A 277,100-nucleotide genomic window follows, 5' to 3' on the forward strand; every position below is an offset into this window, starting at 1 on the left:
ATGCAGAGAGGGGAGCACAGAGGAAACCTCCTCCTCCAAGCAGACCACAACTTCTCCCTCTCCTTTGACCTTGGACATGTCATCTCACTTGGGATTCACTTTCTTTGTTGCAAAGAGACAGTGACCTGAGCCTCTCAAGGACGATGAGCAGGATGGGATGGGGGTGGACCAAGTTTAAGAAGAGTCCTTCTCGGGGGCCTCCCCTTCTGTGCCCCAGGGTCTAGCCTCGCGGCATGTCATGTTGAACTTGGCCCTTTGTGGCTCCGGGCGAGGCACGTTCTCCTGCGGACCAGGAGGTGCCACCGAGCAGGTCCTCCCCCAGGAGTCCTGGTTCAGTGAGCAGAGGAACAGGGGGGCTGGCAGGGAAGCAGGGGGAGGTGGGGAGGGGGAGCAGAGAAGCTTGACAAGAGGAGACATCAGAGACCCAGACCCAGAAAGGCGGGGGCCCTCTGGGGTCTGTGCCAGGTTCTCCACGATCACAGGCACTGGGAGTGAACTAGGCAGGCCCTTCCACATTCGTTCTGGTTTATTTGACAGGGACAGGTTGTTCAGATACTGGCTGGACAGGGTGGCATTCCTGTTGATATCCTTGTGTCCAGGGTCAGGTCCTTATCTTCAGCCGCAGGTACAGTGTCTGCGGAGATGGCTGGGGGGGCAAGATGTAAGGCCCCAGGCTCTCTGACTCACAGGACGTTCATGCAAATGTTCCCGCAGAAGGTTGAACAGCATATGGTATTTTGTGGACAGTGCTGGAAGTATGAACAGTGGTTCCCACAAGTAAATTCCGTGGGCCGCTTCGTACAGGCTTTAGCTTTGAGATCTAAAAAGAGCAGGAGCAGAAGCAGGGTCAATGGAACCAGGTTTCTCAGAGAACTCCTCTCGAGTTGAAAGCCCCCCAGAGATCTGAGACCTCAAAATCTACTCAGGAGACACTTGGACTTTTCAGGGAACTCACCTCCGCCCTTCACCAGATCCTGGTGATGGGTAGTATCTTAAATCCATTCCTCCTACTCTTCCCCAATAGACCTCGATGCCTGGACTTCCTGGACTCTCTCCATAATCCTGCAACAGGACTCTGTCTCCCATATTTGTCATGGCCTTGGCCAAGTCACCTCCACAGAACCTGCACCTGATCCCTGAGAACTCCACAAAGGCGAGGATGACCTGCTAACTCTCCCCTACTCTCCACAATCCGTGGGGACCAGAGAGGAAGATGAACTTGCCCCTTCGTCGTCTCTCTCCTCTCATGCTGCCACTGTCTGCTCCATCCCTGCCGCTTCCCAGCAAAGTAGCACCCTCAGTGTTTCCCTTCCACTCTCAGCATCCTACTCCCTCTGAGATAAATTTACCTTGACCCTTGCACCCCAAATGTTGCTCTCCCACGTACTTTCATTCTACACCTGCTCCCCTGAATGTCTCAGAATGTTTACCTGTCACCTGTGTGCATAAACCAAAGAATAGCTGTTTGTTTTCCCACCTGATTCTCGCTCAGGTGTATCTTTCCCTGTTGTAGGTACCACATGTCTCTGGATTTGAGGGATGGGGAATGAAAAGATGCAGTTTCCCCCTCCACCCCCTCATCACTCTTCCCAGAGCCAGATAAAGAGGCTGGAGGGCCGTGGTTTGGGAAGAACCAGAGTCTTCACAGTGCTGTGGTCCGACCGAATAGGATGTGCCGGAAAGTTCGAACTCCCAGGTCCTCCTTAGACTGGACGGGTCACCCCTCCCCCGCCCCCTCCCGCCCCCTCCCCCACCACCTACGATTTGTCTTCTGGCTGTGTTGCCCTCCTGGGGCCTGCAGCAGCAGAACGCAGAGGAGCAGCAGAGCCTGGGCTCTCATGACTCTGGCCAGAGTGGTGAGCCCTCTTCTGGCCCGGACTCCCCTGGAGAGCTGAGTTGGGAGAGGGAAGAGGAGAAAGGAAGGTGATCCTGGGCTCCTCGCTGCCTCTCCTGGCCAAGCCAGGGTAGAGCAAGGAGTTCTTGCTCCTCACGTGGCCTGCCCCTCACCACGGCCCACTCCTGTGGCACTGGGGCTGCTACAGGGACGGTCCTCCTCTCACAGCTAATCTTCTCCTTTTGTAAACAGACCATTTTTTCTGCAAAAAAAAACTGTAGGTCTATATTTTTTTTATAAAATAATTTACAGAAGAAATTAAAGAAGGAACATAGTTTAAAAGATACGGAAACAACCAAAGTCTAACCATAGGTGGCTGGATAAAGAAGATGTGATACATATATATGATGGAATATCATTCAGCCACGAGAAAGAAGGAAGTCCTGGCATTGATTACAACTTGGATGAAACTTGAGGCATTAGGATAAGTGAAAAAAGCCAGACAGGAAAAGATAAATGATATCACATATGTGTTATCTAAAAAACGGAATTCATAGAAACAAAGAGTAGTATTGTGGTTCATAGGAGCTGAGGTTGGGGGACAAGAGGAGATTTGGGGAAATGGTCCAAACTTTCAGTTATAAAATTAATAAATTCTGGGAACGGAATGTACAGCCTAGTGATTACAACTAATCTTAGTGTATTATATACCTGAAAGTTCCTAACAGAATACATCTTAAATGTTATCATCATTAAAAAGAAATGATGGGAACTTCCCTGATGGTCCAGTGGTTAAGAATCCTCCTTGGATTGCAGAGGATGAGGTTCAATCCCTGGCTGCAGAAATAAGATCCTGCATGCCACAGAGTGTACCAAAAAAAAAAGGGAGGGGGCAATAAAGTTCCAAGAGGAAAAATACAACTGATACAACTGTCATTATTTGCAGATGATGTTGAATACATTGAACACTGAAAAGAACACATCAAGATATTACGGTAAACAATGCGAGAGTTTATCAAGATAACTGGCTACAGATCAATACACAAAAGTCATGTATCTACATTAGCAGCAAACGAAAAGGCATAATTAAAAAGTTAGGATGCTGTTTACAATTTTAACAGTTCAAACCTCTAGGAATAAATATAACAAAGACAAGCCAGAACTCTACGTAGAAGAACTTATTAAAACTTTGTGAAAGGATATTAACAAGACAGAGATAGATGAGAGACCTGACAAGGTCAGGATGAGGGGGGTGATGAGAGTGTGGATTTGAAAATGCTACCTGGCCCTGCAGTGGGTGTGGTTGGGACGTGCCCCGATTTCTGCCAAAGCCTCCTGATTGGTGGACACGGTGTAAGGCAGTCACAGCTCCTTGCCTTCACTTTGCCTTCTGTTCTAAGCTGTGCCTGGTCACAGCTTTGACCAGGACTTGCCCACCCATCCTACCAGCAGCATGAAGCCTGCGCTGTTTCTCCAGCTCCTGCTGTTGACTCACGTAGCATCGCAGCTGGTGTCTGGGAGTCCCAAGCAACATTTTAGGAGTAGGTGCTGGGTCTGGGCCCAGGGGAGGGAAGAAGCATCTGGACAGATGAGAGGATGTGAGGGATTGGTACATCTCATGAAAAAATACAGTTTCGTGTTCAAGAGTCCAAGTTTGATTGTCAGCAATATCTAGGTTTGAATCCCTGTTCTGTTTCACACTGAGTGAGCTTAAGTAGAGTGGATTTTATCTTTGTGATGGATAGAATAATAGTGGGGTAGTTGGGAGAAGAAACGGAGACTATGCATGTAGACATAGAGTGCCCCTGCTGAACCAGGGTAAGTGCTCAGTAAGTATTAACTACTGTCAATGTTATCACCTCCATCATCCAGCTTCTTCATGGATGCTTGGGCCAACTATTCAAGCATTGAAACAGAGAGGAAAATTAAGTTGGCAGAATTCAACCTGCGACCTACATAATCTTAGCCTGAGAGGATATTTTGGGAGGAAAGGAAGCAAAGTGTTGCATTACATGACCCATGTTAAATGCTCAGAGGTGCCTGCACAGGTATCAGTGATTAGCATCCACGGGAAGGTGTCAGGTTCATCTCTGCAGCCACTGTTGCCTAGCTCCAACCAAATAAGAGCTCTGGCCACAGCTGTTATTCGTTATCCCTGCACTTCTCCATAGGAGACGTAGCTTCAGAATACTGCAGGCTCAGGAGAGGACTGAGTGTCCTGTCTCATGTACCTAGGGAGCACGGTCCTATGTTAGGTTCTCAGAGACAGAGTCCAGGTTTAACCAAGGAAGGCTAAACAAGCTGCAAGAAAACAGGGGTATCCAGGATAGGGGCTAGCTGGAGAACCAAAGACTAAAATTTGAGGAAAGGGAGACACGGAGGCTTTATGAAAGATTGGTAAGTACCATATTGAGGTTAGGACCAGATACCCTTAAAAGGAAGCAAAACTTGAGAAGGTCAACCTCTCTGAGATTCCTGGCTCATGGACTCTTTTCCCACAGTGTTCCACTGAGCCCCAAGCTCTCCAAAGTGGGGATCAGCTCCAATTTCTTTTTTTAAGTTTTTGGTTGTGTTGGTCTTCATTGCTGCACGAGGGATTTTTCCAGTTTCAGCAAGCAAAAGCTACTCCATCGCAGTGCACAGGTTGCCTGTGGCGGTGGTTTCTGTCGTCGTGGAGCACAGGCTTAGGCACACTGGCTTTGTAGTTGCAGCATACAGGCTCGGTAATCGTGGTGCTAGGGCCTAGTGGCTCCGCGGCATGTGGAATCCTCCCAGACCAGGGACTGAACCCGTGACCCCTGCATTGGCAGGCAGATTCTTAATCACTGAACCACCAGGGAAGCCCAATTTCTTGCACTGATCCAGTGAGCTAAAGGATGACAGGCTGAGTACTGAGTACTGTGTGTTAGTCACTCAGTCGTGTCCAACTCTTTGTGACCCCATGGACTGTACAGCCCACCAAGCTCTTTTGTCCATGGGATTTTCCAGGCAAGGATACTGGAGTGGGTTGCCATTTCCTTCTCCAGGGGATCTTCCTGACCCAGGGATCAAACCCAGGTCTCTTGCATTGCAGTCGGATGCTTTACCGTCTGAGCTACTAGGGAAACCCTGGTCTCTGCCAGACTGTCATCAGCCTGGGTCTTGGCTTCTTACTCACCTTCTCTGGTGTCATTTGCTATTACTGTTATAGCCCCAGCTTTATTCACCACTTACTCCTTTTAGATCAGCATGATATCCTACAGATCCCCTTATAATTGCAAATACCTGCAGAGCAGTAAACCAACAAAGACTTATAGAATGCTCTTCCTATGACAAGTCAAAAGGGACAAAATTAAGATCTGGCAGGGCTTGACTAAAGGAGTTAATGGGTTCGTTCTTAATGCCTTAGAGTTCAGGAACAGAGAGAATATTGTGAGCTGGAGCATTGGGGCAGGATCCCCTGGTAGAGGTGCTCTTGACTTTGATCTAATTTCTGGTAGATGGGGTAAAGGAATGTCTACTTATTCTTCTCCAACAATAGAAAGTGGGGGGCCATGGACTCTGACCTCTCAATCACTAGAGACCTGGGAAGATGACCAGCTGATCTTTGCACCCCGTTCTGAAATACCCATCCTTCTTCCCATGAAAGAAGTCATCCCCAGAACTCATTTGAGATTTGGGTTCTAGCATTCTGATGCCAATAACTTGAGTGTGCTAAGCGGTCTTCATCAATTTCAAAAATCATCCCTTTTACTCATTCTTCCTATGCACAAATAACATGTTAGGTCAAACCCTAGGATAAACTATTGTTTGTTTGAGTCTACACAACGAATCAGTACAAATGGACCCACACACATATGCCATTCATTCCCTTGAATCAGACTCAACCAGGGCCGATGGGGACTTAGCATTTGATCTGCAAGGATGATGAGTGATCCCTACGTGCAGGATTCTCCCAAACTCTGTCTTTGATGGAAAGAGTTCTCGGCCCCAAAATCTTATTCTACCTCCCTGTGACCACACTAGGGGGAATCAGCGTGCCTGGTTCCCTGGCAGTTCCTTGGACTTGTAGAGTTCTGAATGTCACTCCAGGCTTCTCTTTCCTACTGTGTTCCAGGGTATATCTTGGAACCTCCACCCTGCCGATCAGACCCAGAAAACTGTACTGATTTCTGCACATTGCAGGAAGATTGCCAACCAGGATTTCAGTGCTGTTCTGCCTTCTGTGGTATAGTCTGTACACTAAACAAAGATGTAAACCGCAAAAGGTAAGGGCCTCTCCTGCCCAGCCCTGACCGTAGCACTGCTGGTGAGAGCTCAATAGAAGAGTCTCTTACCAGTCACGATGATGGATCTCTTTCTCTCTACCATTTCTTTCTCTTTACCAAGAATAATTACCATAAATGTCCTGATGGAGCCTTCCTCCACTCAAGAACTACATAATCATTCTCTCCCTATCATCACATCTGTCAATCTCTGTATCTGTCTCTCTGAATACACCTCTCTGATAAACTCCTCCATCCACTGACCTGTCTCAGAATCCATACTCTGGAACCCTGTATCTGGAGCTGCATCACTGGAATCCCAAAGTAACTCTGTTCTCTGGTTTTGCTCACACTCTTTTACCAAACACCACACTTCCAACCACCCACCCCCAGCAGTGTTCCTGGGTTCTGCAGATGCTCCAGTACAAGGGATGCTCTGATTACTTGCCCAGGCATCATCACTGGCCCCAATTCTGTTGAATAGGGAGAACTCCCAGAAGAGAGAAAGGGTATTACAGGCCCGATGAAATGTCTGGTTTCTAATCCTATCTTGCAACCATGTCTTTCTGTGACCTTGAGTAGGACAATTCCCTATTTTTGCCTTTCATTTCCTCATGCAGAAAATGGGGACTCTTTTTTTCCCCATCTTTGCATGATGGTTATGGAGGTCCAGACAAAATCTCAAGAGACCCACAAGACAGGAAACATAACCAGTGAGCTTCTAAACTATCTTACTCTCTGCTGCATTTCCTGCCTTGGGCATAGTAGCCCACATAGGACCTTGGTCCAGAGTGATCAAATATGAGCCCAGAACTAGATCTCTGGACCCAGATCCTGGCTTCACCACTTCTTGTCTGAGTTATCTGGGCCACAGCTTCCCCATCTGTAAAACTGAAATAGCAAAAGTGAAGTTAAAGTTGAAAATCCAGACAATCTCTAAAAACATTGCTTGCCACATAATACTATCTTTTTTCCTTTCTGTATAAGTGTTAGTCGCTCAGTCATGCCCAACTCTTTGTGACCCCAAGGTCCATAGGCTGCCAGGCTCCTCTGTCCATGAAATTCTCCAGGCCAGAATACTGGAGTGGGTAGCCATTCCCCTCTCAAGGAGATCTCCCCAGCCCAGGGATCGAACCCAGGTGTCCCACATTGCAGGCAGATTCTTTACTGTCTGAGCCACCAGGGAAGCCCTTTGCCACATAATAATTACTCAGGAAATTTTAGTGATAAGACAACCACTTCTCTCTCAAGACTGGCCCTTACCATTCAGCTCAACATCTTTCAAGGCTCCACCATGGAAGGCACAAGCCTAAGTCTGAATCTCTGTGTTCTCTGGGTTCTCTGAGGTTCCACTTTCCCTATGACATGAGGACTTAGCTTCACGGTCTTGTTTCAATCATGGAAGTAGTGGAAATTTTTAAAATGATATCTCTAAGAAAAAAACTTCATCAGGTAACATTTGAAAATGTTTTTCTTCTACAGACCCAAACCCAAAACCTTAAGAAACAACGGGGTTGGCAAGTGAGGCCTATTTCCCAGAGCATTTTGTAAGTATCAGGGTTGGGCCTGGGCTTCCCCAGACAAGTTTTCTCCAGTTTTCCCTCTCCAGCCTCTCCGGGGACTCACAGATTCCCAGAAGGTCAGAAGAGCCTTTTGTCACTGATGGCCCCACCTCGATTGTTCCCCTCCTGGGGCTATGTCCTCACTCCCTGGGGCAGGATGTGGTCCAGAGTCAGTTCTGCAACACAGATCAGCAAAGGAGGCTGGGTCATGGCCCCAGGGGAACTCAGGACACTCAGATCTGAATCTATGCCAGGGACCCGGGTCTGCCAGCCTCTGGGTGGATAGCGCCCTGGGCAGGGAGTAGAGCTGAGCCCTTCACACTGTGTGGCCTTGGTCAGCTCACCTTATGTCTCTGAGACCATCCACTTCCCCATGGGAAAGACAAGCAAACATGTCCCTCGGGTTCTGTGAGGATTACACGAGGCCAGGTGGAATGGAAGAACCTGGTCATTGTAAAGACGCTGCATAGGTTAGAAGTTGCCAGCAACTCACACTTTCTGGGTTCCAGGCTTTTCCTCTTTAAAAAAAAAAAAAATAGGGGGAGGACTTCCCTGGCATTCCAGTTGTTAAGATTCCGCACTTCTGTTGCAAGAGGCACGGGTTCTACCCCTGGTCAGAGAACTAAGATCCCACATGCTTTGCAGCTTGGCCAAAGCAAAAGGTGTGTGTGTGGAGCAGGGTGGGGGGGGATTATCTTTATTATTTTACCAATGTTACAAGAAAAGGGAGAAAAATGGAGTCTTCTGTAACTCCACCATAAAAAGAAAGCTACTCTTCATACATTGGGAGCATCCCTTGTGGCTCAGCTTGTAAAGAATCTGCCTGCAATGTGAGAGACCCAGGTTCTATTCCTGGGTTGGAAAGATCCCTTGGAGAAGAGAATGGCTACCCACAAAGAGTCAGACACTACTGAGCGACTTTCACTTCACTTCACATCTTGGTAGCATTTTTTTTTTCAGGCTGTCTGGGGGGAAATGAGGAGCTTAGGGTCTTCTAACAGCCCTTCTGAAGTCAACAGAGTTTCCAAGTTAAAACCTTGGTATTCAGCTTAGAAACCCTGCACTCATTAGACAAATGGTAGCGAGCAGAGGCCAGTGAAGGTGTTGAAGTGCATGTCACCACAGTCGCTCAGGTCCTGAGGAGCCAGCCATGCTAACTTCCTCTGCACCTAATAATAATTAACTTCCCAAGTCACACACTGGCCAGCAACCAATGCATCAACTCTGTGACCTAATCCAGGACCCGTACAGCATTCACTGTCAGATCTGTTAGATCCTTGTGTCACAGTGTTTATTCTCCCTAATCCTGCAGCCTGTCCTCTGCAGAATGGTTCCCCTCAACTGACAGTTCCTACTGTGGAGACCCCAGTGTTGGCTGGGAAGTTCAGGCAAGGTAGAAGATGGTAGTACCAGTGAGAGCCTGAAAAAAAAATACTGATCTTATTCCCAGAAAAGGCAGTGTTGAGCTTCCTGTGGAGACAGGGAATGGAGGATAGCATAGACCAGGCAAATCCTGTCACAGTCTTCCAGGAAACCTGGGCTCTGCTGGGTGTTGTCAAGGGCTTCCAACTTAGTCAATGAGAACTAACATTTTTAGCCATGATGCCTTCATCTCACGGGGTCCTCACAGCAACAATAATACCCAGTTTATAGACAAACCGAGAACTGTGGCGTTAAAGTAATAATCTCAGCATTAGCCAACCGGTCAGTGGTGGAGCTAGATTACAAACCTGAGGCTTGGGGTGACAAGCCCAAAGGATTGTCACCGTGGGTGACTTAGTTCGTTTCTGCTGAGTAGATTTTCACACTTCCTATTTCCACTGAATGTTTCCACTGATGCTTTCGTCCAGCTGTCAACTCGGGCTTCATAACTCCTTTCCAAGCCCTTTCAGGCTTAGAAACCTGCCTCACTAAACTTGGTCTTATGCTAATGCCCCAGCTTCTTTCTGCCCAGAATATCTTTCTCCCACTTTTCAACAAACTCCCACTCATGTTTCAAGTTTCATATTAAATAAAAGATCTCCATGGAAGCTTCACCAATTCACCCCTCACAGAATGGTTCTCTTGTCTTTTCATGGAACCTTATCTTGGTCCTGCTGCTGCTGCTAAGTCGCTTCAGTCGTGTCCGACTCTGTGTGACCCCATAGACGGCAGCCCACCAGGCTCCCCGATCCCTGGGATTCTCCAGGCAAGAACACTGGAGTGGGTTGCCATTTCCTTCTCCAATGCATGAAAGTGAAAAGTGAAAGTGAAGTCGCTCAGTCATGTACAACTCTTCGCGACCCCATGGACTACAGGCTACCAGGCTCTTCCATCCATGGGATTTTCCAGGCAAAAGTACTGGAGTGGGTTGCCATTGCCTTCTCCATCTTGGTCCTACCTTCTACTTTATCACACTGTACTGTAATTGTTTACCTTAGTATTTTCTTTATCTAGAATGTGAGTTTCCTAAAAGTAGAAACTGTGTTTGATTTCTATGCCATGGTACCCTAAAATCCAACACCATGCCTTGCACATAGTGAAATTGAAAGTGTTAGTTGCTCAGTCATGTCCAACTCTTTGCTACCCTGTGAACTGTAACCCCCCAGATTCCTCTGTCCATGGAATTCTCCAGGCAAGAATACTGAAGTGGGTATCCATTTCCTTCTCCAGAGGATCTTCCAGACCCAGGGATCAAACCCAGGTCTCTCACATTGCAGGCAGAGTCTTTACCATCTGAGACACCAAGGAAGCCCATAGTGAGGACACAATTCTGACTTCAAATGAGGATGAGAAGCAGGCTGGCAAGGTGTAGCCTAATCCTAACATTTCATGAATTCTTCTCCCAAAGAAAATCTTCACTGGCTAGCCCAGTGAAGCATCCAGAAGCATTCAGATGGAGCTGTCTGTTTCAATTTTTGTCTGGACTCAGGTGTTTTGCAAATTCTTTTCCTTAAAGACTCATTTATATTTGATTTTGAAGATACAAATAGAATGAATAACAAGCAAAAAAGAAGTGTGGGAATATCCCGTTCATAAGGGGGACTAGGAGAAAGTAAGGGCTAGGGATCCTGGCTGCTGTGGGACTCAGCCCAGCTCTGCACTTGCTGACCTGGTGACACTGGGTATCTCCAAGTCTTCAGGGCTCCAACCTCTTCATCAGTAAATAGATGAATTGTGTCATGAGACAAAATGAGATGAGACAGATAAAAGTACACGCCACAGTGCCTGGCAGAGAGTCTAAGGAAAATGTGACTATTATTATTCAGTAATCCCAATTCCTTGTTTGTCTAAAATTCTTGTTTTATAAAGGAATCAAAGTGTACATTCTACCTTAAACTTTATGTTTCTTAAAAAATTTTTCTCTAGGTTCCATATATGTTAGCTCTCAAAGACCAGTATCATGTGTCTGATGTTTGAAACAGCTTCTAAGATGGAACAAGGCATATCTATGAAAAGCACTCCATCTCTGAAAGACTGTGTGATTAAACCAAAGAAAAGCTCAGCTAATTTAACAATGATCTCGATTTCTCTACTAAACCTCCAGCAGCTAAGAAAGATGTTGCTTCTCTCTTCGAGTCCCATGTAAATGTTACCAACTTGGAAATTTGTGGTCACCCAGTCCCACGATTCAATGTTGCCCCAATCACATCTCCTCCAAATAAACTTTTCCCAAGATAAATGTATCATAATTCCATATCCTACTCCTCTCTTATGTGACACCCTTCTTTACTTGCGGATCCCTGATAAATCCTGCCTGAGAGCTGGAGACATTGTTCAGAAAACTCTGCAGTCTCCTTTATCACCTGAATTGACCAGGTGTGTTCAAGTTGACCTAGTGAGCTGGTCCTCTCACATGAAGGTTGACCTATTCAAACGACAGCTATCAAACTTCCTTGGTGATCCAGTGATTAAGAATTTGCCTGCCAATGCAGGGGACATGGGTTTGATCTCTGGTTTAGGAAGATTCCACATATCTTGGGGTGGTTAAGCTGGCAAACCACAACAACTGAGCCCATAAATCCTAGAGCCCTTATACCACCAGTAGAGAGTAGCCCCCACGCACTGCAACTAGAGAAAGCCCTCGCACAGCAACAAAGACCCAGCACAGCCATATATATATATATAAAGTCAAGTGAAGAGGAACTAAAAAGCCTCTTGATGAAAGTGAAAGAGGAGAGTGAAAAAGTTGGCTTAAAGCTCAACATTCAGAAAACGAAGATCATGGCATCCGGTCCCATCACTTCATGGGAAAGAGATGGGGAAACAGTGGAAACAGTGGCTGACTTTATTTTGGGGGGCTCCAACATCACTGCAGATGGTGACTGCAGCCATGAAATTAAAAGGTGCTTACTCCTTGGAAGGAAAGTTATGACCAACCTAGATAGCATATTCAAAAGCAGAGACATTACTTTGCCAACAAAGGTCCATCTAGTCAAGGCTGTGGTTTTTCCTGTGGTCATGTATGGATGTGAGAGTTGGACTGTGAAGAAAGCTGAGCACTGAAGAATTGATGCTTTTGAACTGTGGTGTGGGAGAAGACTCTTGAGAGTCCCTTGGACTGCAAGGAGATCCAACCAGTCCATTCTGAAGGAGATCATCCCTGGGATTTCTTTGGAAGGAATGATGCTAAAGCTGAAACTCCAGTACTTTGGCCACCTCATGTGAAGAGTTGACTCATTGGAAAAGACTCTGATGCTGGGAGGGATTGGGGGCAGGAGGAGAAGGGGACGACAGAGGATGAGATGGCTGGATGGCATCACTGACTCGATGGATGTGAGTTTGAGTGAACTCTGGAAGTTGGTGATGGACAGGGAGGCCTGGCGTGCTGTGATTCATGGGGTTGCAAAGAGTCGGACATGACTGAGTGACTGAACTGAACTGAACTCAAAATGTACAAACCTCCAGCTACAAGATAAATAATTACTAGGGGTATAGTGTACAATGTGATAAATATAACTAACACTTTATGTTATATATGAAAGTTGTTAAGAGATTAAATCAAGAGTTCTCATTATAAGAAAAAATCTTTTTTCTATTCATTTAGTTTAGTATCTATATGAGATGATGGATCATCACCAAGCTTAGTGTGCTAATCATTTCATGATGTGTGTAAGTCAAATCATTCTGCTGTACCCCTTAAACTTATACAGTGATGCATGTCAATTATAACTTGATAAAACTGGAAGAAGAAATAGTAAAATTAAACCAAAAACAAATGAACCAATGAAACAAAACAGAAACAGACTCATAGATATACAGAACAGGTGGTTGCCAGAAGGGAGGGCAGTGAGGGAATGAGTGGAATAGATGAAGAAGGTAAAAGGTATAAATTTTCAGTTACAAAATAAATGAATCTCAAAGATAAGATGTAAAGTAAGGAATATGCTCAATGGTTTGGTAAAAACTGTGTATGTGACAGATGGTAACTAGACTGATCACTTTGTGATGTATAGAAATATTGAGGCACTATGTCAGGCAAATTTGGCCTTGGAATACAGAATGAAGCAGGGCAAAGACTCATAGAGTTTTGCCAAGAAAATGCACTGGTCATAACAAACACCCTCTTCCAACAACACAAGAGAAGACTCTATACATGGACATCACCAGATGGTCAACACCGAAATCAGATTGATTATATTCTTTGCAGCCAAAGATGGAGAAGCTCTATACAGTCAGTAAAAACAAGACCAGGAGTTGACTGTGGCTCAGATCATGAACTCCTTATTGCCAAATTCAGAGTTAAATTGAAGAAAGTAGGGAAAACCACTAGACCATTCAGATATGACCTAAATCAAATCCCTTATGATTATACAGTGGGAGTGAGAAATAGATTTAAGGGCCTAGATCTGATAGATAGAGTGCCTGATGAACTATGGTCGGAGATTTGTGACATTGTACAGGAGACAGGGATCAAGACCATCCCCATGGAAAAGAAATGCAAAAAAGCAGAATGGCTGTCTGGGGAGGCCTTACAAATAGCTGTGAAAAGAAGAGAAGCGAAAAGCAAAGGAGAAAAGGAAAGATATAAGCATCTGAATGCAGAGTTCCAAAGAATAGCAAGGAGAGATAAGAAAGCCTTCTTCAGCGATCAATGCAAAGACATAGAGGAAAACAACAGAATAGGAAAGACTAGAGATCTCTTCAAGAAAATCAGAGATACCAAGGGAATATTTCATGCAAAGATGGGCTCGAAAAGGACAGAAATGGTAAGAACCTAACAGAAGCAGAAGATATTAAGAAGAGATGGCAAGAATACACAGAAGAACTGTACAAAAAAGATCTTCACGACCCAGATAATCACAATGGTGTAATCACTGACCTAGAGCCAGACATCCTGGAATGTGAAGTCAAGTGGGCCTTAGGAAGCATCACTATGAACAAAGCTAGTGGAGGTGATGGAATTCCAGTTGAGCTATTCCAAATCCTGAAAGATGATGCTGTGAAAGTGCTACACTCAATATGCCAGCAAATCTAGAAAACTCAGCAGTGGCCACAGGACTGGAAAAGGTCAGTTTTCATTCCAATCCCAAAGAAAGGCAATGCCAAAGAATGCTCAAACTACTGCACAATTGCACTCATCTCACACGCTAGTCAAGTAATGCTCAAAATTCTCCAAGCCAGGCTTCAGCAATATGGGAATCATGAACTTCCTGATGTTCAAGCTGGTTTTAGAAAAGGCAGAGGAACCAGAGATCAAATTGCCAGCATCTGCTGGATCATGGAAAAAGCAAGAGAGTTACAGAAAAACATCTATCTCTGCTTTATTGACTATGCCAAAGCCTTTGACTGTGTGGATCACAATAAACTGTGGAAAATTCTGAAAGAGATGGGAATACCAGAACACCTGATCTGCCTCTTGAGAAATGTGTATGCAGGTCAGGAAGCAACAGTTAGAACTGGACATGGAAGAACAGACTGGTTCCAAATAGGAAAAGGAGTACGTCAAGGCTGTATATTGTCACCCTGCTTATTTAACTTATATGCAGAGTACATCATGAGAAATGCTGGAGTGGAAGAAACACAAGCTGGAATCAAGATTGCCGGGAGATAATCAATAACCTCAGATATGCAGATGACACCACCTTTATGGCAGAAAGTGAAGAGGAACTCAAAAGCCTCTTGATGAAAGTGAAAGTGGAGAGTGAAAAAGTTGGCTTAAAGCTCAACATTCAGAAAACGAAGATCATGGCATCCGGTCCCATCACTTCATGAGAAAGAGATGGGGAAACAGTGGAAACAGTGTCAGACTTCATTTTGGGGGGCTCCAAAATCACTCAGATGGTGACTGCAGCCATGAAATTAAAAGACACTTACTCCTTGGAAGGGAAGTTATGACCAACCTAGATAGCATATTCAAAAGCAGAGACATTACTTTGCCAACAAAGGTTCATCTAGTCAAGGCTATGGTTTTTCCTGTGGTCGTGTATGGATGTGAAAGTTGGACTGTGAAGAAGGGTGAGCGCCAAAGAATTGATGCTTTTGAACTATGTGTTGGAGAAGACTCTTGAGAGTCCCTTGGACTGCAAGGAGATCCAACCAGTCCATTCTGAAGGAGATCAGCCCTGGGATTTCTTTGGAAGGAATGATGCTAAAGCTGAAACTCCAGTACTTTGGCCACCTCATGTGAAGAGTTGACTCATTGGAAAAGACTCTGATGCTGGGAGGGATTGGGGGCAGGGGGAGAAGGGGACGACAGAGGATGAGATGGCTGGATGGCATCACTGACTTGATGGACGTGAGTCTGAGTGAACTCCAGGAGTTGGTGATGGACAGGGTGGCCTGGCGTGCTGCAATTCATGGGGTCGCAAAGAGTCGGACATGACTGAGGGACTGAACTGAACTGATGTTGCACACCTGGAACTAACACAGTGTTGTAGGTCAATTATGTTGTTGTTGCTGTTCAGTCACTCAGCTGTGTCCAGCTCTTCATGACCCCATGGACTGCAGCACACCAGTCTTCCCTGTCCTTGAACATCTCCCAGAGGTTGCTCAAACTCATGTCCATTAAGTCCGTGATGCCATCCAACCATCTCATCCTCTATCATCCCCTTCTCCTCCTTCCTTTAATCTTTCCCAGCATCAGGGTCTTTTCAAATGAGTCAGCTCTTCGCATCAGGTGGCCAAAGTATCAGAGTTTCAGCTTCAACATCAGTCCTTCCAGTGAACACTCAGGACTGATCTCATTTAGGATGGACTGGTTGAATCTCCTTGCAGTCCAAGGGACTCTGAAGAGTCTTTTCCAACACCACGGTTCAAAAGCATCAATTTTTCAGAACTCAGCTTTATTGATAGTTGAACTCTCACATCCATACATGAAAAACTGTTTTTCCATACTGGAAAAACCATAGCCTTGTCTAGACGAACCTTTGTTGGCAAAGTAACATCTCTGCTTTTTAATATGCTGTCTAGGTTTGTCATAGCTTTTTTTCCAAGGAGCAAGCATCTTTTAATTTCATGGCTGCAGTCACCATCCGAGTGATTTTGGAGCCCAAGAAAATGAAGCCTTCCACTGTTTCAATTGTTTCCCCATCTATTTGCCATGAAGTGATGGGACCAGATGCCATGATCTTAGTTTTTTGAATGTTGAGCTTTAAGCCAACTTTTTCACTGTCCTCTTTCACTTTCATCAAGAGGCTCTTTAGTTCCTCTTCATGTTCTGCCATAAGGGTGGTGTCATCTGCACAGCTTAGTTTATTGATATTTCTTCTGGTGATCTTGATTCCAGCTTGTGCTTCATCCAGCCCGGCATTTCGCATGATGTACTCTGCATGTAAGTTAAATAGCAAGGTGACAATATACAGCCTTGACGTACTCCTTTCCCAATTTGAAACCAGTCCATTGTTCCATGTCCGGTTCTGACCGTTGTTTCTTGACCTACATACAGGTCAATCATACTTCAATTTTTAAAAAAAGACAATCATTGAAGAGTGCCCATTCATTCTAAAGAGAATTATTAAATATCTGAAGAGGAAGCCATTTAGAAGTGGTCAGATGGTCCAATGACTATCACTCAACTTCAGCCATCAGAGAGAAGTTTAGAGCTTTAATATAGAGAGGGTTCATGAATATGTTTTTGGAAGGGATGTCATAGATCTAGAATGCTGTGTTTCCCTCCAGCACACCCAGTCAGAGACTTTTAAAAAAACTAACCATTCATAGATGTATTAAGACTTGTGCTAAAAGGGAAGAGATTCCAGGCCCAATGCAGACCTGCAAAAACATGAGACTCCCTACCACTGCTGCTATCCAAGCGAAGCATGAAAGAGTGCTTGGAAGAGATTGAGATGTGTTCCCTGAAATTGGGAGGCACTAGGCTCTTGCCTATGTTACTAAATGCATGTGGGGTCCAGCTGCTCGCCGCTCAAAAGCCAATAAACAGACCAGGTTGGTGGAAAGGGAAGTTTGCTTTATTTCAGATGCTGACAACTCAGGGGGAGGGTGGACATCTGTCTAAAGGCTGACTTCCCCCCTGCCACTGGCAACCAGTGGATCAAGAACTTTTATAGACAGAAGTGGCAGGGGGGTGCGGGCGGGGGCGGCGGGGGGGTTGCAGGGTGGGGTGGGGGGCTACATGCAGAAACAGCACAGTGATCTCTGACAGTCATCTTCAAACTGGTCATCAGTGGTCTGACCAGTGTCATTCTTGATTGTTTTAGGTGCAGTTAATCTTCAGTTCCAGGGCTTCCCCAATGGCGTTAATGGTAAAGAATCTGCCTGCCAATGCTGGAGACACAGGTTCAATCCCTGGATAGGGAAGATGCCCTGGAGGAGAGCATGACAAACCACTTCAGTATCCTTGCCTGGAGAATCCCATGGACAAAGGAGCTTGCAGGGGGACTGCAGTCCATGAGGTCGCAGAAAGTCGGACACGACTGAAGTGACTTAGCAGCAGCAGCAATCTTCAGTTCCAGGGTCCATTTGTTCCAATTTCTTTGAGACCAATTCTCAGAATTGTAGCAGCTGATGTTGTGGGTACAGTCTGTCATCATGTAGTTGACTTCTTCCACCTGCTGTTTTAGTGAGCTGTCTTATAGATAGCTCACAGGACATGGCTCAGAATATTATCTATATCCTTTGAGAAGGAACTAAAGGTCCTTGACTATGCTTCATGAGTACATTTTCATCATTTGGTCTCACTGGACTGTTTTACTTTGTTTCCACATGCTCTCATTTCTCTGATTAAACTTATTCTTTGACTGAAGTTTTCCGCAGACAAAGGGTAGGCAGAGGACACTGGTGGAAGGAGCATAGGGTCCTGCTCTGTTTCACCTAGACAGTGAGAAGCAATGGAAGAAGACTGCCTTCCTGAGTCTGAAAGGACTTGGAAGCCCCCAATTTCTTGTGAGCCAAGGAAATAACAGAGAAGTAGCCAGGCTTGAGACGTTTAGGAAGAACTTCAGCAAGAAGACTGCCAGCTCTAGACTCCTTGTGTGTGTTGCCAGGGGCAGTTACAGAAGGACTTAGCCCCTAAGCATGTCACCCCATTAGAGAAAGCTGCAATCTGGAAATGAAAAACGCCCCTCTGACCAGTGCCCCCCACTGTTTGTGGACATACCTTGAGGAAGGATAGACTGAATGGCTTCCAAAGACTCATCAATCCAGGATTCCCAGTTCTCCTTCAATTTTCTGTTTTTAGGTAAAGAGTGGGTTTATTTAGAGAGACATACATTCCACAAACAGAATGTGGGTCATCTTAAAAGGTAAGAATGGCGCTGGGAGAAACATGCTCCACAGACAGAGAACGGCCCATCACAGAAGGCGAGAGCCTTCCCTTGTGTCTTAACACAGATCTTTCTTCTAAGGATCCAAGAACATCTCCAGCAATAGCCACTGTGATCTACCAACTTGGGTGTTGTGGGGGTTTTATTAACATCTCAGGGTGGAATTCCTCCACCAAGGCTCACAAAAGCTGTACTTGGATGAAAGGGTAAGACTGCCAAGTGGCCATTTCATGCTCCTTATTTCACTAAACAAATCAAGAGGGGTTTCTCTGTTGACTATAGTGGTCAATCACTATTATAAAAAAGAAATAGGACTGCTATGCTAAGTCGTTCAGTCATGTCCAACTCTTTGCAACTCCATGGGCTATAGCCCACGAGGGTCCTCTGTCCACGGAATTCTCCAGGCAAGAATACTGGAGTGGGTAGCCTACTGCTACTAAACTACAAAGGTAAGAATTAGACTAGAACATAGGAAACTTCTAGGTCTAATGTAATAGAAGATTACAACAACCAACAAAGACAGAGCCAGAGAGCCATGAAGGTCTCGCGTGCTTCAGATATGAGAATTTGGAATAAGAATTCTACCAGTTTTACAAAAAAAAAAAAAAAAAAAAGGACACACAAACCCGCTGATACATTGCTGGATGAAAGCAAAGGGAATGTGGATGAACAGCGTGAGGAAAAAATCATAAACATCAGCCACAACATTCTGGTCAGAAAAGAGGACCACAACATCCTCCTTCTTGCTGTATCATGGATGTTTATACATATAAGTATCACTAATATTATATATGGGTCTATTTATTTTAGTTCTTCCACATCTCCTACTATCTGATACTGTGTGTGTATGTAATGTTTAAATCATAATTTTTTGCACGAGTGGTTTAGTCAACATTGCTGAGCAACATAAGGCCTCACCAAGAAAATCTCAGTGGCAAGCAACAATAAAAGTTTCTCTCACACACATCAGCAGAAACACAGACATCCGATTACCTAAACTGGGTTTAGCTGAGCTTGAATCCAGGCTGAGGGGAGGGTCCACTTTGATCTATACATCTCTCATTCTTCTGGGACCAGTGGTTTCTCAAGAAACACTCTTCTCATGGAAAAAAAGCAGAAGTCAAAGGAGGAAATTCAATTCTACAAGCACACTTCAAACTTGACCAAAGCAAATAACAAACCAAGTCAAAAGTTAAGGAGATAGGAAGCACAGAGAGAGTAGTCTGTTCACCTGAAAGTCACTGTACCAAAGTAGATGTATAATAAAAAGCCTATATTTGATAAGGCTTATAAGAAAGAGATTAACTTAAATACTACAGAAGGATAACGCATCCAATGTACTCATACTTTGCATTTCAAAAGTGAGAAATGTTCCTTTTCAGTGACTCAGAAATTTTTAGAAAAGCATGATAGTATAAACAGTGTTTATGAACACTGTAATAGAAGCAATGGGCAAGACGGAGGGAAGCTAGAAAGACCAAAGCTGGAGAACAAGGAAGAAGGCTGTACTTCTCAGATCCCCATCATTTAAATGACATGAAAGAATGCTAACAAGGCATTCTCCATGGAGATGGTAATGATTGAATACCAAAGAAATTATAGTCCAAAAGAGCAAAACTAAGAGTAAAGAGAATGTAGGGTGAGGAAGAGATAGAGTGAGAGTTTGGGGGTAGCAGGTGCAACCTATTATGTACAGAATGGATATACAACAATGTCCGACTGCAGTTAAGTGAAAGTCACTCAGTCATGTCTGACTCTTTGCAACCCCATAGTCTATACAGTCCATGGAATTCTCCAGGCCAGAATACTGGAGTGGGTAACCCATCCCTTCTCCATCGAATCTTCCCAACCCAGGAATCAAACCGGGGAGTCCTGCATTACAGGCAGATTCTTTACCAACTGAGCTATCAGGGAAGCCATCCTACTGTAGAGCACAGAGAGCTATATTCACTATCCTGTGATAAACCATAATGAAAAATAATGTGTGTGTGTGTGTGTTTTATATACATAAACACAGGCTTCCCTGGTGGCTTAGACTCCAGGCCAGAATACTGGAGTGGGTAGCCTTTCCATTTTCCAGGGGATCTTCCCAACCCAAGAATCAAACCCAGGTCTCCTGCATTGCAGGCAGATTCTTTACCAGCTGAGCCACAAGGGAAGCCCCAACACCACTATATATATATATATATATATATATATATATATATATATATTTAAGAAATTTAGAATTGGAAGGACTGATGCTGAAGCTGAAACTTCAATACTTTGACTACCTGATGTGAAGAACTGACCCATTGGAAAAAGACCCTGATGCTGGGAAAGACTGAAGGCAGGAGGAGAAGGGGATGACAGAGGATGAGATGGTTGGATGGCATCACCGACTTGATGGACATGAGTCTGTGTAAGCTCTGGGAGTTGGTGATGGACAGGGAAGCCTAGAGTGCTGCAGTCCATGGGGTTGCAAAGAGTCGGACACGACTGAGTAACTGAACTGAACTGAGAAATTAGAAGATATATATATAACTGAATCACTTCTAATTTTATTTCAGGGTACAGGCTAAGGCATGAATATAGCCTCTCCTGGGGATCTCACTACTGCTCTTACCATCTTTTCTAGTCATCTGGAGAAGCAAGTAAAGCTCAAAGAAGGGTTCAGATGAACCTCCTCCTTGATGCTATTAGGAGAAAGTGGGAGATGGCATCTCTGAGATGAGACTACTCTTTTAAGTAAATTCTTGGCAGCTCTACTTGTATTTCATTCCCACGTGTCCCACTTCACTACCTTTCAGCCACGGGGGCAGAACAGGATGTGCCGGGTCCCCAGCCATGAAGCTAATGAACCCAGGAGGTGACCTTGAGTCTCCAAAGCCCCTTTTCACCCTTTCCACATTTCAAGTAGCATGTTACCCTATAAAAAAAAATAATTTAGGGGACTTCCCTGGTAGTCCAGTGGTTAAGAATCCAGCTGTCAATGCAAGGGACACAGTTTCTATCCCTGGTCCTCAAAGATCCCCCATAGCCTGGGACAACAAAGCCCATGCTCCACGACAACAGAAGTCACAGCAATGAGAACCCCATGCACCATAACTAGAGAAAGCCTGCGTGCAGCAACGAAGACCCAGCGTGGCCAAAAATAAAAATATAAAATAAATAAATAATAAAAATAACTTTATTATGAAGACTGAGTTCAAGCTAGCTTATGGGTTTACTCATTTATTTATTTCTATTCAACCTAGTTTCAGAAGGGTTTAAGGCAGCTTACCAAGACTCATAACACATTGTATTTTTAAAAATAAATTTAGCTGATATAAAGAAGACAGAGCATAGAAGATATAAGGGTAATAAAGTATGGCAGAACCATGAGGGAGACTACGAGACATCATAAAATTGACTGTCAAAGAAAAAAAGAATCCAGAAGGAAAAATGGATACATTACCCTCCCCATTTTCCCCATAAGGCTCCACACTATTGCTTTTCTTAGTCCACTTTTAGAAAGATACTGGGTAGCAATAGATTTTTTTTTTCTTTTGGCCACACTTTGGGGCTTATGGGATCCTAGTTCCCTGAACAGGGACTGAACCCAAGCCCTCCACAATGAAAGCACAGAGTCCCAATCACTGGACCACCAGGGAATTCCAGAGAAGCAATAAATTTGAGACCACTCTCCCCAACATGATCTGACTTGCAAATAAAGGTTGAGCTTGGCTGCAAAGGCTAATTTACCATGAAACTCATGGAGCTTAAGCTTCAGGCCACTCATGTGCTCTTCTCAAGGCTCAGTGCCTGCCAGGATGAGTCAGGAAGGAGTAACCTCATCCAAGCATGGAGGCAGGCAGCATTGTCCCTACCCAGGGTGAAGCAGCAGCGGCTGAAGGGGCACGGAATACAATACTACATGCCCTGATGAAGGCCTTAAGGTAGCACTGTTCACATCTGGACAATCCCTACTGACAATCTGTCACACTCACTGGACAAACTGATCCCATATTTGAGCTCAAGGAGAAATCTCAATCAGATGTTGCACTGCAAGTAACCTGCCTGGGGGCAGCCTTCAAGGCTTCATGACCATATCGTGAATCAAGGACAGGCACAGTGTGGGGTGGGGAGGACTTGGGAGAGATGGATCAGAGGCTACTGAGCTGCAGTGAGAGTCTATTAAGTCAAGACCAAAGAGTTAGGGTCTTCCCTGTGGTCCAGTGGTTAAGAATCTACCTTCCTGGGGAACTAAGATCCCACATGCTGTGGAGCAACTAAGCCCATGAGCAACTGGAGAGTCCATGAAACAAAGATATTGCATGCCACAACCAAGACCAAAGCAGCCAAATAAATAAATTTTTAAAAAGGAAGAAGGGAAATGGATTATCACCCCCTTCCTCAACTAATGCATTCTAAGCACCTGGACTTGCTTTGAGGGAGACAAGGCTGAACTGAAAACAGCCTGGCATGTATACCGCACAAAAGGGGCTGAACTTCCAGGATAGAATCTCTTTTTTTCTTTTCCTTTTTTTTTATTTTATTGAAGTATAGTTGATTTATTATAGTAAATAATGTTAATATAGCAATATAGTGTTAATTTCTTCTGTACATCAAAGTGACTCAGATACTTGTATATACAGATACATATGTATAGATACAGATATCCCCTACCCTGTCTCGCCCTAGGCAGCCACAAGTCCATTCTCTGTGTCTGTCTCTTTCTGTTTTGTAGATATGTTCGTTTGTGTTGTATTTTAGATTCCACATATAAACAATATCACACAGTATTTGTCCTCTTCTTTCTGACTTACTTTCCTTAGTACAATAACCTCTAGGTTCATTTATGTTGCTGCAAATGACAATGTTTCATTCTTTTTGATAGCTGAGTAATATTCCAGGGTGGAATCTCTTGAAAGGATGTTTCACCCCAGCCTGAGTTTTAGTTCAGTTCGGTCACTCAGTTGTGTCCGACTCTTTGCAACCCCATGGACTGCAGCAACCCAGGCTTCCCTGTTCATCACCAACTCCCAGGGCTTGTTCAAACTTACGTCTTTCGAGTTGATGATGCCATCCAACCATCTCATCCTCTGTCATCCCCTTCTGCTTCTGCCTTCAATCTTTCCCAGTATCAGGGTCTTTTCCAATGAGTCAGTTCTTTGCATCAGATGGACAAAATATTGGAGCTTCAGCTTCAGCATCAGTCCTTCCAAGGAATATTCAGGACTGATTTCCCTGAGTTTATTGAATGTATTAAAGAAAAAGTGAAGAGAATGGGGAATTTGGGAGAAGATGCTCTCATAGATTGGTCCAGCTTTTCCTGGGGAGGCAGTAAAGGTTGGGAAGCTGGGGGACAAGGGTTTGGGTACAATAATGGCCAAAATAAAATGGGCCAAAAAAGACAATGACACTTATGAATATACTGTTGACAGTTGCTGGAAATTCTCTTCCCAGTCCACCCCCAGCAGAGACTGTGACAGATCAACAGACCCTCAATTCCGGGGAGGGGGGGTGGGCAGCAGGGAGAGGCTACATCGAGTTAATAATGATACTTGAGGGACAGAATGAAAGACAAGTGTCTTTTTACTTTTTACTTTCTGTCCCCCTGCAGAAGACTGAATATGAATATATGAAGACTATAATCCCTTGGAGAACACCCTTGTCATTCTGTCATGGTGTCTCCAAGAATTACAATTTATATAAAAGTATAATTAAATAGAGGCTACAGATTTACATCAAGGGTTGGCAAACTTTTTCTGTAAAGGATCAGACAGTAAATATTTTGGACTTTTCAGGCTATCTGATCTCTGTCACAACTACTCAAGCCTGCTGTTTAGCACACACACACACACACACAAAATAGACAATATATAAATGAATGAGTGGAGGTGTGTTCCAGTAAAGCCTAGTTTACAATCATAAATGACATGGCAGATTTGGCCTGCTGGTCATGTTTGTCGATACCTGCCTGCTAAGATGGGAAGGGGAGGCTCTAGAGAACACCAAAGTTTTTGAAATGAACATCAAAATACCTTTATCCTAAAAGTAAGATGAAATAGAAATAGGTACTCTTTTACAGGGCATATTAACTTAGGTTTGAACCATCACAATGACTCATTGGATTAAGGTGATCTGGAAATCAGTGTCTCTGGCCAAGCCACTCAACCAGGGGCAATTTTCCCCAAAAGGAACATTTGGCAATGCCTAGAGAAATGTGGGATTAGCAAAGTTTAGCAGGAGGTGGTTTCTACTAAAATGCAGTGAAGAGAGAGAAGGGACGCTGCCAAACATCCCACAAACAGAGCAGACTAAGAGCAGACTAAGGACTTCCCTGGTTATTCAGTGGTTAAGACTCTGAACTTCCATGGTAAGGGGCACGGGTTCCATCCCAGGTTGGGAAACTAATATCCCACAGGCCAAGCAGTGTGGCCCAAAAAGAGAGAGAGAGAGAGCAGACTGAATGACTTAAGTTAGCTGATATAACTGACTCCTTTAAAAAAATGTTTCATCATCCTTTACCCTGAAAGGATCATTGGACTCAGGCTTTCTCTAGTTGCAGCGAGCCAGAGGTTGAGCAGGGGGTTACTCTTCACTGGGCGCAGGCTTCTCATCGCATTTCAACTCTTGTTGAAGAGCACAGGCTACAGGCTCGAGGTGCGCAGCTTCCATACTTGGGGCACACAGGCTCAGGAGCTGCTGTTGGCTCGTGGGCTTAGTTGCTCCAGGACATGTGGGATCTTCTTCGGCCAGGGATAGTACCCATGTCCCCTGCACTGACAGGTGGATTATTATCCACTGTGCCAACCAGAGAAGTCCAGATATAGAGTACTTTTTAAATATCGTGTCTGGTCCCTCAAATTGGCATCTGATAATGTACATTCTGGATAACGTACATAATGGACAGATAAGCATATGACAGTGCAAATACTTTTACATTTCTAAGAAGTTAAAATGACCTGTGTGTCCTATGAATGATTTTAAGAGCAAGTTTTAAAACTTGAATTGTGGTTTGTTTGTTTGTTTTCAGTCCTTCTATACTTGCCCCAAGTTGTAGTCTTTGAAATTGTGTTCCTTCACTCACGTTGGATGAGCCACGGGAATTATTACATTAACACAGAAGCATTTCATGACATGTATGTAGCTGTTCCTTTATACTGAGAGAAAACTGAAACTGTGGGGAATGATTAAATAGTAAGCTCTACAATTTTATTTCGGGAAATAGGAGAAGGTACAATTGCCGGGAGAAATATCAATAACCTCAGATATGCAGATGAAACCACCCTTATGGCAGACAGTGAAGAGGAACTAAAAAGCCTCTTGATGAAAGTGAAAGAGGAGAGTGAAAAAGTTGGCTTAAAGCTCAACATTCAAAAAACGAAGATCATGGCATCTGGTCGCATCACTTCATGGCAAATAGATGGGGAAACACTGGAAGACTTCATTTTGGGGGGCTCCGAAATCACTGCAGATGGTGATTGCAGCCATGAAATTAAAAGATGCTTACTCCTTGGAAGGAAAGCTATGACCAACCTAGATAGCATATTCAAAAGCAGAGACATTACTTTGCCAACAAAGGTCCGTCTAGTCAAGGCTATGGTTTTTCCAGTGGTCATGTATGGATGTGAGAGTTGGACTGTGAAGAAAGCTGAGCACCAAAGAATTGATGCTTTTGAACTGTGGTGTTGGAGAAGACTTTTTTTTTTTTTGGAGAAGACTCTTGAGAGTCCCTTGGACCGCAAGGAGATCCAACCAGTCCATCCTAAAGGAGATCGGTCCTGGGTGTTCTTTGGAAGGAATGATGCTAAAGCTGAAACTCCAATACTTTGGCCACCTCATGCAAAGAGTTGACTCATTGGAAAAGACTCTGATGCTGGGAGGGATTGGGGGCAGGAGGAGAAGGGGACGACAGAGGATGAGATGGCTGGATGGCATCACCAACTCGATGGATGTGAGTTTGAGTGAACTCTGGGAGTTGGTGATGGACAGGGAGGCTTGGTGCGCTGCAATTCATGGGGTCACAAAGAGCACTACTGAGCGACTGAATTGAACTGAACTGAACACTTTGTCTCTGGGGAAAGAATCTACCTGCCAATGCAGGAGACACTGTTCGATCCCTGGTCCAGGAAGATCCCACATGCTGCAGAGGAACTAACCCTGTGAGCTGCAACTACTGAGTCTGTGCACTAGAGCCTGGGAACCACAACTACTGAGCACACGCACCCTAGAGCCATGCTCCACAACAAGAGAAGCCACTTCAGTGAGAAGCCCCCACACTGCAACTAGGGGGTAGCCTTTGCTCCCCACAACTAGAGAAAAGCCCTCACAGCAATGAAGACAGCGCAGCCAAAAAGAAAGCACAAAATAAATGAAACTGAGCATGATTTTTCAGCATTTACCCTTGATTCAAATTATAATTTCAAAATATGTAGATTAACTGTATCTTTTGTCCGGTGTAGATTTTTTTCCCCTGATACTGTGGTTCGTTGATGCCTTTTGCATCAACATAGCATATGGTTTATAGGTTGGTATCTTAAAATAAGTGTTAACTATGTCTCAAACTTCACCCCATACCACCACCAAAATGTCTTATTAAAAAAAAAAAAAAAACTAAAACCATACTTTCAAGTCAGAGTGTATATTTTGGTGTAAGACTTAGGATTTTTTTTTAGTTTGTTTGGAGTTTCTTTAGGATATTTATTTTTTAAATTAATTTGTATTAGAGTTGATTTACAATCCTGTGTTAGTTTCTGCTGTACAGCAAAGTGAATCAGTAATACATATATATCCACATATATACCCACTTCTTTATGTGTGTGTGTATATATATATATAATTCATATAGATAGATAGATATCCAGTAGTCACGTATGGATGTGAGAGTTGAACCATAAAGAAGGCTGAGGACCAAAGAATTGTTGCTTTTGAACTGCGGTGCTGGAAAAGACTCTTAGAGTCCCTTGGACAGCAAGGAGATCAAACCAGTCAATCTTAAAGGAAATCAACCCTGAATATTTACTAGAAGGACTGATGCTGAAGCTGAAGCTCCAATACTGTGGTCATCTGATGCAAAGAGCTGACTCGTTGGAAAAGATCCTGACACTGGGAAAGATTGAGGGCAGGAGGAGAAGGGAAAGACAGAGGATGAGATGGCTGGATGGCATCACAACTCAATGGACATGAGTTTGAGCAAACTCAGGGAGATAGTGAAGGACAGGGAAGCCTGGTGTGCTGCCGTCCACGGGGTCACAAAGAGTCAACACAACTGAGCAACTGAACAACAACACTGTTTTTTAGATTCCTTCCCATACAGGTCATTACAGAGTGTTGCGCAGAGTTCCCTGTGCTATACAATAGGTTACCAGTTATCTGTTTTATACAGAGTAGTATGCATATGTCAGTCCCAGTCTCCCAGTCTATTTCTATCTCCACCTTGGTAACCACAAGTTTGTTTTCTATGTCAAGGGACTCTATTTCTGTTTTGTAAACAAGTTCATCTGTACTATTATTTTAGATTCCACATATAAGTGATATTATATGATACCTTTTTTTCTCTGTGTGACTTACTTCACTCAGTATGACAATCTCTAGGTTCATCCATGTTGCTACAAATGGCATTATTTCATTCTTTTTTTATAGCTGTTGGGTTTTTCTTTGTGTTGTTTGTTTACTTCACATTGAATATAGTGAGATACCCAAGAAGTCTGAAAGCTGCAAACGGGTGACTAGGGCCTGACCCAGCCCATCCTGGGCTTTAGACTTGGAAATAACTTCTTTCTATGAATCCTCATCCAGTTTACAGATCTAAAAACTCATCTGATAGAAAGGTTTATGACTACATCTGAGAAATCATCTTCAATGTAAAACTTACACAAAAATTACACTGTAAGAATTAAAAATTTGTGGGAAGAACTTTGTTTAGAGCACTGGCTTATATCATTCACTCTTTTGGGGTGGCGGGGCTGGGCCAAAGGTGTGTGGGATCTCAGTACCCCAACCAGGTATCAAACTTGCACCCCCTTCCTTGGAGCATGGAGGCTTAACCACTGGACTGCCAGCCAAGTCCCTCACCTCTTTCTCTATGGTCCATCTCACTGATTATAGCATATGTAATTTTTTTTCACATTGAAATTATACAAGACTTCCCTGGTGGACCAATAGCTGGGGCCCCCATGCTCTCAAAATAGGGGGCCTGGTGTTTGACCCATGGTCAGGGAACTAGATCCCACATACCACACCTGAAGATCTTGCATGCTGCAACTGAAAGAGATCCCATCTGCTTCAATGAAATAATGAAGAATCTTTTATTGTTTAGTTGAGCCAAATAAATAATATTTTTTAAAGAAAGTGTTACAAATATTTGGAATAATAAACCTTGTTACCTTGATATTTTAAGAAATTAAACCCTAGCAGGAGAAGATATTGGTCTCCAGTTTTGTTTTGTTTTTTTAACTTATTTTGATGAGACTGAAAGACAGCCATATATCTACCAGGAAGGAATGTGCTTTGCCACACCAAACAGAAGAGATTTTTGCAAATTCAGATTCAAATTCTCAGCTAGGTTTTAATTTTTTTTCAGATATTTCTGAGTAATAACTTCTCCAAGGAGGTGAGGGGAGAAGTTCTGCAACATAGGGCAGGTAGTTGGGAACACCAAAAGATCACAGATAATTAAAGAAACCAAACATGTCAAGTTAAGGAATTTCTCGCTTTTCTATGTTTGGGAAGATGCAAGAGTCTGGGCTCATCAAAATCATTCCTTTGATATGCATTTCACCTATCTGGGGCCAGTATCCTGTGTTTTCACACATGAGTTTCCTCAGGGCTTGCTGTTGGGAGTGGCTGCAGTCTGATGGCTGCTAGATGGCAGGTGTTCTTTCCTACCTGAGTTCCTTCAGGGTTCACTAGTTCACCATCCATGGTGGCTGCAACTGCTGGTTACTGTGACATCCTTGTTTACCAATATGGCAGGAGATATTTGATTTCTCAAACTTGAGAGTGTAAAACTCCTAGAAGAAGACATAAAAAGAAACCTCCTTGATGTTAGTTTTTGGCAATAATATTTTGGATATAACATCAAAATTACAAGCAACAAAACCAAAAATAAACAAGTGGGACTACACCATATTAAAAAGCTCTGCACAACAAAGGAAACAATCAACAAAATTGTTACCAACTTCAAGCTCACTCTATTGGCCCCACAATTAACTGAGAGAGGAGGTGTTAAGGCAAGGAATATGACTTTATCCAGAAAGTCAGCAGACTAGTATATCAAAATAACCATCTTATCTTGATCTGGATGCTGGTTTCTTTTATAAAACAGAGAGGAAGGGAGGGAGGAAGGGAAGTAAAAAGCCCATTTATCTTGCAAAATAGGAGAGGATGTATTAATACTTCTTTTCTGCAGCCTTTCACAGCTGGGCTGGCTCAGATTGTCTCTCTGTGAGCTGAATAAAGGCACTTTAGTTTAATAGTCAGGCAGAGGGGCTAGGTTCCCTGAGGCAGGCCATTATGTATGAATATAATAACAAAAGCAAAGGTTAAAGTCAAAGAAACAGATCCAACATGGAGTAAGAATCGGCTCTTCCCTGCAATAAAATGAAAAGGCAACCTATGGAATGAGAAAAAATACTTGTAAACCATATATCTGGTAAAGAGTTTATATTAAAAATATATAAGGAAATCGTACAACTTATTAGGGAGGAAAAGCCAAAATACCTGATTTTAAAAAGGACAAAGTCCTGACTAGCATTCATCCAAGAAGACATAAGAATGAACATAAGTGTAAGTATATGACATAAGTATACGAAAGACATAAGTGTATGGAAAGATCATCAACATCACTACTCATTAAGAAAATGTTTATGCTGGACACAAGATGAATGCATAATATGAATAGCATTTTGTACATTGGAAACAGAAAAAATGCATCATTTGAAGACAACTTTTACAATAATATTAAAAATATAATTAAGACTGCAAGACCTGTATGGTAAATACCGTAAACCGCTCTTGGCAGGTAATAATGAAAACCTGTATAGATGAACTGTATACCGAAGACTATATTGTAAGGATATCATTCTCTTCAAACTGGTCTGTAAATCCAATGCAATTCAAACCAATATCCAAGATGAGTCTTCTGAAGTACTTAACAGACTCTAAAATGTATATGAGTAAAACCACCTGCCAATGCAGGGAACACATTCTGGTCCTGGAAGATTCCACATGCCACAAAAGCAGCTGAAACCTGTGTGCTGAAACTACTAAACCCATGCTCTAAAGCCCATGAACCACAACTACTGAGCCCATATGCTGCAAGTACTAAAGCCCTTGCAACTGCAGCCTGTGCTCTGCAACAAGAGAAGCCACTGCAATGAAGAGTAGCCCCCACTTACCACAACGATAGAAAGCCCATGCCCAGCAACAAAGACTCAGTGCAATCAAAAATTAAAAAATTAAAATTAAATGTATATGAACAGATTCAAGCACGTGCTAATTGGGGAAGAGAAGGGAAGCAGAAACAACAGAGCAGCAGTCAAGGAAAAATAGTGCAGACTGGGAGCAGAGTCCTGGATCCTCCTTGAGGAATATAAACAATATGTTTGAGTTCTTCTTTAGGAACTAAGGCCTACACTCAGGCAGATGATGGTAACTTTAGGATAAGCACAAGATTCCTGGAGGACAACCCACTTAACCTCACCACCAACCAGTCAGAAGAAAGTCACATACCCTACAGCTCTCACCACAGATTTTGCTCATGAAAACTTCTCCTCTCCTCAGAACCTTTGGGGAGCTTGGGGTTTTTTAGAATGAGCTACCAGTTATCCTTCTTTGGCCCTACAATAAACCTTTCTCTAATCCAAGATAAATAAATAAAATGGAATAAAATGTATATGAAAATGCAAAACCCTAAAATAATACAAAATGCAAGTAATTAAGAGTGATTTTGGAGTAGGAATGTACAGCAGAGTAAAATAAATAGTTCAGGAGCTGGATAAAAGAGGAACTCACCAATAAATGGGTCTAGAAGCATTGAAAAAATGAAATCGTACCTTACTTTACACTTTACCAAAAATAATCAACTTCAGGTAAAATGAAGATCATGGCATCCAGCCCTATCATTTAATGGCAAATCAGTTCAGTTCAGTTCAGTCACTCAGTTGTGTCTGACTCTTTGCGACCCCATGGACCACAGCACACCAGGCCTCCCTATCCATCACCAACTTCCGGAGCTTACACAAACTCATGTCCATAAAGTCAGTGATGCCATCCAGCCATCTCATCCTCTGTCATCCCCTTCTCCTCCTGCCCTCAATCTTTCCCAGTATCAAGCTCTTTTCAAATGAGTCAGCTCTTTGCATCAGATAGCCGAAGTACTGAAGTTTCAGCTTCAACATCAGTCCTTCCAATGAACACTCAGGACTGATTTTCTTTAGGATGGACAGTTTGGATCTCCTTGCAGTCCAAGGGACTCTCAAGAGTCTTCTCCAACACCACAGTTCAAAAGCATCAATTCTTCGGCCCTCAGCTTTCTTTCTAGTCCAACTCTCACATTCATACATGACCCCCGGAAAAACCATAGCCTTGACTAGACAGACCTTTGTTGGCAAAGTTAACATCTATGCTTTTTAATATGCTGTCTAGGTTGGTCATAACTTTCCTTCCAAGGAGTAAGCATCTTTTAATTTGATGACTGCAGTCACCACCTGCAGTGATTTTAGAGCCCCCAAAAATGAAGTCTTCCACTGTTTCCCCATCTATTTGCCATGGATTCCATGATCTTAATTTTCTGTATGTTGAGCTTTAAGCCAACTTTTTCACTCTCCACTTTCACTTTCATCAAGAGGCTCTTCAGCTCTTCTTCACTTTCTGCCATAAGGGTGGTATCATCTGCATATCTGAAGTTATTGATATTTCTCCCAGCAATCTTGATCCCAGCTTGTGCTTCATCCAGCCCAGTGTTTCTCATGATGTACTCTGCATATAAGTTAAATAAGCAGGATGACAGTATACAGCCTTGACGTACTTCTTTTCCTATTTGGAACCAGTTTGTTCTTCCATGTCCAGTTCTAACTGTTGCTTCCTGACCTGCATACAGATTTCTCAAGAAGCAGGTCAGGTGGTCTGGTATTCCCATCTCTTTCAGAATTTTCCACAGTTTCTTGTGATCCACACAGTCAAAGGCTTTGGCATAGTCAATAAAGCAGAAATAGATGTTTTTCTGGAACTCTCTTGCTTTTTTGATGACCCAACAGATGTTGGCAATTTGATCTCTGGTTCCTCTGTCTTTTCTAAAACCAGCTTGAACATCTGGAAATTCACAGCTCACGTACTGCTGAAGCCTGGCTTGGAGAATTTTGAGCATTACTTTACTAGCATGTGAGATGAGTACAATTGTGCAGTAGTTTGAGCATTCTTTGACATTGCCTTTCTTTGGGATTGGAATGAAAACTGACCTTTTACAGTCCTGTGGACACTGCTGAGTTTTCCAAATTTGCTGGCATATTGAGTGCAGCACTTTCACAGCATTGTCTTTTAGGATTTGAAGTAGCTCAACTGGAATTCCATCACCTCCTCTAGTTTTGTTTGTAGTGATGCTTCCTAGGCCCACTTGACTTCACATTCCAGGATGTGAATGTCTGACTCTAGGTGAGTGATCACACCATCATGATTATCTGGGTCATGAAGATCTTTTTTGTACAGTTCTTCTGTGTATTCTTGCCACCTCTTCTTAATATCTTCTGCTTCTGTTAGGTCCATACCATTTTGGTCCTTTACTGAGCCCATCTTTGCATGAAATGTTCCCTTGGTATCTCTAATTTTTTTGAAGAGATCTCTAGTCTTTCCCATTCTATTGTTTTCCTCTATTTCTTTGCATTGTTCACTGAGGAAGTCTTTCTTATCTCTCCTTGCTATTCTTTGGAACTCTGCATTCAAATGGGTATATCTTTCCTTTTCTCTTTGCTTTTTGTTTCTCTTCTTTTCACAGCTCTTTGTAAGGCCTCCTCTTTTATGCATTTCTTTTTCTTGGGGATGGTCTTGATCCCTGTCTCCTGCACAATGTCATGAACCTCCATCCATAGTTCATCAGGCACTCTGTCTATCAAATCTAGTCCCTTAAGTCTATTCTCACTTCCACTGTATAATCGTAAGGAATTTGATTTATGTCATACCTGAATGGTCTAGTGGTTTTCCCTACTTTCTTCAATTTCAGTCTGATTTTGGCAATAAGGAGTTCATGATCTGAGCCACAGTCAGCTCCCGGTCTTGTTTTTGCTGATTGTATAGAGCTTCTCCATCTTTGGCTGCAAAGAATATAGTCAGTCTGATTTCGGTGTTGACCATCTGGTGATGTCCATGTGTAGAGTCTTCTCTCGTGTTGTTGGAAGAGCATGTTTGCTATGAGCAGTGCATTCTCTTGGCAAAACTATTAGCCTTTGTGTGGCACTGGAGCGGCAAGCAGCCAAGAGGAGATAACCCATGTCCAAGGTCATGGCAAATAGGTGGAGAAAAAGTGGAAACAATGACAGATTTTATTTTCTTAGGTTCCAAAATCACTGTGGACTGTGACTGCAGCCACAAAATCAAAAGACGCTCGCTCCTTGGAAGAAAACTATTACAAATTTAGACAGGGTAATTTTGCCAACAAAGGTCAAACATAGTCAAAGCTATGGCTTTTTCAGTAGTCACATATGGATGTGAGAGTTGGGCCATAAAGAAGGTTGAGCACTAAAGAATTTTTGCTTTCGAACTGTGGTGATGAAGAAGACTCTTGAGAGTGCATTGGACAGCAAGGAAATCAAACCAGTCAATCCTAAAGGAAATCAACGCTGAATATTCATTGGCAGGATTGATGATGAAGCTGAAGCTCCAATACTTTGGCCACCTGATTCGAAGGGCTGACTCATTGGGAAAGACCCTGATGCTGGAAACAGTTGAGGGCAGGAGGAGAAGGGGACGACAGAGGATGAGATGGCTGGATGGCATCACTGATTTAATGGACATGAGTTTGAGCAAACTCAGGGAGATAGTGAAGGACAGGAAGCCTTCTATGCTGCAGCTCAGGGGATCGCAAAGAGTCAGACACAACTTAGCAACTGAACAACAGGTGGCTTAGAGGTGCAAATGCAGAAGTCAAAATTTCAAAAGTCTTACAAGAAAACAGAACCAATATGTCCCACATTCTTAGGTAACAGAGTGTTGTGAGTTCAAATCTTGTGTTCACAACATAATGGATGTGTGACTTTGTACATATAATTTAACCTCAGCCTGCTTCTCCATCTGTAAATGATGATCACAAGTGCACCTAATTCATGGGGTGCATATGATTATTTAGTGAGATAGAAATAGATGTAGATATAGACTTAATTATAAGGTTTCATTTAAACAGTGCTTTTCATGAAGAAAATGCTATAGGGTTTAGCTACTGTTGGGTAGCACCCAGCAGGCCTGCAAGGCCTGTACTTGTCCAGCTTCAAGACAAAAAAAGAGCCCAAAGTCATCAACAGAGACATCAAAGGTTTAATGGATGGGAGAATCTGTAGGACACCCCACTGCGTGCAGCAGACAGTGGGCAGGACATGGCAGCAGACCTCATTCTGGAGGCCAGCAAGATTGAGGGGGCAGAGATCAGTAGTTAAAGGGGAACTTGACATCAGGTTGGCTCATCAGTCACCAGGGAAACTAGTAACAGGGCATACCTCTCACCACCCCTTTGGCAACCATCACTAGCTGAATCCTGAGGCAAGTACATAGGAAGGTCAGTCATGTGAGTAGGAGAAGCAGCACTGGTCAAATAGGGGATGTACAGAGAACAATAGAACAGCCATCTTGAGTAACCTGATCATACAGCTACTATCATTACTGTTGTATTTATTATATTCTTTCTGTTGCACCAGGATGTCTGTTCTTTGCTATAGAAGGTTAAGTTGAGGAAAGGAAGCAATCTTTTTTTAATTCAATGCTCTGATGCTTCTACCCTCCATGGTTAAACATACATAGAAGCCCTGCATTCTAGATAAACTTGTGACTCACTATCAGGGGTCTAAATCAGCTTGGAACCTTCAGCTTCATGGCTGGATGCCCAAGCACTCACTGTCCAACTCATCACTAGGAAATGCCCAGTCCTGGCCCTTGGGGTAAGTGGGCCCAGCCCTCTCAAGCATCAGGCCCAGAATATAACATCAGTTGATACCAAAACTCTCCTACTTGCTACTGGCTACACCATGAAATTGATCGAGCTGGGATTTCTTCTGGGGCTCTTCACCTCCTTGCTGACTACTCCATTAATGGGTGGTATGACTCAGATTACTGACATGATATGTAAAAAATTCAAAGGTATGAAATTGAAGCAGAAAATAAATCCAAGGACCAATTATGAATGAGGAAGAAAGAATTAGAAAAAATTTGATATGCAGATGGTCCAAGAAGGTCCTCCTTTAGTATCAATACCCATAAACGCTGACTGCCTTGACTTGGGGCATCTATTCTAGGCATCCTGTGGATGTTTGATGAGAAAAAACAAACTGTGATACAAATAAGTCCTTTCCAAATGGGATTCTCTTTTGTAGGCCATGCAAAGGACTAGAAGTATTCTGAATTACGGGTTTCACTGTAAATTTCAAAAATTCCAGACCATTCAAGGACATGGGGGGAAGAATTGGAGGAAGGGATAGTTGGGGAGTTTGGGATAGACATGTCCACACTGCTATATTTAAAATGGATGACCAATAAGGACCTACTGTACAGCACAGGGAACTCTGCTCAATGTTATGTGGCAGCCTAGATGGGAGGGGAGTTTGGGGGAGAATGGATACATGTATATTATGGCTGAGTTCCTTCCCTGTTCACCTGAAACTATCATAACACTGTTAATCAGCTATCTGTGCTGTGCTTAGTTGCTCAGTCATGCCCCACTCTTTGCAATCCCATGGACTATAGCTTGCCAGGCTCCTCTGTCCATCGGATTCTCCAGGCAAGAATACTGGAATGGGTTGCCATGCCCTCCTCCAGGAGATTTTCCCAACCCAGGGATCAAACCCAGGTCTTCTGCCTTGCAGGCGGATTATTTATCATCTGAGCCACTAGGGAAGCCCAAGAATACTGGAGTGGGTAGCCTATCCCTTCTCCAGGAGAACTTCCCAACCCAGGAATCGAACCAGGGTCTCCTGCATTGCACCAGGAATCAAACCAGGCTTCCCTGGTGGCTCAGATGGTAAAGAATCCGCCTGCAATGCAGGAGACTTGGGTTCAATCCCTGGGTTGGGAAGATCCCCTGGAGAAGGGAAAGGCTACCCACCCTAGTATTCTGGCCTGGAGAATTCCATGTACAAAGGAGCCTGGCAGGCTACAATTCATGGGGAAACAAACAGTTGGACATGACTGGAGCGACTTAGCACTAGCACAGGCTCTGGGGAAGGAGAGAACACTGGAACACATGGTTACTGTTTAGAGAAACTTACAATGTAGATGTAAAAGACAATGAAGTTTTCTTTCACAGGTACTATCTACAGGCTCAAGTGCTTCCAGAACATAGGGAAAAAGTAACACAGTCTACACTGTAAGTCAGACACCCCAAATTCCAGCCTTGTCATTTAACAAACTAGTCCAAGTCACTGAATCCCATACCATCCCTTAGCTTCAGTTTCACTTGTATAAAGTGTGGATCAGAAGAATGCCTGTATCAGAGGATGTATGTATAAAATAAGCTTGTGCATGTCACTGTATTTAAATAGCTACTTTTACCAAGGAATAAATCCCAGTCTGGCTGCTTGAATAGGATGAACAACAATCTCTGGGTTGCCAGTACAACCGTGTTGTAGCTGTTTGGACCACTTACTATGTGATTTTTTTTTTTTTTTTTGGTATTTTTGTATTAAATTTATTTATTTCTAATTGGAGGATAATTGCTTTACAATGTTGTGTTGGTTTTTGCCTCACATCACCATGAATGAGCCATAGTATACATATGTCCCCTCCCTCTTGAACCTCCCTCTCACCTCCTACCCCATCCCACCCATCTAGTTTGTCACAGAGCACCTAGCTGAGCTCCCTGTGCTGTACAGCAACTTCCCATTGGCTATCTGTTTTACCTATGGTAATGTATACATTTCAGTGCTACTCTCTCAATTCATCCCACCCTCTCCTTCCCCTGCTGTGGCCATAAGGGTTATTCTTATCACTAAGAACAGAAGGTTTGCCTCTGGGAAGGGGACAAGGGGAGAGATGACAGGGTGTGAAGGTGAAAGAGTATTACCTCCAAGGTTATGCATCTTGGTATGTACCCTGTTTTGAGCAGCAGGCACAGTTAACTTAAAGTGGGGACATGGTTAGTATAGTGGGTCTATGAAAACTGGAAGGTAAGCATTGAATGTCCTGTCCAGGCAGTTAAGAGGCGAGAAAGATGAGAAGGAGATTGTGCTTTCATATACCGTAAGATATGAAAGGTGAATGTCATTACTTTGCACAAGATACTGGTAAAGGGTTTCACAGGAGGTTCAGTGGTATAGAATCCACCTGCCAAGCAGGAGACACGGGTTCGATCCCTGAGTTGGGAAGACCCCGTGGAGAAGGAAATGGCAACCCACTCCAGTATTCTTGACTGATAAATCTCATGGACAGAGGAGCCTAGCAGGCTACAGTCCATGAGGTTGCAAAGAGTCAGACAGACTTAGTGACTAAGTCACCACTACCACCACTGATAGAACCTCCTTTTTCATGGCTCACCATCTCTCCAAATCACTGCTGAAGACCAGAAACTGGAGTTTTAATCAATTTGCATGCCCAAGGGCAAACTTGCCAGGTGATCTTAATTCCAAGAGAAAACCAAATGCCTTTCAGTGACCTTGAATAGGGGTATTTCCAGACTGCCGTGACAAATGTGTAAAGGCCTGTGAAGATAAGCTCTTTAATTCCCCCTAATTCAATGTGAACCTCTCACGCAGATCGCTGCAAGATGCCGCTCAATTTTGGCAGCTGCTATGACATTCAGTTCAGATATTTCTACAACATTACCTCTGGATTATGTGAAAGTTTTGTCTACACTGGCTGTGATGGCAATCTTAACAACTACAGGCTTAAAATAGAATGTCAAATGACCTGTGAGAAAAAATACATAAAGTAAGAAATTTAATGTTATTCTTGGTTATTGGGGGAGTGGAAAGGAGAGGCTCTGAGATCCCAGGACAAATCCTGGCTGGGGAGGGGAGGTGGGATGATTGTCATAATCAAAACATTTAATAGTTGGGTTGGATCTCATATCACTTGTCAGTTTGCAGTTAGGAAATCAAAAGTCTAGAGAGAAAATTATAGCCATCATTTATTGGACAGTTAGCATGTGCTGGGTACTACACTAAGTTAATTACATATATTGATAGAATTTGAAATTAAAATCACCCTAAGATAGGTGTGTATCATGATTTTTATATGGCAGATGAGGAAACAAAGTCCAATATTGGTAACTAACCGGTCCAAGATCACATTAATAAATGGCATGGCAAGGTTTCTAACCAAATCTGGTCATCCAGGGCTGGATCATCTTACATGCACAAGATCACCCAGACCCAAACCTTGAACTCCGAGACCTGTGAACTTCCCATAACAACATGCTGTTTTATAGAGCTAAGCTCCCAGCCCACACCTCACCATTTCCCAGTCATAAAACTAGAAGGTGGTCCACAGAGGTAACAGGACTATGGTGTGGGTGATCTCTGGGAAAGTGAGATGGAACATGGCCTTGGGAATAGTTCACAAGCAGAAAATGTGTTTTATTTATTTACTTAATATCCCCAGTGACTCTTTGTAGCGCCTGGCACATAGAAGACAATAACTAAGTTTTGAGGAAATGAAAGAGAGATTAATGAAGAATGAGAGTTTAATCAAGGGAAGTAGAGGGACACTGAAAGAGATGCCATCCTCTGGGCTTTCCCTGAGATAAAAATGACTTAACATAGTCCAGGGAGACTTTACAAAACCTATAACCTGTTTCTTTTGTTTCTTTGTTTGTTTTGCTTAAACAGACCATCTGGGGAAACTCCCATCAGCTAAGAAGCTTCTTAGCACAAGCACACTGAAGAACAGCTGTGGGGAAAATCAGACCAGTTTTAAGATCTTTGAAATGTGCATCCTTTTACTATTTTCCTAATGTTAGTGTTGTGTTTCCTGAGAAATAACTGTATGATCATTAAAATGAAAAAATTTTATGTGTGAGCCCTTCTTCCTCTCTGCAATTCCCAACCCACCTCCCACCACTTTATCCAGAGCTGGAATGTGAGCTGGTCCTAATCCATTACTCCCCACTCCCTCCTGAACCATTCCTCATGCATATAGTCAATGCTTACACTGTTAGAGATGTGATGAGCCAAATCTGGATAGGTTTATATCACTTCGCCTCTCAGGCTGAGTAGTTAGTAGAACCAAAGTACCAAATCTACACTACTCTTTGTCCTTGAAATCAAACCAAGCAGTGACCCTTAAACTCAAATGAAATGTTCTTGCACTCATAACAAATTTTTCTTCACAGTGTCTTCCAATTCATGTTCACCAAGGCAGGAGTCCCAATTTGTTTAACTATTGGGACTAATGGTTAACTATTTGTTTAACTATCTTCCTGATATCATCTCTATTTATCACGGTTATTGAATACTTGGACATTTTTCAGTGCCTCAATCACTGACATTTGACTTGGCTATTCTCAGCCCTGAGAAAAGAACTCTCAGCGTCAGTTCAGTGAGTATGCTTTAGCTCCCAAGAGAGTGACCATCCTGACAGTTTGCCAAGTCTTCTGAACACAGTGCTACAAGGTTCCACATGACCATGATCTTCCCAGCTGCAGGACACTCAGCTTAGCCATCTCATTTCTGAATTTCTTCAGGCATCCCTTCCCTGAACCCCTTCCCTGTCTATCTTATTGACAGATTCCCATCCCATCCTGCACCACCAGTTGCTAGGGCCAATGTCAGGGGCCTTATGAACCAGCCAGTGAAATCTTGTTGCTAGACATGCAAGTTTGGTCTCTGCTCAGTCTTAAGAATAAGAAAACAAGTTCCCTAAACTGAGACAGTTTTCTGCAAAAATTCTGATTACTTCAAGAAGAGACTCTCGTCCAGACAGGGTTTACTCTGAATATATGTACATTTCAACTTTGGTAAAGATTCTAGAATTGCAAATCATTCTTGAACCCCATCAGCTATAGGAGACATGCTATGGGGCCTGAAATACAGGCACTGGGCTAATCTGACTGGTCCACATAAATGAAAGTTCTGACATTTTCCTATTGTGAGACATGAAACTGGGTGTCCCAGAGTAGGTTTGTTGGGTGCAAAAATGCATAACATATTCCCATAGACTGTTTGCTTCCTCTTCCAGTCAACTCCTGGAAAAGCCAGAGAAGTGGGAAAAAAAAAAGTGTGTAAATATTAATAACCAAACTCAAGACTAAGAATCCTTTGAGGAAAGAAGGCAGTTATACCTTAGGGAGGAAAGGATATTTTGATGCCCAAGACAGTTGGGCACCAAAAGTGAAAGAATGACTTGGATGACGGCTTTTAACTTGTGTTATTCTCCTCAATACAAAAATCTGAGTCTGTCAGTGTTTCCCTTGTCTTCCTTGGCAAAGCAGTAACAGCCCCAAGATACAACAAGGGCAACTGAGATAACATGTGTGGCCCTAGCACCCAGCTAGAGTAAGGTGTGTATAAAAACAAGTGCAATGGACTTCCCCGGTGGTCCAGTGGTTAAGAATCTGCCTGCCAATGCAAAGGACACAAGTTCAGATCCCTGGTCCAGGAAGAGCTCACGTGCTGGGGAGCAACGAAGCCCATGTTGCCACAACTCCTGAGCCCATGCACCTTAGAGCTAATGTTCCACAACAAGACAAATCACTGCAGTGAGAGGCCCACGCACCGCAACTAGAGAAAGCCCTCGTGCAGCAACGAAGAACAAGTGCAGCCATAAATAAACAAATAAAATAAAAAACTGGTGCAACTGGACTAACCAGACACAGAGTTTATTGTTTTGTCTTCTTCCTATACGCACCAAAGGTCCAACTGTCACATCTGTACATGACTACTGGAAAAACTATAGCTTTGACTAGACGGACTTTTGTCGGCAAAGTGATGTCTCTGCTTTTTAATACACTGTCTGGGTTTGTCAAAGTTTATCTTCCAGGAGCAAGTGTCTTTTAATTTCATGGCTGCAGTCACCATCCAAAGTGATTTGGAGCCCAAGAAAAGAATATCTGTCACCATTTCTACTTTTTCCCCATCTATTTTCCATGAAGTGATGAGACCAGAAGCCATGATCTTAGTGTTTTGAATGTTGAGTTTTAAGCCAGCTTTTTCACTCTCGTCTTTCACCTTCATCAAGAGGCTTTTTAGTTCCTCTTCACTTTCTGCCATAAGGGTGGTGTCATCTGCATATCTGAGGTTATTGATATTTCTCCCGGCAATCTTGATTCCAGCATGTGATTCATCCAGTCCAGCATTTCATATGATGTACTCTGCATATAAGTTAAATAAGCAGGGTGACAATATACAGCCTTTCTCAATTTTGTACTCCTCTCTCAATTTTGAACCAATTTTCTGTTCCATGTGGAGGCTGAACCAAGTGGAAAAAACATCCAGCTGTGGATGTGTCTGGTGGTGAAAGTAAAGTCCAATGTTGTAAAGAACAATATTGCATAGGAACCTGGGATGTTAGGTCCATGAATCAAGGCAAATTGGATGTAGTCAAATAGAAGATGGCAAGAGCGAATATCGACATTTTAGAAATTAGTGAACTAAAATGGACATGAATGGGTGAATTTAATTCAGATGACCATTATATCTCCTACTGTGGGTAGTAGATACTTCTTCCCTTTTAGAAGAAATGAAGTAGCCTTCATAGTCAACAAAAGAGTCTGAAATGCAGTATTTGGGTGCAGTCTCAAAAAAGACAGAATGATCTCGGTTTGTTTCCAAGACAAACCATTCAGCCTCACAGTAATCCAAGTCTATGCCCCAACCACTAATGCCAAAGAAGCTGAAGTCGAATGGTTCTATGAAGAACTCCAAGTCTTTCTAGAACTAACACCAAAAAAAAATGTTTTTCTCATCACAGAGGACTGGAATGCAAAAACAGAAAATCAAGAGATACCTGGAGTAACAGGCAAGTTTGGCATTGGAGTACTAAATAAAGCAGGGCAAAAAACAGGGGAGGATAATTGTTGTAATTAATTTCAATTTCAGCTCTTAGAGGAGTAGCAGCTCTGTATTCTCCACCCCTAGCCACGTGACAGACAACTGTGCACATGTTCCTGGAGAAGTTTAAACATAGCTGTGGCAGCCAACTTGGGCAAAAAGAATTCTGTTCTCCAAATATCAGGGATCTATGCTCTGCCTGCTGATTGCCCATTCTGATCTCACAGAGAAGCACCTCCTTTCATTGTTACAAGCCCTTCCCCCTCTGATCAAAGTGACTTCCAGGGCCAGTGCCCATTTCCCTACACTTCATTTTTCTCTTTCTGGGAGCCAGACATTTAAAAAATAACTACATATACAGGAAAAATTAGAAAGTGAGAATGCATGTCCTAGAAAGGGCTCAGAAAAAAATGTGAAAATATCGTTAAGTTTTCATTTCAGACTGATCCTCAACATACGGACAGACTAAAGCAATAAAAAACAAACAAAAACAAAACAGCACTCACAAAAACAGTAATAAAATAAAATCACTCCCTAGGGAAGGGGGAGAAATGGATTTCCAGAGTTACCACATTATTAGATTCAAATGTCCGATTTTTTTAAAAAAAAGAAAAAAGTCACAAGGCATACAAAGAAATATGAAAGCTTTTTTAATAAATCAATAATAATTGTCCCTGAAGAAGATCTGATGGAAGATCTGCTAGAGAAAAAGTTTTAAGACAACTGTCTTTAAGATGCTTAAAGAGCTTTCCAGACCTGGCTAAGGAGGAGGCGCCATCATGGGAGTTGACATTTACCACAAGGACAGAAAGGTTCCACACAAGGAGCCCAAGAGCCAGGACATTTACCTGGGGCTGTTGGTCAAACCATACAGGTTCCTGGCCAGAGGAACCAACTCCACCTTCAATTAGGTTATCCTGAAGAGATTGTTCATGAGCCGCATCAACTGGCCACCGCGGTCCCTTTCCTGGATGATCCGGAAGATGAAGCTTCTTGGCCGGGAAGGCAAAACAGCTGTGGTCGTGGGGGCTGTAACTGATGGTGTTCATGTTCAGTTCAGTTCAGTTCAGTCACTCAGTTGTGTCCAACTCTTTGCGACCCCATGAACTGCAGCACGCCAGGCCTCCCTGTCCATCACCAACTCCCTCAGTCCACCCAAACCCATGTCCATTGAGCCGGTGATGCCGTCCAACCATCTGATCCTCTGTCGTCCCCTTCTCCTCCTGCCCTCACCCTCAGTCTTTCCCAGCATCAGGGTCTTTTCAATTAGTCAGCTCTTCGCATCAGGTTCGTGTCCAGGAGGTGCCCAAACTGAAGCTTGCGTGCTCTGCGAGTGAGCGGCCGCGCCCAGAGTCGCATCCTCAAGGCAGGGGGCAAGATCCTCACCTTTGACCAGCTGGCCCTGGCCTCTCCCAAGGGCTGTGGCACTGTCCTCCTCTCTGGTCCTGACAAGGGGCGAGAGGTGTACAAGGCATTTCGGCAAGGCCCCAGTAACCCCGCATAGCTACCTCAAACCCTATGTCCGCTCCAAGGGCCGGAAGTTGGAGTGTACCAGAGGCCAACGAGCCGCTCTGCCGTGGCTGCAAAAACTAACCTGAGAGTCTACCTTGTTATTGAAAAAGATTTTGGATGAAAAAAAAAATGTTCAAGGAACTAACTTGAAGAGAGTCAATACAATGAATGAATAAGATGGAAATATCCATACAGAGATTTTTTTAAAACTAAAAACAAACAGAAAAGAAATTCTGGAACTGAAAAATACAATAACCAAAATGAAAAAACCATTAGAGGGATTCAAAGGCAAATTTAAGCAGGCAGAATAAAAAAGCAGTGAACTTGAATGATGATAGAAATTCTCAAGTCTGAAGAACAGAAACAAAAAAATATCTGTGATATATCATAAAAATATATCAAAATACTCATTGTGGGAGTCCCAGAAGGAGAAGTGAGAGAGAAAAGGAAGAGTTTTTGAAGAAATATGACAGAAAACTTACAAAATTTGGTGAAAGATATGAATATAAATACCCAAAAAGTACAATAAACTGCAAGATGAACAAGATACATATCCCTTATAAATAAACAGATTTTCTTCTCTTAGCCAACTTTTGAGTTCATGAGTGATGAGACCATGTCATCTGAGTCTTCTGTGTCTCTCTACCCATTCTCTTTTCCTCTAAACCTAGGACATACATAGCCCATCAGAGATTAAATCATAACAATCAGCATGTCTGGAAGGAATTCCTCCATGTTCTAAGGCTGATAAAAAAAAACAAGGAAATATATCCTCAGTTGCAAAGACTTTCAGATAGTGAAACCATCATCATTTCTCAAAGTTCCATTCTAGTAGATGAGATTGAATCAAATAATTAGTTAGTAATATTAATCATACTACTAACTATAGTGTTATGGTATATTATAGTATTATAACTATAGTTATAATAGTATAACATAATCAAGTAGTATATAAATAAATACAACATAAATAAAAGTACAGCTTTTATAAGTGTTACCAATGACAGGTACATATTGCTATAAAATTATAGAAAAGAGGGCTTGCCCTGATCAGGGAAGCCATGGAAAGGTTAACAGAAGGAATCACAACTTAGCCAAAACCTAATGGATGAGGCAGAGGAACGATGAGATAATAGAAAAACAGGCAGAGACAATACCATCTGTAAAAACATGATGGTTGAGAAAGTGACGGGTTTAACAGACTAAAAAATATATTCCGTAAGTTAGGGGAACAAAGAGTAAGAGGAATTTTTGAGAAGACAAGATGCCTCTAGAGATGGGAAAACATAAAGTAAATAAATTAACAGGCCTTATTATATTTTATTACTTCTTGCATTAGGATATAAATTCCTAAAATAGTCAGGAACAATATAATACTGCTTACTAGGAAAACTATAAAGCTTTTATTAAGTCCATTAAGGTTGGTTTTGACAAAAATATAATGGACAAAAAAAATCAAATCTAACAGGATGATGAAACAGTTTTGGAGATGGATAGTAATGATAATTGCACAGCAACATGAGGGCACTTAATTCACAAAACTGTACACTTAAAAGTGGTTAAAATGGTAAATTTTATGATATGTGTGTTTTACCATAATAAAAAAATCTAAGTTCATTATAGCAGTATGCTTATGTCCCAAAATGACCTAGTATTTGATCCTGTTGTAGAATCATAAGAAATTAATATCATAGCAAATGGGACACAGGGAAGTTGGATGTCTCTTTGGTTAAAGTTATGCATAGCTTCTATATCTGTTCACTGAAAAAGACCCTGATGGTGGGAAAGATTGAAGGCAAAAGGAGAAGGGGGCAGCAGAGAATGAGATGGTTAGATAGCATCACTGATTCAATGGCCATGAATTTGAGCAAACTCCAGAAGATAGTGAAGGACAGAGGAACCTGGTGTGCTGTAGTTCATGGTGTCGCAGAGCAGGACACAACTCAGCAACTGAACAACAAAGCTTCTACATCTAAACTTACAGCTGTGATTATTGTGAGTCTATTAACCAAGTGATGGGCTACTCAAGCAAGGGGATCATGCTATTTACAAAGTGACATATCTGGTCCATCTGACTATTAGGAATCTCTTCCATATTGATGATCTCTAATGAATATGAATGGTCTCACATTATGGGTTCATTTATCCCATAAGTTACTCTTGAGCAACAATTATGTGTCATAATAAAATTTCTGTTCACATTTCCTTCTCTAAAACTTGTTCTTAGATTTTTTGCCGCTGTGCCATGAGGCATGTGAGATCTTAGTTGCCCGGCCAGGGACCAAATCTGTGCCCCTGCATTGAGAACACGAAGTTGCCCTGCCAGGGAAGTCCCAGTTCTCACCAACTTTTAATCTGACTTATTCCGCTACCCTTGCAATAAAGACAGACCATTATAATTTCCCATAAATCCATGAATTAGGTTGTCTTTGCTTCTGGGTAAGGTGGACAGGGACAGATATTTCCTCAAGATCTGCCCACTCAGAAAATTTTCATTCCTCACTCTTCTTCAGGGTAATGAAGCTATAAATGCTGAAGCAGTTGTTTTCGATCAGTCCTAACACACATACACAGAAGGATTGTGCAAATCAGACAATTTTTCCACCATCAGTCATCCCTGAAGAAACCATAAGTGTGGATTTCAAATACTGTAACAGCACAACACAACAGGAAGAGCATATTCCATAGGTTAAGAGTGTAAATTGCTTGCTCATAAAATTTACTTGTGCCTTTGGGGCCATGTCATAATTGGTCTAATATAGATTCCTTCCTTATTTAAAAGGACTTTCAATGGGTTTACCAAGCACTCCAAGCTTTTCTCAAGCACCCTTCTTTTGCAAGCTTTTTTCCAGACAAAGCAAGGAGTTAATGACCTTCACTGTTTTCCACCCTGTAAAGTTACACCCACTGTCTTAGATCCCCACACACTGAAATGGAAAGTTTCATCTTCTCTCCCTGAGGACCTACAGAGAACATACTGAGACCATACTCTGAGACCCTGAGAACATACTCTCACACTTGCACATGACCATACAGGAACTTTAGGAACCAAATATTTAAATAACAATGCCATCACATAGCCTGTCTACTGAGCACATTGCAGGGAAATACAAGGCATTCAGCACTCTGGGACGTATTTATTCCTTCATCATAGCCTAGGGTCTCTCTGTCCCAGCCCAGACACTATTCAGCCTTGTCCTACTAAGGACAATAGAGCTGGTGACCAGGCCAAGCAAAGATGTTGGTCTTGTTGAACCTACAGAACCAAAGCTTTCACATTCCTTTTACTGTAGCTGCTGGCCCTGATCTTACTCCATGCTGTGGAGAATGTACTCCAGCCAATGCAAGATACTTAGCCTCTACCCACGGACTGTTAAATCAGAGTCCAAGTCTCTTATACAATTTAATTGTGCATGCTCAGTCGCTCAGTTGTGTCCCCTTTGTGACCCGCCCTTTTTTTTTGCGACTCTTTGTAACCCCATGAACTGCAGCCCACCAGGCTCCTCTGTCCAAGGAATTTTCCAGGCAAGAATATTGGCGTGGGTTGCCATTTCCTACTCTAGGGGATCTTCCTCATCCAAGGATAGAACCCAAGTCTCTTGTGTCTCCTGCATTGGCAAGAGGATTCTTTACCACTTCACCAACTGGGCAGCCCCATACAATTTAGTTATGAAAGCCTTAAAGAAAGGAATTATGTCTCATTTGGCTTCCTCAAGCAGTATATGACCTAGAAGAGCAGAGAAACTACATAATTGTAGATTGATTACATCATCAGTACAGGACTGGATTATAACAACACACTAGAACTCAAGTATGCAAAAACATTTAAAGGCTACCAAAAAATTTAAAATGTAAGTTTAACATTTTTCAAAAATAGTATTCCACCTAGATTTAAATCAAGGTTGCTTATATTTGTTGCCACACAGAATATATATTATTAATAACATGGAGATATGGAGTCATAATATGTAACAGAATTTATATAGTCTATGCATTATAAGCTAAAACATTTTAATCCTTTCTTACTCAAGTCCAAGTCCAAAAAAAAAATTAATGCCCTTAGCAAAAAGAAAAATCCTGGCACCAATAAGATTATAGATTAAGATTTGCCCAGTATGAACAAAAATCCCTGAATGTTAAAAGCTTGGATTCTCTAGTGGTGATGGTTTAGTCACTAAGTCGTGTTTGACTCTTGCAACCCCATGGACTATAATCCCCAGGTTCCTCCGTCCATGGGATTTCCCAGGCAAGAATACTGACATGGGTTGCCATTTCCTTCTCCAGTGGATCTTCCTGACCCAGGGATCAAACCTGGGTCTCCTGCATTGTCGGCAGAGCTGCTTCTGCCCACACTTTCAGAAAAGAAAAGACATCATGACTGAGAGTCTAGTATGTGGAGGGAAAGTTCTGCAAAGAAAACTTGGGATGCTATTACCAAGTGGAGGATAGCAGGCAAAACCAAAAATATTCACTACTCCCATCCCTTGACTCTTAAACTCGTACGCACTGTTTTCCAATCATAAACTTTTTAAGGTTTATGATTAACATAGCCAAAAACATTTAACAAAACCCAAAAAGAGACCATTGGCAGTCCCATTCCCTACCTCAACTAGCTTCAGGGCTAGGGTTTTACAGGTAAAGTCCCTTATCTTTTAGCACGACCTGAACCCTGCCAGGAAATTCTGCAATCAGTGTATCAAACGGCAAGTTTCAACATCAACCAACATATCTTAAATAAAATAGTAGGTAAAATGGAAAAGAGACCATGTTTGTGCTATGTGTATGCTCAATCATATCCAACTCTTTGCAACCTCGTGGACTAAAACTCGCCAGGCTCCTCTGGCCATGAGATTTTCCAGGCAACAGTACTGGAGTGGGTTGCCGTTTCCTCCTCCAGGGGATCTTCCCGACCCAGGGATAGAACCCTCTCCATCTCCTGCATTGGCAGGTGGATTCTTCACCACTGGGCCACCTGGGAAGCCTGTTTGTACTGTGAAGTGAAGTGAAGTTGCTCAGTCGTGTCTGACTCTTTGTGACCCCGTGGACTGTAGTCTACCAGGCTCCTCTGTCCATGGGATTTTCCAGGCAATAGTCCTGGAGTGGGTTGCCATTTCCTTCTCCAGGGGATCTTCCCAACCCAGGGCTTGAACCCAGGTCTCCCGCATTGTAGGCAGATGCTTTACCATCTGAGCCACCAGGAAGTTTGTACTGTAGCTAGTTTTTTATATGTGTGTAATTTCATTGATTTTATTTTTGGCTGTGCTAGGTCTTTATCGCTGCATGGGCTTTTCTCTAGTTGCAGCGAGCAGGGGCTCCTCTCCAGTTGTGGTGCATGGGATTTTCATTGCACTGACTTCTCTTCTTCCAGGGCACAGGCTCTAGGGCACATGAGCTCAGTAGTTGAGGTTCCCAGGCTCTAGAAGAGCACAGGCTTAGTAGCTGTGGATCACAGATTAGCTGCTTCACAGCATGTTGGATCTTCCTGGACCAGGGATCAAACTCATGTCCCCTGCATTGGCAGTAGGATTCTTTACCACTTTACCACCACACTCCTGCTGTAGCTAGTTTTAATCATATTCTTCCTCCAAATGTGTTCCATATTGCCCCACCTTTGTCCAGAACCTCTGTCTAACTGAGCTCTTTACAAACTGAGTAGCCCAAATTAACATTCTAGACAGAAGAAATATGAGCTCATGGTGGGACTTCCTGGGCAGTTTTTAATCTTTCCCTCTTCCAGGCTTTCATGCTTTCTAATTTCATGATCACCTCAATACAATAATGCTCTAGGGCTTCAGAGTCCCTTCAGTGAAGCATTAACCATATCTCCCCTTGATAGTCAGGCTCATTCACTTTAGGTAAAAATATAATCCTCCTTTTCTTGCTTTGCCAAGTGCAAGAGAATTCCAGCTGAAGCTTTAAATGTGCGTTAAGGAAGCTGTTACACCATAGAAAAAAGAGGCATAGCCAGAAGTGAAATATACCTCCAATGAAATTGTCTGGCCAAATACAAACTTTTCTTCTCTCTAATGGAATGCTACTGGATGCGTGAGTCCCTCAAACATTTCTTGAGAAACTTCCATCATCAGTTTTCAACTAGACAGAGCAGAAAATGAATTGCAAAAAAAATAAATACAGGAAGTTTAATGACCCTTCTTGTTTTCTGACTCATATCTCTTTCATCTGAAATGTTGCACTATATGACTTCCACTGAAATGGAACATCTCACTTTCTTCCCCCAGTGACAGGCAGCACAGAGCGCTCACCGCACATGACTAGAGAGATACTTCATGCAAAACACCAAGCTATCCAGCATCCTGGGGATATTTTTTTCTTTTTTTTTTAATTTAATTTTATTTTTTAACTTTACAATATTGTATTGGTTTTGCCATATATCAACATGAATCCACCACAGGTATACACGTGTTCCCCATCCTGAACCCTCCTCCCACCTCCCTCCCAGTACCATCTCATTATAGCCTAGTAAAAGTGAAAGTCAGTCATGTCTGACTCTTTTTGACCCCATGGACTATAGAGTCCATGGAATTCTCTAGGCCAGAATGCTGGAGTGGGTAGCCATTCCCTTCTCCAGGGATCTTCCCAACCCAGGGATCGAACCCAGGTCTCCCGTATTGCAGGCAGATTCTTTACCAACTGAGCCACCAGGGGTCCTATTCCAATCAGTTTTGCCATCACCCAGGTTTCTCTTTATTGAAAGCTGGGTTAGTTAGCAAGTTAAGCAAAAATGTTTATTCTGTTGCAATCATGGAGCAAGGCACCTTCGGACTCCTGGCCCAACAATGAGGAACGGACATCAAGAATTTAGCTTGGGAACTTCCCTGGAGTCCAGTGGTTAGGGCTTCACCTTCCAATGAAGGGGGTGCCCATTAGAGCCCCGGTCAGGGACCTTAGATCCCACATGCCTTGTGGCCAAAAAAAAAAAACAAAACATAAAACAAAAATAATATTGTAACAAATTCAGAAAAGACTTTTAAAATGGTTCATACCAAAAAAAAAAGAAAAAAGAATCTAGCTTCCACTAGGTAGATCTTAGTTGGAGAAGGAAATGGCGACCTGCTCCAGTATGCTTGCCTGGAGAATCCCAGGGGCGGGGAAGCCTGGTGGGCTGCCGTCTATGGGGTCGCACAGAGTTGGACACGACTGAAGTGACTTAGCAGCAGCAGCAGGTAGATCTTAAATGTTCTCACCACACACACACATACATGGTAATTATATGAAGTAATCAATACAGTAATTTGCTATCGCTTTGAAGTGAAAGTGAAAGTCCCTCAGTTGTGTCCAACTCTTTTCCACCCCATGGGGTGTAGCCCATCAGGCTCCTCTGGGATTCTCCAGACAAGAATACTGGAGTCAGTTGCCATTTCTTCCTCCAGGGAGATCTTTCCAGCCCAGGGTATACATATTTCAAAACATCATGTTGTGCACCTTAAATGTAATTTTTTATTTTCAACTGAACTTTGATAAAGCTGAAGGGTAGGATAGGTCTGATTAGTTACCTCAGGTTTCTATATCTCCAGTTTTTTATCTTCTATTAAACTTTACTACAATACAGCAGAACAATTCATGTTTCAGGAACCCCATTCATATGCTTCACTCACCCTATTGTGACACGTCAACTCTATTTTCTCCTGATAGAGTCAGTTGAATGAAATTGAGACTCCAGAAATAAAGTATTACATTTTTGGTCAACTGATTTCCAACAAGGGGCCAAGACAGTTTAATGGGGAATTCAATAGCTTTTTCAACAAATGGTACTGGAACAATTGGACATACACATGCAAAAAGAGGGACATGGGACCCTTGCCTCACTTCATATACAATAACTAACACAAAATGGATCAAAGACCTAAATGTAAGAGTTAAAACTGTACAACTCTTAAAAGAAAACAGAGGTTTTTTAGTCACCTTGGGTTAGGCAATGACTCCTTCAGTTCAGTTCAGTTCAGTCGCTCAGTCGTGTCCGACTCTTTGCGACCCCATGAATCACAGCACGCCAGGCCTCCCTGGCCATCACCAACTCCCGGTGTTCACTCAGACTCACGTCCATCGAGTCGGTGATGCCATCCAGCCATCTCATCCTCTGTCGTCCCCTTCTCCTCCTGCCCCCAATCCCTCCCAGCATCAGACTCTTTTTGAATGAGTCAACTCTTTGCATGAGGTGGCCAAAGTATTGGAGTTTCAGCTTCAGCATCATTCCTTCCAAAGAAATCCCAGGACTGATCTCCTTCAAAATGGACTGGTTGGATCTCCTTTCAGTCCAAGGGACTCTCAAGAGTCTTCTCCAACACCACAGTTCAAAAGCATCAATTCTTTAGTGCTCAGCTTTACTTATAGTCCAACTCTCACATCCATACATGACCACTGGAAAAACCATAGCCTTGACTAGACGGACCTTTGTTGGCAAAGTAATGTCTCTGCTTTTGAACATGCTGTCTAGGTTGGTCATAACTTTCCTTCCAAGGAGTAAGCCTCTTTTAATTTCATGGCTGCAATCACCATCTGCAGTGATTTTGGAGCCCAGAAAAATAAAGTCAGCCATTGTTTCCACTGTTTCCCCATCTATCTGCCATGAAGTGATGGGACCAGATGCCATGATCTTAGTTTTCTGTATGTTGAGCTTTAAGCCAACTTTTTCACTCTCCTCTTTCACTTTCATCAAGAGGCTCTTCAGCTCTTCTTCACTTTCTGCCATAAGGGTGGTGTCATCTGCATATCTGAGGTTATTGATATTTCTCCCAGCAATCTTGATTCCAGTTTGTGCTTCATCCAGCCCAGCATTTCTCATGATGTACTCTGCATATAAGTTAAACAAGCAGGGTAACAACATACAGCCTTGACGTACTCTTTTTCCTATTTGGAACCAGTCCGTTCTTCCAAGTCCAGTTCTAACTGTTGCTTCCTGACCTGCATATAGATTTCTCAAGAGGCAGGTCAGGTGGTCTGGTATTCCCATCTCTTTCAGAATTTTCCACAGTCTATTGTGATCCACACAGTCAAAGGCTATGGCATAGCCAATAAAGCAGAAATAGATGTTTTTCTGGAACTCTCTTGCTTTTTTGATGACCCAGCAATGTTGGCAATTTGATCTTTGGTTCCTCTACCTTTTCCAAAACCAGCTTGAACATCTGGAAATTCACAGTTCACGTATTGCTGAAGCCTGGCTTGGAGAATTTTGAGCTTTACTTTACTAGCGTGTGAGATGAGTGCAATTGTGTGGTAGTTTGAGCATTCTTTGGCATTGCCTTTCTTTGGGATTGGAATAGAAACTGACCTTTTCCAGTCCTGTGGCCACTGCTGAGTTTTCCAAATTTGCTGGCATATTGAGTGCAGCACTTTCACAGCATCATCTTTTAGGATTTGAAGTAGCTCAACTGGAATTCCATCACCTCCACTAGCTTATATTTCATCAAAGCTTTAAAAATTGAAATTTGAAGGGCACTCTCAAGAATGTTGAGAGAATTCCCTAGTGGTCCAAAGATTAGGAGCTTTATGCTTCACTGCAGGGGCAGAGGTTCGATCCCTAGTCAGGGAACTAAGATCCTACAGGCCAAAAAGTGTGGCCAAAAAGAAAAAGGAAAAAAAAAAAAAAGAAAGTGGAAAGACAATCCACAGAATGGGAGAAAAATTTGCAAATCATATATCTGATAAAGGACTAGTAGCCAGAATATAGGCTTCCCTGGTGGCTCAAACAGTAAAGAATCTCTCCATGATGTGGGAGACCCAGGTTTGATCCCTGGGTCTGGAAGATACCCTGCAGGAGGGCATGGCTACCCGTTCTGTATTCTTGCCTGGAGAATTCCATGGACAGAGGAGCCTGGTGAGCTACAGTTGATGGGGTCACAAAGAGTGGGCCACGACTGAGCAACTGATACTGTCAATTTTTTTATAGCCAGAATATATACAGAATTCTTATAACTCAAAAATAAAAATGAAAAGACAATAATTAAAACAACCTAATCTTAAAATGCATATAAGTTAATAAGCAGAAGAACTAAAGAGCCTCTCGATGAAAGTGAAAGAGGAGAGTGAAAAAGTTGGCTTAAAGCTCAACATTCAGAAAACGAAGATAATGGCATCTGGTCCCATCACTTTATGGCAAATAGATGGGGAAAACAGTGAGAACAGGGGCTGCCTTTATTTTTCTGGGCTTCAAAATCACTGCAGATGGTGATTGCAGCCATGAAATTAAAAGATGCTTACTCCTTAGAAGGAAACTTATGACCATCCTAGACTGCATATTAAAAAGCAGAGACATTACTTTGCCAACAAAGGTCCGTCTAGTCAAGGCTATGGTTTTTCCAGTGGTCATGTATGGATGTGAGAGTTGGACTATAAAGAAAGCTGAGTGCTGAAGAATTGATGCTTTTGAACTGTGGTGTTGGAGAAGACTCTTGAGAGTCCCTTGGACTGCAAGGAAATCCAACCAGTCCATCCTAAAGGAGATCAGTTCCTGGGTGTTCACTGGAAGGACTGATGTTGAAGCTGAAACTCCAGTACTTTGGCCACCTGATGCGAAGAGCTGACTCATTTGAAAATACCATGATGCTGGGAAAGATTGAGGGCAGGAGGAGAAGGGGATGACAGAGGATGAGATGGTTGGATAGCATCACTGACACAATGGACAAGGGTTTGGGTAGACTCTGGGAGTTGGTGATGGACAGGGAGGCCTGGCCTGCTGCGGTTCATGGGGTAACAAAGAGTCGGACATGACTGAGCGACTGAACTGAATTGAACTGAACTAATATGTAGAGTACATCATGAGAAATGCTGGGCTGGATGAAGCACAAGCTGGAATCAAGATTGCTGGGAGAAATATCAAAAACCTCAGATATGCAGATGACACCATCCTTATGGCAGAAAGAGCTTCTTGATGAAAGTGAAAGAGGAGAGTGAAAAAGTTGGCTTAAAGCTCAACATTCAGAAAACTAAGATCATGGCATCTGGTCCCATCACTTCATGGCAAATAGATGGGGAAACAGTGGAAACAATGGCTGACTTTATTTTTAGTGGCTCCAAAATCAGGGCAGATGGTGACTGCAGCCATGAAATTAAAAGACGGTTGCTCCTTGGAAGAAAAGTTATGACCAACCTAGACTGCATATTAAAAAGCAGAGACGTTACTTTGCCAACAAAGGTCCGTCTAGTCAAGACTATGGTTTTTCCAGTAGTCATGTATGGATGTGAGAGTTGGACTATAAAGAAAGCTGAGTGCCGAAGAATTGATGCTTTTGAACTGTGGTGTTGGAGAAGACTCTGTGAGTCCTTGGACTGCAAGGAGATCCAACCAGTCCATCCTAAAGGAAATCAGACCTGAATGTTCATTCGAAGGACTGATGTTGAGGCTGAAGCTCCAATACTTTGGCCACCTACTGCAAAAAACTGACCCATTTGAAGAGACACTGGTGTTGGGAAAGATTGAAGTTGAGAGGAGACGGGATGACAGAGGATGAGAAGGTTGGATGGCATCACTGACTCAATGGACATAAGTTGAGTAAACTCTGGGAGTTGGTGATGGACAGGAAGGCCTGGTGTGCTGCAGTCCATGTGGTCACAAAGAGTCGGACACAACTGAGCGATTGAACTGAACTGAATCTTAAAATTGGCAACGAGTTTCAGTAAACATTTCTGAAAAGATATACAGACAATAAGCACATGAAAAGATGCCCAACATCCTTGGTCATTACAGAAATGCAAATCAAAATCACAATGAGGGTTTCCCTGGTGGCCCAGTGGTAAAGAATCTGCTTCCCCATGCAGGAGACACGGGTTGAATTCCTGGTCCAGGAAGGGAGCAACTAAACCCACATGCCACAGCTGCTGAAACCCTCACGCTCTAGAGCCTGTACTCTGCAATAAGAGAAGCCACTGCAATGAGAAACCTGCACACCACAACAAAGAGAAACCCCCACTTGCCACAACTAGAGAGAAGAAAAAGCGCAAGCAGCAACGAAGACCGGGAACAGCCATAAATAAATAAATAAAATTATTTTTTCAAAAAATCACAATGACATACCACTTCACATCCACTAGGATGGCTATAATAAAAAAAAAAGTTAGACAATAACAAGGGTTGAAAAGAATGGATAAATTGGAACCCTCATATGTTGCTGGTGGGATTGTCAAGTGGAGAAACTGCTCTAGAGAGCAGTTTGACATTTCCTTAAAAACTTAAACATGTAGTTACTATGCTGTGGTTGTCATTCAGTCGCTAAGTCATGTCTGACTCTTTGCAGCCCCATGAACTGCAGCATACCAGGCTTCCCTGTCTTTCACCATCTCCCAGAATTTGCTCAAACTCATGTCCATTGACTCAGTGATGCGATCCAACCATCTCATCCTCTGTTGCCCACTTCTCCTGCCTTCAATCTTTCCCAGCCTCAGGGTCTTTTCCAGTGAGTTGGTTGTTTGTATCAGGTGGCCAAATTATTGGAGCTTTGGCTTCAGCATCAGTCCTTCCAATGAATATTCAGGGTTGATTTCCTTTACAATCCAGCAATTTCACTCCGGAGTGTACGTTCAAAAGAACTGAAAACATGTGTCTACACAAAAACTTACATATAAATTTTTCAAATAAGTATTATTCAGGGAATTTCCTGGCAATTCAATTCAGTGGTTGGGACTCCATGCTTCCACTGCCTAGGGGCAAGGGTTTGATTCCCGTTTGGGTAACTGAGATCCCACAAACCGTGTCACCAAGTCAAAAAGAAAAAAAAGGATTACTCATAATAGCAAAAAAGTGGGAGTAACCCAGATGGTCATCAGTTGATGAATGGGCAAACAAATGTGCTGTATTCATGTATTAGAATATTATTTAGCATAGGAAACAACCAAGTATTGATACATGCTACAATACGGATGGACCTTGAAAATGTTGAGGGGGTACAGAGATGCTTCTGGAAGAAATATTCATTTATATTTATGTATATTTTAAAAACTGAGTCACTTTGTTGTACAACAGAAATTAACACAACTTTGTAAATCAACTGTATTTCAATAAAATTTTAAAACTATTTAATTGGCCATTAATACCAAAAATTTAAGTAAATTATGATAGTTTAATGATGTAATTATTTTGTGAATATTACCATAAATGTAATATATACACATATGTAAATACATAATTATGTAAATTATGATGCTTAAATGATGTAAATTATGATGTAATCCATGTAGTTATTTTAAAAGCTCAGCAATATAATGTTAAGGATAAAAGTAAGTCCCAGATGCATCTGCGTAGTATGATTTCAATTATGTCTTTGTGTTTTTTTTTTAATAAGAAGCTTTCTTAATGAAACACACTTAATAAGTTAAATGGCATTCTATTTCCTATATAAAGTAAACTGAATAATTTGTTCCCTCCTTGGGAGGCACAAGTAGTAGAAGACTAAAAATATAATTTACCCTCAGAAGGATGATTCTGGCATTTGGAGGAGCAAAGAATGCTGAAACCAAGTAATAGGTTTCTAAGCATATGGGGGAAAGTTGGAGATTGGATGGAGGGACTGAGAGAAGTGACTTTCTTACTTTCTTCAGTTCAATAAAGAAACTGATGGGGATAGAAATCTTTTCATTTTTTCTGTAAATTTTAAATATTTTTCTATTGAAGTTTTTTAAATTTTCCTTATATATTTGTTTTATTTTTTGGCTGTCCTGGATCTTCATTGCTCAGCAGGCTTTTCTCTCGTTTCAGCAAGCAGCGGCTACTCTCTGGTTGTGGTGCGCGAATTTCTCACTGCGGTGACTTCTCTCACTTGGGAGGCTCTAGGGTGTATGGGCTTCAGTAGTTGTGGCACGTGGACTCAGTAGCTGTGGTTCCCATTCTCTAGAGCGCAAGCTCAATAGCTGTGGTGCACAGGCTTAGCTGTCCTGCAGCAGGTGGGATCCTCCCAGACCAGGGATCAAGCCTGTGTCTCCTGCATTGGCAGGTGGATTCTTTACCACTGAGCCACCAGGGAAGCCCCTCTAGTAAGGTTTCAAAGGCACGGAAAATGAGTAACAGATGTTTAATCAAACTTACCAGTATAATCATCTCACCAGTTAAGTCAGTGTTTATTTAAACTGCATGTATGTTTATTAATGACCTCAGGCATGTTGCAATATACTGAGTCTGTTTGGTATTTCCATTTTATGGAGATTTTTATACTTTTAACCATAAAAATGAGGCTTCCCTGGTGGCTCAGTGATAAAGAATGCACTTGCCAATGCAGGAGACAGGGGTTTGATCCCTGGGTTGGAAAGATTCCCTGGAGAAGGAAATGAAACCCACTCCAGTATTCTTGCCTGGGAAATCCCACAGGCAGAGAAGCCTGGCAGGCTACAGTCCATGGAGTCACAGAGTCAGACACAGCTTAGCGACTAAGCAACAACAAACCATAAAAACACACACGAACTTTTCCTAGTGAATTTTCATCTCCTCCATGTTTGAGTTCTATGCTTTTCACATTCTTTTTATTCAAGATGCTTATTTATTCTGTTTTTCTTAACCATGCTTGCCAAAGTTTCGTCATCTTAATGGTGTTTTAGAGTAGAAACTTTTCATTTTATATGGCAATTTTAGTGATTCCTTTTTTAATTTGTTCTTTTCCATCACTACCCTCATCAACATATTTTGTCTACTTTATTTTATATTTATTTTGCTATTTTGGTTCCAGTTTAAGTGCAGGGCTACATTAACTAATTTCTCCAATGTTTGTGTGTGTTAGTCACTCAGCTGTGTCTGATTCTTTGTGACCCCATGGACTGCAGCCTGCCAAGCTCCTCTGTCCATAGAATTCTCCAGGCAAGAAAACTGGAGTGGGTTGCCTTTTCTTCCTCCAGGGGATCTCTGGACCCAGGGATCAAACCCAGGTCTCCGGCATTGTGGGCAAATTCTTTACTATCTGAGCCACCAGGGAAGATTTCCAATGTTTACATTTGTATATTAAAGCACTGATAACAATTCATTTACAGCTGTTCATTATGGAGATGTTGATGTGATGCTGATATCCTGAAATAGTCATGACCCCTAGACGTGGATGAGAAATGGTTAAGCTGGGCTTCACCACAGGGCTTTGACAAAACAGGACCTTGCAAGCTACATGGCTGGGTAGTCAAGAATCTACTGTCCTACACACTAGGCTGATTCTGGTTGCACCAAAACCCTACCCTGGCATGGGCCCTAGGGAGATGGAATCAGAGAGATGGATCAACTCCCCTTAAGAGAAGGAGCTCCACCCCCAGTATTTAACACCAGCCCCATCCAGGACTCTTCCTATCTACTATCTGCAGCACCATGAAGTCTGAATGGATTCACTTTTTTCTGGGCCTCATCTTTTCCATGCCCCTCCATACACATTCTGGTTTCTTGTTTACTCCATCTCTCAGAAAAAGCTTGTGCGAAACCGGATATCTTGGACGTAAGGCAAAATAGAAGGGGTAACCAAGGAGGGCACTATGAAAAGGGATCTAGGCGGCATCCTGGAAGACATTGCTGCCAATAAGCAGGAATCAAGTCGTCCTTCCATTTCAAACAGCACGGCTCTTAGAGTATCAAATGTTGGGGGTCCCATTAAGTTCTGCCTAAGGATGAGAGGAGGTAGACAGAAAGTACAGTCGCGTTAAGTTTTTTCCGAGAGATTTCAGTGTAAGAGTGGGGATTATGAACATCAGATCGATGTCAGGAGTGTCCAGGAAATTCTCTTATTGGTGTGAATATACGTGTGCATGAATGTGTGTATGTCAGGTGAAATCAATTCTATTTAACACATACGTCCAGGACCACTGTGTTACATTCCACAGATACAGGGAAGCAGAAGTGATCACAGACTTAGGGCAATCACATTCTACTTATTTAAATTAATTTGCTCAATTCACATTCTTTTTTTTTTTAATTTTTTGGCTGTGCCAAGTCTTCACTGTTGCTTGCGGGCTTTTCTCTACCTGTGGCAAGCAGGGGCTACTCCGTGGCTGCTGCACGCCCAGGCTTCTCATCGCAGTGGCTTCTCTTGCGGAGCCTGGGCTCTAGGTGCACGGGCTTCAATAGTTGCAGCACACGGGCTTGGTGGTCGTGGCATAAAGGCTTAGTGGCTCCACGGCATGTGGGATCTTCCCGGACCAGGGATCGAACTCGTATCCCTTGCTTTGGCAGGCAGATTAACTGTACCACCAGGGAAGCTCTCGACTCACATTCTAATGGACATGTATGAAATACTCAGAGTAAACAGAGCAAATTCCCCATTGTGGGTAAGGGCTGTGGTTGAACTTCAAGAAGACTGACATTAACTCCTCCTTTGTCTCCAACATGGTCCTCACTTCTCCTGCTCTAACCACCGATCTCCATCGTCTCAGTGAAACCAGGTAAGTCTGAATGGCTAGGCCCAAAGGCGGGGGGCAGAGGGGGAGCAGGGGATGCAGGATGGGAGAGGACACAGACTCTGGTGAAGGAGAGGAAGACTTTCTGCCAGTTGGGGCACTTTAAGCCTATCCTTCAGGAGGAGATGTAGAGAGCCAAAGGCCTTTTTCGCTTGTGTGTCTGCACTCTATGGAGGGGGACCTGTGTCCCTGGGGGAATGGATAAGCTGTTGACCTCTGGTGACGTGCAGGGTCAGGAAATGGGATAGATTTAAAATCCGGGAGGAGTACTGGGGTAAATGCAGGGAGCCTCAGGTCTCTCCTGAGAGAGACAGAATTCCCTTACTGTAGGTAAGGTAGCAGAACTCCCTTACTGTCCTTCTCCAGCTGTGGATCTGAGTCACAGACCCGGGCTACAGACTAGAATCCTTGCCCTGTATCAGTACATAGCGAAATTCAGGCTCAAGGGACTCTCCCAGTGTTATAGGGTCAGGCAGATTCACACAGGGTGATGGGCATCAGTAGGCTGAGTCTGTGAGGAGAAGGATGCCAACTTGGCCCTGGAAAGGAAAACCTGACTCCAGGACTCTCCCAGTGTTATAGGGTCAGGCAGATTCACACAGGCTGATGGGCATCAGTAGGCTGAGTCTGTGAGGAGAAGGATGCCAACTTGGCCCTGGAAAGGAAAACCTGACTCCAGGACTCTCCCGCACAGAGTACTGCAACTACCCTCCTTTGTCAGGCAACTGTAAATTAGTTTTGACCAGATTCTACTACAACACTTACACCTTTGTCTGTGAGCCCTTCATCTTCACTGGCTGCGGAGGCAACAGAAACAACTTTAAACAGAAATATATCTGTGAATATTTCTGTCTTCCTGAAAGGTAAATCTCTCAGCCCCCTCTCCTCCAATTCCAATGACACCAAATATTAGTGAACCATGGTTTTTCCAGAAAAATCAAGGAAGAGGTCAGGAGAAATGGAGCAAGGGTGACAAGATATTTTACTTGGGTTGGGCAAAGTCAGTCACAGGCACCAATTTCCAACATCTCAAGTCATTTAGTCCCAAGGAAACTCTTTCGAAATTGTGAAAATTGAGGGACTTTCTTTGTGGCCCAGTGGTTAAGAATCTATGCCTCCACTATAGGGGGCCCGGTTTCCATCCCCACTCGGGGAATTAAGATTCTGCATGCCACTTGGTATGGCCAAAAAACAAAAAAGAAACTGTGAAAATTGAGGCCCAGGGAGGCTAACAACTTGGAAGAAGGACATAGATCCAGACGCCCTGACTTCCACCCCCAGTGTCTCTACTACCATGATGGCCTCAGATCCTGGAGATTCTGCCAAACTCCTTACGTTTGCACAGCTAAAAGAGAAGTTAATGAGAGTGTCAGAAGAGTAGGTGGTTCAGTATTTATAGTGAATGCCTAAACACTAGACTTGTGCTCAAGAGCAGAGCCATCACTTCATTAATTTGTCTGTCCTCAGGGTCTAGCACTTTATTTGCTCATTAATATTTTATGAATAGATAGATACATGGATCAGGAGAGATAGGAGTGTTTTAAGAATAGCTATGAAGTTCTGCTAACATTCAAAAGATTAACGGATTCTTCCAATGTCTGTACGAATCACTAAATTTGTTTATTTTTTTTAACAGCGACAGAGAAAAAGAGATCGAGAAGGAACCATCAGAAAGAAGAAGCCAGGGAAAATAAATATTCCTTATGAAGAATTATGCCACCCAAAAAAAAAAAAGAATTATGCCCAAATTATTCTGAGTAAATAAATTAGGCTATATTGCAAGAAGGTTTTCAGATTTCTTACTTTCTTTGCCCAGATTTGCCCTTCACACTGATTAGATATATAAAATTTTAACTGAAAAACATCTATATGTCAAGCCTTGATCTAAATTCATTCACCTCTCCCACGCTACATTTCTCCAACATCAACTACAAATGATCTCTTTGAGGTACCAACCCACCCATGTAATGAGTCAATCTGTATTGAAGCAATCATTGTTGCCATCTCCTCGGTGTGCCCTTCCAAAACTGAGTTTGCTTCCGTATTTTGTCACTGACTCCAGGGGATTTCCATGTAAGTGGCACAAAAACAATCATCATAAAATTATTTCCTCTGCCCCAATCAACAACTATCCAACCCACAACAATGCTTGTATGCTAGAAAAATGTCTCCAGTGCTCCCAAGTGCCAGAAATACAAAAATTATGACTTTGCAGCTGGAAACTGAAAATCTTAAACCAAGCTGAACCTCTACAGTCAGAGTATAGAGTTTCATTCCCCTTTGCCCTAACTGCCTTATCCATAGTCTCATCAAAACCAGCCTCACAAATGGGTTCAGAGATACAAGTGTGTACACACACATACTCAGTCATGTCCAGCTCTTTGCAACCCCATGGACTGTAGCTCGCCAGGCTCCTCCGTCCACCGGATTTCCCAGGCAAGAATACTGGAGTGTGTTGTCATGCCCTTTTCCAAGGGAATCTTCCTGACCCAAGAAAGGAACCAGCAACTCCTGTGTCTCCTGCATTAGCAGGCAAGTTCTTTACCAGCTGAGCCACCGGAGGAATCCCCTAGAGATATGTGTAGAGTAGGCCAATATGCTAAGGACTATAACAGTAAGAGGAGCCATAGCTTAGAGCAAAGCCACATGTGAATGTGCTGAATATTCCAGCTTAATTCCATCAATGGCAACCCCTGCCTGTGGCCTGTGGAAACAGCCTTGGAGATATCTCTGCAACTGGCAGAAAACATAGGTTAGGGATGTCACCCTAGCCCCTCACCCAGGAATTACTCTTGTGTAAGTGTTGAGTCAGAGTGCAGTATCTTGCCCCTTCTGAGTCCAGATCAGATTGTTCTAGGCCTCACATCATTGGTATAACCTACCTGGTGCCCATCCATGGATTCTCAAGAGTTTCCTGCCTCTGACTATTATGAAACACAGTGTTATAACACAAGACTCGTGTCATTTCCTTGGAAGTCTTTCAAAACTATATTCTGGTTTTCCAAAGAAGGACTCTTGTAATTTTTTTTAATTAAATATTGAGGGGGTGGGGAGAATGTAACATAAGAAGGATAATTAAAAAAAAAAAAACAGCAGCTTCAGCACTCCCTAGGAGCTTGGTAGAAATGCAGCTCTTGGGCCCACCTGAGAATGTTAACAAGACCCACTTGGAGGAATTCCCTGGTGGTCCAGTGGCTAGGACTTTGTGCTTTCACTGGAGGAAGAGTGGGTTCAATCCCTGATTGAGAAACTAAGATCCTGGGGGGGCGGGGGTGGGAAGGGGAAGACTCCTTGTTGATGTGCATTCTCATTTCACAAATTGTTGTTTGTTGTTCAGTTGCGAAGTCGTGTCTGACTCTTTGTGACTCCATGGACTGCAGCACACCAGGCTCCTCTGTCCTTCACTATCTCCCGGAGTTTACTCAAATTCATGTCCATTGATTCAGTGATGCCATCCAACCATCTCATCCTCTGCCACCCCCTTCTTCTCTTGCCCTCAGTCTTTCCCAGCATCAAGGTCTTTTCCAGTGAGTCAGCTTTTCACATCAAGTGGCCAAAGGATTGGAGCTTCAGCTTCAGCATCAGTCCTTCCAATGAATATTCAGGGATGATTTCCTTTAGGATTGACGGTTTGATCTCCTTGCAGTCCAGAAACTCTCAAGAATCTTCTCCAGCACCACAATTTGAAAGCATCAATTCTTTAGCGTTCAAACTTCTTTATGGTCCAATTCTCACATCAGTGCATGACTACAGGAAAAATGATAGCTTTGATTAGATGGACTTTTGTCAGCAAAGTGATGTCTCTGCTTTTTAATACACTGTCTAGGTTTGTTATAGCTCCTCTTCCAAGGAGCAAGCATCTTTTAATCTTAAGGCTGCAGTCACTGTCTGCAGTGACTTTGGAGCCCAAGAAAATAAAATCTAGCACTGCTTCTACTTTTTCCCCTTGTATTTGCCATGAAGTGATGGGACCAGATGCCATGATCTTAGTTTTTTGAATGTTGAGTTTCAAAACAGCTTTTTCACTATCCTCTTTCACTCTCATCAAAAGGCTCCCTGGTTCCTTTTCATTTTCTGCCATTAGAATGCTATCATCTGCATATCTGAGGTTGTTGATATTTCCCCTGGCAATCTTGATTCCAGCTTGTGATTCATCCAGTCTGGCATTTCACAGGATGTAATCTACATTTAAGGTAAAGAAGCAGAGTGACAATATACAGCCTTGTCATATTCCTTTTCCAGTTTTGAACTAGTCAGTTGTCTGGTTCTAACTGTTCTGGTTCTAACTGTTGCTTCTTGCCCCCACTGCCCCCTCCCCCACCCCCCCACCACCCACCCCCCAGCCCAGTACAGGTTTCTCAGGAGGCAGATAAAGTGATCTGGTATTCCCATCTCTTTAAGAATTTTCCAGTTTTGTTGTGATCCACACAGTCAAAGGCTTTAGCATAGTCAATGAAGCAGAATTGACTTTTTTTATGGGACTTTTTTTAAATTGTTTTAAAGAGTGACTTCCCCAGCAGTCCAGTGGTTGGGACTGTGCCTTCCAATGCAGGGGACGCAGGTTCGATCCTTGATTGGGGACCTAGGCTACCACATGCCATGGTGTGCAGCCAAACATTTTTTTTTAAAGAAAAAAGTAATAGATGGCTAATTATTTTTTAATTTAAAAAGAAAAGTAAAAAATTTAAACGGGGAGAACACTAAAAATGGAAACACATAAATTCCATATCAAATGGATCATGATGGAGCAAAAGAACCTTAACGCTGAAACCAAGAACACTCAGTATCAAGAAAAACCAATAGCGATCTATCTGAAAGCTCAAGAAGTATTGAAAAAAGATAGAGGCTTTGTTATCTAAACACCTGCTGGCTTCATTGAAACAAAATTGAAAGTAAAAGATTTTGAAGCCATTGGAAATAGAACAAAAACCTTGCTAAATAAAAAAAAAAAATTATTTAAAGAACAGAATAGCAATAAAAAAAACATGTGTTGACACACTGCTGAGTGACAAGAGAATCACAGGCATTTTGGCTGCTTGCTACCCATATCAACACCAGCAAAGATTATCTATGGGCCCGGAAAGATTCCTCCTTGAACTTTTTGGTATGTCTGGATATCTCGACAGTGATTATACAGCTTTTTTAAGAGATAACAACCCGGAGATGTGGTACATATATACAAAGGAGTATCACTCAGCCATTAAAAAGAATGAAATAATGCCATTTGCAGCAACATGGATGGACCTAGAGACTGTCACACGGAGTGAAATAAGTCAGACAGAGAAGGAGAAATATCGTGTGACATCCCTTACCTGTGGACTCTAAAGAGAAATGATACAAATGAACTTACTTACAAAACAGAAAGAGACTCACAGACTTAGAAAATGAACTTAAGGTTGCCAGTGGGAGGAGAGAGAGTTTGGGAAGGTCATGTACACACCACTGCATTCAAAGTGAATAACCAACAAGGGCCTATTGTACAGCACATGGAACTCCATGCAGTGTCGCGTGCCAGCCTGGAAGGCAGAGGGGTTTAGGGGAGAACGGATACATGTGTACGCATGGCTGAGTTCTTTCGCTGTTCACCTCAAACTACCACAATGTTGTTAATAGGCTATATCCCAACACAAAATAAGAAGTTTAAAGTTTGAAGACAATAAAAAGATAACAAACCAGGAAAGGAAGAGGAGACGGAAGAAGGGGAAGAGGGGAAGGAGAAAACTAAAAACAGAAAAGACTGGGTGATCCCAAGTATAAACAGCTCTGAACGTACGGGCAACCTGAAGAAGAGAAACAAGAGAGGGACTTCCCTGACGGTCCAGCGGTGACGACTCTGAACTCTCAGTGCAGGGCGTGTGGCCGGCCAAAATCTTGGCCTTCCCCGCACACCAAAGCCGAATGAAAAATACAGAGACAGGGTGTGCAGGAAATAGGTAGATGGCCTTTATTCTAGCCCGAGGAGAGGGGCACACAGTAGGCTCACGCCTCAAGGACTGTGCCCCGCCCCCCATCTCCATGAGGAACCTGCTGCTAAGTCGCTTCAGCCGACTCTGTGCGACCCCATAGAGGGCAGCCCACCAGGCTCCCCCGTCCCTGGGATTCTCCAGGCAAGAACACTGGAGTGGGTTGCCATTTCCTTCTCCAATGCATCAAAGTGTAAAGTGAAAGTGAAGTCGCTCAGTCGTGTCCGACTCTTAGCGACACCATGGACTGCAGGCTACCAGGCTCCTCCATCCATGGGATTTTCCAGGCAAGAGTACTGGAGGGGCTTATATAAGTCACCGGCTTGCAGTCAGGAGTTGCTGATGAGGGGCAAAGGTGATAGGCTCTTGGTTTCTTCCTCTTGCATTGTTTCAAAGACAGTCATCAACCGGCATCCATAACCCAGTCATCGAGTCTGGCAGTTCGGGGGCTCTGCGGCCTCCTTTCTGATGTGTTAACTACAAGGGGAAGAGTGTTGTAAGGGTGAGCACCAGATAAGGGATGTATTTAGCATGGAGTCAAAGGAAATAAGTGTGAAGCGTGGCTCCTGCGAAGTCAGCGAACAGAAAAGCAAATTTAGTTACAGACATGCAGAGTTAAGAGCAGTTAAAGTAAAAAAAAACAAACGAGGGATGTTCAGGCCTGCTCACTGTTCTCTTTAAATTCTTTGTTCTCAGGAAAGGGAAACAGGAAAACTCATTCCTCTTTTTCCCTTTTCACTGCAACAGGGGCACGGGTTCGATCCCTGATGGGAAACTAAGATCCCACATGCTGCACTGAGTGGCCAAAAAAGAAAGAAAGAGAAGAAAAACAAGAGAAAGGCTGGATGAACATAAAGGTTACTGAATTAGGCTCACAGACCCTTGTAGCTGAGAGGGGATTTTGATGCTGACAACTCAGCCCTGTGCCAAATGGAATCTCAAGATAAGAGTTTGAGGGGAAGTAGAAAAGAACAGCTTTAGGGAATTCCGAGGCTGTCCAGTGGTTAGGACTCTTCGCTCTCACTGCTGAGAGTACGAGTTTGAACCCTGGTTGGAGAACTAAGATCTTGCAAGCCACGTGGCACTGCCAAGGAAAAAAAAAAGGAATAGCTTTATTATTTTGCCAGCGGAGTTTTATAGCAATAGTTCAAGGGTCAGGATGCTGATAAGGATCAGGTTTTACAGAGGTCCTGCCTTTCTTTAATCCAGCCTCATGTGGTTTCCTGATGAACTTTTGTAGTTGTCAAAGTTATAAAACTATGACCTTCTCTCTGGAATAAAAAATGCTTCATTAAATAGTTCATCTTCCATTTCCTGAAGATTTTAGTTCTGCAGAAGAGCTCTCAGTTCAGTTCAGTTCAGTCGCTCAGTTGTGTCTGACTCTTTGCAACCCCATGAACCACAGCACGCCAGGCCTCCCTGGCCATCACCAAGTCCCAGAATCCACCCAAACCCATATCTATTGAGTCGGTGATGCCATCCAACCATCTCATCCTCTGCATCCCCTTCTCCTGCCCTCAATCTTTCCCAGCTTCAGGGTCTTTTCAAATGAGTCAGCTCTTCACATCAGGTGGCCAAAGTATTGGAGTTTCAGCTTCAACATCAGTCCTTCCAATGAATGCCCAGGACTGATCTCCTTTAGGATGGACTGGTTAAATCTCCTTGCAGTCCAAGGGACCCTCAAGAGTCTTCTCCAACACCACACTTCAAAAGCATCAATTCTTTGGCGCTCAGTTTTCTTTATAGTCCAAGATCCAACCAGTCCATTCTAAAGGAGATCAGTACTGGGTGCTCTTTGGAGGGACTGATGCTGAAGCTGAAACTCCAATACTTTGGCCACCTCATGCGAAGAGTTGACTCATTGGAAAAGACTCTGATGCTGGGAGGGATTGGGGACGACAGAGGATGAGATGGCTGGATGGCATCACCGACTCGATGGACATGAGTTTGGGTGAACTCCGGGAGTTGGTGATGGACAGAGAAGCCTGGCATGTTGCAATTCATAGGGTCGCAGAGTTGGACATGACTGAGTGACTAAACTGAACTCACATCCATACATGAACACTGGAAAAACCATAGCCTTGACTAGACGGACCTTTGTTGACAAAGTAATGTCTCTGCTTTTCAATATGCTGTCTAGGTTGGTCATAACTTTCCTTCCAAGGAGTAAGCAGTAGAGCTCTCGGATAATGTATATGTGTCTCTTGAGGCAGAACCAGAAAACTTCCCCAAAGCTACACTACTGTGTTTCTTGATTGCTTCTTCCCTTGTTTCTGCATCCCCTCCTTCCTTGATTCAGTTCAGTTCAGTTCAGTTGCTCAGTCTTGTTCAACTCTTTGGAACCCCATGGGCTGCAGCACACCAGGCTTCCCTGTCCATCACCAACTCCCAGAGCTTACTCAAACTCATGTCCATCGAGTCAGTGATGCCATCCAACCATCTCTTCCTCTGTTCTCCCCTTCTCCTCCTGCCAGTATCAGGGTCTTTTCCAACGAGTGGGCTCTTCATATCAGTTCACTTCAGTTCAGTTGCTCAGTCGTGTCCAACTCTTTGCAATGCCATGAATCACAGGAGGCCAGGCCTCCCTGTTCATCACTAGCTCCCAGAGTTCACCCAAACTCATGTGCATCGAGTCGGTGATGCCATCCAGCCATCTCATCCTCTGTTGTCCCCTTCTCTTCCTGTCCCCAATCCCTCCCAGCATCAGAGTCTTTTCCAATGAGTCAACACTTCCCATGAGGTGGCCAAAGTATTTGAATTTAAGCCTCAGCATCAGTCCTTCCAATAAACACCCAGGACTGGTCTCCTTTAGGATGGACTGGTTGGATCTCCTTGAAGTCCAAGGGACTCTCAAGTCTTCTCCAACACCCAGTTCAAAAGCATCAATTCTTCGGCACTCAGCTTTCTTTATAGTCCAACTCTCATATCCATACATGACCACTGGAAAAACCATAGCCTTGACTAGACAGACCTTTGTTGGCAAAGTAATAGCTCTACTTTTTAATATGCTACCTAGGTTGGTCATAACTTCCCTTCCAAGGAGTAAGCCTCTTTTAATTTCATGGCTGCAATCACCATCTGCAGTGATTTTGGAGCCCAGAAAAATAAAGTCAGCCACTGTTTCCACTGTTTCCCCATCTATTTGCCATGAAGTGATGGGACCAGATGCCATGATCTTTGTTTTCTGAATGCTGAGCTTTAAGCCAACTTTTTCACTCTCCACTTTCACTTTCATCAAAAGGCTTTTAGTTCCTCTTCACTTTCTGCCATAAGGGTGGTGTCATCTGCATATCTGAGGTTATTGATATTTCTCCTGGCAATCTTGATTCCAGCTTGTGCTTCTTCCAGCCCAGCGTTTCTCATGACATACTCTGCATACAGGTTAAATAAGCAGGGTGACAATATACAGCCTTGATGTACTCCTTTTCCTATTTGGAACCAGTCTGTTGTTTTTTGTCCAGTTCTAACTGTTGCTTCCTGACCTGCATACAGATTTCTCAAGAAGCAGGTCAGGTGGTCTGGTATTCCCATCTCTTTCAGAATTTTCCACAGTTCATTGTGATCCACACAGTCAAAGGCTTTGGCATAGTCAATAAAGCAGAAATAGATGTTTTTCTGGAACTCTCTTGCTTTTTTGATGACCCAGCAGATGTTGGCAATTTGATATCCGGTTCCTCTGCCTTTTCTAAAACCAGCTTGAACATCTGGAAGTTCATGGTTCATGTATTGCTGAAGCCTGGCTTGAAGAATTTTGAGCATTATTTTACTAGCGTGTGACATGAGTGCAATTGTGCAGTAGTTTGAGTATTCTTTGGCATTGCCTTTCTTTGGGATTGGAATGAAAACTGACCTTTTCCAGGCCACTGCTGAGTTTTCCAAATTTGCTGGCATATTGAGTGCAGCACTTTCACAGCATCATCTTTCAGGATGTGAAATAGCTCAACTGGAATTCCATCACCTCCACTAGTATATTGTCATCCTGTTTATTTAACTTATATGCAGAGTACATCATGAGAAACGCTGGGCTGGAAGAAGCACAAGCTGGAATCAAGATTGCCGGGAGAAATATCAATAACCTCAGATATGCAGATGACATCACCCTTATGGCAGAAAGTGAAGAACTAAAGAGCCTCTTGATGAAAGTGAAATAGAAGAGTGAAAAAGTTGGCTTAAAGCTCAACACTCAGAAAACAAAGATCATGGCATCCGGTCCCATCACTTCATGGCAAATAGATGGGGAAACAGTGGAAACAGTGGCTGACTTTATTTTTCTGGGCTCCAAAATCACTGCAGATGGTGATTGCAGCCATGAAATTAAAAGAGGCTTACTCCTTGGAAGGAAAGTAGTGACCAACCTAGATAGCATATTAAAAAGCAGAGCTATTACTTTGCCAACAAAGGTCCATCTAGTCTGGCTATGGTTTTTCCAGTGGTCATGTATGGATGTGAGAGTTGGACTATAAAGAAAGCTGAGCACTGAAGAATTGATGCTTTTGAACTGTGGTGTCAGAGAAGACTCTTGAGAGTCCCTTGGACTTCAAGGAGATCCAACCAGTCCATCCTAAGGGAGATCAGTCCTGGATGTTCTTTGGAAGGACTGATGTTGAAGCTGAAACTCCGATACTTTGGCCACCTGATGTGAAGAGTTGACTCATTTGAAAAGACCCTGATGCTGGGAAAGATTGAGGGCAGGAGGAGAAGGGGAGAACAGAGGATAAGATTGGATGGCATCACCGACTCAATAGATATGGGCTTGGGTGGATTCTGGGAGTTGGTGATGGACAGGGAGGCCTGGCGTGCTGTGGTTCATGGGGTCACAGAGTCGGACATGACTGAGCGACTGAACTGAAGTCTTATTTTATTACATATAATTCAGTAAGGATCTGTATTATAGATCCAGCTATGTAACTTCTCAAAGTCAATTGAAAAAGGTGGGACTAACTCCGATTTAGTCTTAACTAGGCTTCAGAAGCTGATGCTGAAGCTGAAGCACCAATATTTTGGTCATCTGATGTGAACAGACGACTCACTGGAAAAGTCTCTGATGCTGGGGAAAGATTGAGGGCAGAAGGAAAAGAGGGTGTCAGAGGATGAGATGGCTGGATGGCATCACTGATACAGTGAACATGAACTTGGTCAAACTCTGGGGGATGGTGAAGGACAGGGAGAGGCCTAAGGTGCTGCACTCCATGGAGTCCCAGAGTCAGACACTACGGGAGATGGAACAAGGCTTCAGAAGTGGTCTATGACAGACCTCTGCTGCCCTCTGGTGGCTTTAAGCATAAAAGCACCAGCAAAGAACTAGCACTCAAAACTTCCAGACATCAAAGTGCAGCTAAGCCTGGGGTCCCAGGGGAGGAGCATCTGAACCTCACCACCACTCCAAATAGGTCTTGACCCCTCACTGAACACCCTCTTCATCTCCAATCTGGATAATCACCCTCACAAACTATGCTTCATTTCCCTGTCCTGGATGGGCTAGTGTACTGGTCCAGATTGGAGCTAGGGGGTCCAGGTAGGTGGTTGTTGTTGTGTTGAGTCCCTAAGCCTTGTCTGACTCTTTGAGACCCCATGGACTGCAGCACATCAGGCTCCTCTGTCCTCCACTATCTTCCAGAGTTTACTCAAATTCATGTTGAGTCAGTAATGCTTGCCAACCATCTCACCCTCTGCCGCCCCCGTTCTCCTTTTGCCCTCAATCTTTCCCAGCATCAGGGTTTTTTCCAATGAGTCAGACTGGTCACATTAGGTAATCAAAGTACTGGAGCTTCAGTTTCAGCAACAGCGCTTCCAATGAATATTCAGGATTGATTTCCTTTAGGATTGACTGGTTTGATCTCCTTGCACTCCAAGGGACTTTCAGGAGTCTCTCCAGCACCATAATTTGAAAACATCAATTCTTCAGTGCTCAGCCTTCTTGATGGTCCAACTCTTACAACTGTACATGACCACTGGAAAAAATATAGCTTTGATTAGATGGACCTTTGTCAGCAAAATCATGTCTCTGCTTCTTAATACGCTGTCTAGGTTTGTCATAGCTTTTCTTCTAAGAAGCAAGCATCTTTTAATTTTATGGCTGCAGTCATCATCCAGAGTGATTTTGGAGCCCCCAAAAATAAAATTTTATTAAAAACCCCCAAAATAAAACTGTTACTGCTTCCACTTTTTCCCCTTCAATTTGCCATGAAGTGATGGGACCAGATGCCATGATCTTAGTTTTTTTAACGCTGAGTTTCAAGCCAGCTTTTTCACTCTTCTCTTCCACCTTCATCAAGAGGCTCTTTAGTTGTTGGAAAAAAACAGTTCAAGAGCTGCTACCTGATAGTCTGATGGTCAGTGCAAAAGAATATGATTATAGAGTACAAATGAGGAACTATGAAAGGGAGAGTCTGATGCAGAGTTACCCTGGCCTGTCCCTCTTTTTCTTACTTCCCAGACTATCACAGGGGATCCCAAGCAACTAGCCTTTCTCTAGTTTATAATGAGAGAAATCAGAATATCAAAATTAGAAGAATTTTGAGGTCAAACAGACCAAGGTTTGAACTAGCCCTCTGACTTACTCTGGGACCTCTGGGCAAGTTATCTAAACTTCCTGACCCTCTAGGAAGAGAAAAACAAATACCAGATGATATAATGTATTTGGAATCTAAAAAATGACACAAATGAACACATCTGTGAAACACAAACAGATTCACAGACAGAGGGAACAAACGTGTGGTTGCCAAAGGGGAAAAGGATGGAGGCGGGATGGATTGGGAGTTTGGGGTTAGCAGATGCAAACTATTATGTAGAGAATGGATAAACAGCAAGGTCCTGCTGTAGAGCATAGGGAACTATATTCAATATCCTGTGAGAAAACGTAATGAAAAAGAGTTTGAAAAATAAAGTATACATATGTATATCTGAGACACTTTGCTGTACAACAGAAACTAACAGACTGTAAATCAATAAAACAAATTTTTAAAAAATTAAAAAATAAACTTTCTGACTCTGTTTCCTCATCTGAAAAACACAGGATTTCTCAGGCCACTGTGAGGATTCAATGAGATGGTGCGTGGAAAGTTCTTAGCTCAGCGCCTGAATGGGATGAAGTCAGCACTCAAATGTTACCTGTTAACTCCTATGGTGGGGACGGGGGGAGTGGGGGGGCTTCTTCATTCTTCGCTGATGCTGGTGAATCTAGATGAGGCTGTCCTCTGCACTGATCCGCTTGTCAGAAGGGCCCCTTGCCCATGGGTTCAGCCTCCTGCCCCTCTCATCCCATGTACCCCACTCACCAAAGACATTCCGCCTCACGGGACAGCAGTGAAATCCAGAAGGATGACAAGGAGAGGACACAGAGGTCCACGGTGCTCTCAGGTCACCTGTGGAGCCTCGAATTTCTAACACCTGATGGTCAGGAAGCAGAGGGAGAAGGAAGACGCACTGGGTCTGGTCAAAGAATGGGTCTTGCTTGACCCACACTGGAGGCCTGGCAAGTGTCGGAGCCTCAGGAAATCCTGCTCAGCATGAGAGGTTGTTAGGGGAGGTCATCGAAAGGATGTGACCGTTGATTGACACGTGAGTTGAACCTGGGCAATCGGAGGCTCCAGCCCTCCCGTCTTTGGAATGGACCTTGTGCCCACTGTTCCCACAGCGGGAGTTCTAAGGATACAGCCTTAAGAGAGGGAGGCTATTAGGTGCATCGGCACTGTATATGCAGCTGAACCCCGCTAAGACCTCCCGATAAACCTTTTAAGTTTCTGAAGGTGAGTGCAGAGATCTGCTGGCCTTGGGGCCGCCCCAGACAAAAATGTAAGTTGCCTTACATGTTAGAACTCCCACCTACCAATCCAAGTGGTCGGCTCTTTCTTTTCTATCCCTCCCTCTGAGTGCTCTCCACTAGGGGTTGGTTTCAGATTTCACCTCGAAAGCGCTCAAGGTGAAACAGGTGGAAGCTTGAGGGTCAGGGAGTGGGAGGTGTGTGGCTTTTCTACCTGGTCAGAAGCTACTTTCAGGGTACAAGGTTACGGAATGGGACCAGGGTCCACAGAGGCCTTCAACCCTCAGAAAGGAAAGGTTCTGATGGCTTCTTTGGTTTTACAATGTGGGAAATAAATAATAATGTCTGCCTCTGCTTTCCCCTCCCCCCACCCTCTCCCCGCCATTCCAGGCAGACAGGATAGGCTGGCCCAGATGAAGAGGACGGGAGGTCTGGAAGGACTCCTCTCCCAGTGCTCAGCCTGAGCTGTACCTGGAGCTCACACCTCCCTCTTCAGTCCTGCTCCCCACCTGGCAGAAAACCATCCTACAGTATTTTAAGATCCTCTTTTTTTTGACTGCACTGAGCAGGATCTTTGCTTCCCAACCAGAGATCTAACCCGTGCCCCCTTAAGTGGAAGCATGGAGCCCTAACCACTGAACTACCTGGGAATTCTCTGTGCAAAGATATTAACGTCCAACAAGGGATAACTGGTTAGTTATTTTTATGGAGCTCTATTAAAAGAATGTATGTGATGCCATAAAAGATCTCCCAGATATAGAATCCGATCCATAAAAAATAGAATTTTTTTTTAATTATCTTGGTCTGAAGAACCTAAAGAATGTCCAACAAGAGATAATTGGTTAGTTATTTTGATGTGTGTGTGTGAGTCGCTCAGTCATGTCCAACTCTTTGTAACCCCATAGACTGTAGCCAGCCAGGCTCCTCTGCCCATGGAGTTCTCCAAGCAAGAATACTAGAGTGGGTGGCATTCCTTTCTCCTGGGGATCTTCCTGACCCAGGGATTTAACCTGCGGGCAGATTCTTTACCATCTGAGCCACCAGGGAACCCCAGTTATTTTTATGGAGCTCTAGTAGAAGAATACATGTAATGGCATAAAAGAGCTATATATATATATATATATATTTTTTTTTTTTTTTTAATTATCTTGGTCGAAAGAGCCTAAAGACATCCCACCCTATAGCAAAGTTTCCTGGAGGGGACAAAACACCTATCATGAAGCCAAGGGCTGGCCCCCAAGGAAGGTGGACCATGGTGGGATCATCCAAGTGACTCAAAAAACTAGCCATTCACCCCAGCTCCACCCCAACCCTCATTCTCCAACCAAAGAAAAGTCAGCAAGTCCAAAAAGAGGCCTGACTCTCCCCTTCCTGGAGCTGAGATACATGTCTATGGCAAGTCACCCTGGGTTTGGCATCCACCCATCTCCCCCTTGGCCACACCTAACCAATATCCATTTGTTGGTGTTCTCAGAATAAATCGCTTATCCCTCCTAAAGAAGTCAATCCCAGAATCCCACAGGCACACTCAGACCCTTTTGCTCTTTCCTCATCTTAGCCCTCAAACAGCACAGACAAGAGGGTCAGCACCAGCCTTTATTGGGGAAAAGACACACCACACACCCACTGCCCAGACCCAGGGCCAGGCTTCCCACAGTCAAGGCAGCAGTAGGAACAGAAACAGCGACGAGGGCAGTGACAGTGCCCAGGGGTGCCACAAGCCCCAGGACAACAGCCTCTCCCGGCTGCCAGGACAAGCCCCCTCGACGCTCAGGACACACCAGATTGACGAGAGCACCGGGGCCTCTGCAAGAAGAAGAAACATCAGGTCATAACTGTGCCCTCCTGGCTCCAGCTCCCCAGCATGTTCGTCTCCCCTTCTACACTGGAGAAGTTAAGCAAAGATTGCTCTCACGGACCTTAAATGGCTACCTGCTTTCCAGACTGGAGAAGGCAATGGCACTCCACTCCAGTACTCTTGCCTGGAAAATCCCATGGACGGAGGAGCTTGGTGGGCTGCAGTCCATGGGGTTGCTAAGAGTCAGACACGACTGAGCGACTTCACTTTCACTTTTCACTTTCATGCATTGGAGAAGGAAATGGCAACTCACTCCAGTGTTCTTGCCTGGAGAATCCCAGGGACAGAGGAGCCTAGTGGGCTGCCGTCTATGGGGTCGCACAGAGTCGGACACGACTGAAGCGACTTAGCAGCAACAGCAGCAGCTTTCCAGACAATCCAGGCTAAACTGGCATTGAAGACTATGTATCATGCAGTGATCAACCTTATATTTCCTGTTGTAAACACAGCCTGCCTGGTCCCTTACCCACTCTCTCATATCACTCCCATCCGTTTCCCAAATGTGTCACACACAATCCACCCTCTGTGACTTTGGTCACCAGGCCACCCTGGTGTCCAGCTTGTTCTCTGTGTTCTCCTTGCTGGGTCACATCTAGCCTAGCCTTCAGGGCCCAGATCAAATCCTACTTCTAGGAGAAGGACCTTCCCAAGGAACCACACTTACTCTGATCACTTGTATGCCCATACGGCCTATACAAGAGTCCTGACCTGTGAAACAGAATCTAACTAGACTCTCCAGGGCAAATACTGCCTTGCCCTTCTGGAGTTCCCACTCAGCATCTAAGTCGGTGTTTTGTCCATGGCAGTGAAGACCACTGTTACTGATAACGAGGGACTGTACTCACCTAACTCAGGGTCAGACCTAATGGTCCAGGTGGGGTTCGGGGCCGGCTGGGGTGATGGGACTGGGTGGGACACAGAAGCGGCCACAGCCTGACTTGCAGCACTTCTCCCCAGCCTGGCAGTTCTCATCAACCATGCAGTTGACAATGCACAGCCCCACTAAGACTTCTGGACAGTCACCGTCCCACCCTGGCGGATAAGCAGGCAAAGGTATAGAGACAGGACGGTTGGTTCCAGTGACTCCAGGTGGGATCCCACCTGGGACTTAGACACAGAGGCTCAGATGACTCCACCCCTGATTCTGACTAGATCTTAATCAAACATCTGGCTGGGACACCTTGAAGCTAGAGGATCTGAGCCCCCGCAGGGCCCCAAGAGAGCACCTGGATTAATTTCCAAATGGTATCTCACAAGGAGTTCCCTAGAGGTACCTCGCTGGTGGCTCAGATGGTAAAGAATCTGCCTGCAACGCGGGAGACCTGGGTTTGATCCCTGGGTTGGGAAAGCTCCCCTGGAGAAGGGACAGGTTACCCACTCCAGTACTCTTGCCTGGAGAATTTCATGGATGGAGGAGCCTGGCGGGCTACAGTCCATGGGGTCGCAGAGTCAAATATGACTGAGCAACAAACACTCACTTTTTTCTTTTTCCACTTCAGGACCTGATATCACTGTAGGTTTGGGGTGGGCCTGGGCGGGGTGCAGAAGCAAGGTCCCGAGCCACCACCCTCAACCCTGGTGTCTGGGCTTCCTACTTCCCACCCCCTGCCATACATGGGCCCCTTGATCCAGGAGGAGGATTGCTTTGGCTTGAAGGGGGGCAGGGTATGAGGACTGGAAGGATAAGGATTTTGACTTCCTCCCACAAACAGAAAGAGAAGACGATCACAGATGGCTCCCTCCCTAACCAGCTCTGGGAGCCCAGGAGCACCCAAGGATTTCTTCCCCAAAGAGCTGACATACCTCCCTTAATGTCTCCGAAGCAGGCATGGCCACAGCCGGTGCTGCAGCACTTATGTCCCTGGGGACAGGACGTGTCCCCGTCACACAGCTCTTCACACGGAAGGGGGTCGGCCGGACATTCACCGCCAAACTCTGCCACAGAATCAGAACACTGGGGCTCAGAGACACCCCAGCCCAGTGTTGCCAGTTATTTTTATCGGGACTCCAGTACAAAATGTACAAAAAAAGATGTAATGGAAAACGATACATTTTCCATTGTTTCCTGTTTGTATTTCATAAATATTTATGCTTAAAGTGTGTATATTATGTGCATTCATGAATATTCAATGCTGATACTTCTTATTCTATTTCTTCTCTTTTTTAATGCTGGCCACAAAATACAAAGTTGATATCCAGATTCAGCTTGAAAAGCGCGGTTGAGGTCTAACAAGTTGTGACAAACTCACTAGTTGCCGCCCCATACTTGTCCTCCCTCCTTGCTTCCTGTGGTTGACATCAGCACTGCTGGCTGCTGAACTCATGCCCACGGGGAGCCCCCTTCCTATCATCTCTGGGCTGGACTGGGTGACTTGCTTTGACCGACAAGACCCCAGCAAGTATGATGGAAGCAGCGTGTGTGCATGCGTGTGTGCTCAGTGGCTTCAGTCATGTCTGACTCTTTGCGACCTTATGGACTGTAGCCCACCAGGCTCTCTGTCTATGGGATTCTCTAGGCAAGAATACTGGAGGGGTCGCCATGCCCTTCTCCAGGGGACACGTTCACGGCCTCTAGACAGACAATGAAACTCAGAGAAGAGAAGCTGTTGGCCCCGAACCGCAGAGTGAGTCAGCGCCAAAGCAGGACGAAACCCAGCCTCTTGGTCTGTAGTGAAGCACTCTTTCTACTACACCATCCCTAAGACAGGTGGGCAACGGGCCAGCTCCACAGGGCAGGCACACCCAAGAAGTCACATCCAAACCATACCCACTCACCGTGACTCACTCCTCTCGGTGTTCCAGTTTTTTAAATGGAGGGAAAATACAGGCCATTCAAGGCTTTGTAGAAAACCAAGACAGGACTGGCCCAGTGCCTCCGAGAAAGAACATATACATACGATTGGACACAGCTGGTTCCGGGAAGTCTGACATGATGGAAAAAGCACATGCTAGACTCCAAGAGAACGCGTGCAGCTGAACATGTGCTCGGCCGCTCAGCTGTGTCTGACTCTTTGCGACCCTATGGACTGCGGTCCTCCAGGCTTCTCTGTCTGTGATATTCTCCAGGCAAGAATACTGGAGCAGGTTGCCCTTTCCTCCTCCAGGGGATCTTCCCCACCCAGAGATCAAACTCCAGTCTCCTGCATCTCCTGCATTGGCAGGCAGATTCTTTGCCACTGAGCCACCTGGGAAACCTCATACAGCTGGACAATCCAAGGTATGATAACCTAGCATCCTTAGATTTTCTAAATAGCCCCTATTTCATGTCATTCCGTATTACAACTATGTGTCTTGATTTTTTTATTCAGAAAATAAGATCATTGTTCATCACCACATGTCTCTCCCCACACCTCCCACTTGTTTGACAAACACTAAAATCCCTCTAACAAGGAACAAACCCTTTTATCCCCAAGGCTGAGAAGACTGAGCATAAAATAATCTCCCCGATAAGAGAAAAAACCCAGCAACATAAACATCTCACCAAATTATACTTGTACCATACAGAGTGGAGGTCTAGAATCTCAAACTTCCCAGATTAAACCATTATGCTGGGCCTGACTCTGAAGTAGCTTCCCAGGTGGCTCAGCGGTAAAGAACCCACCTGCCAATGCAGGAGACAGAGGAGATGCGGGTTCGATTCCTGGGCCGGGAAGATCCCTGGAGGAAGAAATGGCAACACACTCCAGTATTCTTGCCTGGAGAATCCCACAGACAGAGGAACCTGGGAGGCCACAGTCCATGGGGTCACAAAGAGTCGGACACGACTTAGCGACTGAGCGCACACTCACGACTCTGAAGTAACCAATGCCAGGAGCACCCGGCTTCCCCTGCTTTCATCCCCAGGACCAGGAACAGACACCAAAGCCCTACTGTCTCCCAGGCCAGACTTCCTTGAGTTCCCTGGGGATTTATCAACTATCAGAAGCAACAAAGGGACCCTTGGAGGATAGGCTGAAGCCTTGAGGCTCAGAATATATCCCTTCGGACCAGTGCCCAGCAGGGCCACCCAGTCCAACACCCTATCTGATGCCTGAATCCCTGCCAAATGATCCCCCATCCTCAGCTTGGAGAGCTGGAATTAAGGAAGCCTTACTAACTCCAAGCCCGACTACAGCCAGCCATCCTTATATTTAAGCTAGACAGCCTTAAGGAGAAGAAAGTCTTCTTTACACTCAACTGAAATCTGTTTCCCCATCGGTCCTTTACCTGCCCCCAGACACCCGGTAAGATTACAGCTTGCGTCACCTTTGCAGACATCCTCTGCCTTTCTCTGTCTCAGCTTTGCCAGGCTAGGGAGCTCAGTTCCTCCTATCACATGGTTTCTAGTCACCTCAGTTATCTCAGCAGGAATCAAGGTGAGAAATACGAATGACAGCCAGAATAGGGGTGGTCAATCTAGCCTCCGGATATGCCCAATCCCAAGATCCCAAGCTATCAGCAGAAAGGCAGGATACAAAGCTGAAGCCCAGACACACTCACTCACTGAGTCTCCACTGCTGCCTCAGCTCCAACCCTCCACTAGGGAAAGACGCCAGCTGCTGGCGGAAAGTGACATGTCAAAACTTCTTAAGCCAAGAAGGGCCCTGAGTCCTTCAAACCTACTCCTTTCTTCTCATGTATATAGACAGATAGACATCCAGAAGGGGGAGAAACCGGCTGAAGTCAGTGGTCCCAGAACTGGGCCCCAAACCCGCAGCTTTGGCACTAGGTCCAGTGCCCTTTAACCCACATGATTACAATCCCCTACACTCTGCAAGGATCACCTAAAAACAAATCAACAAGCACTAAGACTCAGCTCAGTTCTGCCAAAACTAGTAGACAGCTTTAGGGGTTAGGAAAACTTACAAATAAACTAGTGTGTGTCTGGAGCCCCCGCAACCACTCCTAGTTTCGGTGATTCACCGGGACTCAGCATACAGGTGTACATACGGCCATGATTCACACAGCACAAAAATGCAAAGCAAAACCCATCAACGGGAAGAGGCGCGTGACGCGAAGTCCAGAGGAAACCAGGCGCAAGCTTCCAGGAGCCCTCTCCAGGAAAGTCGCACAGGATGGTCTTTATTCTTCTGGCATGAAACTGTGACAACATGTATGAAGTGGTATTCTACCAGGAAACCCACTGGAGACTCAAGATTTTTCCTGGGGGCTGGTCACACGGCACTCTCTGCCTAGCCCATACCACTCTTAATAGTTAGGGTGGCAGGAACTCTCTCAAAAATCCAAATTCTCAGAAGCCAGCCAAGGCCAATCTTGTGAGCAGGCCTTTCTGGGAATGTTAACGTTGGACCCGCTGTGTTAACTCTCTCAGCTGTACAAACAGCGTGGAGGTTTCAGGAAAGGGGGGCCCAAACACACATGGAGCCCACACCCTCGATCCATACAAAAGGACATAATGCGTATGTCCTAATAAGAAAACGGAGGCTCACAGGGGCTCAGGAGGGGCCAGCCTTCACGCAGTGGGAGGGGGCCATAAGGGACCCAAGATAGACAGTCGTGTCCAACTCTTGGCGACCCCACATACTGCAGCGCACCAGGCTCCTCTGTCCATGGAAGTCTCCAGGCAAGAATACTGGAATGAGTTGCCATCCTTTTTTCCAGGGGATCTTCCCAACCCAGGCATTGAACCTGGGTCTTCCACATTGCAGGTAGATTCTTTACCGTCTGAGCTACCAGGGAAGCCTCTGGGACAACATTAAGGGAGCCAAAGGGGACAAGATTAAGGCCATTATCTGAATCTTCGCTCCAAAACCTTCTCCTCTCAAAGTTATCCCCTTCTCAGCAAAGAGTACGACCATCACCCAAAGGCTCCAGCCAGCCACTCAGCATTCTTCTTGACACCTCCTCTTCCTCATCACCCACATCTGCTAACCAGGCCTGTCAGCTCCAACTTCAGAAGTATTTCAGGGACTTCCCTGGTGGTCCACTGGTTAAGAACCTGCCCGCCAATACAGTGGACACGGGTTCAATCCCTGGTCCGGGAAGATCTCACATGCCCTGGGGCAACTAAGCCAGTGAACCGCAACTGCTGAGCCCCTCTGCTGCAACTGCTGAAGCCTGCTTGCCATGAGCCGGTGCCCCGCAACAAGAGAAGCCCGAGTGCCGCAACTAGAGAGTGGCTCCCCCTTGCCACAACTAGAGAAAGCCCACACGCAGCAACAAAGACCCAGCACGGCCAAAAACAGTAAATAAACTTTTTTTTTCCCCAAAAAAAGTACTTTGAGTCTGCCACTTTCCCAGGTCTGTACTGTCACCACCCTGGTCTGAGCCATGGCACCCCCTTGCCCAGCCTGCCACAGTGGCCTCTCACCTGGCCTACCACCTTCTACATTTTCCTCATCCATGCTTCACACACCAGCAGAGAGGTCTTTTTAAAATGAAAACCCAACCAGGTCTCTCCTGCTTTAAAGGCCTCCCATTGCACTTACAATAAAGCCTTAGACAGAGGCCCTGGAGGTTCCCCGAAAGCCTAGACCTGAACCGGAAACACCCTCCTTCCCCGTCTCTCGTCTCCAACCACACTGACCTTCAGTTCAGTTCAGTCGCTCAGTCGTGTCCGACTCTTTTCGACCCCATGAACTGCAGCACACCAGGCCTCCCTGTCCATCACCAACTCCCGGAGTTCACTCAGACTCACGTCCATCTAGTCGGTGATGCCATCCAGCCATCTCATCCTCTGTCGTCCCCTTCTCCTCCTGCCCCCAATCCCTCCCAGCATCAGAGTCTTTTCCAATGAGTCAAATCTTTGCATGAGGTGGCCAAAGTACTGGAGTTTCAGCTTTAGCGTCATTCCTTCCAAAGAACACCCAGGGCTGATCTCCTTTAGAATGGACTGGCTTGGATCTCCTTGCAATCCAAGGGACTCTCAAGAGTCTTCTCCAACACCACAGTTCAAAAGCATCAATTCTTCAGCACTCAGCCTTCTTCACAATCCAACTCTCACATCCATACATGACCACTGGAAAAACCATAGCGTTGACTAGATGGACCTTTGTTGGCAAAGTAATGTCTCTGTATCTAGGTTGGTCATAACTTTCCTTCCAAGGAGTAAGCGTCTTTTAATTTCATGGCTGCAGTCACCATCTGCAGTGATTCTGGAGCCCCAAAAAATAAAGTCTGACTCTGTTTCCATTGTTTCCCCTGGTTTTAGAAAAAGCAGAGGAACCAGAGATAAAATTGCCAACATCCGCTGGATCATTGAAAAAGCCAGAGAGTTCCAGAAAAACATCTATTTCTGCTTTATTGACTATGCCAAAGCCTTTGACTGTGTGGATCACAATAAACTGTGGAAAATTCTGAAAGAGATGGGAATACCAGACCGCCTGACCTGCCTCTTGAGAAACCTATATGCAGGTCAGGAAGCAACAGTTAGAACTGGACATGGAACAACAGACTGGTTCCAAATAAGAAGAGGAGTATGTCAAGGCTGTGTACTGTCACCCTGCTTATTTAACCTATATGCAGAGTACATCATGAGAAACGCTGGGCTGGAAGAAGCACAAGCTGGAATCAAGATTGCCAGGAGAAATATCAATAACCTCAGATATGCAAATGACACCACCCTTATGGCAGAAAGTGAAGAGGAACTCAAAAGCCTCTTGATGAAAGTGAAAGAAAGACTGAAAAGGTTGGCTTAAAGGTCAACATTCAGGAAACGAAGATCATGGCATCTGGTGCCATCACTTCATGGGAAACAGATGGGGAAACAGTGGAAACCATGACCTTTCACCTCCTGAAAAGAGCAAGCCTGGCCCCACCCCACAGGCTTTGCCCCGGCAGTTCCCTATTCCTAGCATTGCACCCAACAGCCAGATGCTTCTTCTCATTCTCCAACATAAAATGATACCTCCTCTTTCCCTCGCTTTTCTTTCCTTTCATAGCACCAGCATGACTGGTACTTATTATTGTCCGCTTATGATTATTTCCTATGTCTCACATCAGGGGCTGAGCTCCACGAGACCAAGGACCGTGACTGCTCTGTTCACCCCTGGATGCCCAAATGCCAGATAGTACAGACCGACTCAGTGTGTACTGAATCCATTTATAAGCAAGCAAGTGAAATACACAGGCCGGACGTCAGAAAGGTGGGAGGAAATCTGATCAGCAAGGTGCTGGGCATAACTCTATAAGCTCTTGGGCATTATTTGGCAGGTTTTGTACAAGCTTCTTATATACATTTCTTCTCAACTACATGATTGGAGAAGGCAATGGCAACCCACTCCAGTACTTTTGCCTGGAAAATCCCATGGACAGAGGAGCCTGGTAGGCTGCAGTCCATGGGGTTGCAAAGAATCGGACACCACTGAGCGACTTCACTTTCACTTTTCACTTTCGTGACTAGAGAAGGAAATGGCAACCCACTTCAGTGTTCTTGCCTGGAAAATCCCAGGGATGGGGGAGCCTGGTGGGCTGCCGTCTATGGGGTCGCACAGAGTTGGACAAACTGAAGCGACTTAGCATCAGCATCAACTACATGGGATAGACTGAATACTTGTACTCTCCGAAAATTCTTATGTTGAAACTAAATACCCAAAGTGAGGGTATTTGGAAGTGGGGTCTTTGGGAAGTGATCAGGTCAAGAGACTGGAGCCCTTATAAGGGCTAGTGGCCCTTATTGGTCTTCTGTCAGATGAGGTCACAGCAAAAAGAGAGCAGTCTACAAACCAGGAAGCAGGCCCTCACCAGACACTTGATCTGGCACCTTGATCTCGGATGTCCCCGTTTCCAGAATTGTGAGAAATAAATGTCTGTAGTTTGTAAGCCACCCAGTCTGTGCTATTCTGTTACAGCAGTGGGAATGGACACTACCTTATCACCCTATTCGATAAATGTCCTTGCATGCACGTGTTTAGTCCATCGGTCATTTCAGAGTCTTTGCAACTCTTTGGAGTCCACCAGGCTCCTCTGTCCATGGGATTCTCTAGGCAAGAATACTGCAGCAAGTTGCCATTTCCTCCTCCACGGGATCTTTCTGACCCAGGGATCTCCTGTGTCTCCTGCACTGCAGGCAGATTCTTACCTGCTGAGCCATCAGGGAAGCCCTGATAAGAGATAAATATGCTTACCTCCATTTTAAGGATGATAAAAAGAGGCCACAGAGGAGCCAGGCTTCTTACCCATGTTCAAACCCTAACTGCCTCAGGAGAGCAGCTCCAGGGTCCAGCCTGGGCCCTCAGGAACTCTGATGTGCCTCTACCTTACCAAACAGACAGCACAGGAAGCCTCTGGCGAATCAGGGCTTAATGAAAGCGGAAGTTGTTCACAGCCCAGAAAGAAGAGCTCCCAGTGCCGGTCATCGGGTGTAGCAACAAGTCCCATTGGGTGAGTGGGCCAGCCCTGCTCTAGGACTGGAACTGTAGAAAAGCACTTAACTAATAACTCCGTGGCCAATATCACTTCCCACCAGACGAGGAACCCCACGCAGCCAGTGGGCTCCGGGAGATCTGCAGAGAAATCACTGTTCTAGCCTGCTGAGCTCCCAGGAAAGAAGCAGCCCCAACTGGGCTGGCCAGGGCCCAGAGCAGCTCACTGAGGTGCCCGGCTGGGCTGCCAGCCTCACCCTCAGCCCCTATAATTCAGTCATCACCTTCAAACATGGGGAAGACTGTACCAGGCCCAACAAGCTGCCAGGGAGTGACCCGTGGGAGACAGATGCCCAGCCCTGGTTCCAGACAGGGCCTCAAGAGTCCTGGCAACGAGTACAACCCTCTATTCTCTTTTATGGGCACGCTGCCCAAGGGAGCTGCCAAACTGAGGTGCAGACAATCCTACTGGGTAGAGGGAAGGGACCTGCTACATGGGGAGATTTGGCTGGCAGGTCAGCCTTCACAAGAACCCTGAGTTCCAAGTAAAAGAATCACAGATAATCAATGGTCTGTTCTTTCCTGACAGAAAGCAAAGAAGTGGGGACTCTAGTGATTAAAGAAGAGACAGCTCCCCCACCAAAAAAAAAGGGGGGGTGGGGGTGGGGAAGAGGTGCTCTAGGTGAGCTAGATTCCAAGAGCCAACCTTGAAGACAAGAAGCTGGCTGGGTCTACGTAGCCCAGAGGCAAGATCGGAAAGGAGACATGGATTTCGCCTCTCGAGACATCCTTAGGGATGCCTCCTCAGCAGAGCCAACTACAGCATGCACTGCAGCGCATCTGCCTAGCCAGACAGGATTCATCCCCCTGGTATGGCTCTTGGCACAGGTTCTTATCAGGTGAGTATTTTTCTTCTTTCACTGCAAAAGAGATCACCTGAGATTGGGGGTAACTGATAAGGCCTCAAGAAATGGGGAATGGAAGTCAAATGCACTTTGGGGACCTTTAGCCTCTCTGGCACTCCACTCCAGTACTCTTGCCTGGAAGATCCCATGGACGGAGGAGCCTGGTAGGCTGCAGTCCATGGGGCACTAAGAGTCGGACACGACAGAGTGACTTCACTTTCACTTTTCACTTTCACGCATTGGAGAAAGAAATGGCAACCCACTCCAGTGTTCTTGCCTGGAGAATCCCAGGGACAGGGGAGCCTGGTGGGCTGCCGTCTATGGGGTCGCACAGAGTCGGACATGACTGAAGCGGTTTAGCAGCAGTAGCAGCCTCTCCCAAATTCTTATCTGAAATATTTCTGCAATCACTTTCCCCTCCTCCCACACCCCCACCATCCACCAACACACACCCAGCACCACTGAAGGACCAGCCATTCTGCAGAAAGAGAGAAAGGTTGGGCAAAGCCAGAACCTCTAGTAAGCCAGACTGGAAATGTTATCTCCTTGTCCAGAGAGGACAGAGAAAGCCAGGAAGACCTATCCTGGCTGCTCCCAGAATTGATCCATCCAGGTCTGTCCTACAGAGGAGACCATCATCTCCCCAAATGAGGACCCTCACTCTGGGGGGAGGCAAGGGGTGATTTCTTCTCTAGTTATTTTCAGTTACTCTTAGTCAGGGGTCCCAAAGGGTAACTCACCACGCTCTCCTACAGTCAGCCTGGATGCCACAGACCCAAGAGCCACTACTGTCTTCAGGAGGAAGAGGCAGCTCAACATGACGAGGATGCTGAGAGCTGAGATGAAAACTCCAACCCGGCCAGACATGTACATCTTGCCCAGAAGATCAACCGAGGGAAGGGCAAGGCAAGGGGACTGGCCTAAGCCCAGCCCCAGATCCTTCCCTTTGCAATAATTCCCAAGGATGTCTTCTCCTGACAAGAAGAAGAAAAGTGATTGGTTGCTGGTGTGTGGAACATTCCTGGTGCTACCAAAAGACACATGTGATCAGAATGATCAAACTCTGTACAAGGGACAATGATGAGGAATCTAGGGGGAGCTGGGGAAACAGAGGGATAGACACTGGATCAAAGAGAGCCCCAGAGGGTTTTTCAGGGACATGGCTACAGCTGAAATGAGAGAGGAAAGGACTAACGACACCACGGAAGGAAAGAACCAACGCTAATAAAATGCACTGTGGCTCCTGTCCATCATTGCAACCTAGAAAGCAGAGACTAGAACCAACTGCACACAAACTAGTCAAAAACTATAGAAAAGTAGTGCTTGAATTTCTTCAACTAACATAAATGCACCAAAAACCTACATCTTGGTCCCTCTGGCCCATATAGGACATTTGTGGCCTATATGAAGGCCAGTTGACAAAACCCCAAAGAACAGTTGCTGACTCAAGTAATAACCTAGGCCATACAGACTCCTTTTCTTTATCTCTTCTTCCTATATTTCTTTTTATTTTTCTTTATCTGTCCCCTTTGATCAACCATGATACCTGTGTCCACTGGCATTGCTTAGTCTAACAAGGCTAAAGGGCAGGGGACATTCAAGGCACAAGGTTAAAAACCTCAATAGGGCCTAGGAGTTTGTTGCCAGAAAGTCACCTTATTATTTTAAGGCTGATAAATGAACATTTGTTGATCTAACATGTGCTTTACATATTTTATTTCTCACAATTAACTTGCAAAAGTAAGAAAACTGATTCTTTTTTTAGAGAAAGAACTGCCCAAGGTCATTAAGCTAGTAAGTGGTGGCTGCTGGAATTTAATAACAGTAATGACAGATAGCATTGTTTGAAGGTTTATTACTGCCAAGGGTCTAAGTACTTTACATAAGTTAACTCACTTAATTTCACTGCAACCCTACGAGTTAAGTACTATTATCCCCATTCTACAGACGGGGAAACTGAATCAAAGAAAGAAATGTAGGTCACAGCTAATAAGTAGTAGAATAAAGGTGTGTGTGTGTGCATGCTCAGTTGCTTCAATCGTGTCTGACTTTTTGCAGTGTCTGAGTCTTTTAACTCTGTGGACTGTAGCCCACCAGGCTCCTCTGTCCATGGGATTCCCCAGGCAAGAATACCAGGAGTGGGTTGCCATTCCCTTCTCCAGGGAATCTTCTGACCCAGGGATCGAACGGAAGTCTCCTGCATCTCCTGTGTTGCAGGAGGATTCTTTAACCACTGAGCCACTTGGGAAGCCCAGAACAAAGGTAAGCAGTCCAATTCCATAGTCAGTGTTCTTTATCATCATATCATAATGAATTTGAACTCAGATCATTCTAACTGCAAAACTCATGCACTTTCTACTACCCCGTATTATGACCTGGTAAAAGAAGATCCAATTCTATTCAGGGATGTCTTACCTCTAATGCAGAGCAAAAGGGGGTCTGGGGAACTCCACAGCTGTGAAACCCCTGCATCCTCAACCTATCCCAGAATCAACCATCTGGGGAGAGAAGCCCAGGATCTTCATTAGATGCCTTCCGAAGCCAAGAGGCAACCCCTGGGATAAAGGCCTGGAGGGACCGCTGAGTGAGTGTTTAGGATGCCATGGGCCAGACCCCCTCCCCCTCTTGTTGGGTTTTGGGGTCCTCGCATGAGGCCCATCCAATTCTGGGAGCTGAGTGCCGGGCATATTAAAATCTAGTTTTCCAAAGACAACCGCAGACGCCCCTGTACCAAACGCTCCCCACCTCTCCCCAGCTCCAGCCCGTGGAAACCTGCTCCCTTCCTCCCGCCCTGCACTTCTCCACGGGCCTTGGCCCGGCCAGAGAACGACCCTTGATTGAACACCCCCAGTCACACCCGAAGCGAGGCGGCCCCCGAGAAGGAGACAGGCCACCCGACGCGCAACGCCTCTAAGCAGCCGCAACCGGACGGGAACCAGCGGTTCGGTTTCCCTGGCAACCCCGCCGCTCGCCGCGTCGCGCTTCCGGAGCCTGAGGGCGGCGCGCTCCAATGACGTCACGGGGCCACTTTCCGGCCGGTGGCAGAGTCGGACTGAAGTTGTGGGGGCCCGTGGCGCCATGGGGGCCACTGGCGACGTTGAGCAGCCGCGGGGACCCGGCGGGGCAGAGCGGGGTGGCCCCGAGCTGGGAGACGCGGGCGCAGCGGGGCAGCTGGTTCTCACGGTGAGGGCGCCCCCGGGGAGGCCCCGGCCGGGCCTGGGCTCGGGCCCGGCAGGGCCTCGGGCTCCTGGGACCCTGGCCCGCGGGGGAGAGAACGCGGCGGCTGATCTACCGAGGGGGTTGGCATTGTCGCAGTCCGACGACCTGGCTTCAAATTCTGGTGCCGCCCTCCTAAAGCTAGGTGACGTGGGCCGGCCCTGTCAAGCCCCTGAGCCCCAGTTTTATCTTCAGGAAGATGGAGATGCTTAGCTCTTGCCTCATAAAGTTGTCGGGGGGAGGGATAATAAATGCGGGTAAAGCTCCCAGCACATCATCTGGCAGAGTAGACCCTCGGTAAACACTGGTCTCCTTCCTCCACCCTTTTCTGAAAAGTAGGGTTGGGACTTTGGAGGCAGGAAACTTTCCCTCGGTTCCTCTTCCCCGGCCGGGCCTTCCCCCGCACCGCCCTACCCCCAAGGTGGCAGAGACGGTGAAAGCACCCGAGAAGCAGGAATGTCTGAGGTGTAACTTAATACCCACGCTCCACCTCCACGCCAGTGTTACGGACCTCGGTGACATCTGCTCCCTTGGTCCCCACAGAACCCTTGGAACATAATGATCAAGCACCGGCAGGTGCAGCGGAGGGGCCGCCGCTCACAGATGACCACAAGGTAAGGTTAGCCCCGGATGGCATGTCTCTTCCAGGCACTGGCGTGGAGGGCAGCTTTGCGGTCCCCACTGCACAGGGCTAAGAAAGAGTTCATCAGCCAGTAGAAAGAGGAGATTCAGATTCTGTAACTCTCTGTGTGATCTTGAGCAAGTCATTTCCCCCCTGAACTCAAAACGAGGGGGAGGGGTGTTGATTAGGGTTAGGGTGTAACCTAGGGACAATGCCCAAGGTCCCTAACATTCAATGGCTCTTGTGTTTAAAGCTGCCAAAGAGGCAGAATAGCATGGAGGTTATGAGAAACATGGGCCTCATAGTCTCCATCTCAGGGAAGGGAGGGAGCACAAGACGGGTCTTTGGGATGCTGGTTGTATATGTTTCCTGACCTGTATATGTTTCCTGACCTGTGTGTGTGTGTGTGTGTGTGTGTGTGTATGCTAATTCGCTTCAATGGTGTCCAGGTCTTTGCAACCCTATGGACTGTAGCCCACAATGGGATTCTCAACCGAAAATACTGGAGTGGGTAGCCATGCCCTCCTCCAGAGGGATCTTCAGACCCAGGGATTGAACCCTCATCTCCTGCATCTCAGGCGCATTCTTTACATCTAGTACTATCTGGGAAGTCTTGACCTGAGTAGTGATTAAATGGATGTTCACTAAAACTTACAGTGTATTAAGTATATCTACTAAAACACTTTAAAAATAATGCCCATTTCATAGCGTTATGAGTATGAAATGAAGTCCCACGTCTATGTGGTTTGCACAGAACTTGGACACATAGCTAGTTTTCAGTAAAAGTCATCTGATTGTTTGGGGGTGGTTTGTTTTTTTCTTTTTCTAGCCACACTACATGGCATGCAGTATCTTAGTTCCCTGACCAGGGATCAAATCTGTGCTTCCTATAGTGAAAGCATAGAGTTTTAACCACTGGACTGCCAGGGAAGTCCCAAAGCCATCTGTTATTGTTGTTGAAGGATCTTATGTCAGTAATTGGCAGATTGGGAAAGGAAATGTTTGGAACATGCCTTCTGACTGTGGCTTATTCCCCTCCCTCCCTCTGCAGTTTCACAGATCCTGCCATCTCCATGGACCTCCTCCGAGCTGTCCTGCAGCCCAGCATCAACGAGGAGATCCAGACAGTCTTCAACAAGTACATGAAGGTGAGAAGGATGCAGAGACAGAAAAAAAAAATAGGAGTTAAGACTCATGGGTGATCCTTCCTTGCATCACAGTCTTCCTAGCTCTTTCTAGTACCTACACATACCTAAAGTTTTCCAATTTGGAATCCCCACTCCAAGAATGTTTTTTCTCTTTGGGGGTAATTTGAATACCTCTTATTGTTACCAAAGCAAGTTTGGGTCTCCTCACCCATGTGTGTGCTAAGTCACTTCAGTCATATCCAACTCTTCGTGACCCCGTGGACTGTAGCCCGCCAGGCTCCTCTGTCCATGGGATTCTCCAGGCAAGAATACTGGAGTGGGTTGCCACATCCTTCTCCAGGGGATCTTCCTAACCCAGGGATCAAACCTGCGTCTCTTAAGTCTCCTGCATTGGCAAGTGGGTTCTTTACCTCTAGCACCGCCTAGGAAGCCCAAGCAAGTTTGGGTCTGCTCACCAACACGCAGTAAAACCAATCTACTGACAGCAGGTAGTGGTGAAGGAAAGTGCAACACTTACTGCTGGGCAGCGCCAAGCACGGAGGCTGGGGGCTAGTTTGTTTCTGTTATAGTTACTTAGTCACTAAGTCATGCCGACTCTGCAGCCCCATGGACTGTAGCCCACCAGGCTCCTCTGTCCATGGGATTTCCCAAGCAAGACTACTGGAGTGGGATGCTATTTCCTTCGCCATGGGATCTTCAGACCCTCATCTCCTGCATTGGCAGGTGGGTTCTTTACCACTGAGCCACCAGGGAAGCCCTCCGGGGACTAGACTAGTGCTTGAAACACCCAGACTCCCCAATAAGTTTCAGCAAAGCATTTTTAAAGACAAAGTGAGGGAGGGGCGTCCCAGGGTATGTGATCAGCTTGTGCACAATTCTCTGATTGGTTGATGGTGAGGTGGCCATGTGGTATCACAGGGAGTAACATTATTAACACTTAGGCTCTGCTCATGTTCATCAGGTAGTTCATTTCTTCCACTTCATGGTGGTTTTAACATCTATTAGACAACTCAGGAAATGTGCATCAGATGCTGTTATTGAGGAGTTTTAAAGCAGAGGATATGGGAGAGGAGTCTGCTCCCTGTCCTCCAAGGCCCCACAGGGTCAGCTCCATTAGTTGTGCCAAGCTGTGGTGAGGATGAAATGACTTGAGTGTAATGTGCTCAGCCTGTGCTTGGAATGCAAGTGTTTTTAGTACTTGTTTAATAGATAACCATTGTTACTGTTTAAAATTCATTTTAATATCTATTAATAATCTGCACGGCTCTACCTGAATTTGCCACAGATGCTTCAGTCCCAGCATATTAAGGACTGGACTCGTTTGTTTTTCTTCCTAAATCTTCTCTTGTATTTATTCTTTCATTCGAGAAGTATTTACTAAGCCCTTGGCAATGCACTCCAGTACTCTTGCCTGGAAAATCCCATGGACAGAGGAGCCTGGTAGGCTACAGTCCGTGGGGTCACAAGGAGTCGGACACAACTGAGCGACTTCACTTATTCACTTACCGTAATTCAGGCACTGTTCTAGGCACTTAAGGATGTAACAGGGAACAAAATGGGCAGCGTCCTTGCCCTCTTTAAATAAATGTGTCCTTTGTCGGGGAATGCCAGAGAGAAGGAGAAGACAGTGACCTGTAGGGAACAGAGGTGCTCTTTCATAGATTGTGTCTAGACAGGACATTTGAGCAGAGACCCAAAAGAGTGAGGAAGGAACAAGTCATGCATTTACCTGGAGGGAAAGCAATCCAGGCAAAGGGAACAAGGGCAGAGGCCCTGAGCCAGGAGCATACTTGGCACGTTCAAAGCACCAGAGTGGCCAGTGTGGTGGGAGCCAACCAAACCAGGAAAGAAGTAGGAGAGGTGACCAGACCGCTAACAGACTCAGCTCAGGCAGAACTTCGAAGCCGGAGTGAGAACTGTGAATGAAAAGTATTACCTGCCACATCAGAAAACAAAGGATGCTGCAGCCATCAAGCCATCTCTTTACAGCCCCCCTGCCTGGAGCCCCAAGGGAACTCGGGGTAGAAACAGGATGCCCGCCATCTAGTGGTCAACTGCTGCAACCACCCCCAACAGTGCACCCCGAGGGGACTCGGGACTGAGAAAGCACAGGATTCTGGCCCCAGGAAGCTGAGGCACACGTCAAAAGAATGGTTTCAGTGAGCCCAGACTCTTGCATCTTTCCGTACATAGGAAAGCACTAAATTCCTTAACTGGACATAGCTGGTTTTCTTTATTTAACGGTAATCTTTTGATGTTCCGACTACCTGCTCTTTGTTGCAAAAATTCCTGTGTCGATATCCTGGCTCCCCACCTTGCCCTCTTGGAGCCGTCTCTCAAAGCTGTCTTAGATGCTGTGTCCTGGACCTAAATCCTCAGTTTTGTCCGCCAAATAAAACATAACTCTCAACTTTTAGGTTGTGCTTTTTTTCCCCCAGTTGACAGAACTTTGGGTTTTATTACAAGTAAAACAGAGGCTCTTGGAGAGTTTTGAGCAGAGTTCATGAGGAACATTTTTTAAAGAGTCTCTCTGACAGTCATAGAGAGAGTAGACTTCAGGAGGAGCAGTTAGGAGGCTTGAGATGATAGTGGCTTGGGTATTAGCAGTAAGGGTGCCAGGAAAAGGTCAGATTCTGTATGTCTCAAAGGTAGCAAACAGGATTTGCCAGTAATTCAGAAGTGCCGGGTAAAAGAAAAAGAGAAGTAAATAACTCCCAAGTTATTTGCCAGAGGCAACTGTAAAGGTAGAATCACCTCTGACTTGGTATGAAGAAGATGGAAACAAGCAGAGGCATCGGGAGCTCAGGGACAATTTAAATGAGATCATCATCCACTTAAAAACCAGAGTCCAGTGGGCTCTGCCCTCCTGCATCTTCCAATTCAGTCCTGGGGTCCCGCACATTCCACCCCACACTCTGACCAGCCTGCCCTTCTTCTTTGCCTCTGCCTTGGTTCAGGCCTTCATTATTTCTCCCACTGTAATCCTTAACTGCCTCTGTTCTTTCCGTTTTTCAGCCCACCCTCCATAAATCCGGTGATTTCTAAAATGTAAATCCTTTAAAATCCCTCCACGACTTTTCCATTTTTTTCTGGGTGAAATCCAAATTCCTTTATGTGGCATATATGGCCCTCTGAGATCAGACCGCAGCCACCCCTTGCTGTATACCTAGTTATTCCTGCCCCTAACTTCTGCACTTCCCAGGATGCCCCAAGTATTCTTATACCTCTGCACCTTTGCATATGCAGAAATAAAGGGGTTAAGCCACTAGGAAAAGACTAGACCAGGATTATCTGTCTCCAAAGCACTTTCCTTGTTGCTTGTCCAGATAGTGGATACCATGATTCAGGAACTTTCTCTCCTGGACACATGCTGAATAAACACAGTTTGTGGCTTCACGTTGTCTGTGAAGATACCTCCTTGCCACGCTTGTTTTTAGAACAAGGTACAAATGACTTGATTACATCACAGCTTCGGATAAGTCCAGGCTGTTGATCAGCCTCATCAGGTCACTTTGTTTAATAGTATTCCCAAATCTCAGCTACCCATTTTCTTAAGAATGTTTAGAATAATAACTTCTAGAAATGGCTGATCTTATCCAAGAAATGTTTAATTTTATCGATTTATTCTTGTTACTACTAAATGCACACCCCTTTAAAAATATTCTAATAATATAGCTTAGAAAATGGAGTGATAGATGGATTAAATGGGATGGGTAGATGGCTATGTGATAGCAAATACAGCAGAAGGTTAATTGTAAACCTAGAACCTATTATACAGAGTGAAGTGAGTCAGAAAGAGAAAGATAAATTCTGTATTCTAATGCATATATACAGAATCTAGAAAAATGGTATTATTTACAGGGCAACAGTGGAGAAATAGACATAGAAAATAAACATGGACATGAGGAGAGGGGAGGAGAGAGTGAGATGCAAAGAAAGGGTAACACGGAAATTTACATTACCATATGTAAAATAGATAGCCAACGGGAATTTGCTGTCAGGCTCAGGAAACTCAAACGGGCTCTGTATCAGCCTAGAGGGGTGGGACGGGGAGGGTATATATATATATACCTATGGCTGATTCATGTTGAGGTTTGACAGAAAACGGCAGAATTTTGTAAAGCAATTATCCTTCAATAAAAGATAAATCAATTTTTTTTAAAAAGCTTAATTGTAGACTAGGTAATAGGTATTAGTATCAATTGAATAAAAGTAAAAACCAAAAATCACTAAAACTCACCTTACAGAATCCCAGACTGTTAATAATGATCATGTAGTCTCCTGTATTTATTTGTGTGTATGTGTGCGCACGCACATGCATGTTTAAAAAATACATAGGATCATTTTACACAGTTGTGCAACAATATATTTTGGTCATGTTTCTAGGTCAGTACATAGTAGCTCACGCTGACTGTTTTGTAACAGTTGCAGAGTAGTCTAGTGTGTGAATGTACTGCAGTTCAGTTAGCTAGTCCGTAAAACACTTGGATTATTTACATTTTTCTCTATTACAAACAGTTCTACATTGAACACTTGGAATGTATATCTTTGTTCACCTGTGAGAGTATTTCTAAAGGATAAAGTTATAAAGATGAAATCGGTGGATAAAGGAGGAAACAGTTTTCCCTCAAGAAAACTTCTCTCCAGAAATTCTGTGCCATTTTGCATTCCTACCAATGGTGCTTGAGAATTCCGCATTTATTCTCATATCCGGAGGTGGCTCACACTTAGCCTACGTATTCCTTGTACTGCCCGCCTCACAGGGTGCTTGTAAAGTATCCATGTTGTTTCATTTAGCATTCACTTAGTCATTAGTCGACATTGAACACCAGTATTAATCTCCAGTTTTTAGTTTTTGTTTTGAAGTCAGACTCACCTGATCACTTCACTTAATTTTGCCTGCAGAATTTCCCCCTAAACTCTTTTTTTTTTTTCCTCCTAAACTCTTGAGCTCTCTAATCCAGTGCTTTCACTCTCTCCTCCTTGGTTTGGTGTACACAACAAAGGCATATATGTCAGTGATTGCACTTCCGCATGGTTGTCTCCCTCGGGGGGTTCATGGGTTTTAGGGTTCAGAAGTTTTCTATTTACCGGAGAGAACCTGTCTTTTCTCCTAGAGACACGGACTGTCTTTGATGTATTCCCAGGGGGGTTCATGGGTTTTAGGTTTCAGAAGTTTTCTATTTACCGGAGAGAACCTATCTTTTCTCCTAGAGACACGGACTCTGTCTTTGATGTATTCCCAGGGGGGTTCATGGGTTTTAGGTTTCAGAATTTTTCTATTTACCGAAGAGAACCTATCTTCTCTCCTAGAGACACGGACTATCTTTGATGTATCCCAGTGTCTCGGTTTGGACCTCGCGTCACCTTGTCCCTTGGTGCTTTCAGGCTCCAGCTCTCCCTCGTACCTGGTGGAGGAACCGTTCTGCCTTTCCTTTCCCCAGCCAGCTGGGGCTGCTGATAGCCGGGCGCCTGGCCAAGTCTTACCCCTCCCAACCTACAGATGTTTCTCTCAGATTGGGTGAAGTCAGGATTCAAGTAGGCTTTTCTCCCACTGGGTCTTTTCTGGCCTCCCTGACCTGTTCATCTCAGGCACTGGCCTTTTTTTTTTTTCCTTCTATGGAAGTAAAACATGTACATTATAGAAATTGAGAAGAGGTATAGTTAAAAAAAAAAAGAGAAAACAATCATGATATCGCCACTTTAATACAGTGTATTCTCACAGTTCTTTTGTCTATGCTTGCTTTTTGCTATTTTAGTCTCATGCTATCCCAAACTGTTTAATAACTTCCTTTCTTCACTTTACTATATATCATGAATACCTTTTTGTGTCAAAAATATATTCTCCTGTACCTTCCTTACTGTGATTTTGATACTTGTCTACTTCTTCATGGTATAGATAGTCCATAATTTACTTCAGTTGTACTTGGACATTTAGGTTATCCTTTGATTTTGTACTGTCTACACATTACTGCTGTGAAGACCCTTCTTTGAGTACCTCCATGATGGTTCTCCTCTGTAAGAGTGGATGAAGAGGGGAAGTAGAGCCAGGGACCTGAATCTAAGTCTGGCTGATCTCACGGCATGGTCATGATTGCCTTTCCCTTCTTCATGCTTACGTGTGTGCTTACTCGCTCAGTTATGTCTGACTCTTTGCAACTCCATGGACACCAAGCTCCTCTGTCCATGGAATTTTCCAGGCAAGAATACTTGAATGGGTTGCCATTTCCTACTCCAGGGGATCTTCCTCGAACCTGTGTCTTGTGTGTCTCCTCCATTGGCAGGCAGATTCTTTACCACTGAGCCACCTGGGAAGCCCCTTCTCTTCTTTATAAGGGTAGATTTTATGTACAATTCCCTTCCCGTTGATGCAAATCAGCAGGACTTCTGGCTCTGTCTTCTATTGTACTTCTCCCTAGTTCTTCCAGAAGGCAGCACTGAATGTACGAGACAATGTCGGGGAAGAAGTGGATGCTGAGCAGCTGATCCAGGAGGCCTGTCGGAGCTGCCTGGAGCAGGTGAGATCAAAGAGGAAGAGAGATGTAGGCACAGGGGTTAGCCCTCCGGGCTCGGCGAAGACATACGGTCTCATCATGAGTGGTATTTGGAAGGAAACCCAGTGAGCTACTTACTTAGGGCTTGGAGCTTTGAAGACAGAGGGAAGGGAGGTAGCTACTAGATGCCAAGTACTATGGTAGACACTTTCACCTGCATGAGTTCGTTTCCATCTCAGAAGAAACCTGTACAGAAGGCACATTTCAATTCCTAGTTTACAGATGAAGAAATTGTGGCTTAGAACAAGCAGGAGGTAGAACAGCTAAGATCTGGCTCGCCTCTGTAAGCGCGTGGTGACTTGATCACGTAGTCACAGCCCCTTTTGGTGTCACGAGAACTACCACCCTTTCTGCCTCCTTGCCTCCCAAGGTGTGGTCAGGAGGCATGACGTCAGGTCTAGAAATGGCTGTGTGCTCAAGATAGTCGTGAACCTGTTTGCATGTGTCAGCTGCTGTTATTAATAGGAATTGTCAACATCACCCAGATTCTGTGCTTGACTGTGAGCCATTAGCTGTCAGAGATGGAATTTGCTTCATGACGGCAGCCGCAAGGGCAGACTGGAGTTCAGTCCTCTTATGTTGTTGGTGTTCAGTCGCCAAATCGTGTCCGACTCTTGGTGACCCCACGGACTGCAGTACGCCAGGCTTCCCCGTCCCTCACTATCATGAGTTGAGAGAGTAATGTCTTCTGGGAGGTTGGCTGGCAAGCTGCTCAGGCACAGCCTCAGAAGAGAGCAAGACCAGGGCCTCGAACCTGAGATACGCATCTCATCTGTCTGAGGACCTGTTTTCCCAAAGCACAGAGTGCCTCTTTTTCATCTCGAATTTCCCTCGGCGTGCAGTCTACTTGCGGTGGGTTACAACTTAACCCTCATAGAGCTGAGCGGCGCTCTTTGTTTTGTTTTGTTCACAAATCCCGTCTCGTCTCTGGCTCCCTGTCCTTCCAGGTGCCTTTACCTGGTCCTGTGGCTTTGAAGCCAGTGTAGCTGTTGATGATTCTAAACATACAGCTCAGCCCTGAGCTGCTTCCCCATTTGCCTTCCTCCCCTCTATCCTCAGAGCAGCCAGCCCCAGGTTTTTGAAGATGAGTCGGATTGTGTCTGATCATGGTCCCAAGTCCCCTTTCTATGTGTTTGTTTCTTTGCTCGCCATCCAGATCACCCATAGAATGAGGCTCACAAGAGCAAAGCCCTTGCTTGTGCTATTAATTGCTGTGTCTCCGGCACTGACATACTAGGCACTCAATATTTATTAAAAACAAAACAAAACAAAACAAAACAGCAGCTTACTGAGGAACATGTTTAATATCAGTGCATATACTTAGAAAAAAAATGTTTAGCATATGTTTACATGGAAAAAGTCAAGAAGAGTCTTACATTGAAATGTTAATAGTATTCTGTGGGAACTGAGGTTTCAGATTTTTTTTTTTTAATTTTTGCTTATTTACATTTTTGTAATTTTCCAGTAATGATCCTTCATTATTCAGGGTTTTCAAAAAAGGTGTTTATTTGTATAACTATTTCAGGGTCCCTTTGTACTGACCATGAAAAAGTTTTAACAGAGTTTGAAGTTGTGTCTAGTGGAGGTAGATAGGTTTACCCACCAAACGAGTGACTGATAACACTTTTTTTTGTCTTTTCCCTTCAGGCTAAACTACTGTTTTCAGATGGAGAAAAAGTAATACCCAGACTGACACATGAGCTTCCAGGGATAAAGGTTAGAGTCCCTGTGTGCCAGTGTTTTGCAGGGAGGACCAATCAGACTGGGAGGCTGGAGAGCTCTGTAGCCCCAAGGAGGCTGCACGGACCCCTGTTTGTGGGACCAGGTCTGAATAGCATCGTGCCAAGAGGGCTGCTGAGTCCTGGCTCAGGGGGGTGCCAGAGGGTGTGTTCCAGGGCTTTTGTCTTCTGCGGCCCCGGGGACCTGCAGCTCCCGGGCAGTGGCCTCCATCTGACTCCCTTCCCTTCCCCACCCCCAGCGTGGCCGGCAGGCAGAAGAGGAGTGTGCCCTCCGAGGAAGCCCCATTCCCAAAAAGGTGAACCGTCTCCTCATTTTCTGCCTGGGTAAAGGCCCTGCAGCTCCAGAAGAGGGTGGGCTTCCTCAGCACCCCTTGGGGCCTTTCTAGCGTGAGAGGCAGGAGTCCTAGGCACAGTCACCCTTCCCGCTCACCCCCGAGCGTCATCTGGCCTCGCAGGGAAGCCGCCTCCTTCAGGTGACCCTGGTCCTGCCCGTGGGCTGGGGGCTCCCACAGGGCCAGGCCTCTCACGGCTGTTCTGTTCTCTGTGGCAGCGGAAGGGACGGCCTCCGGGACACATCCTGGCAAACGACCGGGCCGCCACGGGCATGGTGTGAGTAGAGGCCAGCAGAGCCACGGGGAGGAACGCGCGGGGGTGGGCCTGGGCGGGGGGGGGGCCGGAGTCGACCCCGCCGCTGCGGGCATGGTATGAGTAGAGGCCAGCAGAGCCGCAGGGAGGAGCGCGCGGGGGTGGGCCTGGAGGAGGGAGGCCGGAGTCCACCACCTGGCAGCCTGGCAGACTCAGACTCATCTGTGCAAGAACCCAGGAAGGAGAGTTCTCTAGTCTGAGGGCTGAGGGAAGAAGGCAGCGAGGAGGGTGTCGTATCTTGCTTTTACCCCAGAACAGTTCAGCCCAGCTTCATTAAACACCAAAGTTTTTCTTTAAACACCAGAATTTTGTTTTATTTGTATGTACCAAATGCTTGTGGGGCTTCCCCAGTGGCTCAGCTGTAAAGAATCCACCTGCAGTGCAGGAGGCTCAGGAGATGTGGGTTTGATCCCTGGGTCAAGAAGATCCCCTGGAGGAGGGCGTGGCAACACACTCCAGTACTCTTACCTGGAGAATTCCATGGAGAGAGGAGCCTGGCGTGGGCTACACAGAGTCAGGCACGACTGAAGTGACTTAGCACACACACACGAATGCTTGTAATATGCCATCACTGGTCTGAACACCTAATATATACGTTTCCTTTTAATTCTTCCAACCACCCTCTGACAAAGGTATAATTAATTCTGCAAATAAGGAAACAGACTCACAATTACTTGCCCAAAGTCAGACGGCTAATAAAAGGCAAAACTATACCACATTGCCTCCAGGATGGTCATTTTCAAAGACTGTTGAAGGAACAGAATCTTTTTCAAACAGCTTTACGTGGAAGCCTAATACCAATATGTAAAAAAGATAAAGCCTCCCTGGTCAGGGAACTGAGATCCTGCAAGCTGCATGGCGTGGCCGAGGTTTGGGGGTAGGGTAAGGAGGAGCCGCACTGATCTGGTTAAGAGAGATGGAGATAGTTTGAAACCACCAGCTTAAGAGATGGATTAGTGTAATCCTTATACCTTAGACTTGTCTCCTGCCTGAAGCAAGTTCATTCCTCACTTACACAAGACTGGGAGTTGCTACTGTTACCTCTTCAGACAGGTGAGAAACTGCAGCCCAGAGAGGTTCCCGGACTTGCCCACACGGCTAGATGGTGTCAGAGCGAGTCCTCGAGTGGACTAGGACCCATTCTTTTTCCCTTTGCACCCCCTCTAACGGGGACCAGGCAGCAGTCTCCCTAGGGCTGGAGTGAGAGTGTATGAGGAGCTCCCACCGGTAGCAGCAAACTTTCTTGCAGTCCTAGGCCCTATCTCGGAGAATTCACCTTTCCTCTTTCCCTCCAAGCAGATGGAAACCAAAATCCTGTGAACCAATTCGCCGGGAGGGCCCCAAGGTATGATGCTGTGAGCATGGCAGTGACTGCTGTCCCAGGGAGACCCCAGTCCAAGCTCTGTGCTCCCCCTTGAGGGAAAGGGGGTGGGGCTGGGTGAAGGATGTGTGCGCCAGAGCCATTGTACCCGCCCGCCTACCTCCCCACTCTGGCTTCCAGGAGGATCCCAAGTAAGGATCGAAATTAGGGGCAAAACAAAGAGAGGGCTTGGTCTTTGCTGCAGCCTTCTCCCTGCAAAAGCTCGGCGTCACCAAGACTTACCCAGCACTTAATATGTCACAGGCACTGCCCTACATCTTTGGTATGGATTGCCTCATTTAATCTTTATCACAACCTGTTGAGAGAGATTCTGTTACCTTTCTATGGTTCATGAGCTTCCTTTCCTACCTCATGGCAGAAATTATTTTATCTGTTACCCTACACATTTGATACGCTTGAAGATACTAAGGACTACAGAGTTGCCCAAAGTCACATACCGAGTAAGTGGCAGAGCTGTGTAAAGCCAAGGTCCAGGGACACCAGTCTGGGTTCTTAAAACTTTAGCTTCTGTTGCCTCCAGAACAGTTGTTTGCAGGCTTTTTTTTTTTTTTAATTTTAATATTTTTAACACCAAAAACTTTTTGTTTTGGGGTCTGCCAATTAACAATGTTGTGATAGTTTCAACTGAACAGTGAAGGAACTCAGCCATACACGTACATGTATGCATTCTCCCCCAACCCCCCTCCCATCCAGGCTGCCACATAGCACTGAGCAGAGTTCCACATGCTGTACAGGTGTTTGTTATCCATTTAAACATAACAGAGTATGCATGCCATTCCCAAAGTCCCTAGCTGTCCCTTCCCTCCCTGCCCCACCCTCTACCCCTCCGCCAGCAACCATGAGTTCGTTTTCTAAGTCTGGGAGTCGCTTTCTGTTTTGTAAGTCATTCCATTTGTATCGTTTCTTTTTAGATTCCACATGTAAGTGGTGTCCCATGATATTTTTCCTTCTCTGCCTGACTGCTCTCAGTGTGACATTCTCTAGTTGCATCCAGTTTGCTGCAGATGACCTTATTTCATTCTTTTTAATGGCTGAATAGTATTCCATTGTGTGCGTGCCACGTCGTCTTTATCCACTCCTCAGCTGATGGAGGTCTAGGTTGTCTCCATGTCTCGGCCATTGTAAACAGTGCTGCAGTGAACACTGAGGTGCATGTATCTTTGGGGAGCAAGTTTTTCTCTGGATATATGCCTAGGAGTGGGATTGCAGGGTCATATGGTAGCTGTTATTAAAGGAGCCTCCATACCGTTCTCCATAGTGGCTATACCAGTTTATGTCGCCAGCAACAATTCAGGAAGGTTCCTTTCTCTCCACACCCTCTCCAGCATTTGTTGTTTATGGATTTTTTGGTGATGGCCATTATGACTGGTGTAAGAATAGAATCTTTTCTTCAACTAAAATCATACATGCAAGCCCACCGTCCAGTCATAAATGATAGGTGAAAGCTCCACCATCCAAACTGAGGCTGTGTCCAGTGGAAATGGTCCCCCTGTTATTGTACTGGCCCGCTGCCTCCCCCAGTGCCCATGCCTGCCTTCTTCACCTCTGCTTCCTTGGAGCCGGTGATCCCGCAGCCTCCTAGAGCTCTGTCTTCCTCTCCAGACACCCCTGCTCTCTCTCCAGTGAGTCCTTCCTCTGCAGTGGCCTGTCTAAGTGGGCATTCCCCAGAATTCTCTCCATTGCCCACTTCTCCACCTCAGGTTTCTCTCTGGATGACCTAAAGCATCCACGCTTGTTAGATCTTGGGGACTAGTACTTGCTGAAGTTGCCTTACCTCTTGGTTTGTACCCCCACCTTTCCCTCTAGTTTAAAACCTGTATATCCTACTGTCTGCTGGAGCTCTTGGCCTGGAATCTCCATAGGATTTCAAACTCAGCGTATCCAGAGTTGAAATCAGAATCTTTCTCCCAGACCCACTTCAACCTTCTCTTCTTGAGGCATCTTTGCCTCTTCCTTCCCTTCCCCTCCCTACATCCAGTCCCGGCTGATTCTGCCTCCCAAATAAATTCCCTAAAGAGGTTCCTATTCCCTCTTCTTCCTTCATCCTACTACTGCGGCCCTCATCTTCCTTTTTTTTTTTTTGGCCAAACTGGCATGCAGGACCTTAAGTTCCCCAACCAGGGATCAAACCCATCCCCCCTGCAGTGGAAGCACAGAGTCCTAACCACTGGACCACCAGGGAATTCCCTCCTCATTTTCCAAACTGCTCTGTACAACTGCCTCTAACTGCCCACCCCTCCTATAGTCGAGCCACTTCACGCCCGTTAGCCTAGTTACAGAAGAGCAAGCTATCATGAACGCAGATCCAGCTCTTCCTGCCTAGAGGCCTTCAGTGACTCCATCACCTCCAGGATAAATAAATAAAAAGCCGTCCACATAGTGAACGAGCGCCCCCAGCCCCGCTCTGCTTCCCCCCAGCCCCATCCATTGCCACTCCCGAATGCTCACTCTTTCAGCAGCACACAGCTGCTGTGGTTTCTCCCACGAGCTCCCCAACCGTCACCTGCCTGTTTGCGCTACCCCTCCTGCCTCCCCTCTCACTGTCCAGCTGTGCTCTCTGCCAGCACCACCTTGGGAGTCACCCTTCAAGGAAGCCCTTCTGTTACCCTCCCCTTGACTCCCATCAGGCCTTGCACTCGTCTGTGTCACTGCCCACCGTATAGAGGTATCATTGTCCACATGTGCATCTGTGACCCTGTGGAGAACAGAGACTGTCCCTGATTCATCCCCTTAGCCCCAGTCCCCCATTCCCCTCGCCACAGTATATAGCACAGTGTGCAGTATTTTAAAAGTATTCAGTTTCTTAAATCAGCTGTTTGTTCAGTAATGGTCAAGGATGATGGTAGGAGAGGGCGGGGGAGAGTTTCTGTCCTGCCCACCAGATAAACCTCCACCTCACCAGCCTCTGTCTTTTGCACAGTGGGACCCAGCTCGGCTGAACGAATCTACCACCTTCGTGTTGGGATCTCGAGCCAACAAGTAAGTCTATACGGAATTGGTGCTGAGGGAGGGGGCCCTGAGGGGTCCCCCTGAGCACCACACCTGTTGAGATCCTCACCACTCGTCTGTTGCCTTGCAGGGCCCTGGGGATGGGGGGCACCCGAGGGAGAATCTACATCAAGCACCCACACCTCTTTAAGGTACGTGAGTGCCAGGAGTCGGGCCAACCCTGTCCGTGGAGTAGGCGGCACTGGGAGCTCTCCATGGCCCAGAGGAACCTGGAGTAAACCCTGACCCAGGAGCCAGGGCAGCAGGGTTCTAGTGGCCCCTCTGCCCTTAACCTTTACCTTTTGTAATTGACTCAACACCTCTGTGCCTCATAACATAGCTCCTGTCCTCGTCTATTTGCTGCGTGTCAAACATGGTTTTAAGTGCTACACTTATGTTACCGCTTGGATGTGAGTCAGGATTCTGTCTCCTGCAAATCCTGAGCTCTTAACCACTGCTGTATTCGTTTGTCTGCAAAATAAAGAGATTGCAAGCAGTTCTAACGTTTTCCAAAGAGGGGACTCCTCGTCTGAGGTATGCTTTGGTCTCCACTATTTGAGAAAATAATGGAGCTGGGAGGGCATGAATTCATGCTCTTAAATAAGTTTGTATTTTATCAGTCACAGGAGCATCCAAATACATTAGAAAAAAGGTAACATGCACGTGTTCAGGCTAATGGTTTTTGCACCTACGTGCAAGACTCGGTGCCCCTTGTCAGAACAGCTCCTGGGGTCTCAGAATCATGGGCTCTGGGCGCTACATTCGGTGCAAGTTCAAGTTCTTTAAAGGGTAAACCTACTTCTATCTTACCGGTCTTAGTTTGGGGATTTTCAACCTGTGTTTTGGCCTGCGTGCTACTACTTCATTTTCCTCCCTAGTGTCTTCAGTCCTGCTGTTCCTTTGATGACCTTCCCCCAGCACCCCCACCCTTTTCTCTGCCTGACTGTTCTGTAAGATCCACCTTGTCCAAGACCCTCGCTGGCGTCATTGCCAAATGGATATGCTCTTAGACCTACTTCCAGTTCCTTTTATGCAATGGTTTAGAGTATCATCTCAGTCCTGTTCCATTACTGACTAGCATGTGACCTTGGGCAAGTGGCTCCACATTTCTGAGCCTGTTTTGTCCTCTGTAAAATGAGAAGGATGCAAACCAGCCTTTTATGGTTGGTGGAATTAAGAGAGAATGCAGTAAAATATAGCCTTTTTTTGTAGTAACTTTTCCTTTTAATACTTACTTGGCTGCATCAGGTCTTAGTTGTGACTCACGGGCTTCGTTCCCTGACCAGGGATCAAACCCACATCCCCTGCATTAGAAGGCAGATTCTTAACCATTGGACCGCCAGGGAAGTCAGTAGTAATAACTTTAAAAGGAGTATAGTCTATAAAACGTTGAATCATTGTGTTGTACACTTGAAATTAGTATGATATTATGAATCAGCTATACTTCAAAAAATAAAAATAAAAAATGGACTTCCTCTATTAAAAAAAAGAGAGAGAGAGATAAAGCACAGTAAAGCCCCCAGACAATGCCAACATAGCAAGGGCTCAGTAAATTGTCATTACCAGCATGCTTTCCCAGTTCTTAGACCTATCGTTGGTAATAAACTCATGGCCAGTAGATACTCTCTTACTTTAATCTTTTCAGAATAATAAGTGGAGGGGAAAAGTTTTTGGTTTTTTACTTTTAATTCTTTACGACTGATGATAAGCATCTTTTCATCCATTTAGAGTTTTTGTGTTTCTTCTATAAACTGCCCGTTATACCTTTTGCCCATTCTTTTGTCCTTCTAAAGGCATTTTGCAAATTTCCTTTTTGTTTTTAACTTTTTTAAATTATAGAAATAATACATAAACCCATTCTTGTAAAAAGATTCAAACAATACACTAAAGCTCATAGGGAACAAGGCACCAAACTCCGCTTCACCCTTGACTCTGACTCTTCTCCCTGAAGGTCACCCCAGCACTATGGTAGCAGTTTTCAGTCCCGTGTGTGTGTGTGTCTCCTTGTCCTTCACTGATGTTTTGTTAATGTTATTGGTCTTATACTATATATATTGCTCTAATTTTTTTTTCACCCCGAAATTCATTCAGTCATTTAAATACCTATTGAGTACTGAGCAGTCTCAGACTGCAGAGATACAGCAGTGGGCAAAACAGACACACACAGCTCCTTGCCCTCACAGAGCTTACAGTCTAATGTAAAGCAAGCTGCATAGCCTGGAGCCAAATCCAATCTGTAGCCTGTTTTTGTCCAACGCAGAGTGATGACGTTTTTAAAGGGTAATTTAAAAAGAAAAAATAAAGATTACGTGACCAGCAAAGCCTAAAGTATTTAAGAAAAAGTGTGCTGACCACTATAAATCTAGGGAATAATACCTTAAGAGATTTGTCCATGTTATTAAGTCCCCCTCATTTAACTTTTTTTTTTTTTAAGATTTATTTTTGACTGTGCTGGGTCTCTGTTGCTGCACAGGCTTTGCTCTGTTTTCGGAGAGCAGGGTCTACTCTCTAGTTGCGATGCACCGGCTTCTCATTCCTTGGCTTCTCTTGTTGCAGAGCTCAGGCTCTAGGACACACGGGCTTCGGTAGTTGAGGCTCCCAGGCTTTAGAGCACAAACTCAATAGTTGTGGTGCGTGGGCTTAGTCGCTCCTCGGCATGTGAGGTCTTCCCAGATCAGGGATGGAACCTACATCCCTTGCATTGACAGGTGGACTCTTCACCACAGAGCCACCAGGGAAGCCCTTCTTTTTTTTGTTTTTTAATATTATTTATTTGTTTTTGGCTACACTGGGTCTGTGTCCAACCTTCTCTAGTTGCGGCAAGCAGGGTCTACTCCCGAGTTGTGGTGTGCGGGCTTCTCATCACAGTGGCTTTGCTTGTTGCGGAGCACAGGCTCCAGGCGCTCGGTCTTCAGTAGCTGCTGAATGCGCGCTCAGTAATTATGGCGCACAGGTTTAGTTTCTCCCCAGCATGTCGGCTCTTCGCCGACCAGGACTGAACCCATGTCCTCTGCATTGGCAGGCAGATTCTAATCCACTGGACCACCAGGGATGTGCTGACTCTGTTAATTTTAACAACAATCCTATAAGTGTTAATACTCTCTGTTTTACAAATGAAGAAACTGAGTCTCAAAGAAATCATTGCCTCGATTTACACCACCTAATAAGTAGAAGAAACTGAGATTTATGAACCAAGTTTTTTTTCCTTTCTTTCTTGTTTTTTTAACCTGCCACCCCCTAAAAGCCCACCAGGCCAAATTGGCTACCTGTGCATATGCTCATCTCCAACCTTCCACGCCACACGCGCTCCCTATGGGCTGAGCTCTGAACCCCACAATTAAGTTCTTACTCATGATGTTCTTCTGCCTCCAGGGCATAAAGTGTCCTCACTTTGGTTTTAGAAAATTTGGTCACCTTAATAACCACATATGTTGTAAGCCACCTCCAATCACTTCTTCACAGAGGAGTACAGCTCTCAAACATAGTCACCAGTCTGACCAGTTGCCAGAGGTGCTATGTTTTAAGGAAGGAAAGGGAGGATACTCTGGTTTCTCTTGAAATCGAATATATCTTTTGCCTTTTACTAAAGATTTCTGTAGAGAGAAACAACTCTGAGTGTTCAACTCAGAGCCCTTGGCAGGGCTAATCTTTGATGTTATGGTGGTGGTTTAGTCGTTAAATCATGTCCAACTCTTGGCAAACCCCCACTGTAGCCTGCCAGGCTCCTCTGTCCATGGGATTTCCCAGGCAAGAATATGGGAGTAGTTTGCCATTTCCTTCTCCAGGGGATCTTCCCCACCCAAGGATTGAACCTGGGTCTCCTGCATTGCAAGCAGATTCTTTACCAACTGAGTTACCAGGGCAGCCCCTTGATGTTATAATAAAAGATAAAAAAGTAAAGTAAAGCAAAGTGGGGAGTTCCTTGGTGGTCTAGTGGTTAGGACTCCATTCTTTCACTGCCATGCCCCAGGTTCAGTCCCTGGTTGGGGAACTGAGATCCCACAAGCCTTGAGTCTTGGCCAAAAGAAAAAACAAAAAAAAAAATTTTTTTTTAAGGGAAAGGAATTAGAAGTGTATTAAATCTCTGGGAATTGGGCCCCTTTCCCTGGCCTCCTGGACTCAGCCCTGTTTGCTCTGAAGAAGTCAGTGAGCCCTCTCTAGCCACCAGAGGTCTTGTTGGTAAGAAAGCCCCAAAGGCTAAAAGTATGTTCTGAACCAAATGAAAAATTCCCATCACACCAGACTAATGTCTCCCCCTGTGGCTTCATCCCTCACAGTATGCAGCTGACCCCCAGGACAAGCACTGGCTGGCTGAGCAGCACCATATGCGGGCAACAGGGGGAAAGATGGTAAGCACTGTTCACACGTGCCACTGCCAGGGACCCACCAGCCCAGGGACCAGGGCTGTTGGTGACAGCTGCCTCCAAACCTGAGAGAGTCCACACCCAACAAATGAGAAAGGAGACTTGTAAGAGTAGAGAGGGCCCGTTCCTTCATGCTGAAGACCCGTCTAGCCCCTGCCTTTCCTCTCCTGTGCCCGGGTCTCCCACACACTGCCCCCTCCCCCTCCCATGGCACCCTCTTATGTAGTTCATATTAGCTGTACGTAAGAATAGCAAGTACAAGACACACTTAACACTCTTTCCCATCATGCACTGCCTGTCGATAGATTTCACCCCTCCATCACAACTCTGCCATCAGACGCAACTATGGAATCTCTTCTCAGCACTGCCCCAGACTGTACCCCTTGTCAGAAAAAATTAGCACATGCAGTGAAACTTGTTTGCCACACCTGGCAGCCCCTTTCAGAATCACTTCTACTTGAAGAGTTCTCAGCTCAGATCAAGCAACATCCTTAGGAAAATCATCTTCTCATGTATTCTAAAACTGTCATGGTGGGGTGTGTCCATCACACGCACTGTCTCTCATCTGAAGATGCACTTAGCCCCACTGCTGGGACTGCTCCTGTTAGAATTCAGTGGCCTTGCAAGCCCCTGCACCATCCCCTACCTGGCTGCCTTTTATTTCCTAATATTTATGCTATACTCTCTTTCAAAAAAGATTTTAGGAAGCTTACTGTGAACACATAACATAAATAAGAAAAGAGAGGAAAAAAGGAAAGGCCGGATCGAAAATTAAGGCAGGAGCAAGACTAGTTATAAAAAAGGATTGTTGTTGTTTTAAGAAAAAAAGGCAGGGGAATTTTAAGTTACCAGACTGGGAGACCAGTGCATGTCTATAGGTTTTCACAAATTCAGTTCCTTTGCCCCTGAGGTGAAGACAGTCAAATGACTCAAGGGACACACAGTTATTTCTGACCCTAAGACTGGAAAGAAACGCCTCCCACAGAAGACTCATGTGATGAACATCATCGCCCACGTGGTAAATTCACAAGAGGGCTCTCCCAAGGCCGATCGTGGCATTGTGCCAAAGCAATTCTGCAGGCCCCGGACCAACACCCCAGCGCCTGGACAGCAGTGCAGTTTGTCGTGTTTGCCCTTTTGCCTCAGAGTTCAAAACCAGCTTATCTTAGTTCCAGGGTTCACACATGGCTTCCTTCTGATTTCCTGTTTCCATGTGTATTTTGCTGGCTCTCTGGCCCTTTTGTGATTGAAGGATAATTACAATATTGTGTTAGTTTCTGTCATACATCAACATGGATCACCCATAGGTACATATGTCCCCTCCCTCCTGAGCCTCCCTCCCACCTCCTACCCCATCCTATCCCACTAGGTTGTCACAGAGCCCCAGTTTGAGTTCCGTGAGTCATACAGCAAATTCCCACTGGCTATCTGTTTTACATATGTTAGTGTATATGTTTCCATGCTACTCTCTTCGTTTGTCCCACCGTCTCCTTCTTACTCCGCACGCCCCCATGTCAATAAGTCTGTTCTCTATGTCTGTACCTCCATCACTGCCCAGCAAATAGGATCATTAGTACCATCTTTCTAGATTCCATATATATGGGTAATATACAATGTTTGTTTCTCTCTTTCCAACTTACTTCACTCTGTATAATAGGCTCTAGGCTCCTCCACCTCATTAGCACTGACTCAAGTGTGTTCCTTTTTATTGGCCCTTTAATTTTAAAACACCTCAGGGTCCCTTTTTACAAGAGATGGCAGCTATAGATAAATTAGTCACCATTGCCCACTCTCGCACCCAGAAAGTTTCAACTTAAGTGAAAGAATGCCTCAAGGAACTGTTCCCCAGACAGACAGTCTCTCCCTACTCTCTCCATTGCTAAATTATAAACTGTGACTACCAGCCCCTCCCTTCCAGCCCTTACTTTAAGCAGACATTTAATAAAGTGCTAATCGAGTTGACTGAAATGAACCGTAGGCAATGATGACTCTCCTTTGCTCCTACTCTAGGCCTACCTTCTCATTGAGGAGGACATCCGGGACCTGGCTGCCAGCGATGACTACAGGTAAAACCAGTAGTCTCTGCTCTCCCCTCCCCACTGGGATGAACATGGACCTACATCCTCCCTTGCTCCAACTCTCCTCCTCAATGTCTGTTCCAGAGGATGCCTGGACCTGAAGTTAGAGGAGCTGAAATCCTTTGTCCTGCCCTCCTGGATGGTTGAGAAGATGCGGAAGTACATGGAGACACTTCGGACAGAGAATGAGCATCGTGCTGTCGAAGCACCTCCACAGACCTGAAACCGGGTCCCCTGGTTACACTTGGCAGCCCTCCTCCAAGGCCCTTGTACCCACATGGCTGAGGCCACTGCTGGGACTGCTCCTAGATGGATCTCAGCGGCATTAAGCTATGCCTGGGCTAGTTTGTAGTGACTCACTGCAGAGCACCCCCAGACTGGCATGTGGTTCTATATTTGTAAAGTTATTGGGATAAGAAGCAATTAAACAGTTTGTAATAAACACAGATGGTGAGCCTGCTGTGAGGTCTGCCAGTGGGGCCTGACAAAATATCAAGGGCTCTAGAGGAAGTGGGTGTAGGAAAAAAGGACCAGGCACCCTCACCCCAGGAAGCCCAGTGCCCCCGCGAACATCTGCTTTGTGAGATGAAGCTGGAGACACCGTGTATTTTGCCAATCTTCCCTGTCCCTCTGTTCCTGTTTCCTCTTCCAACTAAAGCGTGGAATACCAGAATGTGATGGCTGGCACCATGGGAGATTGATGACAAATCAGAAAAAAAAATGTAAGGTGGCTTTTATTACCCCCGTTTTATAGGTTAAAACTCTAAATTTTGTGCCCAGGGTAATGCAGCAAACTTGGAGAAGCAGCCAGTGAAGCTGTTTTCCAATCAGGACTCTGGCTCTAACCATCAGCTTCTAGTTTTTTCCCTCACCTGCGTGTTCAGACACCTAAGGCCCCAACCAAAGTGCCTAGGACATTAATAACAGGTGGAGGAGCTGGGGTTTCCGGTTTGAGGGACGAGTGTGGCTTCCCAGGTGGCATACTGGTAAAGAATCCGCCTGCCAATGCAGTAGACAGCAAGAGACACTGGTTTGATCCCTGGATTGGGAAAATCCCCAGGAGTAGGAAATGGAAACATACTCCAGTATTGCTTAGAAAGTTCCATGGACAAAGGAGCCTGGCAGGCTACAGTCCGTGGGGTCGCAGAGTTAGGACTGAGCACACGCACACATCACAAGATTGGAGACTCTCGGTAAGGACGTGCAGGGTGTTGCCGACTGTAGCCAAGCGTTTGACCTAAAGGGATTCATCCCACGTGGACGGCTTCTAGGCCCTTTAATGGTTGGCGTTTTCCAAAGGCGACCAATCTATTACAGGTTCGTTAATCAATGACAGCCTCTTCTGCCAATCGCCAGTGAGAAGCCCGATTCCGTCGCCCAATAGTGGTACGCTGGTAGAGGGTCTAGCGGTTGCGCGATGACATAGCACTCTGGAGTGCCCCATTGGCTGGATCAAACCCAAGCGAGCCACTGATTGGTTAACGCTGCCGGAGGGTTACAATTCAAACGCGGGCGGGCGGGCCCGCAGCCCTGCAGTTGGAACTGTGAGCTCCGCGTACCGCTTTTCTCCGTCTCATCGCCGCCCGGATGGCTTCCCAGAACCGCGACCCAGTCGCCGCCAGCGTCGCCGCCGCCCGTAAAGGAGCCGAGCCCAGCGGGGGTGCTGCCCGGGGCCCTGTGGGCAAGAGGTGAGTGGTGTGGAGGTAACACCCGCCGAGCCTGGCACGCCCTGGGCATTTGGGGCCAAGAGGGAAGACTTCCAGGACCCCCACCTCCTCCTGGAACGGGTGAGATACGGGAGTTAGAGAGACACGCCAGAAGCTCTCCTGCTCTTAAGAGACACTCCCGAAAGAGGACGAAAGGGGTAGGATCACTGCCAGGATCCTCTGTCAGTGAGCCGAGATGAAGATACTCCGGCGACCCTCGGTGGCTAGGCCGGAGGGTGGCGGAGGAGCGGGGTGGGGGAGGAAGAAGGGGGGAAATTGAGATCCGGAGAGAGACGCCAGAGAAGCAGATGGGGTTAAGAGTAAGCCAGATCCGTCCTTCGAGATCCTCGAATTAGGGAGGGTGAGGGCTCACTAGGACCCTCCTATGGAAATGGAGGTGACTGTTACCCAGGTGAGTCCGACTTCAGGGTAGAGGAAAGCCTCCGTGACAGCTGCTCCAGAGAGACTGGGGTGGGAGAAGATACCTGGAGTCCTGGCCCATCCAGACTCCTAGGTAACTCCAAGTACTCTTTTTGCAGGCTACAACAGGAGCTGATGACTCTCATGGTGAGTGACTGGTGCCCAGATCCCCAACCAATTGGTCTACCCTTCCACCTCCTAGTCACTTATCAGTGGCTTCCTTTCCTACATCAGGCTCTTTGGTAGTCGTGGGGGTAAAAAGATGAGTCCACCTTTCTCTCTTTTGGAAAGAAGTGAATCCACCCCACCTACACGCCTTTTCTCCCACAATCTCTACTCCCCAGTACCATCCCCCCCACAGTGAAGTTATACCTAAAATACAGCTTTTATACAAGGCCTCTCCTTGTCCTGGCTGGCCCTACTTCCCTGCCCTAAGGTTTGAAAAAAGGGAAAATGTTAGTAGCTCAGTGGTGTCCGACTCTGCAACCCCATGAACTGTAGCCTGGTAGTCTCCTCTGTTGAGGGAACTCTCCAGGCAAGAATACCGGAGTGGGTAGCCATTCCCTTCTCCAGGGGATCTTCCCGCATTGCGGGCAGATTCTTTATCCCCTGAGCCACCAGGGAAGCCCTCAGGTTTATCCACACCCGTCTCTCCATCCTTCTTAATATTTCTAATCCTGTCATACTTTGGAATGCTTCCTTCCTGGACTATGTTTTCTACATTAACCCTAGATACTCAACTCACATCCTTCAATGACCATATTGTTCCTCTTCCCAGTCTGCGAATAGTTTCTGGGCTTCATATATAACCAGCACTCAATAGCATGTTGAGGGAATTCCCTGGTGGTCCAGTGGACTCAACGCTTTTACTGCCTTGGGCCAGGTTCCATCCCTGGTCAGGGAATGAAGATCCCACAAGCCAAAGAACAGCCAAAAAAAAATAGCATGTTGAACTGAATTCCTACAGCCAGCATTAAAGGTCCAGAGCTGCCTTCTGCTTCCCTACACAGCATCTCCTTTCTTAGCCTGGCAATGAACCTCCACAATCCCAGTACTCCCCTCAGGAAAGCATATCGGTTTGGCCCAGTTGCTTTATTTTGGATCAGAATGTGAGGTTAAGAGGAACGGGTTCACCGACTGGCCCCCCAGGAGCGAACTCTTCCAGCCCAGCATGTGTTGTTTCCTCCCCAGATGTCTGGCGATAAAGGAATTTCTGCCTTCCCTGAATCCGACAACCTCTTCAAATGGGTGGGGACCATCCATGGAGCCGCTGGCACAGTAAGTGCAGGGTTGGGAGAGGTGAGTGTGACTAAGCTGAGTCTGGGTAGAAGTGGGAGGTGAAATCCAAGTGCCAGGTCTGCTTCACGTCTCTTGCCCGGCAGGACACTCCTCTGTGTCTGCTGTGGTGCCCTGAGCTTGTGACCCTGGTCACCCTGAGTACAGTGAGAGGCTGGGTTTAAGGCAGCGCTGTCCATCTGAGACGCGTACAGAGGACCAGACAGCAGAGACAACTGAGCACACTAAGGCTCGTGGGCCTTAGACCAAAGGATCACTGAGGACCCCACCAGATACAAGAGAACGCACCAGACCAGTTTCATGCTTCATCTTCTGTTGAGTCCTGATGAACTCAGGGGTCCTGGCAAGTCCTTTATGTGGAGCTTGGGCTGGGAACTGAGGCTCGGGGCAGGAGGGTTAATCCGCGAATCTCTTTCTCCAGGTATATGAAGACCTGAGGTATAAACTGTCCCTGGAGTTCCCCAGTGGCTACCCTTACAACGCGCCCACGGTGAAGTTCCTCACACCCTGCTACCATCCCAATGTGGACACCCAGGGTAACATCTGTCTGGACATCCTGAAAGACAAGTGGTCCGCCCTGTATGACGTCAGGACCATCCTGCTCTCCATCCAGAGTCTGCTCGGAGGTGACTGTCACGCCCGGCCCCTCCCCCAGAACCTGGGGACCTGTCAGGACTCCCCCCGGGCCGCCTCTCCTATCCACACCTGACCCTTCTTTTCCTCCACCTGCAGAGCCCAACATTGATAGCCCTTTGAACACACATGCTGCCGAGCTCTGGAAAAACCCCACAGGTAGGTCCTTCATCCTGAGGGCACCAGACCATCCCTCCCCAACCTTCAGAAGCTCCTTCAAACAACAGGAGGAATCCAGTGACTTGGGAATGTGTCCTGATGGCTTAAGGGGGCCGGGGAGGAGGGGAAGACGGTAACCCACTTCCACCTCTTCCTTGATGTGTCCGGTTCTCTTGTTTGCTATAAAATCAGAAAAACTAACCCATTCCACATTAATGGACCTTGGGGAGATTTTAAGTAGAAGACAAAGCTTTGTGCAAATGACTTGCTCTCTCAGGGCCGCTAGGCGCCTCCCCTGTCCCTGAGAGCAGAGCTACCCCCTAGAAGCAGAACCCATCCAGGAGACCTGTCTGAGTGGCCAGCAGAGGGTTAAGCTGTTGTGCTGGGAAACCCCTCCGAGCTCCCCAAAGTCCTCCCACGTGTGTATTCTTGCCGCTCTCTTGCCCACCTTATCCCCTGCCCCCATCAGTCACCAAGACCCGCCTGTTCTCTTCCAGCCTTTAAGAAGTACCTGCAAGAAACCTACTCAAAGCAGGTCTCCAGCCAAGACCCCTGACCTGGGATGTCCAGCTCTCCCTGTGTTCTTTTGTTTTTCTGTTTTTCCTTAGGCACTCTGTCCATGCCTCAATTTCTGTACAGGACTCTGTCTTATCTGTGGTGTCATTTTTGTTTTGTTTCTGTTTTTTAAATTAAGTGTGGTTAAACCCTTGTGATAAATATATTAAATAAATACATTTTGGGGTTTTTATAGCAAGTTGCTGTTTTGTCATTACCCAAGGGTTGGAAGTGCCCAGGGTCGGCAGAGATCAGGTTTAGGATTTGGGTTCTCTGCTCCACAGCCCAGGGAGTAGAAACAGCTGATAGGCTGTAGGGCTGAGCAAGGAAGTGACAGGATTCCCTCCCTTGTAACCTGAGTTATTTTATGATTCTGCATCTGTTTCCTCATCTATAAAACAGGTGTCACAAAATGCTAGTTTCTGGGAGTTCCCTGGGGGTCTAGTGGTGAGGAGTCAATGCTTTCACTGCTGCAGCCCGGGTTCAACCCCTGGGAACTGAGATCCCAGAAGCCACACAGCGTGGCAATAAATAAATACTAATTTAAAGAAAAGCAAAATGCTGATCTTATGGAGTGGTGACACAGACCAGGAACACAGGTGTTGTCCCAGTTGTGTTGCAGATGAAGCTGAGCCAGATCTTAAGACTGAAATGGAGCGATACAGTGTGTGTGTGTGTGTGTGTGTGTGTGTGTGTGTGTGTGTTAGAGAGGGCTGGGAGGAGGACCAGCTACCCACTTTAGGACAGTAGATTTTTTGACCCTGAAGAAGGAGCAAGATGACATTCAGGTAACACTACAGCCGGCCCAGGGTCTGGGGAGACAGCCAGGGGAAGTTTTCTGGATGAAGGTCATAAGTCACCCCTGGCCCAGGTCCTCCACTGATGGTTCCATCTCCACTGGGCACATTCACCTGCTCCATCTCCCAGCATTTCCTCTGCTGCTGCACCACTGGTCCAGAGCCCCAGCCCCCTGGGCCATCTTTCCACTGACCCACCATAGGCCTTTGGGCCCCTGGAAGGAAACCCCCGTGTTGACCAGCTGGGTCCCAGCAGGCCGAGGTGCTATGCCCTGCCCAGGTCCTGCAGGAAGATCTCCATGAGAAGCTTAGGTGCACTCCAACAAGGCCCGAGTGTTGCCCTGCTCGCCTAGCCTGGTCAACTGTCTGCAGCTGCTTGTGCAGGCCTGGGGTAGGGCAGGAGGAGGAGATAGCAGGGAGACCATCAGGAAGGTTCTCACCCACCTTTTTCTCTTAATCCAGCTAGCCCACATCCCTGTGCCCCGACCAAGCTGTCACATGTGGAAAGAACTGCGGTTGGAACTTAAATGTCCTCTGATCAATTTCTTCATCTCAAATTGTGCTGTTGGCTCTCTCCTTGGAGCTTAGACTCAAGTTGTTCAATCTGCTGTGCATATAAACCTTCCTGGGATTTTATTCAAATACAAATTTTGATTCCGTCCGTCTGGGTGGGGCCTGACGCTCTGCAGTTCCAATTGGCTCCCAGGTGGTATCACTGCTGTTGTCTAGTTAAAGGTACAGAGCTGTCTTCTCAAGGTGTGCTCCTTCCACGTGTCACCTGGATCTGGCTAGAAATGCAAGTTCTTGGCCCCAGTAATCTGTCCAGATGATTCTGATGCTGTCAAATTGAAAATCACCAGACCAGGCTTCCCTGGTGGCCCAGTGGTTCAGAATCTGTCTGCCAATGCAAGGGACACAGGTTCAACTCCTGGTCCAGGAAGATCCCATATGCTACAAGGCAACTGAGCTCATATGCCACAACTACTGAGCCTACACTCTATAGAGTCCACCAGCCACAACCCCTGAGCCCACGCATGCCCTAGAGGCCATGCCCTGCAAAAAGAGAAGCCACTGCAGTAAGAACCCCAAGCATTGCAACTAAGAGTAACCCCGCTTGCTGCAAATAAGACCCAGTGCAGCCAGAAATAAATAAAATTAAAAAAAAAAAAAAAAGTCACCAGGCCAGGAGATGTCTGAGAAGAGCAGCGCTCAGAATCTGACACTAAATTGGTTCTTAAGTGCTGACCAAGGTGGATAAGTCTTTGCCTGCCTTAGGAAGCCTCCTTATGTACTTTGCTAGATCATGGTGTCTGATCCCCCCAGATGGTCACGTGGCCTACAAGTGTCAGTCACAGAGACCCAACTCCACATTGTCATTCAGAACTAATCCCTCCAAGAAAGTAAAATTGCTTTATTGACTACTACTAGGGCTGCTAAAAGAGGAGGGAGTCAGTCTGGGCTGCTGGTGGAGACAGCTGCAAATAAAAAGAATGCCAAGCAGAAACAAATAGCTGAGAGATGACATTGAAACTCTGGCCTCCACTTCACGCCTTGGCATCCCAGTGTCATGAGTCAACAAATCTTTTTCGTGTAAGTCAGTTTGACTTCAGTTTCGGACTCTAGCTCAGTAAGTATGAGAAGGTGGTCGTGGTGGTTGCTAAGTCGCTAAGTCATGCCCGATTCTTGTGAAGCCATGGACTGTAGCCTGCTAGGCTCCTGTGATGATTGTCATTCTCATTCATTCAGTACAACGGTTGAGTGCCTACTAGGTAAAGGCCCTAGGTTGGGGGCTGGGGATAAGGCAGGGAAGAAGACACAGTGCTGTCCTCAAGGAGAGTGAAGTTTAGGGAACAGATAGACATATCAGTGGGGCATCCGAGGTGGCTCAGTGGTAAAGCCTCCGCCTGCCAATCCCTGGAATGGGAAGATCCCCTGGAGAAGGAAACAGCAACCCACTCCAGTATCCTTGCCTGGGAAATCAAATGGACGGAGGAGCCTGGCAGGCTACAGTCCACGGGGTCACAAAGAGTCAAACACAACCAAGCGACTGAACACATACACAAGCGAAGGCATGTCAATAGCAGGAATAAGTGGTGGTTAAAGTAGAACTGTGTTAGAATTCCTGATCCACTCCCATATTACTTGTACACACTTGGGAACTTAGAGCAAACCTCTCTGTAAAATGGAAATATTAGTAGCTACCTCATAGGATAGAACAGTGCCTCAGAATAGTGCCTGACACATAAAAAGCACTAAATAAAAGCCGGATGTGGGAGATCCCTGGCAGTCTAGTGGTTAGGATTCCAGGCTTCCACTGACAGGGCTTGGGTTCAGTCCCCAGTCAGGGAACTGAGATAAGCCACGTGGTGTGGCAAAAAAAAAAAAAAAACAGCGCTAGGCTCACATGTTGCTATGAGCACTCAGAGGTGAGTGAGGCACCTAACAAAGATGGGGAGGGTCAAAGAAGGCTCTTTGGAGAAGGGAATTGGGCCGTGTGGGAGGTAATAGGCAGTTCATGAAGCCTTGAGCAGGGCAGTGACATGATCAGATTTGGTTTTGGGAAGATCCTTCTGGCCACCGTCTGTCTAGGGAGTGAGTGGCTGGAAGGAAGTTTGCTACTGTTATCAATAGCCTGGTAAGCAATGGTGGTGACCTGAGTTATGACGCTCAGTGGGCTTGGGGAGGAGGGATGAAGTGGTAGGGAGACAAAGTGGCAGGGCCCAGTAAGTAAATTAGAGGTGGGAAACGAGTTTCAGAATTTCTGACTTGGGTCTCATCCCTGAGAAAGGCACCACAAGACAAGATGGAGGAGGGAGATTTATCAATTTACAGCAGAGCCAGTTTGAAGCACTCAGGACGCCCAGAAAGAACTGTCAACTGCTAGTCTTACTCCTGTTTCCACCCCACAGCCATATCGTCTCGGTCAGTGGTCCCCAGCCTTTTGGGCACCAGGGACCAATTTCATGGAAGACAATTATCCACCAACCAGAGTGGTAGGTGGGGGGATGGTTTCAGGATGATTCAAGCACACTACATTTCTATTATTATTACATTGTGATAAATAATTATATAACTCACCATAATGCAGAATCAGATCATCAGGCATTAGATTCTTGTGCAATCTAGATCCCTCACATGCATAGTTCACAGTAGGGTTTGCACTCCTTTGAGAATCCAATACTGCCACTGATCTTACCGGACATGAAGCTCAGGAGGTAATGTGAGCGATGGGGAATGGCTATGAATACAGATGAAGTTTCAATCCTCACTCACTAACTCACCTCTCACCTCCTGCTGTGTGGCCCACTTCCTAATAGGCCATGGACTGGTACCGTACCCGGTACTGGGGATTGGGGACCTCTGATCTAAGTTATCATCTATATGTCTGGGTAAGATGGTTGGATGGCATCACCAGCTCAATGGACATGAGTCTGAGCAAGCTCCAGGAGCTGGTGATGGACATGGAAGCCTGGCATGCTGCAGTCCATGGGGTTGCAAAGAGTTGGGCATGACTGAGCAACTGAACTGAACTGATATGTCTGGGTACGTCATTCCACTCGGTGTTAGTTTCCTCAACTGTAAAATGGAAATAAGGGCATCTGTCCCTGGGGTTGTGTGGATAAATGAGACAATGAACAGCACACAGTAGGCACTCATAGGGATGATAACTAACCTCCAGCACTGTTCCTGGTTGGAAATACCATCCAGGAAACATGAATGAGACAGAAAGGGGAGAAGAAAACACGGAGTTGGAGAGAGAGAGCTAGAGCGATGAATAAGAGTTCAATGTTTTAAGATGATAACGACATTACTAAAAGGATTTACTGTATGCTGACTCTGTGCCAGCCTCTGTTCTAAGCACTTGGTACACATTAACTAGTCCTTCCAACGCTGTGAAAGTGAAAGTCACTCAGTCCTGTCCGATTCTTTGGGACCCCATGGACTGTACAATCCATAGAATTCTCCAGGCCAGAATATTGGAGTGGGTAGCCTTCTCCTTCTCCAGGGGATCTTCCCAACCCAGGGATCAAACCCAGATCTCTGACATTGCAGGCGAATTCTCTACCAGCTGAGCCACCAGGGAAGGCCAAAGATATGTACTGTCATTGTCCCCACTTTACAGATTAGGATAGGGAGCAGAGAGTGGTTTGTCACCGGCAGTGAGGATTCAGACTTAGCTTTACCAAAGCCAAACTACCACCGCACCTAATTAGTTTCAGCCCGACTCTCACTATCATTGAGTTGTGTCCAAAAGAGCTCTGGTCGCCAGAGTGCAGCCAGTCAGCGCACGGATCAAGGAAGGACGCGATGGTATCTGAGCTGGGTCGTGGTATCTTGGAGATGGCACCTGAGCTGAGTTGAAGGATTTGCCAAGGCTTTAATAAGAGGAAGAAGGGGAGTCCAAGGAGAGAGAACAACGTGTGCAAAGGCCCGAGGGCTTAAAGTGCACCCCACCTCCAGAGCAAGAGAGAGAGGCCGAAGCCTGTCGAGGGGAGGGGCAACTGTGAGAAGGAGGGGATGGAATCTGGATTTGCTTCTAGAAGCAGAGGGGACCCTGGAAGCGCCAGGCGCCACACAGCCCCTCAGCTAAGCTGTCACGCACGCTCAGTCGCGAAACTTCCGAGGGCACGGAACGCCACCTCGGGTTCCCGGGTCCCGCTGCGCTCGGACCGGAGGACGCTCGGGCGGCTCCAGCCTTGCGGCGCCCTGGACGGTGGCCCAACCAGGCGGCCCCGGACACACGATCCGTCCCGGTCCTCCCCTCTACTCAAGCCACGCGCTTTGCAATGTTTCCTTTTATTCCTTCCAGACACATCCCCAGAAGGGGCCGCGCCTCCCGCCCGGGGCGGGGGAACGAAAGCGGCTCGGGGGGCGGCGCCGCCCACGCCCGAGGGCCGCGCGGTGTCGATGGCTGCAAGGGCCGACTTCTTACTGCACGCCCTCCATCATCTTCAGGAACTCTGCGGGAAAGGATACGGTGGGGCGCTCACGAGTCTCCCCGCGGCGGACTAGGCCGGGTCCCGGGGTGGGGCGGGGGACCTGCCTCTTAGACGCGGCCCGGGCTGTTAGCCGATACATTGCCCAAAACCAGCCCGCGGGAGGCGGGGAAAAACCTGGCCCCGCCCCGCCCTCAAGGCGGAGGACGCTCCCGTCCGCGGGCCCCGGTCCCCGCGCGCCCCAGACCCTCACCGTCGAAGTCAATGCGGCCGTCGTTGTTCTTGTCCCCGTCCTTCATCAGGGATTCGAGCTCCTCGTCTGTCACGTGCTCCCCGGAGGCTCGGAAAATCTCCGCCAGCTCCTCGGCGTCGATGTAGCCGTCCGCGTTCCTGCGGGAGTGTAGGGCCGGGGCGGGGAGGGGGGCGCTCAGGGCCCGCAGGTGCGATCCGCCCGCGCCACGCCCCCCGCCTGCACCCCCATCCGCCCCCCCGCCCCCCAGAACCTTCCGGCCCTGCGGGCCATATTCAGACTGCTCCGCGCCTTGGCTGCCCCCCGGGCCTCCGACGCACCTGTCGAAGATGCGGAAACACTCAGCCAGCTCCTCCTCGGTCTTGCCCTTGGCGTCCTCTTTCATCTGGCGCACCATCATGACCAAGAACTCCTCGAAGTCGATGGTGCCGCTGCCTGAGGAGAGCGGGTGGTAAGTGGGCCCGAGCCCTGGCTGCCACGCCCCCCACCCCCGAAGGCCGCCGGCTCACCATCCTCATCCACCTCCTCGATGATGGCGTCCAGCTCCTCTTTGGTGGGTGTCTGGCCCAGCATCCTCATCACGGTGCCCAGCTCCTTGACGCTGATGTCCCCGCCGCCGTCCGCGTCGAACATGTCAAAGGCGGCCTTGAACTCTGCCAGGGCGAGGAGGGCAGAGGGCTGAAGTGAGCCTGGCGAGACTGTCAGCCTCACATCCACATACTGTCTCCCCGCCTGCCCAGACTCCAGGTTCCCCGGCACCCCGCCTCCCAGCAGCCAGCCCGCCCACCCCCACTCACCAGCGATCATCTCCTCGCTGAGGTAGGACCGGGCCTCAGCCTGCTGGTCCGTCGTCTGCAGAAGACACGGGCCATCAAAGAGTCGAAAGGACAGCCCGGAGTACATTCCTGCCTTCACCCCGTTCTCCTGCACCCCCATTTCTGTACGTGCCCCCTAAGTCCCTGCAGAGCAACAGCTTCCAGTTGCCCCACTCTGGGCATGCCCCCACAGCACCCAGCTCCACTTTTGAAGAACTGGGGATTATGTCTCGCTTGTCTATCGGAGATCAAGTCAGGACCTCCATCCCCATGACCTTCCGCGAGTCATTAAATGTACCTCATTCCCTCATCTCTTCTCAGCCGCTTTTCCGGGATCAGCTGGAATCAGCCCAGTGAGAAAGAAGGCTTTGTAAAGTGCCAGCACGATTCCAGCATGGTTTTCCAGTTTCCCCTACCTGCTCATCACACTTGGTACTTTAATAGTGAAGTCACTCAGTCGTGTCCTACTCTTTGCGGCCCCATGGACTGTAGCCTACCATGCTCCTCTCTCCATGGGATTCTCCAAGCAAGAACACTGGAGTGGGTTGCCATTTCCTTCTCCAGGGGATCTTCTCAACCCAGGGATCGAATCCGGATCTCCCGCATTGCAGGCAGACACTTTAACTTCTGAGCCACCAGGGAAGCCCGGTACTTTAATAGGTGCTCAATAAATGTTTGCGGTCACACAAATAATAATGTGACAGAAAGTTACTGATTACTGACCAAGGGTCAGGCCATAGACCAGGCACTGGTACCACCAAGGAATCAGGCACATTCCCTCCCTCAGAACTTGCAGAGACAGAGGGTGTAAGCTTCCTTCAGACGACTCAGTCATCGGAGTAAATACCACTCGGTGCTGGGCAGAGTGGGATGTGGGCCTTGTGGGGGTGACAGATGGCTCTGGAGAGTTCCGGTCACATCCAAGCCCAGACACCCAGCTGGGGCTTTGGACTGAGGCTGGTGGTGAGGGAGTGCTGAAGCATCCTAGGAGTCCTTTGGCTGGCTGGCAGCTGCCTGTCCTCCCTGTCTCCCTCCTCCCCTCCCCCTCCCCAGTCCTGAGCCAGAAGGGCAGACTATTTTTAGTAAGGCATGGGCAACAGCAGCTGCCCTGCGGGTCCAGTTACTCCTTGAAGAGAAGTGGGGAGGGCTTTTGGAGGAGAAGCACAGCCTCAAATCCCAGCCCCTCTCAGGGAGGCTGACATCTCTCTAACCCTGCTCTGTCATCTTTGGCCCCTTGGAGCTCTGGGGGTCCTGCTCCTGAGCAGGCCTCCTGTCTTCCAGAGGAGGGCTTTAGCAAGGCTTCCAGCCCATCCCCCCACCACCACTCACTGCCTTGCTGGATAACCCCCTCTCCACCACGAGGGAGACAAGCTAAGGCCCACTCACAATCCCCTGATCCACACTGCTAGAAGCCTCAGAAGATCTCAGGGAACCAGCAAGCCTGGAGGATGGGCCCCTGGAACGTCCTCACAGCCCTCCCCTTCCAAAACAAGTCCAAGGCCCTCTTCCAGCCTTCCTCCCAGACACCGGCGTTCCAGGAGCCTTCAGATTCCATCTTCAAACATCCAAGTGACTGCCCCACCAAGAACCCAGATCTGAAAGATGCCCAGAAGAGCTCCAGTGAGGGCAGAGAGGAAGTCCCTTCTGGTGCTTACCATTTTGCAGGTCAACCTGGGCTCCCACTCTAGGTCACCTTCTCCGTACTCCACCACCCAAAGATGCCCTGGCCCGCTCTAGCCCCTCAGATTTGTAGGGGCACCCTCTCCTCCCACCTCCCTGCTCCCCAGGACTGATGCCCTGGCCAATCAGATCCTGGGGTCAGTGAGCCACCCCCTCCCAGAGTCCTAGCCCATTACCTAATTTAGCCAAGGGCCCTTGCAGAGAAATTTAAGCCTCTGAGCAGGTGGCGGGCTTGACGTCCTAGATTCTTGTGAGGAGAACCCGCCCTGCTCTGCCACTCCTAGTGAGCCCCCCCGCCCCACCCCCAAGAAGCACGCTTGCTCCAAGATGGGTGAGGAAGATCAGGATAGAGGAAAGAGAGGCAGCATAGTAGCATGGAAGAGCACAAGCCTTGACGTTCAAAACCCAAGATCCAAGTCCTATCTCTACAAGCTGTGCATACATGGGCATGTGGCAATGCCACTCTGAGCTTCAGTTTCCTTGTGTGTGAGATGAAGACAGTCATAACCTTCCTCCCAGAGAAACCATGGTAAACAGGAGCTTGGGTTTAAGTCACTGGGCTTGTGCCAACTACTTAAAGTCAGTGCTTTGCAAGTGGAGTGTTTTGTCTTTGAATCAGAGACCAGAGGGGGACGAGACAGGATGAGGGGAAATTGACAGCCACAGTTACTGAACCTCTGCTAAGCGTTTTAATCATCTGATCTCACCCAGTACTCATCCTGTGAGGAAGCAACTATGGTTATTCCCCTTTTTACCAGGGAGCTTTGTAAATCATAAAGCTCTATAGTCACTTTGGGGATTCTTATTCATTCTGACTGAGAGGAAGTTGGGGCAGACGGTCCTCCAGGGACCTGTCTGGAGGGAAAAATGAATAGAGGGGTCCAGGAAACGGGGTGTGCACTTGGAACAGAAATAAACATTGAAAGTAGATTCTTCTCTCAAGCTTACCTTGTCCAGGAAAGGAGGTTTGGGGATTCACTTTTTTAGCGGGGGAGGGGACCAGGGGAGGTTTCACTAAGTAAATGCAGGGACAACTGGCCCTTTGCTGGAGCTCGGGGAAGAAGTCTGGAGGAGTTCAGCTGGCCTCCTAGAGAGTGAAGGGGTGGGTGGATCAAGTCAAATCCGAAGGGAGACCACCCTGAGAATCCACGGGGTCCACCAGGGTGTTGGGATGGGCAACATTCATGGACTCTCATCAAGTAACAGAAAGAGCACGATGATGACTAAACACAGGGGCTGGGGCCAGGGAGAGGGGGCTGGACACCAAGGAAGGCAGACGGACAGTGGCAGCTGGGCTGCCTTCTTGCCCTACATAGATATTCCCAAGGAAAGCTCTGTGGAGCCAGGCCAGGCTAAATAAGGCCTCCCCCATCCAGGCCCAGGGCCAAAGGGTGATGCTCTCCAGGGGGTGCCTATTTGGACACAAACATTGGAACCACTTGATCCTTTAGGAACAGAGTATAGAGAGTATAGAACTCCCAGCAATCCTTTGTTCATTAGTTTGTTCTTTAATATATTCGGGGAAATAGATAAGGTCCAAACTCAGTGTGGCCAAGCAAGGTCCCACTGACCCTTCCATTTTCATTCCCACCTTACAAGTGGTTCTGCTCTGGTTCAAGCTAAAATGCAGCTCCAAACACCACCCTTTATAGCCCTCAAAGCCCTTGCACGTGTAGGTTTGTAGGTGTTTTTTTTAATATTTACTTATTTGGCTGTGCCGGGTCTTAGCTGAGGCATGTGGTACGTTCCATCTTCATTGAGGCATGCAGGATCTTTAGTTGTGGCCTGTGAACGCTTAGTTGCAGCATGTGGGATCCAGTTCCCTGACCAGGGATTGAACTTGGGGCCCCTGCAATGGGAGCTCAGAGTCTTAGCCACTGGACCAGGAGTGAAGTCCCTCAGTTTCTTCGTCTTAAAAATGGACGATTCTTGTCCACTAACAGCCTGTTCCCCAGGAGGTTGTGAGGGTTAGATATGACACCTTTTCAAGTGCCGAGAACCAGGTGGAGGATACCGTGGAACCTCAGGAAATGACAGCCTTGCCTCATGCGCCGAGGGATGGCAGGGAGTGTGTTCCATTCAAAGCCATTCCCCCACCCCTGTCTCCTGCACATTTAAAAAGGGCAGGAGTGGACTTCCCTGGTGGCGGAGAGGATAAGAATCTGCCTCCCAAAGCAGGGGACATGAGTTCAATCCCTGGTCTGAGAAGATTCCACATGCTGCAGAGCAACTAAGCCCATGCTCCACAACTACTGAACCCTCGCTCCAGAGCGAGGGTTGGAGCTACAACTTCCAAGCCCAAGTGCTGCAACTACTGAAGCCCAGGTGCCTGGAGCCTGTGCTCTGCAACAAGAGAAGCCACTGCAATGAGAAGCCTGTGAACCACAACGAAACAAAGAGTAGCCCCTACTCGCCACAACTAGAGAAGGCCAGGCAAAGCAACAAAGCCCAGCGCAGCCAAAGTAAAATTAAAAAAAAAAAAATTTAAAGAAGAAGGAGCTACTATCAGAGATTTTATCTGATCATACAATATAACTAGCAATATCTTCCCTGCTAGGGACTGATAGCTAGGCCTTCTGACAGGAAGGGACAATAAATTCTTGACCTACAGCTGCCTTCTGGATAAAAGATAAAAACACAGCTTGTTAGAGGAATTGCTGAGATTGCAACTGACATCGCAAGATAAAAACAGGATGTGGAACTCAGGAGACCTGGGCTGCAAGGCCCCACTCTCAGAAACCTCTGGCAAGCTGTGTGACTTCAGGCAAGTAACTCAGCCCCTCTGGGTCTCAGTTTCCTCGTTTGTCTATGTGCTATGTGTGAGGCAGGCTCAAATGAGATTGTAAGAACTTGTGAACACTGGAGAAACAATAATCACTGTGTAACTGATGATCCTCTTAGCCCCTGCTCTGAGCTAAGCTCTGGACTAGGGTCCTTTTGGAGAGCTGCAAAATTCGTGCTTCAGTTCTTATTGTTCTTGTTTTACGTATGAGAAAACCTAGGCCACTAGAGGTTAGATTCCATCTCAGATCACATGGCTTCTCTTGGCCTCGGTTTCCTCCCAGAAGAGATGGGTTTCTGACTGCCGCGCAGTGACTTTGTAAAGTTAAAGAGTGCTGGGTGGAAATGAGGGGATAGTCTGCGGCCAGCCTTGGTCTCCGGGAGGGATGGGCGGATTCAAGGAGGGCGTAGCCCCCTCCGGATTGGGGACGATCCCGGAGGAGGCCTGGCCTACCCAGGATTCCCATAGCCCTCCTGGAGCGAAGGGCCCGGGATTCCCGGGCGGCTCCGGGAGCGGGCGGGGCGGGAGGCGGGCCAGCGGCAGGAAGGGGCCGGAGCAGCGCTCGGAGCGGACTGGGCCGGTTCGGTGCAACCCGGTCGGCCTCGGCCAGCCTCCGGGAGCTGCACCGGGGAGAGGGGCGCCCCGGAGTGCGCCGCGGGGCGCAGGAGGCACGGCCGCGGGGAGAGCCCCCGGACCCCTCAACGGGCAGGGGCGGGACCTCCACGGCGCCCCGCCCACCCCCGCCCCGGGCCCCGCCCCGCCCCTTCCCGGCGAGGGGCCGGGGTCCACCTCCCTCCCGCCCCGGCCCGCGACCCGGCGTCGCGCGCTCCCCCCGGGGTGCCATGGCCTCCCGGCTCCTGCACCGGCTGCGGCACGCCCTGACTGGCGACGGCCCCGGGGAGGCGGCGGCCGGCCCCGAGGCCGAGCAGTTCCCGGAGAGCTCGGAACTGGAGGACGACGATGCCGAGGGCCTGTCGTCCCGCCTCAGCGGCACCTTGAGCTTCACCAGCGCCGAGGACGACGACGAGGAGGACGGCGAGGACGATGACGACCCTGACCCCGACCCGCTGTCCGCTGGCGACCGGGTGGCGGGAGAAGACGCAGGCGAGTGCGGGAGGATGGAGGCGGGAACCCTGGGCTCGGTTAGGCCTCCACCCCGGCCGCGTTCCCGAGTTGATCCAGCCGAAACTCGAGACACTTCTTTAAGTGCGTCCAGCTGCCTCTTGGCTGTGTGACCTTGAGAGACTCACAACACCTCTCTGGGCCAAGTTCCCTGTGTCAAATCACTCCCATCTCAGGGTTGTTTAGGGCGTGAAATGTAAGGTCTGGGATACAAACGGTAGTACTGTGCTAGGGATGTTTTGGGGGTGGAGATGTTTATTTAACACCTACTGTCTGCCCGGCAGGTGTTTGGCTCCGGGTCCCTGTCTGGCCCTCGTTTCCATTGATGTCAGATAGGGATAAAGCCTTTGTCATTCGTTGGGAGGAGGATGAATGAGGTCAGGCACCTAATTTACATCAAACCTGGCCCCAGGCCCATCCTGTGCTCAAGCAGAACGGAGTCCCCCACCTGATGGGCAGCGGGGCAGTCAGCTCCTAACCCGGCAGTTGCAAGATTTCTGGAAGAAGTCCCGGAACACCCTGGTACCCCAGCGGCTGCTCTTTGAGGTGACCAACGCCACCGTGGTTAAGGACCCGCCCTCCAAGTACGTGGTGAGTGAGGGTCCAGGACCCTGAGCTATGAGTCTTAGAAGACCCTGGCTTAGAGAAAGTAAGGGAAGCTTCAGCATCCTGGGTGATCTGGCTATGTAGTTATAAATGGCTGCCCCATTTGACGATGGGGAAACTGAGGCCAGAAAAGGGGTGTAATTTGAGCAGATCCTCAGGCAAATGAACCTATCCTATCCCAGTTTTGAGACTAAGAACTACTGTGCATGTCCTCTGCCCCTCGGACTTTTGCAAACTGTCACAAGATGCAAGATACATGGGGAAGAATATTATCTGAGTCAGACTTGAGACCAAGTTGGTATTGGTTGGAAAAATGGGTTTGGCATCCAGATCTTGATTCAGATCCCAGTTATTACCAGTTGTTTGACTTCAGGTGAGTTGTGAAACCTTGACTAACCCGTTTTCTCACCTGAACAATGGGGATAATGCAGGAGTTAAATGAGACAGTACACAGAAAGCCCTTAGCATTGTGCCTGGCATCTTGAAGTGCTCGATAAAATGGTAGTTCTGTTATTACTGTTTTACTTTGGGTTGGCCTGTTGTGGCCTCTTTGCAACTCAGAAGAGTCAGTTCTCCAGCACTCACACCTGTACAGAATAAGCTTGTCCAAAGGACTGGATTTAGGGGATTGGTGTGTGTGTGTGCGCTCAGTCATGTCCGACTCTTTGCAGCCCCATGGACCATAGCCCACCAGGCTCCTCTGTCCATAGAATTTTCCAGGCAAGGATACTGGAGTGGGTTGCCATTTCCTTCGCCAGGGGATTGGTGGATTGGGGTAAAGATTGGTGGGTTGCGGGGGTGTGGGCTGATTTCTTGACTGTGGAAAGGAGGAACACACGGAGGATGCGGTTGGCCTGGTCCTGAAACCCAGCCTAACCTGGCTGGTCATGGCAGCGGCAGCTCCCTGCCTCTCACTTCCCTCCTCTTCCCCACCCTCCTCCATTTCTGACTCAGCAGGAAGGGGACCTGGAGCCTGGTCCCATATCTGGACCTCTCCACCCCTTTCTGAGGCTCTCAGTGAAAAAAGGGCTACAACCCACAGGGCAGCTGCTCCAGTTTCAGCGGGAATTAACTCTGATGATCGAGTCCTGAGTGGCAGAAGTCCTGGCTGGGGGTCATGCGCAGGAGGGGGGCGCATGGAGCAGCTGAGAGACAGGGAAGTTGGGAGCAGCTCTGGGAAGAGAATGACAAGATAGAGCCCAGCCTGGCCTGGGCCGGGCCTGGGAGAATCCCAGGGAATCAGGAGCCTGGGGGTGGGTCTCAAACAGTCAGACCTGACTGAGTGACTAGGCAACAAATCCTGCTTCAACATCTCCTGGAAGTTAAGAGCACAGACTTTGGAATTAGGTCGGCCTGGGTTTGAGTCCCAGCTGGGCCATTTACCAGCTGTGTGACTTAGAGGAGGTCTTTAAACCCTTTGCCTTCTCTGGGAGCCTGCTTCCTGAGCTGACAGAGGTATGGACACCTTCCTCGCAGTGAGGTTGTGATGGTGAAATAGTGGCTGTGAAGAACTCACACCACGGTGTGGTGCAGGGTAGTGCTCAGTTAATGATCCTCATTATTACCTGTCATGTAGGACAACAGAAGGATCAGGCAGTGGATCTAAAATGGGTTTTTGTCCAAAAACTACCAATGAAAATAAAAGCTAGATGAGCATAAGGAGTCACTATAGATGAGGGCTTCCTGAAATGTGTTCTGAAGAAAACTGGTTCCCTGGAATATTAATAACTGTCCCTTTAAAGAAAAAACAAAAGCTTTACAGTCAATATGTAATGTTTTGGGAATGTGGAGTTGAACTAGAGTAAAGTAAGTTTCTTTATTGTTAAACTTTCTAATCCTGAATACTAATGTAGACTGAATCTTCCAGAGTGAGCAGGCAAACCTGACTGAGCAGGGGTGGCTCCGATATTGGCAGTTTCACAGAACAGATTTGAGAGTAAAATCTGGGTTTGGTGTTAGTATACTTTTAACATCTATGTGTGTGTATGTGTGTGTGTGCGTATCAGTTGCAACCGATTCTTTTTAACATCTAATGCTTGCTAATCCCCTTTTTAGACCTGTTAGCTCAGCATTATTATAGATTAAGGCATATTTGGGTTCTCAAACCTGGTGGGAAGCTTAGTGATCATCTTGTTCAGCATTTCCCAAACCTCCGTCACCCTCACAATTTTTGTCCTATCTAAATGCTACTTTTACCAATTGGTGCTTATCATTTTTCTTCAAATAAACATATTTTTTTAAATAACTTTAAAAAACAACTTTACAAAACAACTGTAGATGGGAAGCTTGACTGCTGCTGCTGCTGCTAAGTCACTTCAGTCATGTCCGACCCTGTGCGACCCCATAGACGGCAGCCCACCAGGGTCCCCCGTCCCCGGGATTCTCCAGGGAAGCTTGACTAACTCACCATAAAAAGAAGATAACCATAAAAATAAAAGCAGTGAAACTGTCATTAAAGTCTGGCTGGATGCTGCTGCCTGGAGGTGGCGCTGACAAATTCTCTTTCTGGCTCTTTTCTAAAAATGGAGCTGAGAAGTGTTGGAAAGGGGCTTTTGTGAACCAAACTGAGAGCTTCTCAATTTGTAGTCAGAAAGATTCACAGAGAATGAGAGGGGTATCACCTCCTGCCTCTATTCAAGTGTTATTCACTCCAGTACTTACCACCTAAACATCCCGGGGACCGACGTTTGTTCCCGTCCCACACCTGAGTAAACACTGAGCTGAGCAGGCGCTCCATTCACTCAAGTGGAAGTGGACCCAAGAAGGGGACCACCCTGCCCGACTCCCATAGGGAGGGAGCGTCTGACCCAAGGGTAGAACTTGGGTCCCAGTCCAGTGTGCTTTACACTGGTCACTACCGGGACTGTCTGAAGACCTGTGTTGAGGGTCTGGATGGGAATAACCTGGCCATACGGAGCCATGTGTCCAGAATGGAACAAAGCTCCAAGCTGGTCCTAAAGGTTGGCCTGGAGATGGGCCTGGGTTTCAACACACGGCTGGTTTTCCAGAGGGGCTGTCAGAAGAGCTCGCTTCCCAATGGGAGGGGCTTTCCCAGGTGGCACTAGTGGTAAAGAACCTGCCTGCCGAGGCAGGAGACATGAGGCCTGGGTTTGATCGCCGGGTGGGAAGATCCCTTGGAGGAGGGCGTGGCAACCCACTCCAGTATTCTTGCCTGGAGAATCCCATGGACAGTGGAGCCTGGTGGGCTATAGTTCATAGGGTTGCAGCGAGTCAGACGCGACTGAAGCAACTTAGCACACACTCCCTAGAAGGGGTGAGGGGGGCAGCCGTCCAGGCACTAAAGCTCATCCCTGTCTTTTTCTCCCTGTGCTGCCTTGGGCCTGGGTCATTTCAGACGAACCTCAGGTAAGATGAGACTGGGCTCCCCGGCTGCAGCCCTGGCAGCTCCCACCCTCCAGGCTCGATCTCCAGGGTGAAGGGAAGGGGTAGGGAAAGAGAGTTGGAAGTGGGGGTGGGGGGTCAGGGAGGGAAGGGGCCTGGGGACACCCTGCCTCTGCCCTAACCCCCGCCCTCCCTGCAGCTCTACACCCTCGCCGTGATGGGCCCGGGGCCACCAGATAGCCAGCCAGCCCAGATCTCCCGCCGCTACTCGGACTTTGAGCGGTTGCACCGAAACCTGCAGCGGCAGTTCCGGGGCCCCATGGCTAGCATCTCCTTCCCCCGCAAGCGCCTGCGCCGGAACTTTACCGCCGAGACCATCGCCCGCCGCAGCCGGGCCTTCGAGCAGTTTCTGGGCCACCTCCAGGCTGTGCCTGAGCTGCGCCACGCTGCAGACCTGCAGGACTTCTTCGTGCTGCCCGAGCTGCGGCGGGCGCAGAGCCTCACCTGCACCGGCCTCTACCGCGAGGCCCTGGCGCTCTGGGCCAACGCCTGGCAGCTACAAGCCCAGCTGGGCATCCCCTGTGGCCCAGACCGACGTCTGCTAACCCTGGCGGGGCTGGCCGTGTGCCACCAGGAGCTGGAGGACGCCAGTGAGGCCCGGGCATGCTGTGAGAGGGCCCTGCAGCTTCTGGGGGCCGAGAGCCCGCACCCTCTGCTGGCCCCCTTTCTGGAGGCCCACGTGCGGCTCTCCTGGCGCCTGGGCCTGGACAAACGCCACTCCGAGGCCCGGCTCCAGGCCCTGCAGGAGGCAGGGCTGACCCCCACACCACCCCCCAGTCTTAAAGAGTTACTCATCAAGGAGGTGCTGGACTAGCGTCACCTAGACTTAAGGCCACTGTGGGAGAGGCGCCGCCCCCAGATGGGGGGTGGGCTGGGGTGCGGACGAGGACACAGACAGCTGCTGAGAGGCTCCCTGGGGTGCTGGGAACCCCAAGAAGGTCCACAGAGAATTTGCAGCAGACCAAGGAAACGTGCTCTTCTACTGAGCTGCACTCAGGACAGGCTGGGATGGTGCAGGGAGAAAGTGAAAGTCTGACGCTGCCTCTCCAGCTTATGAATACCTGGGGGCCGTGACCCAGGTCAGGGTCGATGATCTGTCTTCCCGCAGGCCAGCCTGGCGGAAGGGCCAGGGACTGTGGCCGTGGAGTCCTGGAGTTGATGGCTGGAGGGAGAGCTGCGATCCTGGCCCAGGGGGATTAAAGGGCAGCAGCTCCAGTGGTTTGAGTCTCTTTATTGGATGTCCTGGACAGAAGGCCCAGCCCTGGATGGTAGTCCTGCCTCAGGAGTAGGGGGAGAAGGGAGATCCTTGAAGCCCCAGGCCCAGCTGGCACCTCTGGCTACAACTTGCTCGTTGAGTCCCAGGGCTTAACTCGGATCACGCCCTCCTGGGCACAGGACACAGCCAGGACCCCGTCCTGACGCCACAGCCGCCCGTGAACCAGGCCCCGGGAGCCACCTGCGGATGAAGAGAAGAATCTCAATGGCCTTCTGTCTCCCGCTGCCCAGCCGAACGTGCTCCTTGCAAGAGGTGCAGCTCGGGTTGGGCTGCCCCATGCCAGAGCCATGCTTGGTGGTGTGATCACTCCCAATTTCCAAGCACCCCTTTAGGAGCCTATTATGGTTGCTCAAGGGTGTAACTCCTCCCAAGGGAGCCCCACTTGATGGTTTAAAAGCACTTTCATGTATCTGCTGACTTCCTCAAAAAAAAAAAATCCCAAGGGGAGAAGTTCTGAGAACAGTCTGGTTCAGTAGTTCAGCTAGGTGGATCTGCCCAACCTCTGGCCACTTGTGTAAGGAAACCCATCAGTTCCTTTTCTAATAAATCTGGCCCTCCAGGCCAGTCATTCATATTATTAAAAAAAATAATCTTCCACAATCACGGGGACAAAGGGGCTCAGGGGAGAGGACATGAAGCCATGAGGAGCCTAGGCACTCCCCTCCGCACTTGGAGATTCTCCCTTGCTACCCAGGGCCGGAGTCTGACGTTTAGGAAGGGAACTGCTGGTTTCTTTTAAACACAGTATAGCCCACTTAGTTCTCACGGTAGCCAAGTAAAGCAGGCCTTGTCCTGTGTTCCAGGTGATGACACTCAAGCCCAGAGAGGCTCGGGAACTTGGCCTTAAGGATCAGGTCAAAGCCGAACCCAAGAGACCTACCATCAAGGTGGCAGCTGTTCCTGTGCTGTGATGCTGTTGGTTCTTGAGAGTCCCTCTTCCCTGAGTATAAAGAGTCCCTTAAGTTTTGTCTCTGTTTCACAAAACAAGGTTTCTCTTCGTTTGAAATGCACTTCCTTGGGACGGAACCCAGGGCTCTGAGACCAGGCGCTGATGAACAAGTCTGGGTTTCTTGCTTCACAGTATAAGGAGGGTCCAAGCAGTGGGGCCCCTACACTGCTGAGGGCCCCAACCCCCAGGCCAGGCTAACTGTCAGAATCACTTAGGGAATCTTCGTAAAAATACCTTCCTGGACCTCATCCAAGCCCTGCAGTCAGAATCCTGGGGGTCAAATCTGGGAATGTTTTGAAAAAGCTCTCCCGAGAGGTGGAAGAATAGGCCCCCAGCTTTGGATCCCTCTGCTCTGGTGCAACCCTATTTGTGTGGACAAGGAAACAGAGCGGAGATGGGACTTGCCCAGCATCACACAGAGAATCTGAAGTGGTTCTGGGACTAGCGCTGAGCCTCAGATAAAGTGAATCATGTCCCCAGCATGTTACAGAAATGAAGAGCTAAGCGGGTGTCCTGTCCTCAGGCCGCACCCTGTCATTTTGAAGACAAGGATGCCGCAGCCTGCGGAAGCAGGAGAGGAAGTGATCTGTGCGGTGCTCCACAGCAAGTGGGTGGGGCAGCATCACCCAAGACAGCAGGCTCCCTGCCCTCCCCACCAAAGGCACCAAGGTCCGCACCCTCGTCCCCCGTGGCCCCAGTACTCACCAGCCCAGGGGCTCTCACACTCATAGAGCATCCAGTGGTCAGCTCGGAAAGGGGCATGGAACCACATGGAGTGGTCCAGGGAGACCATGAAGCCCACCTTGTACTTCCAGTGGTGGGGCAGCATTGCTGTGCCCAGGAAGGCAAAGTCTGAGATGTAGGCCGCCACGCAGCAGTGCATCTTCATGTCGCCCTCACCTGCAACAGGTTCCAGTCCCATCAGCCCTGGGCTCCTGGGCTTTATAGCTCAGGACCTGCAGGGAGGTAGGGAGAAAGGGGCTGCTGTGCACAGATGTGCAGACTCTTCACAAGGGCACCTGGCCCAAGGGGGCGGGTGCGTGTGTGTGATGGAGGTCAAGGGAGATGAAGACTGGAAGAGGGCAGGGGTGGGTGAGGACTGAAAGCCTCCCCCCGTATCCCACCCTGGACCTTGTAAGTATCTTTTTCCAGTTTTGCACAAAGGTACCTTATGCTCAGTAGGGGACCTGGAGAAGAATCTCGGCTAGGTGCCTTGCCTTCCCCAGGAAAGGCCCACGTGAGGATTCCCGTCACTTCCCCATTCTCCCCCTGCAAAAGGCTGAGCTCACTTCTCCATCACTCAGATAAGAAAATGGGCCCATAGTGTGGGAGGACCATGCCCAAGGCCACCCAGGGCAGAGGAGGTACAGGTCTAGACCCCCAAAGAGAGTTTCCTTTCAGGCCAAGGGGTCCGCTTACCAATATAGCCCCGGGCTCGCACCCAGAACATCTGTTTGGGCTCCATTTTCTTCAGCTGGCTTGGAGTGGATGGGTTTACCACCTTGATCTCAATGGGCACTTCCTGGGCAGCAATTCGGTTCAGCCCCACTCGGTACCTCTCCTGGAGCTCCGGGTCCCTGAAAGTAAAGGGGAGAGGGGTGGGGAGACCCCGGAAGATGGGGAACCTGTCTGAGCTGCCTCTTCGGACCCCGCTTGTTCCTCCACAGGAACTCCTGACATCCCCAGACCTCCCCTCCCCTCCAGCAGGCAGGATAGGACAGTATCTGCATCCTTTCTTTGCCGCTGAGGAGCCCTGTGGCCTGCTGCAAGTTAGTCATCATCAGCCCTTTCCCATCTGCAAAATGTGGATGATGACAGTCACCTCCCTCATAGTGAACACTGGGGAGGAGACAACATAATGCATGTGAGGCCAACACGTCACCCAGCCGTGGGGCTACCCTGTAATGGCCCAGCTCCAGGCTATCATCCCTGAACTCAGGTGCTATCCTCCCTGCTCTCTGAGAAGTGGAGTAAACACAGAGGGTGCAGATAGCCAGCTCAGGAAGTGCCTGAGGGGGGCAGGAGTTAGACCCAGGCAGTCTGGCTCCTCCTCCGTTCCTGCTCTTAACCGCTTCTCTATTCTAACCCTCAGGAAACAGGCTGCCCTACTTAGACACTTACCTAACCTGAGCCACTGGGGAAACCGTCTCCCAGGGCAAGGAGGCCATTTCCAGGGAAGCCCCTTCGCCACAGGGACCACCACCCCTCATGCCCCTAGCGCTCTTCCCCAGTATTTCATTTCCCTCCCTTTCCCCTTGAGCCCTGTCTGATGGAAACTTCTGTGATGATGGAACGTTCTGGTCCACTGTGGTGGCCACTAGCCACATCGGGCTGCTGAGGGCTTGACATGTGGCCAGTGTGACTGAGGAACAGATCTGAATTAACTCTCTTTAATGTTAATAAACTCAACACAGCCCCCTGTGGTTAGTAGTTTCCTTATGGGAGACACAGTTCTAGATTCAGGGACCTTTAAGAACAATGTCCTCCTTTCATTCTCAAAGTTTTTTATTTAATTTATTTTTGTCTGCGGCGTGTAGGATCTTAATTCCCCGAACAGGGACCGAACCCCAAGCCCCCTGTAGTGAAAGTTAACCACTGCACCGCCAGGGAGAAAAGAGAAAGAAAGTGAAAGTTGCTCAGTCATGTCCAACTCTTTGCAATCTCATGGACTGTACAGTCCATGGAATTCTCCAGGCCAGAATACTGGAGCGGGTAGCCGTTCCCTTCTCCAGGGGATCTTCCTGACCCAGGGATTGAACCCAGGTCTCCTTCTCAAGTATTTTGGAGCTCTGACCACACACCAGGCTCCATGTTTATTCCTCTCTGTCAAGAGTGGCCTAACTGTAATTTACTGAGCGCTCACTGAGTACCTTGTTATCACTTATCTCTGTCATCCTCACAGCAGCCTTACGAGGTAGGGATTCCGATGGAGTTTAATAACTGATCACAAGCTCAAAGTGGGAAAGCAACTTGCCAGACTCACAAGGTGGCCAGTGACAGAGTCCAGATCTGAGCCCAGGCCTTTCCCAGGTTCGGACGCACATTCGCTCCATCTCACTGGGCTGACTCCCCTGCACGGGGCACTAGGCAGTGGAGCCCTCCTTACCGCTCAGCTGGGAAGCAGGCGGGGCAGAAACAATGATCCCCATTTTTCATATGAAGAAGCGGGGCTCTGAGAGGTAGGAGAGGGGCAAAGCTACACAGCAGGTGGGCACCAAGAGAGGTGGAGCCCTGGCAGGAATCAGTAACCGACCATGAACCTGTGGGCACCTCTGTCAAGTTTATGATTAACTTCCATATCTGAACCTTTATTCCTTTTCTTGTTCAGAACGTGTTCTCCTCAAGACTGAAGAGTATTGAAAGAAAGGTGGGAACTGTAATTGAGCAGGACCCTGTGGGGCCTTCCGGGGACTGGTCTTCATCCACTTCCTCGGCTTTCGCTCCTCTCTGAGGTACCCAGGTAACCAGCATTTGATGCACATTTCCTGAGTTGTTTTACAGCTGTGAAAACTCCCCACCAAATGGAAGATGTCAACTACTGACGACCATGAGCACTTAGCCCTGAGGCCTTCTGGAACCTGGGGACTGATAAGGTTCACCCCTGAGACACTGCCCTGTTACGTCAGCATCAGCCAATCAGAGAAGTGCGCATGAGCGGATCACGTGCCCTGCAGCCCGCCCCACCCTGCCAGTCTAGCTTTTTTCTCCTTTGAATATTTACTTATTTACTTTTATCTGGCTGTGTGTGTCTTAGTTGTGGTAGGGGGGTTCTTTGATCTTCGCGATACTCAGGATCTGTTCGTTGTTGTATGCAAGATCTAGTTCCCCAACCGGGGATTGAACTCAGGCTCCCTGCACTGGCCGCACAGTGTTAGCCATTGAACCACCACGGAAGCCCCCAGCTTGCTTTTTTTTTAATTGGAGGATAACTGCTTTACAATGTCATGTTAGTTTCTGCTGTACAACAAAGTGTATCTGATAGGGACAGAGTTAAGGGACAAACAAGTGATTAAATAGTGAATCCCACTAGGGGATTGTGGGCTTCCCTGGTAGCTCAGCTGGTAAAGAATCCACCTGCAATGCAGAAGACTAGGGATCGATACCTGGGTTGGGAAGATCCCCTGGAGGAGGGCATGGCAACCCACTCCAGTATTCTTGCCTGGAGAATCCCATGGACAGAGGAGCCTGGCAGGCTACAGTCCATGAGGTTGCAAAGAATCAGACATGACTGAGTCCCAACAACTAAGCACTAAGGGATTGTTAAGTAGAAAAAGTATGGGAAACCCTGGTAAGTTAATGATTACTCAAGAAAACAGGTTTGTTTAGCAACAAAGCCATGCAACAGAAGCACGAGACCTGCCCCCAAAACAATGAGACCCACATCCTGCCCAGTGAGCTCAGTAAGTTAATGATCCCTGGGACATACTCTGCACACATGAAAAACAGTCATTTATGGACATAGCTTGACCACGCAGGGACAAGAAAACTTCCTGCTCAAGCTGGAGGAGAAGCTGATGTTGGAAGCATGACATCTACTCAAGAAAGACAAAGACGTTCTCCTCCCCACTTTTCCTTCGATTATAAAACTGTAGCCCAGTAAGTTCTCAGGGTGTGTGGCATGTCTCTCCCACCCACTTATAAGCCTCATAAGCATCCTCTCCTAATAAATCACTTATCAATCACTTTGCCTCTTGCTGAATTATTTTCTGTGCTGAGCCATAAAGGACTATGGTGCCGAAGCTCTTCAGAGCCCCTGAAGTGACACCAAATGGTTTCAAATCAGCTGTAAGTATACCTATATTCCCTCCCTTCCACTCCCCAAATCCCCAATCTAGCTTTTTAAAATGCTAGTTGGGATCCACTGAAGGAGGCCGTGACCCACCAATGGGTGGCAACGGCAGTTTGAACACTGTCCTGGGGCCTCCAGGTCTCTCACCTTAAAAATTGGCCAATGAAGTCCTCACGGCCAACCACCTCCTCCGGCGGGGGCACAGCAGGCATGGAGAACTGGTGCTGCACGGGGCTGGGCTGGGCCTTCTGGAAGGAGGCCTGGCAGATAAAGATGGGCCTGCCATGTTGCACGGCCTTCACGAAGCGCACAGAGAAGCTTGCCCCTGTCCGCGTCCGCTCCACCTGGTACAGCACCGGCACCTTCGGGTCCCCTGCAGCGGGCACAAGGCACACAGTGAGCCCAAGTGAGCCCTTCGGGCCCGCTCACCTAATGGTTCTCCGTTTCTTTACTGCTCAGTAGCTACTGACTCGGAGAAGGCAATGGCACCCCACTCCAGTACTCTTGCCTGGAAAATCCCATGGACAGAGGAGGCTGGTAGGCTGCAGTCCATGGGGTCGCTAAGAGTCGGACACGACTGAGCGACTTCACTTTGACTTTTCACTTTCATGCATTGGAGAAGGAAATGGCAACCCACTCCAGTGTTCTTGCCTGGAGAATCCCAGGGACGGGGGAGCCTGATGGGCTGCCGTCTATGGGGTCGCACAGAGTCAGACACGACTGAAGTGACTTAGCAGCATCAGCATGAATGAGTTCTAGACCTGTTCTTTAAAATTTGTATTGGAACAAAGCAGGTAGGCTCTGCAGTATATTGAAGGAAGAGAGAGAAAGAGTTATGGAGTTGAGTGCATTTGTTACATTGACCTGAAACAGATAGCCAGATACTTTTCCAGCTAAGTTATGTTTCTTCAGGATCAGCAGAGAATTGCAATTCGAGGTCTGCAACCATGGTGAGCCAGGTACAAGTCCCCGCCCAGCAAGGGAAGGAGCCCGCTTTTATAGAGGGGGGTGGGGGGGGCGGTGAGGGGGGCGGCTACTGTACAGTGTAATTGGGAGGGTCCTAGTAAACAAGGAACCTGTGGTTTTTCATTGGCTGATTCCTTGCCAGAAAGGAGTCTTTCTTTTTCCTCTTGGGCTCCATTGTCACAGGGCACGAGGGCGCCCTCTTCTGGCCTCCCAACACTCCTGAATGGAGGTTTCCGTTTAATTTTTTACAGTTAAACTAAGGTATCCTCTCATGTTGGTTTCACATTAACTACGCCAAGTGGGTCTTATCCCAATTGTATAGATGGGGAAATTGATGCCATAAATAACATTTTTGGAGAATACAGCCAAGCCCATTTGTTTATGTATTTTGACTATTGTTTTGCCCATAAAATCGAAAATATTTATGATCTGCCTTTATAGAATGTTTTTTGACTCCTGCTGTAGAATCTCCAAGCTCTAAACCTATGCCAGGGCTTCCCTGGTGGCTCAGCTGGTAAAGGAACCCACCTGCAATGTGGAAGACCTGGGTTCCATCCCTGGGTTGGGAAGATCTCCTGGAGAGAGGAAAGGCTACCCACTCCAGTATCCTGGCCTGGAGAATTCCATGGCCTGTACCAAGCCAGATGACAACTATCTAGAGAAATACATTTTTTAAAAAATAAACAAAAACCCAAACTCACATTCTCTCCTAGGCATCAAGAAAAAGAATTGGTATGATAAATGGCCAAGAACCAGACCCCAACCTCACAGTATCTTTTAATTAAAAATATCACTGGAGGACTTCCCTGTAGTCCAGTGATTAAGATCTGTCCTTCCAATGCAGAGAACAAAGGTTTGATCCCTGGTCAGGGAATTAAGGTCTAAGATCATTGGAGCACCATCACTGTTTATAAATCTTGATGTACCTGATAGAGGGGGCTTCCCTGGTGGCTTAGCAGTAAAGAATTCACCTGCGGAGACTCAGGTTCAATCCCTGAGTCGGGAAGAAACCTTGGAGCAGGAAATGGCAACCTACTCCAGTATGCTTGCCTAGGAAATCTCATGGTCAGAGGAGCCTGGCTGGCTAAAGTCCATGGGGTCACAAAGAATTGGACACAACTTAGCAAGTAAACAACACCCTGGTAGTGGGTCACATCAGAAACTAATAAGAGCTTCCCTTTCTGCCTTGCTGCCAGGAAGCTTGGAACTAACTTTTGTATAAAACTGCGATGATATGCCTTAGCCTAGTATTCTAACACAATCATTCCCCCCAAATCCCAGTCTCCTGGCCCTTTAATTTATTACTTTTAAAACTTTTGCCCCAAATGTTTTATTTTTTCCCCACACTTTATTTTCTTGCAGATTATATTCCATTACAGGTTATTAAAAGATATTGAATTCTCTATGCCTCACAGTAAATCTTTGTTGCAGATCTATTTTATGTATTAATAGTTTGTATCTGTTAACCCCATACTCCTAATCTGCCTCACCTTTTATTTTATTTTTTAAATTAAAGAATTTATTTTTGGCCACATCACACGGCTTGCAGGATCTTAGTTTCCTGAACAGGGATCGAACCTAGGCCCTCCACAGTGAAACCATGGAGTCCTAACCACTGGGCTATTAGGGAATTCTGACTTTTAACAGCCAGTTATTTTAAGCTGTCTTCTTTCAAGAAGCAGAAAGGGGATACAAATAACTGGTGATTATTAGGATATAGTGGTGTTGGCACCATTCATTTCATGCTGCTCCTGGATGGAGAATTTCCAAGAAAGTGGATGCCTCCCACAGAATCTGAGATGGGCTCTCCCATGGTTTTGGAATTATTTCCCAAGAGTGAAAGAGAAAAGCACAGAAGGAGAACAAAGCACAGAGCTTGGAGTCACCCAACCTCAGGTTCAAAACCTGGCCTTGCCTCTCTGAGCATTATGGAAGCTCCTTACATAATCTCTTTGGGTCCAAGGTTCCTTACACGTAGAATAAACACCCCTCGGGTTTACTGAAGAGGATCAAACAAGACAGTGTAAATAGCTGTGCACTATAACATGCAAACTGTAATCACTCCAATAAATTCATCGTCAAAAAATAAAGGTAAGTACTGTTTATGGAGAACTCACAACCTGCCAGGCCCTGCACTAGATACTTCACCTACAAAGACTCAGAATTCTTTTCAGAAACTGGATAATGAAACCGGTTCAAAGGGATCAGATAATGCTCCTACTTCCACAAAACAAAACAAAACTGTCTCACTGGGTGAGAAGGATTACAGTATCAAAAGGCCAGGATTTTTGGAGTTTACATGCAAACTGAGGGAACCAAGGGCACAAGGGTACGTCTGCCTCCAACTGGCATAAAGGTTAAGAACAGGGCTCACCTTAAAATAAGCATTCAAATACTTTATAGCAATGACTATCAGGAAAGGACAGGAAATAAAGGGATGGGGAGTGACCAACAGAGTATAGTACGAAAAGGTATATTTACTATTAAACTATTCTATATTTGTATATATGCTGGGAAAGACTGAAGGCAAAAGAAGTGGGCGACAGAGGATGAGATGGTTAGATAGCATCACTGACTCAATGGACATGAATTTGAGCAAACTCTGGGAGATAGTGAAGGACAGGGAAGCCTGGCAGGCTGCAGTCCTTATGGACACGACTTATCGAGTGAACAACGATTCTATATTTGTAAAATGAAGGGGGGAAACCCACTGTCTTTTTTAATACCGATCACATTTCATAAAGTTGCATAAATTCTTCTCAGCTGATGGGACCACGCAGAAGGCAGAAACTCTTAAAATTGGGAGCATCTGCTTAGGAGTGAGATTTTTATGTTTCTCAAAAGAGCATGAGTTTTAAAAGATTATGCTCTTTCTTTGATTTGATCCCAGAGTTGTAAGCAGCTAGAACAATCTCGCTTGGCCCAGGCCCTCCTGCATTTTTCAGGTGGGAAGAAGGAGAGGGTGAGGAAGAGTGGTTATCTCACTCAAGGGCACCTGGCAAATCAGTGACAAAGCTCCATCTAGACCAGAGGTCTCTTGATTCCCAGGCTGGTCTCTTTTCCAAACTCCCAGCAGAGATTCCAGTACTTCTCTGAGGAACCAGCACCAGGACTGGCATGAGAAGGTGTGTAAAGGATAAAGAGCAAAAGACCCACTGGGAACAGTTAAGCACCAACAAGTACCTAGTATCTCAACAGGTACTGGGCCTAAGGTTCTTCCTGGCCCCTGCCCTTCTTCCTCTAGGCTCCCCTGAGGTTGATCAACTAACCTCACCATCCCTCTCCCTTCTCCTTCTCTCCTGCTTTCTCCTCAGTCACCACCCCCATCCCTCAAGGCCAGAATTCTTCTGCTGAGCCACCTGTGCTGGGGTGGGGTAGGGAGGAGTTGGTTTACCTGTCCGTACGAAGTAGCAGTGCAGGGAATGCACATGGACATCTTCACTCACAGACTTAGCTGCAGCCACCAGGGCCTGGCCCACGATCTGACCCCCAAACAGCCGCTCAGTTGAGGGTACCCAGTAATGCGTTCCTCTGTGGGGAGAGGGGGACAAGAGGAAAGATTTGGGGGCTGAGCCAAATCCTACGACCTTCCGTGAGCCTCCAGTGTAGGATTTCTTAACCTGATTGGGGTATGTGATCCTTTGAGAATCCGGTGAAAGCCTTTCCCTAGACAAATATCCTAACATCACTCTATCTACAACTCCAAGGCCTTATCTGTGGACTTCAGTAAAGGGATCAGAGAGGGAAACTGACTTGAGAAAGGTCACACAGTTCACAAACTACCATCCTGAGCAATATCTGGGTCTTTTGATCCCAAGTCCAATATGTCTTCCATTGCCCATACGAGGCTAAGACATAAGCTTGTCTCAACGCCTTGAGTAGACCAAGATGAACCCCACAAGCTGCAGGTGGACTGCATTAGCTCTGCCACTTACACCCCTCAACTTTGATAGACCAGTTCTTAAAAGAACTAAATTTAGAACTTGGAGACCCTCAGACTTCAAGTCTAACCCATTCAGTGCACAGATGAGGAAACGCAGCCCCCAGAGGTCAAAAGTCTCCCCCAGTGAAAGATTAAGGATTACGATTAAGTCTCAAGCTTCCCACTGCCCAGCCCAGCATTTTTCATATAAGGCACTGCAAAATTCCTGGCAGTTATTTGTAGTTGGTTAAACAGGGGAAATTAAGTTAGTGCCTAAAACAGCTTCCAATAACCCAGGAGGAGCCTTGGTAGCTGGAACTGTTACACCCCGTTACAGTCAAGAAATTTAAGTGACATCAGGAAGGAAACTGGCTCAGGCCTCAGAATGAATAAGGAGCTACTAGACGCCACCTCGGAGAAGGCGATGGCACCCCACTCCAGTACTCTTGCCTGGAAAATCCCATGGACAGAGGAGCCTAGTAGGCTGCAGTCCATGGGGTCTCGAAGAGTCGGACACGAGTGAGCGACTTCACTTTCACGCATTGGAGAAGGAAATGGCAATCCACTCCAGCGTTCTTGCCTGGAGAATCCCAGGGACGGGGGAGCCTGGTGGGCTGCCGTCTATGGGGTGGCACGGAGACGGACATGACTGAAGCGATTTAGCAGCAGACCCCACCTAGTGGTGGTGGGGATGGAGTATGTAAAAGGAAAAGATAGTGACTGTGCAAGGAGCTGGGGATAAGTTTGTTCCCTCGGACAAATCACTGCCCTTTCTGGGCTGGCTCTCCCAGGGACCTGACCCTTCCTGGGGAGGCTGCTGAGAAGGATACCTCGGATCACCACTTTATCTGCCCAGATTGCCAGGACCTCCCGGGGATGAGGCTGCACAGATCCCCGCGCCGAGGAAGCCGGGGCAGCTTCTTCAGACACAAGTTCCCTCCCAATTACGACAGAGGCATCGCGCACAGAGCCCATCCTCGTTCGGAGGGGTACGAGCAGAGGCAGTGGGGTTGCAGCAATCAAGATCAGAAGACTCTGACCCGATGCGGGGTTGCGGACCAGATGCGGCCGGCTACCTGAAGAGATCCTCGTCCAGCGGCTCGAGGTTGAGCACGCTGGTGACCAGGACGCTGCGGAGGTCCCCGGGTGGATCGCCGCCGCCCTGTTCGTCTTCCGGGTCCTGAGGGGGCGACATGTAGTTCACCAGCTGCCGGCACGGGCGCTGCGCTGGAGGGGCACACGCGGACACCTGCAACAGAACGCGCAGCCTCGGGAGGACGCTTAAATAACCGGAAGTCTCCCTCAGGCCATAAGAAAGAAGGACAGCTTGTATCCTCTTTGTGATTGGTCGGTGCTCCTGTCAGTCTTCGGATGGGCGCGCCCATCTGCTCTCTTGCAATTGAGGAAAATGAGTGCCAGTTCGGCGAACCCATGTGTGATTGGATATGACTGTGAGGGGGCGGAGCCTCGAGACTGGATAATAAGGGCTCAGTGTCATTTTTTTCCCCACTTGTCAGAGAGCAAACCCACCTAACCCACGATAACCCTCTCAGGCCGAGGGCTTCTCCTGAGCTCCGTAACAAGGCACCCAATAGAGGCCCGCTCTTAAGGCATCCTGGGGACCAACAGCCTGTAGACCCTCCTAGGTGACCTCTGATCCCCGGTGTTGATCTTAGTCAGCCCCTGGGTGGGCCGAGGGGGCGGCCATGGAGCTTGGGAGCTGCTTCAAGACCTACGAGGACTTCAAGGAGTGCTTCAGCGCCTACAAAAAGGAGAACAAGTGTTCCTTCATTCTCAGGGACTGCATCTCCGTCCGGTACCACAACCTCAACCATGGCACCTCTATCCGCGAGGACATCCTGTAAGGGCGTGGCGGGGGCGGGGCAGGAGGTTGGGGAGGAGGCCGGACGGTCCCAAAAAGAAGGGCGGCGTGGAGGAGGGGGTGCACCTGGGCGCCCCCCGACCCCGCCCCGTCTCTGAGCAATTCCACATTGAGCACCTGCTTGGTGCCTGGGAAAAGCGCAAAACCTCCACAGGCATCGCCTTTTGACCACCCACGTCACCTCCACTCATTCACGCCTTCATTCCCAGCTTTTCTGAAATTCATGACGACTGCAGTTTATCTCATTTTTTGAGCACCTGCCATATCCCAGACACAAAGTATGGCCTTCACAATGGATAAAAACGCCTTGGCTAGAATTTTGTTCATGTCTTCTCTTTACAAAGCAGTAACACTGGTCAGTTATTGGTTGGTTAGATTGGTCATTCATTCTTTCATTCTTTTCTTAGTTCTGTAAATGGTTCTCGAGCTCCAGAGATTAACAAACCGGTTTTCAAACACTTCCCATGTCCCAGGCAGAGTTCTCTATTCTAGGCACGCTTTCACCCACAGGGGTGTATTGAAAATCACAGGTAAATGTTATTTTTCCCATTTGGCAGATGAGAAAAGAGGCTTGGAGGCTAAGCTAAGGGTTGAAAACTCAATTGCCTTCAAGACTCAGGTGAAACGGCCCCGTGTAAGAAAACTGAACTTTTAATTTAACTATCTGAAAAGGAATGATGAAATAATCAACTCCAGGTCTTTGTGCTAGGGAGAATAGACAAGTAAACTGGGCAAAATGGAGAGCAGGCCAATTAAGTCCAGCCGATGGCCTCAATGTGGGGGTGAAGATCCAGTGTTCCCAGATATGGGCAAATGGAGTTAGCAGTCCAGGCTTTATGTGAATGTGTCCACTTTTTAAAAATTGGAAATCAATTCACATGTGAACACGCAGTCTATGGGCCAACTCTGAGAGTCAAAGTGTATCTGAGTTTGAGACCTCTAGGTTGAGACATTTGGCCAAAGCTCACTCTCTGGCCAGGCAGGCGGTGTTTATTTCCCTGTTCTGGAGTCCAGTGCTGTGCTGGGTACAGATAAATATGAATAAGTAATTAAACTTGTGCTCAAAGAGCTTGAGATGGCATAGTACATGGGCTAGTATGTGACAAATGCTTTGTTAGATATGTGTAGAGGAAGAAGGGACAAGTGTCTGGGAAGACAGGAAGGGCTTCACACTGGAAGTAATGGTTTCTGCTGGGCTGTGAATGAAAACAGAAGGCTAGAGCAGAAGTTCAGTGGTTAATATCAAGTATCACAGAGGGGTTTGACCAGAAGGAGCTGTGGAGTGAAGACACAAATGTATGAAAGAATGTGGTATGTTTGAGAAACAGTGTAGGAGGCCATACCTGTCAGGAGGTCGTGTCAGTTGCAGTTCACCCATCAAGAAAAGCTTCCCTTGTGGCTTTACTGTAAAGAATCCACCTGCAACATGGAAGACCTGGGTTCGATCCCTGGGTGGGGAAGATCCCCTGGAGAAGGGAAAGGCTACCCACTCCAGTATTCTGGCCTGGAGAATTCCATGGACTGTATAGTCCATGGGGTTGCAAAGAGTTGGACACAACTGAGAGACTTCCATCAATAAAAGGTCTTCGAGCTTCTCTGGTGGCTCAGATGGTAAAGAATCTGCCTGCAATGCAGGAGAGTGGGGTTGGATCCCTGAATCGGGAAGATGCCCTGGAGAAGGGCATGGCTACCCAATCCAGTCTGTGAGGTGTTTGGACTTTGATCTATGCCATCTTTCTAAGCAATGAAAGAATGCAAAAAAAAAAAAAAAAAATGCCCTGCTTCAAACTGCTTAACAGTATAGGCCAGATAAAGTGCAATAGCCTCCCCGTTGCCCTCTTGATTAAGTCCAGGACTATTATTAACCTGGCTCGCCAGACTATCTAACCCTTTTGACCTCCCCATCTTGCATTGTGTGCTCCATACTCACCGACTCTTACTCCATGATCAGCCCCTGTCCCAAGCCCATAGCTTCCTAGTCCTTGCACTTAACCACTTCTACTTGTTAGGATAACCTTGTCCATCACTTATCTTAGCTCTCTCTTCCTCAAACAGTTGTTTTGTATACTAACCTTTCTGTACTGTATATCCTGAACTACGATTTACCAACATTTTTCTTTAAATTGTTCTAATATTCAAAGAAACTCTAGAACCAATCTAAGTAATACTATATAAGAAGGAACAGTATGGTGGCCAAAAAGTAGTATATCTTTTTTAAACGTCCTTGTGTTCTCTGCAGTCATTTTGGACCACTTGTGGAAAACTCTGTCTTAGCTAATTGTTACTTTTCCTTCAGATACTAGCATAATTTCCAAAAAGCCTTTCTTATGTTAGGTTCAGTGCTCCTACTCTGTGTTCTGACAGCGCTTGTTATAGCTCTTTGCACATCCTTTTGGAATATAGTTTACAGAGGTTTCCCTGGTTTGCTGAGCTCTTTGAGGGAGGGACTCTAGTTTACTATTTTTTGCATTCTCACTGATTGACACCATGCTGCTTGCTTAGAATCAAGTCCAAACCCCTCACAAATGCACCTAGACACCCTTCGGGGGGATCACCTCCAGGGTCTAGCATAAGGCTTGTCCCACAGCAGGGCTTAAGTAACCGTTGAATGAATGAGTCATCAAATATTAAATGTATAACTCAGTGAAACTGGTGCTACAGGGACTCAGAGAAAAGTCACAGTGGGCTGCGGAAGTAAGAGAGACAAGGAGGCTTGAGCTGGGCCCTCAGAGACAGGGAGGTGTCAGGAGGTGTATTTTCTATCTGCTGCTGTAACAAATTACCCACAAACTCAGTGATGAAAGCAACACAAATTTAGTAGCTTATCCTTCTATAGGTTAGAAGTCAGGCACAGATCTGACTGGGCTAAAACCAAGGCATCAGCAGAGTTGTATTTCTTTCTGGAGCCCCTGTACATGCGTGCTAAGTCACTTCAGTCGTGTCTGACTCTTCTCGACTCTATGGACTGTAGCCCTCCAGGCTCCTCTGTCCATGGGATTCTCCGGGCAAGAATACTGGAGTGGGTTGTCATGTCCTACTGGGGATCTTTCTTACCCAGGGATCTAACCCAAGTCTTCTGAGGCTCCTGCTTTGCAGGTGGCTTCTTTACCTCTGAGCCACTGGGGAAGCCCCTGGAGTCCCTGTAAGAGAGTCCATTTTCAAGCCTTCCAGCTTCTAGAAGCTGTCCACATTCCTTGACCCATGGTCCCCTTCCTCCATCTTCAAACCAGCAGTGTCTGGTGTAGTCCTCGCATCATATCACTCTGACCCTGTTTTGTTCCATCTCCTTCTCTGGCGCCCCTTCTGCCTCCCTCTTCCATTTTTTAGGATCCTGTGGTTGTATTAGGCCCGCCCAGATAATCTAGGATAATTTCCCTTTTAAAAAATCAGGTAATTAGTAACCTTGATTCCATCTGCAATCTTAATTCCGCTTTGCCGTCTAACCCAGCATATTGACAAAGTTTAGAGATGAGGCAGTTGGCATCTTCAGGGGCCCATCTGCCTATCACAGGGGGTTAACATGCTGCCGGGAGAAGTGGTGTGTGAGCCAGTGCATATGCTATACCTGGAAGGCAGTGAGGAGACACACTTGACTAGAAGGGAGATTTATGCTGGAGCAGTACCAAAAAGAGTGGCAGGGACTTAGCTAACAGAGGTGCAGATTAGTTTCATTTATTTTTGCAGGTTGAACAGTTTTTTAAATGAATTTGTTTTTGAGTGGTCAATATAGTCATCTAATTTTTTAAAAATTTCAAATTACATCGAAGTTTGCAAAAGGCAGTGTCCCTTCCAGTATATTATCTAGAGACAACCACTCTTATCTTCCTGACATACTCTGAGCTTGAAAAAATATATCTTGTGTGTACATATGCACCTTTAAAAAACACACACAGGTGACTGACTCTTTTTTTTTTTTTTTTGGCGGCAATGTACCACATGCGGAATCTTAGTTCCTTAACCAAGGACCGAACTTGGGGCCCCCTGCATTGGAGTCTTAACCGCCGGACCCTTGGGGAAGTCCCTTGCATACTACTTTTACATATCATTCTGTACCTTGTTTTTCTCACTTATCAATGTATTTTGGAGATTACTCCACATCACTCCATTGTATGAGCCATTTAATTCTTTGATTCTGGCGATTGTCAACTGAAAACTTACTCCATGCTAGTGTCTAGAAAGAGTGTTGACAAACATAAGTTGAGTCCCTGCCTTCATAGTGCTTGCCCTCCAGGCAGGGAGACAAATATTAAACTCTAATTGCAGAAATAACAATTTCCTTAAAAGAGTGGTAAGAGGGAATTCCCTGGCTGTCCAGTGGTTAGGACTCTAATTCCACTGCCAAGGGCCCAGGTTCCCTCTCTGGTCAGCCCCAAAGCCAATCAGTCAATCAATAAATAACATAGTAGTAAGAGTCTAGGAAAGACTGGTAGTAAGAGCCAAAGGAAAAGTCTAGGGTGCCGTGTGGGGAATGGCAAGGGACTCTAATCTTGTACGTAGTGTGGGTGTTGGCTGACACTTGATGCTGGTGCAGGCTCTTGGGGAGGAAAAAACGGCCATCCCTGATATTTTGTGGAAGTAAGTTTACAAAGCACATTCACCTCCTTACCTGACTTGGCCCTCTGAATCCCCTTGTCAGAAGTAGGTTTCACTCCCATTAAATGAGTTAATACATGTAAAGTGTTTATCACAAGGCCCACTACACAGAAAATATTCCATAAATATTATTGCCTTTATAATAATGTTATTGTGCAGATGGGGGAAATGGCCAGGAGAAGTTGAATGTTCAGTTCAGTTCAGTTCAGTCGCTCAGTCGTGTCCGACTCTTTGGGACCCCATGAATCACAGCACGCCAGGTCTCCCTGTCCATCACCATCTCCCAGAGTTCACTCAAACTCACTTCCATGAATCAGTGATGCCATCCAGCCATCTCATCCTCTGTTGTCCCCTTCTCCTGCCCCCAATCCCTCCCAGCATCAGAGTCTTTTCCAATGAGTTAACTCTTTGCATGAGGTGGCCAAAGTACTAGAGTTTCAGCTTTAGCATCATTCCTTCCAAAAAACACCCAGGGCTGATCTCCTTCAGAATGGACTGGTTGCATCTCCTTGCAGTCCAAGGGACTCTCAAGAGTCTTCTCCAACACCACAGTTCAAAAGCATCAATTCTTCCGCACTCAGCCTTCTTCACAGTCCAACTCTCACATCCATACATGACCACTGGAAAAACCATAGCCTTGACTAGACGGACCTTTGTTGGTAAAGTAATGTCTCTGCTTTTCAATATGCTGTCTAGGTTGGTCATAACTTTCCTCCCAAGGAGTAAGCGTCTTTTAATTTCATGGCTGCAGTCACCATCTGCAGTGATTTTGGAGCCCAAAAAAATAAAGTCAGCCACTGCTTCCACTGTTTCCCCATCTATTTGCCATGAAGTGATGGGACCAGATGCCATGATCTTCGTTTTCTGAATGTTGACCTTTAAGCCAACTTTTTCACTCCTCTTTCACTTTCATCAAGAGGCTTTTTAGTTCCTCTTCACTTTCTGCCATAAGAGTGGTGTCATCTGCATATCTAAGGTTGTTGATACTTCTCCCGGAATCTTGTTTCCAGCTTGTGCTTCTTCCAGCCCAGCGTTTCTCATGATGTACTCTGCATATAAGTTAAATAAGCAAGGTTAAGAGGACTAAAAGTTCTACCTCTCTGCTTTACATTAAGGCTCCTAGTTTCATTATGTAACTCTTTGAAGGCGGTTACCCCCTAGCTCCTCTGTTCTTGGGCAAAAGGGAGGAGAGAAGGTAGATAGAGTCAAGGCAGGCAAGGAGCAGAGGCCTGGGTAGTCAAGACTTAGAAGAGGAAAATAAGATTCAGTAACAAAAACCACCCCCAGCCCCAAAACCACCTGGTGGGAGCCAGGGAAGTCTGAATTTGGGGTACAGTTGCAGTCAAGGAAAATAAGAATATGCAGAAAGGAGCAAGCAAGTCAGAGCAGGGAGTGGGGTAAGATTTCTTTCTTTTTTCTTTTCTGGCCTCACCATGCAGCATGTGGGATCTTAGTTCCCCAACCAGGAGTTGAACCTGCGCCCCCTGCATTGGAAGTGCAGAGTCTTAACTACTGGATTGCCAGAGAAGTCAGAAGGTTTTCAGAAGTTGTAGGAAAGCATCAAGGTGTTAGAACTGAAGATCAGACCCATCCTGTTTATTGCCACAGCTCGAAGCTCCCTCCTCAACCACTGGGTTATAACAGCATCCCGGTATTGATTCAGTCAACAAACTTCTAGTGAGAGGTAAAAAGGTTTACCCCTGCAGGCTTGAGCTAGGATAAAAAGATTGAGTGAACTGTGGTCTCTGCCCTTGAGGATAATCATATGCCAGAGCTAGTTTGGGAGGAAGTGAATTCTGAGCAGCTCAGGCCTTCAGCAGAGAGGGAGTGACTGCTTGTTGGGGTGTTGTAAAGGGTGTTCTTGGAGCTTGTGTTGGATACTGGCTCTGTGCCGGAGTGCACTGAGTTGGGCTTTTTGAGTGATGTATGGACGTGTGGGATGAGCACTTCTCTTGTGGGACTGGAGGGCAGGTAGGGGAAATGCTTTCAGGGAGTAATTTAGCAGAGCAGTGTTTCCTGCAACCAGATAGACAGGTCAGGCGAGATGATTTTAAATGTTTATGTTAATATCTAAACATAAAGGTCCTTATTAAATAAAGTGAGCTGATTTAAAGAAAACCATTTGAAAATACTGATACAAAGGTTATAGGAATGGCTATGGCAGATGGAAAGGGGGTCGGTGATTCCTTGAAGTTCAGGAAAAGCTGGCATATCTGTTAAAAGTGAGAGCTCTGAAGTCAGAAAGACAGGCTTTAACTCTGACCCGGGGCAAGACTTTTAATTTCCATGACACAGTTTCATCCTCTGCAAAATGAGGAGGATGTGGTGAAGATTACATAAAATACACATAGTGGTTTAAAAGTGAAGTCGCTCAGTCGTTTTCGACCCCATGGACTGCAGCCTACCAGGCTCCTCCGTCCATGGGATTTTCCAGGCAAGAGTACTGGAGTGGGGTGCCATTGCCTTCTCCAGAGTATCTTCCCGACCCAGGGATCAAACTCAGGTCTCCCACATTGTAAGCAAGACGCTCTTGCTAGTGCTTTAAGCACAGTAATATTTGCTAAAGTCATAACTGTAGTACATGACAGAAAATGGTAGGTATTTTTAAAAGAGTCAGAGAATTGTGTTGTGGGAGTTATTTCTAAATGACCCAAAATCCCAATCAACCGGGAGATTCTGTGATTTTTACACCCAGTTTCCCTTCCCATATTTTTATGTATGGCTGTTACGTGTGTTTTTATTTGTGTTATGTCTTTGGAGAATTGATAGTCTTCAAACATTCCGTGAAGTGTTCTGTTGTCTCTCTCCACTGCTGTTCAGTCTAATAGCTACCTTTTTTGAACACTGGAACACGTTCCCAAAAAAGTGTTCAAAAAAGGTAGCCATTAGATTGAAGACTATCGACCTCAACATGAATCAGTCATAGGTATACATATACATATATGCCCTCCCTTTTGAACCTCCCTCCTCTGCTGAGGGTTTTAGTTTTATTTAATCCCCATCACACCCTTTGAACTAAGCCTTTGTTATCTGAGTTTTCATTTTCCACATATCCCTGGTGACTCAGACAGTAAAGTGTCTGCCTACAATGCGGGAGACCTGGGTTCGATCCCTGGGTCGGGAAGATCCCCTGGAGAAAGAAATGGCAACCCACTCCAGTACTATTGCCTGGAAAATCCCATGGGCAGAGGAGCCTGGTAGGCTATAGTCCATGGGATTGCAAAGAGTCAGACATAAATGAGCAACTTCACTTTCTTTCTTTTCTAGTCACAAGGCTGTGTGGGAAAACAAAAATCATGCTAACAAACTAGCCACTTTTAAAATTAGTTACTACTTAGTCATTCCTTCTTGCTTGTCTCCACCAATTCCATCAACATCTTTGGTAGTCAGTTTCTGGCTAATGAATAGATGAGGTAAACCTCAGGATAATAACAGTGCAAATAAAATTGATTGCAAACTGAAATAGCAAGAGCTATTCCAGAGCTATGGTACTTGGTGAAGTCCCTATCATGAAGAGTCATGATAGAGAAATCCTTACATTCCCCACAGCCTTATGCCAGCTGACAGACAGAGAAGGAAAATCAAGGACAGTGACTGAAATACAGACTTGAAAAGCAAAGGATTTGCAGAGCAAAAAATTAAGTTAGGCCCTTGGGAAACATGATAAAGCACAGGAATATTTTGGTAAAACTGACCTTTATATATTGCAAAGGTGAGCTAGGAAATAAAGTATAAGAGTGTTTGGGGGAAATACATCAGGGAAAAAAACTGATTCTTCAAGTGGTTCTTTGATTATTTAAGAATTGGCAGACAGCCACCATTACAGCCTGTTGTTCAGTTGCTAAGTTCTGTCCAGCTCTTTGCAACCCCATGGACTACAGCACATCAGGCTTCTCTCTCCTTCACTATCTCCCAGAGTTTGCTCAAATTCATGTCCATTGAGTTGGTGATGCTATCAAACCATCTCATCTTCTGCCACCCTCTTCTTTTGCCCTCAGTCTTTCCCAGCATCAGGGCCTTTTCCAATAAGTCAGCTCTTCGCATCAGGTGGCCAAAGTATTAGAGCTTCAACTTCAGCATCAGTCCTTCCAATGAATATTCAGGGTTGGTTTCCTTTAAGATTGACTGGTTTGATTTCTTTGGCAGTCCAAGGGACTCTCAAGAGTCTTCTCTAGTGCCACAATTTTAAAGCATCAGTTCTTCAGTGTTCAGTCTTCTTTATAGTCCAACTCTCACATCTCTACATGACTTAAATTTCATTACATATAATATTTTCATAATTTTCATCACATTTTTTAAAGATCTGCTCAAATCTTTTTTTCTACTATTTTCTATAAAACAGGGATTCTGAAAATGTATTTTGGGCTGCAATTAATTGAAAATCCTGACTCAAAATGCCTTATTTCTTAGCCCAGAGAAGGTGATTGTTTCAGCGGCCCAGGCTTTTCCTTTCTTTCCACTCTCCATCTTCAGTTCTCAGCTTTGTCCTTAGAGTGTCTCGCCACATGGCACATATGTAGGGGTCACATTCAGAAGAAAAAGCCTGCCTTGGTTTCTTACAGACTTCCTATCATGTTTCTTTGCAGAATTGGGCCGGTATCCATGGTCATTCTTAACAAGATTACTTTAATTGGCTTAGACCAGCCCTGAAGCACTTAGCTGTGTGGGGAAGGAATGACAACCTGAATGAAACTGGCCAGAAGGAAGGAAGGAGGGAGGGGGATGGGGGATGTTGGATTAATTACCAACCAATCATGCCTTTTTTTTTTTTTAATTGAAGAATAGTTGAGGGAACTCCCTGGTGGTACAGTGGCTAAGATGGTTAGGACATGGGGTTTCATTACCATGGGTCCAGGTTTGATCCCTAGTCAGAGAACTAAGATCCCATGAGCCTCAAGACGTGGCCAAAAAAAAAAAGAAAGAAAAGAATAGTCACTGTACTACATAAGTGTACAGTATAGTGATTCACAATTTTCAAAGATTTTATCCCATTCTTTTTATAAAATATTGTCTATATTCCCCATGTTGTACAGCATATCCTTATACACAGTATAGTGATTCACAATTTTCAAAGATTTTATCCCATTCTTTTTATAAAATATTGTCTATATTCCCCATGTTGTACAGCATATCCTTATGGCTTATTTTATACCTAAATAGTTTGTACCTCTTAGTCCCCTACCCCATCCTGCCCCTCCCCCCTTGCCTCTTCCCACTGTTAACCATTAGCTTGTTCCCTGTATCTGTGAGTCCGCTTCTTTTTTGTTATATTCTCTGCTGCTGCTAAACCGCTTCAGTCGTGTCCGACTCTGTGCGACCCCAGAGACGGCAGCCCACCAGGCTCCCCCGTCCCTGGGATTCTCCAGTCAAGAACACTAGAATGGGTTGCCATTTCCTTCTCCAATGCATGAAAGTGAAAAGTGAAAGTGAAGTCGCTCAGTCGTGTCCGACTCTTAGCGACCCCATGGACTGCAGCCTACCAGGCTCCTCCGTCCATGGGGTTTTCCAGGCAAGAGTACTGGAGTGGGGTGCCATTGCCTTCTCCAGTTATATTCTCTAGTTTGTTATATTTTTTAGATCCCACATATAGGTGATATCAGATTGTAAATTATCTTTCTCTGCCACAGCCTTTTAAACAAATTCACTTTTGTGCATGCTAAATCACTTCAGTCGTGTCCGACTCTGTGCAACCCTATGGACTGTATAGCCCACCAAGCTCCTCTGTCCATGACATTCTCCAGATAAGAATACTGGAGTGGGTTGCCATGCCCTCCTCCAGGGGATCTTCCCAACCCAGGGAACAAACTTGAGTCTCTGACATCTCCTGCATTGGCAGGCAGGTTCTTTACCACTAGCGCCACTGGGAAGCCTGAATTCACTTTTAGTTGTAGTGATTATTCTTGGATCAGGTACTGATTATTCAGAGACCAGTGCTCTGGTTATTTCTGTATTTATAGATTTGGAGGCTGAGAGGAAATGAAGTGACTTGTTCACTTTCACACAGCTAAGTGGTAAAGCTGGAAATTCAACTCAGATCTTCTGAGTCTTGTTCCTAACTCAGATTATGTTGTCTAAAATGGGTTGACTTCACCTGTAAAAATTCTGTTCTTTGCTCGAGGTACAGTTTACATGCAGCAAGGACACAAATCTCATGTGAAATTAATCAAAAGCTTTAGATCTGCTCCAATCCCCATAGTCAGGGGGAATTAGTCTTTATTCAGTTATAAGTGTGTTGCTCGTACCTCTGTTTAACCTTTCACTTACTTCTGACTTTACCGATCATCTGTGTACTCATCTCCGTGCTCAACAGACTTTGACAGTAGAGCCTAATTTGTCTCCATCACCTTCTGAGCAACTAGTGTTTGGTACATAATAGACTTAGTACACGTTTGAAATTAAACAAAGGACTTGTCCAAAGTTACAGTTCATAGTAGTGCTGGGCCAGAAGCCAAGCCACCTGACAGAACTCTCCTGGCGATCGTCCTAATGTGCTGCTCACACTGTAAGATGAATTTCTGTCATGCAGTCGCTCGTTCAGTGTGTGTGTTCTGAGCACCTACTCTGTGCCAGGTACAGTACCGGGCGCTGGGAGTACACTGGGGGCACAGTCCAGTTAGAGGAAAATAAACACCTACAGAGCAGATTTGGCTGACTTCCTTCCTTCACGTCCTGGCTGAGCATGCTGGGATAGAAGCACTAAGGGGGATTCAGAAGTATAAAACCCTATCCCTGTCTTGAAGAGAGTCTGTGCCTTCACTTGGGAGATAGAAATAAATATAGATTAAAATTACTACAGTGCTCCAAGAATTCTTCCGAAAGACCTGTGTATTTCACTGTGTGTAAGTTACAGCTCAATACCAAAGATTAAGGGAAGCAGGAAAAAATGACAAAGACTTTAACCTAGTGCCCCTGAAGTTTGAAGTGCTTGATGCCAACAAGCACAGTATGTTTAGAGATCTTTAAGGACATTATTGAACCTGAATAAAGTATTGAGGGTCAAGTTGAGGAAGATAAAAATGAGAATTCAGAAGGAGAAATATTTTGGAAGAAGACAGGCAACATAATGGTTAACTACATAGACTGTAGCCAAGCAGACTTAGTTCAAATCCCAGATTCTCCAGTTTTAGCCAGAGGATTAAATCCCAGATTCTCATGCTCAAGAACCTCTTTAAGCCTGTTGCCCCATCTGTAAAATGTAGATGGTAGAACCCTTTTATTAGAATGAAATGATGCATGTAAGGGGTTTACATGGAACTTGGCATATAGTAATCCTTATACATGCAATAGTGGGAGAAATGAATTTAAAAGACATAACATAATGGATATAAACCTGGAGAAGGAGGAATTAAAAAGAATGCTGATGTCTCCACAGGGAGGTGCAGTCGTTAATGAACCAGAAAAGGGGGAAAGAGTTTTATGCTTGGCACTCACCAGTGTCTTTTTTTTTTCTTTTTTTGACTAGGCTAACAAGCATGGATTATGAGCACATAAAGTCAATACAATGTGATGAGCTAAGATCTATGCCAAGATGTTGAGCCAGCGGAAGGGTAGGGCCCATCCTGAGGGCTTGGGGGAGGCCTCCTAGGAAAGAAGGTAGTTGCATGTAATCCTGAAGGATGAGTAAGCTCTGAGATGAAGACAGGTGGGTAGGGCATTCCAGACAGAGAGACAACACGAGCAAAGGCGAAGAGGTGAGACACAGTGTAGGGGACCCTGGAAGCAGTTGGTCTTTCTCAGTTCAGTTCAGTTCAGTCGCACAGTCGTGTCCGACTCTTCGCAACCCCGTGAATCACAGCACGCCAGGCCTCCCTGTCCATCACCAACTCCCAGAGGTCACTTAGACTCACGTCCATCGAGTCAGTGATGCCATCCAGCCATCTCATCCTCTGTCGTCCCCTTCTCCTCCTGCCCCCAATCCCTCCCAGCATCAGAGTCTTTTCCAATGAGTCAACTCTTTGCATGAGGTGGCCAAAGTACTAGAGTTTCAGCCTTAGCATCATTCCTTCCAAAGAAATCCCAGGGCTGATCTTCAGAATGGACTGGTTGGATCTCCTTGCAGTCCAAGGGGCTCTCAAGAGTCTTCTCCAACACCACAGTTCAAAAGCATCAATTCTTCGGCACTCAGCCTTCTTCACAGTCCAACTTTCACATCCATACATGACCACAGGAAAAACCATAGCCTTGACTAGACGGACCTTTGTTGGCAAAGTAATGTCTCTGCTTTTCAATATGCTGTCTAGGTTGGTTATAACTTTTCTTCCAAGGAGTAAGCGTCTTTTAATTTCATGGCTGCAGTCACCATCTGCAGTGATTTTGGAGCCCAGAAAAATAAAGTGACACGGTTTCCACTGTTTCCCCATCTATTTCCCATGAAGTGATGGGACCAGATGCCATGATCTTCGTTTTCTGAATGTTGAGCTTTAAGCCAACTTTTTCACTCTCCACTTTCCCCTTCATCAAGAGGCTTTGTAGTTCCTTTTCACTTTCTGCCATAAGGGTGGTGTCATCTGCATATCTGAGGTTATTGATATTTCTCCAGGAAATCTTGATTCCAGCTTGTGCTTCTTCCAGCCCAGCATTTCTCATGATGTACTCTACATATAAGTTAAATAAGCAGGGTGACAATATACAGCCTTGACGTACTCCTTTTCCTATTTGGAACCAGTCTGTTCTTCCATGTCCAGTTCTAACTGTTGCTTCCTGACCTGCATATAGGTTTCTCAAGAGGCAGGTCAGGTGGTCTGGTATTCCCATCTCTTTCAGAATTTTCCACAGTTTATTGTGATCTACACAGTCAAAGGCTTTGGCATAGTCAATAAAGCAGAAATAGATGTTTTTCTGGAACTCTCTTGCTTTTTCCATGATCCAGCGGATGTTGGCAATTTGATCTCTGGTTCCTTCCTTTTCTAAAACCAGCTTGAACATCTGGAAGTTCACGGTTCACGTATTGCTGAAGACTGACTTGGATAATTTTGAGCATTGCTTTACTAGCGTGTGAGATGAATGCAATTATGCGGTAGTTTGAGCATTCTTTGGCATTGCCTTTCTTTGGGATTGGAATGAAAACCGACCTTTTCCAGTCCTGTGACCACTGCTGAGTTTTCCAAATTTGCTGGCATATTGAATGCAGCACTTTCACAGCATCATCTTTCAGGAGTTGAAATAGCTCAACTGGAATTCCATCACCTCCACTAGCTTTGTTCGTAGTGATGCTTTCCAAGGCCCACTTGACTTCACATTCCAGGGTGTCTGGCTCTAGGTCAGTGATCACACCATCGTGATTATCTGGGTCGTGAAGATCTTTTTTGTACAGTTCTTCTGTGTATTCTTGCCACCTCTTCTTAATCTCTGCTGGTCTTTCTAGGGTACAATAAAACAGGATGGTGGGGGCAGTGGAAAACAGGCAGGAGACCAGGCGGAGGCTGTCCCGCGGTCACAGCCTGCTGGCCTTGCCGTACCACCGGGCCGCTCCCTGAGCCAGGGATGACGTGGCCGCCTGGCTGCTGTGCACACAACAGGTGCAGGCATTTTCAGCCTCCGGCCCCTCCACCCTGTAATTTCAAGCCTGACATCCTATTTCTCTAAGCTTGCCCCACAGGGTGAGCAAACAGGACCAGCTGGATTAGAGTGTTTGGAACGGGTTGCTGAGATGCCAGCGTTGTGTCATGTCATGCCAGAGGCTGAGATTTTTTTTCCCCTTCATTAATCTTTGGGTTGGGACCTCTCTGAGGAGTCAGGGGTGTGACCTGTCCCACCCACCTGCGGTCCCTGAGTCATTCAGCCAGCCCATCTTTGACAAGCATCTGCTGAAAGAATAGCATTTGTGCTAGGTGCTTAGAATACGCTGAGGATTGATTTACTCTTGACACTTGAAAACAGCCCCATCCAATTGGAAAAGTACTGCATAAACGCCCAAGAATAGGTCACAAGGCTTAGGAGCTGTAATAACAGTAGATGACTCCTATTTAGAATAAATAAAAGGCTGAACCAGGCTCTGGGCTAAATATTATGTCTGTGGCTTATTTAAATCTCATAACAACCCTATTTAGTTTTATTTTATGATGTTAAGGAAACTGCATACAGAGAGTTGAAGTAACTTGCCCAGAGTCAAACAGCTGCTGAGTGGTAGAAGTGAAGTGAAGTCGCTCAGTCGTGTCCGACTCTTAGCGACCCCATGGACTGCAGCCTACCAGGCTCCTCCGTCCATGGGATTTTCCAGGCAAGAGTGCTGGAGTGAGGTGCCATTGCCTTCTGGATTCAAATCCAGGAGTCAGCCTCCAGCCTCCCCACTGTGTAACCACTACTGCTACCCAGAAAATCTGCTAAGCCTTTTGTTTCAAATAAATGCTATGAATCTTAAGTAAGGAGCAATTACTGTGGCTTGAGGGCATCCATAAAGGTTTCCTGGAGAAGGTAGGACCTAATTTGGGCCTCAAAGATAGAAAGGAGGGAGAGAACAGATATTCAGTTTAATTACCAGTCTCCTTTGAGTGGGCACGTTCAGCCTAGAACGGCAAAGCTAGCAGAATCCCGGGGATCATCTAGCCTCAGGGTTCTCACTCTCTCAGGATGTAGACATTTTTCTTTAAGTCAAAGATGAACCCAGATCTTTCCTGTTAGAGAGGAAGCCCAGATCTACCCTAACCCTGAGACCTCTTTTATTTTTGCTGCCTGGAGGAGGAAACAGAGAAGGCAATGGCTCCCTGAGGGCAGGAATGAAAGACACTTTAGACAGCAGGTAACTAGTTCTGCTGTTGCTGTTCATCTATTTCCCCGTATATCTTTGCCTCAGATTGACAACTGCAGATGGGAAAATGAGAGTAAGTAAAAGGAGTTGGAGCTTAGAACTTCTGTAGATGCAAATGAAGGGTGTTTTAATTGGATGGGGTCTTGAAGAAAGACCTGACTACTTTGGGACTGGAGCGTGAACGTGAATCTTTCTTTCCCATATCCTATACCACACTGTGGTCTCCAGGAAATGTATCAGGCACTGTGAGTCCCTACAGGGCCTAGACTTGTAAGAGAAAACTGGGTGGTCAGCACCTGTTTCACTGTTGCTTCTGCCTTTCCCTAGATATGTGCAGGTGAAATTTGTCTGTATTCGGACCCAGTCAAACAGGAAGAGAGCAGCAGAAGCAGACATGTGCCCAGCATACTTGCTCCTGCGGTACAATGAGAAACTGGATAGACTGTTCATCAGTGAACTCAACACACAGCATATACACATTGACCCCAAAACCACTGGTCCTAGAGGAGATGCCACCGGCAAATCTCAGAAGAAACTCCTGTCTGCACAGCCCGCGGTCAACAAAGACCTTGGCACAGCTGCAAAGTCCCCAGTTGAACCATTGTTTTGCTTAGACGAGGTCCAGATACCCGCCAAGCCAGAGCAGGAGGACATCGCTCCTTCTGACCTGGCCAAGATAGCCAAAGTGATGAAGAACTTTCTTAAGGTAGATGTGGGTTCCATGGCCTCCTTCAGTGTGGGCAGCAGCCAAGACCTGGACCGGCTCAGTTTCCAGAGCAGCAAGATGAGCGATCTGTTTGTCCGCTTCCCAGAGAATCTCTTGCTGCACCGGGTGGAGAACGCTCAGGGCCACATCCTCTACGCTTTCCTGGTGGAGAGCAAGGAGCGAGAAGGGCGGGTGGTACACTTCGCGGTGCTCAAGGCCGAGACAGCCACCTCCGTGGCCAAGATGCTAAGCATCTTTACGGAGTTCAACTCAGATTGGCCCAAGGTCAAGGTGGTCTTCGTGGACCCGTCCTTCCCTCACCGAGCCATCCTGCAGGAGGTCTTCCCTGGTGCCCGCACCCTCCTCTCCGTCTATCACACGACCCGACTCTTGGAGAAGAAGCTGCATCGCAGTTCTGCAGATCCGTCCTTTAAACGGCTCATGAAGGAAGCCCTGCGGGAGGCCGTGTTTGTCACCTCCGAGACCAGCCTGCAAAATCTCTGCCAGATGTCCCGGACCCTGCTTGACGAGCAGCTCTTCAGCTTCCTGCAGGCCCACTGGTTCTCCTGTGAACTGCTGTGGTACATGCACGTCAGGAAGGGCCTGCACGCCTGTAGCACCTACATGGACAGCCTGGACGTTGTCACCAGCAAGGTGTCGAGCCTCTTCCGGGAGCAGCAGTCCCTGCTGGACTGCATCCTCCACTTTGTGGATTACATAGACTTCTTTAACACCAAAGGCGTGAAGAACTTTCCCACGGCTCCCCCCAAGTTAAAGAGAGCCCGGTCAGCAAACACGGCCCCCAAGTCCAAGAAGCCTTCTGGCATCTGCGGAGGGAGCCTCAGCAGGCCCCCCGTGCAGGAGGCCAAGCCAGAGCAAGTGCGGGGGCCGCCACGGCAGCCTCCCCAGGGGCAGCCCTTGCAGGGCGGCATGCTGGCCTCCTTACGCCAGAGCGGCTCCGACCTGGCCTACAAGCTGTGCCACAATGAGTGGGTAGTGGTGCAGAGCTCCACGCACCTGGTGGACGTGGCTGGCTGCGCTGTGGACGTGCAGCTGCTCGAGGACTCCCACCAGGTGAGCAAAGACGGCTGCAGCTGCAGCTGCTACTTTCAGCAGCGGTACCACCTGCCGTGCCGGCACATCCTGGCGCTGCTGCACACCAGCCAGAGGCCTGTGAGTGAAGCCATGGTGTGCCGCCGGTGGCAGAAGAGGTACCAGCACCTCCTCGGGCCCTGCGGGGAGCTCCGGGACCCCATTCTGATCCCAGCAGATGCAGGCCAGCCAGGGGAACCGGGACGGAACGACATGATTCAGGACCTAAGCAGGGAGCTTGCAAATCTGCTGATGCAGAGTGAGGGACCAGAGCTGGAGGAGCGCTGCTCCACGCTGCGCAAGATTGTGGACATCTGGGCGGCCCCCCGCCAGCCTCCTGAGCCCAGTCACCAGCCGAGGGACTTCAGGGATGTGGGCTGCCTCCCTTTCCTCTGGGGAAAGCAGGAGGAAGGGGAGGGACTGGCTCCTGCTGGCACCACCATTCATGGTTGAAGCACTTGCACTGGCATGCTAGGCCGCCAGCCCCTCTCCCTAGCAGTCCAAGAGCTCAAAGTGGGCAGGACATGCTCGGGGTCAGCGTTTTAACCAATGTCTTTCTGGGTAGGGTTAGGAAAATGGTTCCAAGAGAAAGAAACCCTACTGTGTGACAGTCCTTTGAATCTGCCCCATTTCTGCCCTGCCTTTGGTTTTCCTTGGGAGCCTCATTCATTGTTCAAGGCCAAAGTTATTTCCATGCAGAAAGGTCATTCCTCTTTCTCCCTCAGCCCCTGAGATCAGATCTAACTAACTTTACAGAGATGATAACCCAGCCCCAGGATAGGGGGAGATAAAACAGACCTGGTTTCAGGGACTATATGAAAGGAGTGTGCTACTTGGCTGTTGCTGCTCTTTACAAAGAATTTGTTTGTACCTATTTTTACTCATATTAAAGTTTTGTTTTGTTTCTGTTCTTTAAATAAAAGCAAATAAGCAAGAGAAATGTGTTCTGCCTGAACAGGGAAGGAATCTGGGTGTTGTGCAGCCAAATAGAGTCCAATGCCTCAAATTCAATGATTAGCGATCCTTCCCTTGCTTCATCCTCTTCCTGCAACCAAGTCTTCAACATTGACTTCAGGCTGCCTCATATTCTAGCCCAAAGAAGCCAAATAGATTGGGAGGGAAGAAACCTGGGTCCAAGACTTGACTGCCCTCAACTTGCTGGGCGACTGTGCGCAAGTCCTTAATTTGACCCCAGTTTCCTCATCTGCAAAAACGAATCCATTGGCATGTTCTAATTCCAGTTTCACTTCTAGATTCAATGGAGATTTAAGCATCAACACAGACTTTTGTTGCTGTTGCTAGTTTGTAACCTTAGTCACCTAAAGCCTGGTAGCTTCCCAGCTTTCGAAGAACCATCTTCAACGGAACTGAGGTCAAAAGATGGGAGTCAATCCTGCTTCTTGCACTAGTTCACCATGACCTTAACAGTCACAACACTATTCTGGATCTTGCCTGGAAAATACTGGAGGGGTTGGGCTGAGCATTACCCAAGCTCAGCTCTCTCAAGAAGATCTTGATCTCCTCAATTCCGAGAGTTGGGCCCCTCTGACCCTTGTTGGAGAAGCAAAATTTGAGACCTGGGCCTCAGCCTCCCCATAAGACAGAGGACACAGTACAATCACACAGGCACCACTTCCTACCCTCCTGGGGCTTTGGAATTTGACCAGAAAAGACAAAAAAAATTTTTTTGAAACACTGCTATTTATTTTCCTTTTGTTTTTTGGCCTCTGAGGGAGTTTCCATAGTAACCCACCCTTCCAGCCCTCTTCCCAGATGTGTGGTTCCGCAGTTTCAGCTTCAGGGTTCAGACTCCAAAGGATGCTAGTGTCTTCAGACTTTCATTGGTTGCCGCCAGCCGAGCCCCTCGTAACCCTGGTAACAGCGCCCGCCCACAAGTTACCGGGCTATGATTGGTCGTTGCCACAAAGTCCTAAAGCGAATTCCTCAGGCCATTGGCCCGAGTCACGGGAAGCTGGCACCGCGGTTGGTGAGCCTAGAGGTCAGTCAGAGTCAGAGGCAGGGTCAAATAGGGAGAAATGGCGACGGAGCCAAGCTGTGGTGAGTAATTCCTGAAGGGGTGGTGTGAGGCAGCTGGTGACCGTAGTCACCATGACACAGCCCCCAAAGGGGTGGGAGGTTGACTTCTCTTCTGGCTCTGGCCAGACCCCGAATGCGAACGTCAGACATCCACATCCTGCCACCTGGGTTAGAGGTGAGAGGTCAGAGGCCGTATCCCCTCTCTGTCTCTGGTTTTTTACTGTGGCAAGCTGTCAGAATCCCGAGCCAAAGACAGCTTCCAACTACTTACTGAGTGATGGTAGGCAAGTCACTTAACTTCTTTGAGCCTCAGTTTCTCATCTGTAAAATGGGGACAGTAACCGGTTTGAGGAACTAAATAGAGGAAACATTTGAATAAAGTATTACAGTTAATCGAGGGATTAACGTAGAGGGAGGAAAAACTTAGGAACATTTGTTAACCCTGTTTTCGGTTGAAGGGATTGAGGCTCAGAGGGATCACTGACCGGCCCAAGATCACACAGTAAGTCTGGAGCAATTGCAGTTCTCTTGTATATACCAGTACCAATGAAAGAATGGAGGCCAAGAAGTAAATACAAAGTGCTGTACAAATATTTTAAATATTTAAGGAGAATATTAAATATTCCTTCACACTCACTCAAATTTCCTGGCACCAAATCCTTCCATGCTGACTTCTTATCAATTAGCTCTCAGCTCCGAGTCATCCTCCCACCACTCAGAGAGGGTTTACTTGGCCACCTTGGCTAAGGCATCCTTCCCTCCTCCAGCCTACCCTTACCCCATTCTAGGGTCTTTATAAACTTCATTATCTGATACATCCTTGTTTGTTTACATGTTTATTGCATATCCTTCAGAACAGTGCTGATACATAGTTAAGGAATAAAGTATTGTCTGGGTGAATAATTGAAGAGCCAAACCCCTACTGGCTCCTTAAAGCTCTTTTCTTCTCCATAGGCCCATCTTTGGATTAAGATCTGGGGTCTACAGCCTAGCCTCAAGCCTTGACTTAGTTGGAGCTTGAGAGAGTGGGAGCCTTCTGTTTGGCGGCCGCACAGAGCAAATATTTTGACCTTGGCATCGAGACATTTCCCATCTTCCCCATGGCGCTGACAGTGCTGAATGAGCTCCTGATTGAGGACCCAAGCCCACCTCTGCTGCTCTACCAGCTTAACAAGACTGCCCAGTTGGGGACCCTCAACTATCAGAGCTGCTATATGCAGAGGGTCTTTACCCATTTTCCTGAGATCTTATTTATCCACCGGACCTATAACCCGAGGGGTGAGGTGTTATACACCTTCCTGGTGGATGGACCCCGGGTGCCGCTGGAGGGTCATCTTTCCCGCGCAGTCTACTTTGCCATTCTTGCCAAGGAGGATGCTGAAGCCTTGGCCCATATATTCCAGGTGTTCAAGAAGTTTAACCCAGCATGGGAGAGAGTCTGTACCATTCTGGTGGATCCCTACTTCCTCCTGCTGCCCACCCTCGCTATGGAGTTCCCCGCAGCTGAGGTCCTGCTCTCGGCCTTCCACATCTGTAAGTTCCTCCAGGGCAAGTTCTGTCAACTGGCCCTCGAGCAGCCGGTGGAGAGGCTGCTCCTGACTGCCCTGCGGAGCACCATGTGCTCGGCCACAGCTGGGAACCTGCGGAAGCTGTACACGCTGCTGAGCACCTGCATCCCGCCAGCCCAGCTGCCCGCGCTCCACTCACACTGGCTGCTCAACGACCGCATCTGGCTGGCCCATCGCTGGAGAAGCCAAGCCGAGAGCAGCCGCTATTTTCAGGGCCTGGAGGTCACCACCCGCCTCCTCAGCCAGTTCTTTGGCACCACCCCAGTGGTGGAAAAAGGCATGAGCGCCCTGCTGCAGTACCTGCAGCAGAACTCAGGAGACAAGGTGAGTTTCAACCTGGGCCCGAGTCCCCTGAACCGTTACACCCCCTTGGAGGGCAGTCCCGAAAGCCCCAAAGTGGAGCAGTTGGTGGAAGCCCGCATCCAGCACTCACTTAATGCCATCTGCACGGGGCCAGCCGCCCAGCTCTGCCTGGGCGAGCTTGCTGTGGTCCAGAAATCCATGCACCTCATCGGCTCGGGTTCCGAAAAGGTGAACATACAGATCCTGGAGGACACCCACAGGGTGCAGCCCCAGCCCCCAGCCAGCTGCAGCTGCTACTTCAACCAGGCCTTCCGCCTGCCCTGCCGTCACATCCTGGCCATGCTCAGCGCCCACCGCCAGGAGCTCAAGCCCGACATGCTGCCTGCTGAGTGGACGGCAGGCTGTGCCCCCAACCTCAGTGACATCCTGGAAAGCACATGGAGTGAGACCCTGGAGAAGCGCTTGGCTGTGGCTCTCCTCACAGAGGAGGTGAGTCAGCTCCTGCAGCATTGCAGCCAGGAGGAGTTTGAACGGCGGTACAGCACTCTGCGGGAGCTGGCCGACAGCTGGATTGGCCCTTATGAGCAGGTACAACTCTGATTACCCGTGATGCTTATCCTCGTGTATCACTTACATCCCCCTACACACACCCTTCCCCCAATACTCACTGCTATACTTCCTCAGACCCTCCTTCCAGGGAAGAAGCACAAAGGTCTTCTCTTCTGCAGCCCGCTACCCATGTGTCTAGATTCCTAAAACAGGAGGCAGCAAAGCTGTCCCGTAAAGGGCCCGGTAGTCAGTATCCTAGACTTTGCTGGGCACTTACAGCCTGTTGTATATTCCTGCTTCTTTGTTGTGTGGGTTGTTTTTTTTTTTTCCCTAACAACCTTTTCAAAAAGTAAAACCCATTTTTAGCTCAAGGGCCTTAACAGGTAATACCTGCTCTAGGATAAGAGATAAGACACTGAGTGAAGATGAAGATTAGGACTTGGTAAGAGCTTCCACAGTCATGAGACGACACCTTACCCACAGAGGAAAAGGCCCCCCAGAGGCTGAGAGCCAGGCTCTCAGCCTCACCACCTGCCAAGCTCCCCCCATCCTGAGGTTATTAAAGTGAATGTTGTCTGTTTTAGCACTTGTCTAGTTTTTTGTCTCATAGAAGGAAGTTTAGGAAATACTGGGTTGGCCAAAATGTTCGGGTTTTTCTGTGAGATGTTAGGAAAAACCCAAATGACCTTTTTGGCCACCCCAATACTATAGAACGACTAGACTCTATAGAGTCTTCCATTACATTGCAAATTCTGGTTTCTTCCCTGTCTGTTTTCTGAGGCCTGGTGCTGCCTTTTACTTGTCCTGGGACTTGAGGCAAGTCACCTCTCTAAGCCACAATTCATTCACCTGTAAAAATGGAGCTTTCCCAGAGCACTGGTAAGATGAGAGGAGAATGGGAATGTGATGGGCTGATTCCCAGTGGGTGCTCAAATAAGAGTTTATGTTCCTTCCTTGCCTATGGTCTCATCACCTGCCCTCAGCAGAGTGAGAAACAAAAGGCAAGAGAAAAGTGCACGTTGCCTAGGGCTTTGCACAAGAATTCTGATGGGAATACCAAAAGGGTACAAAAGAAGCCTCCACTGTTCAAGCAGGGCCGCCTACCTCAGTAGTTCTCATTGTAACTACTCTGATCAAAGACCCATCTCCCAGCTTAATGGTTTCTGGGAACTTCCTGGAGTCTGGGCCCTGAATGGGCCAGTATTTGTCAGAGTGGCTCAGACCACCACCTTATTCCAGTCCCTGCCATAGGCACCACCAACCCTGCCTGCCCAAAAACCATACGGAGAAGCCACCCTCTGTGTCTGGTGCTATTTCATCCAGCTACAAGTAGGAGCCAGGAGGCTGGCCCCTCCGGGATCTTGCTAAGGCCATCGGCCCAGAGGCTATGTGGGTCTGCGCCTGTGCCCACTGGGCCCCCTCCACAGCCCCGTCCGGCTCCGGATGGGCCATCATGAAAGCTTGAGCTGCCCGGATCAGGTCCTCCTCCCGCAGGCCTGGGACGGGCACGGTGGGGATGCCAGCAATCATCATGGCCAAGGTCAGGATGCAGATGTCAGGCTGGGAGGTGGCCTCCTTCCCCCCTGCTTCGGCGGGCATCAGCGGAGCCCCAGGTGACAGCCCACACAGCAGCAGGGGTGCAGGCCTGCTGAGGCCACCCAGCTGGGGGGCTCTGCTTCTGGAGCAGCTATCCTCCCGGCCCAGGTTCTCCAGCTGCCTCGCGGCGGGGAATTTGTGGCAGTACCAGTTGTACTCCTGCCTCGGTGGCTCCCAGCCAGTGCCCCCAGGGGCCGGGCCCCAGGCCTGGGCAACAGGTGTCACCTGCTCAGCTTTCTGGCTCAGTGGGCCTTGTCCACCAGAGGCTACCATCCCTGGCTCTATAGGACTATAGAGGCCAAGAGATGAGCCCGGAGAAGCGGCCCCACCTGCAGAGACAGGAATGGGATGGAGTGTTATTCTTGGTCTTGGAGGAGGAGGCCCTGAGGGGCAGGGCATAGGAGCAGAGCACTGGGTTCGGGAGCAATTAAGACCAACCCAAGAGGGCGGTCTGGTGGTTGGGAACTGGGTTTTACTCATATCCACACCCCAAATCAGTCCCTAATGTAGGTAGGTGATGGAGCCGTGTTTGTTGAATGAATGAACAAGTGGGTGGCTCTTGGCAAGGACTTTGGGAATGGCTTTCTTCAAAGAGAACTGACTCCAGGGCAAGCCTAAAAATGCCCAGTAGAACCGCCACCTCCCCTGAGCAGGACTCAGGTTTTCAGGACGTTGTATACCCCCCAGTTTCAAGAGCCCCCTCACCTTGGCCAGAAGATGGAAGACCTGGCTGAGTCTGTGGAGACATGAAATAGGACATGGTTGCCCCAAAGCCCCTATTTGTGAGGGAACAGTCACCTGCCTCCTGTCCTACCTTCTCCACCCTTCTAGAATGTCACCTCATAGTCATAGTATAGTGAAGTCGTTCAGTCGTGTCCGACTCTTTGCAACCCCGTGGACTGTAGCCTACCAGGCTTCTCCGTCCATGGGATTCTCCAGGCAAGAATACTGGAGTGGGTTACCATTTCCTTCTCCAGGGGATCTTCCCGACCCAGGGATTGAACCCAGGTCTCCCGCATTGGGGGCAGACGCTTTAACCTCTGAGCCACCAGGGAAGTCCCCTCACAGTCCTTCCCTTTTACACCTGGAACCCCCCTCACAGGATTGACCTGTTCATTCTAGAACCTGTACATGGATGGCGCTAAAAGAGTGCTGGACCAGGAACTGGGCATTCTAGGTTCTTGCCTTTACCTTGGGCAAGTCACCTGGACAGTTCTGTTCCTTGATATCCTCATCTGTAAGATGGGGGAAATGACTGCCCACTACTTCACCAGAAGTTATGAAGGTTCAAATGAGATCATTTGTATGGAAGAAATGATCAGAGATGCCAAAGGAGTCGGGTGCTTTGTGCCCTGTAGCGTGTGAGGAGGAAACACCCTGTGTTCATTCATTTGCTTGTGTCCTTAGACAAACACGTTCCCATCCCTGGGCTTCCACTTCCCATCTGTGAAATGATGTAGTTGGTCTAGGGCATTGGTTCTCACCCCAGGCTGCACATTAGATTCTCTTGGAAGCTTTTAGAAATCCTGATGCTCAGCCTTATTCTGGGGTTAACTAAATCAGAATCCCAGGGTCAGACCCAGTTAGCAGTATTTTTAAAATATTATTTGAAAATATAGGGAAATGTTTGAAATGTTTGAGGGAAATGCTTCTTAACCCTGGCTATTCCTTAGTATCTCGAGGGGAACTTTTGCAAAAACAATGTCCTTTGACAAATCAAATGAGAATCTCTGGAGACAGGGCCCGGAGCGCTGGCAATCTATCTTAGATCACGAGTAGTCAGGCTAGGAGTCACTGGTCTAGGTGATGTCAAAATGGTCTTTCTCTCACCTGCCCTGCTGAGCCCCAGTGATTCTAAAAGAAATGCCCCTCACAGACTTCAGGGGCAAGGAGACCCTCCAAGGATCAGTGGCAACATCGGCTGTGTTTATTTCCATCCTGGCTGGCAGCAGCATGGCCAGCTTCAGGGCAGGCATGCCTCTGGGGCCAGGATGCATGGCCCTGCTCCAGGGCGGTGCAGGCCTTCACTCATACTTGCAGAAATCCTTAAGTCCTTTGGGCAAGTGGAGCCCATCAATGGCCAACCGGTGCACCACGCTCCTCTGGATCACCAGGCGGCACAGGGTCTGCAGCGACGGCACTGTGGAGAGAAGGCTGTCTAAGGCAAAAGCAACCGGGTGGCGGGGGGCGCGGCGCGGGAAGCCAAGGCCGGAACCCAGATCAAGGTCTTGGTCCCTTCACTCTCTGGCTCGGGGCTGTTTACATGATTGCGCAGCACTTCCCCAACACTGCAGCTCTGTCTCCTTGATAACATCACCCTGCTCCCTTCCCCTCCCTTATCAGCTTCTGGGGGCAGGGGTAGTGTCTGATAAACCTGCGCAACCCCAGCCTCCAGCACAGACCTGGCACAGAGAGGGTTCTCGTCTACTGAAACCATAAAATGTGAATTCGGATGTATGGATTCCCAGGCGGTTCAGTGGTAAAGAATCCACTTGCCAACACAGGAACTGCAGAAGCTGTAGGTTCCATCCCTGGGTCAGGAGGATCCCCTGGAGGAAGGCATGGCAACCCACTCCAGTATTCTTGCCTGGAAAATCCCATGGACAGAGAAGCCTGGTGGGCTGCGGTCCATAGGGCCGCAAAGAGTCGGAGGCGACTGAGTGCACACGCACACACACGCTCAGATGTATAAATAAAGGGGCTTAATGGTGCTATCATGAACCAGACCTCAGGATTCAGAAGCTCTCAGGAGTTGAGAGGTGATGCCTTTAAACTCTGTATACTCAAATTGATGAGTATTTGTCTAATAGACATAATTCTCAGAGGACCAAAATCTAAAATTGGTTTAGAATTCATGCCCTAGGTTAATACAGAAAATAATTGGCAAAGCTAGAAAGAGGATTTAGAGGACATCCTAATCAATCACAGCCAAGGTGGGTAAATTGAGGCCCAAAGCCAGGGGAACTGACTTGTCCAAGGCCACAGGCAGAGGCAGAATCTGAAGTCAGAATCCCCCCTCCACGTTTTTTTTTTTTTTTTAATATTTATGTATTTATTTGGCTGTGCCAGGTCTTAGTTGCAGCACGCAAACTCCTAGCTGTGGCACGTGGGATCCAGTTCCCTGACCAGGGATGGAATCCCAGTCCCCTGCATTGGGCCCATGGAGTCCTAGCCACTGGACCGCCAGGGAAGTCCCAAGTTCCCCAACTTCTAAAGCAACGCTGGACAGACCAAGGTCTTGCCAGCTGGTTCAGAAGTCCTAGCAGGTTCCTGTCCCCACTGGGGCCCAGGAGGGGTCGCTGCCCAGAGGATGGGATACCTACAGCCATACTCCAGCTGGATCAAGCGCACGCTCTTGGTGGAGGCGAAGACGTCCACCACCGCGTAGAGGGGCTGGGCGGCTGGCAGCCCCCGGGCGCTGGGGCCCATGTCCTCGCCGTTGATGACGATATGCATGTCAGCTGTGCCGTCCAGGCGCGGGCAGAAGAGAACGCCCAGGCGGCTGCGGCGCGCGGTCGGAGGCAGCACATTCAGCTCATAGAGCTGATCCAAGAGGTGGCTGTACAAACCCGGCCGGCTGCGGCCGACCAGGCGATCGCGGGGAATACGAAACTGCTCGATGCAGAGATACGGTTCCACCAGGAGGGCTGGGGGGCGACTCGGGGCCAGGGCCTCTGCCTCCGGCCGGCCCTCCCGGGGCACGCGGTTATGATGGCGCGTGATGGCGAAGACCCAGGTGTGCCCGAGGCTGACCAGGTCGGGTAGCGAAAACTCGGGCACGGCGGCCAGACTGGCGGGGTCCAGCGCGGTCAGGCCGAGGCGCAGGTGCCCGCACCAGCCCAGCTCTTTCTCCTCGATCTCCACCAGGAACACCTGGCCGGGGGCCAGCGGCTCGCGACTGAAGCACACACCGTGGGCGAAGCTCTCCACGCGTGTGGCCCGCGTCCCGGAGAGGTCCACGCGGATGTTGGCACCGTGCACTGGGTGGAAGCGGGTGGGAGGGGGCTCGGGGCGCGCCGGTCCCCACGGAGCACCCAGCCCCACGGGGTCGGAGACAGCAGCCATCTCCCGGCCATGGGGCAGACCGGCGGGCGCCGGGGGCTATTTTGGGCAGCGGACTCAGATGGTGACCGCCGGGGGCGGTGGGGTAGTGTACCATGTAAGGTATTGTCCTCCGCCCACCGACTCCCTTCCCCGAGGCTCTGCCCAGGGGTCCTAGCGCCGCTAGCTCGGCCATCCCGCCTCGAAGCGAGTCCCGGGAGCGAGGGTCCCGGCCTTCCACGCTTGGGTCATCTGACCGCCGGCGCCCGGGATGCGACCTGCCGAACCCGCTGACCTTCGCCGAGGTGGAACCTCCGCCGCCCCCGTCCTGTACCCCTGGGTCCATAGAGGCCAGAAAGGGGCAGGAGGCGGCCCGTCACGTGACGCCGGGGCACACGTGACTCGGAGTACACATGACTTCCCGTCGCCGGGCGGGCATCTCCAGGAGAGCGAGGACGCGAGGGAGCGGAGGTGAGAGGGATCCCGGGGCTGGAAGGGATCCCGGAGGCTGGAAGCGATCCCGGAGGCTGGAGGCGATCCGGGAGCCACCCGGGCGGGGCGCGACGGAGGAGGCACGGCGGGTGGGAGCTGGGGCAAGGCAGGGGCTTCCCTGGAGGGTGCGCCGCCAGCTCCCCGCCAGGGGCGGCCGAGCACCGAGCGGGCGAGGCAACAGCCGGCACCCGCTTCCTGCCGCAGATGTTCCGAGCCGCGCTGTGGCCGCCGGTTCTCCTCCTGCTGCAGCTGCTGCTGCTCGCCTGCGCGCCCGGGGGCGAAGGGGCCCACGACCAGGACGAGATCCGCTTCCTGCCCGGGCTGGCCAAGCAGCCTTCTTTCCGCCAGTACTCCGGCTACCTCAAAGGCTCCGGCTCCAAGCGCCTCCACTACTGGTCTGCAGCCTTTTCTTCCCGGACGGGGTTGGGAGGGGGGCACTGCAATGCCCACCGTGAGGGGAGATGATGGTGTGTGTGGGGGGGGTGTCTTTAAGACCCCTGAGGGATCGGACTTACCTGGGGGTTCTCTGGTTAAGGCTCCAGTGCTTCCAGCTGCAGGGGACTGGGTTTCCATCCCTGGTTGGGGGACTAAGAACTCGCATGCTCTGCCGTCAAACTGAGATTAAGAAGAAGAAGAAGAAAAAAAAAATCCCTGAGGAAATCCAGGAGTAGGGAAGGCTGGAAGACTGAGCTGCACCCAGTCCCCCGCACCAGCACCCACCCTAGCCTGACTGGCCCCCAGGTTTGTGGAGTCCCAGAAGGATCCGAAGAGCAGTCCTGTGGTTCTGTGGCTCAATGGAGGGCCAGGCTGTAGCTCCCTTGACGGCCTCCTGACAGAGCACGGCCCCTTCCTGGTGAGTGGAGAGCAGCGGGGTCACCCCCTGGTCAGGGGCAGGGAGGGGACAGTTCCCAAAGGAAAAGGCCCGGGAAGAGGGCGAAAAGGACTTTGTGGTCTTCCAAAAAATGTGTCCCTTTCCTGAGCCTCGGTTTCTTCATCCATACCCCTGACTTGACAGTTTCATACCTCAGGGGGTTTTGCCTGGTTGTGCAATACCCAGCAGGATGACCTTCCCCCACTCCACCCACCACCCAGCTGACTCTGGGAATTTAGCCATCTCTTTCCTCCACAGATCCAGCCAGATGGTGTCACACTGGAGTACAACCCCTACTCCTGGAACCTGGTATCGCCGCCCCTTTGGGTCCTGGGTGGGTGTCTCAGCAGTTGGATGGGGAAGGGAACAGCCCCTTCAACCCATTTCCACTTCCCCTCTAGATTGCCAACGTGTTATACCTCGAGTCCCCAGCTGGAGTGGGCTTCTCTTACTCCGATGACAAGTCTTATGCCACCAATGACACGGAGGTGAGTCCAGTGTCCACCCACGTGTCTCAGTCTCCCTGGTTGGCATGATGCAAGGAGAAAAAGAGCATGGTCTTGGAGTCCATTTGTGGCTCTGTCACCAGCTCTGGGGTGTGGTCTCGGACAAGTCACAGGCTCTTGCACAAACAGGGTGGGTGGGTGTCATTATCTCTGAGATTGTAGCTCAAGCACCACCACTTTCTGATTCCCTCTATCCTGCCATCTCCAGGTCGCCCAGAGCAATTTTGAAGCCCTTAAAGATTTCTTCTGCCTGTTCCCAGAATACAAGGGCAATGAGCTTTTCCTGACGGGCGAGAGCTATGCCGGCATCTACATCCCAACTCTGGCAGTGCTGGTCATGCAGGACCCCAGCATGAATCTTCAGGTGCAGGGAGGCTGCAGGAGAGGAGGGAGGCCTAGACTTGTGATTAGCAAGGTCAAATAGGTCCGCTCTCCACCCACTTCTTGGGCATTCCCCTGCGGCAGGTCTCCTCCAGGCATGTGATATCCCAGGTCCTGCCTCCCCTGCTCTACGAGCAGAAGGTCAGCTCCTCCGTCCAACTCTTCCTTCATGACACCCCTTGCACTCGCTGGCCCCTCTGGGCTACGTGCCTCCCCTGACCGGAAGCTCACTCATCAAGCTGCCAGCTCCATTCTTTACACTGAGTGGCCTCCCCCGCCCAACCACTCCCTCAAACCACCCTGGGTTTCAGCTTCCAGACTGCTGAAGGTTTGGGTGGAGGTCAAAGGAGGCTCTTCTGGCCCACGTCCAGATGAGCTGAAGGCCCTGGGTGTTTCACAGGGGCTGGCGGTGGGCAATGGACTCTCTTCCTATGAGCAGAATGACAACTCCCTGGTCTATTTCGCCTACTACCATGGCCTTCTGGGGAACAGGTATGGGAGAGGACCACTGGGCAATCCCTGGGTGTGGCGGGTCATGGGGGTCTCAGGTCTGTCCTCCAGGCGCATGCTATCTCGGGTCCTGCCCTGGTTTATGAGCAGAAGTTGGGGGGCGGGGGAGGTGGGTGAGATGGGGTTGCTAGAAGGATTTTGGTGTGGAAAGATGAAAGGATCTTTCATGTAAAGATCAGAACATAAAGAAATGAAGGACGGCTGGCAGGATGGCCCCAGGGCAGCCAGGTTTGGGAGCTACATACCACGCTCTCTGATAAATATCTTTGTCCCCAGGAAACAGGTCCTTTGGGTCCAAGCCCTGACGGGGAAGTTGAGAAGGCGGGATACTTGCCTTCTCTGGCCCACCATGGGCCTAAGCAATTATCATTCATCTCTTACAGGCTCTGGTCTTCCCTGCAGACGCACTGTTGCTCTCAAAACAAATGTAACTTCCACGACAACAAAGAGCCAGAATGCGTGGCCAATGTGCGGTTCTGCCCCCGCCCTGCGCCACCCCCGACAGCCCCCATCCTGCCCATCCCCCACCCCCTTCATTTTATAGCCTGCTTGGTGTTGGTTAGTCGGTTGTGTCCGACTCTGTGACCCCATGGACTGTAGCCCACCAGCCTCCTCTGTCCATGGGATTCTCCAGGCAAGAATACGGGGGGAGGGGGGGGGGGCTGTGCCGTTTCCTTCTCCAGGAGATCTTCCTGACTAAGGGATTAGCCTGTTTCTCCCGCCTGAAGGCAGATGCTTTGGAGTGTGGGTGCGGTCCCACACCACTGCCTGTGGTCTCCCTGTGAGGGGAAAGGGCGTTTCCCTCATCCAGCGTCTGATGTGCCATGGCTGTGCTCAGTGATGGCCATGCAGATTGTTCCTCCTCCAGAAGTCCCTTTCGAGGGAGATCGTATTATCCACATTTTCCAGATAAGGAAACTGAGGCCAAGCATGTGGAAGTCACAGTGCTAGGAAGGAGAGGCACAAGGATTTGGACCCAGGACTAGCAGATTCCTTCCACTGAGGCTCAGTTTCCCTGGGGGAGGGGGGGAAGGATAATGACCAGGCCAAGTAGAAGAGCAATAAATCTTGGGATGTGGGACTTCCCTGGTGGTCCAATGGTTAAGACTCCTTACTCCCAAGACAGGGCGTGCGGGTTTGATCCCTGGTCTCGTCGGGGAACTAAGATCCCACGTGTCACATAACAGGCCCAAAGAAAGAAAAAAAAAGTCTTGGGGCGCTGGTGGGGAGGTGGTGGGAGGCCAGGATTCTGTAAAGCATGGCAGCTTGGGGGGTGTCATTGCAGCTTCAGGAAGTGTCCCACATCGTGGCCAGCTCCGGCCTCAACATCTACAACCTCTATGCTCCATGTGCTGGGGGGGTGCCCAGCCACGTAAGGTAGGCCCTGCCAGGCATCCTGTTTGCCAACCCCAGCCCTATCTGGGGGCCCAGGCACCCATTTCCCCCCATTGCACTTGCAGGCATGAGAAGGACACTGTCGTGGTCCAGGATCTGGGCAACATCTTCACCCGCTGCCACTCAAGCGGGTGTGGCATCAGGTGTGCAAGGGCCCAGGCTTCCTCCCAGCAGGGACGGGGAGGGACAGCGGGGCAGGGAAGCCAAGATCCTGACCCTCTGTGCCCCCCTCCCAGACGCTGCTGCGTTCTGGGGAGAAGGTGCACCTGGACCCCCCCTGCACCAACACCACGGCCGCCTCCAACTACCTCAACGACCCTCACGTGCGGAAGGCGCTCCACATTCCCGAGCAGCTGCCCCGCTGGGACCTGTGCAAGTGGGTTTCTGTGGGTGCTCGTGGCCCGAGGGGTGGCGGACTGTTGGGGCTTGTGGGCCTCAGAAAGGTCCCCAGGCATCCTGTGCCTAGGGTTTCTCATTGAGGACACCATGCACATCTGGGTTGTGATCGTGAATTGTTCCAATAGGATTTCAAGGTCCCTGACCCCCAGATGGACGGATATTCAGCCACTTAACTCTTAAATGGCCACACTGGTGGTTAAAATGTCAGTTGCTTACACTGGTATTTAGTAGACACTCCCATCCCCTGCCCCTCCCTGACTTTAGTACCAGCCCAGCTGCCTGCAGCTGTCTCCTGTGACACCTACACGTAAGAAGGTGACCACAGCAGGGGCCAGTCAGGTCCATTCTGATTGGTCAGCACGAGTCCTTACGCCTTAACGCCAGTGGCATCCCAGCCACAGTAAAAAAGCATCCCTGCACATTTCTAAATGGGGGTGATTTGGGGTCTGCTGGATTCCAGCCCCACCTCCCCTCATCTAGGTGAGTCCCAGAGAGGTTACATGCCCAAGGAGGGGCTGGATCCCAGCTGTCTGTCTCTCTTGGGCTGGAGCTTGGGAATAGGAGCAGGTAGGGGATGAGGTCTGATCTGTGGTCTCTTTTTCTTACTGCCCACGTGGTCCTGCAGCTTCCTGGTGAATATCCAGTACCGCCGTCTCTACCAAAGCATGTGTTCCCAGTACCTGAAGCTGCTCTCTGCACAGGTGAGTGGGCAGCAGCCACAGCTGGGTCCATCAGCAGCCTCAGGACCCTGGAGCAGCGTGGCAAGGTGGGGGCTGCTTTAGGGTGCCAGTTGGGGCAGGGGAAGCTGAAACTCCCCAAAAAAGTGAAGTCCCTTGCCAAGAGCCTGTGGTCAGCAGGGTCAGGATTTGAACCTGGCTCTGTCCCCACCTGATGCTGCTCTGTGGGAAGAGTCTGAGGGGTCTCCATCAGTCCAGGAGCCTTTAAGGTGAGAAGAGCTAGTCAGATCATGTTACAAGGGGCAAACAGAGGTCCAGGGTGGGAGAGGACCTTGTCCAAGGTCACCTAGAAGATACGGTAGGTTACCTAGGAGATACTGGCTGAGCCAGGGCAGGACCAAGTTCTGCAGAGCACAGTGGGTAGCGTATGGGCTCTGGGGTCACTAGCCAGGTTACCCTGGGCAAGTTTCTCACATATCTGAGGCTTGATTTTTCCATCTGTAAAATGGGGTTACTAATGGTATCATAGTAAAATGCTGCATAGGTAAAGCATTCAGTAGGGCTCTCGCCTTGAAGGAAGTGGTCAGAAAACAAGGGTTTCCTGATTTATGCAATTTAGCTGGATTCCTTGAATTTCCTGGTGGGTAGGGCTTGAACCGGGGGAGGGCTGGGGTCTGGGCTTATTCCAAACCCTCATTTTCCCCCTTGTGCTGCTTCAGAAATACCGGATTCTGCTGTACAACGGCGATGTGGACATGGCCTGCAATTTCATGGGAGACGAGTGGTTTGTGGATTCCCTCAACCAGAAGGTGAGGCAGGGGTCCCAGCCCCAGGGTCAAGTAGGTGCGGGGGGAGGGCAGACTGGCTGGGGCAGACAGAGAGAGCAAACCTGGAGGCGTTCCCGGCCCCTGAGGCCTGGCCGGTGGTTGCGAGCAGAGGCGAGGGGGCAGCTGCAGGCTGCTAAGTCTTTCCTGGCGGGGCAGATGGAAGTCCAGCGCCGGCCCTGGTTGGTGGACTACGGGGAGAGCGGGGAGCAGATCGCTGGCTTCGTGAAGGAGTTCTCCCACATCGCATTCCTTACCATCAAGGTAGGACCTTGATGAGGACTGGGGAGGAGGGAGAGGGTGCAGCAGGACCTGCCTGTCCTTTTCTTCCAACCTTTTATGCTGGGTTACCACGTGGCCCCTGGAAGGGCAAGTTCTGGCCAGGGATGGGATAAAGGGAGGGACCAGAGGAGGAAGGTCATGGGCTAGAGGGTTCCCGTAGGATGAAGGAAGCACCCAGGGGCAGGGGTCGTCCAGGGAGGGAAATCTCACAAAGCTTTGCCCTTCAGGGCGCCGGACACATGGTCCCCACCGACAAGCCCCAGGCTGCCCTCACCATGTTCTCCCGCTTCCTGAATAGGCAGCCATACTGAGAACCACAGGACCAGCCCCCACTGCCTGATCTAGTCCTTCCCAGCCTCTCCTGCCAGAAGAGAGGGCCCCCTTTATGCAGAATACCCCTGTAGGGCAGATCCCTGCTTCCAGAACGGCTCCCACCCCCCTCCACTGCCCTGTGCATCCCAGACCTGGTCCCAGCGCCTCACTTGGGGGGAGTTTGCACTTTATAACTCACCGGGGTGGGGCCTAACCCCCTCCCTGCTGAAAGAATTGCCCTCATTGCACTGATAGCATCCCACAATCAAAACAAAGCTCAGAACACCCCACGGGGAGAGTGGACGGACTGTAATTGATGGATTGACTGTGATTATGGAATTAAATTGGGTACAGCTTAAAACCCCGTCTTCTCTGTGGCACTGGGGGTTATAGAGGACACTAGAGGCTGTGATGGGGTGAGGGAGGGGATGAGAGGCGGTGGAGTCCTGAATGCAGCTGCCAGGGTAGGGGCTGAGGGCTCAGACAGCTGCCGTGGAGGGTGGCGGGGCGCTGGATGTTCGGGGGTCCCTGGTGTCAGCGGGCCGGTTCTTCTCAATCACCTCTCTCAGCCCTTTGGCAAAGTGGAGGTCAGCCCCGATGGTGAGGAAGCCCTGTGCAGGAGGGAGCAGAGAAAGGGGTCTCTTTATTCCATTACTAAGAATAGTGTCTAGAGACACAGACAAGAATCACTGGCCTCAATCTAGTGGGAGAGGCAGAGCACCAGAGTGGTACTTATAACTCCCTGTGATGGGTGCTGAAATAGAGGCTGCAGGAGATCCAGGAGGGCTTCCTGGAGGAGGCAAGCTTTTAGTTAAGACCTGATAGATTAGTCGGCATTGGGGATGGAATCAGGGAAGAGTGTCCCAAGGTGAGGATGCAGCCTGTGCAAAGGGCTGGAGGAATCTGATGTAAGGTTGAGATGAGAAGAGGCCGTTGAAAAAAAAATTAGTTAAAAAAAGATGTTGATAAGGGAGAAACGGCGATCAGGTCATGGAGGGCAGAGGAGAGCTGTAGAGGGAGGGGAAGGCTCTGCCCTCCTTCCCCACGGTGCCCCCTACTCACCGCGTGGTTTGTCACCACTTCACGCACAAAGTCGATTCCCTCGGGGAGTGGGATCTGCACCCCACGCCAGGTCCGCTCTGTGGGCAGGAATAGTCAGCTCAGTCTGAATCCACCCAGCTCTTCCCCTGACCTCTCCCCAACGCTCCTCACACCCCGACCCCAACCCTACCATTGAGCATGGGCATCACTGCAATCTGCAGCAGGGTCTTCAGAGGGGTCTGCAATGGTATCAGCTGGGAGCGGGGAGACAAGAAGTCAGGGCAGTGAGGGGATGGGTCTGGCCTTCACTGCCCTCCCCAGACCCCAACCTTGTGCCTGTACCCCCTCTTCCCAACTCACTGCCAGTGACTCCAGTGCAGATTGGTTTGAGTAGATTCGGAACCTATGGGAGAGAAAGAAGGGTCCCATGGGCAGGGGCCCTTCCCCAGGCCACCCAGGCCTACCTACCCCAAGCCCTTGAGTTTCCGTCTTGGATGTTCCACCCACACACCTTGCCAGGGGGTTCTAGCACTTTCCAGATGTGCATCCTTGGGTGAGTTGTTTCTCCCTCTTCAGTCTCCTTTCTCCAAGTCTACTACCTTTTGTTTTTTGTTGTTTTGTTTTGAATCTCAAATCTGCTGCTTTTTATTTGTAGAGCACCTCCTATAGCCAGACTTTTGCTGATGGCTTTCCGTGTGTTGGGGCTTCCCTGGTAGCTCAGACGGTAAAGAGTCTGCCTACAATGCAGGAGACCCGGGTTCAATCCCTGGGTCGGGAAGATCCCCTGGAGAAGGCAATGGCAAAACCCACTCCAGTATTCATGCCTGGAGAATCCCATGGACTGAGGAGCCTGGTGGGCTACAGTCCACGGGGTCGCAAGGAGTCGGACACAACTGAGCGGCTTCACTTTCACTTCCGTGTGTTATTTACCTTTATTTAGCAAAACTGTCCATGCTTGCTTCCTGCCAGATACCAGGCATGTTAAAAAGCTAAATACTGAAATATTTTTAAATGCCACATGATTTAATCCTCATAACAACCCTAAGGAATAGGCACTATTAAAATTTGCATTTATAGAGGCAGCATAGGAGGCCCAGAGAGACAGTGATTTGCATAAGGTCACACAGCTGGCAAATTCCAGAACCTGCCTCTAGAATCTAGGCTCTTGGACAGTGTTCTACACCAGCCACACAGTAGCCACTAGCTGCCGTGGTTATAGAAATGAGCAAGTGAGGAATTGTTTCATTATAATTAAATGAATACAGCCACCAGTGGGCTGGCGCCTGCTACACTGAACAGTACAGCCTTAGACAGCAGATGCTACTATTTTCTATATTTAATACATGAAGAAAATGAAGCTCAGAAAGATAAAAGAACTTGTTTCAAGATCGCAAAACTAAGTTGTGCCAAAACCTGTGTTCTTACGCACTTTGCTGTGTGACAGTGGGTGTGTCATTTAACCTTCCTGGGCCAGCTGGATCATTTCTCATCATACCTGCTCTGCCTGCTTCTGGGCAGTTGAGGATGCAGAGAAATTACACTGTAATGAAACGCTTGATGCATTAACAAGACCCTGGCTTTCAGGTGGCTGATAGCTATGACTGAATTTTAGCTCCCCAGTATCGCTGGGCAGGTATGATTATCCTGAAGGCACTGACACTCAGAGAGGTTACGGGCTCATCCAAGACCCTCAGACACCTGCCCACCTGCGCAGGTCCAGCTGGGTGCGCAGCGCCTTCCCCCGGAGGGCCATCTTGGCGCTGAGTCGGGCATCCTGGGTGGGAAAGCAGGGAGGGTGGTGTTACTGCCCCAAAGTGGGTGGTGGCCCCCCTCCTTGACCCTCTGCATCCCCTGCTCTGGTGTCCGGACCATGATCATGCTGGACAGCTGGACCTCGGGCTGGTTGGGTGGCACCAGGGCGATGGTGACACTGGCGGTGACAGAGACAGTGGTGCCCGAGGGCTTGATGGTGCAACGCGGAGGCTCCATGACCCGCAGCTCCAGCTTCAGCGGAGAGTCAATCACTGCCGGGCTCTGGGGACACAGCAGGGAGGGCCGGTCAAGTCCTCCCCGAGGAGTCCCTGGGGAGGAGTGGGTAGTTTTACCCTCTGGGGGCGCACAAACACAAATAGGAAGACAGCGATGGCTTCCAGAACCCTCCAGGACTGTGTCCAGCCTCTGCCTTTGCTCAGACAGGGAATGTCTCATTCCAAGAATGCCTCCTTCCTTCTCTCTCTGTTTTCCCATGTTCTCGATATTCAAGACCCAGCTCCAATCCAGACTCCTCCAGAACAGTCTCTTTGCACTTAAACACCCCAGGGAATTCCCTGGTGGTCCAGTGGTTAGGATCTGCCTCCAAGTAGGAGGGTCCGGAAGATCCCCTGGGGAAGGAAACGGCCACCCACTCCAGTATTCTTGTCTGGAGAATCCCATGGACAGAGGAGCCTGGCGGGCTGCAGTCTATGGGATCACAAAGAGTCGGACACAACTTAGCGACTAAACCACTGCCACAAGCAGTGGTTAGGACTCCGTACTTTCACTGCCGTGGGCCTGGGTACAATCCAGGTCAGGGAACTAAGATCCCACAAGCCACATGACTTGACAAAAAAATTAATAAATAACAAAACTCAGCCCCCTGCCATACCTTTCTTCTTGAACCTGCTGAGCTATTCTACAGGCAGTGTAGTGACCACCTGCTTGCTTTTCACCAAACACTTCACACATGTTCGCTCATTTAAACCTCACAGTAACTGTGAAGCAGGTATTAACTTACACCCACTTTTGAGATGGGAAAATTGAAGCAGAGGGAGGTTAAGTAACCTGTCCAAGTTGTGTTGCTCAGTTGAAGAACTGGGACTGAGACCCAGGCAATCATGGCAACAGAGTCCATGCTCGGCCACGACGATGATGCCACTGATGACGACAAGGATAGTGTTCGTAGCAGCTGGTGTTGTAATTATAAGTATTAACGCATTCAACCCTCATTCAACTCTGGGAGGCTACATAGTATAGAGAAGTAGGGTAACCTTGAATCACCGAGATTCATACCCAGGTTCAAATCCCAGCTCCATCATTTTATAAGCTAGAACCAAGGACAAGTCCAAAGACTCTAATGCTGGGAGGGATTGGAGGCAAGAGGAGAAGGGGACGACAGAGGATGAGATGGCTGGATGGCATCACTGACTCGATGGACGTGAGTCTGAGTGAACTCCAGGAGTTAGTGATAGAACAGGGAGGCCTGGCATGCTGCGATTCATGGGGTCGCAAAGTCGGACACGACTGAGCGACTGATCTGATCTGATCTGAAAGTAATGGACATGGGTTTGGGTAAACTCCGGGAGTTGGTGATGGACAGGGAGGCCTGGTGTGCTGCAGTCCATGGGGTCGCAAAGAGTTCGGACACGACTGAGGAACTGAACCAAACTGAAGTATTTCTTTAAAAATTTTAACTCTCCATTAAACAAGGGAAAAGAAGCAAAAAGGATAATACCCGGATCTCCTACATTGCAGGCAGATTCTTTACCATCTGAGCCAGCAGGGAGGCCCAGATTGATATTTCAGTTGCTATTAAAGTCCCTACACTGGCCTGCCTTGGGTTCTCAGCCCAGGTTCTTCATCCTGGTTTTCGTGAAAGAGATGAAGCAAGAGTAGCAAAGTCTTCCTTGCAGACCTGGGAACCTTCATAGACTCTGGCCAAGTCAGGGGCTGTGGCCACTGGCAGGAGGCCAGGCCTTCTGTCTACTCTGTGGCTGCTGCTGGGGGCCCTGCTCACCTCACCAGTCGCCTCGTGGGTGTACACTTGGTGTGCCCACCCACCTGACCAGGCTCCCACCTCCCACCCACACTCACCATGAGGACGATGCTCCCAAAGTAGGAGGCCCTCAACACCATATCCAGGTCATGAGGCACCTGCACAGGGGAATTGGGGGTAAGGCAGAAGGCCCATCACAGGCCCCCACCTCACAAACAGATCCCGGCTTACCTTGTCCCCCACCAGCGAGAGCTTCAGGGCTCCTGCCCGGAAGTAGCTCTCCATGGCAGAGTCAAAGAAGAACTCAGAGAAGGCCACGTACACCATCCGCTCTTCCTCCTGCAGCTGGGGCTCCACCGCCCGGTTGGACAGACTCCAGTTGGCCTCAGTCAGGGGATAGAAGGCCCCCTGGTTTTGGAGGATCAGGGTCAGGGCCAGGCAGACTGGTCCGGCACCCAGATGTCTCGAGGCATATAATTCACTGTCCCCAGACAACATGGTGGAGGATTGGACCTCGTTGTTGACCTTGGGGGGACTCAACAGGTACTTTCCTTAAAAAGCATGGAAAGGAGGGTAGCTGGAGTGCTCCGAGTCCGCAGTCCCATCCGACTGAAGGAGGGACACAAGAAAGGGCTCAAGGGGGAGGTGGCCCTTGAATGGGCCTTGAAAACTAGACAGTAATAATGATGGCAACTACTGCCTCCATGTACAGAGTACTTCTGTGCCGTTTACCTAGACCAACTCCTTTAATCCACATAACATCCCATGAGATTATCTTTTCTTACTGTATTATTTCTATTTACATTTGAGGAAACAGGTACAGAAACGTTAAGCCACTGGCTTAATATCACACAGCTAGTAAGTGGCAGAGCCGGGAGCTGATCTTCTGGCATTCTAACTGGACTCTGCTCTGAAACTCTGCAACACTCCATTAGGAAAAGCAATGGCCATGGCTACAGACTAGCTGAGGGGCCTTGGACAAGGGACATGGCCTCCCTGAGCAAGTCTGCACATCCCTAAAATGAATATAACATCAGGACCTGATTTACAGGGTTGTGAGAGGAGGGAATGAGATTGCGTGCATTAAAGCTAAATGTTCAGTTCCTTCTGGGAGAAATGGGGGAAGACAGTACATGAACAAAGGCCCTGAGATAGGAAGCGAAGGGCATCTTTGGCAACGAGTAGGAGTTTCCCAGGTGGCACTCGTGGTAAAGAACTCGCCTGCAATGCAAAAGATGTAAGAGACGTGGGTTCGATCCCTGGGTCAGGAAGATCCCCTGGAGGAGGGCATGGCAACCCACTCCAGTATTCTTGCCTGGAGAACTCCACGGACAGAGAAGCCTTGAGGGCTACAGTCCACAGGGTCGCAAAGAGTTGGACACAACTGAAGCGACTTACCACATACACGCACACAGCTGCAAAGGATGAAGTTGGAAAGGTGGGACCAGACAAGATTAACAAGGCTCAAGTGTCAGACCCAGGAGTTGAGCCTGAGGCCACAGCATCCCCACCAGTGGAGTGGCCACATAAGAGTGTGCTTTAGGAGAGAAGGAGGGGGTCCGGTTGCACACACCAGCTGGGCAGCTCACCCGGAATTCCATGTCCAGGTTGCTGGTGGAGGCCACGGGATCCTTCAGGAGGGAGTAGTCGATGCCAACGAGCTCATCCACAGCACTGCGCACTGTCGGGAGGGGCTGGAGTCATGCAAAGCCGTGTGGTGCTGGGCTGGCTGCTTAGGCTCTCTGGGCCTCAGCTGCTTACTCACAGAAGGGGGATTAGAACACTTCCCTCATAGGGTGCTTATGAAGCTCAAATCAGTTTTACTACAAGTGGAAAGTATTTAGTGCCCGGTGTGCAGTGGTCAACAGTGTTAGCTATTATTATTGTGGCTTTTGTTGTTCTCTCGGTTTGTTTTTGGTCGCAGTGCTCAGCTTGCTGCATTTTAGTTCCCCAACGAGGAATTGAACCTGGGGCCATGGCAGTGAAAGCACTGGGTTCTAACCACTGAGCCACCAGGGACCGCCCCCCCCACCCCGATTATTATTATTGTTGTTGTTTGCTGCTACTACTACTACATAGGTTTCATCAAGTCACTAAATAATATTGCGAGGGAGAGACTTCCCTGGTGGTCCAGTGGCTAAGACTCCATGCTCCCAATGCAGGAGCCCGGGTTTGATCCCTGGTCAGGGAATTAGATCCCACATGCCGCAATTAAGAGTTTGCATGCTGCAACTAAAGATCCTGCGTGTCACAATTAAGACCTGGCACAGCCAAATAAATAAATAAAAAGAAATTTAAGAAATACTCTAAGATGGCAAGGGATTCCCTTCTCTCAGTGGCTTGGTTTCCCCTGCCCTCTCCTTCCCATCCTGTGCCCCATGCATGTGACATGATGATCTCATCGCTTAGGGAAAGGGAAATCATGTTTACTGAGCTCCTGTTAAGTGCCAGGAGTTGAATACAAATGAGGCCCCCACAGCAGACACGTATTAAGGATCACGACAACCATGCCTTCAGTCAACCCTCACAGCGAGCCCTGAGGAAGCGCTGTCAGCCAACAAGGAGGGAGAGAGTGAGTACTGACCACAGGGAGTCAGTGGCAGGGGGCCACCTTTGAACCCAGGGCTGTTCCATCAAGTGCTACCTGACAGCTGCCCACCCAGCCTCCTCCCCACCTCCGCGCCAGGGTGGGGCCCAGAGCTCCCCACCCCGTCTACACAACTCACCAGGCACGGTGTCCAGCAGCGAGTTGAGAAGCACAGTCCCTGCGTGGTAGAGCACGGGGCAGATCTGGGAGGTGGCAGCCTGAGTCAAGGTCTTGGCAAGAGAGGGCATACGACCCCCACCCCGCCATTGTCCTCCAACATGCCCCCCCCCACCTGCCATTGCCCACACCTGCTGGTTGAGGAGGAAGCGCATCCCTGAGGTGATGAACGTGGAGAGGAATTCATACACCTTCCTGTGAGGAGAGGAGAGGCCAGGTGAGTCCAGACCCTGCCCTCACCCCAACCCAGTTCTAGGAGAAATCACAGTGATTAGAGATGGGGGTGGGTGGGCAGAATACCTCTACTTCAGCTTAATTTACCATGTCTTTAGTGGAGTTTCCATTAAAGATGTGGGCTCAAATTCCTTCTCCAGACTGGTTCTCAAGACCTCTTCTCTCACCTCGTCCCCCACCAATCAAATGAATGGACCCAGAGTTCCTCAAACCTCTGAGCATCCTCAGCTCCATATCCTTACTCCTGTCTTCCCTTACATCCTCAGTGCTCCCACCCTGTATTTTCCCATCTGGGCACAGATGCTTCCTCTTCCAGGCAGTCCTCCTAGATTATTCTCTGAACTCCTCCTCCTCCTCCCAGAGTACTTTCTTGGTCCCTCTCTCAAGGCCGCAATGACAAATGTTTCATCCCTCCAGCCAGGCTCTAGTGTCCTTTCTGAATCCTCAGGGCCTGGCCTACACTTCATTTGTTGAATGAATAAAAAAACTGTGTATCAACACCAGATAATAAATCCACCATTTTCTCTCCTCCACCTTCTTTCAGAACCAGCACAAATTCCCCTTCTCAGCCCCAACCCTGGAACTATGTTATTATTTTTGTTATTAATGGTAAGAGCTACCGATTATTGAAAACCCAGTACATGCCCACTGTATACACTAGGTCCTCACAGTGGTTCTTACCTAAGTGGTGAGCCCACATTATATGTGAGGTACTGTTATAAATATTTTTACATAAATTAAGATGAACAGTCCTCACATCTCATAGAGTAGGTCCTATTACCATCCCCATCTTAGAGAGCTTCAGCAACTTGCTCAAGTTCATAGCCAGGAAGTGGTGGGGCTGCGACCTGGACCCAGTTGATCTGATTCCCAAGCCGTGCATTGTGCATTGCCCTAGGCAAATGGGCTGTGCGGCTGAAAGGGGGGACAGTAGGATTGGGGACAGAGCTTACTTTAAGGTTCCCCCAAAGGCTGCATGCATTCTGGATACAGAGGCCTGGCAGGAGACGTTGGACACTTTGATCCGGCCAATGGTATCCCGGGAGAGTTGCAGAGCAGTGTGGATGGATACACCCTCGGCAGAGGCGTTGATATAGCCCCCATCATAGCTGTGGCAGGGGTGGGAGTGTTAATGGTCACTCCAGCTTGGAGCTTAACCAAGTCTTTACTGTCCTCCTCCCCAAGCCATATTGGTCATGGTGGGAGCCCTCTTAATAAGGCTTATGTGCTTCTGCACAGTTCACCTGACTGTGAAATGGGTATGATTGCCCCTTTTGTACAGATGGAGAAACTGAGGCTCAGAAAAGCTAAGGGATTGCCCACAGGTCCACAGTTCCCCAGGCTTCCCAATCCACTCTCCACTCCCAGGTGTGGAGTGGAGAGTCTTGCGCCAGGTCCTCACAAGAACCAGTAGAGGAGCTGTCTCCGGAAGCGCAGCCCCCAGGAGGCATTGTTGATTTGTAGCACCAGCTCCTGGTCTGGCTGGAAATGGAGCTCAGAGAATGTCAGCTGCAGTTCTGTGACCTTCACCCTGTGTGGGAGGCCTCAGGGTCAGATTCATGACCAAGAAAAGGGCATCCCACCCAACCGTAGTAAATTCATTTGCTCCTCTTCCGTTCCAGGTCTGGGGAAGCTGGGGTGAGTGGAACGAATTCTCCCATTGCCCGTCACGTGCCCAACCTGGACCTGGGTGGCTAAAGACCATGGGTCTTTATCTCCTGTCCTTCGGACCTCTCGTATTAGCTCCACCCGGGTACCCTACACCCCACTCTCATCCTTGGCCAAGTTTCTTGACTCCGCCTCTAGGACCAGCCCCAATTCCACAGGTTCGGCTTCGCTTTTCTTGGTCCCGCCTACTCCTAGGCCACGCCCATCGGTTTGGTCCCGCCTCGGTAGGCGGGCCAGGCCTTTATCTTTTCCGGCCTCATCCTGTTTCTTAAGTCCAGCCTCGGCGATCGGGCCACGCCCCCAATCCACTCAGCCCTCCCTTCTCCCGAGACTCCGTAGGTATTTCCTAAGCCTCCGCCCCTGCCCAGGCCCCGCCCCCTTGACCCCCACTTACTCAGAGATGTTGTAGAAGAAGTGGCCCTCACTGCCCCGCAGGTCCGGGATGGTCACGGTCTCCAGCTCTTGTTCCAGAAAGCGCAGCCCCTCCTGCTTCACTGAAGCCGTAGTGAGGTCCTTAGTTCCTGCACACACACACACACAAACACACACACACCTCCCCTCCTTACTCCCCCCACCCCCCACCGCACCCCCGCGCCTTACCCAGCTCCAGCGCCTTGGAGGTGATGCGGATCTTGCAGCCGGGGAGCTCGGCGTGAGCGCCGGCCAGCAGCGCTAGGATCAGGGCCCCGAAGAGGGCCATGGCGAGCGGGCCTGGGGATGGGGTGGGGATCGCAGGAGTCATCCAGGCCGCTAAAACCCACTCCTCGGATGGCCAACCAGAGGAGGGGGATGGCCCGGCTCGTTAAGCTCGAGATCGCTCTTCGGGGAACTTGCAACCAGTAACATTGCCTCCATTTGACAGATGCGGAAACTGAGGCTTAGGCGACGTGCTCGCTTACGCTCGGAGGATTTGGGGCACCGGGGGAGAGCAAGAGCACCTTCTCTGTTCCCCCGTGCAACCGCCGCGTGACGAGTCTGGACCTCCCGGGGATCAAGCCCCCCAGCCCCCACAGCAACCTCCCCTTTTCCTCGGCGGAGGGCGGGGGCAGCTTGCACGTTACCGTGGGAACGGCTGCACGCGCATTCCTGGGGGGTGGCTTGCGGTCTCCTAGGCCGCGAGTCGGAGGAGGCGAGGGAGCAAGCGGCCGACCCGACCTCCGGCTCCCGGGGCTCCCGGCTCCTCCAGGTCCTAAATCCCTGTCGTTGGGCTTCTGCCTGATGCCCCCCACCCCAATCTCAGCGCTCTCCTTCAGAGGCCCTCTTCCTCAGCCCGGGTTCAGTAAATCAGGGGGCTGGGCGAGGGTCTGAGGGCAGATGGGGGCGCGCCCCCAACTCACTCGCGGTGCAGCCGGTGGTCGGCGCGGTCACGTGGGGCGGCGGGCAGCGCAAGGGATCCGGGCAGCGGGGTCTGGCGGGCAGCGCTGGTCCAGCCGCCTTTATAAAGCCGAGCCTCCCCGAGCCCCCCTCCTCTCTCCCACTCTCCTCTCCTCCCTCGGAGATTGGGAGGGGATGGGGCGGGTCGCTGGCAACTGGGAGGGTGGAGAGGGCTGTACGGAGCCCCGTGACAAGCCTGGCCTTGTCAAGACAAGTGGGGGACCCAAGCGGGGCAAGAGGGAGGGAAGTGCAGAAGTCAGCCCGCCCGACGCCAGCAGTCCCTGCTTTGCTGGGACCTTGGTTCAGTTTCCCCCACCCATCTCTTCCTGTGTGATCCTAGGCAAGTCCCTTCCCTTGGGTGCCTGAGCCTCAATGTCCTCATCCAGTAAAATGTGTGTGATAATAGGAACCACCTCTTGGGCCCCGCGGCAAGCCTCAAAGGCAATGCCCAAGACGCATACTTCCCTTTCCTTCCACCGAGCATCATCTCAAGACCTCTCCTTGCCAGGCTTCACTGTGGGAAGCCCCCACGGCCACCCCACCCGCAACTGTCTCTGTGTCACTAACCTGCGGATCTTCAGGGCCCAGAGACCTCTCCAACTGGGGTTCAAGCAAACACTGCCAGCCCAGGAGGACACACGCAAGCTGCTGGAATCACCCTCAGGGAGGCTGGCATTTCCCCAAGGGCTGTGGGTTTCTGGTGAGCCTCTGAAGCTAGGTTCTCTGCACGTGTACTGCCTACAGATGGCCCCAGCTCCCAGGACAGGCTCAGGGCATGCAACCTTTTTGTTGTCAAATGTGTGAAAGCGGGAAAGAGAAATAATGATGGTTCACATCCATTGAACATGTATTTAAGCACAAAACACTAGTCCAGACATGATGACCAACTCCTCCTAATTTCTCCAGAACTTTCCCAGATTTTGAAACTCCAAGTCTCCCTGCCTGGGACCCCCCTGCCCCACACAGTCCCAGGGAAACTAGAATGTTCAGTCACCCTGGATCTAGATTAACTTGTTTAATCTTCTAACAACCTGTGAGGTTGGCATTATTATGAACCCTCTTTAGCAGGAAACTAGAGGTAAAGACAATCCTTGGCTGCTCTGGGAGCCCATAAACTGTTCATGGCAAGGTGGGAGGTGAGAGGTGGGTGCCTACAGCCCAGTAATTGTGTCCAGACCCTGTGTCTAGCAGATCAGGGTTAAAATTCTAGGCTTGCAGCAACATGAATGGACCTAGAGAATGTCACATTGAGTGACGTGAGTCAGACAGAGAAGGAGAAATATCGTATAACAACCCTTAGATGAGGAATCTAAAAAGAATTGATAACACAGGAACTTCCCTAGTGGTCCAGGGATACGACTCTGTGCTCCCAATGCAGGGGGCCTGGGTTCGATCCCTGATCAGGGAACTAGATCCCATATGCCACAATTAAGAGTTTGGGAAAAAAAAACACAACAGAGTTTGCATGCCAAGACCAAAGAACCCACATGCCAAAACTAAGAGCCAATGCAGCCAGATAAATACATATTTTAAAAAATAAAAAGAAATGATACAAATAAACTTACATCCAAAACAGAAACAGACTCAGACTTCAAAAACGAGATTATGGTTGCCCGGGTAAGAAAGGTTGGGGGAAAGGAGAATTAGGGAGTTTGGGATGGACATGTGCTAATGCTAAGTCGCTTCAGTCGTGTCCGACTCTGTGCGACCCCATAGACGGCAGCCCATCAGGCTCCCCCGTCCCTGGGATTCTCCAGGCAAGAACACTGGAATGGGTTGCCATTTCCTTCTCCAGTGCATGAAAGAGAAAAGTGAAAGTGAAGTCGCTCAGTCGTGTCCGACTCCTAGCGACCCCATGGACTGGCAGCCTACCAGGCTCCTCTGTCCATGGATTTTCCAGGGAAGAGTACTGGAGTGGGGTGCCATTGCCTTCTCCGGGGATGGACATGTACACACTGTTATATTTAAATGGATTAAACAACAAGGATCTACTGCATAGCAAGCGGAACTCTGCTCAGTGTTATGTGGCAGCCTGGATGGGAGGGGAGTTTGAGGAGAAAGGATACATGAATATGTATGGCTGAGTCCCTTCTCTGTTCATCTCAAACTATCATCACATTGTCTGTTAATCAGCTATACCCCAATACAAAACAAAAGGTTTTTTTTTTTTTTTTTAAATCCTAGGCTATCAATTCTTAGGTGTATGACCTTGTACCCCATACTTTAGCAACTCTCAGCCTCAGTTTCTAAAATGAAGACAATTAGATTATTGCAAGAATAAATTAAATAGGCATAGTGCATGTGCTGGGCATGATACATGACACACCATTAATGCCAAATAGATGCTAGCTATTGTGATTAGGGTCACAGATTACAAACAGACAAGGCGGGAGGGCTGTAGAAGGGGAACAGAGAAAGTGGTAAGGATATCCAGAGGAGGAAGTGCCTGAACGCCTTTAAACTCTAGTAACCCTGGCTCTTCCGGGAGTCTGGCTGGAGAGAAAAACCTGACGGATGTTAGTTTTTCTTTCCTCACATTTTCCTAACTGGCATGCAAATGTCTTTTGTATCATTGCTATCTTTTACAGGGTCGAGCATGCCTGCTAAGTCACTTCAGTCGTGTCCGACTCCAGGGATTATAGCCCGCTAGGCTCCTCTGTCCATGGGGATTCTCTAAGCAAGAACACTGGAGTGGGTTTGCCATGCCCTCCTCCAGGGGCTCTTCCTGACCCCGGGATTGAACCCGTGTCTCTTATGTCTCCTGCATTGGCAGGTGGGTTCTTTATCACCTGGGAAGCCCCTTACAGGGTCTCCCCCCTAGAACCCCAGTGAACTTTACATTTTTAAAATTATTTATTTATGTATTGTTTTTGGCTGTGCTGGGTCTTCATTGCTGCGCACGAGCTTCTCATCGTGATGGCTTCTCTTGTTGTAGAGTATGGGCTCTAGAGTACATGGGTTTCAATAGTTGCAGAGTGTGGGTTCAGTAATTGTGGCTCTGCGGCGTGTGGAATCTTCCCAGATCAGGGATCAAATCCATGTCCCCTGCCTTGGCAGGTGGATTATTAACCGCTGGACCACCAGGGAAGTCCCAGACTCAGTGAACTTTAAATATAGCAGTGTGACCCTGGGCCAGTGGTTTAATCGCTCTGGGCCTTTGTTTCCTCATCTATAAAATGAGGACAAAGCACCTCCTTCTTAGGGTTGCTTGTGAGGATTAAATGAGTTAATGTATAAAAAGGACTTAATAAGCACCTGGCATTTAGTAAGGGCTCAAAAACTAGCTATAATTATTACCATCATTAGCCATCAACAATTACTAGTGTCATTAGCCTTCAGTCAGTGACTTTCCACCATTCTTGAACTGCCCCTGTGCCCAGATGTCTAGACACCTGAAAGGGCCTTTCCCTGTCTCCTTTCCCACCTCCCTCACCCTTTTCCTTCTGCTCCAGCTACACTGATTTTTTTGGTGCCTTGAACGTGCAAATGAAATTCTTCTTTGCTCAAGTCCTTTGCCGTTGCTGTTCCCTCTGCCTCAAAGGCTTTTCCCTCTGATTTTCCCAGGGCCTGGCCCCTTGTCCTTTTGGTCTCCGTCTAAATGACCCTTCTTCAGAGAAGCCTTCCCTGACTACTTAGCAGTTAACTCTCAATTGCAATAGCCCTTTTTTTTTTTTTTCCTTTTTACCCTTTTCTAGTTGCAGCATATGAACTCAGTTGTGGCATGTGCAATCCAGTTCCCTGACCAGGGATCAAACCTGGGCTCCCTGCACTGGGAGGACAGAGTCCTAGCCACTGGACCTCCAGGGAAGTCCCTGGTTTATTTTCTTTATAGATCTTATTCTAATTTAATATTGGTTCGTTGTCTGTCTCTGTGAGAGCTGGGATCTTATTCACCCCTTACTCCCAGCGCTAGAACAGTGCCTGGTACAGATTAGGTTGTTGCTTAGTCGCTAAGTCGTGTCCAACTCTTTTCGACCCCATAGATTGTAGACCGCCAGGCTCCCCTGTCCATGAGATTTTCCAGGCAAGAATACTGGAGTGAGTTGACATTTCCTTCTCCAGGGGATCTTCCTGACCCAGGGATCAAACCCGTGTCTCCTCCATTGGCAGGCAGATTTTTTTTTTTACCACTGAGCCACCTGGGAAGCCCACAGATTAGGTACTGAGGCGTGCTGTGATTCATGGGGTCGCAAAGAGTCGGACACGACTGAGCGACTGAACTGAACTGAAATGTATTTGCTGAGTAACTGGACTGGTTTGGGAGCGCTTGAGTATCCCTGGGGAGCAGGCGATACCTGTGCTGCCCCTTGTGAGTCACAGTCTAACTGACTCTAAACACAGCCTCGACCTGGGCTGGGGGACATGAAGGTCACCTCTGACCTTGATTCCAGAGACTTGCCTACTCAGCCCGATCCTCTCTGTCACCCTTTCTCCCACAACTTGTGCCCCCAACCTTCTCACTGCAGAATGAAGTTGGCAAACATCCAGCCCAAATGGAGTTCTTTTTACTTTTTTTTTTTTAATTTATTTATTTGGCTACACTGTGTCTTAGTTGCAGCATGCAGGATCTAGTTCCCTGACCAGGGATCAAACCCGGGGCCCCCTGCCCTGGGAGCATGGAGTCTTAGCCACTAGATCACCAGGGAAGTTCCCCACGCGGAGTTTTGGCAGCCTCCCCGAGTCCTCACCACTTGGCTTGAGAGATGGAGCGATCAGAATCCCCAATCCCTTTCTACTTTCACTTCTGTCTTTGAAATGATAAGAAAAGCCTTCCGAGCATTCAAAGCGACAGGAAAGAAATGGTTTTCCAGACTTTATTTTACACCCAGCACACTGATAGTGCAAAACACCAGTGCTTTGGATCCAGGCCAACCTGGTTCAAATCCTGCTTCTGCCGCTTTCTAAAGCAGAGGTCAGCAAGCCTTTCCTGTAAAGGGCCAGACAGTACATATTTCAGGCTTTGTAGGTCCTTTAATCTCTGTCATAGCTCCACTCTGCTACTGTAGCATGAGAGGAGCCATACACAGTCCTTTAAGGAAGAGGCTGCTTGTTGGACTGGGCCCACGGGCTGTAGTTTGCCTACTCCTGTCCTAGAGTAAAAATTAAAAAGTAAATCTCCTGGGACTTTCCTGGCGTTCCAGTGGTTGAGGCTTTGCTTCCAATACAGGGGTTGTGGGTTTGATCCCTGGTTGGGGAGCTAAGATCTCACATGCCTCATGGCCACAAAAATCCAAAACATGAAACAGAAGCCATATTTCAACAAATTCAATAGACATGGTTCATATTCTTAAAAACGTTTAAAAGAAAAAAATTAAGCTTGTCTCGATCCTCAGTTTCCACATCTGTAAAATGGGGATGATTTAGTACCTGCCTCCCCCTGCCGGGTGGCAGTGACATTCCAATGTCATAAAATATATCAAGTCTAAATCTAGTACTTGGCCTACCAAAGGCCTGAATAAATGTCTCTGGTTATTAGTATTAAGCAGTTGTTTAACAAACAAAAAGTGCTTGCCAAATAGGAACTCACTTGAACCTCAAAACACCCTACAAAAGAGCTATCATCATACCCCCTTAACAGATGTGGAAACAGAGGTCTAGAGAGGTGAAGTAATCAGCTCAAGTCAGCCTGGCTCCAGAGCCCACGCTCTTCACCCCTTCAGCCTGTCATCTTTCTTTCTTTTTTTAAATATTTATTTACTTGGCTGCTCTGGGTCTTAGTTGCGGAATGCAGGCTCTTTGATTTCAGCACGCGAACTCCTAGCTGTGGCTTGTGGGATCTAGCTCCCTGACCGGGGAGCAGACCCCAGGTCCCCTCATTGGGAGAGTGGCGTCCTAGCTCCTGGGCCACCAGGGAAGCCCCTGTCCTCTTTCTTTTTGAATGATCCCCTTTAATCCTCACAGCCACCCCTCAAATTATCCAATGTCCCTGTTTAGCAGACTGAGATACTGAGGTACAGCAGGAGGAAGTAACTGGCCTCAGTCAATAAACACAGGCTCCACTGACCACAGGATACCAAGTTGGATTTCTGCCCAAGAAGTCAACAGGAGGGTAGCCGGGCTCCCCGCTCCCTCTCCCTGTCTCCAGCTGTGTTGTCTTTGGATACTTGTGTGGCTTGGAGAAGCTGCGTGCGGTCAGCCCATCTCCCTTCCTGACCTTTCCCCTACCCCGCAACGCCCACCCAAGCGACCCCCACAGGCAATCATCCTCCTCTCTCTCATGAACCCTGCAGGCTCTGTGCCCCCCGCTGCTCAGTGAGGCTGTGCCTGGGACCATGTGAGGGGGGCCAGTTGGAATGAGGGGAGGGGTGTGTGGTGGGCGGTGGGGAGGGGGCACAGATGTCAGATCAGGAAACCCTGATTACGTCTCTCCAAACCACCTGTTTCTAGAATGTAGCTGGGCAGAACTGCCCCCATGGGGGCCAAACATTTCCCAAATGGACAGAGACACAGGACGGACCAGAGCTTTCAGGGTTCAGCCAGGGTGGAGCTATTGACTGCTTCTGTTGCTTCTAAAGTTGGAAGACTTGGTCTTTTGATTTCTCCTTTTCTGTCCCATTTCCTCCTTTTTCGGGTTAAGGAGCCGGCCACGTGGTCCTCGAAGGCCCTTCCAGGTTTGAAACTCAAGGATTCTAAGGCTTCTCATGGGGTGCTGTAGCCCTGGCTCCTGGGTCCTCTGCAGGAGGACCAGGGTTTGATCTCTGGTCAGGGAACTAAGATCCTGCAGGCTGTGCGGTGCAGCCAAAATATATACAAGCATCATCCATGCCCTCAGCTTCCTCCCGATACCTCTCCAGCTCAGCTCCGACGTTGGCCTCGGGCAGCTCATTCATTCCCTCTGATTTCTTCTTTATTTTCTTCATGCTCTACCCTCCTTTCCAGGTTCTATGCCTCTTACAGCCTGTGAACTGACTGACTCACGGGGCCTCTCTCTGATGGCCCTCTGAGCCTCCTGCCCTTGCTTGTGCTAGTCACCTAGCATGGGCTTTCTAGCCTCTAAGTGATTTGAGGACAGGGTGGAGGGTTTGCAGCAGTGCTATTTAGATGCTCGGAGTTCGTAAGCCAGTAATAAAATTTCGAAGTACCTTAAATTCAGTTCAGTTCAGTCGCTCAGTCTTGTCCGACTCTTTGCAACCCCATGGACTGCAGCACGCCAGGCTTCCCTGTCCATCCCCAACTCCCGGATTTGCTCAAACTCATGTCCATCAAGTTGTTGATGGCATCCAACCATCTCATCTTCTGTCGTCCCCTTCTCCTCCTGCCTTCAATCTTTCCCAGCATCAGGGTCTTTTCTAATGAGTCAGTTCTTAGCATCAGGTGGCCAAAGTATTACACTTTCAGCTTCAGCATCAGTCCTTCCAATGAATATTCACGGTTGATTTCCTCTAGGATTTACTGGTTTGATCTCCTTGCAGTCCAAGGGACTCACAGAGTCTTCTCCAACACCACAGTTCAAAAGCATCAATTCTTCGGCACTCAGCTTTCTTTATAGTCCAACTCTTACATCCATACATGACTACTGGAAAAACCATAGCTTTGACTAGATGTACCTGTGTTGGCAAAGTAATGCCTCTGCTTTTCAATATGCTGTCTAGGTTGGTCATAGATTTTCTTCCAAGGAGCAAGCGTCTTTTAATTTCATGGCTGTGGTCACCATCTGCAGTGATTTTGGAGCCCCTGAAAAATAAAGTCAGTCACTGTTTCCATTGTTTCCCCATCTATTTGCCATGAAGTGATGGGACCAGATACCATGATCTTAGTTTTCTGAATGTTGAGTTTTAAGCCTACTTTTTCATTCTCCTCTTTCACTTTCATCAAGAGGCTCTTTAGTTCCTCTTCACTTTCTGCCATAAGGGTGGTGTCATCTGCATATCTGAGGTTATTGATATTTCTCCCAGCAATCTTGATTCCAGCTTGTGCTTCATCCAGCCCAGCGTTTCTCATGATGTACTCTGCACAGAAGTTAAATAAGCAGGGTGACAATATACAGCCTTGACGTACTCCTTTCCCAATTTGAAACCAGTCTCTTGTTCCATGTCCAGTTGTAACTGCTGCTTCTTGACCTGCATACAGATTTCTCAGGAGGCAGGTAAGGTGGTCTGGTATTCCCCTCTCTTTGAAAAATTTCCACAACAGTCTGTTGTGATCCACTCAATCAAAGGCTTTGGCGTAGTCAATAAAGCAGAAGTAGACGTACCTGAAGAGAGGGGACAGAAAAAGATGGTGACTTTTCCTTTTGATAATAATGATGGGCCACCTCTTTGGCTAAACTTGTCTCTAATACTTCAGGGACCTCCTAAAGGTTGCAAGAAACATCCTGAATATTCCAGCATCTTAAAATTTTCCTAGATGCTCTAATACTCCAGTCTCAGGGGCCCACCCCTGGTGGCTCAGTCGGTAAAGAATTCACCTGTGATACAGGAGACCCAGGTTCAGTCCCTGGGTCAGGAAGATCCCCTGGAGAATGGAATGGCAACTCACTCCAGTATTTTTGCCTGCAAATTCCAGTGGACAGAGGAGTCTGGTGGGCTAGAGTCCCTGGGGTCACAAAAGAGTCAGACATGACTTAGCGAATAAACCACTACAAGGACCCAACGTACACAGGCTTCGATCTGACAAGGACGGCCAGCCCCTCAGCTGGGAATCACAAGGACATCACGGTCCCTGGCCTCCCTCCTCTCTTCCACTGAGCTAGATCTCTTTTAGTATCCCCACCTCTGGTTCCAATTCTGCTCCTCTCCCAGCATTCTCCATCTCATTTCACAGCCCCATCCTGCACCCAGACGCTTAAGTCAGAAACTCAGGCCTCAGGATTTCCCTGCCAGCACAGTGGTGAGGGCACTTCACTTCCACTGCCAGGACCCAGGGTTCGAGCTCTGGTCAAGGAACTAAGAGGGCTTCCCCTGGTGGCTCAGTGGAAAGGAATCCACTTGCCATGAAGGAGCTACAGGAGACTTGGGTTCAGTCCCTGGGTCAGGAAGATCCCCTGCAGGAAAGGATGGTAAGTCCAGTGTTCTTGCCTGGAGAATCCCATGGACAGAGGGATGGACAGAGAATCCCATGGACAGAACCTGGCGAGCCACAGTCTATAATGTGGCGAAGAGTCCAACACGACTTAGCACGCACACACGCTGGGAACTAAGATCCTGCAAGCTGTGCAGTGCATCAAAAAAAAAAAAAAAAGGCATCATCCTTGCCCCCCTTTATTCCCCCTCCTACTCCATGTCAGCAAATCGTGGTGTCTCTCACTCCAGAATATGACCCATATCTACACACATCTCTCCTTTGCACCAACACTGGTCCAAGCCATTTCCTCGTCTATCTGGACAACTTGACTCATCTCCCTGCATCACTCTTGGCCCTTTCGGTCTCGTTTCCCTGCACCAACCAAAATGATCTTTAAACAGGAGAAATCCTGACATGCTACTGCTGCTGCTGCTAAGTCGCTTCAGTCGTGTCCAACTCTGTGTGACCCCATAGACGGCAGCCCAACAGGCTCCCCCATCCCTGGGATTCTCCAGGCAAGAACACTGGAGTGGGGTGCCATTTCCTTCTCCACCTCACACCCTCTGCTGCTGCTGCTGCTAAGTCGCTTCAGTCGTGTCCGACTCTGTGTGACCCCATAGACAGCAGCCCACCAGGCTCTGTCCATGGGATTCTCCAGGCAAGATCACTGGAGTGGGTTGCCATTTCCTACTCCACTGCTCCAACCCCTTCATCTGCTCCCCATCGCTCCCAACATAAAACCTGGACTCTGGTCATGACTCCCAGGAGACGCTAGGTGATCTAGCCCTTGTTTACCTTCCTCTCCAGCTCCACCATTCACCACTCTCAGGAACACACCAAATCCACTCAGTCTCAAGCTTTCCTCAAACTCTTCTCTCTACCTGAAACATCTTTACCCACAGATCTTTGCATAATCAGCTTCCTTCACTGACTCAGATCTCTTACTCACATGGCACCCCCACTGAGAGGCCCTATCCCCATCATTACCTGTCATTCTGTTTAATTCTTTATTGTCTGTTTCTTCAAGTAAACTGTCAGCTCCATGGGAGTAAGGAGTCTGACACTTAAGTCATGGCTGTAACCCAGGGTTACATGGCCGTGCCCAGGGTGTGGGACATGGAAAGTGGGCTGTGGTTATCATCTGCAGACCCTCCAAAAGGAGGAGATCTTATCATGAACTGTGTGGCCCTGACCTAATTCCTTCCCGAGCCTCTAAGCTCCCTTTTGCTTCCTGCTGGTACCACTGAGCTCCTTCATTTCCCCAGAGTTATCTGGAGCTGGTCTGCAGCCAGGAATGTCATACTTTCCTAATCTTTTGAGAGGTCTGAACAATCCCTAGGTTGTGGGAGGTGTCCCCCGCCTTGAGATCTAAACAGGCTGTGCAGAAATCAGGACCCCTGAACCCAACCCACTCCTGGTGCCTTCACCTCACTTCACTTGTTCCAACAAGCCCATCTGCTGTGAGATTGCATGCACCTTTTGGGGAAGTTTCTTGTTTCTTGTCTCCAAGCCCACATGTCTTCTGGTGTGGGAGAGACTGCTGGCCAGCTTGAGTTCCCTCTTGGTGAAGTTGGACAGAACTTCAAGCCGAAAGTTAGATCACTGGTTCTCAACCCATCTGCATGTTAATAATGGCTTTTCAAGCAGGGAGGTTTCTGCTTTGCTTTCTTATGTTTTGAATACCTATGCCTGGGTCCCCGTTCCCAACAGTCTGATTTAACTGGTTTGGGTTGGAGCCCGGGCATCCTTAGATGTTTTTAAAAAGTTCCTCGGCAGGATATAACGTAGAAGACGGACAATAATAAGTAATCTCAAGGACATGGAGAAACCAGAACCCTCATACTTTGCTGCTAGGAACATAAAATGGTGCAGCTGCTTTGGAAAACATTTCAGCAGTTTCTTAGAAAGTGAAACACAAATGTACTCTATATACAACAATTCCCCTTCTAGCTGTCCACTCAACAAGGAGGAAAACATATGTTCACACAACATTGTACATGAATGTTCATAGACACCAATTTGTAATAGCCAAAAAGTGTAAACAATCCAAGCGCCCATCGGCTGGTGAACAGACAAAATGCAGTCTATGTGTAGAAGAGAATACTGTTCAGGGAGAAACAAAATGAGCTACTGATCAATGCTAAAGCCTGGATGAATCTCAGAAACATTCTGCAGGACATCCCTGGTGGTCCGGTGGTTGAGAATCCGCCTGCCACTGCAGGGGACATGAGTTTGATCCCTGGTCCGGGAAGATTCCCCATGCTGAGAAGCAACAAAGCCCCTGCACCACAACTACTGAAGCCTCTGTGCCTAGAGCCTGTGCAACAAGAGGAGGCACCACAATGTACCCCAACAGAGAGCAGCTCTGGCTCGCCTCAGCTACAGAAAGTCCACATGGAGCAACAAAGACCCAGTCATGTTGTTATGTGTTAAGTCACTTCAGTCATGTCCAACTCTGTGCGACCCCATGGACTGTAGCCCACCAGGCTCCTCTGTCCATGGGATTCTCCAAGCAAGAATACTAGAGTGGGTTGCCATTCCCTTCTCCAGGGGATCTTCCCGACCCAGGGATCAAACCAGTGCCTCTTATGCCTAACCTGCATTAGCAGACAGGTTCTTTATCACCAGCGCCACCTGGGAAGCCCAAAGACCCAGGGCAGCCCCCTGAAAATTCTGCAAAGCGAAAGAACCATGACATAAAGACTATAATTTGTTTTTCTTTTTAAAGACTACATTTTGTATGATTCTTTTTTTTTTTTGCCAAGCCGCATAGCCACATGGAGATCTTAGTTCCCAGACCAGGGATGGAACCCGTCTCCCCGGCAATGGAGGCTCAGAGTCCCAACCACTGGACCATCAGGGAATCCCCTGTGATTCCATTTATATGCAAGGGCCAGAGAAGGCAAGTCCCTAGTGGCAGAAAACAGATGAGTGGCAACTGGGGCATTTGAAGAGGGGTTGACTGCAAACAGGAACAAGAGATCTTTTGGGGGAGAAATGTTCTAAAGACTGAGCTATGATGGTTGCACAATTGTGTAAATTTACCAAAAATCACTGCATTGCTATTTGAAACCAGTAAGTCTCGTGTTATGTAAATTATACCCAAGTAAAGGGTTGAGATCTCTGGGTGGGAAGGCAAGTGCTCTGGAAACCCCTCAGCTGGGACCCAGGACGCCTTGGTGTCCTCCCCCTCCTCTGTCTAGATCAGTGTTTCCTCTGATCTCAGACTTTTCAGGAAGCTGCCAGCTGACGCTCTGCTTCTATTTTGGAATAGTCTGGGGTTTAATTCTGCAGACTCAGCTCACAAGGGTGTAAACATCTGGCTCCTGGCTATGCTGCCTGAAGGAGAAAAATGGGCATCCGAGGGGATGGATTGGATGGTGAGGGAGACCAGCACAGGTGGCCCCCACTCTATGCTGAGATGACTCTGACACCACCTGGGGATGCTGGGCCCTAAACCAGAACTGGGATTGGATTTGGGTTCCAAGGCCCTGGTACCATTCCCCGGCAGCACTCAAGCTGGACTAGTTATCCAAACATAACACATCTTTTCATACCTCCAGGCCTGGCCGTACCCTCCCCTACCTGGAAAATCCTGTTCTTCCCACCAAACCCATCTCATTGTTATCTCTTTTGAAGGCTTCTCCTTTGCAGCCCATTCCCCTGATCATCCCAACAGAACCCTTATATTCCTGTAGTAGAGGGTTTATTCATGTGTCTGCCTCCCCCACTGCTCCATGGGCTCCTGAAGACAAAGAGCCCGTCTTACTTATCGCTGGTGCTCAAGTTTCTGGGGCAGGCCTCAACATGTATCGGGTAGTAGAGAAATGCAAGGGTGCCTCACACCACATCAGACACTCGCCGGGCCACGGAGACCAGAGGAGACGCCCCACTGCCCTCATCTATTCTTGGCCTACATGGCTTCTCTCATCTGGCCCAGAATGGCTGGAGAGCCACTCCCTGGAAAACCGCAGCTCAGGGTGGCAGCCTCTTCTGCAGCTTTCCTACTGCCAGACCCACTCGCCTTGGAAACTGCTTTAGTGTTTGGGGGTTTTACTAATTTCGCTGTGCTGAGTCTGAGTTGCAGCATGTTATATCTTCGATCTTCATTGCAGCATGTGAGATCTAGTGCCCTGGCTAGCGATCGAACTTAGGCCCCCTGCATTGGGAGCTCGGAGTCTTAGCCACTGGACCAACAGGGAAGTCCAAAACTGCCTTATTGTTACTTCAACTGCAGAACAGGGTCTCGGGACAGCCGTGGTTTGGCCTTGGTGGGGAGAAAAGCAACCTGGAATAGGGTTGGAACCTCCCTTCCCCAACTGAACAGGAGGGACGGGGGGAGAGCACAGCCTTTAGAAAAATGACATAGCCATAGGACGGGTGACGTAAACCGGTTACAACCAACTAAGTCCAAGATGGCGGACCAGACTGCCACTAGACCTTGAGCCTCACTGACCTTGAGTATTTGTTCATTGTCACACATCTGCATACTAAATGACACACCCACAGGCGCCAGGACAGTTTCATGGCAGACCATAAAAGGTCAACAAGGGGCGGTAGCCCAATTCCTGGAAATCCTCATCCCCTTCCCCCAAATAGCTGGACTACTCGTCCCACTCATTAGCCTATGAAATTCAGTTCAGTTCAGTCACTCAGTCGTGTCCAGCTCTTTGACACCCCATGGACTGCAGTACACCAGGCTTCCCTGCCCATCACCAACTTCTGGAGCTTGTTCAAAATCATGTCCATCGAATTGTTGATGGCATCCAACCATCTCATCCTCTGTCGTCCCCTTCTCCTCCTGCCTTCAATCTTTCCCAGCGTCAGGGTCTTTTCTAAAGAGTCAGTTCTTTGCATCAGGTGGCCAAAGTATTGGACTTTCAGCTTCAGGATCAGTCCTTCCAATGAATGTTCAGGACTGATTTCCTTAAGGACTGACTGATTGGATCTCCTTGCTGTCCAAAGGACTCTCAAGAGTCTTCTCCAACATCACAGTTCAAAAGCATCAATTCTTTGGCACTGAGTTTTCTTTATAGTCCAACTCTCATATCCATGCGTGAGTACTAGAAAAATCATATCTTTGACTAGATGGACCTTTGTCGGCAAAGTAATGAAACTATCCATCCCTATAAAAACTGACAACCTGCACCTTGGTGCCGCGTTTGCCTTCCGAGATGGCCCCACACTGTCTGTGCAGTATGTTTCTCTCCAAATATATCCACTTGTTACCTATCACTTTGTCTCACTAATTTTTTCTGTGATGGGACATCAAGAACCTGAGTTTCATCAAGTCCTAAGACTGGGTGTGATCTTGGTTTAAAGGCCATGCGTTTGAGGCCCCAATCTGAGTTACACGGTTTCATAACTGCCAGGACCTCAGGGCTTGAAATGTGTGGCTCTCTTTCAGCAGCTTCTTGCTGTAGTGGGAGACAACAAGGATGTGAAGATATGTGGCGCTCTGAGCCTGTATGTTTTTGTTTTAACTTTAACGTGTAGATGGATTTGTCCTGACTTGCAGCTGGGGTCCTCAGAGGCCCTGGTAACAGGCTCCTGGCTGATGCTGAATACTCGGCCTCTGTGTACTGGTGCCACATTGAATCTCAGAGACAGAGTTTGGGGTGGAGCAGAAAAGAATAAATAACTTCATTGCTTTGTCAAGCAAAGGGGGACACAATGAGCTGGTGGCCCTCAAAACTGTGTGTCTCGGTGAGGGGAGGATTTGTTGAGGAGTTTTGTAGCAATGGTTGAAGGGCTGGATTGCTGATAAAGATTAGGGTGTTTGCTGGGCCTGTACTCCTTTAATCTGGCCTCAGGTGGTCTGCTCTTAATACGTCTCTCTGGTTCCTTTAATCTGGAATGAAGAATGCTAACATCTTCCATTTGTCGGGGGTTTGGTTCTGTAAAGACTTCAAAGATACTGTTGTGTGTATCCCTTGAGGCAGAACCAGGACTCTAACCTACGGCTGCACTATTGTCTCTTTTTAAAAAAATGTTTTATTTACTAATTTGGCCGAGTCAGGTCTTAAATGAGACACACAGGATCTTCGTTCTGTCGTGCAGGGTCTTTCCTTGAGGCGCATGGACCCTCCAGTTGCGACGCACAGGCATGGGCTTAGCTGCTCCCCAGCATGTGTGGTGTTAACTTCCCAAGCAATGGAAAGTGAAAGTGTTAGCCACTCAGTCGTGTTTGACTCTTTGCGATCCCATGGACTGTAGCCCGCCAGGCTCTTCTGATCATTGAATTCTCCAGGCAAGAATACTGGGGTGGGTTGTAATTCCCTTCTCCAGGGCATCTTCCCGACCCAGGGATCGGACCCGGGTCTCCCGCATTGCACACAGATTCTTTACCTTCTGAGCCACCAGGGAAACCCCCACCAGGGATCAAATCCACGTTGCCTGCATTGCAAGACGAATTCTTAACCACTGGACCACCAGGGACGTCCCTGAGATATTTTTTCTTGACTGCTCCTCCCTTGTCCCTGCATCGCCTGCCTTCCCTGATTAGAAACTGCTCAAAAGGGCTTCCACACCCAGGGTTCTGCTTGGTTTCCCAGCCAGGACTGGCTATATCTGGAGGAGCTCTGCTTACCCCAACCATCTCTCATACCCCAGGCTTGCTGTCTATTGAGGCTTCTACAGAGGAGTTGGTGTGCTTGAGAGTCCTAGGATCTTTACTCAACCTGCTCATCCCCATCTTGGGAGTAAAGGATTCCAGGCTGTTGGCAGGGACTCTGCCACATCGGGCAGCTCATGTTTTTCTTGGTGTCCCAAAGGGCGCTGCCTTGGTGTTCCCACCACAGAAACCAGAGCCTGGAATAGAGATGGGGACACCTGAAAAAGTCACCAAGACTTTAACCCGGTGTGGTCTGTCTGCGGTCAGCAAATATTCAGAGGCTTGGGCACAGTGCTGGGCCTGGGGACTGCAGGAGTGACGAGCCCTGGCCCTGCCCTTCAGCAGTCCACAGCCTCGTGGTCGAAGAAAATGAACAAAGCCTGAGCACAGGCTGTTAGAGGAATACAGAAGAGGTGACCTTCTGTATTCTAGGTGCCTATGACCTAGGCACCTAGTCTGGTCTAGGTGCGAGCAAACTCAGGGGAGACTGACTGGTGGAGGTGACATCTCAGTTAAGATGAAGGTTGAATTAGGCAAAGAAGGGAGGAAAAGTGACAGCAAACAGCATATGCAAAGGCCCAGGGTCAAGAGAGAACTTGGCACATTTAGGTACATCATGGAGATCACTGGGACCAAATGAAGGACAGCTGGTTTGAAGGTTCAGGTTGTGAATAACATGAATGTACGTGAAATGCTTGGCACAGCCCCTAGCAAATGTTCTGCCATAGGAGCTCTCATTTCTATCATCTTGGAAGCCAAGGTAGGGGTTTGAGAATTTATTGTGCAGTCAATGGGGAGACATTCCAGGGTCTTAAGGCCAGGGTGACTTGGTCAGATTTGCTATATGACCAAGCTTAAATAGATTCCTGTGACTGGTGGATTATGTACCACCAAAAGGACAGATGGATGATCAGACTAGTTTGGGAACTGATCTCCAAACCAATAGTAACTGAGAAAAGAGGTACAGGGTAGGGGAGCTTCAAATATACCCCAAGTGGAAGAGAAAAATATACAGTGGAAGACAGGATACAGCAATGAAAATTAACTATAATACACACAACTACTTAGATGGGTCTTGCAAGTGCAGTGTTGAACAAAAGAAAGAAACATATATATAATCCCATTTATATAAAATTCAAAGAACAGGTGAAATGAAAGGATACTCTTTAGGGATGTGTGCTTAAAACATAGGTGGTAAAACTATAAAAGGAAGGACGTGAATATCGCAAAAGTAGTGGCAACAGTGATTATCCTGTGCCTTGCAATATCTTGACCTGAGTGATATTTATCAGATTCACTCAGTGACAAATCATTTCTCTTTCACCACACAGTCCTCTGCAAGATTTTCCCAGGTGCTGGTGCAGTGGTAAAGAATGTGCCTGGCAATGCAGGAGACGAAAAAGACGAGGGTTCAGGTTTGAAGGTCCAAGTTGTGAATAACATGAATGTATGTAAAGTTCTTGTTGCAGACCCTAGAAAATGCCAAATACACTAGAAAAAAGGTTTTAAACTGTTAACAAGAAGAAAGGCTTTAAACTGCTTTAAAAAGTAGAACTGAGGATGGAGAGAAGGGATGAGGATATATTGGGAGGAACAAGTTTGGAGGAGCGTTTAACACTCTTGAGTTAGAGAACCCTGAAAGATACTGAACTGGAAACGTCCAGGACCACTGTGTGAGCTCAGATAAGCCACTTGTCCCAAGTCCAGATTTCCTTCTCTACGAGAGCAGCAGTATGATTTTAAGGAATCAGCCTTAAAAAGTTTTGGTGTTGAGAACCCTGAGCTTAAAATCCCAGTTCTCTCCCTTCATGGCTTTGAACCTAGACAGTCACTTCACCCCCTGCCCCCACCGCCACCCCCAGCTACCGTTTCCTCAGGTGTAGATTTGACATAGCCATTTCCACTCTCAGGGTTCTTGCAGAGGTGCGCACGTGTGCTCAGTCTTGTCCGATGGCAACCCCATGGACTGTAGCCTGCCATGCTTCTCTATCCATGGGATTCTCCACGCAGGAATACTGGAGTGCATTCCTACCCCCAGATCTTCCTGACCCAGGGGTTGAACCCTCCTCTCTTGCATCTCCTGCACTGACGGGCAGATTCTTAACCACCGCACCACCTGGGAGAATCTTGCAGAGGACTACATGGTAAAAGAAGATAGGTACTTGGGTTATTTGGTGCTAAGGAATGAAAAATTACATTGAATACACAGGACGACAAGCAGGTAACCATCACTATACGATTTTTACACTCCAGTGTTAATAAGAACTAGCTAGTGAGCTTGTAACACGGGGCATTCTATAAGTCTAGAGTAACCATATAATTTATTGTCCGTACCAGGGCCCTCTTGAGAAAGCAAGCCATATTAATAACTATACCAGGATAACAGACATAAATCAAGACAGTCCCAAAGCAGGGTATGTGGTTTCCTTGTGTGTGTCTGAGATGAAGCCCTTGCCTGTCAAGCCTCCCAAGTGAATGGCAGGCAGTGTGAGGGCAGGATCACTGCACCTACTGTGCCTACAAGGAGCCGGTTTATTTCCAGAGGGCTCAGATCTACTTGGAGCAATCCTCAAACCCCGTGAGGTGATAATAGCTAACATCTGTTAGTGCCTCCTTGTGGCTCAGCTGGTAAAGAATCCGCCTGCAATGTGGGAGACCTGGGTTCGATCCCTGGGTTGGGAAGAGCCCCTGGAGGAGAGGATGGCAACCCACTCCAGTATTCTTGCCTGCAGAATCCCCAAGGACAGAGGGGCCTGGTGGGCTACTGTCCATGGGGTCGCAAAGAGTTGGACACGACTGAGCCACTAAGCACGGCACAGTTCGTGCCATATGCTGTGCTGAGTACTTCCACAGGCACCATCCCAGTTAATTTTCAGCAAATCTTGATGATGTAGACAGCCTTATTGTCCATTAGAGAAAACTAGAGCTTAGGAGGTTAAGCAACTCCTCCAAGGCCATCTAGAATGGAGGAGGAGTTTGAACCCACACTGATGGGAAGCCTAGTTCTTAATTATTTGTTACAGTACTGTCTCTGCTTTGTTGGCACTCCCAGGTGGCGCTAGTGGTAAAAGAAAAACAAACCTGCCCGCCAGTGCAGAAGACATAAGATGGGGGTTCAATCCCCAGGTTGGGAAGATCCCCTGGAAGAGGGGACAGCAACCACTCCAGTATTCTTGCCTGGAGAATCCCAGGGACAGAGGACCATGGCGGGCTACGGTCCATGGGGTCGCAGTCATACTCGACTTAAGCGACTTAGCACACCCCAGCCCCACCAAGCTGCTGGGACCAGGCACCACCACACAAGCCACAGCCCAGCTCAGGCTAAGGCTCCACGTGGGAAGGGGACGTCACAGCAGGTGGCAAGCCCATCTTCCTAAACTATGACTGGAAGATCAGCTTCCAGAGGAGGCCAGAGGGAGGTGGAGCTAGTGTCTTCTGCCCGCCCCTACCAAAGAACCCTGCAGGCAGCCAGCCTTGGGCTCCTAGCGATTGCCAGCCTCCTGCTGGGCTAACTAACTTTTGTGGCAGGATTGAGTTCTCAGTGAGGTTTTGGACTGCAACTAGCAACCACCGATATTAAGTGTTGGAAAGTCCTCTGATACATTTAGTTTACAATTTTCCAACTTTGGCAAAAGCCATCTTTATTCTAAGTCTCTCAGGGCCATTTTGAATTTCTTCTAAGTTCTTAGAACTTGTGCAGCCTCATTAGGGCAGAAAGTTCGATGTGCATGCAGCCTGCATACGAGAAGTGGTTGGAAAACATCCTAGACTCACGTCCAGAAAACAAGCGACTGCAGAAAAGTGGCAGAGCTGCCCCGAAGCTAGGACCCAGGTCCTCCGAGCGTCCAGAACTTACGTCACCAGGACTCCGCCCCCGGGTGGGCGTCCGAGCCGAGTCCCCGCAGGTTTCAAACCCGCCCCGCGCCCCCTGGTGCGCATACTCAGTTCGACCTTGCAGCCGCACCGCCCACCCAAATCCTAGGGGAACACCCCCTATTTCTCCAGGCGGGTGTGCTCGCGGGGGAAACTGAGGCAGGGCACGTGCTTGTGGGTTCGTTCCTCAGTCCACACCCCAGGGCCTGCAAAGCTGCCTCCCGTCCCTTAGACCCGTTTGGAACAGCAGGGAAGGACAAGGGAGAAAGGGAGGGGGCCCAAAGCAAGCGGGGTCTAAGGAGCCGGCCGGTCCTGCCACACTCAAGATGGCGGCGCGGCAGCGGCGAAGTCCCTCAGAGGCGGTACCAGCGCATGCGCAGCGCGGAGTCCCGGCCCGGGACACAAGATGGCGGCAGCGGCGTTGGGGAGGGCGAGGCGGAGGCGGCAAAACGGGCGGTCGAGCAGAACGTGTAACCGCGTCCCCTCGAGTCCGCTGCGGGCAGGTAAGAGCCCCAGGAAGCCATGGTCCCGCCGCGAGCCGCGCCAGGGTCTGGGGTTCCGAAGCCAGGCGGCGGTGGCCCCTCCGGCGCTTTCCGCTCCGGGCTACCGCTTGTCCCGTCTCTGCCGCCGCCGCCATCTTAGGCCCACGGGTGGGCGGCCGAGCCGGTGGCCTGGATGAGCGAGTTGGGTCCGGGGAGCGCGGGCGGAGCGGCCTCTAGGGCCTCTCCGCTGCTGCCGCCGCCACCGCCTTTGTGTCGGGCGCCGACTCTGAGTCGCCTCAGCCCGGGGGCGGGAGCGCGCGGCGGGGCGGGGGGCGGAGCCCGGGAGATGGGCCGGCGCGCGCGCGCCAAACAGCCCGCCCCCGCTAGAGGGTAGGGGGAAAGTGCGCGCGCGCTGGGAGTCGGCCCAGCTCCTCCTTCGCGCGCCCCCCCCGCCTGCGCACTTTGGGAGCTCTTTGACGCCTCCCTACTGGGTCGGAGGACTTTGATTGGTGCGTTACTGGATGATCCCGCCCCATCTTCCTCCAATCCTGGAGTCGGAGTCTTTTTTTTTTTCACCTTCTGGTGGGTTCTTGTGGTTGCGCAGATACAGTTGTTTATCCTTAAGCTGCTGGGCACTGTTGAACTGCGGTATGCCTGGGGGTCGGGAAGCCACAAGATAAATAAAAAGGTTCTTTTAGTAATAGCAGTTATTTCCTACTGAGAGTGTACAATGTGCTAGGCTCTACGCATTGGGACCGTAGAGGCCGAATGATTCTTATTTGAAGTCGGAAAATGGCAGAAGCGTGTGGAACCGGGGTCTGTCCAAACCCAGACCTGGTGTTTTAGCCATCGACCTGCTGTATCCAGATCACCTGGGAAATTAAAAAGCTTTTTAATCATAACAAAATTGGTAAAGATTTGAAGTGGTGTAAAGTGAGAAAATTAGTCATCCGGTTTCCCAGCCCCACTCTTGGGGGGTGTGTGTGAAAAATACAGATATTTGTGTACCTCCCCTCCCCGTTTCTCTACGATGTGGAGTGACGGACAGGAATCTGAGGATTTTTTAAACAAGTTCCCTGGTGTTTCTGATGCACAGCTCGTTTTGGAAACACTGCTGTGTCATGGTTCGGCCTCACGAAACGGTGAGGCCACTAAACTGCTTGTTCCTTCTCTGCATAGTTGACCTACCTGCTGCACCAGTATCACACAGTATTGCTTGGGGAAAAGTATTTCAATAAAGGTGAACACGCTCTGTTGTTTAATGCATTTGCATATTTTATTGTCTTTAGAATTAAAGACCTGATTCAAAGAAATGTGTTTTTTCACTCACTGTAGGTGGCTAGGGGCTGCGCCTGATCCGCGATGTGTATGTTTGTTCACTTTTGTCTTAGTACTATGATTGGCCAGACCAGCTTACAATTTGTGGTGTCAAGTGTCCAAATGAAAGCACAGGCCCTTTGTTAAATACTTATTAAAAATGTGACAACCGTCAGAGCAGAGCATTAAAGCAGGCTCAGGTCCCTCCTCGGCCCTGGGGGACTGTGTGGGCTGCGAGTCCGTGAAGGTGAACCTGTGGGCTGTTGGGAAGCTTGAGAAATGCTGTTTTCATCCCTGAATCCCCATGTCTCCCGCAGTGTGTCCTGCCCCGTCCTGGGGGCTCCCGACGTGCTCTCTCCTTGCCTCTCCTGCCATTGTCCCTGTTCTACAGCGTTTCATAGGTCTGCGACTCTTTTCTTCTCTTTGCTCTGCAGTTGCTGATGCAAGGAATCCCCTGGGCCCCGGTCCACTCCACTGCTGACCAGCCCATCCTCCTGCGCTGTGCTTTCCTGCAGGCCCCCCCCACACTGCCTCTGTGGGACCCGGTGACGTGGGGGTCCATCTGGCCGGAGAAGAAAACCCTCTCATGCTAGCGTTGCAGACCCCAGAGGGTGAGAGAAAGAGGGACCTTGTTCAGCCTTGAGACCTGGGGGTCAGCCCTAAGGCACAGGGCATCCTTTTCCCCAGAGAACCAAGGCAGCTTCCCTTGGTTGGTGGTTCCAAGCCTTTTTGTTATCCTGGCCCCCTTTTGTTGTGTGTTCTCTTGCTCCCTGCATTTTTAGCTGCCATACCGTACAGACGAAGTGACCACTTTGCCTTTTCCAAATTAACAATGATGTCTATGACTGAATGTACAATAAAAACCACCACCCAATGATTGCTATGCTGTTGTCAACAACATCAGAGCTTCTGATCATCATGAAATAATCAATGCGGCCACAATGAGTTCATAAAATTTCAGCAGCAGAGAAAAACCAGTGTTTATGCCTTTGTGGTCTCTTTGTGGGTAAACGTTTGGTTTCTTTTGGGTGTTACAACACTGAAACAACTCTCGGAGTGTCAGCCTGATCTCAGTTGCCCCCCTAGGAGTCTGACAGCCGGGTTGGGAACCACTTTGGCCATTGAGGCTTGTGCCAGTGTGCTTTGGGTGGGGTAATAGAGAATGCTAATCAGAAGGAGCTGACCCTTCTGTGGGCATTTAAAGTAAATTTTCACCTGGGGATTATGAAGGACTGAACTCGGAATTCCTTCTCAGCCATACTGGTTCTTTTAGCAACAGATACCTTCCTGGTCTGTAGTTAGGAGGAGGCATCTCATTTGAAGCCGTACTCCTTCCTGCTCTGGGCTGTGTTCCAGTTAGATTTTACTGGGTAGGAAAAGGGAAGAGGAGCAGTTATTGCTGCTTCTTATGGGAACAACTTTCTCAGGTGCAGACCCTGTTTGATCTTGTCTGCCACTCTTGGTGCTTGGTGCTCGGTAAACATTCGCAGAATGAATAGAGCTCTGCTGGTCCCTGGTACTTTGCTGAGCGCCAGAGAGAGCCAAACTGGACCCACTTCTGAGGCCTGGGAGTTCTGACAGTCTAATGGAGGGGGGCAAACTGAGTTGATGGACCAGAGGATTTGAGTGCTACAATCCTAGGGAGGGACTCTGACCGCCTAGCTTGGGGAAGGGAACGAAGGACGGGTTCCTGGAGGATGGAGGACCTAGTGGTAAGCCAGGCAGAGACATGAATGGGGAAAGAGAATTCCAGGCCAAAAGAGTAACGGGAGCGCCCCCATTTGACAGTTGAGGGAACAGCAACGTAGGCCTGAGGGCTCCTGTGGCAGCAGGCTGGCCCTCCAGCATGGGACTGGATCGGCTTCACAGGTGTAGGCGGTCACTGGGGCCCTTGGTGGACTGTAATTCAGGTGCAGTCGCGGGGTGGGGGGGATCGACCTCCACGCCCTGCTGGCCCTGACACCTTTCAGTCCTCTGTGTGGCAGGTCCCGTGTGGGTGCTGAGATGGCCAATGAGAATCACGGCAGCCCCCGGGAGGAAGCATCCTTGTTAAGTCACTCCCCCGGCACCTCCAGTCAGAGCCAGCCCTGTTCTCCAAAGCCCATCCGCCTGGTGCAGGACCTCCCAGGTACCAGCGAGGGGCCGTGGCAGGGCAGTGGGGTCGGCAGGGTGCCCAGGAGCAGCCGTGACCCTGGCTGGATTCCGTGCTTGTTTGCAGAGGAGCTGGTGCACGCAGGCTGGGAGAAGTGCTGGAGCCGAAGGGAGAACCGTCCCTACTACTTCAACCGATTCACCAACCAGTCCCTGTGGGAGATGCCTGTGCTAGGCCAGCACGACGTGATTGTGAGTGCCAGCCTTGGGGCGGGGCGGGGTGGGGCGGGGCCGGGTGGTGTCTCAGCGGCTTCTGGCATCTGGGCCTTCCCCAAATGTACCTTGAGCAGCTGTTAACTCACCTGGCACTGTGTCAGGGCCAGGGGACACAGTGCCCAGCAAGACGGACACACAGTCCTGCCCACCTGGAAGCTGTCCTCTAGTAGCAGAGACTATCGGACACAGGAAGATGATTCTGTGAAGGGGTGCTGTTGAGCTTGGGTAGCACGTTGGGCACTGTGCCTGGGATGCAGTCGTGAGCAAGGTAGATCTAGTCCTGCCCTTGCCTGCTGGGGGCGCCCCGGATTACAGTGTAGCACCCACAGGAAAACAGGGTCAGAGCCCAGCAGGGGTGCTGAGCGGGTCTAGGGAAGGGGGGGGACGGGGAGGGCTCCCTCGAGAACCAGCGTGTGAGGTTAGCTGAGTGAAAGTGGGAAGCGGTGAGCAGCACTGTCTGGGAGCCCGTGTTGACGTGACGGGGACGTGTGGGTGTGGGCCGTCTGTCTGGGTCCCTGTCACTTGGGGCAGACTTTGTTTTCTGGGCACAGTCCACCCCCATTTTGCAGATGAACACACTGAGGCTCAGAGAGGGGAAGGGACTGGCCCAAGACCTCAAGGCAGTAAGAGGCAGAGCAGAATTTGCACCCTGTCCGCCGTCACACTCATACTCTCAGTATCACCACAGGAGTTCCAAGTGTTTTAAGTTTCCCCTTTATTCCTGTCGTTCTGGTTTTTTCTGGCCGTGCTGTTCAGCATGCAGGATCTTTAGTTCCCTGACTGGAGATCAAATCCTCGCCCTCAGCAGTGAAAGCACAGAGTTCTAGCCACTGGGCCGCCAGGGAATCCCTCCATTCTGGTTCTCATGCCAGGCGGCGTTTTAAACTGGTCACCTGCGTTGACCCCTTAAATCATGCTTTCAGAGGCGAGGTAGGGCTCAGCACGGCCCACCAGGGAGAAGGCCCTGGCCTGGGGTGCACAGTTGCAGGAGCGGAGCCCAGTGTTCGTCCTGCACCCCAGCCCCTGTGCTCTTCTCCAAGGAGTAGGAGTAGGGGCGGGAGGGGGCCAGGACTCGAGTACTGGGGCTCTTAAGCCGCCGGCCCTGGTTGCAACTCTGCTGGTCTCCCTCCACCAGTCGGACCCTTTAGGGCTGAATGCGACCCCCCTGCCCCAAGACTCAAGCTTGGTGGAAACCCCTCTGGCTGAGAACAAGCCCCGAAAGCGGCAGCTCTCGGAAGAGCAGCCCAGCGGCAACGGCGTGAAGAAGCCCAAGGTGAGTGTCAGCGGACTGGGGCGGGCAGGCAGCTGGCAGGGCCCCTGTGTGCTGGGCTTCGGCAGTCAGTCAGGAGGTGGGGCTCGCAGTGGTGCAGCCCGGCCAGCTCCCCTGACCTCAGACCTTTGATTCTTACTCCAGATTGAAATCCCCATGACGCCCACGGGCCCGTCAGTCCCCAGCTCCCCCAGCATCCCAGGAACCCCAACGCTGAAGATCTGGGGCACGTCCCCTGAAGATAAACAGCAGGCAGCTCTCCTCCGACCCACAGAGTGAGTCCTTGCTGCTGCGCATCCTGGATGGCTGGCCTGCCCAGGACTGTGTGTGTGTGGGGAGCGGAGAGGGGAGCAGGCAGGGCGTCCGCCTCCTCATTGCTCTGTCTGTGCCCCCAGGGTGTACTGGGATCTGGACATTCAGACCAACGCGGTCATCAAGCACCGGGGGCCTTCGGAGGTGCTGCCTCCACACCCCGAGGTGGAGCTGCTCCGCTCCCAGCTCATCCTGAAGCTCCGGCAGCACTACCGGGAGCTGTGCCAGCAGCGAGAGGGTACTGCCTCCCGGGCCCACCTGCCTTGTGTGCGCTCACCATGAGCTGGAGCTGGGGCTTGGCCAGTGGGGCTCAGGGAGTGGCACCGTGGAACCCAGGGGCTGCGCCTGTGTTCTGGAGGGGTCCCAGCTCCAGTAACTGCTGCTCTGTGACTTTGGGCTTATTGACCAACCTCTCTGCACTCGGGTTCTCTCACCTGTAAGGTAGCGGTAGTCCACATAAGGGTGTCTACGTAGCATCAGCAACACCCGAACAACAAAAAATAGGCACTAGGCACTGTCTGCCAGGCAGTACTCACAGCCTTTTTATGTATCTGTTAAAGGGCGTAAAAAGCCGAGCACCTACCCCTCACACAGTTACTCCAGGGAGTAAGGGCTTAGTAAACTGTAGCTTTTATTAATAAGCCGGCTTAAACTTGGCTGAGATACAGAATCCATCCGTCCCTGCGTTGTTACGCCTTGTGCCTTTTATGGAACTAGCAGTTCTCAGAATACACTTCGGGAGATGTTGCCTGGGACTGAGCTCCTGACATAGCGGGGGCTGTCCCTTGTTTACTGTGGCACCTCTGGTGCCCACACCACGCCTCCGGTGCCGCCCCATGGAGCCTGCTGACTGAATCTGGACTTTGATCTACTGTCCTGTCCCACAGGCATTGAGCCCCCCCGGGAATCTTTCAACCGCTGGATGCTAGAGCGCAAGGTTGTGGACAAAGGCTCTGACCCCCTGTTGCCAAGCAACTGTGAGCCGGTGGTGTCACCTTCCATGTTTCGCGAAATCATGAATGACATTCCCATCAGGTATGCCCCCCAGCCAGGCCAGCCGACCCCAGCCTCTTGGTTGTGTGCCCAGGCCAGGGTAGTCAGGCTCACTCCCCCTGCTCTCTGACCCAGGTTATCCCGAATCAAGTTCCGGGAGGAGGCCAAGCGTCTGCTCTTCAAGTACGCAGAGGCGGCCAGGCGGCTCATCGAGTCCAGGTTTGTTGGGCTCTTGTCTCCTGGCCCAGTGTGACGGGTCTCCAGCCAGCGTGAGGGGAGGGCCTGGGCCTTCAGGCCCACCCCTGGGGCCCGGTCATGACGCTTGGTGGCTGGAGTGGGGCCTGCTCCCTCAGACAGCAAGGGTTGCACTGTCAGCCTGGGTGTTGATGCCCAAACACCAGTGGCAGCGGAATGGGAGAAGGAAGGAGTGGGCAGCGGGTGCTTAACAGCCAGCCCCTTTTTATGCGCCCTCAACTGGCAGGAGCGCGTCTCCTGACAGCAGGAAGGTGGTCAAGTGGAACGTGGAGGATACCTTCAGCTGGCTGCGGAAGGACCACTCTGCCTCCAAGGAGGACTACATGGTGAGTAGCCCTGGGTGGAAGGCCACTGCTTCCAAGAAGCCCACTTTGCCTGCCGAGGCCAGGCAGGCCCCCATGGCAGCCGTCTCCTGTGCATTCGGCCGACCTTTGACACTCATCAAGTCCCCAACTCATGTCTGTGGAGCCGTTCCTCTCAGCTCCTGGCTTTCTCCCAAAGAACACTTCTGTTGTTACGGTTCTTACTGGAATCCTGTGCTTGGCCACACACCAAAGTAAGCTGCCTTTTCAACTTAATGAATGTTCCAACACCTCCCTTTAGATTTTTGGAAAACAGATGGACAGACTGCCTTGCTTGGTGTGTGCGGCCCTACTGCAGTTCAGAGCTACCACCAGATTCAACCGCCTACTTTAATAGTCCAAAACAATTCTGTTTTCTGGCCCAAACCCATCACTCTTCAACTCTCCACCAGCACTAGCAATGGGCTTTCTTTTCAGGACCATTTTTCACAAGAGACAAGGTTTCGCACTTCACGATAGTAACTGTGTACTTGACACGTAGAGAGTGATAAAGGTAGGTGACCTCACTAGCAAGAGTGACTCATTTTCACCCATCACTGTGACATGTGCAATTCAGCGTAATTACAAAGGCCTACAGTTAACCTTACAAATCGCTGAAGGCGCAAATCCACATCTGCAGTGCCCAGAGAGCCTGTTTTACAACAGCCATTCTCCCCATAAACTGCAGATGCCTTGTAAGCAGGGATTATTCCTGGTTTGTTTGTTTCCCCAGCAAGAGATTTGCCCTAGTGTAACCCCAGTAGTAAGTGCTGGCTTTTATTAGATACGTAATTGTATACCAAGGGCATGGCAGATCCTTAATGGGAATGACTGCATTTAATATTCAAACTGCCTTGTTAGGTAAGTATTTTGTGTTGCCTTAACTGTTGAGGAATAAGATTCAGTGATGCCAAGGGATTTGTCCAAGTGACACAGTTAGTAAGTAGCAGAGCCTGTTTCAGGACGAGGACAGTTGGGATCTGACAGCCCTCCCACACCAGCCCCTGGAGCCTGACCAGGAGTCTCTCCCCCTCAGGACCGCCTGGAACACCTCCGGAGGCAGTGTGGCCCCCACGTCTCGGCTGCAGCCAAGGACTCCGTGGAAGGCATCTGCAGCAAGATCTACCACATCTCCCTGGAGTACGTCAAACGGATCCGAGAGAAGCACCTTGCCATCCTCAAGGAAAACAACATCCCAGGTAGGGCACCAGGTGGTACAGAAGGGACAAGTAAGGCTGAGTTTCAAGGCCATGGACTGGTTCGAGGAGGCCCGTTTCTCCCAGCAGTGGGACCTGCTGTGACCTTTGGCTCTGGGGTTTCCGCGCCCTCCGGGAAGCAGAAGTGATAAGAAAGGGAGGGCTGGAGGTGCGAGAGACAGACAGGGAGATAGGCAGGCGGCCTGCTTTCACGTCCGTCCTCTGTAAGCCTCTCTGAGGGGTGACACCTAGCCACAGGGGCGTGTGAGGATTCGGGGACCTCCAAGTGCTGGGCCCCAGAAGAGCCCTATACACAGTCTCATGACTGTTAGGAGGCAGGCAGTGTAGTTCTCATACTTCTCCATGGCAGCAAACCCACAGCTTGCCCACCAGGCCCCAAGGTATGGTGGCCTGAGTGGGTTCAGAGTGTGTTGATGTGGACCCCCGCTTCTTGCTCCTGCCTGTTGCCTAGCTGTCTCCTTAGTTACTGAACCATCTGAGCTGCTGTTGGGCTTCCCTTGTGGCTCAGCTGGTAAAGAATCCACTGCAATGTGGGAGACCTGGGCTCGATCCCTGGGTTGGGAAGATCCTCTGGAGAAGGGCAGGGCTACCCACTCCAGTATTGTGACCTGGAGAGTTACATGGACTGTATAGTCCATGGGGTCGCAAAGAGTCGGGACACGACTGAGCGACTTTCATGTCACGTCACGTCCCTGAGCTGCAGTTCACTCCTCCCCGGATGGGACTTACCTCTCCTGGTCCCTGGGACACATGTGGGAAGCGCCTGGCCTGGGTGGGCCCAGAGCGTCAGGGTGACGGCCTCCCCGCGCTCCTGCCCGCAGAGGAGGTGGAGGCGCCTGAGGTGGAGCCCCGCCTGGTGTACTGCTACCCAGTGCGGCTGGCCGTGCCCGCGCCCCCCATGCCCAGCGTGGAGATGCACGTGGAGAACAGCGTGGTCTGCGTCCGCTACAAGGGCGAGATGGTCAAGGTCAGCCGCAACTACTTCAGCAAGCTGGTAAGAGCCACGGCGGGAGGCAGCTCCAGGAGGGCGCACGGAGCCGGCCCTCTCTCAGCTGGAGTCTGCTGAGGGGGCGGCAGTGGGCGGGCTGCAGTTGAAGCCCACTGCTTTCTGCCCCACAGTGGCTCCTTTACCGCTACAGCTGCATCGACGACTCCGCCTTTGAGAGATTCCTGCCCCGGGTCTGGTGTCTGCTTCGCCGGTACCAGGTACTGGCCGGGGCGGCTGGGGGCGGGCTGACCCGGAGGGCGGGGAGGCCGCCCGAGGCTGAGCCAGCCGCTCCGCAGATGATGTTCGGCGTGGGTCTCTACGAGGGCACAGGCCTGCAGGGCTCGCTGCCGGTGCACGTCTTCGAGGCACTGCACCGACTCTTCGGCGTCAGCTTCGAGTGCTTCGCCTCGCCCCTCAACTGCTACTTCCGCCAGTACTGCTCCGCCTTTCCTGACACAGACGGCTACTTCGGCTCCCGCGGGTGAGTGCCCCATGCTTCTGGGCCTCCTGCCTGGGTAGTGTCCTCCAGGGCACAGAGCCCACCGGGGTCAGCTGCTTCCTGATGCTGAGGGGCTTCGGGCCTGGGCGGTTACAGAGCCCACCGGGGTCAGCTGCTTCCCGATGCTGGAGGGCTTGGGGCCTGAGCAGTTTCAGGTGGAGTCCCTGCCTCCCGTCACCAGCCCTGTGGCCGTGGACATGCTGCTGCAGGTCTGGAAACCTATGCCAGCCCTGACCCAGCCAGTGGCGCTCAGTAAACTATCCTGGGTCAGGAGGCGGAGCACCTGGTCCCACAGTGAGCGGATAGGGCACGGAGGCAGCCAGGCCAGCGGGAGGGCAGCCTGGTCACCACTGGGTTTGGGCCCTACCTCCTCCCCTAACCAGTTCCGTGGACTTGGCCCCCAAGCCTGAGCCTCTCTGTCCTCAGCTGTTCAACAGAGCGGGCCACCTCTTGTCCCAGGACAAACCAAGGGTGGCCCTTGGCCCCTGGCCTGACCAGAGCCCTGTCTCCAAAGGGCTGCCTGTGGTGGGGGTGGCACCTGTTCTTGGTGGAGGGGCTGGGTCCTGGTGGGACCTACACGCTTGCCTCTTCCCCCAGGCCCTGCCTGGACTTCTCCCCACTGAGCGGTTCCTTCGAGGCCAACCCTCCCTTCTGTGAGGAGCTCATGGACGCCATGGTCTCTCACTTTGAGGTGGGTGTGTGACTGGGTGTGGGGGCTTGGTTGGCAAGCCTGAGGGCCAGCAGCCTGGAGTGCAAGCCCCTGATACCCTCCCTGGGACCCTTCCCACAGAAACTGCTTGAGAGCTCGCCAGAGCCCCTGTCCTTCATCGTGTTCATCCCTGAGTGGCGAGAACCCCCAACCCCAGCGCTCACCCGCATGGAGCAGAGCCGCTTCAAGCGCCACCAGCTGGTTCTGCCTGCCTTCGAGCACGAGTACCGCAGTGGCTCCCAGCACGTCTGCAAGAAGTGGGTGCTGGGTGGGCGAGGCGGGAGGGCCGGGCTGGGCTCACCCTGCTGGGCCCTGCCTTGAGCCACTGCTCTTGCCCGCAGGGAGGAAATGCACTACAAGGCCGTCCACAACACGGCCGTGCTCTTCCTGCAGAACGAGCCCGGCTTCGCCAAGTGGGGGCCCACACCTGAGCGGTTGCAGGAGCTGAGTGCCGCCTGCCGACAGTCGGGGCGCAGCCATGGCTCCAGCGGCTCCGCATCCTCAGAGGCCAAGGACCGGGACTCAGGCCGGGACCAGGGCCCGAGCCGAGAGCCGCACTCCACTTAACACAGCCTGCAGGGAGGAGGAGCTCCTGGGTGCTGCTGTGGACTGCTGGGGCTCTGGGGGCAGAGTGGACCCCAGGACCCGCCTCGTGGGGCGGCCGCCGATGACATAGGAAGACGTGGCTCTGCCAGGGCGCCCCCTCCCTGCCCCGTCCCCCCAACTCCCCACCTCACACTCACTCCAGGCCCCCTGTAAATAGCCCCGTCCGGCCCTCCCTCCCTTTCCTCACCCCATCCTGTTGCCACCTTGTTTCATTTGTAAAAGGAAATACAGAAACCCCCCTGAGGACGTGTGAGGGTCTTGAGGGCAGAGCAGGCTGAGGAAGCTGGAGCCACTCGGCAGGACCGCAGCCCTCCACTGCACATCCAGGCGCACCTTCTCATGACTTCTGGGCCTTCACACCTGGCCCCGGGCTCCAGGATCTAGATTCTCATCCTGCTGTGCCCAGGAAGTCTGAAGGGTCCAGAGGCAGTGTCAACCACCTGCAAGCCCCAAGCTCCCACAGCCAGCAGCAGCTTCACTGACACCCCTGGGGAGTGGAGGGCTGGTAGAAACCTAGATGCCTGGAGCCACCACTGAGTGGGCAGCCGGCTGTTTTACGGTCAAGGGCCAGGAGGAAGTGCAGCTCCAGGGCACCTGGGCTCTGTTGGCCTCGGTGCCAGTACCTGGCTGTGCGCGGAGGACCTTGAGGCGTGGGGCCAGTGCGCCCCTGGGGCTGGGGAGGAAGCAGCGCCTGAAGGTGCTGTCCACTTTCCTCAGCTTGGCCGTCTCTCGGTACCAGGCTGCTGCCCCACGAGTCTGCCCTCCTGGGCCACTGTACTTACAGAGGCGGGGCAGGGTGCACCTCTGGCCGGGCAGCTCCCACCTCAGTCCCACCCTCGTGGGCTCTAACAGGCTCCTCTTCCTGCTTCCTAAGGCCTTGCCTGGTTCCAGCTGTAGCAGCACGTGGACAAACGGAGTGGGCCACGGCTAGACTCTGGTCCCTTTATTGAGCCTGAGAGACCAGTGGGTACATACCAACAAAAATAAATTTCTCTCCCGAAGCCTGCCTGCAGGCTGGGGCCCCCAGCGTGTCCTGGCTGGTGCCCATGGCTGTCCGCAACCCCAGCAGCACAGGTCTGGCTCCCCAGGAGTGACAGGATGCTGGCTGCTCAGTATCTGGAGATCCTAGGTGGAGCAGGGAGGGAGTCCCCATGGGCCTCCACCCCCAGCAGGGCAGGCCCCATCAACATTCACGGTCTGTGCTGGGCTCCTGGGGCTCCTGGGGCTCGCTCAGTCATCGCTCAGGGTGATGACGTCGTATTCGATGCCCTGGTGCTGCAGCTGTTGGATGTGTTCGGGCACCGCCTCCTCTGTGCCAAAGAGGCCCTGGGCTTGGGCCATGGCAGCGTCAGCCACCGCTGCCGGGGAGGGGAGAGGACGGTGACCTGAGGCCCAGGAATGAGGCCTGGCTCCCAGGCCCCCGAGACCCTCCGGGTCTAGCCCTGTACCTGTGACAGCTGAGTGTGCCGCAGCCTCGAGCTGGGCCTGGGTGACCAACTGCTGGCCCGGGGACACAGGCACGTATTGGATCTGGAGAAGAGAAGCCAGTGAGACACAGCCTTACAGGCCCCCTGCCTGGACCTCTGCTCCCCTGGGTCCCCAGGGGCTCTACCTGGGACTCCTGAAGGAAGGGGGCCCCTTGCTCATACTGGATGTGCGTGATCTGGCCCTCCTGTACCTGGAGAGAGGAAGCCCACATAGTGATCCTGGAAGGAGGTGTCGGCGCCTCTCCACCCCGCTCCCCTGGCCTTGCCCCAGGCCTGGCCTACCTGGATGTGATGGCCCTCGGGCACCACCACATATTCCTGGGGAAGGAGCTGCTGGACTCCGTCTGGGGAAATGATGTACTGTACCTGAGAAGGGAGAAGAGGCAGATGCTGACAGCCCACCCCCCGGAAGCTCCACGAGGAAGGCAGAGCAGAGTGGCTGGGGACACCCACCCCATCAGCAATGGCAACTGCAAGGATGGACCCTCAGAGGGGTCATTTGCAAAGTACTGTCCCCCCTCCTCCTGGGGGGAGGATGGGCGCCCCGGCCCGGGTGGTCAGCAGCGGCAGCTCACCTGGCTGTCAGATGCCACCAGGTGCTGGACCATCTGGCCGTCTGCCGTGGTGATCTCTTGGATGTAGGCGGCTTCCTCCTGTCATGGCCAGGCCAGCTCTAGCTTCAGATTTCTGGGTGCCCCCACCCCGTCCCCAACCCGCCAGCGGGGCCCCCAAACTCAGGCTCTCACCGGATTGCTCACTGTCTGTTCCTGGGCCACGAAGATGTGTTCCTGGCCCAGTGCCTGTTGGAGCCGCTCCGGACCCAGGACTCCGTGACTGGACTGGAAGGCAGCTGGGCAGAAAAGGGGGGACATTCGCTCAGGGGTTCCAGGGAAACCTGACATGGCCCGGCTCCACCCCAGCCCAAGGGTGTGTGCTGGGGCAGTGGCTCCAGTCCCAGGTCCACCCTGGGGTCCTGCTCACTGTGCAGTGTGGCCAGCGTTTCGTCATCACTGTTGAGGATGATGGTCTGGGTGGGGGGCCGGGCTGGGGCCCGTGCAGTGGGGGCTGCCGTCTTCCTCCCGTCAGGGCTGTGGAGCCGCTGGATGTGGAACTTGAGGTGCCCGTTGCGGTTGAAGCTGAGGGAGGAGGATGCAGGCTCAGGGGCGCCCCCCCACCCTCCGCAGGCCCAGCAGCCCCACAGGCTTCGCCAAGCCTCACCGCTGCCCGCAGAGCTGGCACTCGAAGGGTTTCTCGTTGGTGTGGGTCAGCATGTGCCGCCGCAGGTCCTTCTTGTTCTTGGAGGCGAAGCTGCACTGGCTGCACTGGTGGGGCCGCAGGCTCGAGTGCTGTGCCATGTGGGCCTGCGGGCGGGGTGGGGCAGCGCTGCTCAGGACAGACGGCTCCGATGCAACAGACCTGTGCTCAGTCTGCTGCCACCCCGCTGGCTCCATCATGAGGCCACTCAGCCCATCCCTGCTCCCCCTCAGGTCACCCCTGTGAAACGTACTGGCTCAAAGAGGGGCCTCTAAAGGTCACCCCCAGCCCTGACACTCTGGGCTCTGCCCGCCCCCCACACAGAGCTGTGTGAGGATTCAGCACGCAGTCAGAACTGAGAACTGGTCCTTCTCGGGATGGAGTCCCCGGAACTTCCCTCGTGTCTCCCCAGCTGCCTCAGGGTACCACCCCTCTGCTCCTGCCAACCCAGCTTAGCCATCACCTCCAGCAAGTCCCCCCAGCACCCCAAGTCCACGTGACTCATTTCCTGTGTGTGTGCGCTGCGTTCACCCTGGGGACACTGTCTGGTGTCAGTCCCCGCCTGGTGTGTCTCCCCACCAGACTGAGCCCCCTGAGAGCTGGGGCCTTGCTGAGTCACCTCTGAGCCCAGTGGGGAGCGGAAGATCCGGCATGGAGGGTGCTTAGTCAAGCTTTGTTACACAGACAGGGGCCAGCAGAGAAACAGGGCACCTACCCGGACCTCGGGCCACTGGCGAGCGCTGAACGGGACAGTCAGGGCACTTGAAGGCTCCCGGCCCGGCGTGGGCCCGTTTGTGACTCTCCATCTCTGCTCGGCCGGTGAAGGCCTCGGCACAGATCTTGCAGGAAAACTTCTTTGATGAGGCAGTAGCTGCAGATGGCGGCGAGGGGGGCACTACCAGGCCCAGGGGTTTGCTGGCTGCAGGAGGTGGGGAGGCAGAGCCCTGAGGGTCCCTTGGCTGGTGGGTCCTGGCTGGAGCCGGGGGCTCAGGACCATCTCTGGGCAGCCCCCCATACTGCAGGAGGGGCCACTTGGCGCCGGAGGCCAAGGCTTCCGTACTTGGGAAGGAGATGGAGCTGTCTGCAGTCAGCTGTGGAGAGGGGGCGGGACGTGAGGGAAAAGGGCGGTGCGGAGGGGCGGGGCTGGGCAGGGACCGGAAGCAGGGGGCGGGTAGATGGGCGAGGGCGGAGCTGGCCCCCTTCCAGCCTCACCTGGATGTGGTGCAGCTGGGTCCCGTCGGCTGCCATGATGAAGTGCGTGCCAGCTTCTTTCAGGGTGTCACCCACGACCACGGTCTGGGCTGCCTCCCCCGGGGGCTCCTCGCTGTGGGCACAGATGCCAGGAGTGGGAAGCAGAGCTCCAGGGGAGACTAGCGGGCCACGGGAGCCTCTCCCCTGGGAGAGCCCTCCTTTCACAGGAGACCACGGCCACCACAGACCGGCCCTGGGCTCCTCCCTTTACCAGCCGGACCTCCGCTGCCTTTTTCACAAGCAGGGACCAAGTGTCCAGTGTACCGTCCAGCTTAGCAGTGGTCATCCCCACCCCCTCACGGGCATGGAGTGATGAGATGAAGGGCTCCAGGAATCAAGCCCAAGTCTGACTAAGCGGGGCAGGAGGAGAGGGTGAGTGGGGGAAGCAGGGATCCTGACTCCCATCCCATATTGGAATTCAGGGCTTCCTCCGATGGCCCAGGGGTTCAGTGAACATGGAAAATGAACATTTCTACCCTAGACTCGCTCAGCCTAGAAGAACCCAAGTGCAGCGGTGGGGCCTCTGATGTCGCGGAGAAGCCCGAGCGTGTGACGAAGGTCAGAACTGGCCAGACCTCAGGGATCCAGAACCAGGAGCACGTGGCCCACAGGCCAGGCTCAGATCCACAGCGCGTCTGACCTTCGGGGCGCTACTGCACTCCCTCCTCACGTGTAAAGTGAGGGGAACAGGCACCCCACAGGAGTGGTTACCCGAGTCCACGACTGTCAAGTGCCTGGAATTTCTTAAGTAGCCCTTACTTAACCCGTGAGGGACACCATACCCCTACAGCCCAGTCGTTTACATGCATTAGTTTTACCTCCTGCGAACTAGGCGTGGGTGGGCGGGGTGCTCCCCTCACCACACCTATTAACGGCCGCAGGGCTCACCTGTAAGGCGTGCCGGGAGTCGAAGTGCCCTCCTCCACGGTGGGGGCTGTAATGACGCTATAGCCAGCCCCGCCGAACGGCCCAGGCGCCAGGGTGATCTGCTGCAGGTCAGGGGGCGCGAGCTGGCTCTCGGCGGCCACGCTGCCTCCTGGGTCTGCCATGTGGAGGGTGACCACCTGGGGAGTGGTGCCTGCTGGGGAGGGCTGCCCCCCAGAGGACACTAACCCCGCTTCCACGTCCTCTGACTTCACCACGGCCACCTGCAATGGCATGACAGGTGGGGTTGGTGGCAGGAGCTGGCATTCGAGGTCCTTTTATATCTCCGGGACTCAAAGCTTGCCCACACTCCAGCCGGATCCAGTGCTCCCACCACTCATGGACACAAGCCCAGCTGTGTGTTCCTGGCAACTGGAGAGACTCTTAACAAGGATGGCATAGAGCCATACTGCCGCCGAAGGGCACTGGAGAGAGACTTAACAAGGACAGGATAGAGCAGTACTGCCCCCTAGGGACACTGGAGAGACTTAACAAGGACAGGATAGAGCATTACTGCCCCCTAGGGACACTGGAGAGACTTAACAAGGACAGGATAAAGTGTTACTGCCCTGTAGGGGCATTGGGTAATGTCTCGAGACAGTTTTGATTGTCACAATTGGGTGGGGGGTGGATACTGGGCCCTGGCTGGTAGAAGCCAAAGAAAGTGAAGTCACTCAGTCGTGTCCGACTCTTTGCTACCCAGTGGACTGTAGCCTGCCAGGCTCCTCTGTCCATGGGATTCTCCAGGCAAGAATACTGGAATGGGTTGCCATTTCCTTCTCCAGGGGATCTTCCCAACCCAGGGATTGAACCCGGGTCTCCTGCATTGCAGGCCGATGCTTTATCCAACATGGAATTATCTAGCCCAAAGTGCCATGGTTAAGAAATCCTGAGGTAGAAACAAGTGACAAACCAGTAAAAAAACACAAACATCAGAGCTCTACCTCACATCTTACGCCAAACTCTGCTTCAAATGGATTAAAGATTGAAACATAAGAAATAAAACTCAAGATGGATTAGAAGAAAATACGGGTATTTCTATAATCCTTCCGTTGAGATTTTCCTAATCATGACGGAAGATGTTAAAACTTACAGCAACATGAATCAGAAAATGAGACCAGAAAACAAAGACACTTGGGGTGGGGGGATGGCATTTAACAATGCATATTAGAGATAAAAGGTGGAGCTTCCGTACATACAAAGAGCCCTTGCAAAGTGATAAGATGACTAATAATTTACAAGCAGGTAAGTGAGAGAATAAAGTGGTCTATGAACATACAGAAACTCAATCTCTGTTGTGATCACAAAGTTATCAATTAAGGTCTTGACACGTGTCTGTGACATGAAGAGCCTGGTAAAGACTGGCGTGCAGCACTGGCGAGGCAGTGGGGAAGCACACTCTAGTAGCAGTCATGTAATGACATGTGTTTTCATTTTTAAAATTTTTATTTATTTGGCTGAAGCAGGTCTTAGTTGCCGCATGTGGGATCCAGTTCCCTGACCAGGGATCAAACCTGGCCCCTGTGCCCTCAAAGCGAGGAGTCTAAGCCACCAGACCACCAGGGAAGTCCTGACACATCACTTTAGGAGTCACGCTTGGGGTGGAACACACTGATTGTGTTTCTAGGAGGCTTCTTTTAACCCCACCACTAAAATACATGTTTATGAACACCTGGAAATACATGTTCATGGAAGCACTGCCTTGAGCTCCTGAAAGACTGGAAACCGTGCACACATGAAGGACTGACAAGATGCGCTTCAGAACACCCCCATGACAGGATGAGGCGGAGACGCCAGGAAGGAGTGGACACATGCGGCCAGGCTGCAGAGGGAAGAAGAGCTAGCCTGTCCATAAGTGCAGATGCCATGATCCCACTTTTTAGAGATCAAAAGGTCTCTGTGTTACCGAGCACCTGGACACAACTCTGCAGAAATGCTTATTAACCTGTTAACAGTGGAAATGAAGGGGAGGGGAGCAAACTTAAAGATTTTCACCCTCTGAAGAGAACATTTCTTAACACTCATTTTGGGTTTACAAAAACAAGCATATGTTTTTGTAATCAGAGAAACAAAGCAAAATGCATGATACTGGCATGAGAATGGCAAACAGATCAAAAGAAAAGACCCTGTCTAGAAACACAGGGAAATCTACTGATAAAGGGGATGTTTCAAATGACTGGGGAAATGAGAGGATTCGATCTACTGCACTGGACAACTTTGGGGAAAAAAAATAAAGTTAGTCCCCTACCTTTATGCATACACCAAAAATAAATTCCCGGTGGAGTAAAGATTTAAGTGTAAAAAATGAGACGCTAAGAAGAAAATACCAATGCATGTTTATATGATCTTGAGGTGAAGAGGCTTTTCTAAGGATGATACCACAAGCAAAAACTATAAAAGCTTGATACACTGAACTATCTAAAAATCAAAAACTTCTCCCTACCCCCAAATGATGCAAACTAAACCCTATGAAGATTTCCAGGTTCAAAACAGGCTCCCTCCTCCACGGAGCTCTGTCCCCCTGGCAGCATGTTACTGTTCCAAGTTCTTGGAATTTAACATCTCAAACACACGGTTTCCATCTTTCCAAGAGGCTAAGAGACAGGAGGTGCTGACAGACCTTTCCCTGCCTTAGAGAAGCATGGAGAGGTCCAGGGAGGCAGCTGGGCGCAGCGAGGAGAATAAAGATGATGAACTTGGGGGAGGACGTGCTGGGTTTAAGGCGCGTGAACCCCGTGAGAGGTCAGAGCTGGAGAAAGCTGTAGGAGCCTTTGTCCTGTGGGAGGTGGCACGGAGTGAGGGCGCTGGGCTAGCTGGGAAGCCAGTTCAGAGCCCTGAGCACAGTGTGGTGCTTACTGCTCAGTGCGCTGGGTGTCACTGGTGACTCCGGGGTGTGGAGCGGGAGACCGTCTGCCCTCCCTGGTCTCCTGGGGCCTCCCTGGCATAGCGGCCTCCCTCCCCTGCATCCGCCCACTGGGGTCCAGTGGATCCATCTCCCACTACCTGCGAATTCCCTGAGGGCAGGGCATGTCTACTTCACCACTTGCCTCCGCTCCCAGTGTCCAGCGCAGAGCTGACACCCAGAGTGCAGCCAGGCTGGGAAGAAGCTCACCTGCAGGGCTGTGCCACCCAGCTCCCGCTGAGTGCTCATGTTCAGCAGCAGGTCCAAGGCTGTCTGCGTGGCCACGGCTGTAGACTCCGCAGTCCCTGGGTCGGGTGGAACCTGAACCTTAGAAAGGGCTGGAAAACTGGCACCCAAGCCCCCTCCCCACCAGCTTCTGGCCCTGACCAGCACGAGCCCTGTCCCTGCTGCCACTCTTCCGCAGAACTCACCTGGCTGATAAATGATGGTGGCGCCACCCAAGGTGTCAGAACAGAGCAGTGGGGGGGTCTCAGGGGACTGGGAAGGTGCAGCCTCTGAGGGGATCTGCAGGGTGAGAATATGGCCAAGGGTGACAAGGGGCAGCTCAGATTCAAGACACCTCCTGTGTCTTGAAGTGTAAGACACTTCACATCTATTGGCTTGTTTGATCTTTACTCTCTTCAAGGTATTTACCAGCTCCACGTAGGATCCCCCGGCTAGTAAGGAGGAGAACTGGGACTTGAACACAAGGCTGGCTGACTCCAGAGCCCCTCTATGCTCTGCCAGCACATTGTGGTGGTCCATCCTTAGGGGCTAGGAGCGGGCAGGCAACATACTCAGCCACGAGACTGTATTTCTCAGCCTGCTTTGCAGCTGGATAAAGTCTGGCCATGTGGCTAAGCAGGAGCTTCTGGTAAAGTTCATGAGGAAGATAAGATGGATAGATGGCACGCATCCTTTTTCCTCTTCCCCCATCCCTTCCTCCTGCTTCTTATCTGGGATGGTGAGAAAGGCTGGAGCTCCTGCAGCTACACTGGACCATGAGGCAACCACAAAAATGGGAATCATATGTGTAGGAAGATATATTGAGAGAGTTTGGTCCTTGACGACTGACCAGGGAGCTGCCACATCAGCCCTGGGCTGCTCCCCTTTGGACTCCTTTTGTGTGAGAGAAGAATAAACTATTACCACGACCTGGCTCCTGACACTTCGTTCTCTATTACTAGCACCGGGAAGCCCACCCCTCCTCAGAGCTTAGGGACAGCATCTCTGTGCCCTCGGCCACCCTTCACCCCGTCCAGGGAGGCAGGACTCATTTTGTTGTACCCCACATGCCGACAAGGATCCTGGGGCTGGGGGAGGCGGCGTCACATGGCCTCTCGGCCCATGTCCCCCACCCCTTCTACCCGCTGCCTGTGCTTACCTCAGGAGGTCCTGGGGAGCTGGCGGGGGGCCCAGGGGCCGTGCTGTGCTGCTGCTTCAGCTCCTCGATCTGCTGCAGGGAGAAGAAGGGGCGGCGGCGGGAGGGGGGCTCCTCGGGGTGGCGCCGCCCCCACTCCTCGAAGCTGCTGGCGTGCCGGCACCGCACATGCAGCCGCAGGTTCTTCTTGTGCCGCGTGCTGAAGTGGCAGTACTCGCAGGCAAAGGGCTTGGCCCCTGCAGGCACACCAGGAGGCAGCCTTGGAGTCACCCGCCCCCCCCCTCGGGGAACCCTTCTGCGACCCCAAGGACCTCTCCAGCTGACTGACTCCCAGCACCGCACTCCCAAGCGCAGGGAAAGCACACTCTGTCCTTGCTGGTGGGCAGGACAGAGACCAGCCAGGTCTCCCTCTGCACTCACGGCCTTCCTCCGAGCACCCAGTTCAAGGTCACGTGACCACACACCTCTCTTCCCGACCTGCTTCCCCACAGGGAGCTGGGAATCCAGCTAAGGGCAGCCCTGGCTCCCTTTCTCTAGCCTTCCCTCGTGTGCCTGCCAGAGGGCCAGGCACCAAAAAAAGGCAACTTCTGCCATCCATCTTCTATGGCTTCCTCTGGTGAGGGCAGGGCCTATGTAAGACCCGTCTCGAGTCCCAGTGCCCAGAATGGACAGGGCTCAGGGAACAAATGGTTTTATGACCACCACAGGGTTGGCACATCTGATTCTCTCCTTTCACAGCTAAGAAAGGCTCAGAGAGGGCAAAGACTGACCCCGGGTCATACAGAGAGGAGCTGGCTGAGCTCATCTGAGCTTAGGTGAGCGACAGTCCCGGGTGGGGTGGGGGGTGGCAATTCCCTTCCACTGAAGAGCTGGGGCTGCCAAGGCTTGGGGGTGGGGGGATGGCTAACAAGACAGAGCCGAGCCTCCACTATGGAGCCCTGCTGTGTTGAGGGGTGGGGCCGGCCAGACCTGTATGCTTGACGGCCACGTGGGATAGCAGGAAGTCCTCTCGGAAGGTGCGGTAGGGGCAAAAGCTACACTTGAAGGGCTTGTCGCTGACGTGGGACAGCTGGTGGTTGAGCAGCGCCTTCTTGTCCTCGCAAACAAACTCGCAGAACTCGCACTTGAACCTGGAGGTGGTTGGAGCAGAGAGAGCTCAGCAGTGGGGCACAGCGGGGCGCTGCAGCCCCAGGGGCTCTTCGGGGGTGTACCTGCGGTTGGCGACAGCCTGAATGTGCGTGAGCAGGTGCATTTTGAAGGTGTAGCGCTTCTTAAAGGACTTTCCACACTGCAGGGGGTGGGGTGGGTTAGATGAAAGAGCCGCCCCCCAGCAGGCCCCCTCACGCCCCAGCCCTGCACTCAGCCCCACCCACCTTGTCGCACATGTGGGGCTTCTCGGTGCTGTGTGTCTTCATGTGCTGAGTGAGTCTCTTTTGCATGGGGTAGACACGGCCACACACGGGGCAGGGGAAGGAGCTCAGCTTTGGGGTCTGGGAAGGGGCAGAAGGGGACGGGTGGACATAGAAGGCAAGCAGGGAGGGTGAGCCAGTGCCTGAGCCTCCCGCCCCCGCCCCTCCACCCCGCAGGCAGCCCGCAAGCAGGCGCCCTTCCCAGGCCTGAGCCCCAGACTCACCGGGTCTGGCCTCTTTTTCCTAGGGGAGAAAGACGCAGGAGTCAGACCATCACGTGCCCAAGCCCACCCCAGACCCTCTCCCATTGACCAGACCCAGTCTCAGCCCTGACCCTAGCCCCCTTCTGTGAGAAGGGCATTCCCCTACTGGAGCTCGCTGGAGAAAATGTGAAGAGGTGTGTGGTAAGTTCTGCAACTTAGCTTTAGAAACAAGCCATTCTCTGTCACAAAACACATTTGTGTTTTAAAAACTCTGAGAAATTATGCAGCAGTAGAGAGCTGCTGAACCAAGTGCTTGTTCAACCTGGTATCCCTAATATCATGCGGACAAAGGACTCCTCCTTCCTTTTTATTTATATTTTTAAAGAAAAACCTATTAAGAGGGAATCCCCTGACAGTCCAATGGTTAGGGCTTGATATTTCCACCGCTAGGGCCTGGGTTCAATCCCTGGTCAGAGAACTAAGAACCTGCAAGTCATGCCAAAGAGAAAGAAAGAAAAAGGTATAACAGAGAACTGGCTTTAGATCCTTTTCTGAGCCCCTTTAGGTACACGATTTCCTTTAACCACCTCGACAATGATAGTCCCCAATTTACAAAGCCTGAAGCAGGAAAGAGACTGAGTAAGAGACCTCTAGGCACCCCCACTGCCCTGCTCTGAGCCGAGTGATCTGGGACAACTTGTCCTGCCGTTCCCAGGTCTGTCATGGGCTGCGAAGGGGCTGACCCAGAGCAGGGGCTCAGTACGTGGGAACTGGGGTCACCCCGGGCCTCTGCCTCCCCAGCCCTACTGACCGATCCCGGCTGTGCACAGCCGCGTGCCGAATGACGTCCTTCCGGTAGACGCTGGTGTAGCTGCATTTGTCACACTTGTAGGGCTTACTGCCCACGTGGTTGAACATGTGCTCCTGGGAGACAGGCAGAAGGATAGGGCTGGAGCATAACCTCCCTTCCTGCCCACCTGCCCTGTGCCCACAGCCTTAGAGTTGTCCCTCCCCAGTGCACCTCGCAACAATACCTGCTCCCCACCCTTCCTGCCGTGTGTGCAGAAAGTGCAAAACTCGGGCCATCGGAGCTCAAGGTATCCCCAGCCCCCACGACAGCCCGTTCCACCTCACTCTGGCCAAGCCAAGTTGCAGCTCCCTGGGTAGTAAAATGGGACCTTTCGACTCTCCTGGTGGCGCAGTGGAATAAGAATCTGCCTGCCAACGCAGGGGACACACGTTCAGTGCCTGGCCAGGAAGGTTCCACATGCTGTAGAGCAACTAAGCCAGTGTGCCGCACCTATCAAGCCTGATGCCTGGAGCCTGGGCCCCGCAATGAGGAGTAGACCCCGATCACACAACTAGAGAAAGCCTACACAAAGCAATGAAGACCCGGCGCGGCCAAAAATAAACATAATAATAATAAAAAAATGGGACTCTTGACACTTAAGACCTCATTGGGCTACATGAGGATGACATCAGAGCATCTACAAGATACAAGGCAGGCTCCGGCTGCTGCAGGCCCACAGGCACCTCTGGGCAGATGATGAAAAGGACCTGCTGGAGACTAACACAGTGAAGGAGATTAACGCAGCTTTCCGGCCACCTGCCAGGTGTGCTGGTGGTTAGGCAAGTCTAAGACATGATGTGACTCTGTAGTGTGCAGCCTGCAAAAGGACACCCTCGGCCTGGAGATGGGGCAGGAAGGGGCCCGTCACCACCACTCCCCTTCAGGGCCTTCTCCCAGGCAGCGTCCCTTCCTGCCCCGGTCCCCCTGCCACACCTTGAGTGAGGACCAGCGACGGGAGCGGTAGCTGCACTGCAGGCACCTGAAGAGCTGGGGGTTGCCGGCCTCGTGGGAGTTGACATGGAAGCGCAGATCCTCGTGGGACAGGAAGCGGGAGCCGCAGATGCGGCACAGGAAAGGCCGCAGGAGCGGTTTGGGTGACTTGTAATAGTACCTGCTAGGAGGATGTTGGAGGAGGTCTGGAAGGGCCAGACTGCCACTCCCCACCCTCAGCCCTCATCTCGGCGCCCGTACTTGCGGTATTTCTTGCCAAGGAAGCGCCTGGAGGGTCGACCACGGCGGCGGGGCAGGGCGTCAGCCTCATCCTGGTAGGATGCCGCCGCGCTCCTCGCATCTGACTGGCTCACACTGGGTTCCACGGGGGCCCGGTTGGCCTTGCCCAGGGCCACCAGGCGTCCCCGCCCTGAGGAGCTGGGTGCCTCGGGGTCTTGTGGCTCCAGAGGGCTCTGTCCACTTTGTGGACTCACTAAAGGCTCTCCTTCCACACCTGCCACGGACACACCACGACAGATGTGGACAGGTGTGTCAAGAGGCCAGTCAAGATACACCCCCACACACATGGTCCAGACCACTGATGGGCACAGCAGGCTGCGGGACAGATGCAGGCAGCCATGATCAGACAGCATCCCCTCCTACAGCTGTCAGCTGCACGCCTTAAACGGGACAGTCTGGAGCAGCACTGGGAGAGCCAGGACCTTCCGGCCAGAAGACCTGCCTGCAGGCTGAACTCAGTCACCAATCTGCTGTGTGTCCTCAGGCAAAGCCCCGCCCCTCTCTGAGTCTCCTTTTCCCCTATCTGTCAAAGGGAGGTAACTGTTGCTCTTGTGACCTCACAGGGACATTCTAAGATCTGGGGAGCAACAGCAACACTTAATCACTGGTTTTCCCAGGGGAGGCTGGGAGCCTGAAGAGCAGATGGGAGGGAGGGAGGAGACATCACAGCACAGTTGCAAAGCCTCTGTTATCAAAACATCAGAATACATTGCCTATTCAAAAACACTAACAGTATTTCACTGTAATGTTTTAAAAATTCAAAACATGTTAAAAAAATCCAAAATATTTTATGGGAAATGCTGGTAACATCTTGTTTCTAACAGGATATTCAGGTGTATTCACTTGTGGAAATTCACTGACCTGGGTAAAGAATCTGGCAGCCAATGCCAAGGCACACAGGCTCGATCCCCGATCTCGGGAGATCCCACATGCTGTGGAACAACTAAACCCTGCACCACAACTACTAAGCCTATGCTCTAAGCCCGGGAGCCACGATGACTGAGCCTGCGTGCGGCAAGTACTGAAGCCCTTAGAGCCTGTGCTCCGCAATAAGAGAAGCCCCGGCAATGAGAAGGCTGTGCATCGCAACTGGAGAAAAGCCCTCGAAGCAACGAAGACTCAGCACAGCCAAAAATAAACACATACAGAAAATTTTTTAAAATGCACTGAGCTGTGCAGTTAGCATACATGTGCTTTCCTGAACATAAACCTCAGTAAAAAGTTACTTTACAAAGACGACTAGGGACTTCCCTGGCAGTCCATGGGTTAAGACACAGTGCTTCCAATGCCAGGGGTGTGGGTTTGATCCCTGGTTGGGGAACTAAGGTCTCACATGCCATGAGGTGTAGCCAAAAATGAAGAGAAGAAAAAGAACACTAAAAAAAATATAACCACTCCTCCACACACACTACTGCATGTACAAAAACCAAGACCTTGTATTTCTGGCATGTCTATTTAAGCTTTAAAACAACCCTAAGAGACAGGCACCATCACCTCATTCACAATAAGGGAAGGAGCGATTCAAGAGGCAAAGCAACCCACTCCAGGTCACATAGCTGGTAGGAGGCAGAGCTGGCATTCTGTCCATGGGAGCCTCCCCTGTCCCGAGCCTGTCACGCTCCAAGTCCGTGCTCCTCTGACATTGTCTCAAACCTCAGACTTATTCTTGTTTTGATAATAATTAGCTCAGTTGTAAATATTCCAATTTCCATGCTGTGACAGCTTCCCACCGAAAAGCCTTATCGGACAGCTGGTGTATCTTAACCCTCGAGCTCGGAAGGGGAGGGCTTTCCCCGTTACCCGGAGGCCGGCAGGTCATCCCGGTGGGTCTGAGACTTGCTGTTTTGCACAGCATGCTCTGTCCCCAGGCTCCACGGAAGCAAGCAGGGAACGAGGCCACCCCTGGGCCCCACCCGTACCCCTAAGGCCCCACTCTCACCATCTGGGAGATCCAAGGTCTCCAGGCGAGGCAGCTTCCGGGGCCGGCCAGGTCTCCTGCGGGGTCTCAGGGTACTGGGGGTGGGGCGCTGGGCCCGCAGCTGCCGGCCCCGGGGCTCGTCATCTGCAGGGTTATAGTCGCTGTCTTCTGTGGGGAAAGCAAGAGAAGGAGGGCTGCAGCCTTGACCTTTCAGCCCTGACCCCTTGCCAACTTTCCTGGAAAGAGGCCCACTTCCCCATCTCTGCCTGCTCCTCCTTCCAAACCCAACAGTGATGCCGCCTCCAGGAAGCCCTCCTGATGTTCCCCTAGCTGACCTCATCTTTGAGGCCCTGCAGTCCTTTCTCTGGACCATTCCTAACACCTACCATTAGCTCATATGTACCTTAATGTGAATCAGAAAAAAAGTGCCCCTTCCTCAATACGCTTTACAGTCATTGTTTAGAAAAAAAGAGTCTAGTCATTCAAGTCTACAAAGTATGACTATGCTACCCATTAAAGGAGCTGCTCGCTGTATGTGACTCTTGAGCGTACAAAATGTACCTAGTCTAAACTGAGGCATAAACTAAGATATAATTAAGTATAAAATACACATCAGATTACCAAAAATTAGAATGAAAAAAAAGTAATTTGTTAAAAATTTTTTATAATGATTGCATACTGAAATTAGATTTTAGACGTAATAGGTAAATAAAATATAATATGACTGACTTTAAATTCATCTTTTTACTTTTAATACAGCTACTAAAAAAGTGCACATGTGGCTTGCATTCTGTTTCTGCTAGACAAATGGGATGTGACCCTTAGACACAGTGCTGTTTCTCAGTGCACGGTCTGGATAACTGCACATGAAGCTCCTGGTCCCAAAGCCCCAACTCCTCTTATCTTATGCTGGAGGCACTCCTGGCTGCGCCTGTGCCAATTCCGCTTTCCTGGCCCTTCATGTGGGCCAGAGGGAGCTCAGTATATGCAGATGTGGGAGGGCAGCAGGTCTGGGAGCCTACCCTCCAGGTCATCGATGGCACCAGCATCTATGATGTCATCGTCGTCTTCCTCCTCTGGGCCCTCTTCCTCCTGGGGCTGGGCTGAGCTGCCCCACTTGCGCGGACGCCCCTTCTTACCAGCTGCTACTGCTGGGGGTGGGGAAGCACGGTACAACAAGCTTGTCAAGTCTGACTCTTGGCACTCCATGTGTGCAGGCGGGCAGGCCAGCCGCTATCAACGCACCTGGGCGGAAGTGCCGCTCCCGCATGTGGCGTAGCAGCGTGGCCTTGGTGCTGCTCCGGTACTGGCACATCTTGCACTTGAACTGCTGCACCACCACCACCTCCATCATGGCCTCCAGGCTCTGCAAGTCCGGCTCCTCGGTGCCAGAACCCAGGGGTGGCTGCGCCGGGGAGCTGGGCCCACCCTGCGCTTCCTCTGGTGGCTCCAGGCACGTGGACGTGGATGTGGGGCCATCAGCCAGGGCCTCGATGGCTGCCAGGCTATGGGCCAGGGTAGAACTGGACATTGGTGACGCCATGGGGGCACCTGGCAGGGGTGGTGGTGGTGGTGAGGGAATCAGAGGGAAATGGAGAGGGAAACTGGCCATGAGCTACCGCTGCCCCTCCCAGGCAAGCTCAGGGGTCCTAGAACCCACGCCCACCATAGTAACCATGGGGAAACCGAGAGGCCAGGGGCAGCGGATTAACCTGCCAAGATCATACAGTAAGTCTGCGGCAGAGCCTGCCTGTCCTACCCCCACCCACGGCAGGGCTCCCTGGGCATAGTGCTGTGCTTTTACCATCGTCTGGTCCCTGCAGGATCAGGTACCGTGTGGCCTCGGCCCCGCTGCCCTCCGCACTGGTCACGGTGATGCAGCCTAGGCAGAGACAGGAGGAGCGGATGCCCAGCTGATAAGGACAACCGTAGTGCCAACACTCACTCCGATTCACCCATGCAACTGTGAAATCGGCTGCCCCGTGACCCACCTCCCGTCCAGGGCAAGGCTGTTGGGAGGTCTGGGACGTGTGACATGCTGGCCCCACAGCCAGTCCATAGCTGTCTGCCTCTAACCACTACACCTGGAAGGTCTCCCTCTTTTCCTCTGCAGTCTCCTCTAAGGTTAAGGCCCAGCTGCTGCACCACTTTCTTAGGACTGGCTTTCGAGACCACCTCAGGGCCTTTCCAAGTGCTACGACCCTTACACAGATCACTGATGGTAGAAAACAGTCTGGCAAATCATGAGCACCAGCTCTGGAGTCAGACTGAGCTCATGGCCCAACACTTGCTGACGCAGCGGCTACGCTTGTTTACATCCTCTGTGCCTCGGCTGCCTCACCTAGGCTGTGAGAACAATAACAGCATGTACCTTGTAGGGTTACCAAGAGGACCAATGACTGACTGCTGCAGGCAGAGTGTTTAGAACAGACTCCAGGGCAAAGTCAGGTATTTTGTGCTTAATCGCTCAGTTATGTCTGACTCTTTGCAACCCCATGGATTATAGCCCACCAGGCTCCTCTGTCCATGGGATCCTCCAGGCAAGAATACTGGGGTGGGTAGTCATGCCCTTCTCCAGGTGATCTTCCTGACCTAGGGATCAAACTCGGGTCTCCTGCACTGCAGGACTCTACCATCTGAGCCACCAGAAAAGCCCCAAAGTCAGGTCAATCCTCATGTCATTTAGTACTATGAGATGCGGTTGCTGCTTCCACGTTACAACCTCAAAGTGATAAAGTTATCTGCCTGAGTCCGCACAGCTGGTTCTGTAGGGAAACCCTGGAGGGGCAACTCTTGCCCATGATGGCCTGACTCACTCCGGATGAGGTCGGTCCCGATGGTGGACTCGATGATCTTGTCAATGGCCGAGCCCAGGTCCGAGGAAGAAGCCGTGCAGTCGGACACCAGCATGTTGGGGTCTGGCAGTGCACTGGAGTGCACCAGGGCTGGGGGGCCACCCATCACCCCTGCCGCTGGCCCACGGGAAACAGAAGATGAGTCAGGGAGGTAGCCATGGGGCAGGGGGTCTGTGGTGGAGCTGCTCTCAGATACCTCCTCCTGGGGGTCAGGAAACAGGGAGAGAGGAAGCTTAGGAGCCAGGGATGGGGCTCCTTAAGGGCCCAAGGACATGGTGAGTAGAGCCACCCAACGCCCTCATACACACAGAAGACCAGTGGGAGAAGCCCTCTAGTCACAGAGCCTCCCCAAAACAAGCCCCAGGGGCCCTGGGTCTGATCAGGTATAAGGCCCCATGTCTCCTGTCCCCACACAAAAGTCAGGTGAGGCTGGTTTCACCATGCTGTCAATGAGCTGTTCCCTCTGCCTGAAACGCTTCATAGCATCACACCATGGCTAATTCCTACTCAGACACTCAGCTGATACCTCTCCTGGGAAGCTGACCCTGACCCCCAAGGCCAAGTTAGGACCCCCTCTATCCTCAGCATTTTAGTTGCCCGTGTCCCCCTCATCACTTGATGGTTCACTATGCAGTATTATGGCTCCCAAGTCAGATTCCATCAGGGCCAGAACCACATCTCTCTTGTCTCTTGCTGTAACCCCAGGGTCGAGCACAAGCTGGGCACATGCCAAGCCCATCTCTGCTGACCCAATGAAATCCCTGGAGCCCCAGGTGGAGACTGTTGTTGTGTACCTCTATGATGTGATGTCCTGAAAATGATCACTATCTGGCAAATAATGACAGTGGTGAGGGTGTGGGTATTTACTGAGTGCTGAGCCCCGTGTTAATTGCTTTGCATATATTCATTTAACCCTCAAAAAAAAAAAAAAAAAAACCTTTCTGAGGCAAACATTTATTATTCTCACTTTACACATGAGAAAACTGACAGCTAAAGCCTGAGGAGCTTATCTAAGACCACAGAGCTAGGAGGTGGCAGACCCATGAGACTATTTTATAAAGCGTTTCCAAGAAAATATCTGGTGGCAGCTCACAACGGAGCACCCTCAGGAGTAGGTATTTCTGCTCCATTTTACAGACAGAAGACTGAGGCTCCACGAGATCTCCCAGTGAATCAGCAGAAGAGCCAAGATGTGAACCAGGGCAACAGTGGAGAGCGCAGCCCACAGCCTAGATTTGAATCCTGACTCTGTGCCCGTTTGCTTCTCTGTAACATGTGGAAAGAGTGGTATGTGCCTTACAAGGTACGAGGTTTAAATAAGAAAACCCATGCTAGGGGCCTGGCATGGGGCCTGGGGCACAGTAAACCATAAACCAATTATTAGCTACAAGCAAGCCTGCTGGCTCCTTCCCCCTGACTGCCAAGCACTGCTGCCTGCGGTCGCTGCCTCCACCCAAGCGCGGTCCATACCAGCGAGCTGCTGCCGCGGTCCGAGCTCTGCCCCACGCCGGAATCGTCGGCCTCCGCTGGCCCCGGGGCGGCCGCGGCGTCGCTGCTGTCAGCCGACACGGCTTCCGAGGTGCCCACACCCAACCCGCTCTCCGTGGGCTCCTCGGGCCGGCCAGGCCTAGGGGCCGCGTCGCTACTGCTCTCCACCTCGTTTTCCTCCATCGGCTCGGAAGGCTGCCTGACAGGGGGGCCCAAGGTCCGGGGCCTTCACTCTGTGAGAGGAGGTGACCGGGGCTGGAACCGGTGGGCCTCATTCCGGGTCCCCGCGGCCCACTCAGCTGCGCCCATGTGCCCATTTCGCAGATGCAAACACTGAGTCGCCGACGGGGCGGGGCTTTCTAGGATACGGCGACGGGTTGCTTTGGAAAATCAGGACCAGGAAGCCTAGCCTCCCAGGATCCGGCCCTTCTCTCATCCTCGGGAGGGTGGTCAGTGGCGGGGAATCTTGACCCTTTTCTCCTCCCCTCCACAATTCCCGCAGAGTGGTTCCCTCTACGGTCCCCGTGTGGCCTCAGTGGTTCAGCCCTCCGGCCCCCGAGTCCCCCCGGGTGGAGGGTCGGTGGTACCGCCCGCAGGCCCCCAGGGTCAGTGGCTTGCTCCCCCCTCCCCTGGAGCCCATGCGGAGGGGGCTGACAGAGACGGTTCCGGGGCCTGGCGACTAGGGGCTGTCCCCGGCGCTGCCTGAGCTCCAGGCCCGACGCCATCTTGTGGCGGCGCCGGGTTTCCGCTCAGGCAAGTGCGAGAGCGACTAAAGGGCCTGGGACCCCGGGGCCCTGTTCGGACAGCCCCGCCGGCCCGGGACCTCGCCGCCGGGTCTCCCCGCAGTGTGGCCCCGCTTCCTAGCAGGGTGCGGTGTGGCGACCTGACTCTCCCCGAAGCTCACCTGACGCTTTCGTAGCGGTGTTCCTCTCCGACTCCGGCATCGACGAGGTCGCCATCCTCTTCCCCCCCGCGGCGGAGGGACCCATCGACCTCCCTGAGGCCGGGACTACTTCCTACGCCGGGCCGGAGAAAGACAGGCTTCCAATGTTCTGGAAGGTAGCCCCGAGGCCTGAAAATCATAATAGAGTCGTAAGAGAATCTGAGATTTTATATGTCGCTTAGTATGAGTGGAAGAATCCTCTATGGTTAGGGGCTACTTTATCTCAGGGCGGAGGAACACAGAGGAGTGGCTATGTGACGTCACTGTTGGACCCTTCCCTGGGCCGCAGGCCGGGGCGCGGCTGAGTCTGGCCCCACTTCCGGAGGCGTGGCTCCCGGTGGCCTGGCCACGCCCTTCCCGGAACAGCTCAGAAAGACGTGAAACGGAGTGTTTGGTTGGTGAGAAAGAAATAAATGTTATCGGTCTTTTCGCCTGCCTTTTAAGCGGTTACTTTACGCTTTTCATCGAACCTAATCAGATCCTTCCCGATTAGGTTTGACGTGTCCTGGGAAGAGGGAAGCATATAATCCTTGTTTTACAGATGGGGAAACTGAGGCCCTGAGATGGGAGGTGGCTGGTCCAACCTCATGTCAAGTAGAGGGACTTGGGATGCAAGTCCCGGTTGCTGGAGTTGGGGAAACGGAGAAGAATCAGCGCCCAGCCCTTGCTGAGCTTGGTACACATATTTATTATATAATGGAGCTGGAAGTGAAGACATTCTCCATATTTTCCTCTGTTCAGTGTACGTGGTGTAGATGTACTTAAAGGTCTGCCACCTTTCAGAAAGGTATGATCGCCCTTCTGATGCCCGAAATACCACTTTTGGCAGTACCCTCAGTTTAAGCCTTTTTAGCATTTTGCACAGAAGCCTGGCGCTGGGGTTTGCCCCCAAAGTCTCTGTGTTGCATAAGTTGCTTTCGTCAGTTGAAAAATACAAATTTGCCAGGGGGGTGGGGAGGGGGAGGAAATCTAAAAAAAACTCGTGCAAAAAGTTTAAAAAGACAGGGTGCTTTGAGCTGTTACGATCTGTTTTACCCGAGTATGAGGGCGTTTCCCTGGTTCTTTCCTAGGAGCAGGTTTTGTTAAGGGGAATAGAGCATGAGGTCTCTGGATTGGCTGTGCCCCCTCATTCCCCCTCATCCCCATTCAGCAAGACCCAGCTCCCAGAGCAGCCCTGGAGAGCTGGGTAAACACGGGCATGATAGCAGGTTGGTTTTGTACCCACTAGGCAGTTTTCCAACCTGATTCCTCAGCCCTGCAGAGCTGCCTCCAACCCCCCACCCCCACCCCATCCCATGTGAGTAGGATATATCTTGCCTCCGAACAAGTCACCTCCCTCAAGGATGTTGGAGGACTCAGGAGGACGCTGTCCATTCTCATCCCCAGCTGGACTAAGTCTTCATTCCTAACCTTGGCCTTTGCCACCAAATCACAAGATTGCAGAATGTCATGATACAGAAAGTAATAGCTTTGTCATGGAGCTCAAGACCAGAGAGGGAAAGCTCATGGCCCGGAGTATGACTCTGTTTTGCCAAAAGGTTTACTATCGTTTTAGGTTCAAAGTATTCATTAACAAAAGAAACTACTTGTCACACACAATAAGTAATATCAATATTTTATAAAAGACTATTTGACTTAATTTCAGTATCCAGTCATGAAAAGAAACAGAAACAATAGAGCAACAGCACGTTCATCACCAAATTGGGCCGACCAACATCCAGACTTAGTGCTGGCAAGTCCCTCATTAATAGCAATCTGGAGTCCCAGTTGGAAAAAGGTCTTGGGTGGTGCGTCCACCCCCAGGAGAGACTTCAAACTGAAGTTTCCGGGGTTCCCCTTTATAATCCCAGGCTGCAAACTGATAGCATCCTCCATTTGCGTAGAAAAATGCAACTCTGGTTTTATTTTAACCTTTTTTACAATGCTGTTTGTTTCACCTTGTGAGTCATAGGGTTTTGTTAGACCCCAGGGTGATTGGCCAGACCTCCAGGGGCTCAATTGACAGACTCACTCCTTTTCTTATCTAAAGTCCTGCCTGACCTGCTGTGCTTGCAGGCGGGCATGGAATCTGAGCAGGGTCCAGGCAGGTCAGAAGCAGGTCAGAGGCCTGCTCTCTAACTTCTGAAGCCTGAACAAGACTTCCTTCATTTTAATTTTCCTAACAGACTCCTTGAAACAACATATCAGAATTCTTCCATTGCAAAGACAAGCCAATCTGGTTTTCTGACTACCAATCGAGAGCTCTTCTCACCAGAACATGCAGTGTGTAGTTACGGCCTCAGCTTTGATGGGACGATTTCTAGAAGCAGTGATGGGGCTCTGGGTCAGGACATTCAAGTAGACCATTGAGAAAAATACTGAGGAGAGGAGCCAAGAGGGAAAGCACTCTCCTTGTGCATCTGACTCAAGCCAGGCAGTGCGTGTGTGCTTTGCTGCATCACAGTACCTTAAAGAAGCTGGGGTTGTTCTAGTCGTCCATGGTAGAGAGGAAGCTGAAGCTCAGAGAGGGAAAGTGACTTGTCCAAGGTCATACAGCCTAGAGGATAGAACTGGCGTATGGGTGCAGGTCTCTCTGATTCCAAAGCCCCAAGCAATTTAGGTACCATATGAGGTATGACAAAGCTACGACAAACCTAGACAGCGTATTAAAAAGCAGAGACATTACTTTGCCAACAAAGGTCTGTATAGGCAAAGTGATGGTTTTTCCAGTAGTCATGTATGGATGTGAGAGTTGGACCGTAAAGAATGGTGAGCACCGAAGAACTAATGCTTTTGAACTGTGATGTTGGAGAAGACTCTTGAGAGTCCCTTGGACTGCAAGGAGATCAAACCAGTCAATCCTAAAGGAAATCAACCCTGAATATTCATTGGAAGGACTGGATGCTGAAGCTGAAACTCCAATACTTTGGTCACCTGATGAGAACTGACTCATGGGAAAAGCCCTGACGCTGGGAACGATTGAAGGCAGGAGGAGAAGGGGACGACAGAGGACACGAGATGCTTGGATGGCATCACTGACTGGATGAGCATGAGTTTGAGCAAGCTCCAGGAGATGGTGAAGGACAGGGAGGCCTGGCATGCTGCAGTTCATGGAGTGTGAAAGAGTCGGACACGACTGAGCAACTGAACTGAACTGATAAACGTACGGCTTAAGAAACTCAGTGCCAGTGATTGTATTAAGCACTTTACCTATATGTATTTATCGTCACAACTACTCTATGAAGTAGTTGCCATCATTATTTCCATTTTAGATATGAGAAAACAGGTACAGGACAATAAAGGAATAGAAGTAAGGGTGGAACTGGGATTGAGAATCAGGCCGTCTGGCTCTAACCTCTGTACTTTACAGAGCTGCGCAGCTTTTGGGATCTAACCCAGGCATCCTGCAGTGGAAGCATGCAGTCCTAACCAGTGGACCACCAGGGAATTCCCTACCTGGGTCTTAGAGATCCTTGAACTCTCTTTTCTTGAGCCAGGCAGTGTAGTTACTATTTTCCTGTTTTACAGAGGAAAAAACTGAAGCCTAGAGAGCAAATACCTTGCTCAGGATCAATCACACAGTAAGTTTCCTGGTCTAATGGAAAGAGCTGGGATTCTAGGCCAGACCTCCTGTAGCAAATAACAATCATATTAGCAAATGTTTACTGAGCACTTACCAAATACCAAGTGCTTCAATCGCATTTTAAACCTGTAATCATCACAACCAGAGATCCTTAGTACTCTCAGCTTTGCCAGGTTGCAGAGGAGGACACTGAGGCTTGGGAGCAGTCAAATGACTGCTCAAGGTCATGCACTTGATGGTCAGTAGAGCTGGGGCTCAAAGCCTGGTATCCTGACTCCCAGCCCAGTCCAGGGTTCCTGCCACTGTGCTGGGTGCCCCAGGAGGGCAGCACAGGTAGGGGCAGGTGGTCCGCAGGGGAGTGCTCTGGGGCACCTCTCTGCCTTCTCTGTCTTCTCTCTCTATGGGTTTAGTGAAACCTGTTCTTGAAAGATCTATTTATAGCTTAAAACCATACCACCACTTGGGATAATAAGTCCCTTAAATTGACTCCCCGTGGTATAGATTAAGAATTCATTTTATTTGTCCTAAGTCTTTCTCTGTCAGGATTGGTGGAGGGGGAGGAGGAAGTCAGAAAAGGCCCCAGGCCCAGAACACTCAGAAAACGGGCTCTAGTCCAAATAGTGTTTACCTGATGCTGGCAATTCCTGAGACCCAGGCAGCGGGTGACATTTATGCACACAGCTCATCTGATCAGTACAGAGACATGAGGGGTAGGCAGTGCCTGGATTTTCATGTCTTTTAATCTGCCTTGTTTCCTGTGAGCTTCCCAACACTTAGCACAGTTTTGTAGTTACAAGGAATCTACTAGATACTTATTTGTGAAATGATGGAATGAACCTCCATTTTATGGACAAGGAGACAGAATATCAGAAGTCTGGCTAGGAAAACAAGACGGGAGCCAGACAATTCTAAAGAGGGAATTGGGGACTACTTGGTGATCCAGTGGCTGGGACTCCACGAACCCAATGCAGAAAGCCTAGGTTCAATCCATGATTGGGCAACTAAACTAGATCCCACATGCCACAACTAAGAGTTCACATACGACAATCAAAAAGAACCCAGTTAAGACCCGGTGCAGGCCTTCCCTGGTGGCTCAGTGGTAAAGAATCCGCCTGCCAATGCAGGAGACATGGATTCGATCTCTGATCTGGGAAGGTCCTACATACTTGCTGCTGCTGCTGCTACTAAGTCGCTTCAGTCGTGTCCAACTCTGTGCCACCTCAGAGACAGCAGCCCACCAGGCTCCCCCATCCCCAGGATTCTCCAGGCAAGAACACCGGAGTGGGTTGCCATTTCCTTCTCCAATGCATAAAAGTGAAAAGTGAAGTCGCACAGTCATGTCTGACTCCTAGCGACCCCATGGACTGCAGCCTACCAGGCTCCTCTGTCCATGGGATTTGCCAGGCAAGAGTACTGGAGTGGGTTGCCATTGTCTTCTCCACCTACGTACTTGAGAGCAACTAAACCTGTGAGCCACTATTGAGCCTGTGCTCTAGAACCCGGGAGCCGAATCTACTGAGCCCACATAGCACGACTACTGGAGCTTCCGTGCCCTAGAGCCCGTGTTCTGCAGCAAGAGAAGCCACCACAATGAGAAGCCCGAGCACTGCAACTAGAGAGGAGCCTTTGCTTGCTGCATCTAGAGAAAAGCCTGCACAGCAACAAAGAACCAGCACAGCCAGAAATAATACAATTTTTAAAAAGAGACCTGGTGCAGTCAAATACATTTTTAAAAATAAATATTTTTAAAAAGAGGGACTCTAATTTGGAGGATTAGAAACAAAATTGTTAGAAGGGCTGAAGGAGTGACTAAGGGAAATTGAAAACCTGAGATGAGCAACACAGGAAGGCCATGCCCTCCTCGAGGGCCAGCATTATAGACAGGAGCTGGCACCACCTAGCCGAGGAACTGAGGGCCACCCAGAGAAGAGCTGGGACCGCAGGCCTTTCTAGCAGGTTCTGCAAACGTGGAGGAGAGACTCTGGCTGCTGAAGTCATCCCCTCCCTTCCCTCGAGGCTGAGAGAGATGGGATTAGAAACTCTAGCTTTTCCCTCATCTTGTGGCTCAGATGGTAAACGTCTGCCTGCAGTGCGAGAGACCCAGGTTCGATTGCTGGGTCGGGAAAATCCCTTGGAGAAGGAAATGGCAACTCACTCCAGTACTCTTGCCTGGAAAATCCCATGGACAGAAGAGCCTGGTAGGTTACGGTCCATGGGGTCGCAAAAAGTCGGACACGATTTCACTTTAATTTTCACTTTATTCTCTGATCTCTCACCAAAGTTTCCCATTGGCTAAACGGAGCCAGAAGCTAATTAGCAAGGGAGCCCAGGAAACATGGTTTGCCATATGAAGTGGAACAGGAGAAGGGCAGAGAATAAATTTGAAATAAACAGAAAAATTGGACTCCGTAGTCCCATACCTAGGACGAGGCCATGATGTATGTGTTGTCAGACAACCTCCCTCCCTCCCAACAACTCCAAATGATTCTCCTCCGTTTTTCATCTTTCCACTTCCAGCTTGGGTATCACTGCCTCCAGGAAGCCTTCCAGGACTCCTTCTCTGTAGTTACTATCACCCTAGTGTCAGTTCCCCTAGCACACTCCAAGTGTCACTGTCAAACATATACTGCAGTTCGAAGTGGTCAGTTACCCACTGGCCCTCCTCAGTAGATTGAGCCTCTCAAGGCCGACCTGAGTCTGATTTCTTTCTCTGTTGGGAAGAAAATGGTTATTAAATGAGTCAGCTCTCTGTAGGTGTGAAGTGGGATCTGGAGTCAGGCCAAACCTAGGCTCCAAATATCCTAGAACCTACATTTATATGTTCTGTGACCTTGGACAGCATTCATTCCCTCTGAGTCTCAGTTTCCTCATCTGTAAAATGGGAACAACATTAGAAACTTGGAGGAAGGAGTAAAAGATAGACTCTATGGCAGCCCAGTGAAGCTCAGGCTCTGGGATCAGACTGTCTACAGTCAGCCCCCTTCTCCTCTTTTTTTTTAAATTAATTTATTTTAATTGGGGGATAATTGCTTTACAATATTGTGTTGGTTTCTGCCATACATCAAGATGAATCAGCCATAGGTATACATATGTCCTCTCCCTCTTGAACCCCCCTCCCACTTCCCAGCCCATCGCAACCCTCTAGGTTGTCACAGAGCACCGGGTTGGGCTCCCTGTATCATACAGCCAATTCCCACGGCGTATCTATTTCACATATGGCAATATATATCCCCTGCTCCTCTTTATGTTACTTAACTTCCCACATCTCTGTTCCCTCACGTTTAAGTTAGAGATGATATTCATACTTCAGGTGGAATCTTTGAGGATTACATGAAGCCGTGAATGGGAAAGAGTACAAGTGCTCGGGAAGTGGGCATAGTAGCATCAGCGTTAGTCCATAGCCCCAGGGCTGAACACTGACTAGGTAAGTTCTCAGTGATGCACTTCAAACAGGGCTGTTGTCTGTGAACCACTGCTGCCCCATTCCCAAGAACGGTTTCTGGGAACCTTCCCTGGCGGTCCAGTGGTTAAGACTCTGTCTTAAAAAAAAAAAAAAGACTCTGTCTTGCAATGCAGGGTACACAGGTTCAATCCCTGGTCAGGGAACTAAGAACCCATCTGCTGTGGGGCAAGCCCTTGCACCACAACGGAAGATCCTTGCATGAGGCAATGAAGATCCCATGTTCCTCAACTAAGACCCAATACAACCAAATAAACCAATAAAGTTTTTTTTTTTTTTTTTTAAAGAACAGTTCCTGGCACATGTGTGTGTTGAGTTGCTTCACTTATGTCCAACTCTTTGTGACTGGAGACTCCTCTGTCCATGGGATTCTCCAGGCAAGAATACTGGAGTGGGCTGCCAGTATTCTCCAGGGGATCTTCCTGACCCAGGGATCGAACCCCGAACCCAAGTCTCTTATGACTCCTGCATTGGCAGGCGGGTTCTTCACCACTAGCGCACCGCATATGTGCTCGATCCATCTCTGATGGACCACTGAACAGTGGCTGAGTTACATACGGTGATGTTATTCTGTCTGTGAGCCAGCACCCCAGGAAACACAAAGGATGCGGCTTCTACACCAGCCCAACCCTGGCTCAGAGACATCTTGGAAGAGAAGGTGGGGACAAAGGTCTGGAGCAAAGGAATCTAATATTTCTTGAGCACCTACTGTGTACCAGATGCTGTACACACATTATGGCATTTCATCCTCACAGGAGTCTGCAAAGCACTGATCGTTACCCCATTTTAGAGGTGATGAAATAGGAATGTAGGGAGGTGATGAAACTCACCCAAGGTCATGCAGAAAGGAAGGGGCACAGCGGGATAGAACTCTGGACTATCTGGCTCCAAACTCCTGTTCCTTCTACAGTACTAGCTGCTTCCCAGAGGGCAAGGGGATGGAAACTGACCTCCCAGCCCTACAGAAACCCCCAGGAGCCAACACTGAGGCCAGGCTCAGGCTGAGTGACGGCTTAAGAGCACAACTTTGACAGCTGTGCCGAGGCTGGCCTGGAAGCAAGTGGTGCTAAACTCGGGTGCCTGGGAAGAAGAACTGTGATTATAAAGACAAGAGCTGTCCAAGGGCTGCAGCAGGGAGCCACAGAGGTGCTGGGCCCCTGAATAGAATACCCTTGGGTCCCACCCCCCAACAGAAAAAGCTCCCTACTAACTGACTCTGTGACCTTGAGCAAGGCACTTAGCTGTCTTAGTTCAGCATCCTCATTTGTCACAGAGGGTCACCACACCTGCTGGGGTGCCACGGAACTACACAAGGCAATGCAAAGAGACAGAACTGGGGAAGTCCAGGCCAGTTGTATGATGTGCGGCAAGTCGCTCCACTCCCTGAGCCTCAGTGTCCCCAGCTGTATAATGGGCATAGTACATGCCTCCGCAGATTGCCAGGCGTGAGAGCTAAGTCGCTTCAGTCGTGTCTGACTCTTTGCAACCCCATTGGACTGTAACCCTTCGGGCTCCTTTGTCCATGGGATTCTCCAGGAAAGAATACTGGAGTGGGGTTGCCATGTCTTCCTCCAGGGGAATATTCCCAACCCAGGGATAGAACCTGCACCTCTTATGTCTCCTGCATCACAGGTGGGTTCTTTACCACTAGCACCACCTGGGAAGCTCGCCCCGCCCCCGGTTGCCATGAGGATGTACCAGTAAGGTACTGTGCTGTAGACTAGAGCTGCCTGTGTTCAAATAACACTCCATCAACGGCAAGCTGTGAGCCTTCAGGCAAGTCGCTTGATTTCTCCATGCCTCAGTTTCCTCCTCTGTAAAGTGGAGGTGAATATAAGTGCACTCACTGCATGGAGTTGTGATGATTAAGGGATATAATCAACGGAAAGAACACATAACAGCTGCTGATACAAGCAAGCTCTGTGTCTCCGTGAGAAACCATCAGCCTTGGGTCTGGCATCTAATAGTAAGGAGTCCTTGCTGCATGTCAGGCACCACTTTAATCCTCAAAGCAATCCTATGAGGTAGGTGACATTCCTGTCCCATTTTATTCATGAGGAATCTCAGAGTTTTACAGAGGTCCAATGACTTGACAGAGGTCACACAGAGATCAGAGGATAAACTAGGATTTGAGCCCCACAGATTCTCAAAGGCACTGCTTTATCGCTCATAAAGGCTCCACGAAAGGGAACTATTAGAATGTCTGTTTTATGTGTGAACGTTTTTGGAAAGCAAAGAGATGGCTGTTATTTGTATCCCAGCGGCGCTGGCCTTAAAATGAGCGCTAGAGGTTGAGGGGAAAGGCTGGGGAAGGGGCGAGGGGCGTGGAGGGATGGGGAACAGATTGTCTCAGTTTTCGTTTATTTCCAGCAGGGGGCGCCCGCTGCCTCCCTCACGGCTCCCAGACCAAAACCGGGCCCTTGGGCTGGTGGCTTGTGCAGCAGCCGGTCCAGGCCGACCTTGGGGATCACGAGAAAGGGCAGCAGCAACGACAGCGTTAGCCTGTGCAAAGCCAGGGACATGCCAAGAGTGGCTTGCCTCCCCTAGGTCCCCAAACCGGACTGCCAAGCGGCAACGCCCAGAGCTTCTGAAAGATGCTTTAGCCCGTGAAGCAGCTCTCCTCCGTCAGAACCTTCTCCGTTAAGAGCCAGGGGTCTGAAACTTTTAAAACTTCAAAGAAATACTGTGTGAGAGTGAAAATCAATAAACTGGAGCTATAGATATTAACACAGATAACACTCAAAAACGTAATGTTGAATGGCAAAGCAAGTTGCCAAAGGCACAGAGTTTCATGAGGGAGATGGGAGAGTCCAAGGCAAGAATACTAACCCCCATTTGCATCCCACCTCTCCTCCTCTTTCGTGTGTGGGCACGCTGGCTCCGGTTCAGGTCCATTTACTCCCTACCCCATCCCTCACCAACAGCGGGTTCTTGGTCACGCTGGCCTGGGGGTACCCGCCTAGGTAGATGGCCCACCCTCAGGAGGCTGGACCTTGGAGTCCCGTACGGGATGAGCAATCCCAGGCTCATTGCTGTGGGGCTGAAAGTTCTGGGGTCCCCAGTACCCTGAGTGCGACCTCGAAGAGGCTCACAGGCCCCAAGTGTGCATATTCCCTTGAACTCCTTACCCCATGGAAAGAAGCACAGAGAAGGGTCAGAAGGAGACCCCTCCTCTAAAGCTTGGGGACCAAGACTGGACTTGCTGGGTCTAAGAGTCATACTATATAAATTAACACTATTTTTATATAAAGGAAAACATCCAAAACGAGATGTTTCTTATTGGTAGATATGGAAGTTATAAAAGATTTTTTTAATGGAATAAAAACATGTGTGTCTGATATCATCACATGTAGAATGGTGTTATCTCTAAGGGAGGGAGGAGGGGAGTGGATCATAGAAAGGTACACTGCTGCTGCTGCTGCTAAGTCGCTTCAGTCGTGTCCGACTCTGTGCGACCCCAGAGACGGCAGCCCACCAGGCTCCCCCGTCCCTGGGATTCTCCAGGCAAGAACACTGGAGTGGGTTGCCATTTCCTTCTCCAATGCATGAAAGTGAAAAGTCAAAGTGAAGTCGCTCAGTCGTGTCCGACTCTTAGCGACCCCGTGGACTGCAGCCCACCAGGCTCCTCCGTCCATGGGATTTTCCAGGCAAGAGTACTGGAGGGGGGTGCCATTGCCTTCTCCGAGAAAGGTACACAGAGGTCTTCAAATTGCATCCATCATGTTAAATTACTTAATCTAGGTGGTGGGCACCTGAGTTTGTTTCATTATTTTCTATAATCTGCCGATGCCTCAATGATTTCATAATTTAAAAATTAACCTTAAAAAGTAATATATACAATAATTAATCTATGTTTATTGTTAAAAAAATTTGAGAAATACAAAAAGACACGAAGTTGAGGTAGAACTCTCTCTCCATGTCAACCCATCTCAGTGTGACTTCCTAGCGGTAACTGCTGTCGTCGGGTCCTTTTGCATTCTCCAGAAATGTTTTAAGAATCTGCACGGGAGCTTCCCTGTTGGTCCAGTGGTTAAGACTCCAGACTTCCACTGCAGGGGGCACGGGTTTGATGCTTGGTCAGGGAACTAACATCTTGCATACTGCGTGGTGCAGAAATAAAAAAATTCAGAAAAAAAGGCTCTACACACACTGTATATATAATACTCATTGTAGACATTGCTCCCCACACACACATACACACACACAATAATTCTTGGATAGTTTTCCGTAAGCACATCTAGGCATATCTCATTCTTTTTCAATGACTGGGTAGGATTCCACTTTATCAAAATACCATATATAATCAGTTCCCTATTAATGGGCGCTTCTGTTCCTTGTTTGCTATTATAAACAGTTTGGCAATAAACACCTTTGACTTATATTTGCTTGAGTTGCAAAATACAATGTATACATGTGTAAAGTACAATGAATACATGTGTAAGTATACTTGTAAGAAAAAAATCTTAGCAGTAAAATTGCTGAGTCAAAAGTTATGTGCATTTAAATTATTTCCAAAGTACATTCTCAAAAGTTCCCATTCTATTTACATTCTTAGCATTGATATAGGAGAAGGAAATGGCAACCCACTCCAGTATTCTTGCCTAGAGAATCCCGTGGACAGAGGAGCCTGGTGGGCTGCCGTCTGTGGGGTTGCACAGAGTCGGACACGACTGAAGCAACTTTGCAGCAGCAGCAGCAGCAGCATTGATATAAGATGTTGTCTGTTGCTCCATGCCCCTATTGATTTGGAGGTACTCTTTGTATATGAATTATTTGTCTCCCCTTTGTGTTGCAAATTTTTCCCGTTCAAGCATTTGGTTTTTTTTTTAGTTGACTTTAAGAATTATATTCTTATTTATCTTTATGGAAGTAAAATTCACATAAAATGAATTATTTTAAAATTTACAATTCAGTAGCATTTCATACATTCATAACATTGTGCAACCACCACATCTATCTAGTTTCAAAACATTTTTTATCACCTCAAAAGAAAACCTCGTATTCGTTGAACAATCTGGCTCCATTCTCCCCGCCCATTAGGGCCATTTTGAGTTTTGGCTATTTATTTTTCTGTATTAAAATCCATTAGTTTTGTGTGTGTGTGACCATACCATATGGGCTTGCAGAACCTTAGTTCCCCAAACAGGGATCAAATCCTTGCCCCCTGCAGTGGAAGGGTAGAGTCCTAACCACTGGACCACCAGGGAATTCCCAAAATTTATTAGTTTTTTCTGTAATAGCTTTGTGATTTTCTCTCATGCATAGAAGTAAATGCTTTCCTCACTAGAAGATTATTAAACAGCAAATAATTTAAAATTACTGTGAATGGTTAGTGAAATCTGAAGACCTGGAAACCACTGTTCTGAACCACCCTCTTTAGCGTGAGTTCCCTGAGAGCAAGGGTCTCCCCTGGTCCCCATCTCTAGCACCAAGCACAAAGTTAGAGAATAAGTATTCAGCAAATGTTTTTGTTAAAGGCAATTCCTACCTCAAGATTATAAAGAGAAAATGTCTCACATTCTCTTGTAGTCCTTTTAGAGTGTTTTTTTCTTAATTAAAATTTTTATCCATCTGGAATTTATTTTGGTGATTGGAAGGAGGTAGAGATACAGCTTTATTTTTTTTCCAAATGGCTAGCCAGTTGAACCAACACCATACTGAATAGTCTGTCTTCCTCCACTAATTTGAAATGCCACCTTTAGCAGATACTACATTCCCACATGTCTTCAGCTCTATTTCTGGCTTCCCTCTCCCGTCCCGGTGACCTCTCTGTCTGGGATGCTGTCTTTCAAACCTCCCTAGGTGATTCGGGTACAACCCATCTGCAGTTGGGGCTTATCTACCATGAGATATGTTTTCAGATTCTCAGTGAAATGAAGGGTCATTAAGTTAAATGTTATTTGATGGGCCCATCTTCTATTTTGAGATTATGTCTTTATGAAACTGTTTCTTTAACATTTTTCAAACAAACGAATGCCAAGGAAATTCCCTGGCGGTCCAGTGGTTTGGTCTCTGCACTTCCACTGCAGGGGGCACAGTAGAGAGTCATCCTGGTTTCTTTATTTTAAAGTACATTTTAAAGGAGTTTAATGTACATAGAGAAACACACACAAATCTTAAGTGTGCAGCTTGATGAATTCTCTTTAAGTAAAACACACCTCTGTGTGTGTCTTAGGGCTGCTGTAACAAATGACCACAGACCTAGTGGCTTAAAATAACAGAAATTTATTTTCTCAGTTCTGGAGGCTGGAAGTCTGAGATCAAGGTGTTCCCAGACGGGCTTAGCTCTAAGGGCTCCAGGGGAGAATCCTTCCTTTCGCCTCTTCCAGCTTCTGGTGGTTCCGAGAGTTATCAGCTGTGGCAGCATTGCTCTGATCCTTCCGCCTCTAGCTTCACGCGGCCTTCTTACCCGGGTCTCTGGTTCCCAAATTTCCCTCTGCTTTTCTCTCACAAGGACAGCAGTCATTGGATTTAGTGCCCACTTGCCTGGAGAATCCCAAGGATGGGGGAGCCTGGTGGCTGCCGTCTATGGGGTCACACAGAGTCGGACACGACTGAAGTGACTTAGCAGCTGATGCAGAATGATCTCATTTCTAACTCCCTCACTTAGTTAACCTGGAAAGACCTTTCCAAGTAAGGTTGCATTTACAGATGCCAGAATACTGGAGTGGGTAGCCTATCCGTTCTCCAGGGGATCTTCGCAACCCAGGAATCGAACTGGAGTCTCCTGCATTGCAGGAGGATTCTTTACCCTCTGGGCTATCAGGGAAACCCCACAGGTGCCAGGAAGATGCATCTCTTTGGCAGGGGGTGGGGGTGATGGAGGGGGATGAGGAACAAGGCAACCCACTCTACCATCATGTAACCAACATCCCATATGAAGAACCAGAACATCAGCACAGCCCCCAACACCCATCATCTCTGCCTGGCAGGGGCGTAAACTGCCATCATGACTTATTTTCCCCTCAACTTTTTATTTTGAAAAATTCTCAAACTTTCAGAAAAGTTACAGGAATAGTACATCGAACAATCCTCTAAGCTTCAGCTAGATTCACACATTCAACTGTTAACACATCAACACACTTGCTTTCCCTTTGTCTCTCTCTCTATATATATATACATATTTATATAATAACATTTTTTCTGAGCCACAAGGAAGTTAGTTGCAGATGTCATCATAGTTTATCCTTAAATCCTCCACTCCGTAATCTCCAAAAAACAAGGGCAGTCTCCTACCCAAAGTGAAGTGAAGTGTTAGTTGCTCAGTCATATCGGACTCTTTGGGACCCCATGGACTGCAGCCCACCAAGCTCCTCTGTCCATGGAATTCTCCAGGCAAGAATACTGGAGTGGGTTGCCATCTCCTTTTCCAGAGGTTCTCTCTGACCCAGGGATCAAACTTGTCTCCTGCATTGCAGGCAGATTCTTTACCGTCTGAGACACCAGGGAAGCCCAGTCTCCTACATACAACTGTCCAATATGTAATCTATTTTCAAATTTTTCCAGTTGTCCCACACATATCATTTAATGTGGATTTTTTTTTTTTTTGGCCGCACTGGGTCTTCGATCTTCATTGCAGTACACAGGATCTTCGGTTGTGGCCTGCAAACTCTTGGTCGCAGCATGCAGGATCTAGTTCCTCCAGCCAGAATCGAATCTGGGCCCTCTGCATTGGGAGCACAGAGTCCCAACCACTAGACCGCCAGGGAAGTCCATTTAATGTGGGCTTTTTAAAAAATGAGAATCCAATCGAGAATTTCATATCACTCTTAGCGTTCATGTTCTGTTTTTAAAATCATTGTTATTGCTTTTGTAATTTTCTGGCAAGATGGAGAGTTGGCAATCTTATGTCAATTCCCAAACACTTTGGGAAAAGTACTGGTCCTGGGTGTCCCTGCTCTTGGCCAGCAGCGCAGTCCAAAGGACATTTGTGGTGATGATCTATGGTTTGTGCTGTTCAGTATGATTGCAAACAGCCACATGTGGCTTTTGAGCATTAGAAATGTGGCTAATGAAACCAGGGAATGGATTTTCAAATTTCATTTAATTTTAATTAAAACAGCCACACGAGCCCTGTGGCCATCAGTTCAGATGGCTTGGGTCTAGACCAGCTAGAGCACAGGCTCAGGCAGAGTGTGGGTCTGAGTTCTCTTGTCCACCCCCACAGAGGTGCTGAATGGTGGGAGGAGGGGAGAGGGGGGGGCCCTGAGGTCTAAGGTGGCTTTCCCATCTTGCTGGCCCAGCAGCTTCATGTCATTCCTTCCTCAGTGCTCCATGCATATTTATTGAGGACCTACTATGTGCTAGGCCTGAGAATAAGGTTTGAACAGTCTCTGATGTAGTTTTGTCAGAAAGTGAAAGTGTTAGTCACTGAGTCGTGTCCAATTCTTTGTGACCCCAGGGACTGTAACCCACCAGGCTCCTCTGTCCCTGGAATTCTCCGGGCAAGAATACTGGAGTGGGTTGCCATTTCCTTCTCCAGGGGATCTTCCCAACCCAGGGATTGAAACTGGGTCTCCCTCATGGCAGGCAGACTCTTTACCAACTGAGCCACCAGGGAAGAATTGGTTTTGTCAGAATGGATGATAAATGTCTGGGGACATGTTTGTCTCACACACCCATTTGCCTCTTCCTGAAGTCAGGTGCCTGGCTTGGCTCAGTTACTAGTTAAATAGTTTTTGGAATGAATGAATGAATGGGATGAATGCAAGTGGGGGGTAGAGTTTGGGGTGGTAGAGGCTTCCAGATTTCATCTGAGAGGCCAGTACAGGATGGACAGGAGAGAGAATGCTGTTTACTGAGAAAGGGCTGGCTCAGCTCAGGAGACCATACTTCCTGTTCAGGTGCTGGCCCTGACTTGCTCTGTATTCTTGGCAAATCTCTTCCCTCCTCCAGGCCTCAGTTTTCTCAGCAGTAAAAAAGAGGTGGTTGGGCTAAGATGAGAGTTCAGGACTCCTCTTGGGGTCAAGGTCAGGGTCAGCAGAGGTGGGGAACTGCCGAGCATTTCCTCTTAACCTTTGGTTAGGCTGCGGTACCCTTGAAATCAGTTCCTTGAAAGGGTTCAGGGGCTTCAAAAGTTGGGGAACCCCTGAGCCAGAAGAGGCTCCCAGAGTTTGTAAGGTCAGACTCAGGACAGCTTGAGCGGGGTTTTGGGGAAACTCCTTGGCTCTCTGCTCTGGGGCTGCACCTGCCGGAAGGTGTGCTTGCCAGGACCTTTCCTCTGAGATGACAATACAGTCTGCAAAGCATGGGGGTGCGGTTTGGGAAGTGAGCCTTGAATGTGGGGGTAAAAGGGGAGGGGTGTGTACATCTCACCCACACAGGGACTAAAGAACTGGAGCCTCAGGGTGTGTGCAACTTGCCTCGCCCACCCATGGGTGACTCAGGCTGAAACTGGATGCTGTGTAAGGCACACACACTGTCTAAGCTCCTTGGACAGTATCTAGAGAGTTCTTAATTGCCTTCACTAATACTGCCACTCTGACAGATGGGCCCAAACTGGAGGTTGTCAAAGCTGCAAAACCCTGCTCCATTTTCACATGGCAAACTCCTATTCACTCCTCAGAACCCAGCTTGGGTGTTGTTCCCTCTGAAGACTTCCCTGACCTCTGTCCTCTCTCCCATACAGTTAATCCCACCGTTTTCCAATGTGCACACTCTGGACCCAGACTGCCTGGCTTTGAATCCCTACTCTGCCACCTAATAGCTGTGATATCTTAGAAAAGTTACTTAACTTTTCTGTGTCTCTATTTCCTTCTCTGTGAAATGGGAAAAATAATAGTACTCACCATATTGCACAGTCATATGATTAAATGAATTCATTCATAGAAATATTTAGGACAGTACCTGAGCTCAATAAAAAGCCGACCATTATTACTATTGTTTTTATGTTTAAGAAGTATCTGTGAATATAGTGAACACAGCAGATAAGGGCCCTGCCCTCATAATGATTTCAGCCTGTGGGGGAGAAATAGATGAATAAACAGGAAATTCACTCTGAATTATGAAAAATGCCACAATAAGGGAAGTGGTGAGTTGAGAGGAATCATGCGAGCACGGAAGAACCCCCCTTCCCAGGTCTGGGTGGTCAGCAGCATTTTTTTCTGGAAGAAATGACATCTCAGCTGAAATCTAAAGGATGAATAAGAGTTGGCCAGCATAGGGGGAGGGTAGAGACAGGAGACGTGGGAAGGGTTTGAGGTCGGGGAGGCGAGTGGAAAGTGCAAACGCCCAGAAGCCAGAGGATGAGTTTGGAGGGATAGAGCAATGCAGTGGGTGGGCGGGTGCCCTTGGCGTGCACTCTGGTTATTGAATTATTGAATGCAGGTCTTTGGGGCCCATCTCCGTCCTTGTTCGTGAGCTCCTTCAGAACAAAGCTCACGTCCTCTTTCATTCCATCTGCCCAACTCCCAGCACCCAGCCTGGCACTCAGCAGGGCCTCCATAAATGTTTGCCAAATGGAAATGAGAGATGAGAACCTTGCCTTTCCCATCAGGGAGCCATCTCCGGCAACCTTTTCCTTTGTTTATACTTGTGAGTTAGGCATTCTTAATAGCCTTGCAGAGTCAAGTTCATGTGTGTGTTCTGAATTGTCATCTGCTGTGCACCCCAGACTCCTGTGAGTAGGATGGTTCTGTCAGGACAAAGTCAAGTTTCTGACCCAACAAGGTGACCACAGCCCCCACTCCTATGAGGCCCTCTCCCTCCACCTTTGGTGTCTGTAAGCTATCAAGCTTCAATGTGAATGCAGATGGCCTGGGGTCCACGCAGGTGATGCAGATTCTGACCCAGCAGGTCCGGGACCCAGCCTGAGAGTCTACATTTCTGACAAGCTCCCAGGGGATGCAGATGCTGTAGGTCCATGAATTATACTTTGAATATCATGATCCTAGACAACAACTGGGGCTTCCCAGGAGGCTCAGTGGTAAAGAATCCACCTGCCCAGCAGAAGAGGTGGGTTCGATCCCTGGATCGGGAAGATCTCTTGAAGAAAGAAATGCAACCCACTCCAGTATTCTTGCCTGGGAAATCCCATGGACAGAGGAGTCTGGCGGGCCACTGTCCACGTGGTCATGGAGTTGGACGTGACTTAGAGACTAAATGACAAGACAACAACTGCCTTATTTTCCTGGCCTTAACTGCAATGATGACTGTAAGAGCAGACTGGAGCCAGGTTCTGAAGGGGACTAGCTGCCAGGCTAAGGAGTTCAGTCTTTATTCCTGAGACCCTAGGGAGCTATGGAAGCTTTCTGATGGAGGTCAGGGAGAGCTGATCCACCAGAAGAATCTGGAGCGTTGGCGCTGGTACAAGGGAGGCTGAGCTACTGTGCTACCAGGTGGGGCATGGCAGGGCTGCAGCTGGAGCAGCCGCAGTGAGAAGGCTGGCACCAGCTGAACTGTGCACCCCACCCCCATTCACATCTTCAAGTTCTAACCCACAGCACCTCAATTGTGACTGTGTTTGGAGAGAGGGTCTTTAAAGAGGTGATTAAGTTAAAACGAGGTCATTAGGGCAGATATGAATCCAATATAATCGGTGCCCTTGTAAGAAGAAGAAATTAGGACACACGGTTGCACAGAGGGAAGACCATATGAAGACCTAAGGAGAAGACAGCCATCTGCAAGCCAGAGGCCTCAGAGAAGAAACAACCCTGTCGACACCTTGATCTTGAACTTCCAGCCTCCGGGACTGTGAGAAAATAAATCTCTGTTGTTTAAGCCCCCCAGTCTGTGATACTTTGTTTTGGCAGCCCCTGCAGACTGATACAGAGGGAATGGATTTAAGAGGATTACACAGGTTGTCAACTGTTTGGATGGCACTGGCGTGGGTGAGTACCCTAGGATTACACGCAGATGGTTTAGAAATTGGGAGGCTCAGGGAGGAGAGAGTGCTGCGGACAGAAGCAGGAAGGGGAGCCCACAGGGAGGAGCAGGGCTGTAGAGAAGTGGATTTGCACCACGATGCACTAGAAAAGGCTCCTGGAAATGAGGCGAGCAGTGCTTGCAGTCAAAGACGCTCGGGAGGCTGAAGCGAAGGAAGACAACGGGCCTTGTGTCAATTGGGGCCCTTGGTTGTGAACAATCAAAACTGGTTCAGGCTAACGTAAGCAAAAAGGAAAGGCATCGAAAAGGTTTCTGGAGCCTCCCAGCGGTAATGGGAGGCCAGACTAGGAAAGTGAGCTGGAGGTAAGGGGAGCTGGTCCACTGTGGGCCGGGATAGCCGTGGAGAACCCTCAGGGCCGCTGGGCCGGGAATGGCACTTGCACTCAGCAGATTCCTTCTCAGCCTCAGATCGGGCCTAAGAAAGACTGTCCATTACTGGGCAATCGAATAAAGACATGACTCCCATCACCACGTAATAAGCTTGTTGTTATTGTTTAGTCACTAAGTCATGTCTGACTCTTTGAGACCCCACGGACTATAGCCCACCAGGCTCTTCTGTCCATGGGATTCTCCAGGCAAGAACACTGGAGTGAGTAGCCATTCCCTTCTCCAGGGGATCTTCCCGACCTAATGATTCAACTGGCTTCTCCTGCATTGGAAGGCAGATTTCTTTTTTTCTAATCCCTAAGTCTCCTGTCTCCATAGAGGAATGCTAGAGAAGGATACTGGATCAGGTTTGCTGGAAGGCAGATTCTTGACTACTGAGCCACCAGGGAAGCCCTCAGTGAGCTTACTACTCCCATTCTAAAGATGAGGAAACTGAAGCTCAGGGAGGGAAAGGTCATTTACACCCAATTCAAGTCCAGGGCTGTCAGATTCCAGCCCCTTCCACTGCACCTGTTGTCACATGGCAGGCTTTTCATGGAGCGTGTGGTTAGAGCTGGAAGGCCCTTGGTGGTGGTCTCCAAGCCAGGTCCCTTCTGAGGCCAGGAAGGAGTCTCACCAACCCTCTGAAAAGCGGAGCTCTCTCGCCCTGTCTACTGGGCTCCCCGTCTTTTCCGCTGGAGATATCCCGCATCGCCTCTCCTCAGGGGCTAGGCTGTGGTTCCAGATCTCAGGAGGCTTCCAACGCTTGCTCTCCGACGGCCTTCATGCTGCATCCGCGCCGAGCCGGGGCCATCCCAGCGCCAGGGTTTCAGGCGTATCCAAGTCCCATTGCTGCGTGAGGCTCGAACACATCTCAGCGGGCTTTGTGAATACATTAGTTTTATTTTACCCTAACGGGCCACGGGAGGGTGGGGCAGGGGGAAGGGCGGTGCAGCACTGGAGTTCGATATGCAAATATATGCAGATAGCATCTAAATGAGGGTGTTTCTAAATCCCGGGATTAATGGGATTGGAAGGCACTCAGCCGGCCCAGGGCACTGCAGCGGAGCAGCCAGAAAACGGCTCTCCCGGGAGGGCGTCTCGGGCTCCGTTTCAGAGCGTGTGCTTTGAAGCAATGTCTCCGCAGCACAGGGGAAGGAAGAGCTGCGGAAATCGGTTCTGGATACTTCCTGGCAAAATGTTCTCCATTGCTTCAACGATGTTGGGGGTGGGCCGGGGGTGGGGAGGGGTGGAATCTCTGAGCCTCTCTTAGTTACCACAGCCTGCGGGATTCACTGATTTAGAAACCTGGGGAGCTTGCTAACATCTAATTCCGGGCCCTACTGATTACTGAATCAGAGTCTCTTGAGAATCTGTTTTTCGTTTTTGTTTTTTTTAAGTCCTCAGCCTTGGGAAATACTGATGCAAATTACAGGCTCTTAATCTGGAGTCTCTTACAGGTTTCGGGGGCTCTGTAGGGGTTGCTCTAATTCCTAGCTGCATATGAGAATCGTGGGGGGCTTAAAAAAAAAAAAAATCCAGTGCCCAGGCCGCACCGCAGACCAATTAAGTCAGAATCTCTGGAGGTGAAACCCAAGCATCGCTGTTCAAAAGAAAATCCCAAGAGACTCCAGTGTGCAGCCAAATTTAAGAAGCACTGCTGAATGGATATTCTCAGGAGACATTTGTTATACCTGTGTTCTCTTCAGGGCTAAATTTAGCTCCAGGCCCTCTGCCCTGGTGGTAAAGAAGGAGCCTCTCCTTCTAGGAAGGGGATTGTAGTTAGGGCTGAGGTTCAGCAGGTAAGCACCTGTTGTTAAAATATTGAAATATTTCCCTACCCGTTGGTAACAGATGTTACATGGAATCCTTTAAGTGCCCCAGAGCCCTTAGCCCTCTCCTCCAGACCCCAAGGCCTACAGATCCAGGAATGAAAAGGTTTAGAGTGGTCACACACGCATGCCCACTTTCTGTGGGGCCTCCTGGAGTTCCTTGGCTGGAGTCACTTCTGACTGGTGTGGGGTGGTAGTGGTGGTGGTTGTTAAACATTTGAACATTGATCCTAGTTATCATACTGGGGTGAGGATTATCAGTTTTGCAGTCATAAAGGGCTAGATTCCCACCTAATTTGGGTGTGACCTTGGGCAAGCAGCTTCATCTCTCTGAGCCTCAGTTTCCTCATCTGCAAATAGGGTCAAAAACAATCCCTCTCACCCTTAATATATTTGGCTGTGCTGGGTCTTCACTGCTGTGTGGGCTTTTCTCTAGTTGTGGTCAACAGGTCTCCTCTCTAGTTGGGGTGCAAGCTCTTCTCATCGAGGAGGCTTCTCTTGTTGCTGAGCACTCAGGCTTAAGTAGTTGCAGTTCCTGGGCTCTAGAGCATAGGCTCAATAATTGTGGATCACGGGCTTAGTTGCTCCAAAGTGTGTGGGATCTTCCCAGATCAAGGATCGAACTCACGTCTCCTGCGTTGGCAGACAGATTCTTTACCACTGAGCCACCAGGGAAGCCTGTCCCCTTCCCACTTTGGGTGAAGCTCAAGTAAAGCCAAGGTCTCAAACTTGAGCACACCTTGGAATTGCTTGGCAGATTTTTTAAAACAGAAATTGCTGGGCCCCACCCAGAGGTGCTGATTCAATAGTACTGAGGGTAGGGGGTGGCAGGTGAGGGTCTGAATTTCTAACCAGTTCCCAGATGGTCCTGATGCTGCTGGTCCCATGACTACTTTGAGAACCGGGGAACTAAAAGACGCTTGAGAAAATGTACCCGGCCAAGAGTAGAGGCGTAACCCAGGTGTGTAAAAGGGCCACAGAGGCTGCCAGTTGCCCTGTGTGCTGTCTGGGTTTTTCTCTCCTGCTCTGTTCCCCAGGGTTCTGCATGTATCTGGCCAGGACAGCTGAGTGACCATTGAATGTTTAACCTGGGGTTTCCTGAGAGCTAGCCCCCCCCCGCCCCCCCCAACACACACATTGTGAACAGCATCAGATTTAGACCTTTGGAGGCTTTGAACACTGAGAATATGGCTCCCTTCCCCCATGTCATCCAAAGAAAAACATCACTAAAGCCTAAAATGACTATATAAGGTAGTCCACCAAAGATCTGACTTTTCCCAAGCTGGCTACTTTAAGATTATTTTTTTCTTCAAATATCAAAAACAATCTTTGTGGCAGGAAGGGATGAATAAGTGGAGCACAGAAGATTTTTAGAGTAGTGAAACTACTCTGTATGATAACATAATGATAGATGCATGTCATTGCATCTTTGACCAGACCCATAGAATGAGCACCACCAAGAATGAGCCGGAAGCTATGGACTTTGGATGATAGTGATGTGTCAATGAAGTTTCATTGATTGTAACAAAGATACTCCTCCAGTAGCAGATGCTGACAACAGGGGAGGCTGTGAATGTGAGGGTACGGGTATACAGTAAAATGTCTGTGCTTCCCCTTCAAGTTTCCTGTGAACCTGAAGTTGCTTGTGCTCGGTCACTCAGTCGTGTCCACTCTTCGTGACTCTATGGACTATAGCCCGCCAGGCTCCTCAGTCTATGGGATTCTCCAGGCAAGAATACTGGAATGGGTTGCCATGTCCTCCTTCAGGGGAATCTTCTCAACCCAGGGATTGAACCCCAGTCTGCTCTAAAAAAATTAGTCTTAATTAAACAAATACAAAAAAATTAAAAAAAAACAACACAAGCAACCTTTTAAATGTGTATTTAGGGGCTGCACCTGCTCTGCTGGGACCCCAAGCAAAGTGTTACTTGCCAGTGGGTAATCCCTTGCCAGAGGAACTGGTCCCAGCGCATCCTATTTCCCCCTCAATTCACACAGCGCTCTCTCCACAGTATCATCACTTCTCAAGGTCATGAACTCACCTTAAAGGAAACTCCACTTGACTCTTCCTCTGCCTCCTCTAGCTACCTTGATCTTTTCTTTACCCTCTTTTATTCACCGCCCCCCCACTCCATTTTCTTTTTTCCTACAGAGCCCAAATAACCCACACTTGTCCTCTCTGTTGGTTCCTAGGCTTTAACCCCCTTCAGCCTGACTCCTGGGCATCTTCCACCCCCCAGGTTGCTTCCCCCATTGACTTCCTTCTTGCCAGATCCAGTGACCGGTTCTTAGCACGAGATGTAGAGTCAGAAGGCCTAGGCAGGATCTCCGTCACTCATCAGCTGTGTGACGGTGAGCAACATGAAGCGCTTCTCTGGGCCGTGGGTCCATCACCTTAAAAATGGCTTCCAGTCTGTGCCTCTCACGAATGCCAAGGGGTTCTGCAAGCCCAAACTCAAATAGGATGTTAAGAAGATCAGCCATGAGGCACTTGGATGAGCTGTCAAGTGTCCCCACTTCAGCATTGACAGAACCATGGAACTGAGGTGGCTGGGGGGTGCATGCACAGCCAGGTGGAAAGAACAGGGTGCTGGTGTCAGATGTGGGTTGAGTCCCAGGCCAGCTCCTTGCTAACTGTGCAGGCAACTCCTTGAGTCTCACAGATTCTTCACCTGTAGATTCTTCACCTGTAAAATGGGCTCCTGAGTCCTAATTTGTGAAGTTAACTGGGATCGTGAGTCCTCATTGTACAGGGGAGAGCACTGGAGTGACAGAATCCTAAGAGCTAATATTCTTCCCACCTCCATACCCACTGTGTGCTGAAAACTTGCAGCGTCTAATCTCGCTTAATCCCTCCACAACACTCTGAAGTAAGGACTATTCTCTTTCCCATTTTATAGATGAGGAAATGGAAGCAGAGAGAGACAAAGTAACTTGCTTAAGGCTGCACAGCCTGAGGAATAGAAGCTGGAACTTGAGTCCAGGAGGGCTGATCGCAAAGTCTGTACTCTGACTTCCTATGTTGTTGTTGCTCAGTTGCTCAGTCGTGTCCAATTCGTTTCGATCCCATGAACTGCAGCACACCAGGCTTCCCTGTCCTTCACTATCTCCCTGACCTTGCTCAAACTCATGTCCACCGAGTCGGTGACGCCATCCAACCATCCCATACCATACTCTATTGCCCCCTTCTCCTCCTGCCCTCAATCTTTCCTAGAATCAGGATCTTTTCCAATGAGTTGGCTCTTCACATCAGGTGGCCAAAGTATTGGAGCTTCAGCTCTAGCATCCAGGACTAGCATCAGGACTAGCATCTAGTCTTTCCAATGAATATTCAGGGTTGATTTCCTTTAGAATTGACTGGTTTGATCTCCTCGAAGTACAAGGGACTCTCAGAGTCTTCTCTAGCACCACAGTTTGAAAGCATCTATTCTTCGGCACTCAGCCTTCTTTATGGTTCAACTCTCACATCCATACATGACTACTGGAAAAACCATAGCCTTGACTAGATGGACTTTTGTCAGCAAAGGGATGTCTCTGCTTTTTTAATATGCTGTTTAGGTTTGACTTCCTATAGAAGGAGCTCAATACAGATAGGTGATAGGCACAATGGTATTGTAATTATTATTAGTGTCTGTGCGAGTCAGCATGGGAATTGCCAACACCCTGGAGCTAGAATGGTAAGTGTGTTTGTTGTGGGGGCGGGGTGGGCACTGGAATGATGCTCTCCCCTCGGGCAAGTGGCGTCTTGCAGTCCACACACCTTCCCGCTTGGTCCCAGACACCAATGTCTTCCTCACATCCTGCCAGGGCCTCTCAGGGCTGCCCCTCCCCTCTTGGGCATGTTTGGGAGAAACAGGCTTGGAGTTCCCCCTGCCTGGAAGTGGGGAGCGAAGCCTCATCTCGTGAGGCTGTCTGGGGGCCTGGAGTTATTAATAGCAGCCTGCAGGGCTGTGTCATCTAGCTGGTGACTCAGGGCTCCAGGATCAGCCCCCTCCCCAGCCTGATGGGGCCTCCTCCTGGGTGAGGGGCTTTGAGTCCAAGTTCTGACTCCAGACAGGGTTGGGGGGCTGCTCACCTAGGGGTGGATCCTGCTCTCCCAGGGCCTTGGCTAAATTCTGTTGTGGTGTTGGGGAAGGAGGGGCTGGGGGAAGTGGAGAAGGGATGTGGTGACAGAACCACTTCCTGCCATTGCTGTGTTGAAGACCAAGCTCCCCCAAGTTCCCCTTGGTGGGGGTGGGGAGCCCAGAGGTAAAGGAGGAAGTTGGGAGGAGTGAGGAAAGGACAGTTGGATTGACTCCAGGAATCAAGTTCTGGGGTTCCTGGCGGGGTTCCCTCTCTCTGTGCCCCAGCTGGTAAAAACAGCCAGCTAGCCCGGAGGGAATCATAATTAGAACAGCAGTAAGCACATGTTACCATGGGTCAGGCACTTTATCTCTGTGAACTCATTTGATTCTCACAGCAGCATGAGGTAAGCGCTGTTATTGCCCTCATTTTACAGATTGGAAAACCGAGGCACCGGCAGGTTATGTCAATGACTTACAGTAATCGGTGCTAGAGCAGAGACTTGAACTTCTCAGCTGATTTCCAGAACAAGCCTCTTAGCTACCACTCCTTTTTGCCCCCTCCCTACTCTGTCTATGGGGTCACACAGTCGGACACGACTGAAGCGACTTAGCAGCAGCAGCAGCACTCTGTCCCTGGCTTGCTCTGTGACCTGAGGGAGGTAAAGTCCCCACCCTGGGCCTCAGTTTCCTCATCTGTATGATATGGGAATAGATAAATATGCCTCCTCCTTGTGATATATGTCTCTCCAGTACTAATTACTCATTCAGTTTTTCCCCTCCTGGACTTTCAGCTCCATGATCTTGGGGACAAAGCCTATTTTGGCCACTGCTATATTCCCCAACCTTAGCACGATGCCTGGCCCATAAAGACTCAATAAATATTTCTTGAGTAAATGGTCCTTAAAGGTTTGAGGATCATCATCAATGGCTTGAGTATGTGATAAAAGTTCTGGACCCTTTACATTACAAAAAATCAACATATATCAATAGTTCTCAGCTGGGGGTGTCTGTGCCCCTCCCAGCCACCCAGAGGGCATTTGGTAATGTTTGACAACATTTCTGGTTGCCACAACTGGCAGGGGGAGGTGCTACCAGCATGGCGTAGAAGCAGGGGGTGCTACTCAACATCTTACACTGCATAGCAGAGATTCTCCAAACAAAGAATGATCTAACCTCAAACATCAATACCATTAAATCTGAGAATATAACCTATATTCTCATATATAAATCTGAGTATGTGACATATATACATAGACCTGGCATTTTGTACAACTGATGGCAAGTTGGGAGTGGCTCATGGATTCTCTTAAAGTCTATCTCTGCTACCAGCTGAAGATCCCCTGGATTGGAGGGTCTCGATGTTTCCCGTCTCTAAAGTCATAGAGTCATTCTGCTGAACTTCCCTGGTGACCAATGGTTAAGACTCTGCCTGCCAATGCAGGGGACACAGCTTTGATCCCTGGTCTGGGAAGATCCCACATGCTGTGGAGCCACTAAACCCATTTGTCGTAACTACTGAGCCCACGTGCTGCGACTACTGAAGCCCGTGTCTCTAGAGACTGTGCTGCATAACAAGAGAAGCCACTGCAATGGGAAGCCTGCTCATCGTAACTAGACAAAGACCTAGCACAACCAAAAATAAAATAATTAATAAAAATAAAATCAACCTATATTGCTGGACGATTCCATACTCTCAAGTCTGGAATATAGTTTCCCTGAGGCCCCTGTTGCAACCTCTGATCCCCAAAGACCTGAGCCTCCTCTCTGATCTTCAGTGGGCGCCAAGGATTAGGGAAGAAGGGTCCTGGTTTTGTCTCCCATCTCCCACAATTCCCCTCTAACCCCTAGTCATCTCAGTTCCTGTAAATGGTAATAAAGATGAAAAGCTTCAGAACCAAATAGCCCTAGGCTTGAGTCCCAATTTTGTGTATTAACTCACTGTGTGGCCATAGCCAAGTTCCTTAACTACCCTGAACCTCAGTGTCCTCCTCTAAAAATGGGAGGGGTACTCATTAAACCTACCTCATAGAGTGGTGGGGATGAAACAAGATGCTTATGGGGAACTTAACAGAGTATTCGACACAGTAAATCTCTAAAAACTGCACTATTATTATGGTTTGGAAGTGAAATGACTTGCCCAGGGTCACACAGCCTGGCGATGGCAGAGCTGGGACTGAAAACCAGAACAGGGTGACTCCAAAGGAGCTGCTCATTCACTGTGAACACCAGGGCTTCAGTTTTCCTATAAAGGAAGTTAACTGTCTCCATCTCAGAGGCTGATTTTTGAGATAAGCATGTAAAGTGCCTAGCACATAGTAAGTCCTTTAAATACAGTGTGTCAGATTATTGCTGTCGTCCTTCCCAAATAATGCTTTGAAGAAGGCAAATATAGATCTTGCCGCACACTGGCTGGTGGGAAGAAGGGAGGGAAGGAGTTTGCTGGTTATTGGCAAAAGGGGTGGTAACTGGAGCTGGAGTTTACCAACTTCCCTCTACTGACAATCAAGAACTTTTACAGGCTGAGGGAGGGGGCTACATGCAGAAACAGCATAGTCAACTCTGACAGTCATCTTGACATTGGTCATCGGTGGTCTGACCGGCATCACCTTGATTGTTTTGAGGTAGAGTTAATCTTCAGTTCCAGGGTCGATTTGTTTCCATTTCTTGAGGCCAGTTTTCGGAACTGTGGCAGCTGATGTCATGGCTACGTCTGGTCATCATGTAGTTAACTTTTCACCTGGTGGAGGTTTCAGTATCTATAAGACAGCTCACAGGATATGGCTCAGAATATTATCTATAGCCCTTGAGAAGAAACTAAAAGTCCTTGACATGTTTAATGACTAAACTACAATCATTTGGTCTCCTTGGGCTGCTTTCCTTTGTTTCTGCATATTCTTTCTTTTCTGGTTAAACTTATTTTTTGGCTAAAGTTTTTCCACAGACAAAAGGCAGGCTGAGGATATGGGGGTGGGGGAGGGCCGGTGGCAAGGATCATCGGGTCCTGCTCTGTTTCAAGGTCACAGCAGATTAGAGTCCAGGACCCCCCTTCTTCCGATTCCCAGGTTCCTGGTTTTGGCTCAAATCATGAAAAGTGATCACAGCCATTTCTTGAATATTTGCAACATACACAGTCCAAGGTATTTTGTGTTTGATCTCATCCTCACATCAATGTAGGGACAAAGAACCCTTTTAAATGTATTTTTATTTATTTATTTTTCGAACTTCGCATTCATTTATTCAGTTGACACTGTTGGGCAGTGTGGGGGATACAGATTTTTCTTTTCTTCCACACAAACCATCAGACAATTTCATGCCGTCTCCCCAAGTGGAGAAGTCTATATCAGTGCATACCCAGTGGACAGAGAATGTAGTCAGCAGCCTGCTGTACAGATATTTACACATAATTACAGGGCCCCTGGGCTTCCTTGGTGGCTTAGTGGTAAAGAACCTGCCTGCTAATGCAGGAGATGCAGGTTCAATCCCTGGGCAGGGAAGATCCCCTGGAGAAGGAAATGGCAACCCACTCCAGTATTCTTGCCTGGCAAATCTCATGGACAGAGGAGCCTGGTGGGCTGCAGTCCATGGGGCTGCAAAAGAGTTGGACACAACTGAGTGACTAAACAACAGGACCCCTGCCATTGGATGTGCCAGGCTTGGCCCACCCCATCCCACCTCTCCAGGCTCTGCCCAAACCCTCCTCTCCCATCCCAACATCATTGCCTTTAGCTACAGTAAGTATCCCGGGGCCTGGGACATAGCAGACCACTGAGAGTGCTGCCAGCCCTGAATGATAGGACCCAGCCGGCTATGGGAAAGGGGTAAAGTTAAAAAGGGCCCCTTTTTACAGCTGAAGAAACAGACTCACAGTGGTGAAGACATTTGCCCAAGGCACTGAAGGAATGAGGCTATGTCTGCTGGCTTCCAGACGCCACAACACTCCCACTGTCCCCACCTGCCCTCCCCCCACCGCCCAACCACCATTGTGCAATTCTCAAGGATCCAGCCTGTTGAAGACCAGGAATTGTCTCCATGGAATTCCCCGATTTCCACCAAGCGGGGCCCACTCCTTCTGCCCCCAGGTGGAGCAGGGAGAGGAAGCTGAGTCAAGGCAGACTTCCAGGGAGAAGAGGGCAGAGCCTGGGAGCGTGAGGAGGGTCCACGGAGGGCGTCTGATCAGGAAGCGGGATCGTCTGGCTCAGACAGAAGTCTCGGGAACTTTCCATCCTTTTTCCTTAGGCTGATCTCTAGGGGGTCTTCCGATGGAGGGCTCAGGGAGTCCTCCAGCCAGCCCTGCCTCCCTCCCTCCCTCTCATGCAGTTCTCACAAGCTCTGCAGTTTGCAAAACCCAATCCTTCCCTTGTGGGCCTGTGGTTTCCTGTTGGGTCTGGGGTCCTGCCTGACTTGGCAATGGGGGCTGTGGGCAGGAGGGAGAGGGGAGAGGTGGTGTAAGCCCTTTCCTTGCCTTCTCATGCTGGGACTGCCCGACACACACACACACACACACACACACACACACACACACACGCCATGGCCTGAGTCAGCTCTTGCAAGTGGCCAGTCAGAGAGGGGCGGGGTCACTGATTCAGTTGACAGCCTCTTTAAAGCCCCCAGGAGGGCAGCTGCAGCCAGACCAAGTGCTATCCTCACCATGAGCCCCCTGCAGCCCTTGGTCCTGGCGCTCCTGGTGCTGGCTTGCTGCTCTGCTGTCCCCAGACGACGCCAGCCCACCGTTGTGGTCTTTCCAGGAGAACCACGAACCAACCTCACCAACAGGCAGCTGGCAGAGGTAGGCACACTCCCCCATCTAGAGTTGGGAAGGGCTGGCCGGGAGTCCCAGGAAGGGTGCGGGGTCTCAAACGAGATACTCTGGGGCTTGTTGTGGGGGGAGTGGTGATGGGCACCTCTGGAGGACAGAGCAGTGAGAACGGGCCCTGGGAGATTCTGGACAGGGACTGCTGGAAACAGGCTAGTGAGGGTTTCCTAGATGGGCACTGGGAAATGGATAAGGGGCACTGGGGGGTTCTGGAGTGGTGATGGGCTGAGGGCGAACAGGGGTAAACCCTAGGGGGCCCTGAAGTAGGCACTGCATGGGGGCATCCTGGAGTGGAACGGAGCTGAGGATGTCCACACGGAGGGGAGATTCTTGGGGCGGGCACAAGCCCTGGTATCCAGGGTACCGAGTACTGGATACAGTGTCTCGTTGCTAGTCTCCAAGAGCAGGGAGGGATGGAGTCCTTGCCCAGTAGGACAGAGAAAGGGCGTCGGGGCTCTGCCACGTCCCTGCCCTTCCTTCCACAGGAATACCTGTACCGCTATGGCTACACTCCTGGGGCAGAGCTGAGCGAGGACGGTCAGTCCCTGCAGCGAGCTCTGCTGCGCTTCCAGCGGCGCCTGTCCCTGCCCGAGACTGGCGAGCTGGACAGCACCACCCTGAACGCCATGCGAGCCCCGCGCTGCGGCGTCCCAGACGTGGGCAGATTCCAGACCTTTGAGGGCGAACTCAAGTGGCACCACCACAACATCACCTACTGGTGCGCGGCTGGGCCCCGCGGGGGCGAGCGGGGTGCAGAGGGTGGCGAGAGGCGGGTTCCCAAGCGCCGCCCCTTGGAGAACACATCCCGTCTCAGGCCAATCCATGGCTTTCACTGAATGTGCCCGCCTTGAGGCAAGTGGCTCCCCCTCAGAGCCTCCGTCTCCCCCATCGGGGGAAATGGACCTCGCCAACTGACTCCAAAGAGAAAAGTGCGTCTGAAAGTGCTTTCGAGATGAAAGCGTGGAGCGCAGGCAGGGCTATGTATTTGAAGTCGCGGAGACACCGGGTGGCACTGCTGGCCCGGCTCCCACCTCTCACTTCTGCCCTTTATCCTCCTGCCTTTTCCTTCCAGGATCCAAAATTACTCGGAAGACCTGCCGCGCGCCGTGATCGACGACGCCTTTGCCCGCGCTTTCGCGCTCTGGAGCGCTGTGACGCCGCTCACCTTCACTCGAGTGTACGGCCCCGAAGCTGACATTGTCATCCAGTTTGGTGTTAGAGGTGAGAACGCGAATAAGGGGGAAATCGGGAGAATCTGAGATGGGGACAGAGGTGGGAGGATCAAAGAGAGACGCGGGGGGCCCAGCACCTGGATTTCTCTTGCCTGTCTCTGAAGCCCTGGCGGCCGATCGCCCTTATGGCGCCCCCTCCTGACCGACACCTCACTGCACTGGGACAGCAAATGTTGAACTGCGGCTCTTAGGCCGAATTTTAGCCTGCAGTTAGGCCAGAGCCCTTGGGCAGTGCACAACATGCGCAACCGTACGCGTCTCACTCTCTTCTCCATCCGCTTCTTCAGAGCACGGAGATGGGTATCCCTTCGATGGGAAGAACGGGCTCCTGGCACACGCCTTTCCGCCTGGCAAAGGCATTCAGGGAGATGCCCACTTCGACGATGAAGAGTTGTGGTCTCTGGGCAAAGGCGTTGGTGAGATCCCGAGCTGCCCCGGCCCCCACTCCCTTCTCCTCTCACGCGCATCACCAGTCCCCCTGACCCCAGTCCCCCTTTCCCGCAGTGATCCCGACCTACTTCGGAAACGCGAAGGGCGCCGCCTGCCACTTCCCCTTCACCTTTGAGGGTCGCTCCTACTCCGCCTGCACCACGGACGGCCGTTCCGACGACATGCTCTGGTGCAGCACCACCGCCGACTACGACGCCGACCGCCAGTTCGGCTTCTGCCCCAGCGAGAGTGAGTGCCCACCCTCCCGAGGGTCCAGAGCGCTGGCTCTTAATCCCAGCTCTGCCACTGATGCCGAGGGTGGCCTGCGAACCCCTCTCCTGTTCTCTGGGCCCAGTTCCCTCATCTGTGAGACGAGGCGAGAAAGGGGAGGAGGACACAGGTGGCTCGTGGGTCAGTTAACTCGCGGCACCTTCAGTTAATCGTGTGGGCCTCCCAGGACTCTACACCCAGGACGGCAATGCGGACGGCAAGCCCTGCGTCTTCCCGTTCACCTTCCAGGGCCGCACCTACTCCGCCTGTACCTCCGATGGTCGCTCCGACGGCTACCGCTGGTGCGCCACCACCGCCAACTACGACCAGGACAAGCTCTACGGCTTCTGCCCGACCCGAGGTATCTCTGACCCACCTACCTGATTCAGCCTCGCGCCCTCATTCCGCGTTGGTTCCCGAGCCTGGCCCTTCCACCCGTCCGTTTGTCTTCCCGCTCCTGTCGGTGCTCAGGACAGCCTTGACTCGGCCTGCCGTCACCGCAGCTCCTCCCCCAGCCTTCCAGATGCCGCCGCCGCATCCGCGGAGGCTTGGCCTTTCAGCCAGGCTTGCAGCCTCCTCCTAGGTCTGCGGTCCCCAGGCCCCGCCCATTATTCTAGCCAGATGTCGGCGGTGCCCCACAACTCCCCCTGGGCTTTTAAAATAAGCCTCCCAGTTTCTCTAGCTCCTCGATTGGCCCGCCCCTGGCTCTTCATTGCCCCCCACACCCCGCCTCCACTTGGCTCACCCGAGGCTCTGGTCTCTCCAGTCGATGCAACGGTGACCGGGGGCAACGCGGCGGGGGAGCTGTGCGTCTTCCCCTTCACCTTCCTGGGCAAGGAATACTCGGCCTGCACCAGAGAGGGTCGCAATGATGGGCACCTCTGGTGCGCCACCACCTCCAACTTCGACAAAGACAAGAAGTGGGGCTTCTGCCCGGATCAAGGTGGGCGGGGCGCCGAGGTTCCGTGGCTGGGGCCTCAGCCAGGGCAGTGGTGACCAGGAGGGATGCCCGGGCTGGGAGCTCGGTCCAGGGCTCCGAGCTCAGGCTCCCTTCTTTCGTCCAGGATACAGCCTGTTCCTTGTGGCCGCACACGAGTTTGGCCACGCGCTGGGCTTAGATCACACCTCCGTGCCAGAGGCGCTCATGTACCCCATGTACAGATTCACAGAGGAGCACCCCCTGCATAGGGACGATGTTCAGGGCATCCAGCATCTGTATGGTGAGGGCGTGGGGCAGGGATAGAGGGAGGAGAGGGAAGGGCTAGGTTCTCCCGGCTCAGAACACCCCGAGAATAGGGAGGAGGGGAGAGTTAGGACTCTGATATCTATCTTTGAGAGCCCTTGAGGCTGGTGGGTACAACTGCTGCCAGGTCAGGACTTGGAGATGGCGATAAAGAGCCCCGACTCTAGAGTGAGACGGACATAGGTTCAAAAGCCGGTCCAGCCACTATCCGGCTAGATGACGTTGGATAGGTTACTTCACCCCTCAACTTCCTTATCTGTAAAGTGGGGCTAACACCTGCCTCATGGGGTTGTTAGGAGGCTTAAGTGAGTTAGAATAATGCCTGGAATATAGCAAGCACCATATAAATGTTTGATAGTTTTATTATTATCACCACTTATTATCATTAGTATGTTTCCGCATCAAAAAAATGAAAATATTAAAGAATCTGCTCCCTAGTTTTTTCTTTTTCCCCCTTCTGAAGATCAAAGGAGCTAATGTGCGTTTATAAAGCTCCCAGCACTGTTTGGCACCCAGTTTGAGAGCTCAAAAGAGGCTTCTCTCCCACCAGCCTGGGGGTGGGGGTGAGTGTGTGAAAGGAAGCTGCCAGCCCGGGGTTGGGGGAAGGCAGGATCCAACATTTGAAGTGGGGAGAGCGCCAGGGACCTCCAGGTAGGCACCAGGGAGCAGATACTCCAAAGGCACAGAGATGCAAGAACAGCGATTGCCTTACGCGGTATCTCTTTTCAGGTCCTCGCCCTGAGCCTGAACCACGGCCTCCGACCACTACCACCACTACCACCACCGAACCCCAGCCCACCGCTCCCCCCACGGTCTGCGTCACGGGGCCTCCCACCGCCCGCCCCTCAGAGGGTCCCACTACTGGCCCCACAGGGCCCCCGGCAGCTGGCCCTACGGGTCCTCCCACGGCTGGCCCTTCTGCGGCCCCGACGGAGTCCCCGGATCCAGCGGAGGACGTCTGCAACGTGGACATCTTCGACGCCATCGCGGAGATTAGGAACCGCTTGCATTTCTTCAAGGCTGGGTGAGGGGCGGGGCTGCGCGGTCGGGGGCGGGGGCTTGGAGGAGGGACCTGCCTGTGTCTCCCCGCCCACTGGCCGTCGGTTCCAGGCTCAGTGCCCCCACCCCCACTTTTCGCATCCCTAGGAAGTACTGGAGACTTTCTGAGGGAGGGGGCCGCCGGGTGCAGGGTCCCTTCCTTGTCAAGAGCAAGTGGCCTGCGCTGCCCCGCAAGCTGGACTCCGCCTTCGAGGATCCGCTCACCAAGAAGATTTTCTTCTTCTCTGGTTAGTTTTCGTCTTTCTCCCTCCCCTGTGCTGTGCTTGGTCGCTCAGTCGTGTCCGACTCTTTGCGACCCTGTGGACTGTAGCCCACCAGGTTCCTCTGTCCATGGGGATTCTCCAGGCAAGAAGACTGGAGTGGGTTGCCATTTCTTCTTTCTCCTGGGGATCTTCCCCACCCAGGGATCGAACTGGGTATCCCGCATTGCAGGCAGATTATTTACCGTCTGAGCCACCAGGGGAGCCCTGAACAAATTTAGCAGGGCTGAATTTCAGCCCTCCTCACAGCACCCTGGCACAGTCCTACCGAGGGGCTCTGCTCCTTGGGCACAGAGACTGCGGGCACTCCTGGACCGTGCCTGCGTTTTCCCTCTTGACATTCAAGGGGGGTGTGTACCCCACTCCCTGCCCCCAGACCGATGTGAGCCTCTCTTCGGCAGGGCGCCAAGTATGGGTGTACACCGGCGCGTCGTTGCTAGGCCCGAGGCGTCTGGACAAGTTGGGCCTGGGCCCGGAAGTGGCCCAGGTCACCGGGGCCCTCCCGCGCCCTGAGGGTAAGGTGCTGCTGTTCAGCGGGCAGAGCTTCTGGAGGTGAGATTCCCGGGGACCGCCAGCAGGGGGAGCCCGGGCGCCACCCGCCTGCCCGCCGGCTCAGCGCCTGTCTCCTCGGTGCCGTCCTGCAGGTTCGACGTGAAGACACAGAAGGTGGATCCCCAGAGCGTCACCCCCGTGGACCAGATGTTCCCCGGGGTGCCCATTAGCACGCACGACATCTTTCAGTACCAAGGTGAGGGCTGAGAGCCAGGGTCAGGGGGAGGATCCCTCCCAGAGATACCTCCCACAGTAGGTTCCCCTACCCTGTGTTGTTAGTCGCTCAGTCGTGTCTGACTCTTTGTGACTCCATGGATTGTAGCCCGCCAGGCTCCTCTGTCCATGGAATTCTCCAGGCAAGAAAACTGGAGTGGGTAGCCATTCTCTTCTCCAGGGGATGTTCCCCATCCAGGGATCGAACCCAGGTCTCCCACATTGCAGGCAGATTCTTTACCATCTGAGCCACCAGGGAAGCCCCTGCCTTAGTGATTGGTCAAATTTCAAGCCAGAAAGAAAAAGCCGGTGGAGACTGAGGCAAATGTCCCTCATTGATGAGTTCCCCGCAGAGTCAGGGATTTTCCCAG

At 49.3% G+C, this 277,100-nt stretch overlaps 18 protein-coding genes, 1 non-coding gene and 2 pseudogenes across 35 annotated transcripts in view; 13 read left to right on the top strand and 8 right to left on the bottom strand.

The window, feature by feature from the left end:
* Positions 1–508: 508 nt before the first annotated feature.
* Positions 509–2,100, bottom strand: WFDC10B (WAP four-disulfide core domain 10B). The gene is made up of 2 exons (XM_059893068.1): positions 1,762–2,100; positions 509–820 (listed from the first exon to the last, which is right to left on the bottom strand). Exons 1-2 carry the CDS (start codon positions 1,838–1,840, stop codon positions 684–686), a joined length of 216 nt encoding a protein of 71 aa, XP_059749051.1. The 5' UTR covers positions 1,841–2,100; the 3' UTR covers positions 509–683.
* Positions 2,101–3,256: 1,156 nt separating this feature from the next.
* On the top strand, positions 3,257–17,739 carry WFDC13 (WAP four-disulfide core domain 13). Of its 2 annotated transcripts, none has more exons than XM_059893067.1 (4): positions 3,257–3,375; positions 5,931–6,081; positions 7,561–7,625; positions 17,279–17,739. In XM_059893067.1, exons 1-3 carry the CDS (start codon positions 3,288–3,290, stop codon positions 7,601–7,603), a joined length of 282 nt encoding a protein of 93 aa, XP_059749050.1. In that variant the 5' UTR covers positions 3,257–3,287; the 3' UTR covers positions 7,604–7,625; positions 17,279–17,739. The 2 variants fall into 2 exon arrangements, with proteins under 2 accessions (XP_059749050.1, XP_015329697.2); XM_015474211.3 differs by lacking the exon at positions 17,279–17,739 and adding an exon at positions 10,989–11,311.
* Positions 17,740–35,502: 17,763 nt separating this feature from the next.
* On the top strand, positions 35,503–39,513 carry SPINT4 (serine peptidase inhibitor, Kunitz type 4). Of its 2 annotated transcripts, none has more exons than XM_025001381.1 (3): positions 35,503–35,608; positions 38,257–38,431; positions 39,331–39,513. In XM_025001381.1, exons 1-3 carry the CDS (start codon positions 35,539–35,541, stop codon positions 39,356–39,358), a joined length of 273 nt encoding a protein of 90 aa, XP_024857149.1. In that variant the 5' UTR covers positions 35,503–35,538; the 3' UTR covers positions 39,359–39,513. The 2 variants fall into 2 exon arrangements, with proteins under 2 accessions (XP_024857149.1, XP_024857148.1); XM_025001380.2 differs by having other exon boundaries at positions 35,509–35,650.
* A 3,738-nt stretch (positions 39,514–43,251) lies between these two features.
* LOC781159 (large ribosomal subunit protein eL18-like) lies at positions 43,252–44,358 on the top strand (annotated as a pseudogene).
* A 15,981-nt stretch (positions 44,359–60,339) lies between these two features.
* On the top strand, positions 60,340–62,087 carry LOC104973896 (uncharacterized). The gene is made up of 3 exons (XR_009497016.1): positions 60,340–60,354; positions 60,944–61,232; positions 62,006–62,087. It is a non-coding gene; the product is annotated as an uncharacterized protein (transcript).
* A 13,593-nt stretch (positions 62,088–75,680) lies between these two features.
* Positions 75,681–89,089, bottom strand: WFDC3 (WAP four-disulfide core domain 3). The gene is given in 7 exon segments (NM_001104966.3): positions 75,681–75,900; positions 76,798–76,984; positions 77,756–77,887; positions 86,900–87,104; positions 87,107–87,133; positions 88,575–88,657; positions 89,015–89,089. Coding segments are annotated over 5 exon segments (591 nt in total). The 5' UTR covers positions 88,632–88,657; positions 89,015–89,089; the 3' UTR covers positions 75,681–75,900; positions 76,798–76,814.
* A 90-nt stretch (positions 89,090–89,179) lies between these two features.
* Positions 89,180–111,340, top strand: DNTTIP1 (deoxynucleotidyltransferase terminal interacting protein 1). Of its 3 annotated transcripts, none has more exons than XM_005214554.5 (13): positions 89,180–89,342; positions 89,919–89,989; positions 91,049–91,145; positions 97,565–97,663; positions 99,347–99,415; positions 99,678–99,734; positions 99,989–100,047; positions 101,380–101,428; positions 104,385–104,443; positions 104,544–104,604; positions 108,730–108,801; positions 110,827–110,882; positions 110,979–111,340. In XM_005214554.5, exons 1-13 carry the CDS (start codon positions 89,238–89,240, stop codon positions 111,115–111,117), a joined length of 993 nt encoding a protein of 330 aa, XP_005214611.1. In that variant the 5' UTR covers positions 89,180–89,237; the 3' UTR covers positions 111,118–111,340. The 3 variants fall into 3 exon arrangements, with proteins under 3 accessions (XP_005214611.1, NP_001092346.1, XP_059748435.1); NM_001098876.1 differs by having other exon boundaries at positions 89,198–89,342; positions 101,383–101,428; positions 110,979–111,336; XM_059892452.1 differs by lacking the exon at positions 89,180–89,342 and adding an exon at positions 89,353–89,520.
* LOC112449416 (uncharacterized) lies at positions 107,992–108,097 on the top strand (annotated as a pseudogene).
* Positions 111,341–112,412: 1,072 nt separating the features above from the next.
* Positions 112,413–117,121, top strand: UBE2C (ubiquitin conjugating enzyme E2 C). Of its 4 annotated transcripts, none has more exons than XM_010811411.4 (6): positions 112,413–112,582; positions 113,140–113,167; positions 114,212–114,319; positions 114,738–114,942; positions 115,049–115,108; positions 116,923–117,121. In XM_010811411.4, the coding sequence occupies exons 1-6, from the start codon at positions 112,482–112,484 to the stop codon at positions 116,985–116,987; spliced, it is 567 nt and encodes a 188-aa protein (XP_010809713.1). In that variant the 5' UTR covers positions 112,413–112,481; the 3' UTR covers positions 116,988–117,121. The 4 variants fall into 4 exon arrangements, with proteins under 4 accessions (XP_010809713.1, XP_005214651.1, XP_010809714.1 ...); XM_005214594.5 differs by having other exon boundaries at positions 114,212–114,298; XM_010811412.4 differs by lacking the exon at positions 116,923–117,121 and adding an exon at positions 115,606–115,862.
* A 4,120-nt stretch (positions 117,122–121,241) lies between these two features.
* TNNC2 (troponin C2, fast skeletal type) lies at positions 121,242–124,166 on the bottom strand. Its single transcript, NM_001076373.1, has 6 exons — positions 124,118–124,166; positions 122,445–122,499; positions 122,157–122,300; positions 121,968–122,082; positions 121,651–121,787; positions 121,242–121,421 (listed from the first exon to the last, which is right to left on the bottom strand). The coding sequence occupies exons 1-6, from the start codon at positions 124,118–124,120 to the stop codon at positions 121,390–121,392; spliced, it is 486 nt and encodes a 161-aa protein (NP_001069841.1). The 5' UTR covers positions 124,121–124,166; the 3' UTR covers positions 121,242–121,389.
* Positions 124,167–127,413: 3,247 nt separating this feature from the next.
* SNX21 (sorting nexin family member 21) lies at positions 127,414–134,297 on the top strand. 2 transcript variants are annotated; one of them, XM_025000232.2, is made up of 3 exons: positions 127,414–128,028; positions 128,459–128,637; positions 132,194–133,269. In XM_025000232.2, exons 1-3 carry the CDS (start codon positions 127,767–127,769, stop codon positions 132,866–132,868), a joined length of 1,116 nt encoding a protein of 371 aa, XP_024856000.1. In that variant the 5' UTR covers positions 127,414–127,766; the 3' UTR covers positions 132,869–133,269.
* ACOT8 (acyl-CoA thioesterase 8) lies at positions 133,266–145,247 on the bottom strand. Of its 3 annotated transcripts, XM_005214520.4 has the most exons (7): positions 145,033–145,247; positions 143,429–143,565; positions 139,216–139,441; positions 135,699–135,856; positions 134,985–135,179; positions 134,211–134,270; positions 133,266–133,510 (listed from the first exon to the last, which is right to left on the bottom strand). In XM_005214520.4, exons 1-7 carry the CDS (start codon positions 145,149–145,151, stop codon positions 133,392–133,394), a joined length of 1,014 nt encoding a protein of 337 aa, XP_005214577.1. In that variant the 5' UTR covers positions 145,152–145,247; the 3' UTR covers positions 133,266–133,391. The 3 variants fall into 3 exon arrangements, with proteins under 3 accessions (XP_005214577.1, XP_005214576.1, NP_001068625.2); XM_005214519.5 differs by having other exon boundaries at positions 133,266–134,270; NM_001075157.2 differs by lacking the exon at positions 134,211–134,270 and having other exon boundaries at positions 133,271–133,510; positions 145,033–145,239.
* Positions 145,248–145,300: 53 nt separating this feature from the next.
* On the top strand, positions 145,301–163,933 carry ZSWIM3 (zinc finger SWIM-type containing 3). The gene is made up of 2 exons (XM_025001287.2): positions 145,301–145,817; positions 161,506–163,933. Exons 1-2 carry the CDS (start codon positions 145,663–145,665, stop codon positions 163,427–163,429), a joined length of 2,079 nt encoding a protein of 692 aa, XP_024857055.1. The 5' UTR covers positions 145,301–145,662; the 3' UTR covers positions 163,430–163,933.
* A 724-nt stretch (positions 163,934–164,657) lies between these two features.
* Positions 164,658–168,016, top strand: ZSWIM1 (zinc finger SWIM-type containing 1). Of its 2 annotated transcripts, none has more exons than XM_005214651.5 (2): positions 164,658–165,034; positions 166,417–168,016. In XM_005214651.5, the coding sequence occupies exons 1-2, from the start codon at positions 164,750–164,752 to the stop codon at positions 167,482–167,484; spliced, it is 1,353 nt and encodes a 450-aa protein (XP_005214708.2). In that variant the 5' UTR covers positions 164,658–164,749; the 3' UTR covers positions 167,485–168,016.
* A 714-nt stretch (positions 168,017–168,730) lies between these two features.
* Positions 168,731–170,409, bottom strand: SPATA25 (spermatogenesis associated 25). Its single transcript, XM_005215045.5, has 2 exons — positions 169,735–170,409; positions 168,731–169,358 (listed from the first exon to the last, which is right to left on the bottom strand). The coding sequence occupies exons 1-2, from the start codon at positions 169,787–169,789 to the stop codon at positions 168,757–168,759; spliced, it is 657 nt and encodes a 218-aa protein (XP_005215102.1). The 5' UTR covers positions 169,790–170,409; the 3' UTR covers positions 168,731–168,756.
* Positions 170,318–173,103, bottom strand: NEURL2 (neuralized E3 ubiquitin protein ligase 2). The gene is made up of 2 exons (NM_001192636.3): positions 172,353–173,103; positions 170,318–171,169 (listed from the first exon to the last, which is right to left on the bottom strand). The coding sequence occupies exons 1-2, from the start codon at positions 173,092–173,094 to the stop codon at positions 171,054–171,056; spliced, it is 858 nt and encodes a 285-aa protein (NP_001179565.2). The 5' UTR covers positions 173,095–173,103; the 3' UTR covers positions 170,318–171,053.
* A 406-nt stretch (positions 173,104–173,509) lies between these two features.
* Positions 173,510–180,080, top strand: CTSA (cathepsin A). Its single transcript, NM_001035326.1, is given in 16 exon segments — positions 173,510–173,541; positions 173,767–173,957; positions 174,304–174,415; positions 174,692–174,742; positions 174,835–174,921; positions 175,148–175,303; positions 175,721–175,812; positions 176,214–176,298; positions 177,116–177,207; positions 177,291–177,340; positions 177,343–177,368; positions 177,462–177,601; positions 178,250–178,325; positions 179,021–179,110; positions 179,285–179,389; positions 179,635–180,080. Coding segments are annotated over 15 exon segments (1,437 nt in total). The 5' UTR covers positions 173,510–173,541; the 3' UTR covers positions 179,719–180,080.
* On the bottom strand, positions 180,012–191,208 carry PLTP (phospholipid transfer protein). Of its 4 annotated transcripts, none has more exons than XM_025000372.1 (16): positions 191,119–191,208; positions 189,778–189,888; positions 189,572–189,671; positions 188,912–189,040; positions 188,463–188,618; positions 187,407–187,470; positions 187,238–187,301; positions 186,101–186,192; positions 184,743–184,919; positions 184,610–184,669; positions 182,630–182,794; positions 182,467–182,534; positions 181,121–181,163; positions 180,951–181,014; positions 180,782–180,858; positions 180,014–180,330 (listed from the first exon to the last, which is right to left on the bottom strand). In XM_025000372.1, exons 2-16 carry the CDS (start codon positions 189,875–189,877, stop codon positions 180,199–180,201), a joined length of 1,491 nt encoding a protein of 496 aa, XP_024856140.1. In that variant the 5' UTR covers positions 189,878–189,888; positions 191,119–191,208; the 3' UTR covers positions 180,014–180,198.
* A 19,218-nt stretch (positions 191,209–210,426) lies between these two features.
* PCIF1 (phosphorylated CTD interacting factor 1) lies at positions 210,427–222,394 on the top strand. Of its 3 annotated transcripts, none has more exon segments than NM_001103099.2 (17): positions 210,427–210,543; positions 212,274–212,450; positions 213,825–213,967; positions 214,058–214,182; positions 215,342–215,479; positions 215,621–215,751; positions 215,872–216,026; positions 216,676–216,823; positions 216,917–217,000; positions 217,263–217,362; positions 218,414–218,576; positions 219,416–219,588; positions 219,714–219,800; positions 219,879–220,063; positions 220,679–220,772; positions 220,872–221,047; positions 221,184–222,394. In NM_001103099.2, coding segments are annotated over 15 exon segments (1,938 nt in total). In that variant the 5' UTR covers positions 210,427–210,543; positions 212,274–212,450; positions 213,825–213,843; the 3' UTR covers positions 221,239–222,394.
* On the bottom strand, positions 222,319–241,607 carry ZNF335 (zinc finger protein 335). Its single transcript, NM_001192859.3, is given in 29 exon segments — positions 222,319–222,754; positions 222,845–222,926; positions 223,009–223,074; positions 223,166–223,249; positions 223,459–223,536; positions 223,630–223,733; positions 223,865–224,019; positions 224,102–224,244; positions 224,853–224,886; positions 224,888–225,228; positions 225,350–225,461; positions 226,277–226,536; positions 229,425–229,519; positions 229,646–229,739; positions 230,599–230,831; positions 231,565–231,725; positions 231,807–231,883; positions 231,969–232,085; positions 232,229–232,247; positions 233,019–233,131; positions 233,991–234,168; positions 234,249–234,501; positions 236,227–236,373; positions 237,228–237,350; positions 237,433–237,756; positions 238,010–238,087; positions 239,022–239,262; positions 240,531–240,781; positions 241,453–241,607. Coding segments are annotated over 28 exon segments (4,041 nt in total). The 5' UTR covers positions 240,732–240,781; positions 241,453–241,607; the 3' UTR covers positions 222,319–222,626.
* A 29,693-nt stretch (positions 241,608–271,300) lies between these two features.
* The window catches only part of MMP9 (matrix metallopeptidase 9), a 7,312-nt gene continuing 1,512 nt past the window's right edge, over positions 271,301–277,100 (top strand). The window contains exons 1-12 of the mRNA NM_174744.2: positions 271,301–271,444; positions 271,957–272,189; positions 272,544–272,692; positions 272,991–273,119; positions 273,208–273,381; positions 273,590–273,763; positions 274,169–274,345; positions 274,467–274,622; positions 275,375–275,669; positions 275,792–275,931; positions 276,366–276,516; positions 276,609–276,712. Of these exons, the coding sequence (NP_777169.1) occupies positions 271,307–271,444; positions 271,957–272,189; positions 272,544–272,692; positions 272,991–273,119; positions 273,208–273,381; positions 273,590–273,763; positions 274,169–274,345; positions 274,467–274,622; positions 275,375–275,669; positions 275,792–275,931; positions 276,366–276,516; positions 276,609–276,712 (2,020 nt within the window). The 5' untranslated portion in view covers positions 271,301–271,306. The remainder of the gene's footprint in view (positions 271,445–271,956; positions 272,190–272,543; positions 272,693–272,990; positions 273,120–273,207; positions 273,382–273,589; positions 273,764–274,168; positions 274,346–274,466; positions 274,623–275,374; positions 275,670–275,791; positions 275,932–276,365; positions 276,517–276,608; positions 276,713–277,100) is intronic.

Source organism: Bos taurus, chromosome 13 (assembly GCF_002263795.3).
Source record: "Bos taurus isolate L1 Dominette 01449 registration number 42190680 breed Hereford chromosome 13, ARS-UCD2.0, whole genome shotgun sequence".
Classification (NCBI taxonomy): domain Eukaryota; kingdom Metazoa; phylum Chordata; class Mammalia; order Artiodactyla; family Bovidae; genus Bos; species Bos taurus.

What these genes read in the sequence shown, in the direction of transcription:
- SPATA25 (XM_005215045.5), bottom strand. Translation starts at nt 169,789, where the DNA reads ATGTCCTATTTCATGTCTCCACAGACTCAGCCAGGTCTTCCATCTTCT. An exon ending in TCTTCCATCTTCTGGCCAAG is followed by an intron (nt 169,359 to 169,734) that starts GTGAGGGGGCTC and finishes CTGTCTCTGCAG; the next exon opens with GTGGGGCCGCTTCTCCGGGC.
- ZSWIM1 (XM_005214651.5), top strand. Translation starts at nt 164,750, where the DNA reads ATGTGTGGTTCCGCAGTTTCAGCTTCAGGGTTCAGACTCCAAAGGATG. An exon ending in GGCGACGGAGCCAAGCTGTG is followed by an intron (nt 165,035 to 166,416) that starts GTGAGTAATTCC and finishes CATATATTCCAG; the next exon opens with GTGTTCAAGAAGTTTAACCC.
- PLTP (XM_025000372.1), bottom strand. Translation starts at nt 189,877, where the DNA reads ATGGCCCTCTTCGGGGCCCTGATCCTAGCGCTGCTGGCCGGCGCTCAC. An exon ending in TTCTTCTACAACATCTCTGA is followed by an intron (nt 189,041 to 189,571) that starts GTAAGTGGGGGT and finishes CCTCCCACACAG; the next exon opens with GGTGAAGGTCACAGAACTGC. An exon ending in GCCTTTGGGGGAACCTTAAA is followed by an intron (nt 187,471 to 188,462) that starts GTAAGCTCTGTC and finishes CTCTCCTCACAG; the next exon opens with GAAGGTGTATGAATTCCTCT.
- NEURL2 (NM_001192636.3), bottom strand. Translation starts at nt 173,094, where the DNA reads ATGGCTGCTGTCTCCGACCCCGTGGGGCTGGGTGCTCCGTGGGGACCG. An exon ending in GATCCAGCTGGAGTATGGCT is followed by an intron (nt 171,170 to 172,352) that starts GTAGGTATCCCA and finishes TTCTCTCCACAG; the next exon opens with TGCCGTCGCTGCAGACCCTG.
- WFDC10B (XM_059893068.1), bottom strand. Translation starts at nt 1,840, where the DNA reads ATGAGAGCCCAGGCTCTGCTGCTCCTCTGCGTTCTGCTGCTGCAGGCC. An exon ending in ACACAGCCAGAAGACAAATC is followed by an intron (nt 821 to 1,761) that starts GTAGGTGGTGGG and finishes TGCTCTTTTTAG; the next exon opens with ATCTCAAAGCTAAAGCCTGT.
- WFDC13 (XM_059893067.1), top strand. Translation starts at nt 3,288, where the DNA reads ATGAAGCCTGCGCTGTTTCTCCAGCTCCTGCTGTTGACTCACGTAGCA. An exon ending in TCCCAAGCAACATTTTAGGA is followed by an intron (nt 3,376 to 5,930) that starts GTAGGTGCTGGG and finishes ACTGTGTTCCAG; the next exon opens with GGTATATCTTGGAACCTCCA. An exon ending in AAAGATGTAAACCGCAAAAG is followed by an intron (nt 6,082 to 7,560) that starts GTAAGGGCCTCT and finishes TTTCTTCTACAG; the next exon opens with ACCCAAACCCAAAACCTTAA.
- SNX21 (XM_025000232.2), top strand. Translation starts at nt 127,767, where the DNA reads ATGGCCTCCCGGCTCCTGCACCGGCTGCGGCACGCCCTGACTGGCGAC. An exon ending in GGTGGCGGGAGAAGACGCAG is followed by an intron (nt 128,029 to 128,458) that starts GCGAGTGCGGGA and finishes ACCTGGCCCCAG; the next exon opens with GCCCATCCTGTGCTCAAGCA. An exon ending in ACCCGCCCTCCAAGTACGTG is followed by an intron (nt 128,638 to 132,193) that starts GTGAGTGAGGGT and finishes CCCTCCCTGCAG; the next exon opens with CTCTACACCCTCGCCGTGAT.
- TNNC2 (NM_001076373.1), bottom strand. An exon ending in CAGCGAGGAGATGATCGCTG is followed by an intron (nt 122,301 to 122,444) that starts GTGAGTGGGGGT and finishes TCGCCCTGGCAG; the next exon opens with AGTTCAAGGCCGCCTTTGAC. An exon ending in TGTTTCCGCATCTTCGACAG is followed by an intron (nt 121,788 to 121,967) that starts GTGCGTCGGAGG and finishes ACACTCCCGCAG; the next exon opens with GAACGCGGACGGCTACATCG.
- UBE2C (XM_010811411.4), top strand. Translation starts at nt 112,482, where the DNA reads ATGGCTTCCCAGAACCGCGACCCAGTCGCCGCCAGCGTCGCCGCCGCC. An exon ending in CATCCAGAGTCTGCTCGGAG is followed by an intron (nt 114,943 to 115,048) that starts GTGACTGTCACG and finishes CTCCACCTGCAG; the next exon opens with AGCCCAACATTGATAGCCCT. An exon ending in GCTCTGGAAAAACCCCACAG is followed by an intron (nt 115,109 to 116,922) that starts GTAGGTCCTTCA and finishes CTCTTAATCCAG; the next exon opens with CTAGCCCACATCCCTGTGCC.
- ACOT8 (XM_005214519.5), bottom strand. Translation starts at nt 145,151, where the DNA reads ATGTCGCCCCCTCAGGACCCGGAAGACGAACAGGGCGGCGGCGATCCA. An exon ending in TTCATTGGCCAATTTTTAAG is followed by an intron (nt 135,857 to 139,215) that starts GTGAGAGACCTG and finishes CTTTACTTTCAG; the next exon opens with GGACCCGGAGCTCCAGGAGA. An exon ending in GCGAGCCCGGGGCTATATTG is followed by an intron (nt 135,180 to 135,698) that starts GTAAGCGGACCC and finishes AACCTGTTGCAG; the next exon opens with GTGAGGGCGACATGAAGATG.
- DNTTIP1 (XM_005214554.5), top strand. Translation starts at nt 89,238, where the DNA reads ATGGGGGCCACTGGCGACGTTGAGCAGCCGCGGGGACCCGGCGGGGCA. An exon ending in CGCTCACAGATGACCACAAG is followed by an intron (nt 89,990 to 91,048) that starts GTAAGGTTAGCC and finishes CTCCCTCTGCAG; the next exon opens with TTTCACAGATCCTGCCATCT. An exon ending in TCTTCAACAAGTACATGAAG is followed by an intron (nt 91,146 to 97,564) that starts GTGAGAAGGATG and finishes ACTTCTCCCTAG; the next exon opens with TTCTTCCAGAAGGCAGCACT.
- SPINT4 (XM_025001380.2), top strand. Translation starts at nt 35,539, where the DNA reads ATGAAATTGATCGAGCTGGGATTTCTTCTGGGGCTCTTCACCTCCTTG. An exon ending in GATATGTAAAAAATTCAAAG is followed by an intron (nt 35,651 to 38,256) that starts GTATGAAATTGA and finishes CCTCTCACGCAG; the next exon opens with ATCGCTGCAAGATGCCGCTC. An exon ending in TGTGAGAAAAAATACATAAA is followed by an intron (nt 38,432 to 39,330) that starts GTAAGAAATTTA and finishes TTGCTTAAACAG; the next exon opens with ACCATCTGGGGAAACTCCCA.
- ZSWIM3 (XM_025001287.2), top strand. Translation starts at nt 145,663, where the DNA reads ATGGAGCTTGGGAGCTGCTTCAAGACCTACGAGGACTTCAAGGAGTGC. An exon ending in TCTATCCGCGAGGACATCCT is followed by an intron (nt 145,818 to 161,505) that starts GTAAGGGCGTGG and finishes GCCTTTCCCTAG; the next exon opens with ATATGTGCAGGTGAAATTTG.
- PCIF1 (XM_005214797.5), top strand. Translation starts at nt 213,844, where the DNA reads ATGGCCAATGAGAATCACGGCAGCCCCCGGGAGGAAGCATCCTTGTTA. An exon ending in ATGAATGACATTCCCATCAG is followed by an intron (nt 216,824 to 216,916) that starts GTATGCCCCCCA and finishes TCTCTGACCCAG; the next exon opens with GTTATCCCGAATCAAGTTCC. An exon ending in CCTCCAAGGAGGACTACATG is followed by an intron (nt 217,363 to 218,413) that starts GTGAGTAGCCCT and finishes TCTCCCCCTCAG; the next exon opens with GACCGCCTGGAACACCTCCG.